At 43.4% G+C, this 272,896-nt stretch overlaps 6 protein-coding genes across 7 annotated transcripts; 1 reads left to right on the forward strand and 5 right to left on the reverse strand.

Moving 5' to 3' along the window:
* Positions 1-8,072: 8,072 nt before the first annotated feature.
* CCSAP (centriole, cilia and spindle associated protein) lies at positions 8,073-19,042 on the reverse strand. Its single transcript, XM_075994863.1, is given in 5 exon segments — positions 8,073-8,095; positions 8,854-8,926; positions 10,322-10,584; positions 13,244-13,252; positions 18,587-19,042. Coding segments are annotated over 5 exon segments (726 nt in total). The 5' UTR covers positions 18,945-19,042.
* Positions 19,043-66,613: 47,571 nt separating this feature from the next.
* On the reverse strand, positions 66,614-69,570 carry ACTA1 (actin alpha 1, skeletal muscle). The gene is made up of 7 exons (XM_012764344.3): positions 69,455-69,570; positions 68,406-68,546; positions 67,976-68,300; positions 67,680-67,841; positions 67,390-67,581; positions 67,075-67,256; positions 66,614-66,994 (listed from the first exon to the last, which is right to left on the reverse strand). Exons 2-7 carry the CDS (start codon positions 68,532-68,534, stop codon positions 66,851-66,853), a joined length of 1,134 nt encoding a protein of 377 aa, XP_012619798.1. The 5' UTR covers positions 68,535-68,546; positions 69,455-69,570; the 3' UTR covers positions 66,614-66,850.
* Positions 69,571-75,911: 6,341 nt separating this feature from the next.
* Positions 75,912-136,819, reverse strand: NUP133 (nucleoporin 133). Its single transcript, XM_020281445.2, has 26 exons — positions 136,477-136,819; positions 134,547-134,665; positions 130,051-130,154; positions 128,732-128,839; positions 127,326-127,460; positions 126,547-126,717; positions 123,625-123,780; positions 123,234-123,304; positions 119,760-119,907; positions 118,327-118,474; positions 116,909-117,066; positions 115,402-115,493; positions 111,080-111,243; positions 109,766-109,860; positions 106,605-106,829; positions 103,645-103,767; positions 102,880-102,979; positions 102,078-102,329; positions 100,959-101,092; positions 98,204-98,362; positions 95,670-95,805; positions 88,555-88,673; positions 86,432-86,512; positions 85,268-85,332; positions 82,430-82,518; positions 75,912-77,477 (listed from the first exon to the last, which is right to left on the reverse strand). Exons 1-26 carry the CDS (start codon positions 136,656-136,658, stop codon positions 77,341-77,343), a joined length of 3,471 nt encoding a protein of 1,156 aa, XP_020137034.1. The 5' UTR covers positions 136,659-136,819; the 3' UTR covers positions 75,912-77,340.
* Positions 136,820-139,880: 3,061 nt separating this feature from the next.
* Positions 139,881-172,847, reverse strand: ABCB10 (ATP binding cassette subfamily B member 10). The gene is made up of 13 exons (XM_012764359.3): positions 172,309-172,847; positions 163,447-163,647; positions 162,368-162,570; positions 159,252-159,386; positions 157,877-158,023; positions 156,234-156,369; positions 153,120-153,215; positions 151,680-151,889; positions 148,035-148,114; positions 146,672-146,852; positions 144,428-144,471; positions 142,260-142,294; positions 139,881-141,786 (listed from the first exon to the last, which is right to left on the reverse strand). Exons 1-13 carry the CDS (start codon positions 172,736-172,738, stop codon positions 141,555-141,557), a joined length of 2,130 nt encoding a protein of 709 aa, XP_012619813.3. The 5' UTR covers positions 172,739-172,847; the 3' UTR covers positions 139,881-141,554.
* A 16,928-nt stretch (positions 172,848-189,775) lies between these two features.
* TAF5L (TATA-box binding protein associated factor 5 like) lies at positions 189,776-221,120 on the reverse strand. The gene is made up of 4 exons (XM_075995449.1): positions 210,317-221,120; positions 206,557-206,661; positions 200,587-201,311; positions 189,776-192,438 (listed from the first exon to the last, which is right to left on the reverse strand). Exons 1-4 carry the CDS (start codon positions 210,456-210,458, stop codon positions 191,641-191,643), a joined length of 1,770 nt encoding a protein of 589 aa, XP_075851564.1. The 5' UTR covers positions 210,459-221,120; the 3' UTR covers positions 189,776-191,640.
* A 742-nt stretch (positions 221,121-221,862) lies between these two features.
* Positions 221,863-253,840, forward strand: URB2 (URB2 ribosome biogenesis homolog). Of its 2 annotated transcripts, none has more exons than XM_075995450.1 (10): positions 221,863-221,980; positions 224,013-224,151; positions 229,408-229,584; positions 232,075-235,393; positions 239,111-239,271; positions 240,847-240,957; positions 242,275-242,517; positions 245,653-245,740; positions 249,324-249,463; positions 253,424-253,840. In XM_075995450.1, the coding sequence occupies exons 2-10, from the start codon at positions 224,026-224,028 to the stop codon at positions 253,619-253,621; spliced, it is 4,563 nt and encodes a 1,520-aa protein (XP_075851565.1). In that variant the 5' UTR covers positions 221,863-221,980; positions 224,013-224,025; the 3' UTR covers positions 253,622-253,840. The 2 variants fall into 2 exon arrangements, with proteins under 2 accessions (XP_075851565.1, XP_075851566.1); XM_075995451.1 differs by lacking the exon at positions 221,863-221,980 and adding an exon at positions 221,987-222,135.
* The last annotated feature ends 19,056 nt before the right edge of the window (positions 253,841-272,896 follow it).

The following is a 272,896-nucleotide window of genomic DNA, read 5'->3' on the forward strand; positions in this document are numbered from 1 at the left end:
GCCACCATCTGACCTGTGTCCTACACCATGTGAGCACCCTTGTTCAGTGCATCTGCATGGAATTGCTACTTCAAAGACATGTTCCTTTTTAATGTCAATAAAGCCAAATTGTCCTCCAAAGTACTTATACCAGTTTACACTCCCACTCGCAGAGCAGGAGGCCCAACCATTTAAATCCACAACACTTCTGTTTTGTCTTTTGTCACCTGGGCTAGAGTGGCGTGGTGTCAGCCTAGCTCACAGCAACCTCAGACTCCTGGGCTAAGCGATCCTCCTGACTCAGCCTCCCGAGTAGCTGGGACTACAGGCATGCGCCACCATGCCCGGCTGATTATTTCTATTTTCAGTAGAGACAGGGCCTCACTCTTGCTCAGACTAGTCTTGAACTCCTGACCTCAAGCAGTCCTCTCTTCTCGACCTCGCAAAGTGCTGGGATCACAGGCGTGAGCCACCACGCTTGGCCCCACAACTCTTCTTTAAAGAAATTAAAGTGTGTATTTTGTCTTTATTAAATTTTAACGGCCATCAATTGCACGATAGCCATGAAGAAGATGTCCCACAAAGAGCAGCTACACAGGAGCACTGTGTCACAGGGTTGTCACACCCCAGGAAACCCTGTCCCTGGGTCCCTGCTGGGGGGGGGGGGGTGGAATGGAGCAGAGCCTGGCGTCCAGATCAGAAGGGGGAAAACAAAGTCAGACCTGAACCTTTCAAAGGTACTTGGTGAGCTTCAGTGGCCTGAGAATGCTGTGCTGTGTATTTTATTGTTGATATCACAGATTTGTTTTAAAATTATTGAGAAGGGTTGTTGCTTTAGCGAAAGTCAGTGTTTATTGCCTTGCCATTGGATCCTGTGTGTTCCGACCAGCAGGCAGTGGGCCAGCCCCGCCCTGTTCCGCTCCCCAGCAGTGGCCGCCTGCGTGGGGCTCCCACCGGGAGCTTTAAGAACACTCACTTCAAGGTCATCACCCCCCTCTGTTATGAGTCTGTCATTAATAGTCATACAGCTTAGAATCTTCATTGGGGGAGGGGAGAATACCTCTGAAGAATGGGTATTTAGATTTGTTTCTTTTGTTTTCTCCAGGATTTTTTTGTAATGGTTAATGCATTCTTAACAGTTCAAAAATCAAAGCCACGTGAAAAGGTAGACACTGAAGTCTCCCTCTGCATTCCTTCCCCAGCCCTGCAGGTGGCCACTGGCTGGTTTATGCACCCTTCCAGAGGTTCTTGATATCGATATTTTTATCGCCCTTCCCTTTCTTAAACAAAAGGTAATATATTACATACACTATCTTTTGTCCACCTAAGCTATATCTTGAAGCTCTTTCCACATCTTAGTACCTATTGGGAGCTTTCTCATTATATTATGAAAGCTGCACCATGTTCCATGGTGTGAATGTTTTCTCTAACCAGTTCCTTATTGATGAACAATTGAGTCATTTCCAATTCTCTTTTGAAGTGATTCCAAAATAATTTAGTTAATGACAGTATTTTTAATTTCTCAGTCTTCGCCCATATTCTTTTCTCATTTATCAGAAAAAGTAATAATCTTCCTTCCAATTTAGTCCCTTTCCTATATGTAGACAAGAACTATCTAGAAAATTTGATGGAGGGGGAAACAAATCCAGCAAGAAGTGGGAAGACCTTTTTGATGAAAACTTTAAAACCTTACTGAAATAAATATAGGAAGACCAACCTAAATAAGCTTAAAAGATTGGCAAAGTACATAAACAGGCCATTCGTCAAAGAAGTAAAGATGATTGATAAATGTGAAAAAGATGCTCATCTCACCAAAAATCAGTAAAAGGTAAATCATTTGGTTCCTGCTCTTGGTAATGTATGGCTTTTTTTTTTTTTTTTTTTTTTTTTTGGTCAGTCTTCCCAGAGGTTTATCAATAACAGATTTTTTCAAAGAATTAGCTTTTGGCTTTACTCATTTTCTGTTTTTTTTTTTTTTATTTTTTTATTTTGTTGGTTCCTGCTTTTTACTTTTTCCTCCATTCTGCTAGATGTGGTTTATTTTGCTCATCCTTTTCTAGTTTCCTGAGGTAGAAGCTCAGATTATTGAGATTATTGATCTGAAACTTTCTTTCCTCACAGAAGCACTCAATGCAGTAAATCTTCCAAGTACTGATTTATCTGTGCCCGCAAATTTTAACATGTTACAATTTCATTTTTCTTCCATTTAAAATATTTTCTAATTTCTCTTAAGAATTCCTCTTTGATGGTTAATTTATGTGATTATGTTTAATTTCAAATGGATTTCACATTATCCTGTCATATATTACTGATTTCTAGTTAAATTCCATTAAAGCCAGAAACATACTTTGTATGATTTCAATTATTTTACATTTGTTAATGTTTATAAACCAGGATATGGTCTTAGTGAATGTTCTCCATGCACTTGGAAGAATATGTATTCTGCTGTTGAGTGGAATGCTCTATAAATGTCAATTAGAGCCATTTGATTAATGGTATTAATGGATTCTTCTATATCTTTGAAGATTTTCCATGTCTCAGTTCAATTATCGATACGAGTGTTGATGTATCTAACTGTAATTGTGAATTTGTCTGGTTCTCTCTGCCCTGTCAGATTTCCTTTATATATTTTGCCTCAGCACAATTTTTTTTTTTGTAGTTGTAGCCTTTCTCTGGAAATTCAGCTTAGTCTGCCCACGGTAGCCACTCTGCTTCCTGTCATAATGCTGCTTCCCCAGGGGCACAGAGAAACCTTGTTGTTACACTGTGCCATTTTGTGGGGATAGCGCTTGCGGCACTTGCCACGCTTCGTATAGAAAATCCAGCAGGGTCACCATTTTGTGCTAGCACTATCACCACAGAAGCATATATATATTTTGAAGCTCTACTATTAGGTATATACACATTTAAGAATGCTGTGTCATCTTGGTGAGTTGACCCTTTTATTAACATACAATAACCTTCTTTATCCCTGGTAATTTCCTTTGTTCAAAATCAACTTTGCTTTCCTTTTTTTGGTGTTTGAATGGTATATCTTTTTTTCCATCTTTCTCCTATTATCCTACTGATATTATATTTAAAATGAATTTCTTATAGATATCATATAAGCTGAATCATGTTTTTTAAAAAGTCATTCTGACACTTTTAATTGTTGCATTTATATCATTCACATTTAATGTAATTATTGATATGTTTGGCTTTATTTCCTCTGTTCCTCAGCTTCCCCTTTCCTGCTTCTTTTGAGTTATTTGAACATTTTTAGTGTTCTATTTTATCTATTGTGATTTTGACTTTCTTTCCTTTGGAGACAGGGTCTCATTCTGGTGCCTGGAATAGAGTGCAGTGGCATTATCATAGCTCACTGCAACCTCAAACTCCCAAGTAGCTGGGACCACAAGCGTGTACCAACATTCCTGACTGGTTCTTCTATTTTTTGTAGAGATGGGGTCTCACCATGTTGCTCAGGCTGGTTTCCTGGCCTCAAGTGATCCTCCTGCCTCAGCCTCCCAAAGTGCTGGGATTACAGGTGAGAGCCACTGTGCCCAGCCATTTTGACTATATTTTTATATAATTTTTAATGGAAAAATTTTAGTCTATTTAGAACCATTATTTTGTATCATTTTAATTGGAATATAGAGACCTTTACTACCATGTAGGTCCCTTTACCTGCCACACTTTTGGTTATAATTGTCTTATATATTGCATCTACATACATTGAAAATCCTATCAGACAATGTTGTATGTTTTTTTTTTCAACCATCAAACATGTTTAATAGAATTCAAGAAGAGAATAGTCTTTTATATTTACCCAGATCTTTACAATTTTTGTTGCTCTTCTTCCTGATGTTCCAAGTTGCCTTTTGGTACTATTTTTCTTCTGTCTAAAAACTTTCTTTAACTGCAGTTCCTTTAAAACAGGTCTGCTGGCTCCCAATCTTTAGTTTTCCTTTATCTCGGAATGTCTTTATTTCACCTTCATTACTGAGGGATATTTCACTGGATATAGTATTCTGTGTTGGCAGTTTTCTTTCAGCACTTTAAGAAATGAGCCACTTCCTTCTCATCTCCATGGTTTCTGTTGAAAACTTTGCTTTCATTCAAATTATTGTTTCCCTGTAAGTATTATATCATTTTTCTCTGGCTGTTTTCAAGGTGTCTTTTAGTTTTCCGCAGTTAGATCACTATGTGTCTGGGCATGGATTTCTAAGGCTTTATTCTTTTTAGGGTTTATTCAGATTATTGAATTTATAAGATTTTACCAAATTTGGGAGGTTTTTTTTTACCCATTATTTGGATGTTTTTAAAGCACTATACTCTTTCTCTTATCTGCCTGTAACATGACTGTGAGACCTTTTATTATTGTTGTACAGGTCCCAGAAACTGTGTTCATTTGTTTTTCAGTCTCACTTCTGTTGTTCAGATTGGATGATTTTGTCAATCTATCTGTTTGTTATCTCCATTCTGTCATTGAATCTAGTGAGTTTTTAAATTTTTATAGTATTTTTCAGTTCTAATATTTTCATCTGGTTCTTTATATCTATTTCTTTACTGATAATTTCTATTTTAGTATTTGAGAGTATAATTGTTCATTTGAACTTTCTAATATTAGCTACTTTAAAGTCTATATTTTCATGGTGCTTCATATGCTGAATACTTTGGGATTGCATCCTAGACACTTTGAATATAATATTACATGATGAGACCTAGGCCCTTGTTTAAATCCTATAGGAAATGTTGATATTTTTGTTTTAGCAGGAAACTGATCGGGTGAGGCTACAAATTCCAACCTGCTTTCTGTGGGTGTTGGTCCCAATGTCAGTTCAGTTTTCAAAGCTTTTGCCATGCTCTTTGGATCTATCCCACATGTGCACCATCTTGCACTCAGTCTGAAACCTGAGCAGGCATTACCTGTTAGCTCAGTTCTCAGCTGTTTTGGTATGCTCATTAGGATTGGCTCCACCTTTGAACAGGTAAATAGGTCAGGGTGAGCCCAAGTGTTCATAAACAACTCTGTAGAGTCACTTTCCTAAGCTCTTCCCTCTCTACTCTCTCCCCAGTGCTTTCTGGTTCCCTGGGTCTCCTCTTTTTCGGTCCTTCAGCCCCAAACTGCCTACTTCCATAACAGAGCCATATCAGCTTCAGTTCAGAGCCATATCAGTCCTTCAGAGCATGTCAGCTCAGCCCTGCCCTCTTGGTGCCATCGCTCTACCAAATGGAAATGTATGAAATCCCCCTGCCTCAGACATGTGGCTTCTGCAGGCTCCCACTAGCAACCAGGGGATTACCTAGGAGCTTCAGCATGAAACAGAGAGGAAAGGGAAAGGAGGGGGGGTTTTCCCTCACTCTGAGCTTTAGCTGCCCCTTCCCTTCCTGTTCCTCAATCCAGGCTTCTGCATCTCTGCACTTCAGTGTTTGCTTCTGTGTTTGGGCCTGAAGATACTAGAAGGAAAAAAAATGGAAAACTCGCCACCACTTCAGTGGTGCTTAGAGTTCTGGTGTTCTCAATTTTGTGTGTCACTGTTTACTTTTCAGAGTCCTCAAATAGCTGTGTGATATGTTCTGTCCAGATTTTTTTAGCTGTGTTTGGTGAGAACAGAAGGAGGGGAATATGTGTGTACGCTGTCTTACCTGGAACCAGGCTCTTCCCTAAGCTATTAAGTGAAAAAGAGTATAGAATGTGTATAGCATTATCCAATATTTGTGTGAAAAAATGGTTACATGTACCTATTTAGATAAGTGCTTAGGAAAAATGTCTGCAAATTTGCATACAAAACACTGGTTTCCTCCAAGAAAGGGAGTAGAATTTTGACAAGGGGGTAGTATGGGGTATTTTTATTCCATACTTTTTAAATTATTTTAGCCATGTGCTATTACTTTTGTAACTTTCAGAACAATTAGATGATGTGAGCGAAGAGACTGGGAAAAAATTATAGCCCAGTTCCAAGTGTATATTTAGAACTTGTCTTTTCCTGGACATATCTAATGTATCTTGTTAAACATTTATCTAATGAAAAATCCATTTAGGAGTCAATATGATCATACATTTTCTTCAAGCCATTTATGTACAAGTCAGATTTCTCACAAAATAGTCTTAGCCTTCCAGCCAAGACAGTTTTGAAAACATAGAATAGTTTCAGCTTGTAATGTTAATTTCCTTTACTCATATTTTTCCAATTAAATGCAATAACTATAAGCTAAAAATATATTGTTCTTAGAAAATACAACCCAAAATTCCTGTTGCCTGAGCTTTGTAATTACATGTCCCCAGCCTTTGTTTTTTCAGAATTTTAAAGTGAATGCAGTACTCAAAACAAACTTTATTATAAACAAGATAACTTACAGCCTATTATACCTTTAGGAAACTTTATATATAAGTGTGCTAGAAATTTTATGCAGGGAAGTATATATATAGGCCCAGAGGTGCCAAGTATTTTGACATCTAAAGAGCAGTTAAAAGAGACTTTTATTTACTTCTCATCTAGCAGATTTAATGCCAAGTGCCAGACAGTATTACTTCAATATTCTATTACTTTTATTTTAAAGCAGTAACATAAAACAATTTGTCATAAATATGCTTTAAGTCCTTAAAACCAAAATTTTAAAGTTTCACAATGTTGCCAGATCCTCAGTTTCAGAGTTTTTCAACATGAGAGGTAAATTTTAAATTGTATCACTGTCTTGCAAGTTGTTCTAAGAATTATGAACATGATTACAACCACAGTAGTTCCTAGAATGAGAAGAAGGAAGGATCTGTCAGATTTTAACAACTTAAATTTCATAGGCTCGAAAGGTAATTGTCACCCTGAAAACAAGAAACCCCAACCAACCAAGAATTTGGACTTGAGAACAAGACTCAATTCATATTCATTTATTCATTGTTCATGCACATTAAATGTACATTAGAAATCTTGTTCATCTTCCACTTAAAGAGAATGGGAAAAAATTGGCCAATATTTGCCTTCTAGGTTTTTTCCCATCTGGAGTTTTCAGAAGTAAGCACATTAAATATAAGTCTGTTTTCTAAACAAGAGAAAGTCTGGCTTTTTCAAAGTCTAGAGGAGTCAGGTTTCTAAGGCAGTGCATCAATGTGGGCCTGAACTACTCCCTAAGGCCATCATCTTTCCTAAGATTGTCAGGTGCAATACAAATGTCTGAGCTGGATGGCTAACACCAAATGTGCAAAAGTTATGTTAAGGGAATATTTTTCACAATTATACACTATCATAATTGTCATGTTAATGTGATCTTTACGTACCTGCAATGTTGAAAGACTTTAATAATAGTTAACCCCCAGATTCTTTAGAATTACTAGCAAGGTTGTTTTGGACAACATGTAGAATTTCCTCTTATTATATATATATATATATATATATCTGAGTGATTAGGAAAGCTCTCTATGTAAAAGAATTCACCTCAAAACTATGCAGATATTTAAAAAAAAATTTTTTTAAAGCTCACAATACTTTAGTATGTGTTTTCAAAACTTGATAGTTTTAAGATGACGCTGAAGATTTTATGTGTAATGAAATGAAACCAATCTGTGTTCTAAAAATTGACTGTCGTACGCAAAGACCCCAGAGTAAAAGCATCAAGGAAATGCCCAGTCTCACATCTAACGCCAAATGTTCATTCACACACATTCAAGTGCTAAGTTGGCATAGCCAAAAGTACTTTTCTTATCACTTATAAAGAACTTAGCACACATCCTTCTAGTAGATTCCTGTCTCTGCAGAATCACAAGATTTCGCTCATTTTTTATGGAAACCAGTCTTTTTTAAAACCATTTTACTACCCCAAAAGCAAATGTGCTGAAGAGAAGGAGCACTATTTACAGACATTTGTGCCTACCCACACACCACCGTTCCCTCACGTTAAGGTGTAGATAAATCTACTGGCTAGGAATCAAAGAGTAATGTATTTCAACCTAAAGTCTAAATATTGTACAGCAAGTCTTCATTATTGTTAAGTTCTGTAGAAGAAAAAGAAAAGAAAGTGGGGGTGGGCAACATGGCTAGTGGGTATCTTAACAATGGTCCCCACCCCAATGGGCCAAACAATCTCAATTTGCTAAATGCAATTTCAGATTGTAAGTTCTAAATATCACCACCAGCTATTGCTGAAGAGGCAGAAGGCCACAGTGGGTGTGCGCCAAAAGGCTAGAGTGTAACAGAGTGCGCGTTATGTGTTCTAAAACAAAAACATCTTGCAATAAAAAAAAAAGTGACAGTTTTTGATTCAAAAGAAACTTTGGTTTTTATTACTATTCTACACATTGTGTTGGCACTTTATCTACTGGAATGTATTTGAACTATTATATAAGCTATTATATAAAAAGTACCTAGATAATTTAAAAGGGAAAAAATGACCCTCACCCAGCCCATAGACATTGGAATATTTATGAAGATAAACTCATTTGCATTTTAATTCAGCATAACTTTCATATAGATTGTGATATTTAAGAATTAAATATCTTAATTGCTAAATTAAATATCTTGATTAAATATCTTAATTCTTAAATATCACAATCTAAATAAAAGCTAAATTAAGTTTAATAATCTTCATAAATAACCCAGTGTTTATGGCTTCAGCTGTCTGGCCTGCTGCCGGACAGTATTTATCAAAATAAAACAATCTTTTAGATATCTCCTTAGTAAAACTCTTGCTTAATCAGGTGGTTTCTTAAACCTACATTTAGTATCTTTTGATAGTTTTTGTCTTGTCTTGATTTTCCTGTCATTTACACTTTTTAAAAGAAGCTGTCCAAGCAACTGTTTAAGCTCTGGCCAAATAGCACCTCATGTATTCTGCCATCCACGGGTTTCGCTGAGGTGGAAGACTTCATCTGTCTGTCTTCCGCATCCGCAGAGTGAGCACATTAGCTTTGAGCAGCGAATTTCCTTTTTGCCACCTGTCTTCTGTTCTTGGCTCGTAATGCTGACTCATGAATCTAAGGAGAGTTCAGAAATATACAAGTATAACTTAAGTGGCTTAAAAAAAAAAAAAAGAGTCTCACTGTATTGCCAGCTGGTGTGAAACTCCTGGCCTCAAGCAATCCTCCTGCTTTGGCCTCCCAGAGTGCTGAGATTACAGGTGTGAGCCACCATGCCCAGCCCTTAAGTGGCTTCTGTACTAATTTTCACGAATGAAACTAGCTACCCCCAGGTCACCTGCAGCAGGGCAGAATCAAGCCCTGTCTTCCTATAGATAGTTTTCATATTATATAGAAAAGCTTTCACAGAAGAGCCATTCCCACTCAATGGCTCTGGCTTACCCATGATGAGTGATAATAAAACTAAGTGACAGCAAATTAAATGTTAGATACAAACAACTAATTTGCACATGCCTCTGAATTGGCTCTGGAAATTGTTAGAACTGCTTAGTATCAAGCATGAATAAGCATTTAATTTAAAAAATTAATGTTTTAAAGTTTTACAGTTAAATGTTTTACAGTCATATACTAAAAAAAAAAAAAAAAATCGGATTTTCACCACCAAAAATGTTTTGTACTACAGATAAATCCTGTTAAAATTGATCCCATGGACTTGTCAGGGATCTTTGGTTAAACGGCAGCTTTGTTGTCTCAAATCTCTCTCTAAATAAGACCATCTGCTGGGGTTGAGAAGTCTGTTTAGTAAAATTTTCATTTGCAGGATTTAACCAGAATTCAGACTTTGCAGTTTCTCTTTCTGCTTCCTTAAATGTATCCTTTGCGTTCGGCCACAGTAGCAATATTAATGCCGACATATATATCTGTTTGTGACTACAAGCATGAGTATCCTCTTGTCTGAAATATTTTCAGGGCTTGGCACAGGCTGGCAAGCTGGGGGCTAAGTCAGAGGAGAACTAAAGCTCCTGGGGGTAAAGTGCGTTAGTTATGGACGAACAGGGGCAAACATAGCAATTTGAATTTAACCAAAAGAGCACAAAGGGGTCTACGGTAGATGCCAAGCAATCAGACAGACAAACCACTAAAAAAGGAGTCAAGAAAATGCCAGCTCGTCAAAGCCGAAGGAGACTGAAACCCACGCAAGCAGCCCACGGTAAACCCAGGTGGGCCTCCCCAGCTCTGGTCCCCAGCTCTGGCTGTGCTTGGCTGTGCTCCCCCTGGGGACTCCACCCACCTCCTGGGCCGGCGCGTCAGTGCAACCCTCGGCTACCCTCCAACTTTCAGCCAAAATTCCTGCTCTCCAGGCAGCCAACATCCAGACTCCTGCTGGTTAAATCAGAGTCCCAATTCTGGGCTCCCCTGGCCCCTAAGGTCTCCATGGCCATGGATGCGACAGCCAGTGACTGGCACAGGACAGACTCGCCACCTCGCGGGGAAGGCGAGGCCAGAGCGCACCTCATGCTCAGGGGCAGACGCGCACACGTTGTGAGTTTTTTGGCTGCCGATAACCATCTTTTTTTCTCCGCAGCCATAAAGAGCAAACGGACGCTTTTCTTCTTTTGCTTTAGTTGACGATCTTTGGGGACTTTTGACAGCTTTCCTATTTCCTCTGGCAAATAAGGCACTTCGTCTTTGTCGAGCTTTGATACTGGTGGGTAATTTATCAGTCTCTTTTCTGGTTTGTTCAGGTTTTTCTTCTACATCGTTCACAGGCAGTGCTATTGAAAAGAGATAAGACAAACACTTTCAAATCAGGTTTACATGCGATTCAATATTGGGCTTTGCAGAATCATAACGCTTAGTCAAGTCAGTAACATTTTCACTAATGGCTCCACTCACAAGTTCCACTGAAAGCAGAAATGTAGAAACAAGTGAGCATAATAATTTTCATGTATCTCATTTTAAAAGACAAATATACCAGGATTGAACCACACCTATGCCAAAGCAACTATTGCCACTCATATTCTGAGATTTGGCATCTCAATAGAAAGTTAAAAGCTAGAAAGTACCACAGCCTAAGGGCTTTCTCCGCAACTCAAGATAAATCCCATCCTCTGATGCTTTGCTTCAGGGAAAGATTTGGATTTGTGGTCATCATCTGGCAGCTGCAAAATGTTTTTAAGTCACTGGAAAAACGCTCCTTATGGGCCTCCTCTGCTCCTAAGAGCTCGCTGGCTTCCATAATTCGAGAGGCCCTCACAATGGAGTGGTTTCCATGGTCACTCACTGGGTGCACAGCTCTGCATTCCCAGCAGGGGGCGCTAACCATGAGGGCTCCGGTTTTAAGGGGGCTTTCCCAGCACTTGCAACAGAAATGGCAGCAGAGGGGAATTTATACCCTTAAATGAATACATCAAAAAAAAGAAAAGGAAAAAAAATCAAATGAAATCAATGATAGGCACCCATCTCAAAAAGTTAAAGAGCAAAATAAGCCTAAAGAAAATTAAAGGAAATAAGGATCATAAGCTAATAAAAACATACAATAAAGAGAACCCACATAGGCCGGGCACAGTGGCTCACGCCTGTAATCCTAGCACTCTGGGAGGCCGAAGCAGGCAGATAGCTTGAGGTCAGGAGTTCGAAACCAGCCTGAGTAAGAGCGAGACCCCGTCTCTATTATAAATAGAAATTAATTGGCCAACTAATATATATAGAAAAAATTAGCCAGGCATGGTGGCACATGCCTGTAGTTCCAGCTACTCAGGAGGCTGAGGCAGGAGGATCGCTTGAGCACAGGAGTGTGAGGTTGCTGTGAGCTAGGCTGACGCCATGGCACTCACTCTAGCCTGGGCAACAAAGTGAGACTGTTTCAAAAAAAAAAAAAAAAAAAAGAGAGAGAACCCACATAGCCAAGAGTTAATTTGGGAGAAAACTAAAATTCACAAGCAAAAAATACAGCAAATGGCAGAATTCAGGTTAAATATGCACTGAAAACATGTGCTTAGAGTCCTTTCCTCCCAAAACCCCGCTAAAGTGAAGGAAAAAAGGTATAAAGCCACTAGGTCAAAGAGCAAGGGAGGCAATGACATCAAGCAAAAGATATCAGTAAAATTTTGGGAGAAGGAAAGTAGATGAAGAGGTGGAAATGACCTTGCAGAACTGACTCAGATGAATCCTAACTTCCTGAAGGGGAAAGGCCCCCAGGACAGAGGCTGAACCCCAGAAAGAGTTGGATGAGACAGCAAGTTCTTCACAAGGCTAGTACAAAAAGATTCTTTTCCGAAGGTTCAACATCAATCAGTACTCCAGCCCCTTCTGACAATGCAGTATGAATGTGCCTCCACTGAGAATTGGGACCAACAGGTCTTCCCCTTGAACCTGGGCAGACTTTTGGAACTTCCCAAGTGAGGGTGCAATGGGGTGAGAGGTGCTGCATGGCTCCAAGGCAGAAAGGGCAACAGCACCGCTGTGCCCTGGCTGTCTCAGGATGCTGTGCTCAGAAGCCAGCCGGTGTGTTACGAGGAAGGCCAGGTGCAAGAAGAGGTCATGCATACTGGGGTCCCGCAGCAGCCAAGTCCCCACCTGCAGCCTCACCGCTGAGGCCACGCACAGCAGGGAGCAGACAAGGCATCCTGGGGCCAGGGCGCCAAGAAAGGAGTACAGTCTCCCTCCATATCAGTGGGGTCTGCATCTGCAGGTTCAACTGACCACAGATGAAAAGTATTGAAGAAAAATAACAATAAAAAATACAAATAAAGAATACAGCATAACAACTGTTTCCATAGCATTTACACTAGGTATATCTAGAGACGATTTAAAGTATACGAGAGGATGTACATAGATTAAACAAAAATATACCATTTTATTTATTTATTATTTTTTTTGAGACAGAGTCTCACTCTGTTGCCCGGGCTAGAGTGCCGTGGCATCAGCCTAGCTCACAGCAACCTCAAACTCCTGGGCTCAAGCAATCCTGCTGCCTCAGCCTCCCGAGTAGCTGGGACTACAGGCATGTGCCACCATGCCCAGCTAATTTTATTATATATATTTTTAGTTGTCTGGCTAATTTCTTTCTATTTTTAGTAGAGACGGGGTCTCACTCTTGCTCAGGCTGGTCTCGAACTCCTGAGCTCAAACAGTCCTCCTGCCTTGGCCTCCCAGAGTGCTGGGATTACAGGCATGAGCCACGCCCGGCCAATTATACCACTTTATATAAAGGATTAGAGCAGCCATGGATTTTGGTATCTGCAGGGATATCCTAGAACCAATTGCCCATGAAGACCAAGAAACCACTGTAGTTTTAAATGACTAATTCTCAGAGTAATATTATCATGCAGCAATCAGTACTTCTCACATATTTCCTCCAGTCCATATGTCAGGTGGTCGCTTCTCTCCCACCCTGAAGGCACATGGATTACTGTCTAGAGTGGGAGAAGCCAGGCAGGGCTAGATGTGAGACCCCAGGTCCAGCAGAAACTAGGGGTGACACCTTCCTGAAAATAGAACCACGTGAAAGGCCTCATGGTAAAGAGGGAGACCCTCCTCGGTGCCTTTCGATACATCTGTTCCCAGGACGCTAGCACCTGGCTTGCACCTTCAAGGCAGAAGACTAGAGGTGGACTGTCCCCCAAAGCTCCTACACGATACACCAGCAGGTATTAATGTTTGGAGTCCCCAGAGAAACAGCTGGGTCTTCATCCAGTTACAGAAAACAGGCACAAAGCTGCTGAAAAGCTCTTTCAGGCCTTACTCTTGAGTATGAGCTGGCAGGTTAAGGGCAAACATTTGAACACATGCTCCAATAAGGAAGAGACCAAAATATCCAGAAAAAGAAAAAGACAGCACAGGGAATTGAAGAAAGCAGTCAGAGGATATCTGTGACTTTTTTTTTTTTTTTTTGTAGTTAAAAGAAATGCAAGAACAGAATGCTACTTTAAAAAAAAAAAAATTAAAGAACATTTGGGACCAAAATATGTGATCTCTTAGAAATTTAAAGCTAAGTTCCTGGACCTCCCCGGAAAGGAAAAAAAAATTTAAAGCTAAGGTGGGAGAATAAAAAATTTCAATAGAAAGGTTGGAAGGAAAAAATTAAAGAGTTCGCCCAGAAAACAGAACCAAAAAATCCAAAACTGAAACATTTTTAAATAAAAATGTTAGAGGCTTGATAACAGGAGGTACACCATCCGACTAGGGATAATTATAGAGAAAAGATAAAGCAAATGGAGCAGAGAAAGTTATTTTTAAATAGTACTAGAAAATATCACTGAACTGAAAGCAGCATCCAGATTGAAAAGGTCCAGCTCAAGGATGGGGGGTAGAGAAGACACCAGCACATCACAGAATTTTAGAGCACCCAGGATAAAAAGAACCTTCTAAAAGCTTCCCCCCCGCCCCCCCCCCCAAAAAAGTTCAAATATAGGAGGTCATGCACACAAGACAGGCATCAGAATGGCATGGTAATTCTTAACACTAAGACCAGAAACTAGGATTCAATGTAATAGCTCTGCAGTTTCTAATCTGGAATTTTCTACCTTGCCAAAATATCAATCTAGCCTTTGGATATAATAAAGGCATTTTTTTAGGCATGCAAGGTCACAAAATTTCTACTTCCCATGCAATATTTTATAGGCGTGACAGAGGATATGCTCCAACAAAAGGAAGGAATAGGCTGAGCAAAAAGAAGACTTGAGATGTACAAGGCAGGGGACCAAAGAAAGGAAGTGAAAGGAATTCTCAGAGAGACAGTGAAGAGAAGCCCCCGTTTAGCAGCTGTGCCAGATCTGGACAGCATAAAATGTAGATTGGAACAGGAGAATCGAGGGCTCCAAAAAAATGTCTCCAAGGAGAAAAAAAATCAAATGAATAGAACACCTGATGAGTCTGACATATGACAAATGTTATATAGTACTATTAGACCATTTCAGGCTGAATTGGTGATAAGAGTGTTTAAAAAAAAAGTAAACAAAAATATGAAGCAATGATTAACTTCAGGAAAAATTGTAACAAAGAAAATGTAATCAGAATGTATTATGTGGCTCTTCTGCAAATAATTTACATAGCCATGATAATGCAAACACAGACGAGAGAGTAAACAAAACAGCCATATAGTTAACGTTGTGGGGATACAGGGTGTTGGTATATGTCTGGGGGTGAAATGGGGATGGTGAACTAAGATTTTGAGCTAAACCCTTCATCTCCCATAACAGGAAGTCAATTTATAACGTTTACAATAAAAAAGCCAACAGATAAGTCTAAATGAGAAGAGAGTGGTCAAATGCTGAAAAGAAAGCTGCATAGAGTTGGAAAGAGCAAGGGGTGTGGCTGAGAAACAGTACAGGATTAGTTATTTTCATTTTAAGCAAGTTTTTTAAAAATTATAAACATGTAAACCTTAAAAATAAAATTTTATTTTTTTATTTTATTTTTTTTTTATTTTTAGAGAGATTTATTCTGAGCCAAATTTGAGGACCATGACCCGGAGCCACTGCCAAGAGGCCTTGGGCAAGTGGACTCCCAAATTTTAATTTTAAAAGAAATGTGAGTATCAAGTAAGGAATTGGAGACAATCTAGACCACTCTTTAAAGCATGTTGACTATGGGAAGGAAGTAATCCCACCATTAATAAGCACTCCCACCCCTAAACCTCAATACACAGACAGAACTTCCTAACAACTTTTTAGTACCTACCTTTTAAATATGAGATGCCAAAGATCATTAGACACTTGAGAAAAAGTCCCTAACATGAAATAGAGAATTACAAGCAAAAAGAAACAAAGAAGACAAGATGAAAGAGAGACTATGTTGAAGAAACACACAAAGAAGAGAACAAAAACCTTCTAGCAGTATCTTCAGCAAGGTAAGATACTATATGCATGAATCAAGAACCAGATACTATTTTCTAAAAAGTACTTAAAAAGAAAGGAAGGGAGGGAAGAAGGGAGGAAATGAATACCAGGCCTGAAAACAATTCGAGAGCTCTCAAGTTAAAAAAAAAAATGAATAGGATCCCACAAATGAAAAATGTAATAGAAGACTTGGAAGATACAGTTGAGAATATCACCCAGAAAACAGAACCAAAAAAAAAAGATGAAAATCGGTAAAGAAAAAAATTAGAAAATTAAAGGATGAAATAATGAAGCCTAATATCCAACTAAAGACTTCAGAAAGAAAGAAAAACAGGAAAAAAATTAAAATGAGAATAATGCCAGAAAACTTCCAAGAATTAAAAGTATGAACTGCAAGGACCCACCAAGTGCCCAGCACAGTGAAGGAAAACAGACCTAGATCAAGGAAAAATTTCAGAACACAAAGGACAAAGAGAAGACCTTAAAAGCTTCTGGAGGGGGAACATGTCACCTGCAGAGGATCAAGAATCATGATAATGTGGGACTGTAACAACGCTGGTAGTTAACAGCACAAAAGAGCAAGGCCTCCAGATTTTTTAGAGACAATTCCTTCCAGCCTAGAACTCCATGCCCAGCCACACTCATGAAATGGTAAGGGTAGAAGAAAGCTATCTTTTGACATGAAGGGTTTCAGAAAATTTACCTCTCACTCATTCTTACCCAGGAAGCTACTGGAAGATGAGCTCCACCAAGGAGAGGGTAAACCTAGAAAGGAGATGACATGGCAGCCACACAACAGAGACTCCTACCCAAGAGAGAAGCCGAGGCAGGCCTGGAGGTGATGGCCAAGGGCCCTCCCAAAATACTGTAACAGCAGCAACCAGGCCAGACAGAAGTAGGTCAGAGGCAGTGGGAGGGATGCTCAGATGACTGAGAGTGATAGTGAACCCGACCTGTCCTTATATTGTGAAAGAAAGCAAAAGGCATCAAGGGAAACAATATGAGTCAGCTTTGGGTAAATTTTCCACAGGCACAATGTTGTAGATCCTAATTGTGAATCTAACTGCGACGGCTCTATTGAGGAGGTGTGGAAAGGTCCATGTGTAAGATTAGGAGAGCAGTAAAAAGAAGTAAAGCCAGGAAGGGGGAAAATAATATAAATATAGTTATTACCACTAAATTATACACTTAAAAATAGTAAAGATGGTAAATTGCATATATACATATTACTTTAATAAAAAAAAGAAAAAAATTAAAGCCAATAATAGGTAATGGTAAATACTGGGGGGGGGAAAAATCAAGAAGTGTCCATAAAAGCCATGTTAATTGGAAATATGGAAAGAAAAACCAGAGGATAAACCAGGAGTTAAAAGTGGCAATTCATGTGTGTGTGTCAGGGGGCTGCTGTGTTTTCCTAACGAACCATATAGAACTCCGTGATTCTGTGTATGCGGCTTCAGGAAAAGAACTTTTGTGTTTTATAGACTCTCAAAGGAGTGCTCATTGCTCTAATATATAAAATCATCCACTTAAAAACAAGGATGTTTTCAATCTCGCCCAGCGCAGGAATAGAGAGGGCTGGGACAGGTAGCGAAGCAAAAGCTCCTGCAACTGTGTCCTGAAAGCAGGAACCCTTTCCTTGCCTTTCCTTTCCCTGGTGCCTAAACTTTAGCAGAGAATGAATAACTGGAGGGGTTCAACATCTCTAAGAAAATAATCACGAACCCAGGGGCACACCTGAACAGGTAAGCACACACAACCGTCCATATCACAATGCTACTTAGAAACGGTTTTCACTGTGTGTTGCACGAAGATATTTGACGATGGCCACGCAAACCACGAAGGGGAAGGGGGGAGCAAAGCCCATTCCGGCTGATGGAGCACTTCCCCCTCTGGCCGGCAGATCAGTGCCCACAGAAGCCATCGGGAACGCCTGTCCCCCCAGCCTTCTGTCGCTCGCGTCTCCAGCGGCGGTCCCAAGCTGCACGACGGGAAGAGGCAGCCCTGCCGCGCACGAGCCGAGAACAGCCCAAGATGTTACAGCCCAGAGCGAAGTCACCCGGCCCATCCTCCGGATTTCACCTGCTCCTCGGCCTCGGACAGAGAGGCCAGGAAGAGAGTCTCATTGGCTCACAGTGGCGTCCACAAAAATAAGTGGTCCCGAGCTTCCATTTCTTTTTCTATAAAATTGATATAAAAATTATGGTCCTGCCGCCTGAGATTGTTTTGAATGTGAAATAAAATACGCATTCCTAGGTCGGTGACTGAAATGTATAATGAGCTCCTAATGTTTTAGCTACTTTGCTCGCTAGAGCTCTGAAATCCGGCGATGCGGTGGTCGTCCCCGGCCGCACCAGCCGGGTGCTGAGCCCCCAGGACAGGCGGCGACGCTGTCCAGGCGGACGCGCAGCTCGCAGGGGCCTTTCCCGGCCACCGCCCTCCCGCGCGCGTGACGCCCGTGGCGCGGCGGGGAGGGGGGACCAACCCCCACGAAGGCGCCCCCACGCCGGGCGTTCTGAACGGTCCGTGCAGACACCTGCGGGACGCTCTCTAGGGACAGCGCCGCGAAGGCGGGAGTTGGCACCGAAAGCAACGCCCCATTCGCAACACACACAGCTGAGCCCGGCGGTTCTCAGCCTTTCGGGTCACCTCCGAGACTGACGAAAGCCGGGGATCCTCCCAGCAAAAATGGGCGCTCAGACATAAGTAGTTGGGAGGTGGTGGCCGGCCGCCGCCCCAGGGGAGAGACCTGGACTTGTCCGGCGGCGCCGCGGTCGAGTCCGCAGCCTGCGCCACCGAGCGCCGCTCAGTTAAGGCGCGGAAGGGTGGCAAGGCGGAGGCGGGGCTGACACCGTCCTTATTTTGCCAAGGGAGCCGGAATCCCCGTCCGCCAAGAAAAACAAAAGGGAAGCGGGTGCCCCTCCAGGCCCAGTACCTGGCGGAGGCGCGTCCTCGGCTTCCGCGTGCCCGGCGTCCGCGCGCTCCTCCTCCGGGGACCCGCGCACCTGCGACCCCGTCTCCTCCCGCGCCGCGGGCTCCTCGGACGGCGCGGGCAAGGCCAGGCTGCACTGGGGCTCGGGGCCCCCGGCTCCCGGCGACTCCGTCGACGCCCAGTGGTCGGAGGCGCCGGCCGGGCCGCCGTCGTCCCAGAGCCAGGGCACGTGCGCCTGCTCCAGCAGCCGGCGGCCCCAGCGGTAGTGCAGCAGCTCGCGGTAGTAGCGCCCGTGCTCCTCCCAGCGCGGCTCCTGGTAGCTCTTCATGTACTCCGTCTTCGCCTTGCTGCCCGGGGACATGACGCCGCGCCGCCCGCGGACCAGCCACGGGGCGCGCAGGTGAGGCCCGGCCGGCCCGCCGCGCCGTTTAAACTCCGAGCCCCGCCCAGGGGGCGGTCCCGGGCGGGTAAGCCCCGCCCCCGGCGGGAGGCCTCTCGGGTGCGGTCTGGGCCCCGAGAGCTGCGGCGGGAGCCCAGGTGGGCTTCAGGTGGGCGCGACCCCGCCGCTGGGCGTCGGGAGGGCGGCTGCGGGGGTGGAAAGCAGAGGCTGGGGCAAGAGAGCTGGGGAGGGACACCGGGGGTTGGGCGGGAGGAAGAGTGCAGGCAGGGGAGGTTCGGGGATCGGGTGGCCCCAGGGTTCCGGTAGGCGCCCTCCCGAGCGAGCGGTGCGGGCTGGCTGGGCAGCCGGCGGCCTTACCTCCTCCCGCCGCGCTGGCCCGGCCTGCGCCCCCAGCCCCGCTGCGCCTGGCGGATCCTCGGCGCCCCGGCCCGCCACGCGCGTGGCGCAGCAGATAAAGCGTGGCTCGCTCTCCCCCGCGCTTCCCTCCCGAGCGAGATGTCGCCGCGGCGGCCCGCGTTCCTGCGGCTGCCAGGAGGCGAAGGCGCCGCCTCAGTCCCCGAGCAGACGCCTCCCCCGCGCACTCCCGGACCCCGGGCCCTCCGACCCGGACCCGCTCGGTGGGGGCCCCTGCTTCCGTGCAGAGCTCGATGCACCGGGGTGCAGATGGGCCCGCCCGTCCGAGGGGCCCAGACCCAGATCCCTGGCCCATTCAGGCGCCAGTGGGTGGGCGCCGGTGGCGCCGGTGCACGCAGGTCCTAGCAGACACGGCCCCAGGCACGCGTCACTCTGCAGGAGGCGTCAGCTAGGGGCAGGAGGTGCTCCCTCTGTCCAGTGAGTGACGCAGCCCCCGGCGACCCTGTGTCCCCATTCTAAGTCTACCTGTCAACTCTGGTTTCCTTTCTGTGTTCACACCTGTTACTCTTGCTTTTTTTTGTTTCACTGCAACTCCTCGTCTGCACCCTCCAAACTTTTTTAAAATATTGATTAAAAACATGCCACTCGCTCAGAGACCTGTTTGCACATAAAACTGTGAATAAAATAAAATCTGAAGTATCCCAGCTGACTGAATGGACCCCCGCTTGGCATGGAAATAACACCCTGAAGCTGAGTTGCTGGCCATGAGAAGGGAGGTCAGACCTGTCTCACCATCCGCCTTCTTGGAGACATCCTTTGTAACTCACTCATTAACAGGTCTAAGGCTATATACCTGGCAAAACGTTAAGCCACACCTGCTGGTCTTCCATTTACTTAACAGATCACTTGAGTCTGCGTATTTTTCTGGTTTGTCTCTGATTCACAGACTTCCTTTAAACATTCCAAGCCTTTAGACAAAGTATCATTTATTTAACCAATTGCAAATCAAATGACCTTTAAACCCACCTACAACCTGTAATGCCCCTCTTCCATATGTCCTGACTTTTTACACCTTCCATGTACTGATTTACGGCTTTACATGTAATTCCTGTCTACCTGAAACGTGTAAAACCAACTCACTACTTGCTCAAGGCTTCTTGGGTGTAGCTCTCCAGGCCATGCTCACGCATATTCAGCTCAGAATAAACATATTTAAATTATTTTAGACTTTGGGTTCTTTTCCGTTGACAAAACCCTCACAGATTCCATTGCATTGTGCAGAAGTATACAAGGCTGACCCATTTGTTGTTACAGTTTCAAAAGTGACCTCCTGCTAGTTATTCCCATTCCCCCCTCCCCTTTTAAAAGGAGCCTTGATACAGGAGCTACATACAGATTTGAAAACAAAGAACTTTTGGAAAATCAAAACGTATTTAGCAGTTTAAAAGCAGGCCCAGGCCATGAGTGAATTCCCCTGTTCTGGCTCACCTAATTTTTCACATCTGTGTCTGCAGTCGGGCTGCCCCTACCCCCACAATCATAATTAAATGATCTAGAGGTGGGCGCTGGCCCAGGTGGTCCGGTCAGACTGCCTGTTCTAAGAACTTGAGGTTATAGTCAAGAAGTCATTCACACTGGATTCTCAATGGCAGTTTTCTGGCCCTGAATTCTCCCCTTCCCAACTATACCTTCTGTTCCTTGACATACTTCAGAAACATTCTAATGCATTTCCTTTTTGTTTAAGGTAGCTGGGGTTGGTTTCTGATATTTGCAACTAAAAAAACCCTTAATGTACATTTAATAACATGGGGAAATGGTTATGTGCAATTATATGAGAAATGCAGGACACTATCGGTCTCAGTTTTTGCTGCATAATCCACTCCAAATCTTAGTCGTTTAAAACAATGAAGATGTATTATTTCTCATGATTCTGAGGGTTAGCTGAGCAATGTCTCCACAGTGGGATTCCCATGGAGGTAGGGTGGGGCTGGAGGGTTCAGTATGACCTCCCTCACGGAACTGGCTGTGGGCTGGACTATGTTGGTCACATCCTCCAGAAGGCTGGGCTGGCATCTGAAGGTCATATACATCTCCTGCCACATTCTAATGTTCCAATAAGTCACAAGGCTAAGATTCAAGGGAGAGAGAAATAAACTCCATCTTTGCATATGAGGCACAGCAACTTCACATTACATACTAGATGGAGGAATGTGTGTGTAGATTTTACAATCTACAACACAACACATACACAAGCAAAAGAATATAAGGTATGGTGCCATTTTTTTAATAACTAAAAAACAGGATTAGGAATGATTTGGGGGTTTTCTTTTTAAATGTCCCTATTTTCCATAATTAAAATATATTATTTTCATTCTAATTTTTAAAGATGTAATTGTGTCAGGCCTTACCCACTTGGAAAGTGGCAAAAAACTGGTTCAAACCAGCTTAAACAGAAAGGATATTTATTGGCTCAGGCAAAGCCAGACCCAGGAGTTCAATCAATGTAATTGGGCGATTCTCTTCCTATCTTTAAGCTCTGCTTTCCTGCAGAGGGCTGCTGCTGCTTCTCCCGCTGGAAAAGGACTTCTTCCCTCACACAGCTGGAGAAAGTGTCACTCGCAGCCCACATTTATGTTGTCTGAGCTGAGAACCGCCAGCAAAAGAGAACTGGGTATTTTGATGATAGCGAAAGATTCCTCAGTCACGTGCTCAGCTGCTGCCAGGCCTATGAGGTGATCTGCTTGGCCAAGCCCAGGGCACATGCTCCTCCCCGTAGATGGGGACAGGGTGGGAGGCTGGGATCACCAGCCCTGCCACGGAAACCACGCGGGACAGGGACAAGCAGCAAGCAGACAAAACAACATATGTCCATTTATACATTTGTTTTTGTGTTAAAATAATAAGAACAGGATGAGAAAGACCAAATTTGACAGCACTGTCTGGAACATAATTGACCATAAGTGAGGGACAGCTGTCAAAAAAATCTACAGTCAGAAGCAGTATCTATCAAACTGTATTTCTACGTCAGAGGAGGGAAACCCCCCCTCCAGAGAATCCCCTGGTCATACAACCCTGAAGTACTGCCAGTGTGGATGATGGTGTCAGTTTGTTCTGCATGTGGCATTGGGACCAGTGAGCAGAGATGACAAGAGGTAACTGTGGCAAGTATTACTGACTTGGGACTGGTTTCTTAAGCAAAAGGGAACTTTTAGGGGTGGCCTAAATGGACTTATAGAAGAAATGGAGAGGGTAGAAAATGGGTGTACACCAAAGGGACCCCAGAGGCCAGGCTGCAGGGTCCTGGCATGGGCAGGAGGAGGATCTGCCCCTCAACTTTGGTAGAGGAAGACTGCAGTGGGAGGCGGCCCCAGGAGGGCTCCCCACAGTGGAGATTGGGGAGCCAATGGAAAGGAAGGTCTGGTGCTGCATTCCTGAGAAATAATAGAAAAAGAATAGACACTTGCTGCATAGGCGTTCAAGTTCAACACAAGAAAACCTGCTAGCAACTAAGTCTGGTCAACAACAGAATGGGCAGCTTTACATGGACATGAGTGCCACTGGCTATCCATGTTCAGGGCGTGTGGCTGAACGTCCCTTACCTCCCACCGCATGAGCCCTTCCATGCTAAGCCTCAGTGTGCTGTCCCATCCTATCTCAACTCAACAGCCTCATCCTGCTGGGACGGGGAGGCTGACCTCCAAGAGCTTCCCTGACTTCACTCTTTTTTTCCTTCCAAGAATGAGCTGTTCTTTCCATCTCACATGCTCTGTTCCCACCCCTCGTAACTCCACCCACATGGCACTCCCTCTACCACCACCTCCTTCCCGCTGGTCTCTGCACAGTGCTGGATTAACTGTCTCCTCCCAGTGGAGAAGCTAGAAATGCTAGCTATTTTCCCTGGCCTCCCTTGCAGCCAGGGTGCATTCATGAGACCTAAACTCTGCTCCGTACCTGCCCCTGCCCCCAGACTTTGATTCTGGGTCTACTGATGCACGGAGACATGGGCTGAAAGGACATCTCTTTGGCTAAAATGCCAATTTCAAGATTCAGTTTGTGGGACGGCACAGTGCTGAGAGAAATGCAACAACTCAGAGCTAATGGTGTCAGAGGTGGGATACAGCAGCATGTAGTACCCCACGGTAGTGGCAGTCTCTGCTAGTGTTCTTCCTCTCAGAGATCCAAACCCGGTGTTTCAGTCCTTCCAGAGATTCTAGAAGCTACCCCATCAACTTTTCGATAGGTGTTTTTTCTCCTAAAATTAGCCAGAGTTGATTTTCATAATGTGTAATTAAGCATCTTATTTAATACACTGGACTGTCCTGGCTCCTTCCTCTCAAATGGGCTTTCCAATATCCTTGGAGGCTTCCTATGCTTTCTCCTCCTTTTTATTTTATTTATTTATGTATTTATTTTGAGACAGAGTCTTGCTTTGTTACCCAGGCTAGAGTGAGCGCCATGGCATCAGCCTAGCTCACAGCAACCTCAAACTCCTGGGCTCAAGTGATCCTTCTGCCTCAGCCTCCCAAGTAGCTGGGACTACAGGCATGTGCCACCATGCCTGGCTAATTTTTTCTATATATATTAGGTAGTCAATTAATTTCTTTCTATTTATAGTAGAGATGGGGGTCTCACTCTTGCTCAGGCTGGTTTTGAACTCCTGACCTTGAGCAATCTGCCTGCCTCGGCCTCCCAAAGTGAGCCACCGCACCCGGCCATTCTCCTCCTTTTTATTTTTTTATTTTTTTTTTCTCCTCCTTTTTAAACTAAGGGTTCCCCATTCTTTCCTCACCTCTCTTCATGTACCATCTCTGCACAGATGACCACAGGTGACTGATGACGACATTAATATCTCAATGTCTGGCCCCTCTCTGGAGATCCAACTTATTGGCCATTGTCTCCCTGTGCATAGTTTTCCAACACCTCCCCCCGAGTGCTCATCTCTACCTTTTTCTTGTCACCTCCCCCCACCACCAATCCCTTCTGCATTTCCAACTTCTGTTGATGGCCTTTTCATTCTCCCAGCCACAGGGTCAGAATGTCAGGCTCATCTCTGAGACTGGGTGCTTAACACGCAATGACTTGCAGGGGTAAGTCCTATCAGACAATGTCTCACTTGTTCATCCACTCCCTTATCACCTCAGTGGAGGCTGACCGGCCACAATGTCCCAAGTGGGAACATGGTCATAAGCAACAAGCCCTTCATTGCCCTGCAGAGAGAAAAGTCCAGATCCAAACTGAGTCTACAGGCTGGGCAGGCCCCATGCCTGTGGCCCAGCAGGGCCCTGTCAGGGCTCCCAGCTGATCCAGACTGCTCGATGAGAGCAAAGGAACTTTTTTTAAAAACCCTCGACTATAGCTCGGTAGTTCAATTGCCCTATTTGTCTTCTTGTCTATGATGGACACAGCCAGCAGCTGTCATATAGAAAAATACATATGGACAGGCACATTTTTAGGGACTGCATTTAGACAAGGCATTTGTTCTACTGGATTACTCTTGGTACTCATAACCTACTTCTCAAGGCCATACCAGCCACCGGAAAACTCAAGGAAGTGCGTGGAAAACCAAGTACTCAGCTTGAGTTGCTCCCAAGAAGCCTAGGGAAATACCCCTACTAGACAGCCTGGATCCCCTGTCAACAGGAAGAAAGTCACAGAACAGAGAACACCCTGCATGCACACTGTCTCTCCACGCCCAAGTCCACGGCTACAGAGACTGTCACCTGCATGGGGACTTCTGGAGTCCCACGGGAAGACTGCCCTAAGACCTTTACTTACTGAGAAGAGGCAAAGATGTTCTGTGCCAGGACCCACTAGCCACGGACCCTGACTGTGACCACCAGTTGAGCTCCTCCCTGAGAAGCTACTCAGCCCTGGAACCCAATGCCTGCTACCTCAACTGAAGACCCTGTGTCTCTGCCCTTCTCCACTGTGCTGCTTTCTGCCTACTAGTGCCTTCCCTGAACAGCCCCTGGGGTCCTCAGCCCCTCCCTGTCCTCCTCCCTCTCCCTCCCCTTCTCATCTCTTCTTCCTCCCCTTCCCTCCCTCCCTCCATCCCCCTACCCTCTCCTCCTTCCTCCCTGCCTCTCTTTCCCTCCCTTCCCACCCCCATGCCCTTCCCAGCTGGGCACAGCACAGTGCCTCTGTCTCCTTCCAGAACAATCTCCCTTCCCTGATGTTCCCACTTTTGGACCTATCTAACAAAGAAGCAAAAATCTCCCCAATTACCTTGACTACGAGATAATAAGCCATCACATCCAGAAGAACAGGGTGATTACCATGGCAATTTGTCAGAACATGGAATTCTCTGTGAAGTCTCATTTGGCTGCGTTGGAAACGCCTGCTTTGAAAGAGTGCCCAGACTGCAATTCCTACCGCCTTGCTCCATTGCTGGGTAGCACGGCGAGCCCTGGGTTCCCAATCTGTTTGCATTTCTGAGAAAATTCTTGGTCCTATCTACATCAGGAAACCTATCTTTTCATGAGGCTTCATACCTTTCGTGAGAGGATGGACCGCCTACTGTCCACGTAATTAAGCAGCACAGGATTATCTGCACGCCAGTTTTTTTTTTTTTTAAGCCAGGGATTACAGCCTCCAACTCTATTAAGCTGGAGATCAGAAAATAGTGAAAATAGTTTTCATGAAGAATTGCCTACTGGATAGACACTTGCTCCATTGCTTTAGGGATTCCAAATTCTAAATTTTCCTCTGCATTCCAGCCAATCCGTTAGAAAGCAGGGTGCTTCAACAGCATTGCTCTGCCCCTCACAGAATCACTTTTTCTGAATTACACTTGGAGTTGGAGTATTGCCCTCACGGAAGCCCTGTGCGAGAAACACCGAGACTAAATTCTCTCCTAAATCTGTGCAAGGGAAGTGCTGTGACCTGCCCGCCACTTCACCCACGTCCCCTTTGTGAACCCCATAGGACAATTTGTCTCCGTCTTTTATTGACAAATGGACTTGTTTTCTTTTCCCCCTCTGGATGCTGCAGGGTTTGTATTTTTTTCTTTGCTTTGACTGCCAGAAAATAACCAAATTTATGACCTACTTTTGTGCAGTAATCTACTGCAATTTTGTTCCGTTTTCTACCCTTATCTTTTTCTTGCTCTGATTTCCTCTCTTACTGATTTTTTTTTTCATTTTTTATTTTTAGAGACAGGGTCTCACTCTGTTGTCCAGGCTGGAGTGCAGTAGTGTGGTCATAGTTCCCTGCAGCTTTGAACTCCTGGACTCAAGCGATCCTCCTGCCTCAGCCTCCCAAGTAGCTGGGACTACAGGTGTGCGCCACCATGCGTGGATAATTTGTGCATGTGTGTGGAGGCAGGGATCTTGCCAGATGCCTGATGAAATTTTAAAAGATGCTATCTATGGGATTCCTCTGAGGCACTGACTGAGCACCACGATCTAAATGAGGACTGATGTGAGTTTGGCATGGCCATCTCTTTCTGAGCGAGCACAGATTTCCAGCCATCCCCGTGTTCTTTTGCTACTCATCACAAATCAGACGTTCAGCAGTCAATCCCAGGAGCTTTTGGGAATTGATGTCAAGCAGATCAGCAGTTTCTTAGAATCTACTATGTTTGCTTTTTCAAAAAATACAGAAATGCCTGCCTGATTCCTATCTTTTCAGTACTTCCGTCGTCCTCCATGTTGTGTTAAAAGTCACCAAAAAAGGGCTCCAAATTCTCTTCAGGAGCAAGGAGCATCTATCTTTAGAATGCCCAGTTGTAGATCATCTGGGTCTGGAGCCTGCCACTCAGTTAAAACATCTTTCTCTGCCCTGAATTCTGCTGTTATCTAAAAGGACAGTGCAGAAGGAAGGTGAGACTATGGGAAAACTCTAGTGTCCATTGTAACACAAGAAAACAACTCTGGGGGCATAAACTGACAAAGAAAACCAGGTGCTGGTGATTTCTTCTCCAAGCCCAGGACGTGTAGCAGGTGCAGACGTTTTCAAACCTACCAGCTGGGGTCCTCAGGGACCGAACTTTCCCGTGGGGCTCTCTCAAGGGCTCAGATGGCATTCCCTGGGCGGCGGGCCACACGGATTAGAAGGTAAATGATATCATGGCCACATTCAGACTCGGTATGTTTCCTCCTCCCCAACCTTCCAGTCCTGGGTGATGCCCTCGCCCCGGCCAGCACTCATCATGTGCCACGTTTATAAATAGCCCCACACGCACCTCTGCAGTGGCTCAGGTGGCTCCTGAGGGCACAGCCCAGAGGAGAAAGGAGAGAATTTTAAAATTTCTCTTTCAGCAGTTGGTTTGCATGACATGAAAGTACCCATCCAAGCCCATTACAGAAACAAGGACTTTCAGACTAATTTCCTTTGGGATTTAGACATGAGGATTTTTTTTTTTTTTTTGAGACAGAATCTCACTCTGTTGCCTGGGCTAGAGTACCATGGCATCAGCCTAGTTCACAGCAACCTCAAAGTCCTGGGCTCCAATGATCCTCCTGCCTCAACCTCCCAAGTACCTGGTACTACAGGCATGCACCACCCATGCCTGGCTAATTTTTCTATTTTTGGTAGAGACGGGGGTTTCGCTCTTGCTCAGGCTGGTCTTGAACTCCTGAGCTCACACGATCCTTCTGCCTTGGCCTCCCAGAGTGCTAGGACTACAGGCGTGAGCCACTGCGCCCGACCTAGACATGAGTATTTTTGACAATAGTGGCACAGATAGCACATGATGGGACAATTCCTTAGAGGCTGAGAATTTAAGTTTGGAGAGAGGTGTAAAGAATTGAGTTACTAAAAAGAATATGAGTCTTAGTTCCTAAAGAGGCGATGACCCGATTTATTTGAGGAGCTGGAAAACCTTTCTCAGCTTTTTGGTTTGACATTGCATTCAGCTTGGTCCTCTCAAGACACCTCCCTCAACAGTGGTGCCTTGTGACCGCTGACTGAGGTCTACACCTTTAGCTTCTCCTGAGAAACAGGAGTGGAATCTCTTTGAAGAGTGGCTGGCAGAATTGATTCAGAGAGCAAACGTCCTCACCTGAGATATGTGTGTCCCATCTAAGCCCAGGGAGAGGACTTCCATACCCAGCTCACGTGGCTCCAAGGGCTCTAGTTTGAAACATAAGCACATCACCCAAGTCAGAGGTCTAAGGCTTCCAAGTGCTAATCCATCCACTCAGCACTCTGCATGACTGGGCTTGTGAGCTCAGCACCAAGCTGCTGTAAGTATTTTTGTTTTGTTTTTTGTTTTTTGAGACAGAGTCTCGCTTTGTTGCCCAGGCTAGAGTGAGTGCTGTGGCGTCCGCCTAGCTCACAGCAACCTCAAACTCCTGGGCTCAAGCCATCCTGCTGCCTCAGCCTCTCGAGTAGCTGGGACTACAGGCATGCGCCACCATGCCTGGCAAATTTTTTCTGTATATATTAGTTGGCCAATTAATTTCTTTCTATTTATAGTAGAGACGGGGTCTCTGTCTTGCTCAGGTTGGTTTCGAACTCCTGAGCTCAAACGATCCGCCCGCCTCAGCCTCCCAGAGAGCTAGGATTACAGGCACGAGCCACCGCCCCTGGCCCTGCTGTATTATTTTAACTCAAGAGGACACCACTACATTGGTGTCCTTATCAATGATCCATATTTACCATTTACATCCCCAGAGACATTGTATTGCTAGGCAACCAAGCAGCACTCCCTACCCAGTGGGTATGTAAGCTGGAGCTCAGGGGTTGCGGTCCAAGGCCCAACAAGAACTTGGACAGCAGAGCCGGGCTCTAGTTTGTGCCCCTTACCTGTGGGTTCTGCGAGACGGGAGGGCACAGCCTGGCCAGAGCAGTGTGGGGAGGGGGTGGGACTCCACTGCCCACTAGAGGCCCCCAGGGAGGACAAGGCTACTCCTGGAACATGTCCCTTGTCCCTCTCCCTGCCTGAGAAGTGATGTGGGCCTGGGGCAACTGTGAGCCCGAGGCTTGGGGGAGGGGTGATAAGTACCTAACACCATCTGGGCTTTGGGTCCCCAGAGAACTGCAGGAAACCAAAGATAGTGTTCAGGGCCACCTCCTTCTTGGGAGGAAGAGGGCTGACTTCTGAAGAAGTATCTGGAATTGCTCTCCTGCCTGCAGGTCAGAAGACGGGATAATGCAGAGCACAGGTGCCTGCTACAGAGCCGGGTGGAACATGAAACACAGGGACCCCACTGCAGGGGGACAGGCTTTCGTCTTTCAGGCCAGCCCTGACTCCATCCACTCCCTCTCCTTTGCCCCAGCTACATGTTCCATCACGGTCACCAACCACATGAGGACCTTGGTTCCCAAACCCACCCCAGGAGTGCATGAAAACACCTTTCCGGGGTCTGCTCCTCACCGTCAAACCCCACCCCAAGCGCCCAGTGGGGAAATCTGGCCCTCTGGCTTCACCAAGCCCTCTGACCGAAACTCCCCAGTTCACCCCTTAAAACTGCCACTGTGCTTCAGAAAGCAGGACAGGGGTCCTGTTGTTCTCCACAGCAGTCCCCAGCTTCAAGCCTTCGGGTTCTGATACCTGAGTGTGGAGACACACCCTGTGACAGATCTCTGAAAGTGACTCTGCAGATCCAGCCGGGTCTGGCTCTGAGGTCGGCTCTCAGGTCCCTCAGGTAGACTTGGGAATCCAGCATGGAGCAAGACATCCTGGGTCCTGCAAGTTTGGGTGTCTGCACCACAACGTGAGCTCTGCACGGGCTGGCTGCATGTCTTTTACTCAAATCAACAAATGTTTGCAACAAATAAATATTCCCCAGTGTGGTTTTATAGTAAAGCTACTGAAGCTGAAGTTTCGTGGACCTTCATGTACACAGGTCCCTACTGAGACTCTGGGAGGATTCCTTTCGATGCTTATATAAGGCCTTAGGTTTTGGTACAATTTGTAAAAGTGAAATATCTTGGCCGCAATTTTCTCCCCATTATATTTCCCTCTGTATGGGATGGGGTTAGCTATTGGTGATTTGGGGTCTGGCTGAGATGGGGATACTTTAGTTTGGGTTTGGTGGGCTCTATTTATGTGACCACAGTCACTTCCACACACAGCCATCGTGAGGGGACAGCTCACTGGGTGCCCCAAGGCCACAGTGCAGCTGTGCCATATCCCCGGCACCCCCAAGTTCTCTTCTGAGCCAAGCGCTGGAAGTACGTGAGCAAAGGTGGCACGATAGAGTCGAGAGAGATGGTGCCAGAAGCTAGACTGTGTAAAAGCATTGCAAAGTTGTGTCAGCTGACTAATTAATAAAAAGTTGATGCTATTTTCCTATATCTTATAATATTATGGCCTACAAGGCTTTTTAGAACTTGCAATTTGTTATGATTCTTTTGCTATACAAAAGTGATTTATTTTGAACCTCGTTTGTTGTTTAAAATTTTGTATTGTTTTGCTTAAAAAGGCCCACCAAAACTTACCTAAGCTTCAAGTATCTAGAAGCTGGGCGTGTCCCTGATGGTGTGTTCGCTCTGTGCAGACGTTCCTCTAGGCACTGGGGATACCACAGTGAGCAGAACAGGTAAGACCCTGTCCCCTGGGGCTGCCCAGTGCCTGGGACAGTGCCAACACTTGGCAAACACCTTGTGATTGGTGACCTCAACCCAACTGTACCCTTGAAGAGTCAGCTTCTCAGGGAGGCCCAGGGCTGACCCCAGTGGCACCCCAGGGTCACTGGGACAGGCTTTCAGCACCACTCCCTAGTCCCTTCAGACAGGTAAGGAGTCCACTGTGGCATCAGCCACCCTTGCCCCTGCAGGGCACAAGGATAGAGCTCTACGTACCCACCTGCCGGCCTCAGTGCTGAGCTAGTGCTCCAGACTTGCTTCCACTGGGCTGGGCCATGGCCTGGGACACTCCCATAAAGGTGACTGATGTGATCTGAACATTTGTGTCCCCCCTAAATTCATGTGTTGAAACCTACTTCCCAGTGTGATAGTAATAAGATGTGGGACCTTTGGGAGGTGATTAGGTCATGAGGGTTCTGCCCTTGTGAATGGGTTAGCACCCTTATAAAAGAGGCCTGGAGGAGCTCATGTGCCCCTCCCGCCAGGCGAGGGCTCAGCAAGAAGGCATCACCTGAGAAGCAGAGACAAAGTTCTCACCAGACACCAAAGCTGCTGACGCCTTGATCTTGGACTTCCCCGCCCCTAGACTTGTGAGCAATAAATTTCTGTTGTTTGTAAGCCACCGAGTCTACGGTATTTTGTTATCGCAGCCCAAACAGACTAAAACAATGAACTTTTGTGGTTTTTTTGCAAACACTCAACTTTAAAACATAAGGATCCCTGGCTCAGTTAAATCAGTCAATGAATTACTCATGTCTTAGCAGAACTAGTACCATCAGCGCCCTTTTCTCTGTGATTGGAAACTAGGGTCAGTGCACTGGGACAGATGGGGTACCACTTGGGAGGATGTTCATCAGCCAGGTAGCATCAGGAAGGCCCTGCAGGCCAGCATGTGGGGCAGGAGAGGGTAGAGGGAGTAAGAGATGGGTATAGAAAAGGAAGTGCAGGAACTGCTGCACAATTGCACCTGAGCCCCCACCTCCCTCCTCTGGTGAGAAGGGCAGCCTCTCTCTCACCTTTCAGTGACCACTGAGTGGCCACCTCTGCTCAGGGGCAGATGAGACAGCTAAAACAGAACCCTCTCCATACCTGGCCAACCATGGGCCCAACCTGACACTCCAGCTGGCCCAGCCACAGCCAGCTCGCTGCAGCTGCAGGAACATGGTAGGGCTGCTGGAGTGGGGCAAGCATGCTTTTTAGGCTAATTTAAAAAAAATAATTATTATAAGGCCAGGCGCGGTGGTTCATGCCTGTACTCCTAGCACTCTGGGAGGCTGAGGCAGGTGGATCACTCAAGGTCAGGAGTTCGAAACTAGACTGAGCAAGAGTGAGACCCCATCTCTACTATAAATAGAAAGAAATTAATTGGCCAACTAAAAATATATAGAAAAAATTAGCCAGGCATGGTGGCGCATGCCTGTAGTCCCAGCTACTTGGGAGGCTGAGACAGAAGGATTGTTTCAGCTCAGGAGTTTGCAGTTGCTGTGAGCTAGGCTGACACCATGGCACTCACTCTAGCCTGAGCAACAAAGTGAGATTCTGTCTCAAAAAATAAAAAATAGTGAGACCCTGTCTCTACTAAAAATAGAAAGAAATTAATTGGCCAACTAAAAATATAGAAAAAAATAGCGGGCATGGTGGCACATGCCTATAGTCCCAGCTACTCAGCAGGCTGAGGCAGAAGGATTGCATGAGCCCAGGAGTTTGATGTTGCTGTGATCTAGACTGATGCCACGGCACTCTAGCCCAGGCAACAGAGTGAGACTCTGTCTCAAAAAAAAAAATAAAAAATAATAATAAGTATTATAAAAGTAACATTCATTTTAGAAAACTTGCAAAATACAAGGAAATAGAGAAATTCCTTGGGAAAAAAACATTCATAATCTCCCCATTTGGATACATGTCCTCCTATAATAGTATTTATTTAAGTGTATACTCATATAGTTTAAAAAATAAACCTGGGAACATGCCAATTTTATGATTTAATATGCTGCTTTTTAAAATGTACTGTTATATCATGGTCATTTTCCTATATTATTTCAAAAAATTTGAACATATGCATCTAAGGGTCACGTAGTAGTACATCTTATGCCAGGTGCTGTAGCTCATCAAAGTGGGCTACTAGCATTGTATGACTCGCTGATTCCTGTTTAGGATTAACATAAACAACACTGAGCTCAACGTCCTTAAACATTCATCTTGGCTGTCTCATTTATTCTTCCCTTAAGATAGAGTCCTGAAAGTAAGATCACAGAACAAGAAATTTGTATGGTGTTTGGTTTTAATTTTCCAAATTTTTTTCCAGAAAAGTTTCCAATGTCCATACCCCCAGCAGTGTGGGGGAGGGAGGGCCCTCCTACCATCATTTTCTCTGTACTTCTCCAAATTGTGCGTTTGGTTCTTAAGTATTGCCAATTTGATATGTGAAAAGTGAAAATTCTCACAGCTGGTAGGATTGTTGCCTTGGTCTCTAACAGTGCTAAATATTTTTTATCTGTATTGTTTTGTGAATTTCTTATGTTCCTTGTGCTTCTATGTATTATTTATCTTAAATATACACATCCTTTGTCCATTTTTTCTATTTGGGTCCTTTTTAGGTCAATTTTCTATTTTCTTTAGGTAGGAGGATACTATTTATCAAATTGTGGCAAGTATTTTCCTTGTCGATTATTTGAAAATGAATGTAGTGGCCGGGTTCTGTCAGTCTCACCACCTTCGTTTCAGGCACATGTTAGACAAACAGCTTGTCTGTCTTCATTGGATAGATCTATCCAGGGCACCAACATCTTCAGTTAACGTGGGAACTGACCCAGGATGAGCACTTAAGTCTGCAAACCTCTCTCGACTGCTTCGAGCACAGAACTGATCGTCAGCCAGGCCTCTCTTTCCAGGCGGTCAGCTGTGCGTCCAGGCCGTCTTCCTCAGCAACCTTACCAACTCCTCCCCGGAAGACCCAAGGGGGCTCCTACAGGGGAAAAGCCAACCCCTGGGCAGGAGACAGAAAGCCCCTCCTGGCCTGGCCTCTGCCTGCTTTTCTATCCATACCTCCCACAAGCCACACGTACCCTGAGCTCCAGCAATGCATGCTGCTCATCCCCAGATCCCTGAGAAAGGCCTTCTAGCTCCCACATATTTCCCTACAAAGCTCCTGCTGAACCTCCAGGGTGCACTGGAAGTGTTGCCCCTAATCAAAGTCTCCCTCCCTCTGCACTCGCCACTGTCCTTGCCCTCATCACAGGGGCTCTTGCTGCTCGTTTGTCCTGCCATCACTGGACGACGTGATGCCCACTCTGTAATGCCCACTCACCCACAGTGGGCACACAATACAAATTTGCAGAAGGGAAGGAGGGAGGGAGAGGGAAGCATTGTCCTGTGTGTCTATAGATCTTGCTCACGGACAAGCGCTTTGCAAGTGTGAGTCCTTTTACGCGTGCGTGCGGGGCATCAGAGCTGCTGCTGGCGGTTGTGGTCATATTAGGGTTGTTACTAACATCTACGTTAAAATTAAAACGAGAACCATCTGTGAAGTCTCACACCGAGCAGGCAAACACAACCCTCATGGAAGAAAAATCATTCTTGATGGGTGAGATTTCTCACTTGGCAAGAGAAATTGAATAAATGAAGCCGGGTGGTTTATTTTCTAATTACGCGCTGGCTTTCTAGGGTTTCGGCAGCCACCAGGTGTGAGCGTCAAACGGACCACACCATCTGCTCGGTAATTCACAGGGGGCCTGGGATTAGATCTGGACATGACCTGTCGCCCATGTTTTCCAGGCAAAGGACCCGTCGTGCACCGGAGCAGTGGCACACCCGGTGCCCTGCAGCCGCAGAAGCAGCACCTGCTGTGTTACAGCGCATTTCTCTGGGCTACATGACAGTGGATCTACTGGAGGCTCTGCCGGCTCCCTCCTCGGAGGACATTGGTGCCTCGTCCTGGGTTACAATACGAGGTCCTGCCTGCCAGCTCTGCAGCGGTCACCAGAGTTGTTGCCTGCATCCGTGGCTGCTCTTTGCCAGGTGATGGAGGTGCAAGGGGTCGTCCTCAAAAGGCCTCTCCATCCCGCCCCCCAATGCCTTGTTCCAAGTTGTTTTCCCCTCGGCGCTTCTTTATGCCGATATCCGAAGTGCTAATTATTGCAGCCATCCCTGGAAGCGGATCTCCCAAAACCTGCAGCTACGACAGCAGCACAGGTCCATGGACTGGCTCAGCCTCGGCTCTGCCGGGGACGGATGTGTTTCTGCTCCCCGGGGCAGCCGTTCACCAGCGTTCATCCTCTAGGGTCACCTGGGACTTTGTTGAATTGCAGAGTCCAGGTGTCCTCCCCTAGATTCCAACGGGGTTGGAGCCCAGGAATCTGCATGTGCCCAAGCACCTCAGGGGACTGTCATGTGGTGGCTTGAGGACCACACAAGGAAAATAGCCGGGAATAGCCCTCACTGGGTTGACACACACGCAAGAAGCTTGTGGGGAAAGAGCTTCCATCAGAGCAGGTGACACTTCCTCCACCTCACTCTGATCGGAGCAGATCCCACCCCCCTCATGTTGACTGGGTGCCCCCCGCCAAAGGATGCTTCAAGCCAGAGAGCTGATGGCCCTGGCTGCCCCCTGCCATGTGACAAACATTGCCTAATGTGACCCAAGGTCAGACTTAGTCCCCAGTTCACTCCATGTTGCCGCGAGTGACTTTATTTCATTCACTTTTATGGCTGAGTAGTACTCCATGGCATATATATGCCACATTTTCTTCATCCACTCATGAACTGAAGGGCACTTAGGTCGATTCCATATCTTTGCAGTTGTGAATTGTGTTGCAACACCCCTAGACTCTTACAAGAAGAAATACATTTATATCTTGTTTGACTCCTGCCTCTGATGCATCATACCTTTAGTTCAAAAGTGCAATATCCCTACTCAGCTGACAGTTTTCTAATAAAGTACAAATAAACGTGTCCCTGGCCATAGGGTTGCACATTGTAAGGGTTGCACATCCCTTCTCACGACAAACCAGATGCTACTGTGGCGGCAGTTCACTGACTCTTCACAACGAATTGCAATTGTCACCCTTTCCCATTTGCCAGGGGGAAAGGGCGGCACAGAGAGATGCAGTAACCTAAGATTGTGCAGGTAGCACGTGGCCACACGGGGACCGGAACACCGTTTCTCATGTCCAATATGGGCACTGGACGAGGGGGCATGCTCTGCTTCCTTCACTTTCCAAAAATTACAAAAACAAGGAAATATAGACAAACTATTTTCCTATAAGAACAAAAGGGAAAACTGGAGGCTCATCTTGAGTCCTGCCTACATCCAATAATCCACGACTGGGTGTCAGTGGGAAGGAAACCCTGCCCGACACGAAATGCCTATGTACCGCGAGCTGCCCAGGAGCCCAACCATGCAAAAGTGAAACAGCGTTTTCTAGAACCAAGTTTTACTTTTGTCTTGAGCCCCTATTTTCTCCTAAGAGCAAATAATCTTATTTCCAGATTAACTCTATTAAGTGATTAACAACCAAGTCATTTCAAGGTTTAATTAAATTCAGGTATTTCTCCTGGCCTGACGCTCTCTGTGCCCTGGGGCTTGGGGGACTCCAGTGAGTGAGGAAGTTTGAGGACTGGCCTCAGGCCACCTCTGCCCACTAGCCCTCTGCAGGGTCCTCATCCCCACACCTCTGCATCCTGGACGTCCAGGGCCACTGCTTTACAAGTAGCTACGTCCTCGTCCCCAGAACTATGAGACTCCCCCAGGCCCCACCACCCTCACAGCACTGCTGGGACCCCCTGGGTCTCGGGATCTTTCCTTGACACACGCCCTCCCCAGCACCACAGGCTCGGCTTCCGCAGACCCCACTCGTGGCACTCCCAAGCCCCAGGCTCGCTGGCCGTGTCTCCCCACTAGACTAGGAGCACATGCCCCCTGCTCAGGGGCAGCCGCAACCTGGCAAGGGGCCGTCATCGTCACTCATTGGCCCAGGTGTACCTGCACATGGAGTCCCTTCTTCGAGAGGCTCACAGCACGAGAGGCATTTCCTGCTACTGTCCCTTCCCAAGTTCGGAAAATGAGTTTTCCTCCCCTCGTTCTGTGGTGAAAAAAAAAATGGGATAAGTATTCTTCTAACCTGTTGTTCACAGGTGAACTCCATACACTTACACCTCTATTACTTAGCCTATTTTTTTTTTTTTTTAGTTGTCCAGCTAACTTCCTTCTTTCCTTCTTAGTAGAGACGGGGCCTCGCTCTTGCTCAGGCTGGTCTTGAACTCCTGAGTTCAAATGATCCGCCCACCTTGGCCTCCCGGAGTGCTAGGATTACCGGTGTTGGTGTGAGCCACCACGCCCGCCCGCCCTCTTAGCCACTTAATACCAAAATACCTTACTCCTCCTCCCAAAAAGCCAAGCTCACTCACCATTGAAGTCCTTAGTTTTTCAGGATGTTATCTCTGCTGTAGTGTCCACAAGCCTATTTTAAAATAGAGGCCAAGAATGTATCTCTAAACTTGGCCTCTAATATTAGAAAGAAGGGCCATGTGATAGGAAACAAATACCAAGAATAAAAATAATCAGTTAATATTTCAAAATGTTTTCCTACCACATTAAGATAAATAGATCTACTAAGTCTCAGAAAGTGCTCAGGGTGATGCAAAAAGCAAAAAAGGAACAACCAAAAGAAGGGAAAAGAAGCCACGCTCCTCCGGAGCTGCAAAAACTCCCTGGAACCACTCCCCTCTGAACTTGGGTGTTTACGCCTCTTTTTAGTCATTTTCCTATTACTTATGGATTTGGCTTTGAGGACTCTTCTTATGCCGTGACAAACGTCCCCTTCCAGAGAGCTCACGGGACAGAGTATGTCTGGCCTCACTTTTATGAATGACCGTGCTTCTGAGCAATTGGCTGGCTTTTCTCACTGGACGTCATGAATTGCTGTAAAACGTTTTATAACATTTGTTTTTACTCAGGGATGGGAAGACACACAGGCGTGAAAATCACTGTCACGAAGGAAGAAGTTCATACGCACAGGTCCCTAGAAACAGGAGGCAGGGCAGCCATGCAGGGCCACACAGGGACACACTGGGGCTGGTCAGGAGGCTGCGGGCCAGAGCCTTGATGGTGGTTTTCACAGGCAAGGCAAGGAGGCTTAGGACTGGCCAGTTTTAATTATTTCAGCAGGCTCTGGCACATAGAAGCTGACTCTAGTTGTTCGTACCTGGCCGTGGGGTGATTAGGGCAGGGGACAGTGGCCCAGAGTGTGAGAGGCCCGTGGAGGCGGTGGTTGGGGTGTGGGCTCTGGACTGATTGGTTTGCTTAGCAAAGGTGTGCTCACAGGTACCTTGCTCCTGTCTCTTAGGAATCAACTAACCCTGGAAGGCCCCAAGATGTCAAAGCATCAGAATAAAAAGACATAATTAATACAATAAATATACCCACTGGTGTATACCCTCTTGGCATAGCTGTTAATAATCTCAGAACCAAATTTAAGGTTCACTTTGCACCTTCCTGTATTCACTTTGCACCTACCTTCCATGTTCCAAATTCTTTGCTTACTTGTTTTTATTTTTATTTATTTGTTTATTTACTTTAGAGAGAGGCCTCACTCTGTCACCCAGGCTGGAGTGCAGTAGCATGAACATGGCTTATTGCAGCTTCTAATTCCTGGGTTCAAGTCATCCTCCTACCTCAGCCTCCTGAGTAGCTGGGACTACAGGTGCACACCACCTCGCCCTGCTATTTTTTTAAAATTTTTTTATAGAGATGGCATCTCACTATGTTGCCCAGGCTGGTCTTGAACTCCTGGCTTCAAGCCATCCTCCTGCCTCGGCCTCCCAAAGTGCCAGGATTATAGGCCTGAGTCACTGTGCCTGGCCATTATTTTATCTTTTATGATCATATATAAACTATGACAAGTCCTTTCTGGAATAAGACAATATGCAAGCAAATAAACAAAGAAAGAAAATACTGCAGCCTCCGGCAAGGATTTACACATCATAAATAAAAGCATAGAACAATTTTATAACAAGCAATCATGAACCCTACAGCACAATGTCCTGCAGCTCATAAAAAAGGCATTGCAATTAGAGCATGAACATGACCACCAGTTGTTGTCCATAATAGATATACATTTAATACAAAATAACATTGTTAGAATTTAACAGAAAGTTATGTGGGTGAGAAGGATTTCCTTTCTTAAAGAGCTGGAGAAATGGCAATGGCAGGTGTCTGAGTCCATCTGTGCTGCTATACAACTTACATAGACTGAGTGGCCTGTAAACAACAGACATTTATTTCTCACAGTTCTGGAGGCTGGGAAGTCCAAGTTCAAGGCATCAGCAGATCCGGTGTCTGGTGAGGGCTCACTTCCTGATTCGCAGATGGTGTCCTCTTGTACCCTCACATGGTAGAGAGAGACAGAGCGAGCATTCTGGTTACTTCTACAAGGACACCACTCCCATCCTGAAGGTTCCACATGACCTAATCACCCCCAAGGGCCCCACCTCCTAATACTGTCCCATTGGGGAGTTAGGCCTCGGCAGATGAATTTTGTGTGGACATGAATATTCAGTCCAGAGCATTAATTACATCTGTCAAGGGAACATTCAGAGACAAAAAGTATTTCAAAAGGAAAAATAGTTCATTTGCAAAAAGGGGCAAGGGAGCCAGACTTCATAAAAATTAGCTTATTCAATTAAAAAAATCCAAGCATTTCTGTTTTTATTAAAGCCCACAAGATTACCATCTTTACCTTTTCACGGTGGAAAAACACCCACTCTCCACATAATTATCATTCACAACATTGTGTTACTTCCTCAGACACCAACCCTGCAAAAGTCGAGGATGAGATTGTTTTTGCCAGGGAGTCCAGGCTTGTAAGAATTGCCCAAGATTTTGTCATTTGGGAGCTAAAACTAGACAGGGTGACATCTTATTTTTGCTTTATATGAAAGTACAAAGTGTTTCTTCTCCCCGACTATGGAAGACGATCTGCACACATCGATAACAGGGGCTGAGCCAAGTACAGTTTCCACGTGATGAATCATTTGTTTGCGTTTTTATCCATTTCTCTCCTCATTACACTATCATTGTGGGCCCTTTAAAGACATAATCAAAATCAGTAACACTCCTAAGAGGATGCTTCTTTCTTCTACTCACATCAGGATGGTCACAGGGCCATGAGGAGCAGTGGCTTAAACAAAACCGCCACCTATTGTTTCACATCACTGAAGTCAAGAGACCAGGTAAAGCCAAAGTTGACTAATTCTGGTTCTTTCGGATTTCTTCTTATTCCCTGAACACTCTCTGGGACACATGAATCAGTACATCTGCTGATCTTCATGAAGCAAAAGAGTATCTTGAAATATTATTCTTGGTACTTCCTTTCCACCCTGTGACGCTGTCATTAAAGAGGCTGGACTCAGAGAAAGCAGAGTATGTGTATCTTTGTCTTTGACTTGTCTTAAAACCCATATAAGAGACAGTTTCGAAAGTCAAGGTTTTTATTTGCAAGCACCTGGCTTTCAGAGAAGAATAATAAAGGTATTGAAATCTCGTCAAAGACTCAGAGCAAAAGGATCACACACACACACACACACACACATGCACGTGCACATGCACACACGTGTCAAAATACACACAAGTCAAAACACACACAAAGTTTTGGGAGGCCACATGCTTCCCGTTTTCCCACTACTCCAAAAGCAGAGAAAAACTTTCTGGGTGGAGACTTGGGGCCTCTTCTGCCAAGACCACCCAATTTTGATCCTAGTTCCTTCTCCTCGTATCCTGTAGGCTCTGAGAAGACTATTGCCTTTTCACCCAGTCATTGAACAAATAGTTATTAAACATCTATTTCCTCCCTCCAAAACAGAGACTGTGCTGGCTTGAGATCCCCCATGCTCATGGAACCTTAAAACACAGATTTTGAGCTCACTTTGAGTGTGATGCTGATGGGGATAGTACCCTCCCACCGTGCCAACTGTGGTACTTTGTTACGACAAACCCAGCAAACAAATACAGGCACCAACCCAAGCCTTTGAAACCCTTCCTCTTGTGACACATGCAGATGTCCCCTGAGCAGGCGGAAATTCATCCTTGTTTTAATGTTTATGCCTCCACTAAAGATTTTAGTGGAGATTTTAGTAAAGATTTTAGCTCGTCCTGCTGCAGGTAAAGAGGTCTCTAGCACTGGGAGGGTGGGGAGGGTGTGCAGTCCACTGCCTTTCAGATTGCTGGTCTTTCTGTTCCATCAGGTGAGGATTACCTGTTGGGGTGCCTGCCCGCCCATAAGCCAGTGACCCTCTTCTTCGGGAAGTTTCTTTTCTCCTCCTCCTGTCTGGGAGGGCAAACTCCCATCAGCCTCGCTAATCCTACTTAGTCCCCTTCCCCAGCCATTGCTTTGTTGACCAGGGAAGGAATCTTGCTTCCAGTTAGATTTTCTTATTCCTGGAATTATCAGTGAGAACTAAGGGAGAGCTGAGCTGAGCCTCTGCCTCGGTGTGGACTTGCAATGTGAATTTAGAAGCAAGGGGTGTCCATTCTCTAGGGTAGGCCAGAGGAACAGAGGACTCGCCTGCACAAAGGGAAGAACAAAGCAGGTCTTCCCAGAGGATCAGTCACCAGGGAGAGGAGCCAGGGACCTCTGGCTCTTGTCTAGCACCTCCTGAGAGTGGCCGAGTGGCCCACACCCTTACAGTGGCCCTGCACCTGCTTTGCTTAAAACTAGTTGGGCTTTCCATGTACTTCCAAAACTACAAATAAAAAAAAAAATAAAAAAAAAACTAGTTGGGCTATGTGCTTGGTACTTGCTACCAAGTCTCTAATATACCTCCTCTTAATGCAGCTAAATACTTCCAATGCTAACCGTATAGCTGAAAGCAGTCTTCGTCATCTAAAACATTCATGCATTTCTTAGTACAAGCATAGGAATGCCCATTTCTTTTTGGTTGGAAATAAATGTAATAGTTAAGTGTATGTGCTTTGCGTTAAGCCAAAGTTGAACTCAAGTCCCAGCCCTGCCACTTACTTGCTGTGTGATGCTAGATACATTTCTCTTAACCTCTCTGAGGCTCAGTCTCCTCATGTATAACAGGGAGATGAAAATAGTGCTTAGCCCAACAGGGTGCTGTGAGAACACGGCCCAGCACATATGGTGCAGCCCGTGTCTCTGTTCACATGGAAGGATTCAGAGTGACATCACTTTGTGTTTGATAAGGTTACAGAAGTTTGATACTATTTGTTTAATTACTTATATTTACTTGTACTGGAAAAAAATCTAAGTCTAAACAGCAAAATTTGATCTCTAAGTGATTTCACTTTTTGCCCCTATTTTCTCATTTTTCAACAAAAACACACATCACTCATATCAAAGAAATTAAGAGGAAACAACCCACGTGCCCATCAACACATGAGTGGATTAATAAAATGTGGTATTTGTATACCATGGAACACTACTCAGCCATAAAAAAATGGTGATCTAGTATCTTTTGTAACAACCTAGATGGAACTGGAGACCATTCTCCTAAATGAAGTATCCCAAGAATGGAAAGACAAACACCACATGTACTCACTACTAAATTAAAACTAATCGATCAACCCTTATGTGCACATATGGATGTAAAACTCAAGGAAAATCAAGTAGATGGGAAGGGGAGGAGGGGATAGGTAAATTCCCACCTAACAGGTACAGTGCACACTATCTGGGTAAAGGGCACACGTATAACTTTGACTCAAACTGTATAAAAGTAAATTATGTAACTAAAACCTGCATACCCCCATAATATTCTGAAATTCAAAAAAAGAAAAGAAATTAAGGAAAAATACCTTCCTCAATGGAGGACCTGATATCTTTTTTCTGAAAGCACACCACATTTGTCATCTTTGAAGTTAGACATAACCTTAAGGATCATTTAAAGGTTTCTCTTTCTGAACAGACTGAAAACCTAATTATAAAAATATTCTATGAATACGTATCTGCAGTTTCCCTTAAATGCACCTAAACGTCAGAGGGATTGAAGGCTGGGTAGAGGGATGGGCAGGTGGGTGGACAGGTGATGAAACAACTGTAGCAAAATGTTAGCAGTTGACTCTAAGCAATGAGTGCAGGATGCTCATGTACAATCCTCACATTTCTTCATGCTTAAAATTTTAGTAAAATATTGGGAAAATGGCCGGGTGTGAGGCTCAGGCCTGTAATCCTAGCACTCTGGGAGGCCAAGGTGGGTGGATTGCTCAAGGTCAGGAATTCGAAACCAGCCTGAGCAAGAGCAACACCCTGTCTCTACTATAAATAGAAAGAAATTAATTGGCCAACTAATATATATAGAAAAAATTAGCCAGGCATGATGGCACATGCCTGTAATCCCAGCTACTCGGGAGGCTGAGGCAAGAAGATTGCTTGAGCCCAGGAGTTTGAGGTTGCTGTGAGCTAGGCTGATGCCACGGCACTCACTCTAGCCTGGGCAACAAAGTGAGACTCTGTCTCAAAAAAAAAAAAAAAAAAAAATATATATATATATGGAAAATCCACAAATTCATGCAGGTGAAAAAAGCTTCAGCGGTACAGAAGTATACAGAGCAAAAAGTACAAGTTCCTTTCACATCTACTCCCATCTACTCCCCTCCTCCCATCGTGTCCCTCCAAGGGGATCGCTGTAAATCCCCAGTATAACCTCCTAAACATCCTCCTCTCACATGTTTCCCTGAAAATAAGACCTACCCATAAAATAAGCCCTAGCAGGATTTCTAAGCATTTTCGCAATAGATGCCCTACCCCAAAAGTAAGACCTAGTGATGGGCGTGGCTACGTAGCGTATCTGCACAACCCATGCATTTCATCACGGAGTGGCAAAGAAGATGAGCAGCCCTTCTCACCTGCCCCATCCTGACAGCTACTATCCCAGACATCACCAGAAATGTGCGGGCAGCCCCACCAACAAAGTCAGCTTCCCCTGTCAGGTCCCCGCCATCCTGTGCGTGCTGCAAGCTGAGGCTTTGAGGGGAAAATAACAGATCCCTTGAAAATAAGCCCTAGGGTGTCTTGAGGAAAAATAAATATTAGATCCTGTCTTATTTTCGGGGAAACACAGTAGGTGAGGCCTGGAGAAATCCCATTTCTTGCTAAGCGCTTACTGCAAGTTAGGAGGCTTCTGTCTCGAGTCTAAGCCCTCATCATCATCATTCTCTGTCCCCCAGGCCTTTGACGTGCCCGATACCTCTCTCTTCTCAGCCACCTAATAAGGGGTCTTAAGACCTGCTAACGCCCATGAAGTGCCCTCAGCCCTGTTCAGTGAAAGACACTTGAGGGGGCAAATGTATCACCCATAGGAACCAGTTTTTCTCGTCAGCATGAAATTCAAAACTAGGCTCCAACCAGAGAAATGAACACCTATGCCAACTACTATAGCAATGTGGAAGTAACTGCAAACCCACCTCCGCGCTGCCATTTAGAAAGAAGCTGCCGGCACTGATGAGCCGGGAAAGTGAGGCACGCCGTGTGGACCAGGCTGGAAACCGGAGTGTGAGTTCTCACACACCAGCAAGAGCAACGGCCGTGCCGCCCAACAAATGGGCAAAGGACGCCAACATGCAAGTCACAAGAGACAAAAACTTGGCCAATAAGCATATTCCACACCCCCCCCCACAAAAAATAGTTTAACTTCACTAGTAAGCAAATATTAATACAAGCGATTAAAGCCAACAATTAAATATTTTTACCCATCAAATTAAAAATTTTTTTTCCATTTTTGTATACCAGAATTTATAGAGAATCAAATCTCTAAAGGTTAAAAAAAGATAATAACCTGGCCGGGCGCGGTGGCTCACGCCTGTAATCCTAGCATTCTGGGAGGCCAAGGCAGGCGGATTGCTCGAGGTCAGGAATTCGAAACCAGCCTGAGCAAGAGCAAGACCCCATCTCTACTATAAATAGAAAATTAATTGGCCAACTAATATATAAGAAAAAATTAGCTGGGCATAGTGGTGCATGCCTGTAGTCCCAGCTACTCGGGAGGCTGACGCAGGAGGATCGCTTGAGCCCAGGAGTCTGAGGTTGCTGTGAGCTAGGCTGATGCCACGGCACTCACTCTAGCCTGGGCAACAAAGTGAGACTCTGTCTCAAAAAAAAAAAAAAAAAAAAAAAAAAGATAATAACCAGTGTTGGGAAGTGTTACCCCACTTCTCTGCCCCCACATGTCCACTCACCTTTTTTCTTCACTGTTTTACTCTTTTCTTTTTCTGCAGCTGGGGGTTGGCAGCCTGCCTCCCTGGAGTCTTTATTTTCTTCTGGTCCTAGAAAGCACTTGTGTGCTCCACAGCCAAAGGGAATTCATCTGTTTGGGAAAATGCCAGCCATACATTAGGCCAATTTGGAGAATTATGTGGTCAGGCAGTTGATTCCACAGGAATCAGCACAAGCATTACTTTCCAGTAAAGTCCTGGTCTAGGAAAGAATTCAGCCGGAGATGATGCACCCTTTCGGTAAAAGTGTACCCTCCCCACTCTCGGCTGCCACTTTCAAAGCAAAAAGAAAAAAAACCAAACCAAAAAAAAAAAGCCAATTATAAAAGAAAGGAGGAGGGGAGCTGGGCATGGTGGCACACACCTGTAGTCCCAGCTATTCAGGAGGCTAAGGCACGAGGCGTGCTTGAGACCAGGAGTTCAAACCAGCCTGGGCAACGTAGGGAGATCCCGCCTCCAAAAAGTAACAATAAAAAGAAAGGAGTTGAAAAGAACACAGGACGTGGGCTCCATCCAGGTGCACCGGCCTCCCTCAGCCCTCACTCTCACCTGCAGGCAGCACTTCACGGCTGAAGTCACGCGTGGGAAGATTTGTTAAAATGTTTGAGAGATCAGACAGCGCTCAGGGCAGGGCGACAACAGGGGAGGAAGACACTCCGTTTCAGACCTGCCAGCAACTGAGACCGGCATGTCCAACTGTCAGGGAAATCCAAGTCACGCCACCAAAGATGTCGGAGTGGGAGTCTGCCCTTGGTTCTTGGAGTGCCCTTTGCCGAGGAGGGACCAGACACACCAGTGTCAAGTCTGGACTATTATCTTGGTCCTCTGACTTCTTGCTTAGAAAACTCACCAGCGCGAGTAACCTCAGGCAGAGAGCACTTTCACCCAAGCAGCTCTTTGTTTTCAAATAAGAAAGGTCTGTCTCTGCCAGTGGAGACAAACCAACTCACTCACTCAATGCCTCAGTGACTGAATGAATGATCCACTCTCTGTCTGAATTCTTGGCTTGTTTCCTTTCATTAGCCCAGTCTGAGCGTGTGCTCTTGGGACGTGGAGGATGTTAGCAGATGATCAACAGGTGTCCTCAAAATTCCATCTGAGCATATGAGCTCCCTCTAAGAAAGCCCACCTGTGTGGGGTGAACCGCAGTGCAGAGTCAAGCTAATGGCATAACAATTACCTGTAGGTTACTCTAGGTCACTTTCTAAATCCTCTAAATCCTCTCATGCCTGGGCTAGGGAATTCCCAGATTGATAAGCATGCCCTCCTTCCCCAGGTGTAGCACCTGTTCGGGCTAGGATTAAGGGTGGGACAGCACCAAAATGGAGTGCCCACCCTTATCATTCTTCCCAGGTGGAGCAACAGTACCAAAGCAGGGAATTCTTGCCCCAAGAAGAGCCAGAGACCTAACTACCTAGCACAACTTTTAAAAAATAGCACACACACACACACACACACAATTAGGGCTTTAGTAGGACAGACCTTAAAATTGCAAGAGTTTGCCAAAGCAAACATATAATTTCATTCATTTGTTTATTAGTTCACTCCTATTTATTGGACATCTACTAAGCTCCAGATAGCAGCTAGACACTAGGGACACACTGGTAAAGACAGACATGGCCCCTTCTCTCCAGAGCTTCTGTTCTAATGAAGGAAACAGACAAAACCAAAGGAAAGAAAGAAAATATGATAAACATTGTAAAGACATGAAGCACACCTGGGAAGCCCTATGTATTAACCATGTCCTCTGTATCAACCATATTTGCGATATTTCTGGTGCTTTGACATCCGGGGTCTTGCTGATCCTGGGAGGGACTTCCCAGGGACAGCCAATTCCTAGAGAGAGTAAACAACTCACCTACAAATGAACAAACCTTTCATGAACTGCGAGCGCCTCAAGCCTTGGCCTCTCTAAGTGCTGGGATGACAGGTGTGGGCCACTGAGCCCAGTGAACAAACCTTTCAAATACAAACCAACCAATCCAGAGCCCACAGCCCCAACCCTCCCCTATGGGGCTCTCACTTTCCACCACTATCCACCTGCCGTAATCACCCCACTTACCAGATAACAGTCCCTATGCCCCGGAACCCTAAAAGAATTAAAACTAGCCGATTCTAAGCCTACCCACTCGCCCCACCTCACCCATCCCCCCAGTGGAAACCACAGGAAGGGCTCCTGCCAACATTTTACTCTCCCTCTGCCTCTGACAGACCCTGTACTTCCCCATGTGGCCCTGTGTGACATGCTCGCCTCCTATTTCTAGGGACCTGTGAGGATGAACATCTTCCTGCACGAATGGCCATTTCTGTGCCTGTATGTCCCACCACGCCTGGGTAAAGCAGGAAACCTAACCCAGCCTCTCTGCACGGTGACGCTCCATCTGACCCCTGAAGGGTGACAGGAGCCAACATGCAGAGACACGAGGGAGATCAGGACACCTGGGCAGGGGGAACGGCCTGTGCAAAGGCCTTAGGGCAGGAAAGAGACTCCAGCGGCCCCGACAGGGCGAGCAGGAGCAGGTGGCACATCCAGCAGGTGCATCCTCCACGCCTGTTCTCTGTGCAGAGACCCAGGAAGCCTGTGGGGCCTGGAGCTCATTCTTGGAGTCCTTGATGAGAAACAGCAGCGATATCAATCCACATAGAATGTCCTCTGTGGGCTCCACTCTCCTTGGGGCCACCACGGCCATGGGAGGGCTCTCTGTGCCTCCCACCTCTGGAGAAGAATTTGCAGGAGCTCACAGAGGAGGATTCTTTTAAAACTTCCATGGAGGCCAGGCGCGGTGGCTCACACCTGTAATCCTAGCATTCTGGGAGGCCGAGGCGGGTGGATTGCTCGAGGTCAGGAGTTTGAAACCAGCCTGAGCAAGAGCAGGACCCCATCTCGACTATAAATAGAAAGAAATTAATTGGCCAACTAATATATATAGAAAAAATTAGCTGGGCATGGTGGCACATGCCTGTAGTCCCAGCTACTCAGGAGGCTGAGGCAGGAGGATCGCTTGAGCCCAGGAGTTTGAGGTTGCTGTGAGCTAGGCTGACGCCATGGCACTCACTCTAGCCTGGGCAACAAAGTGAGACTCTGTCTCAAAAACAAAACAAAACAAAAAAACACTTCCATGGAAATGGTTTAAGAAAATATTTTGCACCAGTTAGCATGATGTTTAATAATCAGGGTCAGAGGTCAGGCGCAGTGGCTCATACCTATAATCCTAGCACTTTGGGAGGCCAAGGCAAGAGGATTCCTTGAGGCCAAGAGTGTTTAAGACCCCATCTCTACAAAAAAAAAAAAAAAAAAAAATCAGTCGTGCCCATTTCTCTTGCCATCTGTTTTCTCTTAAAATATTCCCTCAGTCTATTACCTGTTGCCTTCTTTGTTGGGATTTGGCAGCTGATTAGTCTTGGAGGATTTAGCTATGATTTGTAAGGTCTCCACTGCAGACAATAGAACTCATTTGAAATCAAATCAGCTGGTGGTGAGAAGATGGAAATATACTCTGCTTCCCTCTTCAAACAATGCTTCTGAAAGAAGGAAGAAAGGCCAGGAAGGAGGGCTAGCTGGAGGGGTGGGGGGTGAACAGTAACAGTTGTGAAGTCCCTCCTATGCTCCAGGCACTATCTTGGGCACTTTTTCCCATTTTAAATCTTTATAGATGTATAATATACATCCGACAAAGTGTCAGACCATAAGTGTACAACTTGATGGATTTTCACACACATTGAACACACCTGTATATTCTATACCTTAATTAAGAAGGAGAACATTGCTGGTAGCCCAGAAGTCCTTCATTGCACTCTTCTCATCATTACATCCTCCCATAGATAGTTGTTTTCCTAATTTTTTTAATTGAGGTGAGATTAACATAAGATAAAATTAACCATTTTATAGTGAACAACTAATTCAGCAGCATTTAGTAACACTCTCAGTGTTGAGCAATCGCCATCTCTATCTGGTTCTAAAACATGTTCATCACCCCAAAATAAAACCCCAAACACGTAAGCAGTTATTACCCCTTTTTCTTCTCCCCCTAGCTCCTGGTGACCACGCATGTGCTTTCTGTCCGCATGGATGTAGTTATTATGGATATTTCATATAAATGGAGTCACACAGTATGTGGCCTTTTGTGTCTGGCTTCTTACACTTAGTGTGATATTTTCAAGGTTTACCCGGATCACAGCATGTGCCAGTGTTGCATTCCTTTTTATGGCTAAATGACACTGCGCTGTTTGGATAGACCACGTTTTATTTATCCATCCGTCTTTGGATGGACACTTGGGTTGTTTCCACCTTCTGGCTAATGTGAATAATGCTACCATGAACATGGATGTGCAAATGTCTGTGTGAGTCCCTGCCTTCAATTCTTTTGGGTATATACCTGAGAGTGGAATTTCTGGGCCATATGGGGATTCTATGTTTAACTTTTTGAGGAACTGCAAACTGTTTTCCAAAGTGACTGCACCATTTTACATTCCCACAGCAACGTATGAGAGTTCCAATTGCTCCATCCTCTTGCTCATACTTGTTGCTGTCTTTTTTTCAGATCCTAGTGGGTGGGAGGTGATATCTCATTGTGGTTTTGATTTGCATTTCCATAATGACTAATGATGTTGAGCATCATGAGCTTATGGGCAATCCATTTTTTTGTTGTTGTTGGAGAAAAGTCTATCCAAGTCCTTTGCCCATTTTTAAATTAGGTTATTTGTTTTCTATCGTTGAGTTTAAGAGTTATTTACCTGTTCTGCATACAAGTGCCTTTGTCAGATATATGATTTGCAAATATTTTTTTTCCGTTTTGTAGGTTGTCTTTTCACTTTCTGGATCTTTGCGGCAAATGAGGTTGGCCTGGCGGGTGCCTGCTTGGGGAAGTCTCCCTGAGGGGTGCGCTGTGCTGAGCCGGCAGGACAGGGGCCTCTCGGACCCTCCGCCGCACCGGACGCAGGCGTGGCTCTCCGGCCACTCTTCGGGAGTCGCCTCCAGCGGCGACCAGCTCTTCGCACAAGCAAATCTGCTCCCTAGGCCGGCCCAGGGCCCTGACCGCCCCCGCCCCGCACGCAGACCTGCCCCTCGGGTCCGCTTCCCGGCCGCTCCTGCTTAGGCGGCTCTACCTCTGGGGACCCTGGGGCGCGCCTGGGCTCCCGCCTCTTGCGGAACGCAGCCCGAGAAGAGGCCCTGTGCCTTCTCATCACCCTTTGGCCAAGCTGCGCCGCCTCTCTCCTTCCACCAGTCATTGTCACACCGGTGCGGAGCGGGACGCAAGAGAAGAGAGTGGGCATCGCTGCCAACCCGAAGCTCAGGCGAACAGGGCCCTGCCCTGGATGGGGCACCACCCCTCCCCCCACCTTCCCCTTACCCCTCCCCACCCCCCACGATTCCCTCCCCCTTTCACCCTTCCCACCGCCCCCACCCCCCTTCACCCTCCCCACCCCCCACCGTCCCCACCGCCCCCTCAGGATCAGTACATCTTAATTTCTGAAATTCCCCTTTCCTGTTGAGTTGGATATTAAGCGCTGGTAAACATGCGCATATGTTAACCACGGGGAGAAAGCCAGCCCTTGTTAGCCATGAGCTAAGTTAACTTATAGATCAGAAAGGAGCCACCCGGTGTAGGGTGCAGGCGGGGCGGCTTAGCAAGGCGTGCCCGCGTGTAGGTTCCCGGCAGAGGGGATCACAGCAAAAATGGCCCCTTCTTGATTTTGCCTGGAGGGGACAGTGGGCCTGGTCTCTCCCAGCCGGGCTGGGGGAACTGGGGCAGCGCTCGGGTTCAGGGTTAAGGTCCCTCCACAGAGCGGGGTGGGCCCCACCCTCTGAGACTCTCCCAGGCTCCAGGAGTCCGGGCACCTAATAATACACACGAATCAGAAGGCAGGCCGCAGGCCCTGGCCATTCAAGGAGAGAAAGAAAGCTGACACCTGCCCGGGTCTGTCCCCCGCTGGCCTTGCCCTAAAAGCAGCAGGGCGCCTGGTCCCAGAGCCAGAGGCCTTGCTGCCTGGGTGTGCCAGCAGCACCCTATATTGAGAGGATGAGTGCTGGAGGGAATGGCAGGCATGTGGCCCAGCTGTCACCGCGAGCACAGCCCAGGTGGCCCCAGGGCAGCCGGGGGAGCCTGCTCCCTCCCCACAGCCGCCCTTCTGCCCCTGGCACTTTCCCTCTAGTTTGAGGACCAAGCGGGCTGTGGGGGGCAGGGAGGGGTACACTCACTCCTTCATAATGAAACAGAACACAGGGATGTCACTCGGAGGAGAAAAAAATTAAAAACTTACTTAAGGGAGGTGGTGGCCGTTGTTCTCGATGCTGGCTCCAACTGAGGGTGTCTAGAGGGAATGCCCACTTTTATCTCTCACCTAGGAGGGGGCCCGTTCCCAGGGCTGCCCCAGACTTGCCCTCTGTCCCCACCACTAATTCCCCCCAGACGGTCCATGACAGGAGAAAGTAACACTAGAGACACAGGCTCCTTGCTTTATGATCAGCCATCATCAGCCTTGTTCTCCAAATCTGTGAAATGGGAATACTTCTAGCTGTCCCCTGCACACAGGCAGCTCCTTACGTTCTTGGCCACGGAGGAAAGATGCCCTCACCCCAGTCCATGAAGGGGAAAGATCCCACAGACTGCAGCCAGCAGGCTTCCCTGAGCCGGCCCTGGGGATAAGGAGCTGCATGGGCTGCTGGAGGCCACATTAGGAAGGACACTTGGTCACTGTTCTCAAGGAGTGCCTCAGCTTAACAAGAACCACGTCAGGAATTGGGGGCCTGAGGGAGCATGTCCAAGCAGTTCAAGGCTACCTTCTCCCCCAGCAGGCATGTTGTCATCTGCCCAGGGTCAGGGACTCTGCGCACACAAGCTCCCCCCATGTGATCAGTAAAGAGAGCATTCCCAGTACTGGATCAGAAGTGAGCTCCCTGCACACCCCGGAGCCAGGCACTGAGGGACAATGTCCAGGAGAAGGGGCCAAGGGCTCCGGCCACAGTGCCCAGAGAAGGAGGGGTGGAGCGGGGGATGGGAGGAGGACGCGGAGTGTTCTGAGCCTGGCGGGCCCTGGGGGCTTCCCAGGCAGGGTCTGGGTGCTCTTGTTTCTCTCTCAGTTTTACGGTTAGAGTTTAGAGCTGTGCTCACTTGCCCGAGTAGAGGGAGGAAAAAAGGCCCCGTGTCAGGGGCCCTCTTCTTCCTTCCAGGGTCAGGCAGAGTATGTGACAGAGAGGACAGAAAGGGGGGGGGGCAGGCCCCCACTGCTGTGGGCCAACTCTCCTCCTTGGATCTGTGCTGGAAAGGCCAGGCCCCTGCCCCGGTGTGCAGGCAGCTCAGGGCCCTGATGTCTTATTCTGAATGAGGGGACTCTTCCTGGGGACAGATCAGACGCGTTCCTGCCTCTTCTCCACCAGGCCCAGGAGCTGGGTCCCAGCAGCAGGGCTGGTGTCCATTCTGGGGACACGGGGACACACATCAGCTCCAGCTGTCCATCCCTTTCCATAGCGTGGAAGGTAGGGTGGTACGTGGCTCCCAACTCCTCCAGCTCTTCTCAGCAAGAGGAAACCCTGATTCTCCTCTTCCCCTCTAAGGCAGCAGGACTGACTGGTCAAACAGTGACCTTCTTAGCGACAGGACAGGTTAGCGTGGGAGGCCGGACTCCAATAGCTCTCTGTGGTCGAGACGCGCCAGTCATTGACCTGCAGAGGCTTGGCGGAGTGAGTGTCATCTTGGACATTTTCCAACGTCTTCTTTTTCTAGGTGAGGAGCCTGAAACCCAGAGGGGCTCCAAGGTTTGATTAAGGGACACGGTAGAGCATCTCTTCCCCTTGACTCCTGCCAGTGGCCCTGGAAAGGCTTCTGTGCCCGTCACAGAATAAAGAAAGAGCAGCACCCAGCGCCCACTCTTTAGAAGCCAGAAGGAACAGAGCTGTGCTGAGGACACCCGAGGGGAGCGTGATGCCTGCCAGCCTCCCGCTCTGCACAGGGACACGGACCCTGAGTATCTCCTGTCACTTTGCTGAAATCCCCCAATGCCACAAAGCCGGGTGCATCACCCCCCTTTACAGACAAGGAAGTTGAGGCTCAACAATGTGGAACGATTCACACGAGGGTACGCCGCGTGCAGAATGGCAGGCCCGGGCCATCTGACTGCCAGTTCTCTTGCTGCTTTGCTCCTGATCATGGCTTACACACACCACGTGATAGCAGCAGCCCCTGCCGTCTGCTTAGGAGCCTTATTGTGTGGGTGTCACATTTAAGTGCCTATTAGCACAGCTTCCCTGAGCCCCTCCTGCAGCTGCCACCACCCTCTGGTGCCAAAGCCCAAGCTGTTGTTCTGGTCCACCTGACTGTTCCCAGAACCATTGTCGCTGTGCTGCCGCTGCCACCGGGGACTGGCAACTCCTCCAGGCCCGCACAGCAGCCGCTGAACGCACCTGGTTATTAAGAAGGTGAAGAGGGATCGCTCTACAATTCCTGTTTAGATTCTAAATTATTCCCTCAGTCCTCATCCTCTGCCATCAGATTCCCTCCGCCGGTGGAAGGCTTATTTAACGAGGCAGATATGAGCCAGCGCTGATATAAAAATAGAGGCAGGCAGGGGAGCTGGCACCGTGAGTCACCGTGGCAGGCAGGCGTGGGGCTCCGCAGACAGCTGCGGCCTCCTCCCCTCCCCCACCTCCTCTCCCCTCCTCCCTCCTCTCCCCTCCTCCCTCCTCTCCCCTCCTCCCTCCTCTCCCCTCCCCACCCCCCCTTTTCCAGCTCCACCGCAGACTCAGGGACAAGCAGGGCTATTTGAGGCAGATTTCTCATTTACCATCTTCCATTTACCATTCCCCTGAGTTAGTAAAATGGGAGTAAACTCTGAGATACCACAAGCTCTCATTCCCCTGTGGTCATTTTCGGTTTTCTACACAGCAGAGTTCCAATTCTAGTGACTCTAGCCGCCAGCTCCAAGGCTCCCTTGGACTGAGCCCCGGGTCATACCCCCATCTCAGGGCCCAGCCTACTCCTGGTCCCACTAGCCACACCCTCTCCAGAGCTCCCAGTCTGCCTGGTTCCCCACACCAGCCAAGCTCTCCCGGGAGGCAAGTCGGTCCTCGGTGAGCATCCAGATGCATCTGGAGTCAGGGAGCTGAGCACTGTCACCGAGTCCTCCCTCCTGTACCCAGTGTGGCCAGGTTCTCTCTCTCTCTCTCTCTCTGTCTCTCTCTCTCCCCTTAAAATAGTGAAATGGATTTCCATTGCTCTTAGAATAAAAATTATATATATATATTCAGCAATGGAGGGTCTGCCCAGCCTGGGTGGGCCTCCCTCTGCCTCCTCCCAGCACCTCCCCCAGCCAGGCCCAGCCCCCGGCCTTGGGGAGCTTTCCCTCCCGCCCACCTGCCACCTCCCACTGGCCCTTCCGAGGTAGTTTGACCTGCACGTGCTCTGGAAGCCTTCCCTGGCCCATGGCTTAGTCCATGCTGACACACGCCACACCTCTCCTTGGTAGCACAAATCGACTTTGCAGAGGGACATTGCTTTGTGTTGCTATTTGATGAATATCTGCCGCCCAAGCTAGACCATAAGCTCCAGACTCTGACTCCTGGGGCTCACTCCTTGCATCTCCCACCTCGGGGCCTGGGGCAGAGCAGGGCTCAGCAAATGTTTGTTAAATAAATCTGTGAATTAACTGAGGACTGGAGGAGGTGCCGATCCGCAGGGCAATAGAGGAGCGACAGGGTTCTGGATTCATTTAGGAAATGAGCTGGAGGCTTCTCAGGCCGAGGAGGACCTCAGCTCCCACCTGGGAGCTCCAGTAACCAGGAAGCTGGGTGGGGAGGAAAAAGGAGACAGAGGCATCCCGAGCTGGGAGCCACAGTGCTGCACTCTCCTGCAGCCTGGGATGAGTCCCTCTGCCCCACAGTGCCAGGAGGAATACAGCCACCCAGTGCAGCACCTGTCTTGCCTCACCCTCCTCCTAGACCAGACCAGTGTGTGCCTTGCCCATGTGACGGAACACCACACATAATTTCAGAGGTGCTGCAGTCCCCAGCTTTCAAATTCCCAGTTCCCAGTGCCAGCATGGCGTGGGAAGAAACATGCAGCCCCCACCCACCCCAGGGAGACCAGCCCTGGGGCCTCACTGCACCCCATGCTCCTGCCTTCCACCGGCCTGCCCTGCGCTGAGCACTAGAGGCTGAAACAAAAATTAGGGGGAAATCCAGATTCTAGAAACAGAAGTGACATGTACTGGGGTCCCTTTTTAAGCATGTACTTGGGTATAAGTACAGCCAAATCATTCCTTATAGTGTCCCTCGGTGCCTGTAATGGTAGAGACATTCGATAAATGTGGTGATGGATGGACAGGACGGAAGGGAGGGAGGGCAGGAGGAAGGATTGTGGGCACTCTGGTTTCGGAAGGGGAAAGAGTACAGTGGAGCTTTTTCGGAACTTCTCAAGGTACTTGCAGCAGAGAAATGTGAATCTCCCCCCTTTTCCCAGCCTACTCCCTCGTCCTGCAGAAAAGCCCCTCCCCTCTGCAAGCATCCCTCCCTCGGGAGTGAGCGGGGCAGAACCCTCTTGCAGAGGGAAACCCATTGTCTTGGGCAGCGTTGGGGCTGGAACTCTGGCTCCCGAGCCTCTAGCACTCTCTTCCCGCTGGGTGCCGAGCGCACCGGGACTGCTTTGGAGCTCAGTGCAGAGAAACAAAATTTACAGCAGGGGTTGTTCCTGTCAGGGGCGTGTATGATCCCATGTAGCATACATGTGTGTGACACGTGTGATCCTCTGACCCCTTCCCCTCCCCAGCCCAGGTCGCCAGCAGCCGTGAATGGATGTGTCCAAACTTGTCCCTGCTACTGGAAATAGAATTCTGGGCTGTGGGTTAGGGGGGCCTTTTCTTTTCTGTTTGTCTTTGTTTCCCACTTTAGTGTTTTTAATATTAGTAACAATACATATTTATTGAAAAAAATAATGTTGGAAGAAACAGTGAAGCATAAAAAAGACAGGGAAAAAAATCATCCACTATCCTCCCCATAGAAGCTGTCATGGTGATTTATGACTTTGACCTATTTCCTTTGTCACTTTTGCCCTTCATTCTTTTATTTATTTATTTATTTATTTGTTATTTTCATGGTCCAGCTGATCCCTGCTGACACACAGCACATCAGCGTTGGGCTGCAGTGGCTCCAGGCACCTCAGCCTCCCAGCTGGTGTCCTGGCATCCTGGGGAACTTTTCTGACTCAGTACATTTTTAGGCCCAGGGAAAGGACAACAGCTTTAAAATAAGGCAGCAGATTTTGTTGCAAAATTCCTTAAGCTTGCATGTGAGATTTGAGCTGTGTTTTAGGGGTGGTTAGAGAGCAACCTGAGAAATAGGGAATGTTGAGTTTTACTTTTAGAGAATATGGCAGGCTAAATTCCTGGGATCATCACTCCTATTGAAAATAACTAAAAATGTTGGATAAAGTATTTTTTTAAAAATCTTCTTACAAGCACTGAAGAGTTGACAGATAGTAAAGATTTATTACGAAAGATCTGGGCAAGGTGGCACATACCTGTACTACCAGCTACTCAGGAGGCTGATGTGGGAGGATCACTTCTGCCTAGGAGTACAAGATTAGCCTGGGCAATATAGTGGGACCCCATCTCTAAATGAATACATTTTTAAAAATTTAAATTCAGTCTTGGAAAACAATTACTAAGCCAAAATTTAAGGAAAGCCATAAATGCAATGATCCTAGAAATAACTCTTGCCCTGAGAGCATTTCTTCTCCCAACTACATTGCATTTAGGGTTTAACAGGTTTGCAAAGCCTGAGGCCTCCTTGCAGGAAGCTAGAATCCGGAAGGGCTACACCCCTGGGTAAGCCTGAAGGAATGGACCAGAAGTTAACCCTGCCCCACACCAACGCTCAAGGATCTGTAAGGCAACTTGCCTTGGCACTGAGCTCACGGTGATGGTGGTGGTGTGGGATGCAGACTTCTGGGAAATTGTAAACAGAAGCTCAACCCGAGTGTGTCATAGCAGCACAAATTCATATTATCTGGGAAGACCAAGAGGCCCTCAGGCTGTGAATAATGGGGCCTCAGATTAGTAGTGTTCTAGGAGATCCCTGGAAGAAACAAACACAAACCCTCTCTGTGGAGAGTCCCCTATTTTCTGCATTCCACAAGTAATTCTTCAAAGACAATGAACATGACACAATCAAGTACACATGGAAACAAAGCAGCATGAATAAGAACTAAAACAAGAAATAACAGAAACAAACCCTAAGATTTCAGCTGCTGAGATTATTATATCCATATTATTAAAAAACTACGCCTGCTCTGTTAAAGAAGTAAGAGACAAGCCAATCAAATTTTTCAGGGGATAGAAAACTATAAAAATGTGACCTAATAGATTTGGAAAAGAACAAAACAATTTCTAAAAATGAAAAACTTAATAATAGAAATTAAAACTCAGTGAAAGGGTTTAATGGTAAATTAAGCAAGTTAAAGGGGGAATTAGCAATTTGGAAGATCAGCTAGAGGAAATTACCCACAATGCAATTCAGATAATATCCCTAAAATAAAACATACAGAAAAGAAGTTTTAAAATGTGAAAGATATCAAGAAGTTCTGACATTCTAGTTTTTGCTTTTAAAAAATTTACTTTAATTGTCCATTTTATTGTATTTTTATCTGATTATTGAATTCTAACAGCTTTTTGTATACCCTGGATAGCAGTCTTTCTTTTTTTGGAGACAGAGTCTCACTCTGTCACTGTCACCTGGGCTAGAGTGAAGTGGTGTCATGATAACTCATTGTAACCTCAAACTCCTGGGCTCAAGTGATCCTCCTGCCTCAGCCTCCCTTGTAGCTGGGACTACAGGCATGTGCCATCATGCCTGGATAATTTTTTATACTTTTTGTAGAGATGGAGTCTCACTCTTTCTCAGGCTCATCTTGAGCTTCTGAGCTCAAGTGGATCCTCCCACCTTGGCTTCCCAGAGTGCTAGGATTACAGGCCTGAGCCACTGCACCCAGTCTTTGTCAGTTATATGTTTTACAAATATTTCCCCCAATATGTGGCTTGAGTATTCATTTTCTTTTTTTTAAGATATGAAAGTTAAAAAGTTTATTTTATCCTTTAGAAGGACAGAAAGAATGGGCAGGGGGAAGAGAGCAGGGAGATGGCATGGGATCCCCAAAGATGCCAAAGAAAGAGAAGGGAGATGCCAGCAGTGAGGCCAAGTGGCTTGTTGCTTTTATCATTTTCTTAATGATGTCATTTGATAATCAGCTATTTTAATTTTGGTGAAGCCTAATTCATCAGTTCTTCAGAGTGAGAGGAGAGAAAAAAAATGGGACTGAAGACAATATTTTTAAAAAATCACTAATCATCAGAGAAATGCAAATCGAAATCACAGTGTGATATCATCTCATCCCAGTTAAAATGGCATCTCTCAGAAAAACAAGCAATAACAGATGCTGGCAAGAATGTAGAGAAAGGGGAACCCCCATACACTGTTGGTGGAAATGTAAATTAGTACAGCTGCTATGGAGAACAATATGGAGGGTCCTCAAATAACTAGAAATAGAAACACCACATGATTCAGCAATTCCACTACTGGATATATATCCAAAAGAAAAGAAACCAACATATCAAAGAGCTACCTGCACTCCCATGTTTGTTGCAGCACTATTCACAATAGCCAAGACATGCCTCAACCTGAGTGACCATCAACAGAAGAATGGATAGAGAAAATGTAGTAAATATACACAATGGAATATTATTCAACTATAAAAAAAGAATTAAATTCTGTCATTTGCAGCAATATGGGTGGAGCTGGAGGCCACTATGTTAAGTGAAATAAGCCAAGCACAGAAAGACAAATCTCACATGTTCTCACTCATCTGTGGAAGACAAAAACATAGATCTATTGAAGACAGAGAGTAGGTTGGTGGTCACCAGAGCCCAAGAAGCAGGGAGATGGAGGAGATGAAGGGAAAAAAATAATATAAAGATATTTATTACCACTGACCTGTAAAGTTAAAAATGGCAAAGATGATAAATTACATATGTACATTTTACCTCAATAAAAAATAAATTAAAAAGAAAATTTGAAGGAACACACACAAAAAGAAAAAAACAATGGTTGATAATTTTCCAAACCTAGTGAAAGATACTAATATTAATTCACATATTCAAAAAGCTCATAAATCCTAAACAAAACAATTTTTTTTTTTTTTTTGAGACAGAGTCTCGCTTTTGTTGCCCAGGCTAGAGTGAGTGCCGTGGCGTCAGCCTAGCTCACAGCAACCTCAAACTCCCGGGCTCAAGCGATCCTTTTGCCTCAGCCTCCCTGGTAGCTGGGACTACAGGCATGTGCCACCATGCCCGGCTAATTTTTTTTTTTTTTTATATATATATATCAGTTGGCCAATTGATTTCTTTCTATTTATAGTAGAGACGGGGTCTCGCTCTTGCTCAGGCTGGTTTTGAACTCCTGACCTTGAGCAATCCGCCCGCCTCGGCCTCCCAAGAGCTAGGATTACAGGCGTGAGCCACAGCGCCCGGCCCAAAACAATTTTTTTTAAAGCCTACACTTAGATACAGGTTGAGTATCCCTTATCTGAAATGCTTGGGACCAGGGTAGTTTGGATTTTGGATGTTTTTTCCTTTTGGAATAGTTGTATTATACCAGTTCAGCATCCCTAATCTAAAAATACATTTCCTTTGAGCATCATGTTGGTTCTCAAAAAGTTTCAGATTTTAGAGCATTTCAGATTTTTGGATATTGGGATTAGGGATACTCAGCCTACATATCATAGAAACACTACAAATATCAAACACAAAGAGAAAATCTTTAAAAAAAAAATAGCTGAAAGGTTGAGAGAGGGAAATACAGATTGCCTCAAAGAAATAACAAGATGACCATTGATTTCTCAATAGCAACAATGAGACTCAGAAGGCAGAGAAATGTTATCTTTAACAAGTCAAAAGAAATTATTGTCAACCAGGAATTTTATATCCAGAGAAGCTATCTTTCAAAAGTGAGGAAGAATTAAAGACATATGTAGGGAAACAAAAACCGAGAGATTTTGCCACCAACAGATCCTCATGAAAAGAAATTCTGAATACTGTACTTGAAACAGAAGGAAAGAGATCTCATTTGGAAGGGGCCCATAGGGGAAAAAAAATGGACAAAGAAAATGGTTAATATGTAGGAAAATCTAAACTGTATAAAATAATTATAATATCTTGGGGATAAACCCATGAGTGATATGTAACAAATAAATAATAATGTCAGGCAATTTAAATAGATAGATTTAAAACATCTGAACACAAGTTCAGAGGGAAGATAAATAGATGAATTTATAGTCTTCAAAAGTCCTCATATTTTCCAGAAGAAAGGTAAAAGTATTAATTGATTTTAGACTTTGAATAGGCTGGACTAATAATACAAGATAAAATGATAGATTTAAACCCAAATGCATCAGTAATTACATTAAATATAAATGGACCAAGTGTCTCAATTAAAAGACAAAGATTGTCAGACTAGAAAAATTATTGAACTACAGTCAGCCCTCCATATCCTCGATATTTGTTTCCAGACCCCCTCCTTGGATACTAAAATCTAAGGATGCTTAAGTCCCTTATATAAAATGGCACAGTATACAGTTGGCCCTTCTTTTTTTTTTTTTTCTGAGACAGAGTCTCGCTTTGTTGCCCAGGTTAGAGTGAGTGCCATGGCATCAGCCTAGCTCACAGTAACCTCAGACTCCTGGGCTCAAGCGATCCTCCTGCCTCAGCCTCCCAAGTAGCTGGGACTACAGGCATGTGCCACTATGCCTGGTTAATTTTTTCTCTCTATATATTAGTTGGCCAATTAATTTCTTTCTATTTATAGTAGAGACGGGGTCTCGCTCTTGCTTGGGCTGGTTTCGAACTCCTGACCTCGAGCAATCTGCCTGCCACGGCCTCCCAGAGTACTAGGATTACAGGCGTGAGCCACCACGCCCGGCCAGTTGCCCCTTCTTATTGGTGGGTTTCAATCCACAGTTGGTTGAGTCCACAGGTGTGCAACCTGTGGAGAGCCAACTGTATGTGCTGTTTATAAGAAATACGTATAAGGATGCATCAAAAATAAAAACAAAAGAGTAGAGACAATAGTTCCAAGTTCAAGTCTTTACCCCACCACTCTTACTGTTCTATAAAATTAAGCAAGTTGCCAATCTTTTTTTTTTTTTATCGCTGAGTTAGAGATGAAAGGTTGCCAATCTTAAAACATCACTTTTATCATCTATGAAAATGGAATGATAATCCCTACATTAGCCACTTTATAAGATGAAATGGGCTCAGGTATGGGAAAGGGCATCCTATAGCGTAAGACACAATATTAAGATAATCGATGCATGACCTATTAGAGTGAATTGTTAGTGGTGGCCTCCTAGGTACTGGAGTAAGTTGAAATGTTGCTCCCATTATGGCTGAATTGTGTCCCCCCAAAATTTATGTGTTGAAGTCCTAACTTCCATGACTTCAGAATGTGACTGTATTTGAAGCTAGAGGCTTTAAAGTGGTAATTAAGTTAAATGAAGTCATTAGAGTGGACCTTAATGCAATCTGACTAGTGTCCTTACAAGGAGAGAAGATCAGGACACAGATACGAACAGAGGGGTACACACAGATACACTACGTGAGGATGAAGAGAGACGGTGGCCATCTGCAAACCAAGGGGAGAGGCCTCAGAAAAAACTGGTTTTGCTAACACCTGGATCTCAAACTTCCAGCCTCCAGAACTATGAAAAAATAAGTTTATGTCATTTAAGCCGTGAACCACCCAGTCTGTGCTGCTTTGTTATGATAGCCCTAGCAGACTAATACGCCTCCTAAAAGGTATGCCCACCTGAAACCTCAGACTGTGATCTTACTTGGAATAAGGCTCATTGCAGATGTCTTTAGGGTAATGATCCTGTGATGAGATTATCCTGGATTTAGGTGGACCTTAAATTCAATGACTGGTATCCTTAAAAGAAGACCATGTGAGCCTTTTGGCCAGAACCACCATCTTCCCGTAATTCACCAAAATGATGACCACAAAGGGGAAAAGGAGAGACACCCAATACATGTTCTCTAGGCCTGCGGTCCCCAACCCCTGAGCTGCAGACCACTACTGGTCTGTGGCCTGCTAGTAACTGGGCCGCACAGCAGGAGGCGAGCAGAGGGTGAGTGAGCAAAGCTTCATCTGCACTTACAGCCGCTGTCCCCATTACTGTCCCCATCGGTCACATCACCTCCCGCCTCCCGAGCTGCACCTCCCTTCCCCCCAGGTGGTGGAAAAATTGCCTTCCATGATAGCAGTCACTGGTGCCAAAATGTTTGGGGACCACTGCTCTAGGCTTTTTAGAAAACAGAGTTGTTCCTTTGTCCACATACATGCTAATCTATAAGAGAAGTGGTACCGTAGGCATCAAGGGAATGGACAGCGTTCAAAAGGAAATGTCCCACAGCGGTTACCATGGCAAAGCTGGAAACGTCTATAATGTTCCCTAGCATGCTGGTGGCATTGTCATTGCAAACGAACAAGTTAAGGGCAAGATTCTTGCCAAGCGAATTAATGTGGGTATTAGGCGTATTACGCATCCTAAGAGCTAACATACATTCTTGAAACACATGGAGGAAAGTGATCAGTAAAAAGAAGGGAGCCAAAGAGAAAGCTTCTTGCCTCTCACTGAAGCTCCAGCCCAATGGGCTCCACCCTGAGAAGCACACTTGGTGAGAGCCAAACGGGAAGAAGCCAGACCTGCTGGAACCTGTTTCCTATGAATTTATGGCATAACAGGCATAAAACATGTTAAGAAGTCCAAAAATAGAAAGAAATTAATTGACCAACTAAAAATATATATACAAAAAATTGGCCGGGCATGGTGGCGCATGCCTGTAGTCCCAGCTACTCGGGAGGCTGAGGCAGGAGGATCGCTTGAGCCCAGGAGATTGAGGTTGCTGTGAGCGAGGCTGACGCCATGGCACTCACTCTAGTCTGGGCAGCAAAGTGAGACTCTGTCTCAAAAAAAAAAAAAAAAAAAAAAAAAAAAAAAGAAGTGTGAACTAAAATAAAATCTTAAGGCTCCCCCGCCCCCACATGGGCTGACTGAATGGACCCCTCTTAGCCAAGGGGATATCCCAAAATTAAATTGCCTGCCACAAGAAGGTAGGTCAGACCTGCCTCCTCATGCCCCCACCCCCCACTTCTTGGGGACATCCTTTATAACCGTCAATAGGCTTAAGAGTATGCAAGACAAACCTGCAGGTCCTCAATTTACACAATGAATACATATCAGGGTGATTTGTCTCTGATAAACAACTCCTTATCTTAAAATACTCCAAGCCTTTAGACAAAACTTCTTGTCTTTAGCCAATTACAAGTCAAAGAATCTTTAAATCTACCTATCACCTGTAAGCCCTCCCTCCTTTGTTTTACCTTTTCAGGCTAACCAATGTATGCCTCCCACGTATTGATTTATGACTTTACCTGTAACCCCTGTTTCCTTGAAATGTATAAAATCAAACTATAACCTGACCACAGCAAGTCTGCTTGCTCAAGACTTCTTGGGTGTGGCTTTGGGTCATAGCCCTCAAATTTGGCTCATAATAAATCTCTTTAAAATTATTTTACAGAATTTGGCTTTCTTTTCTGTTAACAGAAGAATAGGAAACCCAAATGAACACACAGAGATACACACAGGAAGGCCATGTGGTGATAGAGGCAGAGATTGGAGTGAGGAATCTACAAGCCAAGGAATGTCAAGAATTGTTGGCAACCACCAGAAGCTGGGGGAGAGGCACGGACCAGATGCTCCCTCAAAGCCTTAAGAAGGACCCTACCTTGGCCAGGCACGGTGGCTCACGCCTGTAATCCTAGCACTCTGGGAGGCCGAGGTGGGAGGATCGCTCAAGGTCAGGAGTTCGAAACCAGCCTGAGCAAGAGCAAGACCCTGTCTCTACTAAAAATAGAAAGAAATTAATTGGACAACTAAAAATATACAGCAAAAAGTAGCTGGGTATGGTGGCATGCCTGTAGTCTCGGCTACTCGGGAGGCTGAGGCAGAAGGATTGCTTGAGCCCAGGAATTTGAGGTTGCTATGAGCTAGGCTGCTGCCATGGCACTCTAGCCTGGACAACTCTGTTTAAAAAAAAAAAAAGAAGAAGGACCCTACCAATACCTGGATCTCAGACTTCTGGCCTCCGGAACCATGACAGAATAAATTCCTGTTGTTCGAAGCCACCCATTGTGTGGTACTTTGTTACAGCAGCTGGAAGAATGTAACACAGGTAACATGCAGGAAACTGGAGGAGGTGGGGTGGGATAAGAGTCCAAAGGCATTATTGTTGCCCTCACCCCATGATGTACAAGGGGTCCACTATTCCTGAGGCCAACCCAGTGGCCAGCACCTCTTTGCAGAGTGACAAGGTTTAAGAAACCCCAACGATTGTCATGCAGAAAGCAATCCCGATTCTATTCACACCTATGAGACCCTCCATCATCATCTTTGCACCCTTCAAAATTTCCCTTTCAATTGCTCGTCGCCTACTCATCACCCCCAGAAACTGTTCACTATCAGGTTAAACATTAAGAAATGGATAATGGAGACAGGGTCAGTCGAGGGCTCAGGGCTCCTTCCACCCAGTGACAGGCCCTCCAGCTTCCTGTGTGACAGGGTTGGCCTTGGTGAAGCCTCCCCTGTTCCTCACTCATGTCAGGCTACCCTGTGGCTGCTTCTGCCACACCATGCCAAAAAAGATCCTCTTTCAGACCTAATACAGGTAACACAATTTACCAACTATCTATAATCACAACCTTATATGAGAGTAGGAAAGATATATGATGCTTCTTTCTTTTCAGAGAAGTGTCAGAAAGGGTAATTTTAGATTTAGTGCATTTCCAGTGAAACCACATGATTCATAATTTTTGTGCTTATTTTTAGTGGAAGAGTGATGTCAAAAGTAGGTTTTTTAAAATTGATTGGTGCTTGAGGAAATGTTATCAGATTATATAGGAAACTTCTGTCAGTTCTAAAATATTATGAGTCATTTACCAATTATGATTACAGGAGAAATGGGTCATTACCTCCTTACATATTCTTACTTAAATCTCAATTATGTGATTTGGGGTTCTAGTGATTTCAAAAATGTTTAGCATGGCAGCCAGCTAACATATCCAATACTGACATTTTACTAGGCTGCCGGCTACATGAACAAATTATTCATGCTGTGCATATATGTGTTGTGGTTGCTCAGATATGCCTATGTATATTTAGTCCTATCAATATGGTTATGTATTATCATATCAGATATGTCTCTGTGTGTTTAGTATTGTCAACAAAAGTTGGATTTCTCTGAAAGACCTTCAGAATATAGCCCATTTTTAACCTTCATCTACCCTGGGTGGGGCAATATTACATGGTTTTCAGTGGACGTGGTATTGTGTACTTATTTTATTAAAGTCTTAAATTTTACTATATTGCCAATTCTCTTGATATTTGGATTTGGCAGAATCGCTGCCTTGGAGGCCTCAAATATTTCTGAAGTTTTTCAGTAGTCCAGAAAAGAAGGAATAAACATGAGACTTTGCGGCACAGAACATAGCTGTATGGTCAGCTCTAACGCCACACTTATTCCCAGATGGGTTTATTACCTTCTTTGAGGGAGAATCTGTTTTATTTAGGGGCCACTGCTCTTGAGAACCTTAGCTGAGACACCTTAAGGTACTTTTTAAAAAAAATAGGCATTGTGCACTCCCATAGAAAGTCAGACTCTGTTAATATATTTTGTGCCTCTAAAGCACTGGGGAGGTGCCCTCCTCCCCGGCTGACCTCTTCTTCCAGCGCCTGCGTCAGCTCCCACTGTCCAGAGCCTTCTTTGCTGGCTGTCCTCAGTGTCTGCCGCCCAGCACCCGCTGTCCTTTCTGGAGCGCTGGCCAGGCCCTTCCCGGGCTCGTGCGGGAAGGGCGCTCCTTCGAACCAGCACACCCGGCACGCAGCGAAGGACTTTCCAGTGTCCAGGAGAAAGTGGTTGTCTGCACTTACAAATTGAAACTGGTGTTTTAAATGCCGAACGCAACCCTCTCCGTTAGAGCTGGAGGTTTAGGAGCGGACACCGCAGGAGCAGCGGGGCCGCTCTGAGGGACAGCTCCCGCCAGCACCACGGCCAGCGCCCGCCACGCCCGCCCCGGCGACGCTTGGGTCCGCGGCGCCGCGGGGAGGAAGACAGACGCCGGCCCGCAGGCCAGGGGACGGGCTGGGCTTGCAAGGAAGGCTAGGGCAGGCCACGGCGGGCAGGGAGGGGCACGGCAGGTCACGGCAGGTCACAGCGGGCAGGCCAGGCCACGGTGGGCTACAGCGGGCCACGACGGGCCTGCCAGTGTCTGGGAACGGATCTGATCCCGAGGGAGCCGGCGAGGGAACGGGGGAAGACGTAATTTTGCTCAGGAGCACAGTCATTTGGAGTATTGCAAAAAGGGGCTTGAGAGGATGGGAGCATGGGGGTTCCCCCTCCCCCACAAATAAACACAACAAGCAACTTTAGGCAGCATAACAGAATGATTGACTTTAATGCTTCTTCAAGTTTTCCATTTCCTTCCACAGGGCTTTGTTTTGAAAAATAACAAAATGAGGTAAAATAAGTTAATGTATGTACACGGTATAAACACTGTGTCGGATTGTGGTGGCAGCAACGGAAGTTGTCGCAGAGTTGCTGCGCAGGGGCTCGAGGTGAGCCGATCTGTCGTCCTGGGGAGAGTGCGCGGAGGTGGAGGCGTCTAGAAGCATTTGCGGTGGACGATGGAGGGCCCCGCCTCGTCGTACTCCTGCTTGGTGATCCACATCTGCTGGAAGGTGGACAGCGAGGCCAGGATGGAGCCGCCGATCCACACCGAGTACTTGCGCTCAGGTGGGGCGATGATCTGCAAGACAAGGGTCGTGTTGGAGGAGGCTGCGCCCCCCCAGCCCACCCCGCGGGCAGCCGGTGCGGGCCGCCGCCCACCTTGATCTTCATGGTGCTGGGGGCCAGCGCCGTGATCTCCTTCTGCATGCGGTCTGCAATACCAGGGTACATGGTGGTGCCCCCCGACATGACGTTGTTGGCGTACAGGTCCTTCCTGATGTCGATGTCGCACTTCATGATGCTGTTGTAGGTGGTCTCATGGATGCCCGCCGACTCCATACCTGCGGGCCCGCGGGGGTGGGGAGCGTGAGCAGGAGCGCGCGAAGGCGGGACGGAGGGGACCGGCGCGGGGCGGCGGCGTGGCGGGGACAGCAGGGACCCGGGAGGACCCGAGGGGCCCGGGTCGGGGCTCACCGATGAAGGAGGGCTGGAAGAGCGTCTCCGGGCAGCGGAAGCGCTCATTGCCGATGGTGATGACCTGCCCGTCGGGCAGCTCGTAGCTCTTTTCCAGGGAGGAGGAGGAGGCGGCTGTTGCCATCTCGTTCTCGAAGTCCAGGGCCACGTAGCACAGCTTCTCCTTGATGTCGCGCACGATCTCGCGCTCAGCTGCAGAGGGCAGAAGCAGGAGGGGAGCCCTCAGCGCCCGACCCCTGGGGCCTGCGCCCGCCAGTCCTCCCGCCCAGGGTGCCCGGGGCGCGGCGCACCTGTCGTCACGAAGGAGTAGCCACGCTCAGTGAGGATCTTCATCAGGTAGTCGGTGAGGTCGCGGCCGGCCAGGTCCAGACGCATGATGGCGTGTGGCAGGGCGTAGCCCTCATAGATGGGCACGTTGTGGGTGACACCGTCGCCAGAGTCGAGCACGATGCCTGTGCCGAGTGGGACAGCGAGTGAGCGTCTGCTGCTGGGACCAGCGCTCCGGGCCTAGGGCGCGGGGGAGGGGGAGGTGGGGCGCCGCGGGTGGGAGCGCTCAGCCCGAGGCCTGGGCTCCGCTGGCACTCACCGGTGGTACGGCCGGAGGCGTAGAGGGACAGCACGGCCTGGATGGCCACGTACATGGCAGGCACGTTGAAGGTCTCAAACATGATCTGGGTCATCTTCTCACGGTTGGCCTTGGGGTTGAGGGGGGCCTCGGTGAGCAGGGTGGGGTGCTCCTCGGGAGCCACACGGAGCTCATTGTAGAAGGTGTGGTGCCAGATCTTCTCCATGTCGTCCCAGTTGGTGATGATGCCGTGCTCAATAGGGTACTTCAGGGTCAGGATACCTCTCTTGCTCTGAGCCTCGTCGCCCACGTAGGAGTCTTTCTGACCCATACCCACCATGACGCCCTGCGGAGAGGAGACACCATGCACATGTTAACACAGCTCCGGGAGACACAGGGGCGAGCTAGGCAGGGACCCCCACAGGGCTCCCTCTGCAGGGGGCAGCCTGACCTGATGGCGGGGGCGGCCCACGATGGAGGGGAACACGGCCCTAGGGGCATCATCGCCAGCAAAGCCGGCTTTCACCAGGCCGGAGCCATTGTCGCACACGAGGGCGGTGGTCTCGTCTTCGTCGCACATGGTGTCTGGTTTCTGCAAGGACAGGGAGATCGGGCAGATGCACGGCACAGCGCATCAGCGCAGGAGCCTGGGCAGCGGAGGAGAGGCCTGGACAGTCGAGTGCCCTCCCTCCGTAGGGACCTAGGGGCACCCTCAATCCCAGCCGCGCACATCCTGCCAGGGGAGCGGCCATGGGCCCCCACCAGAGCTTCCACCACGCTCAAGGCTGCTCTGCGCCAGGAAGAGGGGCACAGGTGGCAAGGCCACACTGACAAATCCCCCACCCCCCGTACCCAGGCATACATGTTCCCCAAGACCTCTCTGCCTTCCCTGGAGGCCACCTGTTCCAAAAGCTAGTCTCTAGTGCCCAACCTGTCTGAGCCCTGGTGGCCATATCTAAAAGCTAGTCGCTAGTGCCCATCCTGTCTGCGCCCTGGTGGCCATATCTGTCAAGTAGGGGGTTGAGGCCTGAGCTGCTGTCTGGCGCTGGGCGAGTGTGAAGTGGAAGGAGATGCCCGTGGGAGTGCTTTGGCACTCCATCCAGGGAGGAATGGCCTCTGCAGTACAGACCCCCACAACATTTCAAAGTTAGAAAGGGAGCCTTTCTCTTGTTGAACCAAGGGCGGAATGGCACTACCGTCCCTTTGGAAGGGAACTGCCCTCCGGACAACTAAAGCAAAACCGTCGCTCTCTCTAGGCACACCCCGAGTGCCAGGTAGAGCAGCCCAAAAGGGCTAGAGACAAATTTGGAGAAGTCTAATTTCCAGAGGCTGATCGTCTTGTCCCTTCTTTAAAGCGCGTGTGGCTCTGGGGAGGAGGCACGGAGCGCAGGGCGCAGGCCTGGGGCGCGTCAGGTGAGCCTGCTGGGCTCTGCCCTAGAGTCCTTCGGGTTCTCCTCGGTGGCTCCCTGTCCCCTTGTACGCTCCCCACTCCCGCCCTACCTGGGCGGGTTGCTACACCTGCTGCTCTCGGCTGGGGCCCTGGTCGCCGTGGGAGGGAAGCGAGGCTTCACTCTGCGCTGTCCGCTGCGGTGGCCGATTGTCCCTCAGCTCAGGTTTTATATAGCCCGCGGGCGCTCCCTCCGCGCCGCCCCGCAGGAATGTCGCTGCCCTTCTCGAGCCATATTTGGGTGTTGGGCACCAGAGCCCCCTCCCTCCGCTGGTTTGCGGCCTGGGCCCCGGCCCGGGTCCCCTGCATTGACCAAAGAAGGAGCCGGCTGGCCTAGGCCCAGGTAACGCCGGGCCATGCCGTATATGGAGTGTCTCCCTGGCTGGTCTGCCCCTCCCAGCCCGGCCCGGTTGCCGGCTGGAGGGGTTGGGGTGGGGCGAGGGTCACGGAGTGCGCCTGTGCCCCAGGAGCTGCACCTGTCCCAAAGGCCGCCCCATCCCTGACCTCGCTGCGCGCACTGGGCGTTCGGAAGGTGCCTGACCTCTGACTTTCCGTATTTCACCCCTCGTTTGGGTTCCTATTCAGACCCCCAACCCCCCACGTGCGGCTACCAGGACGAGGGGGCCGTGTCTTGGGAAGACTGGAGAAGCAGCCACTGCCTGAGCCTCAGGCAGGGAAGGCAGGCGCGACTCTCGCCCGTTTGTGAACTCCATTCTCCCTCTCCATCCCGCGCGCCCCAGTCCAGGGGCCTGACCCACGTCGATCCCTCCCCCACCGCAGAGGGCCACTGCGGCCCCGGAGGGCGCGCAGCTGTCGCAGGACAACTGGCGGCGGGACACGAGGGCGAGGGCGGGGCGGCAGAGAGGAGGCGCGGGGACTCCCGGGGACAGGCCTGGGCGGTGGCTCTGGCACTGTCAGGCGCAAAGCCAGGGCACCCGGAGCTGTCCCCCGCGGTGACACGCCGCAGAGCGCGCTGGGGGCGCTCCTGAAGGGAGGGAAGGGGTGAGTCTAGCCTGCCTTTCCTGCCTGAGGCTCAGGGAGTGGCTGCTTTTCCGTCTTCCCAAGACGCCGCTTCCTCCTCCTGGTAGCCACACTTGGGGGTCTGAATAGGAACCCAAATGAGGGGTGAAATTGGGAAGTCAGCGGTCAGGCACCTTCTGGAACGCCCAGGGAGGTAAGAGGTTCCCTTCCTCCAGGACAGACCGGTCCCAGATGGGCAGAGCTGAATGCTCTACCCCCACCTCCTTGGTGGTGTCTACTACATGTGTCCTCAACTGGGGCTGAAAGACAAGGGTCACAACCCACGACTTGCTAGACCTGGAGGTGATGGAGGTGGAAGTGGGTGAGGGGCTCTTACTAGATGCTTTGTTTGTCCTTCCTCCCAGTAAAGAGGACAAGGACACTGCACTCTTAGATAGGTAGCAGTTTTTCCTTGCACGAAGGCTGAACAAACTCATCTTTATATTTAGAGGCTGATGTCTGCCAAGGTCGGGCTGCTTCCAGTCCACCTTGGAGAGTCATCACCTACCAGAGCCTGCTGCAGGTTCTATTTATATCACTGATATATGGGGCTATGCCTTTCAGATTTTCTAGAAGGATTTGGATCTACTTATGGTAAGGTGGAGTGGAGGTCAGGGGAGGTTATTCAGTTGGTGCCTGTCTCAATATATATATATTTTTTTCTTCTGGGGGCAGAACAGTTCTAACCTTGTGGAAGGCATGAGGACAATCTTCTGTGATGAACTCAGTGACATGCTTTTGTAGGGTACATCAGCGATGTGGTGTGGGCCAGAACGGAATCATTCATTTTTCTGATGTGCTTAAGTGTTCCCAAAATAGTGGCAATTCACATTTGGTGGTGGAACTCAGCAGCTGGGACAGGTGTGGATTCTCTAAAAGGGGGATATACAAGCATATGTGACCCTCCCCTGTAGCCCGCATCACACAGCTCTTCCTTAAATAAACGAGTATTAAAGAAGGCACTTTAGAGAATAAAATAATACTATCTTTTTTTTTTTTTTTTTTTTGAGACAGAGTTTCACTTTGTTGTCCAGGCTAGAGTGAGTGCCGTGGCGTCAGCCTAGCTCACAGCAACCTCAAACTCCTGGGCTCAAGCGATCCTCCTGCCTCAGCCTCCCGAGTAGCTGGGACTACAGGCATGTGCCACCATGCCCGGCTAATTTTTTATATATATATCAGTTGGCCAATTAATTTCTTTCTATTTATAGTAGAGACGGGGTCTCACTCTTGCTCAGGCTGATTTTGAACTCCTGACCTTGAGCAATCCGCCCGCCTCGGCCTCCCAAGAGCTAGGATTACAGGCGTGAGCCACAGCGCCCGGCCTAAAATAATACTATCTTCTTTAAAATGATCAATTAAAAAACAAGGACTTTGGTTAATCTGGGGCCTATGTAGTGAGTATAAAGGCTCCTGTGATTTCATATTGAGCTTTCCCACGTATTTCGGAGAGTAAGTGAATGATTGACAGAGCTGTATTTCATTTTTAATGTCGTGTTCTCCTGTGTCAGTGGGTCTTAGAGACACCTGGCAAGGGCACTGTATTTAATTTAAGGGAAACAGCTTAAATTTGGGCCTTGGAGATAGGAAGAAATGTGCTGTCATTCACTGGACACCTAAACATGTGTCGACATTATGAAGAAGAATGGCATTGTCATTATCTTTCAAAATTCTTGCTCAGTTAAACTTTTTTTTTTTTTGAGACAGAGTCTCACTTTGTTGTCCTGGCTAGAGTGCCTTAGTGTCAGCCTAGCTCACAGCAACCTCAAACTCCTGGGCTCAAGTGATCCTCCTGCCTCAACCTCCCGAGTAGCTGGGACCACAGGCATGTGCCACTACGCCTGGCTAATTTTTTCTATATATTTTTAGTTGGCCAATTAATTTATTTCTATTTCTATTTTTTTAGTAGAGACGGGGTCTCGCTCTTGCTCAGGCTGGTTTAGAACTCCTGACCTTGAGCGATCTTCCTGCCTCAGCCTCCCAGAGTGCTAGGATTACAGGCATGAGCCATTGCGCCCGGCCTCAGTTAAACTCTTACCTTTCCTCCTATAGGAAGTTTTTCTAAGCTGAGTCTGTTAGATGCAAACACATTAAAAGCTGACTGTGGACAAAACTTCACACGCTAATGGAGATCTGCTAGGACAGCAAACCCGGGGGGCGAGGGGGGGAGACAGACCCTGAGAAGGCGGGTCCAGACATCTGTTCTCTGCCCACATGACTGTGCTGGTTTAAATAGTCCCTGACAGGTCACTATGGGCCACCCTCAGTCCCATTCTGGTCTTGCTGAACTCCCATTGGCTTAGAGAATAGGCTGAACTCGTGGGGGGGGGGAGCTGCGTCTCCATACATGTCCGCTCTGGGGGAGCACAGTGGTGCTCGCTCTCCCTGGGCAAGCAAGCCCTTGCTGCCCCCACAGCCTTTTGAGAACCACCACAAAGTAAAGGTCAGCCACGCAGGGTATGCTTGACAGGGAGTGCCTGCTTCTAAGTTTTCAGGTGCAGCCTCAGCTCTTTAAGTGACAGGGCTCTCCCTCTCCCACTAAGCCGGGGAGTTCACACGGGGAGTTCACACGTCCCTTCTCTCATGGCCCCTCAGCTCTGCACACGCCCAGACCCGGATCTTGCTCCAGCTCAGCCTTCTCTACAGTGTTTCCTGTCAATTTAAACATGAATTGGTAAAACACTTTCTGACAGGCTTTCATGTTCCAATCAATCCTTTCAACTGTCCTGAGGTAAAGATAGGTACCATTCATCCCAGTTAAAAACAAACAAAACTGAGGCTTAATACAGTCCAGGTCCCTCAGCAGCCAGTGGAGGAGCAGGGGCGTGGGCTGTCCTACCAGGAGTGGCCAGGGCAAGGACTGCTTTCTTTGTTTCCTCTTCCCCAGCACCCGGTACGGTTCAAGACCCATAACAGACCCTCAGCGGATCTCTTCCAATGAGATGAAAAGTCACGGCTTCACCAGCAACTATCACCTACGGTCTCAAAAAGAATAGCGAGGGGCTGGGTGGCTACACTCAAAGTCGAAACACTCCAGTGACCAGGGGGACGAAGGGAAAAGCAAACTTATTCTCCTCACAAACCACACATCTAAAAATGTTGAGTCAACTCCTGGAAGTCGCAGAGAGGGCTTGGATTCTCTACTCCTTTCTATTTCTGAAGCTGGCATTCTCACTAGTGGCCATGTCTCAGAGACAGAGCCCAAAGGAGCCGTGCCCCCTCACTAACCAGCTTTTATATACCCGGTGTAATGAATTGGTTAGAAGCTTGCACTTTGGAGACAAGCAGATCTGGATTTACCTTCCCCTCTGACTGGCTATGTGACCTTGGGCAAGTCACTCCCACAAAGACTCAGCATTCCCAACTTGACAATAGGACCTATTCCTGAAGACTAGAGGATTGAAACTAGGTAGGTAAGTGCCTGGGAAATAAACATTCCGCATATGATACCATGTCTTTCTTCTAGCAACCAAAGGTTTGGAGGAGGTATGAGGGGCGAGATAGCAGGAGAGCTGAGTAAAGAATACTGAAGGTATTGGGAATGCCCACTATATGCACAGCAATGTCATCACGACTCAACAGGAAGAGTCAGGCATCTCAAATGTATTTGGAGTACACAAAGATTTTTGTATGAAGATCTATTCTAGCATTATTTAAAATGGCAACAAGAACCGTTCAATAACCCACATTTTAATTTTTCAGAGAGATTGAGAGAAAGAAAAGTGAGGGCTGTTAAATGTGGTCCAGTCATATGGTAAAGTATTATGCAGTCATTAAAAATCATATTTTGAAGAATATTTCAGATGTGCATTCTCAAAAGGGACAAAAATTGGTTCTTAGGGAGTGAAGAGAAAACTTACATATTATCATGATTTGTGGCCTCCAAAGGCCACAGTACATGAAAAGACAGTATGGCAGGTCTGTGGTGTTGAGCTTTCATTGAGGTGGGAAGTGATTAGGAGGAACCATCTAAAAAAGGGTCCTTAGGAGGGATGATAATGGAAAGAAAAAAAAGGCTGAGGAACAAAAAACTGAGGACACAGAAAAATGCTCCCAATCTCACATGAAAAAGTAGGTTACAAAGTCCAAAACATTCTAAGATATATGTCAGAATGGAAACTGAACTTATTTTTTGGTTGGTGGGATTACAGGGGTTTTTTTTTTTTGTTTGTTTTTTAACTAGGATTCTCATTTTCTACGATATTTTTTAAAATTTAGGATTACACATCTTAAAAAATGTACTTTGGTATTTAATGAGTAGATCTTTTTACACAGGAATATATAAAGTTATTCTCTCTTCGGGCATTCTCAGGATAAAATGTCCAGGAACAGGTAGGCAGGGTTACACTACTATTTTTGCAGTTCACCTCAAGATGTCCAGGTTTTCGGGATTGTAAGAGCATAAGAAGTGAGCTGTCAGTACTGGGGAAGGCAGCCTGCTTCAAAGAGCTGTGCCAAACACCCCAGTTCCTACAGACAGTCCCTAGCATGCTTGGTAGGTGATATATTTGGAAAACTATGATTCTGACCACAGAGTAAAAAAAGAAACACAATCCAATCTTCAAAAACAAAAGCCTCCAAACAGAGGTGTCAGGATTGTTACTGTGTATATCTCTAGTCTGCCATAATCCTTGACACAATTATGTTCACAAATCCTCAAAACATGTCAGTACACATGCTTGCTATACACTTTCTTCTGCTCCAGATACAAAACGCCTTCCTGTCAACGCCCCACACTGGGACTCTCAGAGCAGCAAAGACAGGGGTGGTGGCCATGAACCTTTTCCAAGTCAGTAAAGTGTCTTTTCCTATGGAAAATACGTCACACAGCACCATATAGTTTTTATCAGTTACTGGACTTACACAAAAATCATTTATAATTCTTTGATGAAGACTTATGTTGTAAAACCAATTTTTTAAATTCAGAAGAAAAAAATATTCAAAACCCTAGGTCTTAATTTCATTCTATTAATATAATTGTTAAAAACCAAACCATTTGGTGTATATTACTGATTATAAGAAATAGAGCTGGAAGAGTCAGCATTTTCCTCCCTCGAAATATATGACTCGGGCCGGGTGCAGTGGCTCACGCCTGTAATCCTGGCACTCAGGGAGGCTGAGACGGGCAGATCGTTTGAGGTCAAGAGTTCGAAACCAGCTTGAGCAAGAGGAGACCCCGTCTGTACCAAGAAAATAGAAACAAATTAATTGGCCAACTAAAAATATATAGAAAAAAAAAATTAGCCGGGCATGGTGGCGCATGCCTGTAGTCCCAGCTACTCGGGAGGCTTAGGCAGGAGGATCACTTGAGCCCAGGAGTTTGAGGTTGCTATGAGCTAGGCTGATGCCATGGCACTTTAGCTGTGGCAACAGAATGACACTCTGTCTCAAAAAAAAAAAAAAAAAAAAAAAGAAAGATGACTTTACCTCACACCATAATAGCAATTGTTCTACATCATGAAATCTGTGGGTCCGAGGAATTATTAGATTGGCTTTCCTGTGGTGTTTTTCTGTTACACCAGGGATAATTAGGTTTGTGGCAGCACATGAAGATGGCAGGAGCCTGCGCGTCCCAGAGCAATTATCACCTGACAGCGTCAGACAGTCAGACAGTGAGAACTGAACACTGACAGTTAACGTCTATGTAAAAGCAGAGCCTCGTTTCGTAACACAAGTACTCAGTGGTTTCTGACTGGCCTTCCGACAAGCTGCTCTTCCTAACTTCTCTCAGATCCTTCAATATATTCCTACCCCGGATCCTAATGCTGTCTGAACATGAAAGCTGCAAAGAGAAAAAGACCAGGCTGCTAATTTCCTTCCGTTGATTAACATAAACGGTTCCATTAATCTGCTCTTCCAAACGCGCTCCAGCCTGCCACGGAGAGGCCATGATGGCTGCACTTCGTGAGACCAGCAACCGGACTCTCTTCACCACGTTTAACTTCTGACCTTTTCAGCTGTTGGAGCAAACTGGTTAGTGAGCATTCAACTGGGCCAAACTGTGAACATGCCAACAACTCCCTGTGCAAGGAAGTTTTTATTTAAAGCCAGATAAACCCTGTGTGATGACACTGTCAGGACAAAGACGCTCTGAGAGAACATTACCTTTTCAGGCCCCTCAACTGCCACGGTAGGAAAACGCACGATGGTTTCTAGTATCACTCATGCTTTTGACTAGCTAGGCAGACGTGGCAAAGCTGCAGTGCAGGGAAAATCATTCTGAAAAAACACAGGATGACCAAATCCCCAGACTGAAAGATTACAACCAGCCCTAATACTATAAACTTGCCACATAAATATTTTATTCACTAAAATACTTTCATTAATACTCATTTATGTAGAAAAATGTTAAATGTTCCCAATGAATTCATCAGTTATCAAGCTCATATGAGTTAGGCCCTCTCTGCTTTGGTTTTTTGGCCCATGATAAAGCAGCAAAATTTTGACATTTATCTTACTACATATTTCCCATTAGCCCAAATTTATTTTGGTCACCAAACACACTAGATTCTCTTTGGTATACAACATCCAGAGTCACAGCAATTTCAGAGACAATCTAGTACAATCTTGTAATTTTTAGAGTTATAAAAACTCTAAAAGCTCCATGTGATTTGTACATACAAGTAGCCAGAACCAGGACAAGGACACCAGAGCCATGGGCCAAGTGAGAGTGAAAAGAAACAGTAACAAGCACACGAATAACAAGTGACAAATTTCAGGTAGAAAAAAGGAGGAAATAAAATGTCATAACTGAAAACCAAAATTATAGTTACATAACTATTTTATGTCAGCTTCCTTACAAAGTATAAAAAACTCAGCTATACATGTTATAAAATTGTACAAACTTTTAATTGTTTAAGGCCTAAAATTTTTTATAAGGACACACTTAAATTTCAGAAACAATGACCACTTTTAGAAAAAGTTACATTTGTCCATGAACATAATATTCATAATTTGCTTTTAAAACAAACTCAAAGTAAGGATTGAACTTTAAGCTTCCAAGCTGATCTGCCTGTAGTAGGTCTTTCACCTCCGGTAAGTATTCACTGAGCTGAATGCCTATGAACACAAACAAAAAAAGTTGTTTTTTATTTTTATAAAACTCCCAAATAAATTATGATGACTGATGATAAAAACACCTGTGTTTCTATTTAAAATATAATGTCACTTTGCTCTTGGGAAACACTCTCTTCTAAATTCCTTCCATCTGTTAAACATACTTTCAAGTCTAACAATGTGACATTCTTCAGAAGCTGCTTGAATGTTTTCCCCCTAGTGGTCAAAATAGACATTCTATTTAAAGTCTTTAACTAGATCTGAAAGATTTAATCTTTCCCACATACCATCAATGTAGAAGTTTTTAACTAATAATTGTTAGTTTTTTTTACTAATTATTTTACTAATAATTTAACTTGAAAACAAGTATTTCAAACAATTACATGTTCTCTTATTTGGGAAATAAATGTGGTAGAGAAACACTATTGTGAAAGCTAGCCATAGTATCTCAAAATGTATTACAGTTTAAGTCTAAAATTAGATAGGCAAAAGATTTATTTCTTCACAGCTCATACATAGAATTGGAAGGCCAATGAACAGTAACTAAATGGACTAAGTTGAGATCTGTGTAGCTACAAAAAAGTATATACAATTTTCTCATTTGACAAAATTGGAGGAAATTTTTTAATTAATAAGCAAATAATATTTATAATTTGTTATATTACCATAAGGTTCTAAAAATCAAATACTGCTTTTTAAAAAAGTATCCTCAAAGTGCCCAGCATCATTTTTTGTACTTAATTGTTATACAATAAAAATCTGGGTTAATTAATGTAATGAGGCCAAATTTGAAACATCTGTATATCATTTATTATGATTAGCACTTTCAATAACTACTTCTCTGTAAAGTATTATTACACTTATAAAGACATCACATTAATTTCTAAAAGATCAATTCTCTAAAAAAAACTTAACATGCAATTTGACTCTTAAAGTGCATGCCTTCTGTTCTGATGGTTTCTTTTCTTTAGAGCAGGGCTTGAAACTCCAATGCCTGCCAAGGCTGGGCAGGTAACAGGGTCCACATGAATACAGGTGGCCAAGGGGCATCTTGGTAAAACTCAGAGCCAATGACCCAGCTCCAGCTGACTGCTGCCATAGAAATATTTAGTCTGGGGTAGGCAGATCTTTGATTTTCAAGAAATCAGAAAATGACTTTTTTTTTTTTTTTTTTTGAGACAGAGTCTCGCTTTGTTGCCCAGGCTAGAGTGAGTGCCGTGGTGTCAGCCTAGCTCACAGCAACCTCAAACTCCTGGGCTCAAGCAATCCTACTGCCTCAGCCTCCCGAGTAGCTGGGACTACAGGCACGTGCCACCATGCCCGGCTAATTTTTATATATATATATATATTAGTTGGCCAATTAATTTCTATTTTTTGTAGTAGAGACGGGGTCTCGCTCAGGCTGGTTTTGAACTCCTGACCTTGAGCAATGCGCCCGCCTCGGCCTCCCAGAGTGCTAGGATTACAAGCGTGAGCCACCACGCCCGGCCATGAAAATGACTTTTATAAGAACTATTCTTAACTGTTAAATGTTGATAACTAGGAACAAATTTAAACTCCATGTAAGGATATGGAGCAGTCAGCCCCCAACCTTTTGGCACCAGGGATAGTTTCATGATGGAAGACAATTTTTCCACAGACGGGGAGTGGGGTTGGGAGGGATGGTTTTGGGATGATTCAAGTAAATAATATTTATTGTGCAGTCAGACCTCTCTGCTAATGAGAATCTGTATTTGCAGCCGCTCCCCAGTGCTGGCATCACCGCCTCAGCTCCACCTCAGATCAGGCGTTAGATTCTCACAAGGAGTGCACAACCTAGATCTACGGTGCGTGCAGTTTACAACAGGGTTTGCACTCCTATGAGAATCTAAGGCGGCAGCTGATCTGACAGGAGGCGAAGCTTATACGTGGTACGAGCCTCAGGGAACAGCTGTACATACAGATGAAGGGCTTCTCTGCTCACCTTCTGCTGTGCAGCCCAGTTCCTAACAGGCCATGGACCTGTAGCATTCAGTGACCCCCAGGGGTTGGGGACCATAGCTACATGTATAATATACTTCAGGTAACATGTAAAAGCAAACCATGTGGTCATTTAAATATGTCTGCAGGATGAATTCATCCCATAGGCTGAAGTAACTGTTGGGCCATCAAAGCTTATGAAATATAATGTGAGGTGATATATAGCTCCCTACTTTCAGAATCTGTCCTTTGAAAAAAATTATTGTACATGAAAGCCATATTATCAAAACGGTTCCAAAAATAAATGTCTTTTGCCTGTTGTTATAATAAATATACATACTTTTTATTTCTATAAAAGTTTCTATACTAGTTTTTGTCCTTTGGTCAAAATTTAGTAATTATTTTTATAAAACTATGACTTTCCATGCCTGTTTTCCACCTGTTTTATCTATTAAGAACAGCAAAAACTGTGAAGTCACCCCGAAATATTAGTGCTATACTCTTAATTATATGCAATTCAGTTCTGTGGCACTTTTCCAAGCATCTACTTTAAGAAAATCATCAGATTTGGGTCCAAATGCATTCTAATAATCTATGAGGCTCAATTGGAGAATATCGCTAACAAGGGCAGAGAAATCAACCATATCCAATTATTTCTTTAAAGAAAAGGGAAAGCTTTATAGATATATGTTAGCTCTTCTTGAATTTGAAATATTTTCCAGCAAAAGCAAAAGATTATTTCCTTTTGCTATATCTCTTCATATTTAATTTTTAATTTTAATTTTTTGACAATTAAAAGGTTTAATTAACCTTACCGTTATTTACTCATTTTTGAAATCAAAAGCACTCATTAAATATCCTATATAGGGTGATCAAGTGTCCATTTGCCAATTCTGACTGAGTTTCAAGTAATTAGTTATGGAATTGAATCAGCTATAAAAGGAGACAAAATCTGAAAAGTAATTCATGGAGATCAATAGACTCTCAAATGAAAGCTTCTGGAACACACAGAGTTTGCTTCTCTATCTCGGAACAGGATCTGCGGAAATTAATCTGCGTGGTTAATTCCACAGTACTTCTCTGAGGGCCCCTTCATGTCACTTGGTTAAGCTGATGAGTCCAAAATGGAGGACTGTCAACAGAGGGGGGAGGAGGAGAGGGAATAGAATCAAGTACAGAGGAGTTGGGGCTCTGAATCTGCAAATAATTCTACATATTCAAGAACAAATGTTTACTGAGCAACTACTATGTGCCAAGCAATGGCCTGGGCATGTTTTATGTAGATGAAATAATGTATCTGGCAGATATATGTATAGAAAATATTCAAATGTATGTAAATGTCAACATGATGAATAAAATTCACAATCATGGCCGGGCGCGGTGGCTCACGCCTGTAATCCTAGCACTCTGGGAGGCCGAGGTGGGTGGATTGCTCGAGGTCAGGAGTTCGAAACCAGCCTGAGCAAGAGCGAGACCCTGTCTCTACTATAAATAGAAAGAAATTAATTGGCCAGCTAATATATACAGAAAAAAATTAGCCGGGCATGGTGGCACATGCCTGTAGTCCCAGCTACTCAGGAGGCTGAGGCAGGAGGATTGCTTGAGCCCAGGAGTTTGAGGTTGCTGTGAGCTAGGCTGATGCAACGACACTCACTCTAGCCTGGTCAACAAAGTGAGACTCCGTCTCAAAAAAAAAATTCACAATCATTTAAAGGACTAAATTTACAATAGCTTTTTGTCACAGTTTGTTTCTTCCAATTACTATTAAAAATAGTATCCTTAAGCACCACATGTACTCACCATCAAATCGGTATTAACTAATCACCACTTAAGTGCACATTTAGTAATAACATTCATTGGGTGTCGGGCAGATGGGAGGGGGGAGGAGGGCATGGGTATACACATACTTAATGGGTGCAGTGAGCACCGTCTGGGGGGTGGACAGGCTTGAAGCTCTAACTTGGGTGGGGCAAGGGCAATATACGTAACCTAAAACATTTGTACCCCTCTAATATGCTGAAATAAAAGATTTTAAAAAGACAATATAGTATAAAAAAATAGTGTTCTTGTACTTATAAAGATCAGAAAACTTTAGGCTAGTCTATTTTTTTGCATATTGCCTGGATTTTGGCTTCATATATTTTGATCTAATAATTCCATAATAAATGAGTCACACTTTATTGTGTGCAAATTGTCTCATTTCTTATCTAACATTCTCCATATTTTAAGACCCAGGAAATATAGTGAAGACCCATTTGTACTTTACTGTATGCAAATTCTCTCATTTCTTATCTCTTATCTAACATTCTCCGTATTTTAAGTACCCAGTAGCATGAAAGGTGGTGAAAGTCAGTCTTCTCAAATCCATCCTTCCCTCAAGAACAAGAATGGCTTCCATCTTTACCTATTTGTGTCTTTATCAGCAAGCAGAATTTTGCTCGCTGCCTTAGATATAAGTGCAAAACATACTCCCTCCTTGTTTCTTTTTATTTTGTTTAGAAACTAAATTTTAGAATGTTAATGTCTAAAGGGATTTGTAACAGTTTTTTTAGTTTGTTCTTAAGAATGGTATAGTCAATTTAGTAGGGAGTATACAAAAAAAGTTTATATCGCATTTCAAATTTTCAATCTTCACACAAGAGTTAACTGAAAAATAAAAGGAAACAATTACTTCTGCCAGTATAGAGTTTCAGTGTCACAACCAATGTTTGTGCCCCAGCAATCCTGACTGGTGTTCCTCATTCATCAGGAATCAGCATGGTGACTAAGTTCCCCTGCGGTCACCCAGGAAGCTAGAGGAAAGGGAACTTCACCTTGATATATGCTCCTCCAAGCGCAGAGGGTGGGAAAAAGCAGTCCCTTTACTGTACACAAATCTAATTTTGAGTATAATACTGTTATATCTTAAATGCCCCTGTCATTTTAGATCCCATTATTCTATAATTTCTAAAACTGAGAAGTGATATTATAATTTCCAAGAGTAACAAACCACTTACCATCTTTCAAAAGTTTCTGTAAGATTTTCACAAATATACTATCCTTAGATACTTCAATTGGATCATCTTTACCATCTGAACTGGACCAGCTAGAAAATAAGATCATTACGAGGGGAAAATGAAATCATCAACAAAGCTGAAATAAATGACTTCTGTTTGCTATTGTGGTTGTTTTGGTGGCTGTAGGGGATGGAGAATCTGAGTTTTATGAAACTATTTCAAATCATTTAAATAAAGGAGCTCTAAATGTTCAATATACTTAATAGTCTCTACACTAGATATAAGATGCTACACTCTGGTAGCTAGTTACCCAATATAACCAAAATGTATTTGATTTCAAAAACCAAGTAGTGAAGTATCTTAGCCAGGCACAATGGCTCATGCCTGTAATCCTAGCACTCTGGGAGGCCGAGGCGGGAGGATCACTTGAGCTCAGGAAGTTGGAGACCAGTTTGAGTAAGAGCAAGACCCTATCTCTAGTAAAAATAGAAAAATTAGCCAGGAGTCGTGGCATATGCCTATAGCCTCAGCTACTCTGGAGGCTGAGGCAGGAGGATCGCTTGAGCACAGGAGTTTGAGGTTGCTGTGAGCTATGATGACACCACTGTACTCTACCTGGGGTGACAGAGCAAGACTCTGTCTCAAAAAAAAAAAAAAAAAAAATTCTATTAGTAAGTAACAAATCTAGTATGGACCCCAAAGTATAATCTTTCAGAGCACAGACAATAGTTACAATGTATTACAACATATTCTGCTTTTCTAAAAAGTGAAGTAGCAACCTGTATCTGGTATAAAATAAGAAGAGGAGCTTTCTTTATGTGGTTGGGACTATCTACCACTAAAATAGAAACACACAAAACTACTGCTTTGTAATCAATGTGCATATCCCACATGATACCTTAAGAATTTTTAAACAAGAAGCTAAGACAAGGAATTCCAGTCAAAACGACAGCATCCTTTTGTATGACTGGGATGGACCAAGAAATCATGTCAGCACAAAGCTTAATGCTTCAGAGGGTGACCTCTAAGACCAAACTGAGCAGCAATTTTAACTATTTGGGAGTGATCAGAGGAGGGAAGAAATGCTTTAGTAAAAATACCTCTTCTGTAATTTCTCACCATAGGAAAAAGAAAAATTGTGAGTAGGAAAAGGCTTTAAGCATTCAAGTCATGCTCCCTTTAAAATTCTTTTCCTGGAAAGAATCCATTCCTACAACTGATTATTCTTAGTCTTTCTTTGCCATTGAATCATAACATAAAACACCATTTCCATAGACAGAAATCCTCCTCTGCAAAAAGGAGATGGTTGTGAGAAAGACCTACCTAATAACTTAGAGAACAGCCCTGCCCCTCAACTTGCATTAACTTTTTATTTTTTTTTAAACAAGTAGTTTCAAGTCTTGTTTGGCACAACTGGCCCAACTTCTGCATAAATAAGGAACATATGTATTTCTATACAAACTGACAGTCTAAATTTTAAAATCAAAAGTAGTGATTGGCCAGGCATGGTAGTTTACGCCTCTAATCCTAGCACCCTGGGAAGCCGAGGCATAAGAATTGCTTGAGGTCAGGAGTTCAAGACCAGCCTGAGCAAGAATGAGACCCTGTCTCTATCAAAAATAGAAAAAATTAGCTGGCTGTGGTGGCATGCACCTGTAGTCCCAGCTACTGGGGGGGCTGAGGCAGGAGGATCATTTGACTCCAGGCGTATGAGGTTCTAGTGAGCTATGATGACACCACCGCAGCACTCTACCCAGGACGACAGAGTGAGACTCTGTCTAAAAAACAAGTAGTGATTTATTATACCTAGGACTTAGTGGTCTAAGTCTTTAAGCTATTTTTAAGTTAAAAATTTAAGCTTACAAATTTAAGCGTTAACATTTTCACAATGTGTTATATGTTACAATATAATTAGAAGGTTATAAAACTACTTCACATATGATATCATATCTTCTTGTGATACTGAGAAATATACATTTGGTCTTCCTCGCAGTTTCCTGGCATACAATTCCTAAAATCCTCAGAATCTCCAAAGTGATGTCTTTTTGTATTCTAATGATTGACTAAAGGCTGCCAGCTTTTAGGTAGCTACAAAATGGGGCTTATTCACCAGAAAGACCAAGGCAGGATTAGAGGGTTAAGACGTTTGGCCTCACCACCTAACCTCTGGGGAGGGTAGAGGTACTGAAGATTAAGTTGATCACCAATGGCCAATGGTTTAATTAATCATGTCTACATAATGAAGCCTCCATAAATACTCAAAAGGACAGAATTCAAGGGGCTCCCTGATACCTGAACACATGGAGGTTCCTGGAGGGGTGCTCACTCAGAGTGCACATAATAGCTCTGTACCCCTTCCCCCATACTTTGCCCTAGGTATATCTTCACCTGTATCCTACGTAATACCCTTTATAATAAACTGGTAAACATGTTTCCCTGAGTTCTGTGAGCTACTCTAGCAAATCAATCAAACCCAAGGAGGGGGTTGTGAGAACCCCAATCTGTAGCCAGTCAGTCAGAAGCACAGGTAAAACCACTTGGGGTACAGATTAGCATCAGAAGTAGGGGGCAGTCTTGTAGGACCTATGGGATCTGATGCTATTTCCAGGTAGACAGCGTCAGAATTGAACTGAATTAGAGGACACTCAGCTGGTGTCTGCTGCAGAATTCACTGCTTGCTTGGGACTGGGGGGAAACTCACCCACACATTTGGTCACAGAAGTCTTCTGTGTTGATTGTTGTGGGTTGAGAGCAAACGAAAAACTGTTTTTTTCACACATTTCCTAAAGAAAAGTCCCTTTCAAAACCATATCTTAGATTCATGCTATAAGAACTTACTTATCTCTCTGAAGAGCTTTGCAAAGGATTTCCAGCTTTAAATCATTTATATTTACATCTTCTTCCTTCACAGCAAAACAAAAAATTCTGATTATATCCTGACTGTAAAAGAAATATGTGCTTAAATTTTTGTAACATCAACTCCTAATCCTGCATAAATATTGTTGCTTTACCTTAATTTGTGATTTTTAAGAAATTTCCTTTGTTGAAAGATATTAACACTACATGGAAGAGTAAGCCAATTAATATCTGTGTGAATTAGTTTCAGATTACCCTGCTATAATCTGATTTTATCAGGAACCTTGAAAGGGTTAAGATTTTTAAACAAGGTAATGTAAAAGTCAACATGTTATGTTTTGGGCTGGGTGCTGTGACTCATGCCTATAATCCTAGCACTCTGGGAGGCCAAGATGGGAGGATCATTTGAGCTCAGGAATTCGACACCAGTCTGAGCAAGAGCGAGACCCCATCTCTACTAAAAAAATAGAAAGAAATTAGCTGGACAACTAAAACTATATAGAAAAAAATAGCTGGGCATGGTGGCACGTGCCTGCAGTCTCAGCTCCTTGGGACGCTGAGGCAGAAGGATCACTTGAGCCCAGGAGTTTGAGGTTGCTGTGAGCTAGGCTGATGCCATGACACTCTAGCCCAGTCAACAGAGGAGACACTGCCAATGAATGAATGAATGAATACATACATACATAAATAATAATATGTTTTTAAAATTTATCAAATTACTTTCAACTGCATGGTCAGGTAACAGAATTCCTTATCCTACAGAATTTTCATTATAACCTTTGAAAGCTGAGAAACAGCTTCTTTTAAAGTGAACAGTATGAAGAATTCATCAATAAAGCAACATATCAGATTTAAAAACTAATGATAATAAATGAAAGAGAAAAAATACCTCAGGACTTTTGAAAAACATTTTTTATTTGTGCACAGAAAAAGACATCTGGGCATGTGTGAGAATGATCAGAAAACAGAGTCTCTTGACAGCTTTTCTAAAGAGCTATATTCATTCTAAGAGTTAGGATACTTGAATCAGAGATAGAGTCTGTTTTCATTAATACATTTTCATGACTGACTAAAAGAGGTATTTTTCCCTCTTTTTATTAATATATGTATTCTGTTGCCTGAGATCATCTCAAGTGACTTTCTTACCTCATCAATATATTCCAGCAAGTCCAAAGCTTTCTTGAAATCATATTCATTAGCTCTTCTGTTTTCTTCACAGATATATAGCTATAACAGGTTAAAATAAGGAGATTATTTTAAGTAATCATGTAACTAATATTAGAGAAATTTAGGAAGAAGTCATTATATCTTTTAAGTAAGTAATAAGTATTTTTATAATAAAGAACAATCTCACATTTGGAAACTATATTCCACCTACCTCACAATAAACTTTCTTTTTAAAAATGAATATCTTGAACCAGTTAATTTACATAACTTGGTACATAAACTTCTTAAATGTCACTGAATTTATATTCTTAAGGATCAAGAAGATACTATCTACATTTCAGTATTCTTTTGAACATAATCTTTGGAATAAATTGTTGACCTTGCACTTTTAAAACTGCTTATAATGCTTTTGAAATGCTGCCTTTTTAAACAGTTTTAAAAATTGACATCTGTGATAAAGCATGTAGTTGGTCTATAGCAGGTGTCCTCAAACTATGGCCCACATGTGGCCCATGGAAGACATTTATCCGGCCCACTAGGTGTTTCTGCTGCCGCTGCCTGTCCTGCTTAGCAGCCGACTCATCCCGGGCCCACAGTGCACATGTGTGGAATGTGCGCCGCACTCTCCAACGGTCTGAGGGACAGTGAACTGGCCCCGTTTAAAAAGTTTGTGGACCCCTGGTCTATAGTTTACTTAAAAGATGAGACAATACACGGCAACATATTACCAATGGTTATCCCTGGTTAGTGAGATTATAACTGACTGCATATTCATTTCTGTATTCTTCAAATTTCCTGTAATTTTATGATCAGAAAAATGCTTCTCTTATTAAAAATTTCAATTTGGATTTTTCCTACCTTCCTTTTCTAACAACTATTTATAACAAATTTCATTTTTAAAGATTATGATCCTTTAACAGAAACAATATTCAAGCCATGTCAGAAAAAAGCTATCAGCTTGTTTTCGTTGGCTTACAACACTTTAAGAAACAATACTCTATTTCATTGTTCCTGAGCATCCTTTTTCTCCATAATCTCTGAAATTGGAATGTATTATTAAAATCGATGGTGCATCAAAGTAAAATTGGCACTACTTTTTTTCCCCTCCTAGTGATACATAGGTTTCTAAATTAAATATATGCTCTATCAGGAGAAGCTGTTGTGAGCTTGGTTACAACAGGAAATTTTTTTTTTTTTTTTTTTGAGATAGAGTCTCACTTTTTTTGCCCAGGCTAGAGTGAGTGCCGTGGCATTAGCCTAGCTCACAGCAACCTCAAACTCCTGGGCTCAAGCAATCCTTCTGCCTCAGCCTCCCAAGTAGCTGGGACTACAGGCATGTGCCACCATGCCCGGCTCATTTTTTCTATATATATTAGTTGGCCAATTAATTTCTATTTATAGTCGAGATGGGGTCCTGCTCTTGCTCAGGCTGGTTTCAAACTCCTGACCCCGAGCAATCCGCCCACCTCGGCCTCCCAGAGAGCTAGGATTACAGGCGTGAGCCACCACGCCTGGCCAGGAAATGTATTATTAATAATGGATAAAATATTAAGGTTTTTTTAATTGTTCGCTTTCTTTTTCATATAATTAGGGCAAATTCAAGGTGATCCTATACCATCACTCTGGCTGTGAACACAGCAGGATTAAGGGCACCAGGTATACATTAACACCAACACCACCCTGTCTGGGCTGCAGCCCACACTCAGGCCTGCTCTCAGGGATGTGCCCGGTTGCAGAGGAAAGCAGTGAGGCTGCCACTTCCAGGCCACATAAATTCAGTTCTTTAAACAAGTTTTCTTCAATAAATATATTTTCAGAAGAGCCTGAAAAGTAATGTGTTGGGGAAATAAAGTTACCTCATGGTACATATTCGTCCTAAACTAGAAAAACAAAATACAAGTAATTTCCCCTGGTCATCTAGGTATGTACCTTCAGGACCAGGCGGAGGTGTATGGCGAGCTTCCAACAACTCTTTCTGGGGAAAGTTTTCAGGATGGTAGGAAATAAAGAGGACTCCTCTTAGGACCTACATTACAAGGCGCAACAAACAGTGACAATATTTTGAGTTTAAGAAATGGTATAAGGATTTGGAAAGCACATACGCCAATGAGTTGTGGTGCTGTCAACACTGGCATGGCACTGAGATTTAGCTGTTTCTCTGCTAGCAGCTGTTCAGGCAGAGTCTCCTGGTGCAGTAGGAAGCGCTCCTGCTCAGCCATTTCTAGTATTCAGGATGAGGGAGAGAGAGAGAAAGAGAATGATGGAACTTTCACTTTTGCTGCTTTGCTGTCATAAAACAAATCTGGATTAAAAAGAAAAAAAATCAGCAGTTCGAAAGGCAATCCCATTGCTATTTAATGATCTTAGAATGTTATTAATTTTACTTATTCTTGATTGCTGATTATGTTAACAACATATTCATGATTCAATCCCAGTAATGTGAATTATCATAGCAACTAGAAATAGGTGGGGAGAGAACTGTTAAGGAAATACATTCTACTGCTTGAAGAAGTTGTAGAGTGGATGGCTATTTCATTAGCTACAAGTTCCCCAAATGTGGGATCTCTCAGTTCTTCTCACTAGAGTTTATAGTATATGGTTGACCCATGAACGATTGGGGGGGGGGGTTAGGGATGTGAAAATCTGAGTATAACTTTTTTTTTTTTTTTTTTTTTTTTGAGACAGAGTCTCACTTTGTTGCCCAGGCTAGAGTGAGTGCCGTGGCGTCAGCCTAGCTCACAGCAACCTCAAACTCCTGGGCTCGAGTGATCCTTCTGCCTCAGCCTCCCGGGTAGCTGGGACTACAGGCATGCGCCACCATGCCCGGCTAATTTTTTTTTTATATATATATCAGTTGGCCAATTAATTTCTTTCTATTTATAGTAGAGACGGGGTCTCGCTCTTGCTCAGGCTGTTTTTGAACTCCTGACCTTGAGCAATCCGCCCGCCTCGGCCTCCCAAGAGCTAGGATTACAGGCGTGAGCCACAGCGCCCGGCCTTGAGTATAACTTTTGATTACCCAAAAACTTAACTACTGCTGTTGGTGTAGCTGCATTGATGGCTGCGTAAATTTCCTTCTCTCTCTCTCTAACAATGGTCCGTATGCTGGATACATTTATCTTGAAATGACAGGTAACCACAGCTATGGACCTCAATCTACAGGACATAGCAAGCAGTTTAACTTTTTCTTATGTCATGACTTTTCTCTGCTTCTTGGGAGCACTTCTGGCATCACTAGTGGCACTTCATATGGGTCCCAAGATGTTATTCAAAGTTTACAGTATTGAACTAAACATTATGAAACATGTGAACTGTGAGAGATCACTTTTTACTGTAACATGCAATTTACCGTTGAGACTAACTTCTCATTTGGAAATAATTAGCATCACATGAGCTCACCACAATAGCAACAGGAGTTGGCTACAAAATTATTAGTAGAACAGTATGTACTACAGTTAATTTTATGCAGTTACATTACTGTACCTTCATATTTGTTTACATTTCTCTCCAATAGGAATGGCACCATGTACAGTCTTTGTGTAAGTTTTGATAAATTTTAACTTTTTATAATAGGTTTGTGTATATTTTATGGTAGTAAATAGACTAGTATCTACATATATTTTATACATTCATGATATATTTTTTAATTTTTTTATATTCCTAGGCTATGTGGTTTGTCTGTTTTTTCAAATTGCTGAAAATCTCCAAAAATTTTTCTAATATATTTACTGAAAAAAATCCACATGTAAGTGGACTCATAAAGTTCAGTCCTGTGTTGATCAAGGGTCAATTGTAGTTTTATTTGCAAAGGGAAATGATTTAAAAGCTATTGTGAGTATATCACAAGAAAAATAAAACCTGGAAAAATGTGCACCAAATCTACTAACAAGAGTTACCTCCACTGGATGAGGTGACAAGGACTTTTGCTTGCCACCAACTCTCCAGGCTGTGGCCTATGACCTGGCTCTGCCCAGGAGAATGTGCTAGGTTGTAGGAAAAAGGGTGAAAATTGCTATGTATCCGCATAAACACAGCAGTCACAGCAAAACTAAGTGACCAAAGCACAGATACTTTTATTCAAATCCTGGCAGCTTTCCACATGATCCCAACTTTGGAAAAATTAAATGGAACATTTCTGTGTATTTCTGTACCTAGAAAAACAGACTGAGAGGATATTTATAAAACAGTAACAATAGTTACCTCTGGGGAGGTGGGATTATAAACAACTTACTTTTTTATTGTGCATTTTTTTCGTATAATTTATACATTTTCCATAAGGAATTTTTTTTTCAGGTTTTTTTATTTCAGCATATTATGGTGGTACAAATGTTTAGGTTACATATATTGCCTTTGCTCCACCTGAGTCAGAAATTTCAAGCATGTCCATCCCCCAGATTGTGTGCACCACGCTTACTGGATGTGTATATGCCCATCCCTTCCACTCCCCTCCCATCTGCCAACACCAGATGAATGTTACTACTATCTGTGCACTTAAGTGTTGATCAGTTAGTACCAATTTGATGGTGAGTACGTGTGGTGTTTGTTTTTCCATTCTTGTGATACTTCACTTAGTTGAATGGACTCTAGCTCTATCCAGGATAATACAAGAGGTACTAGATCACCATAGTTTTCTGAGGCTGAGTAGAACTCCATGGTATACATATAGCACATTTTATTAATCCACTCGCGTTGATGGGCACTTGGGTTGTTTCCACATCTTTGCAATTGTGAATTGTGCTGCTATATAAATAGTCTAGTGCAGATGTCTTTTTTTTTTTTTTTTTTTTTGAGACAGAGTCTCACTTTGTTGCCCAGGCTAGAGTGAGTGCCGTGGCGTCAACCTGGCTCACAGCAACCTCAATCTCCGGGGCTCAGCGATCCTACTGCCTCAGCCTCCCAAGTAGCTGAGACTACAGGTATGCACCACCATGCCCGGCTAATTTTTTGTATATATATTTTTAGTTGGTCAATTAATTTATTTCTATTTTTGGTAGAGACAGGGTCTCGCTCAGGCTGGTTTCGAACTCCTGACCTTGAGCAATCCGCCCGCCTTGGCCTCCCAAAGTGCTAGGCTTACAGGCGTGAGCCACCACGCCCGGCCAGATGTCTTTTTTATATGTCATGTCTTTTGTTCTTTTGGATAGATGGCCAGGAATGGGATTGCTGGATCAAATGATAGTTCTAATTGTAGCTCTTTGAGGTTATCGCCATATTACTTTCCACAGAAGTTGTACTCGTTTGCAGTCCCAAATAAGGAATTATTAATATAGCCAGGAAAGTTATTTTTAAAAAGCCTACTCCCTATCATTAGATACATTGTGATAACAGTCTGTAGGACATTACCAAAACCTTAAAATATTCCCATTGTGTTAAGAAAACAAAAGCTAAGAATTAATTGATTGAAAAATAATGACCAGAATTCCAATATCTGGGAGGAGAACACAAGAAATAAGAAAAGTCTTGTGTTAAAATATTTTGATTAACATGGTCTGTCTCTGGCAGCCAAACTAAAATATGGCTTCCCTCTCGGACCATCAGTCAGTTCTACAGAATGAACATACACATACTTTCTCCAGAACAATGGGTACTACTAGTACAAAATAAATAAATGAATAAAAAAGATTGAAGAAGATTCTCCTCAGTAGTAAAAAATAATTTCAATAATAAAAGTATTGGCCGGGCGAGGTGGGTCATGCCTGTAATCCTAGCACTCTGAGAGGCTGAGGCGGGAGGATGGCTCAAGGTCAGGAGTTCGAAACCAGCTTGAGCAACAGCGAGACCCCATCTCTACTAAAAATAGAAATAAATTAATTGGCCAACTAAAAATATATAGAAAAATTAGCCAGGCATGGTGGCATGTGCCTGTAGTCTCAGCTACTTGGGAGGCTGAGGCAGAAGGATTGCTTGAGCCCAGGAGTTTGAGGTTGCTGTGAGCTAGGCTGACACCATGGCACTCTAACCAGGGCAACAGAGACAGACTCTGTCTCAAAAAATAAATAAATAATAATAATAATAAAAAGTATTGAGCACTTAATGCAAAAGCCATTTTTCTCTAAAAACACACTGTCCTCAATCCTTACCACTACCTAATATCATAGATGAAGAAACTGAGGTTCAGGAAGATAACTCAACTACCCAAGGTCACAAAGTTATTAAGTTCTGGAGGAAATATTTGAATTCCAGATTCTTTCCATTAATCCACTCCCTCAAAGGAAAAAAAAGTGACAATATATAATTTGAACCCAGATCCCAGAGGCTGGACTCTCTATGGCTAAGCCATGCAACCAAATATCCATATTTGCATATACTTCATCCCTGACAATATAGTTTAGATTTCTCCCTCCAATTTTTATTTTGAAAAATTCCAAACCTACAGAAAATTTTAAAGAATACAATATGTACTGCACAGCCTTCATTTAGAGTCACTTGCTGTTAGCATTCTGGCCTCTTTGCCTTCTCTCTTCTTTTCTCTCTCCCTCTCTGGGTATTCTTTTTCTTAATCATATGAAAGCTGAAGATATCATATTTCATTTCTAAATACTTAGTATGTATATCTCCTAAGAATAAGGACATTTAGGCCGGGCATTGTGGCTCACGCCTATAATCCTAGCTCTTGGGAGGCCGAGGCGGGCAGATTGCTAGAGGTCAGGAGTTCGAAACCAGCCTGAGCAAGAGCGAGACCCCATCTCTACTATAAATAGAAAGAAATTAATTGGCCAACTAATATATATATGTATAAAAAAATTAGCCGGGCATGGTGGCGCATGCCTGTAGTCCCAGCTACTTGGGAGGCTGAGGCAGAAGGATTGCTTGAGCCGGGAGATTGAGGTTGCTGTGACCTAGGCTGACGCCATGGCACTCACTCTAGCCTAGGCAACAAAGCGAGACTCTGTCTCAAAAAAAAAAAAAATAAAAATAAAGACATTTCACCACAATATCATTATCAGCCCTATGGAATTTAACATCAATACAGTACTATCGCTTAATATTAAGTATTTCAAATTTCACTCGTTGTCCCCAAAATATTCATCATAGTTGTTTTGGTTATTTTGGGGGTGATCCAGGATTCAATCAAAAAACTCACACTGCATTTTATTCCATGTCCTGGCTCTTAGGTTCCTTTATCTAAAACAACCTCCTGCCTTTTTGTATCTTTCATGTTACTAAAATTTTGAGGAGTCCAGGCCGACTGTACTGTAAAATGTCCCACCATCAGGATATATGATTGTTCCCTGTGATTAGATTTAGCTTAAACATCTTGGCAATGACACAGGTGATGCTATCTACTGCTATTACATCCCTTCAGGATGCACACAGTGTGGGTTTATATTTTTGTCGGTGATGGTGTATTAGATCCATCTGTGCTTATACTCTGAAAACATGGGAATGTCCTGTTCCCCTAATCCTTAAAGTGGTTTCAGCATCATTTGATGACTTCTGTCATTCTTTTTACACTTATTACTTTGCATTCTTTTGTAAAGAAGCATTTCACTGACCCCTTTGGGTATCACTGTGGATTCATGGATTTTTCTTTTATAAACTATAAAGTATAATCCTTTACTATCATTCCTTTTGATGTGTGGATTATTCTCAAACTTGGTTAGTGGGAGCTATTCAAGGCTCTTGTGTTCTTTTGACATCTCTATATTCACCTTGTTTTCTGGCCCAGTAAGGCTCTCCAAAAAGATTTTCTTCAATATGTCCTCATTTCCTTTTCTTGGAAAATGGTATTAATAGTTAGGAACCAAAATATGGAACTAGGTATACTCACGCTACCAGGGTGTCATTGCTTTTAGGCTCTTTCAGTGGAAAGAGCCTATATATAAATGTATGTAAATGCATACATTTTTTTTTTTTTTTTTTTTTGAGACAGAGTCTCACTTTGTTGCCCAGGCTAGAGTGAGTGCCGTGGCATCAGCCTGGCTCACAGCAACCTCAATCTCCTGGGCTCAGCGATCCTACTGCCTCAGCCTCCCAAGTAGCTGGGACTACAGGCATGCGCCACCATGCCCGGCTAATTTTTTGTATATATATATATATTTTTTTAGTTGGTCAATTAATTTCTTTCTATTTTTGGTAGAGACGGGGTCTCGCTCAGGCTGGTTTCGAACTCCTGACCTTGAGCGATCCGCCCGCCTCGGCCTCCCAAAGTGCTAGGATTACAGGCGTGAGCCACCGCGCCCGGCTAATGCATACATTTTTTAGTTGACACATAATATTATATGTATTTATGGGGTACAATGTGATGTTTCAATATGTGTATACATTGTGTAATGATCATATCAGAGTAATTAGCATATTCATCACTTCAAACAAGAAAATATATTTTTTTAAAAAATCAGATTCTATCTGATATCTCCAATTCAAATGCAATAATACAGAATTCTTTCTCACCTTCTTTCTACATTTGTATCTCCCTCTCCCTTGGTTCTCAAAGATAGTAACAGTTGTCCCTTGGTATCCACAGATGACTGATTACAGGACCTCCAAAGATACCAAAATACTCAAGTCCCTTCTAAAAAATGACGTATTTGCAAATAAATAACACACACATCCTCACATATTCTTTAAATCATCTCTACATTATTTGTAGTACCTAATACAATGTAAATAGTTATAATGTATTGATTTTTAAATTTGCATTATTCTTATTGTTGTATTATTATTTTTTATTGTGTTTCCCCCTCACCGCCAAATAATTCAATCTGTGTTTGGCTGAACCTGCATGTGGAACCTGTGGATATGGAGGCTGACTGTACTATATTTAATCATTTTCTCAAACTACAACATACACAAAATAGTTTCAGAATTCCTGCACCAATGCCACTACCTATAAAAACCCCACTGTGTAAAGGTCAAGGTTTCTTTGTGTTCTTTTGCCCTTAGAATATGCATCTCTAAGGGTGTATAACCAGAGTTCTGAGTTCAAAATCACCTGAATCTATTCTTTAGGAATTCTTATTTAATACAAATAATTTTTCTCTCAAAAAAAAGAATTCCAAGTATGTAATTGAGTAACTATAAATGAACATTAATTTATCTATTCAGTTGTTGAGAATAAATAAATACATGGACATTGATAAAAAGTATTCCTCTTAAAGTAGACAAAGGTCCTGTTTTTAACAGATCCTGTTAACTGACAATAAGAACACATCATAAGAATTAATTGATAGCATGACTAATTTGTATATCTTCTTAATCAAATTCTTTCTTTTACCTTCAATTTTTTCTTGCAGTACATCCTCTGAAAAGTCTGAAGCTAAAGCAGCCAATTTACTCAAGCCAAGAAGGGTTTTTTTCTTTGCAAAGTAACGAGTTTCCATGTTTGCCAAACCCAGAAGTGTTGCGTGAGCCTGTAACAAAATATGAAAACCCATAAGATCCTGGGTACCAGTTCAAGCTGATATAAAAGTTAAGCATTAATACATCCCAAATTGTTTTCCCCCTAAGCCATACAAAAGACAAGTTGATAGTTAGCAAACCTATAAACTGATCACTGCCATACACTGAGACTAATTACACACCAAAATATCTACCACCCACACTAATTACTGGGAAAAGAGACGTACAAAACATCTGCTCTAAAACAATTACATATTCAAATGAACATGCTATCAAGAATAAACTTTTAAAATTAATTTGTGTGCTGCCTTTACTCATAATATATTTATATTACAAGAACATACTCATTACCAAAAGAGGCTGATGACCATTATATACACGTTAGCAAAATTTTCGTGATTTTAATATAATAGACAAATCACAATGGAGTGTATATTTTTTGATATTAGAAATAATGGCAATACTATCAAAAATCAAGAAGAATGCTTTAAGTAAAGCATTCTCACATAACCACCATTATGTGAGAGGGTTGGGCGTGGTGGCTCACGCCTGTCATCCTACCACTCTGGGAGGCCGAGGCGGGCGGATCGCTAGAGGTCAGGAGTTCGAACCAGCCTGAGCAAGAGTGATACCCCATCTCTACTATAAATAGAAACAAATTAATTGGCCAACTAAAAATATACATAAAAAATAGCCAGGTATAGTGGCGCATGCCTGTAGTCCCAAGCTACTCAGGAGGCTGAGGCAGAAAGATTGTTTGAGCCCAGGGATTTGAGGTGGCTGTGAGCTAGACTGATACCATAGCACTCAAGCCGTGGCAACAGAATGAGACTCTGTCTCAAAAAAGAAAAAAAAAAAAATTATGTGAGAGAATAGGAAGTATACATTTTAAATCTTTTAGTGTTTCATAAAAAATTTTAATTTTTTCATTGTAAATTGACAAATTATAATTATATATATTTATGGGTACAAAGTGATGTTATAATATATGCATACCATGTGCAGTAATTAAATCAAGCTAATCAACATACCCAGCACCTCAAATACTTATTCTTTTTGTGATGAGAATATTTGAAATTTACTCTTATTAGTTATTCTGAAATATACAATACACTATTATTAACTTTAGTCACCATGTTGTGCAATGCATCTCAAAAAACGTCCTCCCGTCTAACGGAAACTTTGTAGCTTTTGACCAACATCTCTCCATTCCCCTCACCTTCCAACCTCTAATAACCACCATTCTACTCTCTGCTTCTATGAGTTCAATTGCTTTAGATTCAACATGTAAGTGAGATGATGTGGGATTTGTCCTTCTCTGTGCTTTTCTTATTTTCACTTGGTATAATGTCTTCCAGCCTCATCCATGTTGTTATAAAGGACAGAATTTCCTTCTTTTAAAAACTGAATATTGGCTGGGCGTGGTGGCTCACACCTGTAATCCTAGCACTCTGGGAGGCCGAGGTGGGAGGATGGCTCAAGCTCAGGAGTTCGAAACCAACCGGGAGCAAGAGTGAGACCCCATTTCTACTAAAAATAGAAAGAAATTAATTGGCCAACTAAAAAAAATATATAGAAAAAATTAGCCGGGCATGGTGGCACATGCCTATAGTCCCAGCTACTCAGAAGGCTGAGGCAGGAGGATCGCTTGAGCCCAGGAGTTTGAGGTTGCTGTGAACTAGGCTGATGCCACAGCACTCTAGCTTGGGCAACAGAGTGAGACTCTGACTCAAAAAAAAAAAAAAAAACCAAACTGAATATTATTCCATTGTATATTATATATGCCACATTTTCTTTATCCATTCATGTTGATGGACATATAGGTTGATTCCACAACTTGTTTGTTGTGACTAATGCTGCAATGAACATGGGAGTACAGATTATCTCTTTGACATATTGATTTCAAATCCTTTGTATATATACCGGGAAGTGGGATTGCTGGATCATATGATGATGCTATTTTTAATTTTTTGAGGAACCTACACACAGTTTGCCACATGGCTGTAATAATTTACATTCCCATCAACAGTGTGCCAAGGTTCTCTTTTCTCTATAGGCTCTCTAACATTTGTTATCTTTCATCTTTCTGATAACACCCATTCTAACAGGTGTAAGGTGATATTTCATTATGGTTTTAATTTGCATTTCTCTAATGATCAGTGATGTTGAGCATTTTTTTCATATACTTGTTGGCAATTTGTATGTCTGTCTCTTTGGGTCTTTTGCCCATTTTTTAATCAGGGTATTTGTTTTCTTGCTACTGAGCTGAGTTCCTTATATATTTTGTATAGTAACCTCTCTTATCAGGTCTGTGGCTATCAGTAGTACTTTAATTACTAAAAATTAAACTAACTAAAATTATCTAAATAAATTGTATTCATCTGCTCCATACAACAGAATTCTTCTTACCTTTTCTAGTTCTTGGCTATTAATTTCATGTAACCAACTGAGATGTTCATGAGCTTGCAAAAAATTCGCCAACTGTCCATGCTGAGAAATGGGCTGAGAGAGCAACTTGCCTCGCTTTCCCTTCTCCAGATACCAACGGAAGAGAAAATCTGAAAAATTCTACAAATGATAGAGCCAAGAATCCATTAATATTTAATGGCATAGTTTTAAAAATGCAATTTCTGATAATATAATAGGCATCTAAAATAGAAATCCTATTTTAAGCAATAACTTCCTGTATTGTAGGATCACTAATTTGACAAACAACTAAATTCAGATTCAGAAAGGGTACCCTGATCAGGATCACCAAGGCAGTTAATGGCAGAACCTAGATATGTGCTGGCCAATGTGGTAGCCAATGGCCACACATAGCTGTTTAAACTTAAATTTAAAAAATTAAATTAAAATTAAAAAGTCAGTTTCTCAGGAACGCTAGTCACATTTCAGGAGCTCAACAGTCATATGTGGCCAGTGGCTCCCATTTTGGACAATGTATACAAACATCATCTCCATTATGACAGAAAGTTTCACTGGACAACACCAAGACTAGAACATTCCAGAATGAGAGGCTCAGAGCTAGAATTCTGTGCCAGCTGGCCACCTGGGCTGGCATAATAAATCAGAACCTAGAAAGGTCCAAATACCCAGCCAGCTTGCTCCTAGGGTGTTTGCTGAGTGTTAGAGTGGTGTGGAGGTTGAGGTGGAAAGGAAGACTAAAATGTCCTATAGTTACAGTGGTTAAGAGGTACTTCCACTAAAATGGGAATCCTGCTATGAAAACAAGTGTCTCCCCAAAAGACTTTTGAAACCAGAAATGAAATGAATGTAATAAAAGCCAAGACCAAGCCCTGGCCCAGTTCTATTCCTGATAAACAGAGTGATCTGCCTCTCACCTAAATTGCCTAAAAGAGAAAGAAGAAAACACTCCCAGGCAAAAAATAACATCAATTTCCATCTGTATTGCTGGGCTAGGTGGCTCACTGCCTCACTGCCATAATCCTAGCACTCTGGGAGGCCAATGCAGGAGGATCGCTTCAAGGTCAGAAGTTCAGGAGTTCGAAACCAGCTCTGAGCAGGAACGAGACCCTATCTCTACTAAAAATAGAAAGAAATTAATTGGCCAACTAAAAATATATAGAAAAAATTAGCTGGGCATGGTGGTGTATGCCTGTAGTCCTAGCTTCTAGGCAGGCTGAGGCAGAAGGATTGCTTGAGCCCAGGAGTTTGAGATTGTTGTGAGCTCAGGTGACGCCACGGCACTCTAGCCTGGGCAACAGAGTGAGACTCTGTCTTAAAAAAAAAAATAAAAAAATAAATGCTGTTGTAGAATATTTAATGATATGGACAAATGTTTGCTATGTATTAAGTGAAAAAAGCAGTTGACAAAACATGTCCGCTTATTATAAGAGTATAATGTATATACTCTATATATTATACTCTATATATTATATACTCTATATGTAGAGAGTATATAATATACTCTATATAAGTATAACAGATATAATATAAAATATTATAAGAGTATAAGAGAGTATTATAAGAGTATAATGCTTATTTTATTATAAGAGTATATAGAGTAGACACCGCATTTCTTTCTCTAATGGCGGGATAAAAAAAAAGTAAAATAATTTTTATAAGAAAAAAAAATAATAATACATAGAGTAGAAAGAGTGGAAGAATATAAACCAAATGTTTAAAAGGGCTCTCTCTGGGTGGTAAAATTATGAGTGATTTTTCTTTTTTTTTTTTTTTTTTTTTTTTTTTGAGACAGAGTCTCACTTTGTTGTCCAGGCTAGAGTGAGTGCCGTGGCGTCAGCCTAGCTCACAGCAACCTCAAACTCCTGGGCTTGAGTGATCCTTCTGCCTCAGCCTCCCGAGTAGCTGGGACTACAGGCATGCGCCACCATGCCCGGCTAATTTTTATATATATATATATATCAGTTGGCCAATTAATTTCTTTCTATTTATAGTAGAGACGGGGTCTCGCTCTTGCTCAGGCTGGTTTTGAACTCCTGACCTTGAGCAATCCGCCCGCCTCGGCCTCCCAAGAGCTAGGATTACAGGCGTGAGCCACAGCGCCCGGCCGATTTTTCTTTTTTATTTATAGGAGTTTTCTGAATTTTATATGATATCACTTATATAGTAAAAAAAATTAAGCTTTTACATAGCAATCAACTGAATAAACTGGCTTTAACAACTTAAATTCACTAGACAGTGTCATAACAGGAACTTTTTAAAAAATAGGAATCATGATGTCAAATGCAAAGAAAACAGGAATATTAGATATATATAAGTCTAAGCTCTCTAGAAGTGGTATCCTATACTCCCAAGCATCTTCTGTTTAAATTTTTAAAATTTTACCAATATGTATCTAAGTACTTTTTTTATAACTAAAAAATAAAAGGACAGAAATGAAAGTTTTAACATATTTTCCAAAGATTGAATTAGATCATGTTGTTCTGTGGTTTTATTTCTGAAAGTAAAACTTGCCATAAATTAGAAATCAATTTCCCCAAATAAAATCCCAAGACTCTTTTAGTAGCATTTAAAGAACTGTTTACCAAAATTTACAAAGAAACGTAACATACAAATTAGTATCTTCTCATCAAAGTTAACTATAAAAAGATCGTATCATATTCCAAAAGCCCCAATTACAGATTTGAAACAGCAAAACTTTACTACAGGACCCACTGGCCACACACCCAACCCCCGTCACCTGATCAGCAAACTGGGTCATGTAGCGCTGGAGTCTGCTCTGGTTGTCAGTCTGCTCACACATTTGAACCAAGATATCAAAGTCACAGTATTTCTCTGCTAGAGAAGCAGCCCACTGATATTGGCCTAGTGTGACTGTGGAAAGGAGAACAGATGGGGAAAAATCCTGTTAGCAAAACTGAAAATATGTAATAAAAAATATTACTGGAAATTTTACCTTCATTCCTACTAAGAATCATTAAGGGAATGGAAATTTTCCCAGTTACTGGCATTTAGGTTCATAATCCACATTAACTCGTTAAAGACACAAATTCAGTTCCTTGTGTCATCACTGTCTCCCCAAACACTATTTCTTTCTTTCAAGTACTAGCAAAGCAAGCTCCTCCTAACCCCAGCCTGGAATGTAGCGTGTCCTTGGCTGAACAGCCATGTTATCTTATCCGTACCCTTGGCCAACCCCCATCAGGCTCTGCTTCACAGCCTAGCTATTCATGTAAAGGTCTGAGATGCTAAGCTCTCTGAAGGCAATATCCACATATTGTTAATTCATTTTTTTTTTTTTTTTTGAGACAGAGTCTCGCTTTGTTGTCCAGGCTAGAGTGAGTGCCGTGGCATCAGCCTAGCTCACAGCAACCTCAAACTCCTGGGCTTGAGTGATCCTTCTGCCTCAGCCTCCCGAGTAGCTGGGACTACAGGCATGCGCCACCATGCCCGGCTAATTTTTTTATATATATATCAGTTGGCCAATTAATTTCTTTCTATTTATAGTAGAGACGGGGTCTCGCTCTTGCTCAGGCTGGTTTTGAACTCCTGACCTTGAGCAATCCGCCCGCCTCGGCCTCCCAAGAGCTAGGATTACAGGCGTGAGCCACAGCGCCCGGCCTGTTAATTCATTTTTTAATCATCTTCAGTACTGTCTATAGTACTTGTACCTGGTTAAGTACTGGGAAAAAAAGTTGAATAAAAATACAGAAAGCTGTACATATTCATTTTGCTTTAAGTTCTTGGTTACAGTTGGATTAATGCTACTACCTTAAATACACTGCATTACCTAGTTGACTCCTTCATCCAATCTGCAAATTTCAAGACCCATAGCCTTCATCAAATATCATGCACTTACGAAGAGGAGATAAGAGGTCTGATCTTTTCTGTAGGTACTCCTCATCCAGACTGATAAATCTTTCCTGATCATTGGCTCTGTCCACAGACTTGAGCTGAGAAACATAACCATCCAGGAAGCAATCGATTAGTGCCACCAGCTGCTCTGTCACAATGTTTCGGAGGTTGCTGTCTGCCTGTGGATAAACTATCTTCAGGACAATCTCATGCTGGCGTGCTATTACTGTTCGGATGCCACCAGGACCACTGGTTGCTGTGAAATCACACAAAATAACATGGTTAAGTAAGGGCTCTATGATGGCTAGGGGAAAAACCAATTGCCTAAAAAGTATATCATTTCATTGCTGCTGGGAAAATAAATCAAACAGGTTCAGGTAATATCTGTCTATGCTCTGCTCAAACCCCGTCTTCCCTAAGGAGATTTCCTCAGCAAAGCCAGGTAAACATGATTCTTCTTCCCTCCAAACTCCTTTAATGCTACTCTACTTACTTTCTTGTATTAAGTAAGGCAACACAAAATATAGTCCATACCTCTAGGCCCAGGACCTGCTTCTGTGAATAACTATTTGTGCTAAAACCTAGGAAATGCATAAGTGCCAGTTAGATAAATAAATTATAGGGAGTTCTATAAATAAGTCCAAGGGAATAAAGTGACTGTGACAAGAACTACTCATTTTGGAGATGGCACTTAAGTTATTTTTCATTTCACTTATAAACCTACACTGAAAGAATAACACGGCTTCCAAAAATGATAGGTCATTAGAAATATATTTTGAACAACTGTTAATAAATGAGTATATTACCTGTCCACGGAACATACTCAGGTTCTTTTTCTAGTGGTGCTTCTCTTCTATACAAGGAGTTTCTATTTTGGCGATAATGACTAGCAGCCTGCAGCATATCCTGGAAAAAAATGAAATGTGTTAAATGCATGAAGTGATGGATTGCAGGGTTTCTGAAGATAGTTTGAAACATCTAAGTCTATGAATAGGAAAAAATACTCAGCACAAGTCTGTAGGATTACTTTTGCTTCTTTCTGCTTTGAAATTTGTTTTCTTCTACAATTTAACTTCAATTTTAGAAAACTATAGTCACCAAAGTAGGAAAACTATTACTATAAAGTCCATTAGCTAAAGTTAAATGGAACATTTTAGTCATTACTATTAAGTAGCAAAGTTTTTAGTAATTAAGAAAAAAGAAATGAGAATTATTTTGACAGTTTACATTAACACTAATAGTTGTTACATTAACTATTACATTACATTAACACTAATAGTTACATTAACACTAATAGTTCTGCAATGATATAAACATTCCTCTTGAAATAAATAGTTTATTCTACCGAATAGAAACTCAGGATTATAGAAACTTATTAATATGCACAGGCAAACATTCAAAATATTCATTAACTGATTAATAATATGACTGATATTTTTCTAACTTTTGGAATTAACAAATGTCTAAAGGCCGATAAATTACTGGCAATACAGAGTAGGAATATGGAAACCACTTTCATATACATCCATGCTCTGGGCTTTGATTTGCTGAAATCTACCACATTTCTGTACCTTGAGAATATTGTTCACATTGATCACCACCTCAGCCCATTCCACGGAATCCAGCAATGTATCCTTCAAGACTTGCTCCTCATGCTCCAGCAAACATTCACAGATGGTGTCTACTTGGGACACCTGAGAGGGTATACAGACGTCAACTACTCACAACAAGAATTATGGCAGTAGCAGCAACTAAAATGACTCAATGGGTTTTACTCATTAAATCATAGCCTCAGATAATTAGATAGAAGAAAATTTATTGATAGTTGATGATAAAAATAAATTTAAAGATCAAGAAAAGTTAGAATCTCCTACCCTTTAAAAATTATAATGCATAAATAAGTCTTTTTTTTTTTTGAGACAGAGTCTCGCTTTGTTGCCTAGGCTAGAGTGAGTGCCGTGGCGTCAGCCTAGCTCACAGCAACCTCAAACTCCTGGGCTCAAGCAATCCTTCTGCCTCAGCCTCCCAAGTAGCTGGGACTACAGGCATGAGCCACCATGCCCGGCTAATTTTTTCTATATATATTAGTTGGCCAATTAGTTTCTTTCTATTTATAGTAGAGACAGGGTCTCGCTCTTGCTCAGGCTGGTTTCGAACTCCCGACCTCGAGCAATCCGCCCGCCTCGGCCTCCCAGAGAGCTAGGATTACAGGCGTGAGCCACCGCGCCCGGCCCCATAAATAAGTCTTATAAATACACAAATTCTGGATTGTTACCAAATAGATTTTTTTATTTAAACAAGCAACTGAAATATTTATTTATTATAGCTATTAGTGCTCAGTGCAACCTTTAAATAGCACAGGTTACAAATGATGTCACTTTACAACCCCAAATAATAAACTAATAGAGTAAAATGATGGCCCAAACAAATAAACTTGCTGATTTCGTTCTACAAGCAATTCCTCTTCTTTAGACATAAATGTTTGTAGAATAGTAGTAAACAATGTAAGAAAATAATGAACTAAATACATAACTTGTAACTCTTCTAATTTTTTGGTGGTTAATTAACACATGGAGATAACAGTGCAAAAATGTTCTTAGGGACTGAAATTCCTGTTCCTAGTTTCAGTCTGCAGTTTAAGCTTTCTTCCTTTATTAGAGTTTGCACAGCACTGGACACTCAGTGTTAAGAAAGAGAAATTAGACTTGTTGCCTTCAAGGAGCTCACTAGCTCAAGAAATAAGACACTATATTCTGCTTTTCCAGAGCTCTAGGAGGTACCAGGCCTTCCAAAAGTGGAGCCTGAGACAAGGTGGAGAGCAGATTCTGTATTATTTTACTTTTATTCAGGGCTGCCCAGTTAAAAATCTCCCTATATGGCCCACCAATCAAGAGATAGATTTGAATTAACCAGTTCTCTCAAAATGCTAATATACTTTATAAATGTAATTTGCTACCCACAAGCGAAAAGACAGGCAAAGAGAAAGAAAAATCACTGATAGTTTCATTGTGTTCATGCATGCCCTCTTTGCAGCCCTCCCTTTTCACTATGGTTATGCCATGTGGGAGGGCCTTTAGAACTACCCTCAAAGAAAGCTGCAGACTAGTAAATCTAAATGTTACCATTTTTCAAATAGAACATTCTTCTGAAGAGCCAATCACATTTTTAGTTTTGCTGTAACATATTCCCAAAGTACTATTCCTATATTATATATCCAGATGGGTACAAAATACAAAATATTACTACATAATATAGGATAATTTCCAGATCCTTCCCTATTATTCAGTTAACTAGAAGGTGTACATGTGCTAAACTGACAAGTGTACACATGTACACATGTATGCTTTGCCCTTTGATCCAAATGTAGAAAAAAGAACCGGGTTCCTGCTCATTTCTTTCAAGTAATCTGTCATTAGTAATTTTTAAAACTCTTACTTTATCATGTAAAATTATGCATGAATAAAGACGAAAAAGGAAACAAAAATTTTAACGATTTGTTAGATCATAAAAGTTAAGGTGATTTCTTTCTTTCATTCAGATTTCTGGCATATTTCCTAGATTCCTAACAGAGCTAAGGAAAGACCTGGTACTGTTTCCAAAATCAGATAATGCCACAGGGAGAAGAGACTGTCTTAGTTAAGGACAATAAACTCCATAAATATATCCCAAACAGTGAGCTAAAAAGTGAACTCAAAACCAGGGTCTGCAGTCTCAGTTAAGACAACTGGCCTGAGTCTTATTAATGTCATGTCACATCTTCCAAGGGAGAGCATGAAGTCTGCCCTGCCACCTCAGCAGGCTGCGAGGTGTCACACAAGTGTCGGAACTGTGTTACTGTTACTACAAGGTCTGGCTGCCATTGGCTGGCCAGCACCTTAATCTTTTCTTCCTTTGAAGTTGAGAGCAGACTTTTCTTTTTCTCTGAAAATACATATGATTTGAAAAGCAAGGTGTATCAGCAGGATCCGAGGAGGAAGCTAAGGAGAGTTCAGTGAAAGGACTGTTGCAAAGGGGTGGGGGGCAAGATTAAGGGGTCCAACAAGGGATGGTTCAGCACCCCAGGACAAGCAGGCCTGGAGAGGTGAAGGAGGGGCAGTTCCTGGAACTGAGCACCACCAGACAGGAATCAGGGTCTCTGCATAGCCCACATGCAAGGAGGAAACTGCAGGAATAAGTAAGTATTCCAACCTCTGGACTTCCGGCCTCATACTCGTCAAACACAACAGGAAGCCAGAGGGAAGAGAGCCCACTGACGAAGGCAACTCTCCTATGGCACAGACAAGAGTAGATTTGGAGAGAGGAAAACATTGCCCCCACAAAGTAAATAGGAAGCACTTCTAGTCCACTTTGTAAGCTCTACTTTACAGGGTAAGCAATAAATGAGTACTTTTGAGTGCTCCTTTATCCAGAAAATATGGAGTCCAATTTAAAATTTCAACGAGATCTCACTCTTTTTCCTGGCTAGAGTGTGATCAGTAAATGAGTAAGCAGCACAGAGCTACAGAGCCCCGTGAAAGAGGTCTCATCTTACCTCTCTGAAAAAGACATCTGCAGGAGTCAAGTTAGATGGGATTTCACATTCCCTTTTGTTCAAAGCAATCAGTATTGCTGTGTTCACGAGGTCAGAAAGCCGGGAGTGGTGGTTCTTGAGAACAATGGCGGCTGACAACTTTTCAGCGTGCTCACAGAGCAATAGCCGGGTTGCCATCGGCATCCCTCTGACTGGAAAAGTGCCTAGACGTTCAAATATGCCGACCTTGCAAAAAGCAAACACACATTCTTAGAAAGTATTTACGGCAACATGCAAAATACCACAGTCATATTTCCACCAGAAGCACACTGAGCAGAGTCACGGCCCCCGCTCTCCCCCAGCAAGTGCCTCCAGCTGTCTCTCATTTTGGCTGTTTCTAACACACTAACACACTTCAGCTAGTTCTTAGATCAGTGTCATTCCAGAGCTTCTGTCCACTACTGCTGTCTTTATCATGTTTCCCAAACTATTGTTTATAGTTATCAAATGGTCACACCTCTCTTTTCTATTTGTATCAATTAACTCCCCTAGATCTCAACCTTTTGGAAACTAAAAACTAAGCAGTCTCCATCTCCAAAAACTGATTTCCAGAATCCTAAAGCTCTGGAGGAGCTCCTGGGTGGAGTCTACCCCTTTGCATCTACTTCTGATTTGCCTGATGCCCATTTCTGGGGTATTAGGCAGTTCTAGCAGTTTTTCTAAGCTTTCTAATTTGATATAAGAAGCTGAATTGGAAAGAAGCCAAGAGACAGACATACATAATGAAAACATTTTTCACATTTTAAGCACAATTCCCTCCCATTAATAAGTGATTTGATTTTTATATCATTCATTTTTTCTATGCTTTTACAGTATTTACACGCTAGGAGATAAAAGGGGCCCTACTATGTATATTGTTCTGTACCGTGTTTTATTTTATAGTATCTTATTTTTTATAACACATTTAGATACTCATTATTTTTAATGACTACGGAATATTTCACTGAATCACTATCTTAATTTAGTCAGCCTGCTCACCTAATTATTTAAAGATAGGAGTTACACAGTCTTTCCTGATTTGCATTCACTTGCTGGTTCTCTCAAAAGTATTTAAGTATAGTTTTTATGCAAGGCTAGCTTAACTGCCTGCTTTATACTGCTATGGTATTGTAGCACTGACAGTGAAGCAATAGTTCTAGTTAAAATCACTCTAGTCATACAACAAAGATGATCACATTAACTCTCTGCTTCTTCATGCAATATATGAGACACAGGCTTCCCACAACACCAGAAAACCAGAGGCAAAGGTATTCTGAGGCACTGATACTTCCCACCTTCTTCAAAATGATACGGCCTTACTGCTCTTAAGTTTGGCTTGAGAAGAAGCAAAGCACTCCAGAAATATATCCAGAAATATTTCCATAGAAGTATCCAGAAATATTTCCATAGAAGTATCTAGTTATACATTCTTCCTGATGATTAACATAAATTCTTCCTGATTAGTAAAATAAGCTCTGAATATTAAAGAAAATGGCAATATAAAAGGTCTACCTAGAATGGGGTTTTCAGAGCTAGACATTGCCTTTCAACAGACACTGCTACCAGCAGCTGTGAGACTTTATTAAGGTCTCTGGAGCCCAGGGAGGCTGGGCCAAGAGATGCCGCAGTACGCATGTTCTCACAGCTTTCTGGACTCTTGAGAAGTCCGAGTGCATTCAGTACAGCAGATCACGTCAGGGCCACAGGTTCCACCCAGCCCAGGATGCACACCCTTTTACAACTGAATGACTTTGCCACTCCTCCCATCAAGAGGTAGAACCAATTCTTCAATCCCTTTCATCCAGGCTGGCCTTGTGACTTGCATTAACCAAGGTCACTTTGGTGGAAGTAACATTACGTAAATTGTCACGTGTAGAAGACTACAGCTTCCATGCTTATCCCCTTGCGACGCTGCCCTGAGATCACAAGAAGCCAGCACAGCCTAAAGGAGGATGAGAGACTAAGTTGGGGAGAACCCTGTGGCCCCTGTTAACAGTTAACACCAACTGCCAGAGAGGCGAGCTAGGCTTGCGGAACTTCCAGCTGAGCACATCTTCAATGCAGTTCAAGGAGGGATCCCAGGTGAAACCAACTGAGAAACTGCCTGGCTAAGCCACAGAACTGTTTAAGCCACCATGTTTTGTGGTGGTTTGTGATAAAATGGTTAACTGATACAGTTGGCTAATTAAACAATTATATCAGGAAGAAATGCTGCAATTTCCCCCCATTAATCCATAGCTCACTACTTAAAATACTAAAAAAAGGACTCAATGAAGTTTTCTTGCCACGACAAAAAAAGAGTAGAATAAAACCAAAATATGCATTAAAACTGAAGCAGAAATGGGATTAGGAATAATCAAGTCACTTCTGGCATCATCTGGAGCTGCACTGTCCAATAAGATAGCCACTATCCATAGTGGTTAATTAAAATTAAATTTTAAAACAATTTAGTTCTTTGGTTGCACTCATCACATTTCAACTGTTCAGTGGCCGCATGTGGCTGGTGGCAATCATATGGAAAACACAGATACAGAACATTCTCATCATCACAGAAAGTTCTATTGGACAGTGCTGACTAGTGTCCTTAACATGGAGGCATTAATGCTTTTGAAAAAAATTAATCAAAACCAGGAATTAATCAAAAATTTCATTGATTTGGATATGTATACGCCTGGGAGCCACTATTTGTTGACAAAAGTAAGGGCGAATTTATGTAACAATTCTACCCAGCACCAAAAACATTAGGCTCAATATATAAGAGGATACCTGTCTACAAAAACGGAAAATAATACTTTAAGATTTGATTCTAATGGTGCTTCAAAATTTAAAATCTGTCATCATCTTAATATTCTTCAATGTCTTTGGAATAGTACAAAATCAACTCATGAAAGCTTAAGTTTTTACATAAGTACACGCAGGAAATCTGAATGAAATTCTGCTTTTTATAACTGGAGTAATAGGCCTTCACATAGCTCTGAAATTATTTACTTTTAAATCAGCACAGAAAATGGAAAACATTAGTTATATCCCACCCAATGAAACACCTCAGAATAAACAAGGATTTCCCACTGTGCTGGAGAGAGTTGACAAGAGGCAGAGCAGACATGTCCCAGCCATCCCTGCTCAGCAACCTGGACTCTTACTTGATGAATAAAGTCCATAAGGAAACAATGGGCTTTCATCTTGTCTTCTAGCTGGTGAAGAATAATCAGTGATGTATTGCTGAACCCAGGAGCTTCTGTGAAAACAAAGAACAAAACTTAAACATATAAAACATTGATTCTACAACAGTTACTAATATTGAAATAAAAAGAAGATCCATATAAAAGGAAAAGTATAACCTTTCAATAAAATTATTTATAACATTGCCCAGAAGTTTAAAAAATTTAAAAGAAAATTTGGGGAGTTTGATACAATTCCTATTTTTATTTATTCAAAATATGTATTATTAGTTTCATCATTTGTATCATTTCAAGCTTGACAGTGCCAAAGAAACAGTCAAAAGAAAGGAGGTAAGCACTGATGTCTTCTTCCTAAATCTCTAATGCAGCTTAGCAGACTTTCGAGGAAGTAGGATAATTAGGGAGAGAAATATATGTTTGAGACAGTTCCCTGGCACTTGGGAACCCCAAGGGTGCCCTTGATGCTAAAGTGTAAGTGTCAGAGGGCAGCTACTTGGGGCAGGCAGGAGGACGTGCCTACATCTACTGCTCATTGCTGCTCTTAGGGAAATGGATAATTTCTATTAGCCAAATGCACTGATTATGCCAATGTTATTTAATTTGGGGGCAAGTAAGTGCCAAATGCCACCAGTTTCCTTTCAGAAATAAAAAGCTGGGAAAGCTAAGCAGGGATAATTAATCTGCCATAGATAGAACAATTAGGATTGGCTCCAATATTCCTTGAGTTTCTATTCTATTATCTACATCTGTTCTGAGCTCCTTTCAAAAATCTACTATAAGGTAGGTTACAGGCCAGGCGCGGGGGCTCACGCCTATAATCCTAGCACTCTGGGAGGCTGAGGCGGGCAGATTGCTCGAGGTCAGGAGTTCGAAACCAGCCTGAGCAAGAGCCAGACCCCCATCTCTACTATAAATAGAAAGAAATTAACTGGCCAACTAATATATATAGAAAAAAAAATTAGCCAGGCATGGTGGTGCATGCCTGTAGTCCCAGCTACTCGGGAGGCTGAGGCAGAAGGATTGCTTGAGCCCAGGAGTTTGAGGTTGCTGTGAGCTAGGCTGACACCACAGTAATCACTCTAGCCTGGGCAACAAAGTGAGACTCTGTCTCAAAAAAAAAAAAAAAAAAAAAAAAAAGGATGGTTACAATCTTTTAAAACACAATGAATATTGATAAACAAAAGGAATATGCTTTGAGAGATGCTTTAAATAAAGAACCATAATATTATTCTCAAAACAGATCACTGCATAATATTCAAATCAAAGTGTTTTTACCCTCAGGGACAGATTCAGCCCACCGTGGATCAGAAGCTGGGTAGTCATCCACCAAGTCTACACTGATTTGGGTAACAGCCCTGTCCAGTTCAGAATCAGAATCCAGATCAGAGTGAGAGGCAAACAGCTCGTCAACCATCATTTGAGCATGACCTAAATCTTTTCTGAAACAAAATTTGAAAACACAAGTATTACGGGAGGCAAAACATTTTCGAAACTCATCAAAAAAAATTAACTGTGTAGTTAAAGTCTGTCCCATTTATAGGTTTTAGCATAAAGTTACTTTTAACAAAATTTATTTAATTGAAAGGGAGAAAATTATTATGTATTTGTTAATTCAACATATACATACAACATGCCAGGCACTGGACACAGAATAACAGAAAGACATTAAAAACAGTCCTGGACATCACAAAGTATATAGTGTCACAAGGAATCAGATAATTAAGCAAGCAATGACACATATGTGTGATAAACAGTAGGACAAGGAAAGATCAGAGGGCTATAGAGTACAAGAAAGGACACTACACTGACCAGAGGGGCAGGGAAAACTTCCTAACAGGAAAAGAGGTCAAGCAAGGCTGGGGAGAATTTGTGGAGGGGTACACAGTTGCACACAGAACATACATCCATGCCTGTCAGCAAGCAAGCCTGTATCTCAGGACAGAACTGAAGCCAAGGGAGAGTATGAGATCACACACTGTGGAATTCCAGGGCAACCAGTTAAAGCATAGGCAAGGCTGGGCGGTGGCTCATGCCTGTAATCCTGGCACTTTGGGAGGCTGAGGCAAGAGAATCCCTTGAGCCTGGGAGTTCGAGATCAACCTGGGTGCACATGCCTGTAGTCCCAGCTACCGCAGAGGCTGAGGTGAGAGGATCACTTCCATATAAGTAAGTTTTGCATCCCATGAATAATGTGTGTATGTGTGTGTGTGTGTGTGTATATGTATATATATACATATATATATACACACATATATGTATATATATATAAAATTTATTTTATTTTATTTATTTATTTTTTTTGAGACAGAGTCTCCTTTGTTGCCCAGGCTAGAGTGAATGCCGTAGCGTCAGCCTAGCTCACAGCAACCTCAAACTCCTGGGCTCAGGCAATCCTCCTGCCTCAGCCTCCTGAGTAGCTGGGACTACAGGCATGTGCCACCATGCCCGGCTAATTTTTTCTATATATATATTAGTTGGCCAATTAATTTCTTTCTATTTATAGTAAAGACGGGGTCTGGCTCTTGCTCAGGCTGGTTTGAACTCCTGACTTCGAGCAATCCACCCGCCTCGGTGCTAGGATTATAGGCGTGAGCCACCGTGCCCGGCCGAATAATGTATTTTTAATCTACAACTGGTTGAAAAAAAAAATCTATGCATAAATGAACCCACACGGGTTCAAACTCATGTTCTTCAAGGGTCAACTGTATATTGTTATTGTTCTATTTTATTATTAGTTATCGTTGTTAATCTCTTACTGTGCCTAATTTTTAAAATTTTTTTTTGTTTCTTTTTTCGTGCTTAATTTATAAACTTTATCATAGGTAGGTACGTACAGGAAAAATATAAAAATTAATTTCAAAGAAAGTATGCCACGAAAATAGTAATATTACCTTGGCAAAAAAATAAACAGATAACACTTGATGCTATCTACCAGTTTTGACCAGAAGGGGCATTTGGCAATGTCTGAAGATAACTTTGGTGGTCACATGGGGGGGAAAGGGCGCTACTAACATCCAGTAGGAAGAGGCCAGCAATGCTCCTAAACAGCCCATAACTAACAGGACAGCCTCCACGACAAAAAATTATCTGGCCTCAAATGTCAACGTTGACAGGGTTGAGAAATCCTGCTTTGAAGGTACCACAATTCTGCTCGTAATGATCGCTGGTTAAGTGATGGCTCATTACACACACAGTAGCTCACCCATGCTGGGCCCGATGAGTCTAGTACAGCTGTGCTAGGGGGCCAGTGACGCTGTTCCTGAGGTTACCACTCGTGCAGGACTTAGGTCAGGGGTCCCTTCTTGTACCTAATAGTCTTCCCTTATAAAACATTTAAAAATGACTACACTGGGTTGACTAGTGTCCCCCCCACACAAATTCATGTCCAACCAATGCCTCAGAATTTAACCTTATTTAGAAATAAGATTTTTTGCAGATAAAATCAGTTAAATTAAGATAAGGATTAGAGTGGGCCCTAAATCCAATGCCTGGTGTCCTTATAAGAAAGCCATGTGAAGACAGCTGTGTGGAGACAAGGCCACGTGACGATGGAGGCAGAAACTGGACTGATGCCTCTGCAAGCCAAGGACTGACACAACTACCAGAAACTAGGAGAGGGGCAGGGAAGGATTCTTCTCCAGAGCCTTCAGCAGGAGTGTGACCCTGCAGACACCTTGATTTCAGACTTCTTGCCTGCAGAACTGTGAGAATGAATTTCTGTTGTTTTAAATCAGATTAATTTAATTACTCTGGATTAAATTGGGTAATTTAAGACAAATTACCCAGTTTGTGGTAATTTGTTATGGCAGCCACAGGAGACTAATACAATGACTGTGGTGACTTACTGAATTAGCATTTACATTCTGAGATGCCACATCTGACAGAATTGTAATTAGAGGATAAACTTGCGCAAGATAAAATCACATTTTTTTAACCCAAATCTTTCTAGTAAGATTGAACCTTGTAAACGAAGATTTAAAGGATATGATTTCAAACAAAAACAAAAACTTGCCCAATGGTGCCCCCTTCTGGACAAGAAACTAAGCTCAGTAGACCATAAAGAGGCACAGACTAGCTGGGGCGGTGGCTCACGCCTGTAATCCTAGCACTCTGGGAGGCTGAGGCAGGCAGGTAGCTAGAGGTCAGGAGTTTGAAACCAGCCTGAGTAAGAGCGAGACCCCATCTCTACTATAAATAGAAAGAAATTAATTGGCAAACTAATATACATAGAAAAAATTAGCTGGGCATGGTGGCGCATGCCTGTAGTCCCAGCTACTTGGGAGGCTGAGGCAGTAGGATTGTTTGAGCCCAGGAATTTGAGGTTGCTGTGAGCTAGGCTGATGCCACGGCACTCACTCTAGCCTGGGCAACAAAGTGAGACTCTGTCTCAAAAAAAAAAAAGAGGCACAGACTTTTAAAACTAAAAGGACTTTGGCATCTGTCATCTCTGCCAGTGAGCCACTATGCATCAGATACCACTACGAGTGGGATTATAGAATCGTGCGCTGAGGACTAGGAGAAACTCAGCATATTTCTTCAAGACAAAGATCGGACAGATAAACTAATGATCCTTCATCCATTCCAACTTCTATCCCACTCAAGACTTCAAAAAGGAAGAAACAGAACACATCAGAAACATTAAACAATCTGTCCAAACTTTCCCACAACCAACTAGGGGCAGTACAAGGACTGGGTCACAATTTTCCTGTTTATGCATATATGAATTTACCACACCTTTTAAGGAAGGTGCCAGAATACATGGAATTGCAGAAAACATGTCTAGGATAAACCGAAATCTGCATTAGCCTTAAACCCCGAAGAGCATTAGATCAGCAAGCATGACAAGGTGCAATCATTCTTGGCCCCCACACACATCTGCTTAAACACCCTCCCACTATGGTTTGCACCAGTGACTTGTTCTGGCCAAAAGGACACGAGCACAGATCTGAAGAGTACTGGTGCACTGATGCGGCTCTCTTGCCACTCTAGAACCCTACAATATGTGAACAAGCCTGGGGCAACCTACTCGATGAAGAGAGGCCACATGAAGCAGAGAGAGCGCTGGTCAGCCAAGGCCCAGAAATGTGAGTCCAGTCAAGGGCAGCCAGCCTGTAGCTGACCAGTGAGTGAGCCTAGCTGGCACCAGTAAAACTGCCCCCCGAGCCCAACTCCACATAGCCAAAATGCAGAATCATGAGCCACATTAAATAAGACACTAAGTTCTGTGGGGATTTTGTATACTGCAAAACCCAACTAATAGGCCAAGTCTAATTCTTTTGTATTAATGAAACTTTGTCTGCAACTAATTTGTGCCTTAACATTACACTAAAAGACCCTTGCAGTACGTCTTCAGGAACACTGTTTTTAATGGTACATTGTTTTTCATAAAGTTGAGAAGGTATGTGAGAGCATACATTCCTAGCCCAGCTAGCTGGAACCCTGCCATGGTTACCAAGTTCAGAAGAAGAGCTTAAGTGCTGAAGCTCAGAAACACATTCTCCTCTTGATGGCAACATTTCTCCAACTTGTTCCCACCAGTCAACAAATAAGTAGTGTATGTCAGTAAAGTAAGCTATAATTTTAAAAACTCATTATACCTGCAGTATTGCAGAAAAGCAGCTTTTAGCAACTTGGTTTTATCTTCCTGTGCTATAGTTTCATTCTTTGTAGTGGTCTCAAAAACCATACTCTGTAGAACAACAAACCACAGTTAAGAGGTGAAGGTATATGAACATTCTTAATTACTGGACTAAAACCTGGACTCACCCTATGACAGCAACAACACATATACACAAGCTGTTTACCAAACTGCCTATACCAATTGTTTACATACTTACTGAAACACTACAAACAGTACCAAATGATCAAAGTCCTTTAAAAAAGGTACAGGATAATTCAGAGATTATGGTGTGATTAAATTTATTTGGAGATTTCATCATAGCCAATAGAAGCTTTTTATAGGTTTGCTCTTATACAACTCATCACAATGTAGACTACCTAAGCATAATGATTGATTATAAATTTAAACAAGGATATAGAAAAATGTTAAAGAAATGGAATAGCATAAAATAATTTCAGAACGTTTAACAGTATTACAATAACCATGATTACAAAAGACTCAAAACAAAAAAAGGTTATTTTCTGTTGAAACTATACCAAATTTCTTTAATTTTGAGTTATAGATGTAGTCTACATATTTTATATATTATTCAAATGGAAATTACTCCAAACAGTATTAGTCTCCTGTAAAAGAATGATAAAAATTTTATGGGTGGGGCATTTTAGTTTCAAGATGACATAAAGAAAACTGATGGGTTTTGCCCCAGTCTTCCTCTCATGAATCCCAGAATAACATGAAGACACAGAAACACAAGCTCCACAGAAGCATCTGTGATTCCAACCACAACAGAGGAAGATAGAAACCACAAGAAGGAACACCAAATGGCAGAGCTGAGAAGAGACGAGGCAGATCTACGTGTGGTACAGGGGTTAGGTCCTGAGGAGGATTTGGTGACAATGGAAATGAGAAGTTCCAGGATGACAGCTGTGCAGATGTAAAGTTTCTTGAGATTTGACTATGGGAAAAACTATACTGACAGGCATTTTATAGAACTGTTAGAGGGTGTAGGAAGATTAAGTCAGAGATTAAAGGAAAGCAAGCAAATATCAAATGAGGTCATTATACATTCCAAGAGTCACACAAAGTTGTATAATAAAGGAAATATAATCAATATATTACTTGGGTCAGCGAACTATAAATAATACTCATATTGTCATTATAATGAAAAAAATTTATGTTGGAATGACAAAGGCAGAGAAAGAAGTATAAGTTAACCCCAAATCTCATCTTCTATAGTAGGAAATCAATTGATATCTAAAACTGATGAATCAGGAAACTGTAATATATGCACATTACTTAGTAATATGGACAAAAACACCAAAATAGCTAAAGGCTTAAAAGTATCTGTTTCTGAGAAAGAGGACATAGGAGATAAAGAGAACTAATATTTTCATGTCTTTTAAAACTGTCCAACTTTTTAAAAAAATTATGTGAAATAACTCTGATAAATATAAACATTTAAAAATTGCATGGAATCACATCACCTCGTTGTTTGGTCCAGCAACTGAAGATGCCAAGGAATCTTCCAGGTCTTCTGCTAATATGGAAGCATTTTCCCTCGAAGTAATAGACACTAGTCCACTGTTTCTAGAAAAAATGATTGGAACACCACCACAGGAACCAGCACCTAAAATACTATCTCCTAAAAGAAAGAAAAAATACATAGTCAAATACTCATAACCAAAAAAAAAAAGCCTTCTAAAACCTATAACGCTAAGCAGAAAATCTTTATGATATATTAAGAATATATATATTTTTTCCTTTACATTATTCCTACTTCAAACTCAGCTTTTTAATCCCAGAATCAAATGTCAAGAAGCAAGTTCTGGCCAGGCATGGTGGCTCACGCCTGTAATCCTAGCACTGTGGGAGGCCAAGGCGGGCGGATTGCTCGAGGTCAGGAGTTCAAAACCAGCGTGAACAAGAGGGAGACCCCGTCTCTACTATAAATAAAAAGAAATTAATTGGCCAACTAATATATATAGAAAAAATTAGCCAGACATGTGGCACATGCCTGTAGTCCCAGCTACTCGGGAGGCTGAGGCAGCAGGATTGCTTGAGTCCAGGAGTTTGAGGTTGCTGTGAGCTAGGCTGATGCCACGGCACTCACTCTAGCCTGGGCAACAAAGAGAGACTGTCTCAAAAAAAAAAAAAAAAGCAAATTCTGTGTCTTTCAGCTTTAAGGACAATTAAAACTACCCTTACAAGAGACTGGTGTCTAGCAAGCCAAAAAAGAAAATTATTCATTCTGCAAAACTCAGAATAAGAGCTTTCTCAATGCTGTAGAGGCCTTTTGCCCAATTCTGACTTTACTTACCAGGTCAGTCAATGGGGATAAAAAAAATTCTAAGCTTGCTCAGTGCCTTAATGACATCTTATTCACCCACTGCCAAGATTCTTGTGCTGGGAATAGAAAACCTGGGCTCTACCTTGTTGCCTCACCTAAATTCTGTCCTCTGCCCAACCACTTAAGATAAATATCTACTTGGCTTCTTTTCAGTCCTGACCAGCCCCTCCTGAACAAGTCCAGCACTTGGGACCCTTCTCACTCAAGGGTCTGGACAAACTAAAGAGCATCAACCTAGAGTAAGTCACTCTTACTAACTAGGAATAAGCAATTACTTCTCTTAGTGCCAGTTCTTTCCTTCTTGGCCTCATCTCCTGGGACAAATGTTACTATTTTTTTTTTTTTGCCCATAAATATAATATTTTGGGAATTCTGCCACCTGTTTGGTTTTTCAGTAGGGTTGTGGCTTCAGGGCTGTAGGTGTGGTATTAAATGTCTTAGTAACCCTCAGAGGCAGCATGCTTGAAGCAACACTCATGAAAGACAAAAAGAACAAAAACCACTCAGAATAACTAATGAGCTCACTAGTCATGCTTTCTAAAATTGGTACTATACCTTGTATATTGAAGATAATTTTCTCCTGGGGAAGAGAAAATTTCCCAGTTCCTGTGGAGCACACATAGACAGCACTTTCATTATACAGATAAGCAGTCTGGTTTGAAAAGTTTGGGACCATCAACCGACACATAATCAGATCTTCACACTGAAAGTTAAATTTAAGATAACATTTAATGAGAATTGACACAAAATTATTTGTAGAATTTTATAATTTGTTTTTATATATTAGAACATAAAAATGATAAAATGATATTAATAATTCACTAATTCTCCTTGTGAAAACCTAAACACTGCCCATGAAATGATTAATAAAATATGATGGAGTAAGTTTATAAACATCAATTAGACAAATCATTTGTTGAGATGCAAATAATGAACAAATTTTCAAAACATTTCCATGGTGATAAGACTATAACTAGACTCCTACAACAAAGTTGAGAGAGAAAGTAAAAGCAAAATTCATTACATTATTTAAGAATTGGCAATTTTTTATAAATGACCCGATAAACATTTTGGTTACTTGACTGTCAATATCAATCACAAGAAAACTTAGTTGATTTATTCATATATAAAATTAGAGGCAGAAATAGAAATAAGACCTAAATGATAAAATTAGCAAATGCTAAAAAAGATAAATGTTATTAAAGAGGTAATTTTACAAACAAAACCTTAAGAGATCCTAGAATTGTTTTTTAATTTTCAAATTGTTTTCTTTTTGTCATTCTGCATTGGTCTGAAATTTTAACACTGAGCATGTCTTTCTTGCACAATCAAAACACAGGATAAAGTTTGTCTGTTTGAAATAAAAGAACAAATTAAAAGATTTTCTTACAGGATTTGGTTAAACAAGTCATAATAAGGATTTAACAGAATTAGATACTACATAAAGTTAAATGAAATGAATTTACAGCGTTAAGGCTTTTCCTCAAGAATATCACAGTTAATGTTTGTCATTAATAAGCTTAAAATTAGATAGCGTACCTTTTAATTATTTACAAGAACTTTGATGAATATATAAAACTATTGCCTATAAATATAATCCTACTTTGGGCAAAAAAGTTATTTTTCTATAATACACAGGGCTCAAAACCAAACCCCAATTCCTACCAGGTTTTCTCCTTACTTTCACCCTGCGGTTCATTATCAATACTTTCTTTTTACTTAATAACATAGAAATAATAACCCCTTCACAGAAGAAGAAACAAACCACTTGCTGCTGGTTGCTTCCACTCATTTTTCTTTCACTAAAGCTGAGCAAAGGAACAAATGTGATAGGAAAGAAAATGCAACAATGCTTAAAAACAAGCTATTTGAAAATATTGTGAAGCCCTACAGATGAATCTTTCAACAAATTTGACTTTGCAATGGTTAGGAAAAAACTCAATGTATCAATGCCACTTTGTGATTTAATTTACAGATATAAATCTTACCTGAAAAGGTGGATTATATTGAGTGACTTCTACAGTGACTGTCTCTGACATTTGATAGCCATTATCTTCTACTGTTATCAGAGAGTAATAGATGAGACATGGATTGTCTGCTGGGTGCCATGCTGCTGCCAAAATCAGGAGCCCATCACTAATCAATGAAAAAAAAGATATACAGCCTCTTTAGAAAACAACCTGACAATTTCCTTTAAAGTTAAACATATACTTAATATAATTTAGCAATCCCTCTCCTAGATATATATGTAAGAGAAAAAAAATATTCACACAAAAACCTGTGTATAAATGATTATAGGGGCTTTACTCATAATTGCCTAAAACTGGAAACAACTCAATAATATCCTTCAACTGTTGAATAAACAAACACTGGTACATCCATACAGTGGAATACTACTCAGTAGTAAAAAGGAAGAAATTACTGAATGAATTTCAAATGCATTCTGCAAAGTGATAGAAGCCAGACTCAAAAGGCTTTATATTGTCCAATTCCATTCCTATGGCATTCTGAAAATGGCAAAACTATAAGGGACATCCCAACTTGATAGGTAAATGAAAAAAGAAAATAAAAAAATAAAAAAACTGCAAGGGACAAAAACTAAATCAATGGTTTCCAGGGGTTGGGGGTGGAGGGAGGGGCTGATTACAAAGGAGCACAAGAACATTTGGGAGGCGATAGACCTGTTCTGTATCTTGACTGTGGTTGTGATTAAATGATTGGACTGTAAACACTTGTCGAAACTCTTAGAATTACACACTAGAAAGGGTGAATTTTACTGCATGTAATTTATAGCTCAATAAACCTAACTTAAAAAAAGAAAATCTACAAATCATCTAATTCAGGGATTGGCAAAGTACAGACCTCAGGCCAATTCAAGCCCAGGCTAGTTTTTCTAAGTTTTGTTGGAAGGCAGCCGTACCCATTCATTTATATATTTTCTAAGAATGCTTCCTGCTACCATGGGTGGACTCAAGCAATTTTGGCCCTTCACAGCAAACATTTGCCAACCCCTGATCCAATCAGTTATTTGTCTTTAGCTTACCTTTGTCCAGGTGGAAATCATTTTTTAAAACTTTTAACTATGAGTTATAGAAATTCCAAGCTGCTCTATATATGAAAACAAACCTTTCTGCATCTTAAGCTTATTCCTCTTAGTCTAAGTTGTCACCCCCAATACAAAATAAATGGTCTCTAATCTCAACTCTTTCAAAACATCTAGTAGTAGCCAGGCACGGTGGCTCACGCCTGTAATCCTAGCACTTTAGGAGGCCGAGGCAGTCGGATTGCTCAAGGTCAGGAGTTCGAAATCAGCCTGTGCAAGAGCGAGACCCTGTCTCTACTAAAAATAGAAAGAAATTAATTGGCCAACTAAAAATATATAGAAAAAATTAGCTGGGCATGGTGGCACATGCCTGTAGTCCCAGCTACTCGTGAGACTGAAGCAGGAGGATTGCTTGAGCCTAGGAGTTTGAGGTTGCTGTGAGCTAGGCTGACGCCACAGCACTCTAGCCAGGGCAACAAGAGTGAGACTCTGTCTCCAAAAAAAAAAAAACATCTAGTAGCATTATTAGCAACTTCCATTCAAGTCTCAGAAATATTAACAGGGTGGCAAGCACCCTCTACTGACAACTACGAATAAGAAGCCAAGCAATTGAAACCAATGTTAGGACACTTAAAATCAAGCAACCCTAACATGACTCTTATTTTCCTTCTTCATGGTTCTCCTTCTCCCAGCTGCCCAACCAGTATCACTTTCACTTGGGACTCGTCAAAGAAATTCAAGAAAATTGGCCCAAACTGTGACGTATTATTGGCAGTGTCCTAAAGAGCCTATAGATAATACATAAGAATGTTACACATAAGAAAGGCTTAAGTGAGGTCTCAGAGAATGCAGTCTTGAGTTCTCCCTGTACCAAGTAAGGTGATACAGTTGGTCATGCCTACCAGTGAGGCTCTGTACTGAAGTTACTCTAAAGATAATGCTACTGGACATGGAGACATGTCTAACAAACAGAGTTCCTTAAGGAGTGGTGCCTGTTTTATTTGATATCTTTATAAAAAACTTCACATCTGAAAAATCATGGAGCTATTTTACATGGCGAAGATGACAGGAATTTTGTAAATAAGAGTAAAAATTTGACAAGTTTTTTTTTTTTTTTTTTTGAGACAGAGTCTCGCTTTGCTGCCCAGGCTAGAGTGAGTGCCGTGGCGTCGGCCTAGCTCACAGCAACCTCAAACTCCTGGGCTCAAGTGATCCTACTGCCTTGGCCTCACAAGTAGCTGGGACTACAGGCATGTGCCACCATGCCTGGCTAATTTTTTCTATATATATTAGTTGGCCAATTAATTTCTTTCTATTTATAGTAGAGACGGGGTCTTGCTCTGGCTCAGGGTGGTTTTGAACTCCTGACCTTGAGCAATCTGCCCGCCTCAGCCTCCCAGAGTGCTAGGATTACCGGCGTGAGCTACCGCGCCCGGCAACAAATAAGTTTTTATGTGGGTATATACGAGGTAATAAATTTAAGGTTAAAAAATAATGCTAACATGGGATAATTAGCTTTATCAGACTAACCTGGGATTGTAAGGACCACTTAGAACATTGTTTCTAAGCAGAAATTCACTGAGTATAAACTATGATTGAGTTCTAACTTGTACTATCAAGACAAAACCTTATCCCATCCTTCCTTTACTCAGCATAGTCACAAATGCAGGAAACTACTAAAGCTCCTTCAGCAGCAATAGAGTGTGGGAGGTGTGTGCTTGATATCTCCAACAAGAGAAAGATCACAGAGAAAGATCTCAGGGCACCCACAGCAGCAGGTAAAGGCAGGGTCTTGAGCATACATATCCTAGCAGGAGAGAAGCTCCAGCTCTAACAGTAGAAAAGCTGCACCTCCAACAAGGCAGACGCTAAGATAAGAATATGCCATTTAAGGATGAGAACTGGCCGGGCACGGTGGCTCACTCTGGGAGGCCGAGGCGGGCGGATTGTTCAAGGTCAGGAGTTCAAAACCACCCTGAGCAAGAGCGAGACCCCGTTTCTACTATAAATAGAAACAAATTAATTGGCCAACTAATATATGTAGAAAAAATTAGCCGGGCATGGTGGTGCATGCCTGTAGTCCCAGCTACCCGGGAGGCTGAGGCAGGAGGATTGCTTGAGCCCAGGAGTTTGAGGTTGCTATGAGCTAGGCTGACGCTATGGCACTCACTCTAGCCTGGGCAACAAAGCGAGACTCTGTCTCAAAAAAAAAAAAAAAAAAGGATGAGAACTGCCTCCACTTCCCAAATGAATTAGCCTCACTAGATAAAGAAGAGAAAGACCATTCAGTAAGGTTTAACAGATAGTATGAGAAGATTAGCATTAGAAGAACAGTGAGACTGGTCATCATTTTATAATAAACATCAACTTATTTTTCCAAACCATTATCTGAATTCTTTGTGACAAACTGATTGCTTACCAGTTTTGCTTCAAGTCCAAATACTGAATGTTGATCCCTTCTTTAATAGCTTCATAGTTACTTTCAGATCCCTATATGAAAATATCAGTAACATAAGATCCTTGAGTATAGGAATCATTTCTTTTTGCCTTTATATCCCCAGCACCTAGTAAAGTGCCTCACATATAGTGGCTCAGTTGTTGAACAAATAATGTATATATTTAAAGAATTACTAACAAATCAATAAGTTCTAATATTCCTACAGATTAAATACCCCATTTCTGCTTATCTTATGGCTATACGTTATGCTGTTTATTACACTGAAATGTGTTCAAATAAAACAACTGAAGGAGTCAGCATTATCATCCAACTGTACATATGAATTATAGAGATGAATATTATTGTTCCTTACCCAAATAGCATCAGTAATGTTTTCCTTCAGGGCTCTATTTATATCCCAACTATGTGCTTGTTTTTCTGAAGAATCATCTAATTCCCATTTACTGATGTTTGAATTTGTCAGGATGTAAAAGCTTGATCTGTCTCTATCCCAAAGAACACTTGAAAGCTATATGGAGAGAAGAAGCCAACGTTATAAGTTCTAATATTAATTTATCTAAAATTCAAGTTTTACATATTTATGACCATTTGATTAGTAATCCTAGCAGAATTCTTCACGCAGGATTCGAAGGAAGGAGTGATCCTGAAGCAAACCTTGAAAGCAAGGTAGGATTTCCACAGATAGGAGTATAAAGGCAGAAGGGCTAGGAAGTGCAGAGATGGGAGGTAGGAAAGCTATAGGGTCTTCAGAGAACAAGAAGTAGCCCTGTTACACTGAAATGTAGACAATAAGTGGAAATGAAGCAAAAATAGGATTCTTTAAAAATTAATGAAAAATTATGGCCGGGCGCAGTGGCTCACGCCTGTAATCCTAGCACTCTGGGAGGCCTATGCGGCAGATCGTTTGAGTTCAGGAGTTCGAAACCAACCTGAGCAAGAGCGAGTTCCCTACTCTACTATAAACAGAAAGAAATTAATTGGCCAACTAATATATGTAGAAAAAATTAGGCCGGGCGTGGTGGCTCACGCCTGTAATCCTAGCTCTCTGGGAGGCCGAGGCGGGCGGATTGCTCGAGGTCAGGAGTTCGAAACCAGCCTGAGCAAGAGCAAGACCCTGTCTCTACTCTAAATAGAAAGAAATTAATTGGCCAACTAACATATATATATAAAAAAAAAAATTAGCCGGGCATGGTGGCACATGCCTGTAGTCCCAGCTACTCGGGAGGCTGAGGCAGGAGGATTGCTTGAGCCCAGGAGTTTGAGGTTGCTATGAGCTAGGCTGATGCCACGGCACTCACTCTAGCCTGAGCAACAAAGTGAGACTCTGTCTCAAAAAAAAAGAGAAAAATTAGGGATCTTAAATGTAGATTTGTAAACCTAGTAAGCAAAGGAGATCATCAATGGCTTTTAAACACAGACCTGTGTTCAAATGCATCTGGCAGGATGTATGTAGTTAGATATACATGGGTGTGGGTGAGCTATTTCGCCTTTTCAGCATATACTTGCTTAGAAAGCATAGATGTGGGTTTTGTAAGCTGGGTATACATCATTGTTTTGAGTTAAAACCCTAGTTGTTTCCATTTCTCCTGTCACTATAACTCCGGCCACTGATGGGGCAGGAAGGACCAACAGTAAGTAACTGGACTGGCACCAGGAGCTTAGGTTAAATTTATCAAGAGTGTAGACGAGGGCATAACAACAGAAACAGAAAGATGGGTGGAAACGAGACCCAACAGAAGTTAAATCTACAGTACCCACTAAATAACTAATTTGCTATAGAAGGAGAAGGAGGCACCAAAAAAATATCAAGGTTTTATACCTGGGTCACTGAAAAAAGATGGTGCCATTAACAAAAATAGGTCAAAAGAGAAACAAGTTTTGCAGGGCTGAGCATGTAGTCAATTAGCAGAGAAGAAATATGATAAATTTGTTTTAGATATGCTAAGTTTTAGGTTCAGCTGAGTGTGGTAGCTTACGCCTGTAATAACAGCATTCTAGAAGGCTAAGGCGGGAGGATTGCTTGAAGTCAGGAGTTTGAGACCGGCCTGAGCAAGAGCAAGACCCCATCTATCTAAAAATAGAAAAATGAGCCAGGTGTGGTGGCGTGAACCTGTATTCCTAGCTACTGGGAGGCTGAGGCAAGAGAATGGCTTGAGCACAGGAGTTTGAGGTTGCTGTGAGCTAGGCTGATGCCATGGCACTCTAGCTCAGGTGACAGAGTGAGAAAAAAATTTTAGTTTCAAAACATATTCAAGGAAACAGGTGATGATAGTTACCTGAAATGAAAAGGAAACAGCACAGTAAAAAGGGCATGTGCTTTAAATTCAGATGTTCCAGCTCTGCCACTCAGCAGTCACATAACCTTAGCCTCACTGAGGCCATTTCCTAATCTGTAAATTGGAGGGAAAGCTCTCTACTTTACAGATTGTCATAATGATTACATAACATGGAGATAACAAATACAGAGCACCTAGCACAAAGTAGATGATCCATAAATGTTAGTTCCCATCATACTCCCTTCACTATGCCAAAGCACTGGGCAGAAGTCCATCCAACAGATCTAGAGTCAAGTCATCCACATAGATAGCTGGAGTCATGGGAGTGCAGACACTCTGGTTAAGTTTAAAAAGTCAAATTAATCCTTACAAAACACATTTTAAGTTTTATATAATAGTTTTTTGTTTGTTTGTTTGTTTTTGAGACAGAGTCTCACTTTGTTGCCCAGGCTAGAGTGAGTGCCGTGGCGTCAGCCTGGCTCACAGCAACCTCAATCTCCGGGGCTCAGCGATCCTACTGCCTCAGCCTCCTGAGTAGCTGGGACTATAGGCATGCACCACCATGCCCAGCTAATTTTTTGTATATATATTTTTAGTTGGTCAATTAATTTATTTCTATTTTTGGTAGAGACGGGGTCTCGCTCAGGCTGGTTTTGAACTCCTGACCTTGAGCAATCCGCCCGCGTGGGCCTCCCAAAGTACTAGGATTACAAGTGTGAGCCACCACGCCCGGCCTATATAATAGTTTTAATTTAAAAAATGTACTTATGAGATAATGCACCTGATTTAAAGATTCTAATGTTATAGGGTCTGGAAGGTGTTAATATGAACCCATTTGATCACCATAGTACCATACAAATGGCTCACTGCAAAGATCAGAGGTTTTCTTTCATGTACACTATTGTTCATCTGGAAGCAATAACAACTTCATAGGAAACTTTCAACTTACTGATTTCATTAAGAAATAACCTTGTAAAACAGTTAGTTTATTAACTTACTATGAGATCACTACTAGGAGACAAAATTCCAAAAAGGGACGAAACCCTTCGACCAATTCCCGAAAGCACGCCTTGCCCTTGAGGCAGGATATGCTGATGAATCTTTCCTGAGCTCTCAGGTATCAACCGAATTAGCTGGCTTCCGGACGACGACAAAATAAAACTTCCTCCCTGTGAACAAATATTATGAGATTAGTTCAGTGAAGCATCTAACACTAACATATAGAAAACCAACCAAAAAAAATGCTTTGATACAAAGAAAAACCATCTGCTTAAATCTAAAAGAATAAAAATGAAACGTTATTTTATTAAAATAATTTACTTAGAATCCATTCACTTAATATTATTTCTACACAGAAAAACTTCTGCCAAAAAAAACTTTCATGGCAGAAAAAAAGTTCATCATATTTTCTGAATTCTGATTTTTAAGTTACAGGTTCGTGGTGTTACAGGTTAAATGATCTAGGTATCTGAGTTTATTCCTTTGGAGAACCTGCAGAATAGACAGTAGCCAATTATTCTTCAGTGTCTAAGAGTTTTTAAGCCAAGCTACTATCCAATATTGATACTTTATAGTCCAATGAGGGACTCCCTTGTTTAAGGGACAATGTCAGTTCAAAGGATCCACCTGTGGATCCTTACATTCTTTTCTTGTCTCTTTTTGATCCTCCCTGGGCTGTTATGATCTGTTCAAAACCCCATACCTTTAGACATTCAAGTCTGACTTTCAAGCCAAATCATAGCTTTCCAATAAGTATTTTAAAAAATCCATCATATACCTGCACTGCTGTTAGGAAACTGTAAGTCTTATCACCTCCCAAGTCTACGGAAGTCTCTGTGTAGGTATCTTCACTGGCAAGGCTTGGCCAATAGCGGATGGATCCTTCTCTGGTGGCGACCATGACAGCAACAGCCTCGAAACAAGATCATAACATTATAACATTGTCAGCAATCACAATAAAAAGGACTCCAAAACTGGGAGCCTGATGACACTGATATAAGAAACAGGACAAGGCCAGGCGTGGTGGCTCATGCCTCTAATCCTAGCACTCTGGGAGGCCAAGGCGGGCGGATTGCTCAAGGTCAGGAGTTCAAAACCAGCCTGAGCGAGACCTTGTCTCTACTACAAATAGAAAGAAATGAACTGACCAACTAAAAATATATATACAAAAAAATTAGCCGGGCATGGTGGCGTATGCCTGTAGTCCCAGCTACTTGGGAGGCTGAGGCAGTAGGATCACTTGAGCCCAGGAGATTGAGGTTGCTGTGAGCTAGGCTGATGCCATGGCACTCACTCTAGCCTGAGCAACAAAGTGAGACTCTGTTTCAAAAAAAGAAAAACAAGACAAGCTGCTATGTGATCAACTAAAAATCAGAAAAAAACTAACTAATGTTTTAATTGGCATTTCCCTAATGGGTAATGATGCTGAACATTTCTTCATGTGCTTATTTGCCACCCTTATATCTTCTGTAAGATGTCTGTTCAAGTCCTATTCCCTATTTTTAAATTGGATTGTTTTTCTTTCAAGCTTTTAGAATTCTTTTTATATTCTGGATATAGGTCCTTTGTTGGATGTATGGCTTTGTTACAAATATTTTCTCCCAGTCTATAGTGTGTCTTATCATTTTCTTGTTTTGGGCAGAGCAATGTTTTTAATTTTGATCTTATTTTAATGTAATATTAATTTTATGTAATTTTTTCTTTTATGGGTCATGCTTTTGGTGAACTCCAAGAACTCTTTGCCTAACCCTCAGATCATGATGATTTTTTCCTATGTTTTCTTCTAAAAGTTTTATAGTTTTACATTTTACATTTAGATCTATAATCCATTTCAAATTAATCTTTGTACTAGTTTTGAGGTTTAGAGGAAAATTCGTTTTTTTTTAAATTCTAAATGACCAACTGTCATTTTTAATAAATGATCATTTATTAAAAAGACCATCCTTTCTCCACTGAATTGCTTTTGCACCTTTGTCAAAGATCAAATGGCTGCCTTTGAGTGGGTCTATAACCGTATTCTCTATTCCATTACTGACGTATGCGTCTGTCTCTCTTTGCCAATACTACAGTGTCTTGATTTCTACAGCTTTATAGTTATGTCTCAAAATCAGGTTGGATGATTCCTTCAACTTTAAATATCCTTATTTTAAAAAGTTTATTTGAATAGGCTTTTAAGTTACCTACTTGAGTAGAAGGTGCTTCTGTTGAAGCAGAAGAGTAAGAGAGAGCCACCAAGTCAGCACTCCAGTGGAAATCACTAGCTGGCAGCTGAAGTTCTTTGCAAACAGATAACTGTAGAAACCAAAACAGAAAATCTTTCACATCAAATCCAATATTTTGAATATGCATATCTACTTCCTTTCTCTGCATATTTTAGATTCTCACACATTGCTGGAAACACCATTTTACAAATACTCTTTCTTCTCACATCCCCTTTTGATCAGGCTTTCATTAATTTTAAAACAAAGTATCTTCAGAGATACAGAATCAGGAAATGTAAGAGCTAGACCAGACCCTGAACATCAATGATGCCAATCTCTTCCTGGGCCAAAAAAGTCTACTGGTTTAGAGAAATGCTTAGGCTTTCTTTGGAGCTTTCCCAGTCTAGTCTTGATTTGTTTGACATGTAAAATTAGCATGACCAAAGAATAATTATATCAAGTTTCCTATAAAATATTTCTTAGACCCTCAGCCAAATATTGGGATCCCTCTGCTGACTCAGCATGTCTCCCAGGACTTCTCATCTATTGCTCCTAACTACAAACACTATTTTGTAGACAGCAGTAGCACAGAGGTCAGCAGATGTGAAGAGTTAAGGTTAGCAGGAGCCCTGAGTTCCAACAGAACAATGGCCTAGTGAGTAATGAGTGGTACGATAAAATATGCCTGAGCTGGAACAAACAGAAACGAGGTTGCTGAGGATGTTACTAGACATGCAAAGGATAGCCCACTATTGGAAGTGGACAACTGAAAGCTGAACTAGCAATTAGTATCATTTTTCTTACATTATTAGGCATCATTCATTAGATTCGATGAAACGGTTCTATCTTCTCAGAACTAAGCACACTCACAGTTTATTCACTTATGTGAATAGCATTTAGTCTTACACTTCATTAGGCAGACTGATTGGCATTATACTCATTGAAAATTTCAATGTCTCTAATTTTATTAAATGTAAATAACAGAGATCTTATTTAAAAATTATTAAAGGGGAGAAACTTTTTTCCCAGCACATAATTGTGTATGCATGCTCAGTATTTCATATTACTATGAAAATGCAAATCCTTAATGCCTGAGCAGATTCAGATTCCTATCCTCTATCAACTCTAATAAATTAGGGTAAAAATTAAAAGCCAATTGGTATCCTTCTCTTCCATCTCCTTCTAGCTTTCTATTTTTTTCTTTTTTATATTATCTATTTTAAAAACATTTTACTTTGTTTTATCTTTACTACCATCTACATAGAAATCACCAATCCTTCCAGCTCTCTAAAGAGCCATTACCTTAGTAATAGGTGACAGAGCAATTTTCCAAATAATGAGTTTCTCTTTGCAGATTAGACAAGCCCATCCACCTTCATCTATGTAAACAGCCAGCTGATCATCAACTAGAGGAAAAAATGAGGTGTATCATTAATCTTATAGTATGAACATGAAAAGTTGTTAAGAGTTCCTTACACCAAAATCTTTTTTTATTTTTGAGACAGAGTCTTGCTTTGTTGCCCGGGCTAGAGTGAGTGCCATGGCGTCAGCCTAGCTCACAGCAACCTCAAACTCCTGGGCTCAAGCAATCCTCCTGCCTCAGCCTCCCGAGTAGCTGGGACTATAGGCACGTGCCAGTATGCTCAGCTAATTTTTTCTATATATATTAGTTGGCCAATTAATTTCTTTCTATTTATAGTAGAGATGGGGTCTTGCTCTTGCTCAGGCTGGTCTCGAACTCCTGACCTTGAGCGATCCTCCCACCTCAGCCTCCCAGAGTGCTAGGATTACAGGCGTGAGCCACTGCACTGGGCCCAAAATCTTTATTACTACCTGCTTCACCAAAATAAGTAATTGTCAAAGACAAAAAAAGATTAATTCACAACAAAAAATACTTTTGAATATCCAAGAATTATTAACATCCCAAATAAGATATCTATTTAATCTTAATAACCACCATTAAAAATATATCTATAGGCAAAAAGTATATTTGGGGTCTATGTTTAATATTCCTTAGTTTTTGTTATAAACAGATCAACTCTTATTTTCTAGAAGGAATATTTAGCAATATTTATAATTTTATTGATAAAGCAATAAATCCCCTCTTGACTATATAAAACATTTCAAGGAAAAACCATGTGCTTCAAAAGAACATGATTTTCAAGTAAGAGCTAAATTACTTCATTAAATGATAAATTATTGCATTATATGGAGACAGAGTTACATTCTCTATTAAGTGACAAAAGTAAATTAGTATAATTGCTATGTCTTAAGCATTTGTGGTAAACCTTCATAAATGTGTTAACAGCCCTGGAAATTTAAATGATATGAGCTTTGCTCTTTCCTTAAAGGAATGGTAGAGGGGCAAAATAAAAATTAAAAAGCATCAATAAGGTCCAACCTAAAATAGCAAATCAAGCCCAGGCCAAGTGTGGACTTTTTGCTAAACTGGGATATCTGCTCAGTAATTTCATTTTTTCCTGAAAGCACTACAGTAGCTACAGATCCTTGACTGGTGAGCCCTTGGGGGTTTATTTAACACAGTACTTGGTAGGTTTCCATGTGGGGAAGAGTTCTTCAAGTTTACACATCTCTTTAGTTTACACATCCTGATTTCTAGAGACTCTCTCCTCCGAATTTCTAGATTTGAGACTATATATTATGTTATCAAAATAGTCTAGTAGCATGAACCAGAAAGAGTATGCTAAAAGGTTTAAATGTAATTTAAAAATTTTAGAGGGGGAAAATATATATATTTCCCTCTAATATATGCACACATGTGTGTGTATATATTTATTTAAAACAGAACAACGGATTATGTGCCTCCCATCCTGTTTCCTTTCTTCCCTCCCTCTTAAAAAAATTTTTTTAAAATAAAAATAAAACAGAATAATGCATACAGAGGCTAGTAGTTTACTTGTCTGAAAGCAACTATCCCTAAAGCCCTCAAGGACTGATAGGCAAGATATGCAAGTTCAAGTTGATGAGAAATAGCCCTTTGTCTAGAACGGAGTACTTGAAACTTTGACTTTTTTTTTTTTTGAGACAGAGTCTCACTTTGTTGCCCGGGCTAGAGTGAGTGGAGTGCTGTGGAGTCATCCTAGTTCACAGCAACCTCAAACTCCTGGGCTCAAGCAATACTCCTGCCTCAGTCTCCCGAGTAGCTAGGACTACAGGTATGCATCACCATGCCCAGCTAATTTTTTTATATATATATATATATACACACACACACACACTTTTTTTTTTTTAGTTGTCCAGCTAATTTCTTTGTATTTTTTTTAGTAGAGACGAGGGTCTCGTTCTTGGCTCAGGCTTGTCTCAAACTCCTGAGCTCAAATGATCTGCCTGCCTCGGCCTCCCAGAGTGCTAGGATTACAGGCATGAGCCACTGCGCCCGGCTGAAACTTTGACTGTTATGCACAATATGAAAAACATTTTACATCATGATGTATCACAAACAATTTAAATAAAACAAACAGGCCGGGCATGGCGGCTCATGCCTGTAATCCTAGCACTCTCGGAGGCCGAGGCGGGCAGATTGCTCAAAGTCAGGAGTTCGAAACCAGCCTGAGCAAGAGTGAGACCCCATCTCTACTATAAATAGAAAGAAATTAATTGGCTAACTAATATATACAGAAAAAATTAGCTGAGCATGGTGGTGCATGCCTGTAGTCCCAGTTACTTGGGAGGCTGAGGCAGGAGGATTGCTTGAGCCCAGGAGTTTGAGGTTGCTGTGAGCTAGGCTGATGCCACAGCACTCACTCTAGCCTGGGCAACAAAGTGAGACTCTGTCTCAAAAATAAATAAATAAATAAATAAATAAATAAAACAAAAGTTTCTTAGCATTATATGAAATGCATTCTATTTCCTTTTTTTTAAAATGCTGGTCATGAACCACTAAACTGAACCACTGAACATGAACCACTAAACCACTAAATTGTAGGTTCAGTCACAACCTACAATTCGAAAAAAACATAGTTCCAGAAAAGTCACAAAGCTCTAGAATTGAATCCTTAATAAAAATGACTTAAGGCCACTCTAAACTTTACTCTTTACTGTCACGCAACTCCTCATCCTTAATATTGCCTGAGTTTGTGTTGACCTTATCGTCCAAACTTCCACACTAATTCTCTGCCAACAGAATCTTCTAAAGGTATACCACATTGTTAACTTCATGAATTGGTGCATATAGCCTCTAGGATAGTATATGGGGTCCAGAAATGGAAGCATCACTTGATTTTACTCCATTACTAAACCCAATAATATGAGGCTTTTGTTTTTGGTTGTTTTTTTTTGTTTTTTTTTTTTTGGTTTTTTTGAAGGCTGTATGAATACCTGATCAACATAATAGTCCCTCCTCCTTATCCAAGGTTTTAATTACTTGTTGTCAACTGCAGTCTGAAAATATTAAATGGAAAATTCAAATAAATAATTCATAAATTTTGGCCGGGTGTGGTGGCTCACGCCTATAATCCTAGCACTCTGGGAGGCTGAGGCAGGAGGACTACTCGAAGTCAGGAGTTTGAAACCAGCCTGAGCAAGAGCAAGACCTCGTCTCTACTATAAAAAGAAAGAAATAAATTGGCCAACTAACATATATATAGAAAAAAAAATTAGCCGGGCATGGTGGCGCATTCCTGTAGTCCCACCTACTTGGGAGGCTGAGGCAGGAAGATTGCTTGAGCCCAGGAGTTTGAGGTTGCTGTGAGCTAGGCTGACGTCATGGCACTCACTCTAGCCTGGGCAACAAAGTGAGACTCTGTCTCAAAAAAAAAAAAAAAAAAAAACCCAAAAACAATTCATAAGTTTTAAATTGTAGGCCAGGCGTGGTGGCTCACGCCTGTAATCCTAGCACTCTGGGAGGCCGAGGGGGCTGACTGCTCGAGGTCAGCAGTTCAAAACCAGCCAGAGCGAGACCCCGTCTCTACTAAAAATAGAAAGAAATTAATTGACCAACTAAAAATATATATACAAAAAATTAGCCGGGCATGGTGGCACATGCCTGCAGTCCCAGCTATTTGTGAGGCTGAGGCAGTAGGATCGCTTGAGCCCAGGTGATTGAGGTTGCTGTGAGCTAAGCTGATGCCACGGCATTCACTCCAGCCTGGGCAACAAAGTGAGACTCTGTCTCAAAAATAAATAAATAAATAAATAAATTGCATGCCACTCTAAGAGTAGTGTGATAAGATCTCACACCATCCCACTATGTTCCACTCAGGTCATGAATCATTCCTTTGTCCAGCATATCCATAGTTTATATGCTTCTTGCCTGTTAGTCACTCAGTAGCCGTCTCAGTTATCAGATCAAGTGTTGAGGTATTACAGTGATTTTATGTTCAAATAACCCTTATTTTACTTAATAACGAATCCAAAGCCCAAAGTAGTGCTGCTGGAATATTGTTATAATTGGTCTATTTTAGTATCAGTTATTATTGTCAATCTCTTACTGTGCCTAATTTATAAGTTAAACTTTATCATAGGTATGCGTGTATAGGGAAAAACAAGGTTTCAGGCATCCATTGGGTATCTTGGAACATATCCTCCAAAGATAAAGGGGGGGACAACTGTACAGTACTTAAAACCATTAAAGACTTAGTTGTGTTAGAATGAACTCATTTTGCTTCTCAAATTTATTATAAATCTCAATCACAGTGAAACACTAGCCAGGCTATTCATTTCTCTCCATTTAGGTAAAAGTGTACCAGAGAAAGCACAAATTTCAATCTCTATGACAGATTTAAGCTTCATTTTGAATAGCTATTAATAGTAGAGGCAAATGGAACAATGACACCTACCTTCCGCTAATGTTAGGGCTTCCATGATTTTAACGGGAAGAGAAGATCCAAACGTTTTCACATCATAGTTTGTAGACTCAGTTATGGAGTGGTATGGGAATAATCGTGTAGGTGTTCCTCTAAAGAAAAGAGTCTATATTACTTCACTTACAATTTAAAATTTTCCCCTATACTAATTTTTACGTATATATTTTCACAATAAGGAGACCTTTAATAAACAATAATTAATACTAGCTCATGCACAATGTGAAAAAAACACTGGCTCACCTATACCGGGTAATTAAATGTATTTTTCCTTAAAAAAAAGGCTGACAGAATTTAGGGAAACCTGGCTTCAGACCCTTATGCTCTAGTAATTAGATGCATGCCTCTGTTCACTTAAACTCTGAAACTCTGCTTCCTTAGCTGTGAAAAAAAGGTTGAATGACATTGGTGTTTTCCTTTTTTTTTTTTTTATTTATTTTTTCTTTTTTTTAGAGAAAGACATTTGCTTTGTAACACATTGGTGTTTTTCAAAGTGTGGGTCATTTTGCAGGTCTCAATCAACATTTTTGAGAGACAAAATAATATAAAACATCAACTTTTACCATTTGTTTTGGTCAAAAATGTTTTACAAACATTAGGTTAGATGATCTTTAAGCTTTCGTTTAGTTCTAGAATTTTAAGAATCTACCAGATCTGTGCAACCAAGCAAGAAATTAAATAAGAGCTACAGAATCTGCTGTTACATGGCCTTCAATAGCAGACATAACAGTAGAAATTATATTTTCTTCTAACTCTCCAGTATTAAAGGTATTCTCTTATCATGAAAATTAAATGAAGAGATGTACATACAGAGTAGCTGAGGGCTTTGTTTCCTAACAGAGTATTATACAAAGGTTTTCCTTTAAATAATCATCAGAAGGTAAGAAGGGATTTAAAAAACACACATATTATATAAAGTATAACTTTTATTCTCCAACTTTTCTCAAAAGAAACAGAAAACACAGACAAGGTCAGCAGTTTGAAGAGCACTTTTTAAAATATGCAAAAAAATCAAGGATACAGCGTATTCTTTTATCTTGCTCCCCAGAAAACTATGGCACAGAATATTCTTTAAAAATCAGTTTTCCTTTAAAGCATTGCAAAATTTTATTGATAAATTTTAATCATAAGTTTGAGACCCAGTATTTATTGTTTTCCTCCAGGGGAAAATTCATTTTTGATAGATGAATTCAGAGGAAACTACACAGAAACATGTTATCTTCTAAAGTTTTAGATTATTATGAACATGGAGGGGGGAACGTGATTTTACTGGTGATGTGGATTCACCAGTAGTTTTAGTAACACAACTACGACAGCACTCTTACCTCATTGCTTATGTAAAACCTTTTCCCTATAATTCAGCTACAAAGTTAAATTCTGTAGCTAAAAGCCATTTAATTACCAATCTGCAGATATTAATGGCAGTTACCGTAGCATGTTAGGCATTAAATAATTATTTTTCCAGGGTTGGAGGTCCTCACTGCCATCATCACTTTACATCTGCATGGCGGCTATTCATATCGACTCTTTTTCCCTTAGTGAAGCAGACACAGGTCAGATATATTATCGCCATTTCACAGATGAAGAAAATCACGAGTGACTTACACCAGATCGCAGGGGTAGTAAGAGGGATGGCGATAACCACCGATTTAAACCCAGTTTGTTCTTCACCTCTGCGCAAAGGTAAATCCATGAAAAGTGCAAAGCGAGGGCTGAACTGATAAATTAATCAAAGTTAAGCAGAAATAACCTGCAAGAGTGGAGATGGTCTATTTTCCAATACTTTGGCATTCCCCACTCCACTGCTATCCCTGGTTCCGGAGGCTTCTGGAGACACTACTCCACCTGGCCCACCGAGACCCGTGAGCCTGCCGGTCGCTGGACCCACCCAGGGGCGATCACTTACCGCGAGCTCAGCGAGCTACGCCGGCCGACCGGCGAGAAGAGCACCGGGGAGCTGACTGCAGACCCCAAGGACAGACCCTTTCTGCTTGCCGCCCGGGGCGTGGAGCCCGGCCCGACTCCGGCCAGCAGGCCCCTTCGGGACCCGGGACCCGGGGTCCGGGGAGAAGGGACGGCGGGGAACATGACCAGAAGGAGCAGCGGCGAAGAGCGCGCGAGTTCCGGCCGTGGAGCTGCAGTACCGACAGCGCGCGGAGCTTGAACACGCAAGGGGCGGGAGGACGCGCTTCGATGACGTCACGGGAAGCGCCGAGCCCGCGGAGTGTGATAGGGAGTGGAGGTGGGCGCGCGGCAATGACGTCACCCAGCTGCTTCGAGCCTGCTTGGTTAAGTCGGCAAGGTGGTTGATAGCCGCTGACCTGGAATAGCCGGAGTCGCGAGCTTCCAGGGACCTGGCCCTGGAAATCTAGGCGCCCTTCTCGACTACGCTGGGTGGGACTGGCCCTCCCGCAGCTTGAACTCATTGCTTCTTCGCACACTGTTGGTTCCTGAATCTCTTGAGAAATGAAAGGGTTTCCACAGTCCAAACTGAGTAGGGAGAAAAACGGTCAATCTGACCCTGGTTTCACACTGTGTTACATTTGTTCTCCTCTAGGTTTGTTATCTTCCTGGTCAGCTCTGCACAATCTCATCCACGCTAATGATGCCACAAATCCATATGTCTAACCCAGATCCAGCTCAAAACCCCCAGACCCTTAACAGCTCCCTAGTGGGCATTTTCACCTGGTTGTCCTGTGGACACCTCCTCAATCCACTTGTTAAAAGCTGCATTCATGTTTTTCTTTAGGATCCCTATCCTACTACCGCCTCTGTCCTAGCTTGGTAAAGCTGGCCAATTGACCATGGCAGAAAGAAGGGTTCTGTCCTAGATTCATCCTTCACACTTACCTCCCCCTAAGATCCTTTGGCACATTATAGCTCCTGAGTATCCAGTAGATCACACATTTGCACCGCCTCTGCCCTGGTTCTGGTAATAATCTTTTCCTCAACCACTGCATAGCCTCTTTTTGAGGGGGGGGGGTGAGGGGTCTCTTGCCTCTATCTACCGTTTTTCCCCGAAAATAAGACAGGGTCTTATATTTATTTTTCCTCAGGAAGACACCTTAGGGCTTATTTTCAGGATGTGTTATTTTCCCCTCAAAGCCTCAGCTTGCAGCACGCACAGGATGGCTGGGACCCGATATGCGGAGCCGACCTTGGTGGGGCTGCCCGCACCTTTCCGGTCACCTCTGGGATAGTAGCTGTCACTATGGGGCAGATAAGAAGGGCTGCTAGTCTTCTTTACCGCTCCTCGATGAAACGCATGGGTTGTGCAGATACGCTGCGTAGCCACACCCATCACTAAGTCTTATTATCAGGGTAGGGCTTATATTGCTGCAAATGCTTAGAAATCCTGCTAGGGCTTATTTTATGGGTTGGTCTTATTTTGGGGGAAACATGGTATTAAATAAATTTGTATGTTTTTCTCTTGCTAATCTGTTTTTCATTATAGGGGCCTCAGCCATGAACCTAAGGTGGGAAGAAAAGATATTTCTTTTCCCCTACATGCATACAGTATAAGTCCATTTTTATTTTATTAAAACAGGAGAAAAATACCTCCCCTCTGTACATCCTTCCCAAAGTACCCCCTTGCAATTAAGACCAAACTTTGGCTTAGGTGGAACTAATAGCTGCAGTCAGCAACAGGAAAGCAGCCAGAATGAGTTCCTGCAGATGTGGTAGGGTTGCTAGAACCTCATTCTCAGCAGCATGGTAATTAGGATATTAGAATGGAGAGTCAGGGGAACAATGAACATGGAAATTATCCACACCCAGTCATTTTCAGGGCATTCATCGAATCCTCATCTTATTGACAATGAAACTTTTTAAGATGACTCTAAATTTCAGTGTAGTTTAGAAGTCCTTCAAGAAGTGCAGGACGCATATGTTTTTCTGGGGTTAGCAAACTTTCCGTCAAGCATTCGGTGTGCAGGCCCTATAGTCTCTCCCACAACTACTCCCCCTTGCGGTTGTAGGGCGTAAGCAGCCAGATATAATTCGTACACGAACAAGTGTGGCTGTTCTAATAAAATACACGAAAAAAATTTTCCTGTTTTAATGTGTTATGAAATATTATTTTGATTTTTTCAACCATTTATAACTTTAAAAATTATCCTTAGCTCGAGGAACATATAAAAATGGCCACAGTTCGTTGACTATTGAACGAATTCAAGGAAAGGAGATTACCAGGAAAACTCTACCGTGCCTCAGATGTAAAAACCACCCCTGTAGGAATATTTACAATGTAGTTTTCACATGTCTTTCATGTATATACCTAATGTTTTACAATATTTATATTTGTTTTCATTATTTTTTTATCAGCTCTGGCATTTTTATGGAATAAAATGGATTTCCCCAAATGGAGCCCTACTTTGTAAGAGTGCATTTATGAGGTTTTGGCCTACAATGGTTTAACTTATAATTATTTGCTGGGAAGCTGTCAAGTCCAAGGTCAGGGGAGACCTTACACATGGAGATGAGCCCAGGAGAGTGTACAACAAAACAGTAAGCTCAACAACGTGAAATTTTATCTACACACAGGATTTCAGGTGATGTATCTACACATGTAGGATTTCAGGTGATTTCAACTTTCTTTTTTGCTTATTTTCCAAATTGCTCACATGAACATACATACTGGTCAACGGCTCTCCATGCATATAGGATAAAAGATTTTTCAGCATAGCATTGAGGTTACACCATGACCCAACCCCTGCCTCTCTCTAATGTCTTCTTTTACCACTTCTTGCCTGAAGTTGTATATATCATCAATGCTGAATTAACTTACAACCTGCCTATGCTTATTTCCTCATCTATGAAATTGGGATGATAGACATTTGTCTAAATTACAGGATTGTCACAGTATCAAATGTGGTAACATGTGCAAACACTCTGCAGACAAAAAAGTGATACTAGAACACAGTGTTAGTAACCACACCTCTGTGTGTTGCTTAGCTATTTTCTTGTTTTTAATTTTAACCTGCCTTACCACTCCTTCTGAACTAGAAGGTCCTTAAAGTCAGAAACTGTGCTTTATTCATTTGTCATCAACCCCACAGCACAGTCTCCTGTCCATGGTGGGGGCAGAGGCTACTTATTTACTGTATTGAAGCAACTAAACAAAATGCTTAAAAATAGCAAGTGAGCAAGGGCATTAACAATCCTTGATAAGGAGGAAAGGAATATAACTTATAATCACTACTCACTTTTCTATATTTGTAATGTTAGCTTTTTCTTTATTCCTGAGTCTCCACAAATTCTAGTAAGAAATTGAATGTAGTAAAAAGTTTTATAAGAAGTGACAGACACAGATAAAGTTCACTATAAATTTTAATCTATGATATAAAATGTTACCCAAAGACACAATTGAACATCTTGTATCAGAAAATAAAATATAACAATCAAATTAAATTTTGTAAATATTTCTATGGCACAAGAAGATATATCCAACCTTGGATCTATCTATAGATTTCTGCAGATCCAACCTTGTAATTATGTTTTGTTTGCTTTCTGTAAACCAAACTATAACAGCAAACTGTATAAAGAACACAAATATAGTTTATTAAAATGATTGTCACAGATATACTATTTACTAATTCAAAGAACACGAAATTCATTCATGCGATCCATTTTATCCATTAATAAATTCCTTTATGTAGAAGGAAATATAATGCTTCTCATGGAATAGTGGTTTCTTTTTCCAGTATAACTAGGGAGCTAATAAACACTTAGTGCATGAGAAAATTTCCATTTCATTCACATCAACATAATTACTTCTTAGGTTTTGGCATCATCAATGTACAATAAGCACCTTTTCTTGAGGCAACATCAAATTAACAGCACTGATATGAGATAGGGGAAATCAGCATCCAGAATTTTGAAATATTTAGGTGAATCAAGCTATAACCATAAATATTAATCAAAGAAAAAGCCTTATTAATGTCTTCTTTTCAAGAGAATAACACATTCTTAAGGTTTCTTGTTATTTGATAGAATAGCAAGGACTTCTAAACTTTCTTCAAATGTCTTAAGACTAAAAATCAGTTATAGTCTTCAGATTTTAGCCTTATTAATGAAATTCCAAAAGTATTATAAAAGAGTATAAAATTCAATGCCTGGGAATTATACATTTTTAACATATATTTCAAAATACGTTCATTCAGACAACTTAAATGTCGAATTCATTTTTATTTATCTTTCTTAAAAATAACTGGCAGTTCATGCCTTCTTTCCCAAAAGTACTCATACAAATAAGTGAATAAAGAGAAGTTTTTCTATTCAAAGTTGGGGGCTTCTTCCCTCTTTAAAACTCACCAGTCTTTCATGTGCCAAAATATTGAAATCTGCACACATTTAAACACAGTCACATCCCACAGGAACATATATTCCTAAACTTTCACACCTTTGAAGACACAGGAGACAAGCAAGAAATAATGTCCCTTCTCTCCGTGTGACATTAACTGCTTCTGTCTATGTATCAGTCAGAGTCACTTCATGAGATGATCGGGATAAAACAAAGGGCTAGATTTTCATTTTCTATTACTCTACCTAGTAAAATTAGACTCAAAGCAGGTGGAATACTATCCAAGAATTACACAGTGATTGGTAAACTGGCCTAAAATAATTAGGCTTTTTGTTTATAATTCCCTTTTAAAAGTTGTCATTTGACAATAGCTTCAACCTTTAACAGCAGGCAAAAGAAAATGAGGTGCCATGCTATATTAATTAAAATAGTCCAAGATAAAAGTACAAAACCTGAAAATAACTTCAGTGCTATAGACATTTAGAAAGTTACAATTATTAAAACTCTGAATAAAAAGTTCTCGTGAATAAAATAATATTTTACACACTTTGGAAAAATAAGCATATTTCAAATAACTCGATGTATGATTTACAGATTTCATTCAGTCTCTTAAGTTTTTTCTTCCGCAAAAGCACTGTTTTGTTTTAAAGTCTCTCATATTCAATTTACCAGTAATTGCTTCTTTATGCTGAAATAAAACTTTGTTTGTTCATCAGTTTTCTGTACATCCCATCTGGTTTTGAAAGCAGTTCTTCGTGTTTCCCATACTCGGTAATTTTTCCTTGGTCAAGAACAGCAACCATATTAGCATTCTTAATGGTGGACAGCCGATGGGCGATAATTAACACTGTTCTTCCTTCCATCAGTCGATCCAGAGCTTCCTGGACAAGGTACTCATTTTCAGCATCCAGGGCACTGACACAGGAACACACACGCGAGAAAGCAAAAGATGTCAGCGCCACGTATATAATATACCCACGTGCTTCCTGATGCATGCGCGGTGGCCCCTCATGAGCAGTGAATTTTTACTATGATCAAAATTTCAACTGCCTGGGCTAAAGATACTATAAGAAAGAAGCTTGGGATTCCCTGATCTCCATAAAACTACGCTGTGATATAAGCAGAAAAGCATTCTGCACAGTGGCTCGTTACAGAGTGATTAGGGCTTCATCACAAGCGTGTTTGAATTGGAACTAGAACCCTCGACTCCTGACTCAGTTTGCCCACTACCTCTCACCTGCCATTATTAATTCAGACTCCATCACTTTAAAATAAGGGGGGGGGGGAAGTGTTTTCAGTTGTGTCACTTTGAAGGACAGAACCGAAAGTTTTTGGTGAAGGAAGAATTTAGTTTAATACAATTACGCATTTTATTAAGATATCCTCACCTGGTGGCTTCATCTAGGAGAAGAATTTTGGGATTCTAAAGAAGGACAAAAAAAAAATGAAAAGAAAAAATAATTTTATTAGAAAAACACAAACTCTCAGCAATAAAAAGGAATGAAATTATGACCCATGCCGTAAGGTGGATGGACCTTGGAAACATTATGCAAAGTGAAGGAAGCCAGACACGGAGGACAGTATCTTGTATGATTTAATTTATGTGAAATGTCCAGAGCAGGCACATGTCTAGAGGCAGAAAGCAGATTAGTGGTTACCTGGGGCTGGGGCCAATGGGGGAAGTAAGGGAGGTGTGGGGAGGGCTGCTAACAGATAGAGTGTCTCTGGTTGAGGGTGATGAAAACGTTCTAAAATTCATCGTGATGATGGATGCACAACTCTGAATACACTAAAAACCATTGAATTGTATTCTTTAAATGGTTACATTATGTAGTATGTGAATTATATCTCAGTAAAGCTGTTACAAAAAAAGAAAAACACAAACTCATAAGTGTCTTCGTTAAGTACATAAATGGAAGAGTTATAGCCGATTTTAAACTATTATCACAGCAACCATCTGACCAGATATTGTTTACAGCATAGTTTTATCCTGCTGGTCAATCAACTGACAGTGTGAGGTAGGAATCTACAATGAGTGAGACAAGGTCTATAACTCTCAGGTCTTACTTATAGTTTATTTAGAACTATCAAACTAACACATAAAACAGAAAAAAAAAAGAGTAAGCTGATATAGATAACACATTATATTCTAGCTTTGCCTAGAATTTCGCTCTACCCACAAGAAATTAAAACATACATCCCCCCAAAAAAGGTGCATACCATTCATTCATATGTTATTTACAATAGCCCCAAACTAGAAATGACCCAAATGCTCATCAACCATTGAATGGATCCACAAATAGGGGTGCGCTTTCTACTCAGCAGCAGAAAGGAAGGAGGTACTGATACAAGGTATAGAATGGAGAAGCCTCAGAAACATTATGCTTCTACTAAGTAAAAGAAGCTAGAGCCAAAGACCATATATCACTGGGTTCCATTTATTTGAAATGTCCAGAAAAGCAAATCTAGACAGAAAGTAGATTTGTAACATCCTGGGGCTGGGATGGGGAAAAGACCACAAAAGGGCATGAAGGATCTTGTTGGGGCTGATTTCTAGAAGTGTTCTAAAATTGGACTGTGGGTATAACCAGCTCTGTAAATTTACTAACAATCACTGAAAAGTACATTTAAAATGGGTGAATTTTGTGGTATGTAAATTATGCTTCAATAAAGCTGCTTTAAAAAAAATCACCCATAAATCTGAGAATAGTTAGATAACAAAGGGGATCAGTCCCTTAAAAATAGAACGTCTTTATATATATATATATATATATATATATAAAAAAAATAGAACGTCTTACTTCCAGCTAAAATGGCTCTTTCCTCTCCTCTAAGGAGCCTTGTCTAAGTCCTTCAGTTCTGCACTATTCGATTTAGCAGTTGATTATAGATTATGCAAATGCGGGTGCTTGCACTGTTTGATATATTGAGTTAATAACCACTGTTCCACTGTTAGATAATATGCTTCTTTTTTTTTTTTTTTTTTTTAAGACAGAGTTTCACTTTGTTGCCTAGGATAGAGTGAGTGCCATGGCATCAGCTCAGCTCATAGCAACCTCAATCTCCTGGCTCAAGCGATCCTACTTGCATCAGCCTCCTGAGTAGCTGGGACTACAGGCATGCACCACCATGCCCGGCTAATTTTTTGTATATATATTTTTAGTTGGTAAATTAATTTCTTTGTATTTATAGTAGAGACGGGGTCTTGCTCAGGCTGGTTTTGAACTCCTGACCTTGAGCAATCCGCCCGCCTCGGCCTCCCAGAGTGCTAGGATTACAGGCGTGAGTCACCGCGCCTGGCCGATGATATGCTTCTTGATGAGGGGTCCACGTGTTAAAAGTTTTCTCCCTCTGACAACCTTAGCACAGGAGATCCTTGTTAAATATAGGCAACACGCACCCCATGGAACTCCCAATTTATCTTTCACCATAACTGTCACCCATATACCTACTCTCCCTCTCCAAAATAAAAAAAAGAAGACAAACAGCAAACACAAATTACAACGTCCCCAATAAAAACAGTACAAAGAAACCAGCCAAGTGGCTCCAGGCTTACCTTAAGCAGAGCACGGGCAATTGCAATCCGCTGTTTCTGCCCACCTGACAAAGACAATACATTTTTTAAAAGCCTTAACAAAAATTTTTGATAACAGACTGTTCTGATAAGCCGTATGGCAATTTGACGGTAATTTCTTCAGGTAACCATCGCTGAGACCAATAGAACAGAAACCCATTTTTAAATATATTGTCTCCCCATTGATCTCAAAATTACTAACAGCAATCATAACTAACATTAATTGAGGATTTCCCATATACTAGGCATTTTCTAAATGCAGTACATGTATTATCTCATTTAATCTTTTAAAAAAATCCTATGAGGTAGGCCCCATAATTATTCCCACCTTACAGATGATAAATGGAGGCACAAAGTAACATGTTCAAGGTCTCACAGTTGATAAGCAGTGGAGCCACAGCCTGAACCTACACAGTGTGAAGGGCTATGGTTTTTTCAAAAATGTGGAGAGCTACACTTTTTTTTTTTTTTTTTGGAGTCTTTCTCTGTTGCCTGGGCTACAGTGCAGCAGCGTCATCATAGTTCACTGCAACCGCTGAGTAGCTGGGACTACTGGTGTGTGCCATCCCATCTGGCTAATTTTTTCTATTTTTAGTAGAGACGGGGTCTCCCTCTTGTTCAGGCTGGTCTCAAACTCCTGACCTCAAGCAATCCTCCTGCCTTGGCCTCCCAGAGTGCTAGGATTCCAGGTGTTGAGCCACCATGCCCAGCCAGGGCTAGACTTTTAATCACTATGCATACCTCCTCCCTAATAGAGTATCCAATGTAGTAAGGAAACTAGGGTGCTTGAAATGTCTGGCAGCAAAGGGCACTGATGATGCTGGGACAGGTAACTCATTCTATCATCCTGCTCAGCAGCACCTATTCTTCACACATGCTATTCTCTCCATGTTCTCCTCTTTTCCCTGCTTAAAGGCATTTATGGTAGTGTGTGTGTATGGAGGTTACAAACAGAGTAAGCTACTCTTTTCTTAAACTTGAATTCTACTGGCCAGGCCTAGTGGCTCACGCCTATAATCCTAGCACTCTGGGAGGCAAGGCGGGCGGATTGCTCGAGGTCAGGAGTTCAAAACCAGCCTGAGCAAGAGTGAGACCCTGTCTCTACTATAAATAGGAAGAAATTAATTGGCAAACTAGTATATATAGAAAAAATTAGCCGGGCATGGTGGCACATGCCTGTAGTCCCAGCTGCTCAGGAGTCTGAGGCAGAAGGATTGCTTGAGCCCAGGAATTTGAGGTTGCTGTGAGCTAGGCTGACGCCATGGCATTCACTCTAGCCTGGGCAACAAAGTGAGACTCTGTCTCAAAAAAAAACCTAAAAAAACCACAAATTCTACTAACAGCAAGCAAGCAAACTAAGGGTGGGTTTGGGGGGAGGCGGGCAGACCAGAGGTCAGAAGTCTGTGGTGATTCCCTCCCTCCCTTCCTCCAGGGACAATACTCCCAAGTCGCACTCTGAAAGTATCAGAGGGCTCACTCCTCCCAGTTTATGTTGTTTTATAAAACCAAATTCCAGCCTGGGCATGGTGGCTCACGCCTGTAATCCTAGCACTCTGGGATGCCAACGCAGGCAGATCGCTCAAGGTCAGGAGTTAGAAACCAGCCTTAGCGAGAGTGAGACCCCCGTCTCTACTAAAAATAGAAAGAAATTAATTGTACAACTAAAATATACAGAAAAAATTAGCTGGGCATGGTGGTGCATGCCTGTAGTCCCAGCTACTTGGGATGCTGAGGCAGGAGAGTCGCTGGAGTCCAGGAGTTTGAGGTTGCTGTGAGCTAGGCTGATGCCACAGCACTCTAACTCAGGCAAGAGAGTGAGACTCTGACTAAAAAAAAAAAAAAAAAAAAACCACCAACCAAATTCTATTTTTGGTGATAATAACATCCCTTTTAAACTGCCTCTACTTTATAAAAATCATACGCAATAAGCTTAAAACCTTTTTGTTTGAAATTTTCTGTGACCCAGGCATGGTGGCGCATGCCTGCAGTGCAGCTCACTCAGGAGGCTGAGGCAGGAGGATTGCTTGCACCCAGGACACTGAGGTAGCAGTGAGCTGTGATCGCACCACTGCACTCCAGCCTGGGTGACAGAGCAATACCCTGTCTCTGAAGAAAAAAAAAAAAAAAGGATAAGAAGGAAAATAATATTGCAATATGGAAATGTTTGGAGAGTTCTTTGGAGCCCACAGTTTTGGCTATTAACACAAAGCAGTGACAAAAACACACCTGAGAGGAGAACGCCCTTTTCTCCGACCACAGTGTTGAACCCTTGAGGGAAGTTCCGAATGAAAGCATCCGCGTTGGCCACCTCGGCCACTCTCCCCACCTGCTCGGCGGTCACCGAGGAAGGGTCGTCGGCACCATAAGCGATGTTCTCGGCGATGGAGCAAGAAAATAAAATGGGTTCCTGCCAAGTGGAAATAAAACTTATCTGTCACACATTTCAGAACAAACTGCCACCATGTCTACTAAGTAGAGAGGAGCTTTAGTACGGTACTTAAATCTAAGAAACTATCAAAGTGTTATTTTCTTGGTTCTCCTTCCTCATTCTCCATAAATTTGCCCAGAATTTTTAAAAACTCATTGTTTTACCATAAACAGGAGTGATTGTCTCATCTGTAGTTCTACTCGCCCTGCAGTAGCCATAAGAACCGGTGACAGGTACCATCAAGGTGCCTGGCACACGGTAGGAACTTCGTAAATGTGAGTCCTCTCACTTAGGAATCGTAAGGCACTGTATGGCCCCAAGTCCATCTGCACTGTCCAGCTGCCTGCCTTCCACTGGGGACGAAGGGGGAAGCCCTCTCTATCCGTTACTTTCTGAAATGCATACAAACCAGATGGGAACATGACCTGTGAACACAAACCCTGTGAATTAGTTCTAAAAAGCAAGCAAACCTCAGCCTCTTTTCTCCATCCTTAATAATGCACACTGTTAATATCCCCACACTACTGAGCACCCCATCACTACCCACCTGCCTCCCCCTAGTTAAGTGGGGTGAGGGTGAGCTCACCACAGGGAGGCTCAAAAATGTGAGGAGGCTCAGCTTTGTCTGCCATGGGCACAGATTGGCAATAAAAATTAAAACAGCTGTGGCAACATTTCCCTGCCCCAGATGGTCTTAGAAAATCAGCCTTATCGAAGAAACCACATTACATTAACATTCTGCTGTGAAGTCTGCAACTTTTTTGCAAGAGGACCCTGGCTCTTGCCACAGTCTTTGGTTGCTTCTCCCTGAAGCTCATTATGCAGAACAGTAGACTGTGGCTAGGGATAAAAATGGAATTAGGGAAGAGTCAGTCAAAGCCTTTATCATTTTCTCCCCATCCCCTATATCAGCATGACCAAATGACATCAGTCTGCAGCTTTTGGTTCATAAGTCAATGCTTTGACTGGTTCAAGTGTTCAGGGTTTTCCAGGGAACAGTGCTATTTGCAAATCTAAACAACCTGCCATGAGAGATGAGTTTAATACATCTGGAAAACTTCCATTCCTTCTCTCTTGAGAAGCTCAAGACCAGGGAGAAAAGTGAATGACGAAAGCAATTTCAAAAGAAAGTGAAATAGAAACGGAAGCTTCTCTTTTTACCTGACTCACTGTCCCAATCTTGGATCTCAGCCAGACTGGATTTAGCTGACGGATGTCATGGCCATCAAGACTGATAGTTCCTTGTAGAGAGGAAAGAAAAGAGTCACTAAGCATCATGGCACCGATGACTAACACAGAAAGGATCCAGTGGAAACATTTCAGACTCAATTTTTTAAAGATTTGAAATATACTCAAAATCTCCAAATGGAATCTAAAACCATCATGTTTCGTGGAATTTCAGAGCTAAAAGGGACTTTCTGGATTGTGGAAGTCTATTGTCTACCTACACTGGCTAGATGACCATCTCACCTAGTTCATCCATCCAGCTTGTCTTCTTGCACCCTGGAGCCCCTCAAGTGACTTACGAGTCCACCAATGAGATGCACTTGTGCAAAGCCTTGATTCAAAAGAGAATTACATGGGAGAGGGGCAAGCCATAAGGTCCACTTGCTGGCACCAATGATTGGCTGAAGTGGCACAGCTGTAAAGCTAGCACCCATGACAGTGGCTAATGCTGCAGCTTCCTGATCATGCCGGTGTTAGCAACTACCTTGAATGCCTGGTTCTCAGGTGAAGTTCTGAGAAGTTTCCTAGAAGTTCAGCCGAGAATTCATTTTGTCAACCCTGACAGTGGTTTTTTTTTTTAGTACTTTTATTACTCTTTAAAATATTCCTTTCTGGGCTGGGCGTGGTGCTCACATCTGTAATCCTAGCATTCTGGGAAGCCTAGGTGGGCAGATCGCTCAAGGTCAGGAGTTAGAAACCAGCCTGAGCAAGAGCAAGAGCAAGACCCTGTGTCTACTAAAAAATAGAAAGAAATTAATTGGCCAACTAAAAATACATAGAAAAAATTAGCTGGGCATGGTGGCACATGCTTGTAGTTCCAGCTACTCGGGAGGCTGAGGCAGCAGGATCGCTTGAGCCCAGGAGTTTGAGGTTGCCGTGAGCTAGGCTGACACCATGGCACTCTAGCTGGGGCAACAGAGTGAGACTCTGTCTCAAAAAGAAAAAAAAAATTCCTTTCTGCATAAACTTAGTCAAAGGTTGGCCGGGCGAGGTGGCTCACGCCTGTAATCCTAGCACTCTGGGAGGCCAAGGCAAAAGTTAGCCGGGCATGGTGGCGCATGCCTGTAGTCCCAGCTACTCGGGAGGCTGAGGCAGGAGGATCGCTTGAGCCCAGGAGTTTGAGGTTGCTGTGAGCTAGGCTGACACCACGGCACTCACTCTAGCCTGGGCAACAAAGCGCGACTCTGTCTCAAATAAATAAATAAACAAACAAACAAACAAACAAACTTAGTCAAAGGGGAATCTATTATCTGCAACTAAGAATCCGATCAATACTGTGGCAGAGCTTTTAAATAATCAGATGCTAACTCTGTGACCCTCACCAACAGAATTAATTCTACACGTTGAGAGTACCCGACAGTACTTGGAGATCCTGGCGACAGTGACAGCATAAGAAATGCCATTCCTCCTCAGTTAGTGCTGTGGAACTACAGGGAGTACAGACTACTCTACCCATCCGTCCCCAGTCTTTTTGGCACCAGGGACTGGTTTCTTAGAAGACAATTTTCCCACAGACTGGGGGGAGGGATGGTTTCGGGATGATTCAAGCGCATTATGTTTATTGTGCAGTCAGACCTCTCTACTAATAAGAATCTGTATTTGCAGCCGCTCCCCAGCGCTAGCATCACCGCCTCAGCTCCACCTCGGATCATCAGGCATTAGACTCTCGTAAGGAGCTCAACCTGGATCCACAGCACGAGCAGTTTATAGTAGGGTTTGTGCTCCTGTGAGAATCTAAGGCAGCAGCTGATCTGACAGGAGGCGGGGCTTATGCAGCGATGAGAGCCATGGGGAGCAGCGGGACACACAGATGAAGCTTCATTTGCTCTCCTGTTGCTCACCTCCTGCTGTAACGGCCTGGTTCTTCACAGGCCATGGACCAGTACCAGTCTGCGGCCTGAGGGTTGGGCACTGTAGCTATAGCCCACGCAGCAGAAATCCACATGCTATTTCCTTTCTCCTTGATTTATTCACCACGATGAAACTAGAGACTCGATATTTTTACTTAATTTGTACCCACCTGTGCTACTTCCTTTCTCCTTGATTTATTCACCATGATGAAACTAGAGACTCAATATTTTTACTTAATTTGTACCCATCCTAACTAGGATGTTTCTTTCTTTTATTTATTTATTTATTTAGAGACAGGGTCTTGCTCTGTTGCCTAGGCTGAAGTGCAATGGTGTGATCATAGTTCACTCAAATTCCTGGGCCCAAGAGATCCTCCCACTTCAGCCTCCCGAGTAGCTAGGTGTACAGGCTTGTGGCACCACATCCAGCTAATTTTCTTATTTTTTGTAGAGACAGAATCTCACTATGTTGCCCAGGCTGGTCTCAAACTCCTGGCCTCAGGTGATCCTCCCACCTTGGCCTCCCAAAGTGCTAGGATTACAGATGTGAGCCACTATATCTGGCCTTTGGATTTTTTTAAACTGAGAATTTTATGTAGCAAGTCAATAGTGAATTGAGACAGTGATTCTAGAGGCAAACAGTGTAGTAAAACCCATTTTAATCCAGGTGGTGATTCCGTGGGTCAGGATTTACAAGCCAAATAATCATCTGACACATAACTGATTCTCCTATTATGTTTTAACCAAAAAGCACAAACACAAAGATATAAACCATTGTTTTTCAATTCACAATTCAGGCCAGGCATGGTGGCTCATGCCTGCAATCCCAGAGGATCATGGAGGCTGAGGCAGGAGCATCACCTGAACCCAGGAGTTTGAGGTTACAATGAGCTATGATAGGGGCCACTGCACTTCAGCCTGGATGACAGAGTGAAACCCTGTCTCTAAAAATAAATTAATTAATCAAATTAAATTAATTCATGATTTGATTTTTAGTAAAACACCTCTTGTTTTCTCAATCCAAAATCAAATCAGTATAGAATATCTACTCTAGGTAGGATATAAAGAAGTAAAATAACATGCTCTCTGTTCTTAAAGATGCTATAATCCAGTTAAAAATAAAATAAAAACTAGAATGAGAAAAATCTATTAAGAAAATCCCTACTAGTTCAAAATACTTTCAGTGGAGCAGCCACACAAAAGTGGATCCCTAATTGTCAAACTGACTGTCTGCACATTAAGGGTGAAGTGGGCCTCAGGCAGAGGCTTCCCCGAGCTCCCTGAGGCTTCTGCACTCAGCAAGCACAGAGAGGTGCTCCAGAGTGCTCCTCCAGAGTGCTGCTGAGGGGCGGGGGTGTCCAGCAGCACAGGGGCACCTTTTCGGAGCTGCCGAGCATGGCCTCACCCGCCCTACTCCCAGGAGAGCGCATGTCAGAAGGAGACACCAGCATGGGAGGTGGGGAGGTGGAATTCAGGGAGTCACTCTGGACTTGAAGAGGTAGGACACAAAATAGTACAAAATGCCTGGCAGGCCTCTGCAGGAGCTGTCATATACCCCTACAAGTGACACCTTCTGTTTGAGGGATTTTCTGTCCCAGGAAGAAACCCACTAGCACTTAAAACTCTCACTGTGGAAGGTCTCTGCATAACTGGATCCTCTCCCCGGGCACAGGATAGGAAGAAAGGCTCGGGAGTGTCCCCCTGAGCCACAGCACGCTGAACCGCTTACCAGAAATGGGGTCATACAACCGCAGGAGGAGTGAAACCACTGTTGATTTGCCAGAACCACTTGGGCCAACCAGCGCTGTGACAGATCCTGATGGGACAGAAAGGCTGAAATCCTGAAATATGGGCGCCCCTGGGCGAGCTGGGTAGGCAAAATGCACATTCTTAAACTCCAAAGCTCCCTGGAAGCTCTTCTCATTTAAGATGACCCCCTCTGAAACATAAGGTGAAATGTTAATTACTTAAAGCAAAAATCCAATTCACAGCTGAACTCAGTTCTCCTACTTCTCTGCCTATGGAAGGATTGCACCCCCCACAGCTAGTCCTAGAACACGAAGTCTCTGTGGGCAGGTCAGAAAGCAGGCCTCTTACCATGTGCTGACTCTGCATCTACTATGGGCATCATGCTACACATATATAGTCTTTGACCCTTATAATCCAGAGAGGTAAAAATTACAATTCCAATTTACTAATGAGGACCACAACAGACAACGGCTTGCCCAAGCTAACAAGCAGTAGAGTTAAGATCTACCTTTGCAACAGTCTGGCTTCAAATCCAGTGGCCTTCCCCCTATGCCATTGCCTCTGTGTAGCTCCCCTGGTCCAGAGTTTATTTTATCTGTCCCTAATATTGGGGCAGAAACGTTTTGAAAGAATGATAATGAACAGGGAAGTGTTGCACAAGAGCCACACAACTGGAGGGGGATCGGGGATCTCTTCTGCCCTGGTATTAACTTGCTGCTGACTTGGGAGACACTGTTAAACCTCTCTCAGTTGGGCTTATTTCTTACAGGCTACCATACTGAAGAATATTGGGTTCTTACTTACTGACGTGGGCTATCTAACAATGTCCTAGGAATCAGTAAGTTATTGGGAGTGTTTACGACTCATATCCATTTCTCCTGGGTCTTAGTTGGTTGGTCCAGGCCCCATGCTCTAGGGAAGTCACTGATAAAGGAGATGGCTCTTGCCAGTTTGTACTAGCCCCCACCCTACCCTAAAATGCCAAGACATTTAGAGGCCTTTATCTCTATGATCCCCCCTCCTTTCTTCCCATCCAAACTCTCCATACAGATGTCAGAATCACTGAGGAATTTCAATCTGGTGGACTGGCTCGGGTCCTTCCTATATTCATGCCCCTGGACTGCACTGCCTTCTATCCTGCCACTGGTCGGAATAATCAGCTGCAGAGAGGTGAACAGTGGGCACCACACTATGTGTTCAGTCCCCCTGTCTCCAGGGACATCTCAGGCCCACAACAGTGCTCCTGCAGCCATCCTTCCTTACCCCCCTCTCATAGGAAACCTCACCCCTTTCCTGCCACATGGCAAGGACCATGTCCCTGTTGTGGCTCATACTTCTCAGGCAGGGCAGGAAGCTAGTCTAATTGTCCCAAATCACATTTGTTTAATCCCAGCAAAGAACAATCCCATTTCAGACCCACCGTTAAAAGGCATCTTGGGCTGTCTCTCCAGGAGCTCCCAGAGGCGCCCCCCTGCGCCCAGTCCTTTCATCAGCTCCGAGTAGAAAGAGCTCAGGCCTGAGGACGAAAAGCAGAAGCACTCACGTGACCGTCACCAGCACCAGGGAATGGCCACGGCTCCTCTCATCCCTCTGGAGCCCTCTGGAGCCGTGACAATAACTTGCTTTTAATATAAAATCTGTTACATTCAAGAAATGATTTGAGGCAGCTGCCTAGGAATCCACATTCAGAATTCCCTCTGTCTCATACTCTAGTTTTCCTTGGGCACCTCCTCTCCAATTTCATTGATTTCTAATACGAATTAAATGTTTGATCAGAGGATTGAAAAATACATATAGTCATACTAATCAACCACTGAATTAAAATCATAATGCTACAGAGGAAGTCTGCCTAGTCAAATGATAGCAAGAGAAATGAAATGTAATGCTTACCTCATAATTTTAAAAAATATAAAATACTTCAATATTCATTTTAAAGATAACTACAAAATCAAAACTCCCCATCAGGCACTCAATGAATACAACTTTCACATAAGCTAAAAACTGAAAAGGAAGTTGGTTAATTTTAAATATTCTAGCAATCTCTTTTAAAGTCACCTCTGAAATATTATTTAATTAACAAGTTAAACTCCAAGTACAATGGTCCATGTTGAATGTGAGGACATACATTTGAAACACCTGCCCTCAGTAAGGATGCTGGAAAAACATAATTCAAATATTCTTTCTATGATATAGATACTTATGCAAGATCCAGGTGACTAAACCTTTAGGTTGAATTAAAAACACACTGGGTAAAAACAGACCCACAAGGCCGGGCACTGTGGCTCACGCCTGTAATCCTAGCTCTTGGGAGGCCGAGGCGGGCGGATTGCTCAAGGTCAGGAGTTCAAAACCAGCCTGAGCAAGAGCGAGACCCCGTCTCTACTATAAATAGAAAGAAATCAATTGGCCAACTGATATATATATATATAAAAAATTAGCCGGGCATGGTGGTGCATGCCTGTAGTCCCAGCTACTCGGGAGGCTGAGTCAGAAGGATCACTTGAGCCCAGGAGTTTGAGGTTGCTGTGAGCTAGGCTGACGCCACGGCACTCACTCTAGCCTGGACAACAAAGCGAGACTCTGTCTCAAAAAAAAACAAAAAAAAAAAACAGACCCACACATTACAGTCAACTGATCTTTGACAAAGCAGCAAAGGCAATGCGATGGAGATGCCACGACAACACGTGTTCTCTCTTTAACAAGTGGTTCTGGAACGACTGGACATCCACATGCATAAAAGGAAACTAGACACAGACTTTTCACCTTTCACAAAAATTAACTTCAAATGAATCACAGACCTAAATGTAAAATGCAAAACTATAAAATCCTGTAAGACAGCATGGGAGAAAGTATAGATGACCTTAAGTTTATATTTAGCTACAATACCAAAGGCATAATCCATGAAAGAAAGTACCGATAAGCTGGACTTCATTAAAATTAAAAATTTCTGCTCTGCCAAAGACAATGTCAAATGAATGAGAAGACTAGCCACAGACTGGGAGAAAATAGTTGTAAAAGACATATCTGATAAAGGACTGTTATCCAAAATATACAAATAACTCTTAAAACTCAACAATAAAAAAACAAAGAGCACGATTTAAAAATGGGCAAAAGACCTGAACAGACATCTCACTAAAGAAGACATACGAATGGCAAGTAAGCATATGAAAAGATGCTCAACATCGTATGTTATCAGAAAAATGCTAATTAAAACAACAATGAGATATTGCTACATACTTATTAGAATGGCTAAAATCCAGAACACTGACAACACCAAGTGCTGACAAGGATGCAGAACAACAGGGTCTCTCACTCGTTGCTGGTGGGAATGCAAAATGGTACAGCCACTCTGGAAGGCGGTTTGGCAGCTTCTTATCAAACTACATATTCTCTTACCATCCGATCCAGCAATTGCACTCTGATTTACCTAAATGAGTTGAAAACTCATGTCTACACAAAAACCTGCACACAACACATGTTAACAGCAGCTTTATTTGTAATTGTCAAACTTGGAAGCAACCAAGATGTTCTCTAGCAGGTGGATGGATAAACAGGGGTCCATTCAGACATGGAATATTATTCAGTGCTAAGAAGAAATGAGCTATCAAGCCTTGAAAAGACATAGAGGAACCTTAAATATATATTTCTATGAAGATATCCAATCTTAACATACTGTATGATTCCAACCATGTGACATTCTGAAAAAGGCCATAGACAGTAAACAGATCAATGGCTGTCAGTGGTTGAGGAGGAGGGATATATAACACAGATCTCTGAGGACTAACCCTAACCTCAAACTCCTGGGCTCAAGTAATTCTGCTGCCTCAGCCTCCCGAGTAGCTGGGACTAGAGGCATGCGCCACCATGCCCGGCTAATTTTTTCTATATATATTAGTTGGCCAATTAATTTCTTTCTATTTTTATAGTAGAGACAGGGTCTCGCTCTTGCTCAGGCTGGTTTCTAACTCCTTCTTTTTTTTTTTTTTTCTCTTGGTCTCAGCTATAAAGGTTTCGAACTCCTGACCTCGAGTGATCCGCCTGCCTCGGCCTTCCAGAGTACTAGGATTACAGGCGTGAGACACCTTGCCCGGCCCATTCATTGGTTTTAAATATGGTTAACTTCGTATTATACAAAGGGAATTTTATTCCCCAGTGATTTTCCAATCATGAAACTGGGTTTCTGTGTCCACACCTGCTCAGTACCACCCTCCTCCTGGGTCTGTGAGCAAGTGAACAAGCTGTCTTAATGTGCAGGCTAGGAAATATTGCTCCAGAGTGACACTGAGCTACAAGAGGCCTGTAAAGATACCAAACTTCCCGACCATGGAGCAGCTCACACTCATCTGTGCAGGAGGCTCACACTCATTTTATTTCATCTTTGAAAGCCAGTTGGAATGATAACATTCTAGGAAATGTTTTTTTCATTCCAAGTTACTTGATGAGAGGTAGAGAGATATAAAAGTTGAGTTTCTGTTTCAGAAATGATACTCTGATTTTTAATTTGTAATTTACCAAGCCTTTTAAAATTATATACCTCCAATGCTTACTCCAACCCAGAAAGCATACATTAGGAAGGAAGAGAGTTCACCCACTGTCATGTGGGCACTGCCCATTAGCAGCCCTCCTTTGTATAGGACGGAAAGCACAATCAGGTTTCCAGAGAGCCCGGTCTGTAGAAGGAAGAAAACATAGAAGTCATATAGGAGCCAGAAAACTAGAATGCAGAAAGCAGGAACATGACCTATAATGTACTTTTTGCAATTAACTGTCATAGCAAGATTTCTCCAAAATATTAAATCTCACCTGAATTTTGAATAAAAAATACTTTTGAAATATTGCAATATTAAATAAAATAATCTCATCCCATGAAAAACCTAGAAACTATGTAACCCATCAGATTCCCATTTTACTAAATCTACCCAGTTTGCAAAGGAAAAAAGTAGTATTAAAGATTCCTTACCTAGTTAGTGGACATAAATAAATATCTATTAAATATCTATTAGTATGTATTTAAATATTATAATGAGATGTTCTAAAGTCCTGCATTTGTGACCTGTTTTTACCTTTGCTAGGTGTGGTCTCAGGTCAGGGCAGCCTTCTCTGGGCTACTGTTTCTTTATCTGTTAATCATGGCAATGAGTGAATGAGTGAATCATCTCAAAAGTTATTTCCAGTTTAAACATATCACGAATTTGCCCTCACGGTGACTTTCTATTTCATATGCTATTTGAGTTGTGATCGACTGTTTATACTTCCTTCTCGAAACACACTGAGGTTATTTCAGTTAATCCTCTGTAGGTCTCTGACCTGCATCAGAATGACACAGGTGATCTGCTGGGCATGCTGGTGCACACCTGTAGCTCCAGCTACTCAGGAAGCCGAGGCAGGAGGATCCCTGAGCGCAGGAGCTCAAGGCTGCAGTGCACTATGATCGCACCTGTGAATAACCTCTGCACTCCAGCCTGAGCGACAGAGTGAGACTGTGTCTCAAAAAAAATGTTTAAAAGAAGAATGATTGGAGGGCCCATTAAAATAGATTGCTGGTGTAATCCCAGCACTCTGGGAGGCCGAGGCGGGAGGATTGCTCAAGGTCAGGAGTTCAAAACCAGCCTGAGCAAGAGCGAGACCCCATCTCTACTATAAATAGAAATTAATTGGCCAACTAATATATATAGAAAAAATTAGCCGGGCATGGTGGCGCATGCCTGTAGTCCCAGCTACTCGGGAGGCTGAGGCAGAAGGATTGCTTGAGCCCAGGAGTTTGAGGTTGCTGTGAGCAAGGCTGATGCCACGGCACTCACTCTAGCCTGGGCAAGAAAGTGAGACTCTGTCTCAAAAAAAAAAAAAAAATAGATTGCTGGCTCCAGCCTGGATTTTCTGATGAGTAGACTGGGGTGGATGTGAGTATTGGCAAGGCTAACAAGTCCCCGAGTAAAGCTGATGCAGCTGGTCTGGACCACACTTTGAGAATCAGTGACTGATCTCACCACGCATTGACTTTTCTCTAATGACATTTATTTGTTTTCCTTCTCTTTCACAACAATATTTTAAAGAAAGTCATTCTTAGTCTTAAAGCAGGATAACATTATTTTCTGCTCATGCCAAGAGCCACACAATGAAACTCTCTCACAATCATAACATCTGCCCTTTTCACTCTTTCCAAAATGATATACTTACTGCTCCAAAGAAGCCAGCCCGAGCAAATGCCTCTTTCCTGGCCAACTGCATCACACAGTCCACTTTGCTGGCATATTTCTCTATTTCAGTCATTTCTTTCCCAAAAGCTCGAACAGTTCTCATATTTCCAATACGTTCCTCAGCTAGCTGGGAGAATAATGAATACATTTCAGAAGGAGGAGGGCAACATTTTGAGAGGTTCTAGAAGCGAAATTTAAATGTGGTTCTCATTTTAAAGATATTATCAATGGAAAGCCACTCTTGATACATGACTAAGTAAAAAAATAAATGAGGCCAGGCACAGTGGCTCACACCTGTAATCCCAACACTTTGGGAGGCTGAGGCAGAGGATCACTTGAGGCCAGCAGTTTGAGACCAGCCTGAGCAACATAGCAAGACCCAATCTCTACAAAAAATAGAAAAATTAGCCGGGTGTGGTGGCTTGCACCTATAGTCCAGCTACTTGAGAGGCTGAGGCAGGAAGATCACTTGAGCCCAGAAGTTTGAGGCTGTAGTGAGCTATGATCATGCCACTGCACTCCAGCCTGGGTGACAGAGCAGGGAAAAAAAAAAAAGGTGACAAAGCAGAGTATACAGAACAATCTTATTTGGGGGGAAAAATATCTATACCTATACATGTCACATACATAGGTAGGTAGAAAAACAGGAGAGTAGGTAGATGTAGAAATACATTTTCATGCAGAGAAAAAGATACAATGGTTAGACTCCAAAATGCTAATAATGGTAATTCTGTAAGACAGGATTATGTGTGCTTTTGTTCTTTCTCTTTGCATTTTTATATTTTTCAATGATAAACATGTATGGCTTTTGTAACATGAAAATATGTTATCTTTAATTTTTTGAAAGACAGTATTACACAGCATTGCAAAGCTAGCTTTATTAAATTAATGAAAGTCACACTTTCAACCAGTAACTATTTTCAAAACAAGATTAACTTTTTTGTTCTATAAGAAATAGTGATGATGGCCGGGCACGGTGGCTCACGCCTGTAATCCTAGCACTCTGGGAGGCTGAGGCAGGAGGATCGCTTGAGCCCAGGAGTGTGAGGCTGTGATCACACCACTGTACTCTAGCCTGGGCAACAGAGCGAGACTGTTACCAAAAAAAAAAAAAAAAAAAAAAATAGCGATGGTAAGAAGTGAGAACTTCATTTAATGTTTAGTCAAGTTGGGTCTACTTTGAGATATGGATAGAAATCTAATCTAGAAGGTAGAGTAGTTCAGGTTTCTAGAATCTTGGGGTTGAATGGTGAGGAAAGGAAGGTATTTTACTGAAAAGCCTAAGCACATCCCTCAGGGTTTGCTTCCTGGTACCTGGGCTCTGAGCCCATTCTACTGCGGGAAGGGGTCTTTACCTGAGTGGCTTGAGCCAGGGAATCCTGTGTGACTTTGGTCAGTTTCCGTAGATATCGTCCATAAATCACAGCAATGATGGACATTGGAGGTACCACGCTCAAAACAAAGGTGGCCAGATTAGGTGAGACAAAAAACTGTCAAAAACAAAAAGTCAAGAGGTGTTTGTTACGTAGAGTGGCAAGACAGTCTCATTACCCACTACAGGGGTATGGGAGGGGGGTGTTTAAATTAACAGCAGGCTTGAAGCTGCTATCTACAGATTGTGCATCCTGTTTAGGCAGAACTTTTCAGACGCCTTTAATCAAAACCTCACGAGTATTCAGCATGCCACGTAAAAGTAATGTGACAGCTGCTGAAAGAAGGGTGGAAACATTTTATCCTCAGACTGACACTACGTATATTAGATCATGCCGGTCAACAGTAGAGAGGAGACAGGACAGGAGTCCAGCAGGGAGGCCTGTTCTGCTCCATACTGGCCAGCCACACCAGGAGTTCTGTGTTCAAATCTGGATCACCTCAAGGCACTAAGCAGCCAGAGCAACGTGTCCAATGGGAATGACCAAGACAGCAAAGTTGCCCCAAACCCAACAAACAATTGAAGGAGGACTTGAGTGACATGAGTAACAAGTACAAGAGTTAGAGCTGTTTTCATGGCCCCATGGACTGAAGTCAGCAGGAAGGATCTGGGCTCAACATAAAGAGAAGCTTCTAACAACTGGAACTGCTCAAAGCATAACCCAACTTCTAGAAGTAACAGTGGATTTTCCTGTCAACCCTGAAATTTGGTGATTGTATTTTAAATGACCCTAGCACATCTTCAACGAATTATTAAAAATCTGCCAAATATCATTTGCACAGAAAATAGTGTAATCAGTACAAGCTTCTCTTAAATAATGCTAAGGAAAAGTTGCAGACTGAAATGTAAGGTAGTGGATGGATAAACCAACCATTCACTCATTTATTCATTCATAAGTTGTCACTGAATGCCTATGCACAGCTAGCACTATTCTAGGCACCTGGACGATAACTGACCCTCATGGAGTTTTCATGCAAGAAGAGAGAAGAGATGGGACTAAGACAACAACAAATGAGAGAGAGAGAGTATAATTTCAGGTGTTCCACCAAGAGGAAAGAGCAGGTGCACAAAGGCCCTGGGGCAGAAAAAAGCTTGGCACCTCTGTGGAAGAGCCAGCAGGAGCTTATAGGAAAGTCCATCAGGACACCTGGGACGAGCCTGGGGGAGCACAGTTATATCTCTGATGGCCACCATCAGGACACCCGAGAGCAGCAGGGCAGGCCTGACAGTGCTGGGGCCTGAACACAACTGATCCTAAGTGGACCCACTAAACAGGTATCCTCTGTGGTAGGCCAGGCACAGTCCCTCAGGATTCTCCATAACCCTGGTGAATTGTTCCAGAGCCACGTTCCTCCCTTCCCTCTGGTGCTGTGCTTAACAAATAACCTTCTGATGACTAATGCAGGGTCCTGGCACCAGAATGGAGTGTTCGGGACAGCAGAAACATACATCTTAATGGTATGAGAGGGAGGTCCATGATGTAATCAATAAATTGGCAGTTATTGGCAAATTTTAAGTATGTCTGGAAAACTTTGGTATGTCAAACTACTTTTGCAATTGCACATTTTATGAAACCTAAATATAGATCATGTATTTCCAATGAAAATTTAGCATCTGGATTGAGATATTCCATAAATATAAAATACACAACAGATTCTGAAATTCAGTTGACCCTTGGACAACATGGGTTTGAACTGTGTGGGTCCACTTATATGTGGATTTTCTTCCCCCTCTGCCAGCCCTGAGACAGCCAGACCAACCCCTGCTCTTCCTCCTCCGCCTACTCAATATGAAGACAATGAGGATGAAGACCTTTACGATGATCCATTTCCACTTAATGAACAGTAAATATATTTTCTGTTATGATGTCCTTAATAACATTTCTTTTCTCTGGCTTGCTTCATTGTAAAAATACAGAATGTAATACACATAACATACAAAATATATGTCAATCGATTGTTTATGTTACAAGTAGGGCTTCCAGTCAACAGTAAGCTATTAACAACTAAGTTTTTTTTTTTTTTTTTTGAGACAGAGTCTCACTTTGTTGTCCAGGCTAGAGTGAGTGCCATGGCGTCAGTCTAGCTCACAGCAACCTCAAACTCCTGGGCTCGAGTGATCCTTCTGCCTCAGCCTCCCGAGTAGCTGGGACTACAGGCATGTGCCACCATGCCCGGCTAATTTTTTATATATATATCAGTTGGCCAATTAATTTCTTTCTATTTATAGTAGAGACGGGGTCTCGCTCTTGCTCAGGCTGGTTCTGAACTCCTGACCTTGAGCAATCCGCCCGCCTCGGCCTCCCAAGAGCTAGGATTACAGGCGTGAGCCACAGCGCCCGGCCTAACAACTAAGTTTTTGATGAGTCAGATGCCATACACAGATTTTTGACTGTGTGGGGGTTGGTGTTCCTTCCCATATGTGGTTCAACAGTCAACTGTAATATGAAAAAAATATAAAATATCTCATTAATAATTTTGATATTAATTACATGTTGGGATAATATTTTGTTCACACTGGGTTAAACGAAACATTACTTGAATTAATCTCATCTCCTTCTTTTTACTTTTTGACACATGGCTGCACTGCATCTCCACTGGCCAGGAGCACTGGTCTAACAGAAACGCTGGGACAGGTTTGAGCCACCCAGTTAAGGGAAGGAAGAAAGGCCCTGGGAGTGAGGAGAGCTCCCCCTACAGGAATAAATCTGCTAACGGGAACTGACTCTGCTCCACAGCCCCTACCGGCTCCTTCTACTCCTTCTACCAGAGGCTCTTTTCTGCCCTCACACCCTGGCCACACCTGTTCTCAGAAACCCAGCAGCAACGCAAGAGTGCATTTCCCTGACATTCATTCATTCTGGAGAGCTGGAGGTGCAGGAGGCCACGCAGGGAGAGGCACTGCCACACCCCCGCAGCCTCTAGGAGGGCGCTTTTGGTGCCATGCACTTTCAGGGTGGCGAGAACAGCTCAGCTCGAGCCCATCTCACGCTCGAGAGGCCCTGACTGGAAGGTGCCCAGGGGAACCAGGCTGACATACCATCATACTGATCCCCACGGAAGCCTGGGCCCCAGCCCTGAGCCCATCTGAGAGGTTTTCAGTCACCGAGCGCCCCAGAAGTGCCGTGTCAGAGGAGAGGCGGTTAATCAATTCTCCCGTGCGGGTCTTGTCAAAGAAAGCGACCTCCTGCCTCAGAATGGAGGAGAATAATGAAGTTCTCAACCTATTCACAATGCGCTGACCTGCAAAAGCAAACAGAAACGGTCTCATGTTGGGGACTGTCATCCGATACCATGAAGGGGCAGCCACCTGCTATGTGGCAACTTGGCCTGGCGCAACTCTGCTGAGCACTGTGTCCCATTGGCGGGAAGAGACTAACTCAAGCCCTGGCGTAATAACAGTCAAGCGTTAGTAACAAACACTACTTTTCTCCTGGTAACCACAGACTGTGGGCGCTAAGGGGAGGATACAGGGATAAAGTAAATATAACACGATAAAGAGATTTTTTTTTAATTATTATTTGCAAAAAAGTTTTACTATATTAACTTCCAAAAGCTCATTTTGTTCCTCCCTGGCAACCCTGTTCTGTATTGAACCTGCAGATGGCAGGAACTGGTTAATTATCCACAGAGTAATTTATTAACTAAATGGGGAGCTACAGACTTCCAGTGGGTCTCCTGGGCTCTCTCATTATTGTGGTGGTTACTGGCCTGTAATGACGAGGCCTCTCACAGAAACACTGTCAAAGTTACCATCCCAGCTCCTTGAAGCTATGACGGTAACTGAATCTGAAGCTCCTCGAAGAAGGCTTGGAAGTCCAGCCTTATGGCCAAGGGCCTTGCTCTCAAACCTCCCATAAGACATAAATGGCAATTTCCCTAACTGCTCAACTCCAACCACATAAAACAAGAGTTAAGAAAGAGTACTTGACCTAAAACAATCCATAACTCCAACATCTGGCCAAACGTTGGGATCTGTCCCCAACTTGATGCCTACGTTGGGAAGAGAGGGAGAGAATGGGGCCTGGAGCACATGAACTTCGAGGCCTGAACCCACCCACAGGATTCCCCTGCTTGTTCTTTAAGATGACTTGCTCCCTTGACATGAGAGACTGTTACCTGAAGTTTGCATGAGGTAGACACGGATGGCGTTGGCAGCAGCGCCACACAGAAACACGCCGCTGAGCCCAAGGCAGAGGCGGGTCAGGTTGTTGCTGTAGTCCACAGTGGGGTTGGTATAGATGACATCAATGATCTTCCCCAAGAAGAAAGGGGCGGACATGGTGATGACACTGGACATGGCCAGAAATCCAACCGCAGCTAGAAAACACGAGCACAAGCTCACTCGCAGGGTGCAGGGGCAGACGGGCGAGGGGCTGCGGCCAGAAGGCCTCCCTTCCACGTGCGCTATTTCCAGAGTGTGTGTGTCGACCTCAGGTGCTAGCACTTCCCTCCCTTTCACTCCTGGACCCCCACCCCAGGGAGGAACCAAATGGTTCCAAGGTGCGAACAAGCAAGGGACTGTTTGAAGTGAGTGATCCGATCAAGCCCGAGCCAGAGAAGACAGCTTTCTGGTCTGATCACCGTTTCCTCACCAGGAAATACAGAGAGCCAACTACAGAGCCCTGTCCTGGCCCCCCTCCCTGGCTGTTGATCTTGGCGTTCAGCTTAGGTCACGTTTCTCCTCCATTCGTGCTGCACAGTGTTATTTATCCCTTGGAATCTACCTGTACTGTGGCGTGAATATCAAGCTGTCCAGGTAAGGCCCTTGATGACGTCTAACATTTCAAAACACTCTGGATAAACTTGGAGGAAAGCAGTTTCAGGGATCTACTACACATGTAATATGTTCCTGCTTAATATTATTGCTTTGGGGAATATCAGCATGATATGAAAATAAACATGAATACAACTGTTTGACCTAAAGAACAAAGGGGATAGAATCTTATCAGAAAGAAAAATCCAATTAGAAATAACACAAAGCCCCCCCCCCTTTTAAGGGGGGAACATTTTGAACAATTGCTCTCTTCCTCCCTTTATTTTAATATCCCCTCCTCAAAAAGGCCTGCTCTGACCACCTCACTTAAAACACAGATAACACCCTACACTCCCTCTTCACTTGTCTTCTGGACCCTCCCACTTCCCAGCATTCTAAATAGTTCACTTGTTTATTGTTACTGTCTGTCTCATCTCTCCATTAGGACATGAAAGATTTTGGTCTGATATGTCAGTGATTGCCTATAGTGACAGGCACATAGGAAGAGATCAATCCACATTTGTTGAATGAATAAATGAATGATCTGAATTTTGGCAAAGTAGGCTGAAAAGTCTATCAGAACAAAGTTCTTCAATATCCTAAACAGGAGTGTAAGATCTGGCAGCCAGAAAAGTGCATGCATCTGGCTCAAAACCCCATAATCACAATCTAACTGAATAATATAAACCTGGTCAAGGGCCATTTCATTGCTGCAAAGCACCAGGCTCCTATGACAGTCTCCAAGCAGGACTGAAAGTGCTAAGAGCAAGGAAAGTGTCTAACTCGAGGTTCTGCACAACTCAGCCACGATGACCTGGCAGCTCCAGCAGGAGTCTTTCTGGCAAACTCAGGATGCAGCAGAAAATTCTGTTTTTGTCCTTCATCAGTAGTTGATCTCTGTAGTCTATTCTTTTATCTTGGCAAATACTCCTGAAAGTATAATGTATGTGAAGTGCCATAGAGGTCCGTTTCTCCCCTCCTCCTTTAGTTTTCTAAATCAAAGCTGTGACTCCACATAAGAATCTGCATATCATGAATGAAATTCCCCATGATTCTGATTCTGAGTTGGTTCTTACACAGTAATGATGCTGATTACAAGGAAGAAGTAATTTAGATGAATCCAAACTTCTTCCAGGATACCTTCCTCACAGTTTTACTTTTTAATAATAATAAAAAAAATTGTCAGCTTGTTTTAGTGCCAATTTCCTCTTTTTACAATTTGAATGTTAAAAACAAAGTAAAAGACTTTTTCAGTTTTTGCTTAGCTGGATTCTTATTAATCAAGGTTTTACTGCATATCATCTTCTGATATTAATGAAGAATTTAGACTTGCGCCATAAGCATTATTTCAGATTCCATACCAAACCCCAGACAGGAGTGTGCCGCAGCTCTTCTGAAGTTCCCCTCCACCTTTTCCCCAAGATTAAGTCTCTTGACTTGACCCTGCCCAGCCTGCAAATTCTCTCTTAGCGGGTATCTTCAGCTAAGTTACCCTCATTCTACTGAACAAAGGCATTCAAAGATGAAAAGAAATATCCTTCAAAAGAAAGGAAACGAAAATCTAAAATGCAGGTAGAAGAAGGGCTGTGGGAGATATTTAGCTCACGGAGAGAGGACAGAGGTTTGGGGGTGGGCAGAGAAGTTGTGCATTGTGCCAATCTGCCAAGCTGAACATAGGACCCAACTGGTTGTAACAGGTACAGCTATCCCCACCATCACTCAAGGACTAAAAAGGTAGTACTTACAATGAGTCCCCACCACCACCTGAAGCATCTGATATCCCCCAACAATCCTCATATTATCCTTGTTTTTCAGAGAGGACTCACAAGCATGGAAAGCTGAAGGAACACGCTCAAGGTCTCCCAGTCCACATAACACAGGACCAAGCCTGTCCTCCTAATCTTCCCACAGGCCAAGCAGAAGCAGCAGCACAGGCCTAACGTGGGGGTGAGGGCAGGCCAGGGAGCAGAAAGGCTGGCGGGACATAGCAGGAGCAGAGACCTTGTGGGTACACAGGAAGGAGTGCTGAGAAACAGTTTCCACATTATAAAACAGAACTTTGTGGCAAGGCAGGCTTACAAGTGTTTTATGTAGGGGACTGATAGATTTGCAAATTTAAATGACCTACTCTGGCTGCAAAGCAAAAAGAGAGGCCAGTACAACTGCAGGTGGGGAGATAGAAAGCTGTTCTGGAACCCTGGAATGAACCAGGATGGGGGCAGAAGGATAAAGGACAGTGAGAAGGATTGGAGATACTTTTCCCTTTTCTTTTGAAAGAGGCCTTACTCTGTCACCCAAGCTGGAGTGTAGTAGTACAATCATTGCTCACTGCAGCCTTGAACTCCTGGGCTGAAGCGATCCTCCTGCCTCAGTTTATTGAATAGCTGGGATTACAGGCATGCACCACCACACTCAGCTAATTTTTCTACTTTTTTGTTGTTGTTGTTGAGATGGGGTCTCTTTATGTTACTCAGGCTGGTCTTGACTCCTGGCCTCAAGCGATCCTCCTGCCTTGGCCTTCCAAAGTGCTGGGATTACAGGCATGAACCACTGTGTCTGCCCGGGATTAGAGATATTTTTATTTTTAAGAATCCAACTCTGGTTCTTGGACTCTGGATATGATGACTGGCTGGATTTAGGCAGCAGGTTGGGAGGTCTGGTTCTGAAGTTGGGTCTGACAGGACCAGAACCCTAGTTCTGCCATCTAGCTATTTAACCTTGTGTGAGTCACTCTACCTCTCTGTGCCTCAGTTTCTCCATCTGTAAATTGGCAATAAAAATAATACCTCCTTTATGGAATTGTTGTGAGGAGTGTATTAGACACATATGTGAATCATCTGGCATGGCACCACCTGTTGAGTAAACAAGGAATAAAAGCAGTATCTTTATTGTTACTCTTACCATACAAGAATGGCCTGTGTCTCTGGCCTGGGCCAAAGGTTCACATGGCAGTCCCCCTTGCTGAGACAAAGGACGGAAGGTAGCTTTGGGGAGGAAGGTAACTGGCTTTTTAGACATGTTGGGTTTGAGAGAGTCTGGGAGACACGTCCATGGATGCAGGTGGGTATAACAGGGAACACAGGCATGGAGGGTGTGTGGGAGATGGAGGCTGAGTGAAGGGACCCCACGTCTGAGCTGGACCGGAAAGGAAGGGAGGACATGAGGGGCTGACAGATGAGAAGAGACCGGAGGAGGAAATTCAGAGAGTTCAGGAGACTCCTCAGGTTCATGGAGTGATCTGGAAAACAAAGACCCAAGTCGCCATGTGTCTGGCAAAAGGCCAGACTTCCTCTGCCCAGGCTGTCAGCGTGCCCTGCAGAGTTAGGGGTACCCACCCCACAAACCCAGCGGGGCTTGCCTTGGACTGCGGCGCTGTCCAACACACATGGGATGGGAGCCACCTATATAATTTTAAACTTTCGTGTTGTGCTATGTGAAAAATTTTTTTCTAGTTGTCATGCTAAAAAAAAATAGGTAAAATTAATATTTTATTTGACCCAGTAGATCCAAAATATAATCCACATGTAATCAACATAAAAATCGGTAAGATATTTTACATTTTTGCCCTATTGTCTTTTCAGAATCTGATGTGTATTTTATGCTTCAGTCAATTCCAATCAGTCACACTTCATGGTACAGCTATCGCATGAGAATGTTTTTTCTGAAACGAAGTATTTCGTAGCACACACACACAGATTTCCATAGCTCTAGAATAGTCCCAATTTCAAAGGCTCATCTTCCCTGTCCCACAGTGTAGACCTCTGTCCTGACTGGAGAACAGCCACTCCCAGTCTTCGCAGGCATTGTACACCTACTGGTGTCACCACTATATTCACCGTGTCACTTCACGGTCCACCATCATAAAGCAGAACTCCAAACTCAGCAAAAGCTGCTGGCAGGCTTCAGGTTCTAAGAGTGGTCATGATCTCAAACCATACACCCCCTTATCAGTATGTGAAGTGAGAGAAGCCCTCGCAAGTCCTCCACAGGGGGACGTGCTGGGGAGAAGGGGGTAGTGTGTACTGCCCACAGTCTAACTGGGAACCTGCCTGGGAAGAGGGGGGCAAGCGTGCTGCCCCCAGCGGCCCACTATGCAAAGAACCTCCAGGCAGCAGCTGTGTTCTAATCTCACAGTACCCTTAAAGGCCTACTCCTAAGACCCTGCCCTTAACCCAGCTAGCCGGCTAGAGCCCCGAGGCCCCCTCTATCTGCCAGGCACAGCAAGAGGGCTGGATGAAGTACAGCTTATCCCATCAGTCCACCACCAGCTCCTCCTTAAGCTCCCGCATCTTTTAAAAAGATTCCTTCTGGCCAAAGTGATAAGATGAAAAGTTATCAGTGAAAAAGGACTCTAGGGACAAGTTGTAGGCCACAGCTGTAGGAAGATAGCTGCAAATTCTTATCCAAAGTGAGAAGGGGGTGGGGGTGTTGGGGGGGACAGGGACAGGTTGCAAGACAGCAGTTTCTTTAGAAGAGGAATGGAAACAATGCTAAGGCTACTCTCAGCTCACATGTGTCAACATTTCAAATGCTAGACTCTGTTTAAAAAGTTTCTGATACCAGTTACTTATCAAAGTTTTCTGGTCACGGTCTGAACGGGAACACTCACAAAACTGCTGAAGACAGATGGAAGCATTATAATTCAAATGAAAAGCTGTGTTTTTGAAAAAGGATTCTGTACTTGGTTTTTCTAAAAATTAACAAGTTAACATTGGAATTCCTTCTCTTCAACTCTTTTTTGATCTCTTAACACACACACACATACACACACGCACCTGTTCTTTATCTCTGGCACTTCAAAAAGATGTGCCAACATCTGAGGCTGCTCTTAGGATGATAAATTAAAAATTAAAAATAAATTACAAATTAACAGTGACCCCCCCAACTCCATCTTAATCCCACAAATGCCAACATCCACATTGACTTTAATATAAATATAATGACTTCTGAGGAAATCATATGCCCTAATAAGGGCTTCTCATGTTATGAGATTTCCTCATAACATACAATATGTATTTATTATCTGTTTAAAAAGCAAAAAAACCAAACAAACAAACAAACAAAAAGTACTGTGCCAACCAACCCTAGGCTTATTTCCTCAAATCATATATTTATAATTTTTCTATTTGGCCAAACAAAATAGCTCCTCTTCCTAAAATAAAAAGATGTAGAAGCCTGGTGCAGTGGTATACACCTGTAGTCCCAGCTACTGGGGAGGCTAAAGCGGGAGGATCGCTTAGGCCAGGAGTTCAAGATCAGCCTGGGCAACTTAGCAAGACCCCCCATCTCAAACAAAATAAAAAGAAGAGGCACTGACTTGCCTTGTTTAAGGCTGTCCCCACAACATACCAGCATGGCAGGACATGTGATGACAGGGAAATAGTCACAGGATAGGCAGTACTGGGCACATGCAGGCACCTAAACAACCTTCCTGACATCTAGTATTTCCAAAACAAAAGTGGATTTCCTTATTCTTATTGAGTTACACGCAGGAGTGGTGGGCACACCCTATAGTGCTTAGGGTCTCCAATGGCCTCTATCTGGGCCTGGAGGTGTGGTCATTTTTTCCTTCACTTAAGGCTCTGTGTCACAAACATGCTAAGAACTGGCGACAGAAAGATGAATTAGACATAGCTCCTGTCTCAAGCAGCTCACAGTCCAGTGAGAGCCCCTAGTCTCCACTTTTAAAAGAGGAAAAGGGAAGAAAAGATCTTTTACATGAAAATCTATATTCGCCTGGGTGCAGTGGCTCACACCTGTAATCCTAGCACCTTGGGAGGATCTCTTTAATTATTTATTTATTTATTTATTTTGAGACAGAGTCTGTCTCTGTTGCCCAGGCTAGAGTGTCATGGCATTAGCCTAGCTCACAGTTACCTCAAATTCCTGGGCTCAAGCGATCCTTCTGCCTCAGCCTCCTGAGTAGCTGGGACTACAGGCATGTGCCACCATGCCCAGCTACTTTTTTCTACATATTTCTAGTTGGCCAATTAATTTCTTTCTATTTTTAGTAGAGACAGGGTCTCACTCTTGCTCAGGCTGGTCTCGAAATCCTGAGCTCAAAGGATACACCCACCTCTGCCTCCCAGAGTGCTAGGATTACAGGCGTGAGCCACCACACCTGGCCTTGGGAGGATCTCTTGAGGCCAGGAGTTCAAGACCAGCCTGGGCCACAGAGCAAGAGCCCATCACCAAAACAAACAAACAAACAACTGAACAATGAAATAATTCTTTATACCTTAAAGAAACCAAGACACCAGCTAAGCTTCCATAGCCAGTGGCAGATGAAACGCAGCCACTCTAACTGCTGTCTACCTGGCACAACAACTCTAAACCCCAAATCACTCTCTAGAAGGATCCTCTCTAAAGCAACAGATTTGTTCTGGTTTTGCACCTGACAACCTCACAGGCCCTCTTGCAAAGCCCTTTCATTAAAGTCGAAGGTTTATCTTTGTTTCATTGACATTTCTCCCCACTAAGCTGGAATCCCTGGCAGGAGCAGGGACCATGTATTTTTCTGCCAATGTAACCCCAGGCCCAGCACATAATGAGGGCTCCACAAATTTTTATAGAAGGGAAGAAAATTTAGAGAAATCTCAAAAACTTTTAGATCTTACAAGGACCTCGCACTGAAACATTCTTCCAATTATGGCTAAAAATGAAGAACTATAGAGAATTGTTCTGGCCGAGCGTGGTGGCTCACACCTGTAATCCTAGCACTCTGGGAGGCCAAGACAGGGGGATCATTCAAGGTCAGGAGTTGGAAACCACCCTGAGCAAGAGCAAGACCCCATCTCTACTATAAATAGAAACTAAATGGCCAACTAATATATATAGAAAAAATTAGCCGGGCATGGTGGCGCATGCCTGTGGTCCCAGCTATTCAAGAGGCTGAGGCAGTAGGATTGCTCAAGTCCAGGAGTTTGAGGTTGTTGTGAGCTAGGCTGACTCCATGGCACTCACTCTAGCCTGGGCAACAAAGTGAGACCCTGTCTCAAAAAAAAAAAAGAAAAAGAAAAGAAAAAATTAGCTGGGCATGGTGGTGCAAGCCTGTAGTTCCAGCTATTCGGGAGGCTGAGGCAGTAGGATTGCGTGAGCCCAGGAGTTTGAGGTTGCTGTGAGCTAGACTGACGCCACGGCACTCATTGTAGCCTGGGCAACAAAGCGAGACTTTGTCTCAAAAAAAAAAAAAAAAAGAAAATTGTTCTGTTTATTTGAATTTTGTTTCTAAAAACATGCATTTAGAGGCTGGGCGAGGAGGATTGTTTGAGCTCAGGAGTTGGAGACCAGCCTGAGCAAGAATGAGAGCCTGTCTCTACTATAAATAGAAAGAAATTAGCTAGACAACTAAAAATATATAGAAAAAAATTAGTTGGGCATGGTGGTGCACACCTGTAGTCCCAGCTACTTGGGAGGCTGAGGCAGGAGGATTCCTTGAGTCCAGGAGTTTGAGGTTGCTGTGAGCTAGGCAGATGCCACGGCCCTCTGGCCTGGGCAAGAAAGCGAGACTGTCTCAAACAAAACAAAACAAAACATGCATTTGGATTTCTTTTAAAAATTACTCAGTTACAATTTAGTTGGGTTATGACCTAGCTTCTCAGAGCTTGTATAGTTTACAGATCACTGACTGGCCGGTGTTGGCTGTTCTGAACAGAGTGCAGTTAACTTCCTGCTTACCATTCACAAAGTCAATAGCACTTAGACTTGTCTAGATTGTTTTGCTTTGCGTTGTAAAAATATTGTTCACTGCTTGATAAACTTGCCTGAGGCAAATGTGGTTTTAATAGAGTGTAAATGCATAATAACAAAATAGGCATATTTTTGGCTAGAATTTTTTAAAAGGAAAAAAAAAAAATCTCATTCTGAGAATGCTGCCAACACCAAAACAGATGCTCCCATAAGTTGGTGACAGAACAGACCCAAAGATTCCAATAATGAGCTACTGCACCACTTGTATAACGCGTGTCAGCAAGAAAACACACACACAACAAACCTTCCAACAAGTCCCCAGCTAACCTGAAATCTTGACAATGCTACTCTGAGGTGAGCTCCCTGGCCAGCACTTAGGGTCAGAGTTCCTGTAAAGCCATCCCACCCCTCCTTCGGGGTTACGGGTGGCCCGAGAGCGCAGCGGTGACAGGCTCCGCGACAGTGTCCCCTCTCCGCAGGCCCAGGACTCCGTGCGCGGTGGAGCAGGAGCCCGGCGGCGGGGAGGAGGGCCTCACCTGCTAGCCTCCGACGCTCGGGGTAAGCCAGCCCCAGGAGTTTCCGGGCCTCAGAGAGCCCGGCCGTCGCGGGGCGCAGCCGCCGGTCGTCCCCGGGAGCCGCCGCCGGCCCGCGCCGCCAGGCCTCGTCCCCCGCCCGCGCAGCGGCTGCGGGACCGCCCGGGAGCCCGGAGCGCGGCAGCGGGGGAGCGCCGGGCCGGGCGAGCACGCCGCACCTGCAGGTGCCAGGGGCCCGAGCCCACGGTCCCAGCAGCCGCGCCAGACCCGCGCCGCCGCCCGGGCCGCCGGGACCCGCGATCCTCCCGCGGCGCGCGGCCCCGGCACCCCCGAGGAGCCCCGCGCCGACTGGCAGCGGCAGGGAGCCGGGGGCGCGGGCGGCCGGGCGCCCCGGCACGAGTAGCCGCAGCGGCCAGGCAGGGGGGCAGCGCATGGCGCCGCGTCCGACCCGAGCGCCTCAGCCGGCCCGGCGCGCGGAGCCCGAGCACCTCCCGGCCCGGCCCCGAGCGGAGGGCGTGGACGCCGTGGCGCCCGCCCCTCGCGGCCGGCTGGCGCTCGCCTTATCGGGCCGGCGCCCCCAGCCCATCCCCGTCCGCGCGGCCCGCACGGGCCCCACCCTGCGGGCGGCGACCCGGATCCCGCGCGCCACGCTCCGAGCGCCCCCCACCGCCCACCGGCCGCGGAGCACCGTGCGCGCCGCCGGGAGCGCGCCTCGGAAAAGCCAGGGGCGCTGCTGCGCCTGCGCACTGCTGTTCAGGGAGCTTTTTCGCGCTCCTCCGTCACTTTGGTATGAACTTGGGAGCGGCGCGAGACCTTTCTCACGCCGGCGGACTCGCGGAGCGTGCGGACGCGACCGCACGGACCCCGGCGCGGGGATGGGCCGAGGACGGCGCAGCTAGGGCCCCGGCCACCGGGCAGGCGGCTCTGTCGTCCCGCGCGGAGCACAAGGCTGAGGTGCGGTTCCGCAGGGCGTGTGGCGAAGGCGGCCGGAGAACAGTGGGGCGGGCACCTGAGAGGGGTCCCTGTCGCCGCGTGAGCAGAGGCCGAAGCCGGAGTGCGGTGCAGGTCGGCACACGCGCGTGGGAAGACGAGGACGGTCTCAAAGCTCGCCGGGCGCTGTGGCGACCTCGTAGTGGGGGCGTGTGTGCCTGGGGCACAGTGGGGACACCGGCCCGGTTCTTTCCCAAGTCGTGGTTGAGGAAGGTGGGTAGGTTTTTATTGACTCCTATTTTTACTGGCCCTGGGCGGAGGTGCTCGCCTCAGTTGCAAAAATTATGGATTCACAAAACAAAAACAAACAAAAACCTCAATAATCAGCATAAATATTGAGGTGCAAAATTTTTAAAAAATAATGCAAAAAATCCATAGTAAGCAAAATGTCAAATTTTAAAATGCAGGCTCCACTCCTGAACATGCACAGTCCTGCCTCTCATCCTAATCCCACCCCTAGAAACTTTATTTACAAAAGCTGGCAGTTAGCAACTGCCTTTAGTTTGCTAATCTGACTTTTTAAAAGTTTGCATTACGATGAATTTTGCCTTATTTGTCTTGATTACTGAGACTTTTTAGCACCTCCTTAAATTTTGTCCCCAAAAGAATTCCTCAAGTATATGGTCCTAGTTGGGCCCTGGCAGATAAGGAGTGAAAAGAATGAAATGACAGATAGTGTAGGGTAAATCGGGCCTCAGATGCACCTGTGAAGTGAGAGGTGAGCCTGTCCTCTAAAATCCAACCTCTTAAACCCTGGGGATGTGGAGTCCCTTCACTCCCACCCCCCAGGTAACCACAGTTTAATTTAGCCTCTCATTTGTGCAGAAATTCTAGAACTGAAGATGTGATGTGAAGTCAACTACACTGATCTGTGAGTAGGAATGTTCTTTTTGGGAAAGATTCTGAGGTGACTTGTGAAAAGAAGAGTGACAGTTCCTCATCATGCATTGAGCTATGAGCCCACCTGAAGAAGTGACATCCTCCCAGTTGAAGACAAAGTGACAATTTTAACACAAATCTAACCTTCCTCTTATTTTGTCTTTCCCCTTTTCCCAAAAACACTTGCTCCTTCAATGGTCAGGAAATGTGGGACTGGCCTTCACTTCCTGCCTTCCCCAGTGTGGTGTCTGCCCCACTTTTTCAGCCTGCCCTCTCTGAGGCCTGGAGTGAACAGGAAAATAACTCAAGTGTAGCTGATTAAAAAACAAAAACCGTTATTTACATTTCTAAAGATCAGAGAAATAATCTGAAAGTAATTATTCCCAACTACAACAAAAATGTCAGGTTTAAAAAAAATCCCACCCAGTTAATCATATTAATATGCAAGGCAAGAAATTTTATTTATTTGGTGTTTTCTTTTTTGAGACAGAGTCTCGCCTGTTGTCCAGGCTAGAGTGAGTGCCATGGTGTCAGCCTAGCTCATGGCAACCTCAAACTCCTGGGCTTAAGCAATCCTGCTGCCACAGCCTCCCAAGTAGGTGGTACTACAGGCATGCGCCATCGTGCCGGGCTAATTTTTTTCTATATATATTAGTTGGCCAATTGATTTCTTTCAATTTATAGTAGAGATGGGGTCTCACTCTTGCTCAGGCTGGTTTCGAACTCCTGACCTTGAGCAATCTGCCTGCCTCAGCCTCCCAAAGTGCTAGGATTACAGTGCCCAGCCTATTTATTTATTTTTTAAAAGACTGGATTTTAGGCCTGGGGCGGTGGCTCATGCCTGTAATCCTAGCACTCTGGGAGGTGGAGGTGGGAGGATCACTCAAGGTCAGGAGTTGGAAACCAGCCTGAGCAAGAGTGAGACCCCATCTCTACTATAAATTGTCTATTTAAAAATAGAAAGAAATTAATTGGCCAACTAAAATATATAGAAAAACTTAGCCAGGCATGGTGGCGGATGCCTGTAGTCCCAGCTACTTGGGAGGCTGAGGCAGGATTGCTTGAGCCCAGGAATTTGAGTTTGCTGTGAGCTAGGCTGATGCCACAACACTCTAGCCTTTGCAATAGAGTGAGACTCTGTCTTAAAAAAAAAAAAAAATTAGTAAATAAAAGACAGGGTCTTGCTCTTTTTCCTGGGCAAGAGTGCAGTGGTGTCATCATAGATCACTGCAACCTCAAACTCCTGGGTTCAAGAGATCCTCCTGCTTTAGCCTCCCGAGGTGGCAAGATTATAGGCATGAGCCACCCAGCCTGACCCAAAGCAAGAATTCTTTACTAGCATAAAGTCTACAGAAAATGTCCCTGGCTATTTAACATACAATGAAGAATGGAGTGGGGAATGAATATTAGCAGAAAGACTACCTGGGCTTACGTAGTCATCATACAAAAAATAAATAAAAATTAAAATAAAGGACTCTGGGAGGCCGAGGCAGGCAGATTGCTCGAGGTCAGGAGTTCGAAACCAGCCTGAGCAAGAGCGAGACCCCATCTCTACTATAAATAGAAAGAAATTAATTGGCCAACTAATATATATAGAAAAAATTAGCCGGGCATGGTGGTGCATGCCTGTAGTCCCAGCTACTTGGGAGGCTGAAGCAACAGGATTGCTTGAGCCCAGGAGTTTGAGGTTGCTGTGAGCTAGGCTGACGCCACGGCAATCACTCTAGCCTGGGCAACAAAGTGAGACTCTGTCTCAAAATAAATAAAGGGAAGAAAGAAAGATGTCCTACTTTAAAAACTATATATATATATATATATGTATATATATATGTATGTGTATATATATATATGAGTTATTGCTTTGCATTGCTATTACCTTCTCTGCCCATTTAAAAATAACTTTTCAGGCTGGGCGCAGTGGCTCATGCCTATAATCCTAGCACTCTAGGAGGCCAAGATGGGCAGATTACTCAAGGTCAGGAGTTTGAAACCAGCCTGAACAAGAGCGAAACTCCATCTTTACTAAAAATACAAAGAAATTAGCTGAACAACTAAAAATATATAGAAAAAATTAGCCGGGCATGGTGGCACATGCCTGTAGTCCCAGGAGGCTGAGGCAGGAGATCGCTTGAGCTCAGGAGTTGGAGGTTGCTGTGAGCTAGGCTGACGCCATGGCATTCTAGCCCAGGCAACAGAGTGAGACTCTGTCTCAAAAATAAGTAAATAAATAACTTTTCACTGCCTCTTTAGAAATTAGAATAAAATTCCTCCTTTCAGGACATTTGGGAAAGCACAAAGCAAGCTGCTTAGATGCGAGTGGATTAGTAGTATAAAATACCAGAGCAGAAAAGGCTCTTGGCAGAGGTGTGACTGAACCAAGAGGTAAAATGTAGCCCTTTGTGAATAGACCCTTAATAGGTTTAGGGGCCATCAGGTGTCGAATTCAAAAGTAACATCTGATGCAACTTGAGAGCAGTTGGGATAACTTCAAGAGCATTCCACGTGCAGGTGCTGGTCCCTTGGAAAGGGCAGCAAAGGAGGACCATGTGGACCACAGGAAGGGGCACATGGCACGCACAAGAAGCAAAACAAAGGCTTCCTGGCTTGTGGTTTGTGGTGTGATGCGGGGAGGTCATTTGAACCTTAATTAGTACATTTCCCTTTAAGTCAAGGTTGTGGCTCATTCTGTCAAGGACAGGGTGTCAGGATGGTGGCTGAAGATGAAGCATGCAGCTCAGTGAAGCACACACCAGCAAAGGCCTGGATCCACTTGGAGCAGAAGTGCATTGTAAATTCCTATGAAGAGATTAAAATGGAAGGTTCTGGTAACTTACGTGTGCTTAATAGTGAATTCTGAAACTAACTTAGCAATATGGCATGGGCATTGCACTTGATCAGTGCAGTGTATAGGTAGGAGACTTCAGCATCTTCAGCTTTTACAGTCTTTCACCTTCTTCCAAAAGAGCCCAAAGAAATGTTGTTATGGGTTAATTGTGTTCCCCCACAATAAGATTTCTAGGACTTTTGAAGATAGACTTTATTTTTAGAAAAGCTTTAGGTTCACAGCAAAATTGAGTGGAAAGTACAAAGAGTTCCCATATTCTCCTGTTCCCCCAAACCTAGCCTCCCCTACTATCAAATGTACTCTCAGAGTGGTACATTTGTTACAAATTGATGGACCTACATTAAAATGTCATTATCAGTCAAAGTCCATAGTTTACATTGAGATTCACTTGTGATGTTGTACAGTCTGTGGGTTTGGACAAATGTATCCACCATTATAGAATTATGTATCCACCATTGTATTAATAGTATCATACAAAGAAATTTCACTGCCCTAAAAAATCTCTGTGTTTTGCCTGTTCATCCCACCCTTCCCGGTAACCCCTGGCAATCACTAATGTTTTTATTGTCTCCATGGTTTTGCCTTTTCCAGAATGTCATACAGTTGCAATTATATACTATGTAGACTTTTCAGATTGGCTTCTTTTACTTAGTAATATGCATTTAAGTTTCCTCCATGTCTTTTCATGGCTTGATAGCTAATTTTCTTTTTAGTGCTGAATAATATTGCGTTGTCTTGATATATGCACTCAGTAGGATATATCAAGTGTAAGATATATAAACTCAGTAGGTGAGTTTATCCACTCACCTACTGAAGGACATCTTGGTTGCTTCCAAGCTTTGGCAATTATGAATAAAGCTGCTATAAACATCATCATTTGTGCAGTTTTTTGTGTGGGCATGAGTTTTCAACTCATTTGGGTAAAAAACAAGGAGTGCAATTGCTGGATTGCATGGTAAGTAAGTGTATGTTTGACTTTCTAAGAAACTGCCAAACTGCCTTTCAGAGCATCTGTACCATTTTGGATTCCCACTGGCACTACATGAGAGTTCTTGTTGCTCCACATTTTTGCCAACATTTGGTGTTGTCAGTGTTTTGGACTTTGGCCATTCTAAGAGGTGTGTCACTTCTAGGAATTTAAGCTACATATATACTCTTACATGTGTAAAGTGATAAATATATACAAAGAAAGTCACTGACGTATTATTTATTAATATAATAGCAGAAGACTGAAGTAAATTGTGGTAAGTCCAGGCAGTGGAAGACTCTGCCTTCCTCAGAATGTGGCAGCTTTACAGGTGCCATCTTGGCACTATACCATAACATGTACAATGAAAAAAAAACCAAGGTTCAGGACTGTGTGCATAATGTGCTATATATGTGTAAAAAATATACATACATACATTCACATATTCTCAAAATAACTTTGGATAGATACACAAGGAACAGTGGTTGCATTGGGAGAAAATGGCTGAAGTATAAGGGCATGTGTCCTTTTGTAGAAGTTTTTTAAAAGTTTCTTATAAAGAGGGGACTCACTGTATTGCCCAGGCCAGTCTTGAATTCCTGGCCTCAAGTGATGCTCCCACTCAGCCTCCCAAAATGCTGGGATTATAGGTGTAAGCCACCATGCCCAGCCAAGAACTAAAATCAAAACAATTTATCAGGCAGGCTTAGCAAACACTTCAATTCAGCACATGTCTGAGTACCTATCTTGTGCAAGTCCAGCCTCTCTGTCACTGAAAAATGGAGGCCCAGTTGAACAAACCTAGGTGTGTGAGATATTCACCCTCCATCAAACGGGCCTGATAACCTCTTCCAGGGCTGGGTGCCATCTTCGAACAGTTGGAGAGCTTAGTAGTGCTAAACATAAAGACATATTTCAGGCCGGTCGTGGTGGCTCACACCTGTAATCCTAGCACTCTGGGAGGCCGAAGTGGGTGGATCACTCAAGGTCAGGAGTTGGAAACCAGCCTGAGCAAGAGCGAGACCCAATCTCTACTATAAATAGAAAGATTAATTGGTCAACTAATATATATAGAAAAAATTAGCCAGGTATGGTGGTGCATGCCTGTAGTCCCAGCTACTTGGGAGGCTGAGGCAGCAGGATCGCTTGAGCCCAGGAGTTTGTGGTTGCTGTGAGCTAGGCTGATGCCACGGCACTCACTCTAGCCAGGGCAACAAAGCGAGACTGTCTCAAAAAAAAAAAAAAGACATATTTTACATTAGCTCACAGTTTCTGAACTACACTTAAACATTCTCATCTTTGTGCAGAACACTGCACCCATAGATAGGATGCTGTGCTGTACCATGCAAACTGCCAGGAGTATTTAAGGTATTTATTTGTTAATAATAGGCTAGATTCTTGGCATTGCTTTTCATAGGAATCTCTTGAACTGTTGCACACACAAGCAGCAGGCCCATCTTGAGCCAACATTGTTGATGTTCAACCTACAAAGATTTCAATCCGATGATGTTGAGTCCATGCTCTGAGCAAGGCACCTGTTAACTGAAAAATGGAGGTATCAGGTGAATTTCATCTCTACCTAGTTTATCACTGTATCTTTGGCATCGAGCACAATGTGTGGCACACAGTATAGATTCTATAAGTGGTAGCTTTTATTATTCACTGCTTCCTTCTGTCTACTCCCTCCAACCTCTGAAAATGTCCCAGAGCCCAAGAGTCTATTAGCATTTTACTATAGCTTGGTTTTGGTTTAACACTGATTTTAACCAAAGAGCCAGTCCTGCTGCCCCACTACGGGACGCCACAGGAAAGAAACACCTGGCACAGAGTGGGGAAATGTACTTCCTCCTCCTCCTCAAGGGGTTCACCTTTCACCTTCTTCATTCTCCAGAAAGCGAAAGGATGCGGACAGCGAGGGGGCTATCTACAGGACCTTCAAGAAGCAATGTACTAACAGTTGGCTGTAAGACTATGTCGTAGGAACATGAAGCCCTGGGAGAATAAGGCAGAACACATAGGAAACGGGAAGGGAAATTAACTCCTGGCCTGCCTCCAATTCATTTAAATATTGCTCAGAGCTCAGCAGAGCGGGATGAGAGGCACTGGCAAGAGGCTGTGCTGCTGTTAATGAGGGAATCTCAGGTGTCCTTATAATGGCACTGTTCTGGATTGTGGCTCCGCTGGGCACGCCACATAAATGGAAGGCCATTTGAGGACTCCCCAGCTGCAGTCAGCAGGCCCTCTGTGCGCCTTGGCATCTGCAGCTGGAAGGAAGCCTGCAGCAGCTCCTCTCTGTCCTCATTGTTCACAAGACAGCCATTCGCAGCGGCTGTGGAGCACTGTGTGCTGTGGCAGAACGCCAGGGAGGAGCTGCCTGTCTTCAGAGCCGTGCTGGGGACCGCACCAGAACCTGACCCGTGGGGCTCTGTGCTTCAGGCCGTTGGACCCCACCCTTAACAGAGTCTCAAGTCAGATACTAAGCCATGATCACTATTTGGAAACTCAGCACTGACAGAAAAGACATAAAGCTTGGGCCAGGCGTGGTGGCTCACGCCTGTAATCCTAGCACTCTGGGAGACCGAGGTGGGCAGATTGCTCGAGGCCGAGAGTTCGAAACCAGCCTGAGCGAGACCCCGTGTCTACTAAAAATAGAAAGAAATTAATTGACCAACTAAAAATATGTATACAAAAAATTAGCCAGGTACGGTGGCACATACCTGTAGTCCCAGCTACTTGGGAGGCTGAGGCAGAAGGATTGCTTGAGCCCAGGAGTTTGAGGTTGCTGTGAGCTAGGCTGATGCCACGGCACTCACTCTAGCCTGGGCAACAAAGTGAGACTCTGTCTCAAAAAAAAAACAAATTGGGAAGTGGATGAGAAAAGGGAGGAAGGTAAGAGTGAGCTGAACTTTGGTGTGATGAATTCCCGGCAGTACCAGAATCTAGGATCTTTATTCTTTTTTGAGGATTAAAAAAAAGTTTAAAATTGAAGAGAAAGGTTTCTAATTGAACACCTTCCTGTTCTCTAAGAGGTGTTTTTTGACTTTTCTGTTGTGCCTTTATACAACTAGCCCTTAACGAAGAGGATGGTTGTGAGGTAGATTAAGTGTGCAGCACACTATAGTGAGTTTCTGGCATTTATTTATAGCTTGGTATCTCCCCACATTGCTTTGCTTTATTCTTTTTAGCTCAAAGTAGGAATTGCAGTATTTTGCCCTTTGTATATATACCTATGTTTTTATCCTGAGAGGCCCAAGTGTTTTACCAACATGAACTTATGAGCCACCAGAAAAACTTGTGGGTTAATTCAGCTTTGAACTTTATTTATTTATTTTTTGAGACAGAGTCTTGCTCTGCTGGCTGGGGTACAGTGCCTTGGTATCAGGCTAGCTCACAGCAACCTCAAACTCCTGGGCTCAAACAATCCTTCTGCCTCAGCCTCCTGAATAGCTGGGACTACAGGCATGGCCCGGCTAATTTTTTGTATATATTTTTAGTTGTCCAGCTAATTTCTTTCTTTTTTTTTTTTTGAGACAGAGTCTTGCTTTGTTGCCCAGGCTAGAGTGAGTGCCATGGCGTCAGCCTAGCTCACAGCAACCTCAAACTCCTGAGCTCAAGCAAGCCTACTGCCTTAGCCTCCCAAGTAGCTGGGACTACAGGCATGCACCACCATGCCCAGCTGGTTTTTTCTATATATATTAGTTGGCCAATTAATTTCTTTCTATTTATAGTAGAGATGGGGTCTCGCTCTTGCTCAGGCTGGTTTCAGAACTCCTGACCTTGAGCAATCCACCTGCCTTGGCCTCCCAGAGTGCTAGGATTACAGGCGTGAGCCACCTCTCCCAGCCTAATTTCTATTTTTAGTAGAGATGAGGTCTCCCTCTTGCTCAGGCTGGTCATGAACTCCTGATCTTGAGCGATCCTCCTGCCTCATCCTCCTGCCTCGGCCTCCCAGAGTGCTAGGATTACAGGCATGCACCACCACGCCCGGCCTCAACTTTGTTTTATAGATAGTTGTAAACTTAGAAACATTGGTAAACCCAGTAATAGTGGCTTAATCAAGAAATAGCATTTCAAAACAATTTTGAAGAAACTTTTAAGAAGCATAAGTCAATTTTTAAAAACATTGAAAGAAACTAGAGCAATTCAAAATACAAACTTGATGCATTAAGTTAATATTTGGACCATCTTCCAAAAAGTACATACTTAAAAGTCCTGCACGGGAGAAAAAACATCATGGTGTATTGTAAACAAACAAACAAACAACCCCCCCCAAATGTCCTGCAGGAAGTTGAGTTGAATTCCCCTCATAGTCAGGAGTCCAACTGCTGTTTTGCCCCATGAGTATGTAGCTCTTGCTTGTCACACGTTCAGGTGCTCGTTTAATAAGCATTTGGGTGCCAATGACAGGCCAGTGCTATCATTTGGAGGCTGTACCTTACCTTTTCAGTTCTTTTGGTAACAGCTTTATTGAGATCTTTATGGGCATGCTTTATTATTCCCCCCATTTAAAATGTACAACTCAATGGTTTTTAATATATTCACAGTGTTGTGTAAATATCACCATAATCAATTTTCATTACCTAATTGTTTTCCTCTTGGCAAACTTATAGGCTTTTCCGTATTTTTAGTAAGAGACATGTCAGACTTTTTACTTAATATTTTTATTTATTTATTTATTTTACTTTATTTTTCTAGAGATGGGGTATTCTGTCACCCAGGCTGGAATGCAGTGGCCTGGTCATGGCTCACTTTAGCCTCAAACTCTGGGCTCAGGTGATCCTCCAGCCTCAGCTTCTTGAGTAGCTGGAAAAACAGGCATCCACGCTCAGCTAATTTTTAAAAAAATTTTTTGTAGGGATGGGGTCTCACTGTGTTGTCCAGGCTTGAACTCCTGTCCTCAAGTGATCCTCTCAGGCATGCACTACTGTGCCTGGCTCAATTAATATTTCTATGTTATATTTTAACACCACTTGATTATTAAACTTTAAACTTCTTATCCTGATACTTAATTACTAGGAGACATCTATTTTGGGTTTCTGATCACACAGGACTGTAGTTTAGCAGTCAAGCCAATCCGTTCATGTAAATATCTAAGAATTACTCTTTATCTTGGTATTTTTTAATTTTTTTGGAGACAATCTGTCTCTGTTGCCCTGGGTGGAGTATAGTGGCATAATCATAGATCACTGCAACCTCAAACTCCTGGGCTCAAGCGATCCTCCTGCCTCAGCCTCCCAAGTAGCTGGAACTATAGGTGAGCACCATGATGCCTGGCTAATTTTTCTATGTTTAGTAGAGATGGGGTCTTGCTCTTGCTCAGGTTGGTCTCAAATTCCTGAGTTCAACTGATCCTCCCACCTCGGCCTCCCACAGCGCTAGGATTACAGACGTGAGCCACCGCACCTGGCCTCTATTCTTTACTCATAAGAGCAAAGAAGAAGTTTCTAGAAGACCTCTTAAACCTCTCCAGTTTGGATTAGGCCTGCCAATCATCGAAGTGGTCCCTGACAAGGGATAGTCAAATTGGCTTATAAGTTGAGATCAGTCCTCCAATGCTGACACTGCTGCTGCCCAGTAGGGGAAGGTGAGACTGGAGTGAACCACAGTCTTTTCTACAAGAGTCGTTGGCAAGTAGTTGGAATTTGAAGTCTTGCAAATAAATGTGATGGCCATAGAGTGTAGAGGAGATGAGAGTTTAGGCTTATGCCTTGATATTTGCTAAAATTTAGAGGTCAGAAAGGAACAGGCAACAATGGACAAAAAAAAAAAAAAAAAAAAGGAGAGGGTAGTGTCCCACAAGCCAAGAGGAGAAAATACTTTAAAGTAGGGATTGTCAGCTGTACTGATGCTTCTGACAATTCAAATAGTGTAAGGATTAGGGGTGTCCACTAGAGTTGGTGAGGAAGGGGCTGACAATCTTAGCACCAGCAGTTTTGGTTGAGTAATGGAAATAGTGTTAAAATGGATTGAATAGTGGAAAGTTAATGGAACCACAAATAGGAACACTTCATTTACGACAGGTGACACATCATAGCAATGGAGAAAGAACAGGCATTTTACCACAGTTGCTAAGATAATTAGCAATTTCTAAGAAAAAATTGAAAATGGACTCCTACCTCATTATGCACAAAAATCAATTCCAGATAAATTAAAGATCTGAATGTGAAAGACAAAACTATAAAGTATTAAAAAAAAAAAAAGAATATCCTTGGGACCTTGAGACAGGAGGAAATGTCTAAAAAAAACAAAAGCACTATCCAAAAAAGAAAAGACTGATTAATTTGAAAAAGTCTGTTAATCAAAAGACATCACAAGAAGCATGAAAGGACAAGCTACAGAATTCGAGAAGACACTTGTAAACACTAGTGGCAGCAACCTAGTGTCTAGAGGGTGCAATTCCAGCACCTGCTGTGGTGGTGGATGTTCTGTAGCTCTGACCAGTCCTGTAGAAAGTGCCCTGGGATGGGAGTGTCCTGCAGGACCGCCGTCCAGCGGGTAGCTGCCAGCCACTTGTGGCTACTGAGCACTGGAAATGTGGCTAGTACAACTGAGGAACAGATTTTCTTATTTTCTTTCTTTCTTTCTTTTTTTTTTTTTGAGACAGCATCTCGCTTTGTTGCCCAGGCTAGAGTGAGTGCCATGGCGTCAGCCTAGCTCACAGCAACCTCAATCTCCTCAAGCAATCCTCCTGCCTCAGCCTCCCGAGTAGCTGGGACTACAGGCATGCGCCACCATGCCCGGCTAATTTTTTCTATATATATTAGTTGGCCAATTAGTTTCTTTCTATTTATAGTAGAGACGGGGGGGGGGGGTCTCACTCTTGCTCAGGCTGGTTTCGAACTCCTGACCTTGAGTGATCCACCCGCCTAGGCCTGCCCAGAGTGCTAGGATTACAGGCGTGAGCCACCGCACCCGGCTTTATTTTCTTAATTTAAATTAACCACATTCGACTTGTGGCTACCATATTAAACTGTGCATAATTCTAGAATATAGGGAGAACTTTTATAAATCAGCAAGAAAAAAGACATTGGGGGAAAGGGGCAAAAGTTTAAAGACAGTTACTTCATAAAATAAATCTAAATGCCCAATAAACCAATAAAAATTATTCAGGTGTTAATTACTCAAGGAAATGCAAATTTAAAGCAATGAGATACCATTATACACCCATCAAATTAACAAAAGTATAAACACCTGACAGTACCAAAGTGTTGATAGGGACATGGAGCATCAGGAACTCTGGTGAGAATGTAAATTTGAAATCAGTTTGGAGAAAGATGTGAGATTATTTAGCAAAGTTGAAGAAAGGCAGAGTCAGTGTACCCTACGATGTTGAGTGAAAAAAGCAAAAGCAAACTAATTTCTGCAGAATGATTCTATATATATTGAGTTCAAAGTCAGACAAAACCCAACTGTATACTTTGTGTATACATATAAATGCTTGCCAGTGGTAGCCCTCTCACAACCACGGGAAAAGCCAGCTTGGGAGGAAGCCAGCCACAGAAGAGAGCAAAGCTGCACACAGAACACAGGTAGGCCCTCAGTGAGGTGTACGTGAGACCCACCTGATCTCTATTATGTGAACCAATAAAATGCCTTACTTTAAAAACCCACATGCAGTCGGATTTCTGTGCCCTGTAGCCAAAAGCACTCTAACAGCTATTCCCAAATTAGCACAAGCCCAGACCTCTCCTGAGCTCCAGGTATGTCTATCCAAGTGCCTACTTGGTGTCTTTACTGGGTTCTCTCATAAGCACTTCAAACTTAAGAAGTTCAAACTGAACTCTTGGTCCAGGCGTCCTCAAACTACGGCCCACAGGCCACACGAGGGTGTTTTTGCCTGTTTTTTTACTCCAAAATAAGATATGTGCAGTGTGCATAGGAATTTGTTCATAGTTTTTTTTAAACTATAGTCCGGCCCTCCAACGGTCTGAGGGACCCCTGTCTTGGTCCTTCCCCACCAAACCCCCTCTTCTTCTAGTTATACACCACAGGGAATGGCAATCCAACCCACGAGCTGCTCGTGGCAAAAAGATGTGGGCCATCCGTGAGTCCTCGTTTCTTTCCCCCTGTCCAGCCCAACGCAAAAGTCCAGCCAACTCAGCCTTGAACGTGCTCATCGGGTCTGCCCATTCTCTCCATTTCCACTGTGGCCCCTAGTCCATGCTGTCCTCATCCCTTCCCTGTATGGTGGTCCTTTTTTTTTTTTTTTTTTTTTTTTGAGACAGAGTCTCACTTTGTTTCCCAGGCTAGAGTGAGTGCCGTGGCATCAGCCTAGCTCACAGCAACCTCAAACTCCTGGGCTCAAGCAATCCTCCTGCCTCAGCCTCCAAAGTAGCTGGGACTACAGGCATGTGCCACCATGCCCGGCTTATTTTTTCTATATATATTAGTTGGCCAATTAATTTCTTTTTTTTACTTTTATAGTAGAGACGGGGTCTCCCTCTTGCTCAGGCTGGTTTCGAACTCCTGACCTCAAGCAATCCGCCTGCCTCAGCCTCCCAGAGTGCTAGGATTACAGGCGTGAGCCACCGCGCCCGGCCATTTCTTTCTATTTTTATAGTAGAGACAGGGTCTCACTCAGGCTGGTTTTGAACTCCTGACCTTGGGTAATCCACCCACCTCGGCCTCCAGAGTGCTAAGATTACAGGCGTGAGCCACCGGGCCCAGCCGTACGATGGTCTTACACAGCCTCCTTTCTCTCTCACTGTCCAATCTTTCCAAATCCATGCTTCTTACCACTGCCAGTGACTTAAAAGAAAACCAGTAATTATTATGATTGTTTTTATAGAGGTGGGGGTCTGGCTATGTTGCCCAGACTGGCCTTGAACTCCTGGCCTCAAACAATCTTCTCACTTCAGCCTCTCAAGTAGCTAGGATCACAGGCACAATCCACTGCACCCAACTCAAAATCAGTAATTATTTTCTAGAGCATAGCAGTAAGAAGAAAGGGCTGTGGAGCAGGACAGATGGGATAGTTACGTATTGCTGCATAACAAATCACTCCAAACCTCAGTGGTTAAAAACATTCATCAACTCACAGCTTCTGTGGGGCAGGAATCCAGACATGCCTTAGCTGGGTGCCTCTGCCTCAAGACCACTCCTGAGGCTGCAATTAAGGTGTCAGTCAGGGCTTTAGTCTCATCTCCCATCCAAGTACTCAGCAGGCCTGACCCTGCTTAGCTGCCAAGATCAGACAAGACTGGGTGCGTTCAGGGTGGTATGGCCGTAGACATTTGGTCTCATCTGAAAGCTCAACCAGTGCAGGATCTGTATCTATGCTCACTTGAGCGGTTGGAGGTAGGATTCAGGTCCTCATGGGCTGTTTGCTTCATAGGGCAGCTGGGGTCTCTCATCAGCTGTGCCCTGCAGTGCTTGGCACAGACTGGGCTCAGTAAGTGCTATTACCCTGATGTTGAAGTGGGATTCCGGTTGTGAATGTACTCTGTCCTCCTGTTGCCAGTGATACCAAGGTGGACATTGGACTGCATCACTGCCCTGTTCCTTCAGTGGCTTCCATTCCACTGAGGATAAAAGCCAAACTGCTGATGGTGCTCAGGCCCTGACAACTACCCAAACTTGTGCTATGCTGTTCTGTTCCTTACACTGCCTCCATCCCACTGGCCTTTCTTGAGTGCACCAGTCTCTTTCCGATTTGGCAGTCTGAAGCATTTAGATCTGCCTGGCTATCTTCTACTTATCCACCAGGTCTCAGATTAATTATTACTTCTCCAGAGAGGCCTTCCTTGAATACTTATTGTAAATTAGATCCCCTGATGGATTCTTCCATAGCATCCTGTATTGCACTTGCTATAGTTCGAAATTTTATCTTTATACTGTTATTTGATTAATATTTGTCTCCCTCTCTAAACTATAAACTCAAGCCAGGGACTCTATCGGTTTTGCTTACCACTGTGTTTCCACTCACTAACACAATGTCTGCTCATAGTAGACATTTACATAAAAAGTTGTCCTTCAATGAATCAATCTGACAAGGAACATTTGCATTCCTTAAATTCTATAATCGAGATTTTCTGTGGATCACAAAGCAGTTTCAGAGTCACTTGGCTGCTATGTAGGTATTAATAATATATAAATTTTTGGTGTGGGCTGGGCATAAAGTATGCAACTGAAAGCCAAATTGAAATACAGACTGTTTTAATCCATATACCTAAATATCAATTTGAGCAATAGCAAAATCAGAAGACTGCTACTCAATACATTTTTATGCAACCAAGACATTTTAAACATGTAAATAAAACAAATGAAAAATGTCACAGTCATAATCCTTAGACACTGGATCCTGAATATAAAAACTTTAAATGGTTTCCTATTTCATTACTTTATCTTAATTTTCTTTCCATTTGGCTAGTCTCCTGCTGGATTAAAATTATAGTCAGATTTTCTGAGCCTGTCATTCTAAGAAATTTCAGCTGGTTTTCTTCAACACTTCCCCACCTTATTTGTGCAGAGATTTTTCCTTGTGGTTCAAAATAAAGGAATATTCTGAAGTTTCCTTCAGTCATATATTGCTCAGGTTTGTTCTTACTGCCAGGTCCTGCTCCCGCTTGTTGCCGCTCATTGATTTGGCAGAGGGAAGCATGAGCCTCGCGATGACTGCTGACCTCAGTTCCCTCTTTACCTGGTACTGCAGGAATGGAGGGAGACAGCAGTGAGGACCAGAGCATGAACTCTGCAGCCAGAATGCCCACTTTAGTCTGGCCTCTCCACACACCGGCTGTGTGATCCTTGGCAAGCAACTCCATCCCCCGGTGCCTCAGGCTCCTCACTTGGGAAATGGGGATAAAGATACACTCACACTCAAGGTCAGGAGTTCAAAACCAGCCTGAGCAAGAGTGAGACCCCGTCTCTACTAAAAATAGAAAGAAAGCAATTGGCCAACTAAAAAAATATGTATATAAAAAATTAGCTGGGCATGCCTGTAGTTCCAGCTACTCGGGAGGCTGAGGCAGAAGGATCGCTTGAGCCCAGGAGTTTGAGGTTGCTGTGAACTAGGTTGATGCCACGGCACTCTAGCCTGAGCAACACAGTGAGAGTCTGTCTTAAAAAAAAAAAAAAAATACACTCACCTCAGATGGTTGTTAAGGAGATAAAATAATTTTCATAAAACTCTTGGAGTAGTTTTTAGCCCATAGTAAGTGCTATCTATATGCTTATTAATTCAATTATTTATATTTACATTGAAATATAAAATTTTTTTTCTATCTTCAGGACTATACCCTCTTGCTACAACATGAAGATACTGAAACTACAGAACATATCCAAGATATGTGACTATTCCATGTTGGGTGTGGGTAGAACACAGAGCTTTGCTGGGCTTTGGGGATTTCACCTACAAACGGTGCTATTGCCAGCCCTGCAGGGCCTCTGGGAAGATAATAGCATCCACAGACACACACACACACACACACACACACACCCCTTCTAATACTTCTAGGAACTTGGGGGAAGTTATATAGAACAGTCTATAAAGTCAAATCACCTCATATCAAAATTAGTTCATAAAAGGAAAAAAAAAAATAAAGGCAAGTGTGCAGGTCATTAATTGAACTGAAATCACAAAGCATGGACATGACTGGTGACACGAAGACTAACCTAATACAGTTTTGTGTTTAAGCAAGGAAATTCTGAATTAACACACACACACACACACACACACACACACACACACACACACACCCTTTCCAAATCACCCTAAATCAATGCTACTTACCCTTCTCAGAATAATTCAGTCCAACTTAGGAATTTCATTGTTTTTAATAATATACCACAGAATATAACCTAAGAGCTCATTTATTACAGATAAGAACATATTTGAACTCCAGGCTTTACCCCCAGAATGTTTGGAAGGTGCTGTCAGGCTAAGTTACCAAAGCATCCTTTTTAAAAGGTCCCAAATGTATGGATTTTATGAATAAGAAATATTTACCATTAATTAGCATCCTAGGCTCAAGTAAAACAAACATTGGCACAGAATTCTAGAGTCTTCTCATTTAGTTTCCCGATGGTTCTTTGTGTCCTTGCCAGAAAATTATGTTTTGAGGTACACTTGATTTTGAATGAGTCCTTTTACTGGAATTGTTTAAGAAACAGTTTGAGTTTATTAAAAAACCCTGTTCTTATGCTGCTTAGAGAGTTGATAAGGGGGTCTTTAAAGGAAGCTGGGAAGTAGGACATTACCAAATGACTCTAGATGGTAAAATACATGTCTCCAGTCAGCAAGTGTCAATCTTGGATGTAAAAGAAACAATAGGAAATGCCATCAATAATCCAAGTGAATGCTAAGGGGAATCATGGTTCAAAGTAAGCAGAAGAGAACATAGGACCAGATAAAAATGCACCAGAGTTGAGATGCATACCATCCCAAGACAGACCACACACTCACCTGTCCTCAGAGTTTAAATGAGATGCCAACACTGTTTTTTGGTTTTTTTTTGAAACTAAATGCATTTTAATAGAAAACAAAATACAAAATAACTCTTCTCAGAAAACAGAAATATTTAATCCTTTTTCCACAAATTAGAACTTCCTTTATGGTCAGAGCGTAGTTTGATATGCGTGCGAGCATACTTACGATCGTCCCACCAAGTGTTCGCTAGACTGGAACTGCAGTGCAGGAGGCGGGAGCAGATCACCGCAGCAGAGAAGGATGACAAAAAAGCTACACCGCTGAATGGTCATTTGGAAATTCCACATTTTTCTAATATTATCTTGTGACTTTTACTCCAAATTATTCTTTATCATAATCTTTCTTTTGAGGGGAGAGAATTACTAATGGAAGTGCAGCCATGAGAAGAACTGTCTTTCCCACCATCACTGCAAGAGCCCAAGAGCCCGAGTTTTCTCAATCAAACCCACCCACCCACTTCCAGGAACACGTCAACTGGGGTGACCAATCTGTCACCCAAAATTTCCCTTTCTCCCAATACACTGTGCTACCAAATTCTCTGAATTCCCTGAACCTCAAAATTCCAAGTATCGAAGCCAGTGCCAGGAGTCAAACCTGAAAGATAAAAGCAGAGAAGGTCCCCTCTGCCAGTGCTAGGTTTCCTCTTCTCAATAATAATAATAATTATAATTATAATAACAATAATAAAAAAATCCTGGTTCTCTGTAATTGCGGAAAAGGAAAGACTTTTCGCCAGGATCATCCCCTCCCCTTTCCTAGTTCCTGTCCCCACATCCCTCCACCAGTAAGGACTTCCCTTCTGCCTGAGGGCTGGACCCCAGGTGACACCTCTGCCACATTGCTTCTCCTGAGAGTGCTCTGCAACCACCCTCTGACCACACCCGGCCCTGGGTGGGGCGGAAGGGAAAAGCGAGACAGAGACAGGAAGGTGCTTGCACGTGCAAGAGCACAGCAGGGTCTTGGCGAAAACCAGTGATCGGCCTCTGGAGCATCCTAATTCGTGATCTCGTGTCCACTCATCACTGCCTCGCCTCTGCCCCAACCCCAACCCTGGCCTTCCATGTTGGGGGGCTGAGAGAAGAGGGGCCTGTCTGGGATGAGGGCCCAGGAGGGAGGGGAGAAGGGGGGCTCTTTCACAGTCAGTCAGTGATTCAATCTCAGCTTGTGGAAGGACTGCAACGGGAGGCCTTCCCCCACTGCCCCAGTCCGTTCCAACAAAGAAAAGAATTAATGTTCCTGATTTTCTTGTGTGATTCCAGTCACCAGAAGAAGGTTGCAGGCCATGAACTGCACACTCAGGACGTTGCTCATCTGCCCGGTGTACACGCCCACGAGCTCGCTGGAGGAGCCGTCGGCAGGCACGCTGCAGTAAGTGTTCCTGATGTCCCAGACGCGCACCGAGTTGTCCATGGAGGCAGAGGCGACCAAGCCACTGTCCGGACTGAAGGTGAGGCTGGTGATATTGTCTGTGTGGCCTCTCAGTTCTTTATAAAGGGTCCCAGAGGCCAAGTCCCACAGCTTCAACCGCTGGTCCTCGCCCGCGGACGCCAGGTACTTACCGTTGGGGGAGAAGGCAAGGGAGAGCACGGGGCCACGGTGGCCGGTGAAGAGCCTCACCGAGTTCCCCTGCTGGGCGCTCCACAGCCGGACGGTCTTGTCGGTTGAGCCGGTAGCTAAGTAGTTTGAATTCGGGTGGAATTTGACACAGTCCACATCTGCCAGGTGTCCTGCATATATCCTCAGCGGGTACGTCCGATCAAAGGACCACAGCCTGGCGGTGCGGTCGTGGGACCCGCTGGCGAAGTACAGACTGTACGGGCTGATGTCCAGGTCCCACACAGGATAGGCATGTCCTTGGTACAGCACAGTGTTGGTGAAACTCCCCAGGTCCCAGTATCGGATGGACATGTCTTCAGAACAAGAGAGCAACCCTGAGCTGTCTGCAAGGAACCTCGTGCTGTACACTGGTCCACAATGTCCCCGCAGTATCTTCATCTCTGCGCCTGCATTATCCTCCTCATCATCCTGGGAACATCGGGGGTGGGTGGGAAAGCAAACACACACAAGAGAAACAACGTTCAGTGGTCTGACACGGGAAATGAGACCAGGAATAAAAAAAAAAAAAGAGAACAGAAGCTGCTTGGGAACTAGCATCTACCCCAGAAAACGACAACAGTCATGCCCTTATAGGTCACCCCAGAAAAATAACGCATAACTGCATAATTGAATATGAAGTCTCGTACAAGTTACAAGCTACTTTCCTTTAATTCATCTTGCAGCTAAGACTGTATCAGATTAAAAGATATAGAAATGCAAGGCTATTATTATAGAATAATGACTGGGACCTTACTCTTTGGTTGACGATAACACACATTTCAAAATCTGATAAAAAAGTAGCCTGTGGTGACTTTCATTGTTAATTCTGATGTATGTCATTTGGAAAGATTTACTTTTGGATTTATGTGAAGTTCTTAGATTCTTTTATTTATGGGCATTGTCTTCATTGGTCACTTTCGGCTCCTTTATAAGCCATATTGCTGTTTCTTTTTTTTTTTTTTTTGAGACAGAGTCTCGCTTTCTTGCCTAGGCTAGAGTGAGTGCCGTGGCGTCAGCCTAGCTCACAGCAACCTCAAACTCCTGGGCTCAAGTGATCCTCCTGCCTCAGCCTCCCGAGTAGCTGGGACTACAGGCACAAGCCACCATGCCCGGCTGATTTTTATATATATATATATTAGTTGGCCAATTAATTTCTTTCTATTTTTATGGTAGAGACGGGGTCTCGCTCAGGTTGGTTTTGAACTCCTGACCTTGAGCAATCCGCCCGCCTCGGCCTCCCAGAGTGCTAGGATTACAGGCGTGAGCCACCGCGCCCGGCCCATATTGCTGTTTCTATTCCACTTGAAAAAATTCTGCCACACTCATCACTCCCACGACAGGGGTTAATGATGGAGGCAGCAACACACGAAGGCAGATGTGGTCTCACTTCAAGATTAATACAGAACTACTGGAGTTGTTTAGCCAAAATAAACTGAAATGCGTAAGAGTCAACAGTAAGCTAGAAAGATGCGGTTGTCCATAAATCACACCCTCCTTCTGCCCCATGATCAGCCACAAACTGCTGGCTCCCCAAAAGAAATAAGAATAAAGTTTTAAAATAGTGACTTTCTGGAGGGTCTCAAACATTTTCCCCAAAGTTACAAAACAAAGCATGGATTCAGAATGGCTTTAAACAAAGCTAAGCAACTCATGTGATGCTTGGAAATAGTTTTCTGCGTGTGAAGACAGAAAAGACAACAGCCACCCCCCGGGCACTGACCAGTGCACTGACTGCTCTCAAAGTCCACTTTCCCTTCTCTCCCTCACAGACAGCTCCTCACAGCTGCAGCTCTCTATTCTGGAATTCATGAATTACAAAGGGTTTTATTTATTTTTTCATTTTATTTTTTACAAAGGGTTTTAATTAAACACTAGAAGAAAGGAGTAAGATGAATATTTGTGAACCAATCAACTTTGCTAACTCATTGTGGGAGCCTCTGGCTCTTATATAGGAAAAGGGCACCCTTTTGGGAGGGATCCTTTTTTTCTACTTGAAAAATACTATATTCAAAATAAATGAATGCCTCCAATGTGTACATATTGGAGGAAAAGTTAAGAGAAAATAAACACTGATGTCCATGAATATTCAAAATGGGTGCTCCAGATACTCAACATTAAAAATACATAAGCACGAAGATTCTACTGAGTGCTACCAAGAATATTAGTAATTTTCCTTTCCAAAGAGGTTACAACAACACTTTAAAATTTCAAGAATGACTCACTGCCCTACACCAGAGAGTTTACATAAGGAATGTGGGAGCTAAAATGACACCGGATGAACTAAACAAAGATCTTTTGAAAGTTAACTGTGAGGCTCAAGTGGTCTTCACCGGGAATAGGAAGCTATGCAGGGGCCTGCACCTCCTGCCTCCTTAGTGGGGACCTCGGTGTCGTGGTTGGAGATGGAGAGAGGTGCGTGTGCCAGGAGGGTAGCTGGCGCTCCCCGGGGTCTCGACGACTGCCCTGGACTGGTGGAAAAGCGCCTGGTTGACTCCGTAGACCAAGACATGGAGAAACCAGAATGCTCCTGCCGGCTATCGCTATCACGCTTTGCCAGGACCACAGCTTAAAATAACCCAGCCGCGCTTTCTGTGTGGCCCAACCCAGTTCCACAAAGGCCTCGGCACAGTTGAGCAGCAGATTCGCAGACTGAGCCCCGCGGGTTCTTGCTCTTTTCTCTCCCACAGACAGGATGGCACCCCAGAACTCCCTGAAATTCTGACTGAACAGTTAATGGTTGTGCAGGCCAAATAGAAATGTTTAATTTGTAAAGTATATTCATGTAATAATAAGTCTTTTTCTTTTTTAGGGACAGGGTCTTGCTCTGTTACCCAGGCTAGAGTGCAGTGGTGTTATGATAGCTGACTGCAGCCTTGAACTCTCAGGCTCAGCGATCCTCCTACTTCCTGCCTCAGCCTCCTCCTGAGTAGCTGGGACTATAGGCATGTGTCGGCATGCCTGGCTATTTTTTAAATTTTTTGTAGAGACAGGGTCTCACTTTGTTGCATTGGCTGTTCTCAAACTCCTGGCCTCAAGCGATCCTCCCACTTTAGCCTCCCAAAGTGATGGGATTATAGGTGTGAGCCACTATGCCCAACCAACAATAAGTCTTACTATGTATACATAAAACATGCATAAAATAGAAATTTAAAGAGTAAGAAAAATAAGTATAAACAGATCTTCAACTATCATTTAATGCATCTTTGTGCTACAGTCTGCCACCCCTGCCGTCCCTACAAACCGCACATTTGTTATGGCTGCTCCTGAACTAGGAGGCTCCCAGTCCACTCAGCTCAGACTAAGCTCTCTCTACTCCTCCCCAGATCAGGGGTCCTTTTCGGGGTCTGGAATTTATCCTTGGACTGTTCTCTAATTAGCTATCAATGGAACGGAAAGAAATTTTATTTGGCTGGGCTTGTGAGTGGGTTAAGATTTAGAAGCAAGTGAGCCACTGCTATCCATGTGGGAGATGATAGCAGCCTGAACTGGAACAGAAAAGGTGGCTACTGGCTCGTGCAAATCAACATGTGTTGTTCGTGTAAATACACATCACATCAGATTCCTAAGACCTGGGACCTAAAAAGAGAGGTATGTAACATATTTCATGAATAATCTTTTATATCATTTACATGCTTAAGTGATAACTTGCCCATTTGGATTCAATGAAATAGATTAATACAATTAATTTTGACAATTTTTTCTCCTCTTTAAATGTGACCAATGGAAAAATTTAAATTACAGGTATGTCTCACATTATATTCCCTTTGGACAGCACTGATCTAAATGACAATTTTATATACAAATTATACAGCTGAATATTACTGACAATGTTGGCTTCTTTACTTTTCAAATTTAAAGACCAGATTGGGGCCTGTACTCCTAGTACTCTGGGAGGCTGAGGTGAGAGGATCTATCAAGGTCAGGAGTTCGAAACCAGCCTGAGCAAGAGTAAGACTCCATCTCTACTAAAAATAGAAAGAAATTAATTGGCCAACTAAAAATATGGAAAAAAAAAATTAGCTGGGCATGGTGGCACATGCCTGTAGTCCCAGCTACTTGGGAGGCTATGGCAGGAGGATTGCTTGAGCCTAGGAGTTTGAGTTTACTGTGAGCTAGGCTGATGCCATGGCACTCACTCTAGCCCGGGCAACAGAGTGAGGCTCTGTCTCAAAAAAAAAAAAAAAAAAAAAAAAAAAAAAGACCAGATTGGGGGAAGAATCATCAGGTATTAAGTGAACTGAATATGGGTGCTTTTTTTTTTTTTTTTCCCTGTCTAAAGGGAGTTGATACAGTTGTGTATGGGTGCTTTTTTATTGGGCTATGGGGACAGGATGCTGGTAGTGATGAGGGTGGTTGTACACATATAGTTCAAAAGAAGTGCAAATCCTTGATTTGGTATTTGTGGTTTTGCCATGTTGCTCAAGTATTAAAAATACATAGTTACCAATCAACAAGGGCAAAAGTTGGATATAATTTCTATCTCCATTTCACATGGAACAAAGGATGGAGACTGATGGTCTCATTCTTCACGTTAGTGACTGAAATAAGAGGAGAGCTACTTATACCGAGGCACAGCGAGGGACTGCTGGTCAATTAACACATTTCCAAAGCTTAACCTAGATTATCTTCAAGTGGGAGATAATGGAAGCTATAGGACAGTGCTGTGAATCCAGTTTTATGTGGCATAGTTAATAGAGAAAATTTTATGCTTACATAGGAGACTCTTGGTTGTTTCCTTTTTTGTTTTTCTTAAAGATTAAATTCACTAATTATAAAATTCACTATTTAAAGCATACAATTCAATGGTTTTTAGTATATTCACAGAGATGTGCAACGTTCACCACTAATACAGAACATTCATTACCTCTTAAAGGAACCCCAGTCACTCTCTCCTATGCCTAACCCCCCTCCTACCCCCGGCAACCACTAAACTACTTTCTCTCTCTACAGATGTGCCCATCTTGGATATTTCCTGTAAATGGAACCATACAATATGTGATCTTTTATGACGGGCTTCTTTTGCCTAGCATAAAGTTTTCAAGGTTCATCCATGTATTGTATTTCTTTTTACAGCCAAATAATGTTCTACTCTATGTATGTACCACATATTATTTAACCATTCATCTGATTATAGACATTTGGGCTGTTTCTACTTTTTTGCTATTGTGAATAAGGCTGTTATGAACATTCACGTACAAGTTTTTTTCTTTTTTTTTTTTTTTTTTTGACAGAGTCTCACTCTGTCACACCGGGTAGAGTGCCGTGGCGTCAGCCTAGCTCACTGCAACCTCAAACTCCTGGGCTTAAGTGATCCTCCTGCCTTAGCCTTCCGAGTAGCTGGGACTACAGGCATGTGCCACCACCACATCTGGCTCATTTTTTCTATTTTGGGATATCACTTTTTGCTCAGGCTGGTCTTAAAGTCCTGAGCTCAAGCAATCCTCCTGCCTCAGTTTCCCAGAGTGCTGGGATTAGAGGCATGAGCCACCATGCCTAGCCCATGTACAAGTTCTTATGTGAACATATATTTTCAATTCTCTTGGATATATATCTAGAAACAGAACTGCTGGAGCTGAACACTATTTAAATACTTACTGTTAAAATGTTGGGTTCACTACTTTAAGACACAGTCATTTCTTCAGAAAGATTAAAGCAGTGCAAACTGACTTTAATGTGGCTTACATGGGTCTCGACTCCCCATCATCTCTTTAATCCATGAGGCTTCACCATTTACTTTTACCTGCTTGGCTGCTATAGGCACGTGAGTTTGTGCCCCTGCATTAAGAGTCTCGATTTTAGGCCGGGCGTGGTGGCTCACGCCTGTAATCCTAGCACTCTGAGAGGCCAAGGCAGGCGGATTGCTCAAGGTTAGGAGTTTGAAACCAGCCTGAGCAAGAGCGAGATCTCGTCTCTACTAAAAATAGAAATAAATTAACTGGCCAACTAAAAATATATAGAAAAAATTAGCTGGGCATGGTGGCACATGCCTGTAGTCCCAGCTACTTGGGAGGCTGACGGAGGAGGATCGCTTTAGCCCAGGTGTTTGAGTTTGCTGTGAGCTAGGCTGATGCCACAGCACTCTAGCCCGGGCAACAGAGTGAGAATCTTGTCTCGAGAAAAAAAAAAAAAAAGAGTCATGATTTTTTTTTTTTTTTTTTTTTTTTGAGACAGAGTCTCACTCTGTTGCCCAGGCTAGAGTGAGTGCCATGGTGTCAGCCTAGCTCACAGCAACCTCAAACTCCTGGGCTCAAGCAATCCTTCTGCCTCAGCCTCCCGAGTAGCTGGGACTACAGGTATGCACCACCATGCCCGGCTAATTTTTTGTATATATATATTAGTTGGCCAATTAATTTCTTCCTATTTATAGTAGAGACGGGGTCTCACTCTTGCTCAGGCTGGTTTCGAACTGCTGACCTCAAACGATCTGCCCGCCTCTGCCTCCCAGAGTGCTAGGATTACAGGCATGAGCCACCACGCCCGGCCGAGTCTTGATTTTAATTGTGAATTCTACAAGTAAAAAAGAAAGTCCAACTTCTCACTGGAGAAGCATTAAAACCCAACTATCTCCTTCTGTACCTGTATCCCTAGTTCAAAAAAAAAAAAAAGAAAACAAAAAAACCCCAACTATCCTAACTCATTTTCTTTTTGCTCATTTTAAAAAACTCATGTAAATTTATGGGGTCCATGAGTAATTTTGTTACATGCATAGATTATGTTGTGGTCAAGTCAGGGCTTTTAGTTGTGCCTTGCTTCCCCCGAAAATACTCTTTGTCAGAATCCAAATAAAAAACTTCTCCAAACCACTGTGACAAAATGGGTAGGGATGTAGGAATCCCACGCAGGAAGAAGACCTTCAACAACAGAATGGGAGGATCTCTATTTTAGTTCTAAAGTTAAACAAAAAAAAATATGTATTCTTCAAGAAAGCAAAGGCTAGAATCTACAGTACTTTCAATATGAATAATGATGAACAAACCAGAAAAAAGACACTTAAATAAAACAACTGTTCCAATGATACCCTTTCCTCTCTTTCTGACTGACAAGCATTGCCCCGCGTTTACCCAGCTGTCCAGCCTGAGACACAGGTGTCACCTCGAGGCCTCCTCTCCCTCATGTCCTATGTTAACGCAGCAACCGGGCTCTTCCCCAACCGGCCCACTGTCTCCTTTTCCTCCCATGGTACATCCATACAGCAGCGCCGCATCACCTCCTTCCTCACCTCCTCTCCCAACTCTAGCCACGCTCCATTTCTCTGAGTTCCTGGAATCCCTCCTGTCATCCCTCACTTCTGAGTCTTCAAATATGCTTTTTTTTTTTTTTTTTCCTGAGACAGAGTCTCACTCTGTTGCACAAGCTAGAGTGAGTGCTGTGGCGTCAGCCTAGCTCACAGCAACCTCAAACTCCTAGGCTCAAGCAATCCTCCTGCCTCAGCCTCCCGAGTAGCTGGGACTACAGGCATGTGCCACCATGCCCGGCTAACTTTTTCTATATATATTAGTTGGCCAATTAATTTCCTTCTAATTTTTAGTAGAGATGGGGTCTCGCTCTTGCTCAGGCTGGTTTCAAACTCCTGACCTTGAGTGATCCGCCCACCTCGGCCTCCCAGAGTGCTAGGATTACAGGCGTGAGCCACCGCGCCCGGCCGATGTTCACTCTTTAATACATCAACCCTACATAAAGAATTTTCACAAAGTAACTTGAGGCAGAGCTACCTAACTTTCAGCAGTGATATGACAAAAAGATTTTAGTCTACACCTTTTGTGGGACCACTCTCAGAGAAAGTTAACTCTGTGCAAAATTTAATTTCTATCAACCTTGGCCCACATTTTTTCTAAGGTTGTGATTCTCGGTGACCTGAAACTCAGATAGCAAGGCCTGTCCCTTTTAAAGACCGTCCCAAAATAAAGCAATTAAGATCTGACAACAGATTGTTACACTGATTGAATTGATGGGTGAACTGGCAACTCTACTTCCTGTGTTACTTTTCAAATTGAGGTCTGGGAACACCGTGGGGGACATGGAGCCAGAGAATAACACTGGCCTCAGAGGGCCACTACCATCTAGCGTGCTGAGGGTGCAAGAAAGTAGCATTCTCACTACTGCCAATGAAACTGGGAAATGGCACAACTTTTTGTGTGGAAATGATAATAGTCATTACAGTTTAGAATGCAGACCCTTTGACCCAGTAATCCTACTTCTGAGTATATTTTTGCAAATGTACACACACATAAATGAATATTTACTGTAATTCTCAACTAAAGTCAGTATTAGCTAATGGTCTTTAATTAGGCTTAGTGATGTTACATTTAGTGATGCTACATTTCAGATAGCAATAAATACTAACCCTTCACTAATGAAGTTAATATTGTTAAAAATAGTTCTTATCTCTTAGGTTAGGCATGTCTAGGAATTCAATGGCTACAGGTTACATGGCATTAGTTTGGCTATTAGTTTGGCTTTAGCTATATGATGAAGGAAATAAGGAAGTCTGTTCTCTGTAAGGTCTGCCATGTTTGGTAGGAATAGTCTAAGCAAATTAGGAAGGCAAGTGCAGAGAAGGAAAGATGGTATTCATACCTCCTCTTCCAGAACATCACAAGCCAAGTGGATGCGGGACACGTCTACTTGATGGGGCTCTGATTTTAACTTCTTGGATCGTAAACTCCAAAGTTTTATACAAGAGTTGTCAAACCCAGCAGCAAGCAGCTTGCTGTCAGGGGAGATTTCTGCAGTGTTCAACAGTTGCTCTGTGTTATAGAAGGCATAGAAGCAGATGGTAGTGAGGGAGGGAGGCCCGTCCTTGACACGCTTAATGCTCTCCTGCAAGACCTCCAGGGCAGCCTCGTTCTGCAGAATAGGGCTGGGCATATCAGGGGGCTCTAAGCCGTTGCTCTCATTGCGAGAGGAGCTGCCACTAGCATAGAGCTGGTAGTCTGTTCTCTTGGCAGGCTGCACATCAAGATGGATATGTAAGGTCAGGACTTTGCAGAGGGCAGTATTGTTGTCACTTTGGAGGTAGCGGATAAGGTAGTTGTAGCTGTCTTCTTGGAGGCGGACCACGTACTTGTTATCTAGGAATGCTCGGAGCTTGAAGTTAGACAGGACGTCCTGGATGGTCTGGGTAGTCTGCAGCTGCTCGATGACGTCCTTCTGGCTGGCGTTCTGCAGAAACATTCCATGGAAGCGGCTGTAAAAACTTTCCACTGTGCTCTTCGGACTATTCTGGACCAGGTTGAGATGGAGGTAGACAAAGAGAGGATAGAGGAGAGGCATCACTTCGTGGCTATGCTGGGAATCAGAATCTGTAATGAAAAAACGTAAGGGCTTTATAATCAACAGAATCTCACAGAATATGGTGATCCCTCCTGGGGAACCCACCATCACATAACACTTTCTTGCCAGGACCCCATTTTTTGAGACTATTGATTGAAATATACACCTAACACAGAATTCTGGAATTTCAAAGTCCTTTTGATTCAAGAAGGAAGAGCATCAACTCCGAAGTCCAGCAAACCTGGGCCTGAAGTCAGCCACAAATCAGAAACTAATGCCCAGAGGGGTTAAGTGACTTGTCTAAGTTCTCACAATAATTCAATAGCTTGTACTCAGGTCTTCAAGGTTCAGTATTTTTTTCTCAATACATTAGTGTTTCTCATACTGAGGACTTCAGACCTCTGAGGGCCCTTAGATGTATTCTTGGGAGACTTTTGAGTTCTTCACAGAAACTTTTTAACTGGATAATAATCTAAAAAACAATGAACAGAAGTATATTCAGAATTATCTGCATGGATGGCCACTTGGCAAGTAAGTACTGACAAGCAACTTTAGTGCTCGAGTTTGTGTTTTGCATTACTTTTGGCATCTTATCACCTGAAGTAGAATCAAAGCACTTATTTTAGTGGGCTCATTACCTTATCTGGCTATACAAGACGGCAAGTCCTAATGTTAGGACGGCAGTAGCATTCACCCATAATTGTCCTGTCAGTGTACTCATTTAGATTTTGTTGGTTAAATGTAAAACTTCTCGTTTGCATTAACAAACTACAAACAGACATATTTATGTTATTAAGACTAAACTACAGGCTGGTACAACCTTAGATACTCTTGTATCTTTCTCTAGTATTCTCCTTTGAGATTTTATCATTTTCTAAGACTTAAAAACTTGGGCCTCCATGTAGCTGATGCTAAATCCTTTATCACATGTCTGTATCTTTCTCTTAAATTTTAGCCCCAAATTTCCTACTGGAAGATATACAGTAGAATGTCATTATCATGACAATTTAAAAATTTATAACCTCTTCTGCTGATTTCTGTTCAATAAGGTATTATTCTCTGCACCCGTCTTAAAACCTTAGTCATCTTCACCCCTTCTTCCTTGTCTACTCCCGAACCTTGGAGATTCTACCGTGGTAATTTAACTATGAAACCAAGATCCTGCCTTCCATTTCTACCACACTGTCAAGCTCTAGTCCTTTCCCACCTCATTTCTTTTCTTTTTTTTTTAAATATTTATTTAATTTATTTATTTTATTTTTTATGCTTCAAAGATGGTTGAGAATTTGTTGACCCACCTCATTTCTTAAGTATTGCCATGGACTTTTACTAACTGGTCAGCCTCTTAGACCCTTTTTCCAAACCATTTTATAAACTGCTTTTAGACTAATATTCATTTATTTTCAGTCCAAAAGCCCCATACTCAGTAAAGCTGGTTCCTTAGTTGTTCCTACACAGAGTTGTCATCTCTGCCCTTTTGTTCATGTCCCTCCACTTACCCAAATCCTCCTCCTCCTTCTCTTCCACAGTCTACTGAAATCCAACCCACCCTCCAAGTGCTGACTTAAATACTACCTCCTAGCCTGAGCAACACAGTGAGATCCCTATCTCTACAAAAAATGAAATTAGTCAGGCATAGTGGCCCTAGCTCATAGTCCCAGCTACTCGGGAGGCTGAGGTGGGAGGATTGCTTGAACTCAGAGGAGTTTGAAGTTGCAGTGAGCTATAAGGATGCTACTGTACTCCAGCCTAGGTGACAGAACAAGACCCTGACACAAAGACCGCCCCTTCCCCCCCAAATCCTACCTCCTGCTTAGTGAAGCCTTCTCTGACTACCCCAGACTACATCCTTCTCTCCCTTCATTCCAAATGCAATTCCAATATGTACATAATTCAGCAATTGACCTTATATTGGTCTGTGAAAGCACTTCTGCTATATTCAAGCTTTATTTAAAAACTTTTACTTATAGCTTTTTTATATTAGTACTGCTTCCAAATTAGATTTATGACTATATTTTACACTTTATCATTGTGCTCAGGAAATACTTGTTCATCTGATTTAGCTGACTGCTCTTCAGAGAACTGAGGGTAGAGAAAAATGTCCCAGGAAAGGCAGTCCACAGCGAACAACATATATTAACCACACCAAAAAATCTGTGACCAAAGGATTAAAGAATCAAATTACAAACAAAGTAACAACTTTCTCAGTTTTGAAACAAGACAAGAAATCACAAAGGAAATGGTTCATAGATTATAATGCATTGAAATGTAAAGTTCTGGGCAAACAATCTTTGTGCTAACAATTTTTAATGATAAAGATGCATGTAAAGGTAATAAATATATAAATCAAAATAATATACCTAGCCTTATACACAGAGTTATCCCAGTTTTACTTGACTCCCACCATTGTTGGTATTTTAAAGGAAAGAATCTATATTTACTACAGTCTGTAGCTGGGGAAAATGGCCAAAATTTACAGGAAATAAAGGCTAAAAAATAAAACCCTCAAGGGTTATCTTAATCAGTTTCATAGCTATTGAGTGATGGAATTCATAAGTAGAGAATAGTCTGTAAATAGTCACGAAATTGAAAAAAAATCATGAAGATTAAAGGATTAATAAAAAGAGTCTATTATGTTTAAACTGAAAAGAAAGAAGCTCCATGAAGTTCCTCATATCATATGAATGTTAAATATCTCAGAGCAGTAATCTGTCTTCACTAAGGATAAAAAAAGAAAAAGTGAATTTATAATAAGAGTTTTGTTCAGAGGTAAGCAAGAACTTGGGAGACAATGAGTTGTTTTTAAACATTGGCATTGGTTTTTGAGGCTTTAAGCAATTAAAAAAAATTTTAACTGTTTTTATTTAAAAAATTTTCCATTCTTTTTGTGTACATTCATGAAAAAATTTTAACTCTGTCTTTATAAAAAAGTTATTTTACTCAGTTTTAAAAATGATTATGTTTATCTCTCCATGACAAATTTATCTCGCCGTACTACTGGTGGGGAAGCTGGTTTAGAAAGAAATGCCTGGACTCTTTCAGCCTATTTCTTTCATTCATTCAGCCTGCACTTGTGTTAAGTGCTAACTATATGTTAGGCCAGACACTGTCATAAGATGTATTGGTATGGTCCCTGCCCTCATGGAACATACCTTCTAATGAGAAAAACAGACACAGAGTAAGGCACCAAATGTATAATAGTGATGTACTCTGTGTTCTCATGCCAGTCAGATAGCTCTTTTCAGGGATATAACCTATTTCCATTATGCATGACATTCAGATGACTCTAATGACATTATACAGATTTCTGTTTGCTTGGTTTTTTTTTGTTGTTTTTTTTTTAAAGAGACAGAGTTTTGCTCTGCTCTCCAGGTTGAAATGCAGTGGCATGATTATAGCTCACTGCAGCCTTGAGCTCCTAAGCTTAAGGGATCCTCTTGCCTCAGCCTCCCAAGCAGCTGGGACTACAGGTGCACACCACTACACCTGGCTAATTCTTTTTTTTGTTTGTTTTTTTTAATGTAGAGACTGGGTCTTGATATATTGCCTAGGCTGGTTGGTTTCCAACTCCTGGCCTCAAGTGATCCTCCCACCTTGGCCTCCCAAAGTGCTAGGATTACAGGTGTGAGCCACCACTCCTGGCCTTGCTTGAATTTTTTTAATCATTGAAGCATAGCTATGTAAAATAGATTCACTGGAATAATTTTATTATTATAGAATTGTGATGATTTTTGCCATGAAGCATTAACACATCTAGTTCATTGCTAAAGTGATTTATCCTGGTACAAATTTTTATGTTCACATCCCTTTCCAGTTTATCTTTTGGGGCTCTTGATGTTTTTCTGAAATATTTTCCAGGGCTCTTAATGTAGAATGACAACTCAGCTCTTGTATTTGATGGAATTGTTTTTTTCCCTAATATGTGGTACAGCATTTTTTTTTTTTTTAAATCTCAAGTGGTCATTCTGCCACCCATGAACTGGTCTAAACTACAACTTTTAATTTTTAGGCCTGCTGACTCATGAGGACTACTGTCTTGCATGTTTGGAAATAAGATCATTTTAAGATGTACTGTATTACTGGTAGAGATATAATGTACATTTCAAACATGCCGCATTTAAGGATGCTTCTCCGCATGGTTGACTTAGCTTTCACTACTTGCTCAACACAAGTCATAAGTCACTGTATTGAAGGCATGAATAAAACTAAATAATGGCCAGGCGCGGTACCTCATACCTGTAATCTTAGCACTCTGGGAGGCTGAGGCAGGAGGACTGCTTGAGCTCAGGAGTTCAAGACCAGCCTGAGCAAGAGCAAGATCCCGTCTCTACTATAAATAGAAAGAATTAGCCAAACAACTAAAAATAGAAAAAATTAGCCGGGCATGGTGGCGTGTGCCTGTAGTCCCTGCTACCTGGGAGGTTGAGGCTAGCCTAGACAACAGAGTGAGACTCTTGTCTCAAAACAAAAACAAAAACAAAACTAAATAAAAAACCCAGAGCCCTTGCCCTTGTCTACTTTAACGTCATGATTTAACTCTCTCAATAATTCCAACAGACCATAAGTTTGAATGTAAGAACTGTGTTAAAAAGTACCTTTTTTCCCCCTTTTTTGAGACAGTCTTACTCTGTCACCCTGGCTAGAGTGCAGTGGTGTCATCACAGCTTACAGCAACCTCAACTTCCTGGGCTTGAGTGATTCTCCTGCCTCACCCCTCCCCAATAGCTGGGACTACAGGTGTGTGCCACCACACCTGGCTAATTTTTCTATTTTTTGTAGAGATGGGAGTTTCATCCTTTCTCAGGCTGGTTTTGTTAAAGTACCTCTGAATCTCTATTTTTTGTTGTTGTTGAGACAGAGTCTCACTCTGTTGCCTGGGCTAGAGTGCCATGGCATCAGCCTAGCTCATAGCAACCTCAAACTCCTGGGCTTAAGCAATCCTTCTGCCTTAGCCTCCCGAGTAGCTGGGATTACAGGCATGTGCTACCATGCCCGGCTAATTTTTTCTATATATTTTTAGTTGGCCAATTAATTAATTTCCTTCTATTTTTTAGTAGAGACGGGATCTTGCTCAGGCTAGTTTTGAACTCCTGACCTTGAGCAATCCTCCTGCCTCGGTCTCCCAGAGTCCTAGGATTACAGGTGTGAGCCACCGTGCCCGGCCCCTCTGAATCTCTAGTACCTAATGCCATGCCTAGAATAGAGTAGGTTCTAAGGGAAATTTATATGACTCTATTTCTTAATGTGAAAAGGGTCCGAGTGCTGAATACTTACCAGTGAGAAAATTCCTCAGTCGTCCAAACTGTACTTCATATTGCTGGGGTTCTGCCTGGCAAGGGGCTGCAGACACTATGTTGGCACAACCAGATTCTGATTGAACTAAAGAGGAAAAGATATAGAAGACAGGGGTGGGAAAGACAATTATTAACCCAATATGGGCAGGAAGGATGAAGGAGGGTATTGAGCTACATCAATAGCAATCGACATTTCAGCAGATTTTCAAAGTATGTTGGGGGTCCGGGTTAAATGAGACAGACGGATGACACCTGTTTGTCTCCCCTCCTGCCTGACACCCAATAAAACTAGAATAGTGGAATGAAAAGGTATAAAGCACAGGATAAGTTGAATGAGAGAGGATAGTTATATAAGTTCATAAGAGATTTACCTGGAAACTTTTGACCCTGTATTCTGAAATTTTACAACAGTGTGCCTTGGTGTGGATCCATTATCAACCATTGTGCTGGGCATTTATTGGGCCCTTTCAATTTGGAGATTCATGTCTTCCAGTTCTGAAGACTCATGTCTTGAGTCATTTTGATAATTCCCTTCTATTTTCTGACTCTTGCAATTTCAAGGCTGAATCTCCTGAACTGATCCTTTTATTTTTTTCTCCCATATTCCATTTCTTTGTCTTTTTGCTCTGCTTTCTGGGAGGCTTCCTCACTTTTCAATCTGATTTTTTCCGCTAGGTTACTTATAATACCTAATGAGCTTTCATTTTTACTATCATATATTTAGTCGACAACTTTGTTTTTCGTTCTATGAATGTTCTTCCCCCCCCCTGCCCCAAATAGCATTATCTTCTTGTTTCAAGGCTATCATGGCATTTTTGAATTTTTCTTCTGTTTCTTTCCATTTATCTTTCTTATGGGATACGTTTCTTGCCCTGGCTGGCTCAGAGTGAGGCTCTCCACCCCTAGTGGAAATTCTATGGGGGCGTGGCCTATCACCCAGGATGACCTGGATGGGCAATTTTACAATGTCAGGGTCTTTTGGTCTTTTCTCTTGGGCAGGTCAGTCTCACAGGGAGGGATCTTTTACTAGCCTTCCTGCATGATGAGGGCCTGGCTGCAGCATCCTGGGCAGCTCAATGTGGAGAACAAGGCCGGAGTCTCAATATTCAGTATGTAAACATGCACTTAATCGTCATTCTGCGAGTTTATGCTTTCTAAAAAGAAAACTCAAATTCCCTTACCCTATTTACATGGATGGAGGAATGGTAACTAATGCAGCAGGACTGAGTAAGCCACAACATAAAATATAGACAGGGGGATACAGGTAAGAAGAAAGTCAATGTACCCTGCTAGAACTCAGAGCCAGTCAGAAGCAGCAGGATCTGCTGCAAGGCTGACAGGGAAGGGCAGGACTCCTACTTTTTTCCGTCATGTTGCCCCTACTTTTAGTCAATCAGTCACTAAGTCCTACAGATTCCTAACATTTATCCTTGCCTCTCCATTCCCAGTGCTGCTGCCATCACTCAGCCTGTCCTCACTTCTCATTGGATTGCATCTTCTTAACTGGGTTACCTGTTTCTAACCTGGGCCTTTGCCAATCAATGCTGCCACCAGACTGATCTTTCTAAAGTTCACATTGGACAGCTTGGATACCTTCCTCCAACTTGTCCCTCCTTGGTAAATGCTTAATAGCTCCTTTGAAACTCGGCTCCCTCCTTCTACTATTTACTGACCCCCGACTATATGCCAGGAGTTACGAGACCTTTTGGGGAGCCTTCCTTGACCTGCCAGCCTAATTTATATGATCCTCTTCTCTGCTCCTATTAAACTTGAGGTACTCCCCCACTCCCTTCACAGAACTTACTACATCATACTCTTCTATAATCACTCCCTTACTTCCCAACTAGAACATTTATTAATAGCTTTTCAGGAGCTAGGATCAAATCTTAGCTATCTCTGGAACTTTTCTGCACTAGGCCTACCGCAGATGTTCAATAAATGTCTGCTGAATGAAGACATAATTGTTCGGATTACTCAGTTAACAGAAAGACCCAGGACAAAATGTTATGATATTCATATTTCACATTTCTCACTTTTCCTGGTAGTTTTCCAGGAACAGCACTGACATGCCTAACAAGCTATTACATCTAAATGGAGACAACTAAGAATAGTAGTGTTCTGCAATATTGTTTAACAATGCTCATTTCTACTTTCTATCAATAACAGCAAAGAATTACTGCCTCTGGGCTCCAAAGAATGCAAGGCATCAGGAGATTATTCCTGTACTTTAAAGGCTGTGACAATGAGTTCAGAAGGAATTACTCAAGAGTGGGCCAGAGCCCTTGTACATTGACTATCCTACTAGGCACTTACTATTCTATACCAAGGCCACCATCTAGCCATGATTTCCTCAAGGGTGTTCCTATGGAGTGTGAAGGAAAGAAAGAATGGATGGGTCTGACCCTAAAGTATATGAAGGCAGATTCCTGATGGGGATTTTGCTAGTGTCTCCGAGGGAGTCAGAAACCACTCCACTGGGAGCATCCTCAGGTTTTACTATCCTATCACATTCTTCCTACAGCAATGCAATAAAACCTGGGTCTCCAACTTTGACGGTAGTGGGACAAGAGGTAGCTGAGGAGACTGCTGTTACCAGTATAGAGGATGAAACTATTAAGGGATCGAGCAGGTGGTAACAGATACTTGAGAGAACAGAGGAAGTCCGGGAACCAAGAAGAGAGAAGGATCCAGACTGAGCACATCAGGGGAACCAGGGCTACAGAAACCACTGCTAACTCCAACTCCACACAGCCTAAAGTAGTTCATAATCACCCGAAAGTAACACAGCAAATTTTTTTTCAAAACCTTTGGTACATAAACTCAATATAAAATCATATCACATAAAAACCTGAACTCACAAAAAAGCTAAGTAACAATTATAGTAGGCTCTCCATATGCCCATGGGCTCTACATCCATGGACTAAACTGTGTATTGAAAACATTCAGTAAAAAAAGTCCCCAGAAGCAAAATGTGAATTTGCTGTGCCAAGTACTACACTGAATCCATGTGAACCAAGTGATGTGCAGGCACTGCAAGTAATCTAGAAATGATTTAAAGCACATGGGCGGCTGTGCACAGATTATATGCAAAGACTATGTTATTTTGTATCGGGGACTTGGGCATCTATGGATTTTGGTATCTAAGAGGGGTCCTGGAACCAATTCCCCACAGATACCAAGGGACAACTTACTTGTTATTCCAGATGAATTCAACTCAAGTTTTTCTAAGAGAGAATCTGATTTCAAAAAAATAAAAAACAAAAAGAAATTTTAAAAACCTTTGGAATGTATCTATGATACCAGTATTTCCAACCACTGATCCTGAAGTGCTCATTTGCCCAGCAAACCTGATTTCCATGTGCGAGGCCCCTGCTAGATGAAAGGGGGCCTGTAAAAGGAGGGGGCAGAGGCCCTGTCCCTAAGGGTCTTGTAGGATAATAGTTTACAGAAGGAAAAAGTTACACAGACCATCAGGTACAGATGAAATGATTTAGAAGTTCTGAGGAAGGAAATATTACTTTAGCCAGGGAAACCACAAGAGATCTTCAGACGTGGCATGCGAGCATGGCTTTGAAGGACAGTTAGGGTCTCTGAGGCCAACGCCATTTACTTGATGCAGCTCACTGAGGGTTCTCGACAGTCTTTCTCTCTGGCACTACCTTGAGAAGTAATTCCACACAGACACACACGCGAGTTCTCCTGCTCCAGGCTCACCCCACCTCAGGGGCCCCTGCCATTACCTGTGAGATTCGCCGCCATCTCCTCAGCAGTCTGTGACAGCCGTAGTCCTTGCTTCAGGGGACCGTCTGAGTCCATGTATTGCCGGCGTTTGAGGTAGCAGGACACTGCCATCTGAATCTGCTCGGTGCGCACTCGTTTCATGACCTTGAGGGGAGGAAACCACGAGATGCCAGTGTCAGGGGCCTGGGAGAGCAACTAATCCAGCCACAACACCAGGGACAGCTAAAACACGTGGCAGACGGAGACCAGCGACACGGCCTAGGCAAGGTGTAAGTCCGAGTGCCCTAATACCAGCCTGGTGCTCCCTCTGCTGTTTCGCCTGTCTTTCCAAGCAGTGCAGCCAACTTCGCTTATGGAAAATAGGAACAGCGTGGACAATAAACCCCGCAGATCACTTCCAAACTCTGCCTAATACCACCATTGCAATCAGCCCCATGGAAGTTTTCATTAGATGCTAACGAGGAGCAAACAGGGCCAGTGTAGATTTCAGGGCCTTTTATTTCTCCTGCCCACTTTGTGAGAAAGGTGTTAATTAGCCGTGAACCAGCCGAAAAAGCAGGCAGGAGGCAGTACAAAATCAAAGACCTGAGAAATCCAGAAACTGGATAAATAGATGTTGACAAAGTATGAGGCTAATAATGGGGAAGGGGACTGTAATATTCGTTTCTAAATAGTAAGGAAAGGTTGCCAGCACTAAGTCAAGGATTTGACCAATGTGTTTTCATTTTAATCATATTATTTACCTCTTTTGCTCTTTATGTAAACCACAAGTACACAAAAGCAACAAAACAGTAAGAGGCTATATATACATTATATACATGTTAGAGTACGCGTCTCATAAATTCCTATAACAAAGGAGAGTGGTAGGAAGTGAGCTGAATGGGGGTAAATTGTTTTTAAATAATTCAAACTACTTTGAGGGTTCATAGAAATAAAAACAAAAAGAAAAAAGGGACTATTTCCCTTGACTACTGAATTTATTATCAAGAATGCCAGGAACCCCTGTGTTGCCACGGTCTCCAACACTGGTTTGCCAGAAGTAAGGAGCACTGCAGTCCAGACGCCCAGCGACAGCTGGATGCGTTTTCTGGGTTCTCTTCTGTCACGTAGAAACACTTTCCCCCTGGGATTAAAACACGGTGTCCATCCTGGGAAGCACACAACATACCCGGACACACGTGATCATTCCCACCAAAGTCACATTCTCAAAATCAAGGGTTCCCAGTTTCTTTTGTGAGGGAGGTCTGTTTTTGATCATTTATTTGGATCTGTTTACGTTTTCAGTTTCAGTTACATGCATTAGTGTTTTCCTTTGAGAGTTCTTACATTCTTTTTTTAAGATTTAAAATCCTACTCTTTCCAGAAATCTGTTGTTTTTTTCCTTAAACACTTAAAAAGTTTATTGGTATCTACTTTTCATCCATCTGCAATTTCTTTTAGTGTGTAATGTGCAGTGAATAACTGAGCTATAGCAACATACTGCCTCCAAATCATTTGTAAATAATTCATTCCTTTCAAACTGATTTTTGGTGGCCCTTTAAAAATGTACTGTGAAGACCTGCTTTTTAAATTTCCTAAAAATCACATAATAGGGCCAACAGTGAAGGCTGGAGACACACATACAAACAAGTATGTATATTATATTAATATATATATGTAAAACTATGTGCATAGAAAGATATTTCCATGCATTTCATTTCTGGATTGCCAAAAAGAATACAAATATTTGTTTAAAAGGACAGGTACCAGGTCTGACATAGTTGCAATTCAGTGATTTAATGAAACACAATTACAAATTTCTCAATACTGAACTATCTTCTCACAATGGAATTTGCCTTACTTGGTTAGGATATGTTGTTCTCTCATTGTATTGATGAGTTACATTACTTTTTTAAATGTAAAAATGTATTCATTATTAGCTTTTGAAATCTTAATATAAAAGTGATTTCTGATAGGCTTTTACAAATACTGAAAATAGCTTCCAGGTCTTCTTTCTTCTTTTAAGGATCTTTGGAGGTGCAAAAACTACTGGATTTGATGATTAAAAGTTATCATGGAGGAAGAAGAAAATTTAGTGACGTCTCAAAAATTATAATTCATATTAAATTATAAGTCTTGATTATTCTTACTTTTTCACAAAATGTTCAATATAATCTTTAAAAGATGTAAAAAGCATTTGTGCATTTAGATAAACATCTTAAAATATAAGGTAAGACTAAAAGCAGTATGACAGGTTTTTCTCTGTCATTTGTAAACTTGATTAGAAGGCTCCTCAGAATTCCAGAACTGTTGTGGAGATGTTATCATTTTCATTTACAATCAGGATAAACTGCCTTCAACAAGGGATCTGGGTTGTAGTTGCCATCTTGCACGGTATGACCTTGAACGAGTCTCTTAACTTATGGATATCAGAAGGCCCATCACAGAATGAAAGATGTTAAATCAAGTCATCTTGAATACCCTTTCCAGCTCTGTTACTGTCTAATACCATGAAATCAGAGTAACATGTTCCAGGCTGTTCGGGGTCAGGGACCTTAGAACCTGTTTAATATTGTACAGTACTTTAAAAGTTTCTACTTTTTGAATCTTATTTAAATATATACATATTTTCCCATGTTCTTCTGTGCATTTAATTATATTTTCCTATTTAACAAACTCTTCAGCATTAGCGATAAAAAAGCTTCCTGATGATGCATTTTTCATTTCTTGTTTTTATTTCTTTTTGGCTTCCTTTTTATAACTCCTCCAAGATCTCTTCTGGAGTTGTGGAGGCCAAAAGTTTCACCACCTTTTCATGAGATTTACCACCCTTCTCCAAAACCATGTCACTCTTCCTGAGTTTTAAGGCCTTGGAAAGATATCAACACAGCTCAGCATTAGCTTTGCCCTCTGACGTAGGTACTGCAGTAGCTACATGTATGGCCTCTGCTTCAAATCTGTTACAGCATTTTGTTTGGAGCCAGGCTTGGCACAGATGGTTATGGTGACATAACCTTTGGGGTCAACTGCCACAGAAGCTAAGGGCATCTCAGAGCCAGAAGGAAGCTGAGCAGAGGCCTGGGTGCCTTGCGTTGCCTGAGTGGCCCCAGCCGGCAGCCAAGCCGCAGCATCCCAGCCTGGGAGGCGCAGGGCCAGATTACTCTTCAATTAAGTTTTTTTTTTTTAAAAAAATCACTGATACAAGGATTGTGATACTTTTGATGGTGAGATCCCTGCTCTCAATATATGTCTGTCCATCAGTGAAGACAGGTAATTGTTTCTTTGTGGCCATTAATCAGCATTACTATATCAGTGATTCTCTATGGTTCTCTAACCTGGCTGTACATAAGCATCCCTTGTGAGTGTACGTATATAAATAATTTCAGCCCAGCGATTCTGATTCAGTGTTATATTTAGAGAAACAAATTCAATGCATACAGAGGCTGTGACGGTACCGTCCTCTCCCAGTGTGGCTCAAAGTCAAGACTACTCAATCCAATCAGTTCCCACCTCCCATCCTCACAAGGCTTGCTAAAGCTGCTTTTAATCTGACTCCATGAGCTCCTAGTCTCCAGACTCCCCTAAACCAGCCCAATTCCATACTTTAGCTGAGACTAAAACCTTTCCAGATTTCTTACTGCCCATCTTTTGTTGACATGGGAATGCAGGCATGTACCAATGGGTGTCTAATCAGATGGAACTGGATCTCTTCGATAGCCTGACAGGAAAAAAAAAAAACCCTGCATGTGAAAGACACATGAATGACTGAAGGGAGAACAGACCCTGTGATGGATGACACAGTGTCCTCAAGGTGAGACAGCTTATATGAATGTCTGAGAAGGAAGAAAAAAGATGTGAAAGTTAGGAAAGAGTAAAGACAAGGGAGTAGAAACAAACAATAGTAAAAACTGGCCATATTTGGGATTGCTAGAAGTTAGTTTGTCAATACTGATTCTAGCAAATGTGTCCAAATTAGCTACCTCAAATGGCAGTTTCACAGAATCCAAACCACCATTTATGACAAGGGACCTTCCCTGAGTGGTTAGCCAACTGTAAGGCCATGGATCTTAAGGATAGGAATTCGGGCAGTAACTCTCTTTTATAACTATGTTGAACTCAAATACCAGAGACATGATCCAATCAACTTAGCTGGACTTTATTCCAATATACACATATTTCAAGTGAAATAAATAATTAACGAAAAGAGTTCCTCAAAAAAATCAGTCCCCCCTAACCTCAACGAATTTCCATAGTACTAATATCCATAAGTGGATACACACACGCACACATATCCTTAAAATAGACCTAAGTCTCTTGAGAGACTCAGACACGAGACTACCAGTGGAATTTCAGGTTACTTGCCTAGCTTTTCCCATAATTATAAAATCTTTTCAATTTAAGTTGGGTTTGAATATAATTATATACTCTTTAACATTTCAGAATTTCCCATAATTTCCAACTTACATAAATACCTAACTTTAGATATCAAATACCCTTCTTTTCATTATCACAGTATCTCTGGAAATTAAAATGAGACTCTGACACAACATGTATCTATTTCCCACATACAGTAGTCGACTATGGTTCCACTAATACCTCAACAAAGTTGCCATGTAAAATCCCAGCACGATCATTTCAATGTATCAACTACGCAGGAAACACCACAGCCACATTTTTAAACATTTTAACTATACAAATGTGGGGTAGCAGAGATACATGGCAGCCAGGTACACACTTCAGATGATGACAGTGTGAGTCTCCAGTATGGTTAACCTCTTCAGAGGTTACACTGCGTTCTAACCCCACCCGCTTATGTTGGCACGGGAGTGCTGGGGAGGCCCGTCACAGGCCAAGCGCCATGTAGTTCTGCAAAACGCCATGAGAGTGCTATACTCTTCTCCACTAAAACTCCCTCTGCGTTCCCGTTCCCGTAAGGTGGCAGCTCTGAGGATGGGTGAGTTCAAGATGAATCCAGGCAAACTCAGCACATACTCCTCCAATCAGCTCCCCTACTGAGTCTTCTGACGGTCAGTTTTGTTTTTTTGAATACATTTTTTCCAATTACTAATTTACGCTTATAGATGAAAGTTATTTTTGTAAAGCATCTACTAGATCCTCGAATATTAGTTCTCTTTATTTGCAGTAATCTAAATGGTTATAATAGCAAAAAGTCATTCTAAATACTACCTAAAAATCTAGCTTTTGAATTAATCATCATGATAAAGCGTGTTCAATTAACTCTGTGAAAATATAAATCACAGCTGAAAAAATAAATGAGCCATACTACTCTCAGTTTCAGTCATACCTCATATAATTTTAAAATTATGAGGGCCTTTCATATTCAATCTTTGCTCAGACTGACAGTGATACACTTGAACTAGAAGCTGTGTTCTTTCCCATGGTTTCTTAAGAAATAAAACGGCAGATGAATAAGGCCATGGCTGGGGCTTAGGATACAAGGCAGAGCTGGAGTTTTGGTGGTGGTGGCATCGGCAGTGGTGAGGGGGCAGAAATCATGAAACCCCATAGACAGATGCCATGAGAAACTGATTTTCTCCAACATCAGCTGGGACTTCCAAGATGTTCCAGAAGTCTTTTTCCATCAACTACTTTCCCTATAGTTTCTCACCCCAGCCATTCAAAACCTTCAACAGTCTCCTTACCCGGCAAGGTCGACTCTGCTCCCGACCTCAGCAGCCTACTGATTGAGACCTGTGATTCTTCAACTCTTGTCCAATCTAACTAGTCACTTTTCAACACTGTCCTTCAGATGTCTTGGTTGGATCTGATGCTGCTGAATGTGCCTCCTGCTTTGAAACTCTCTCCCCTGGTCCCTCCCCTTTGCAAGCCTGTTTTCTGGCTCTCCCCCACCATTCCTGTCTGCTCCCCATTCTTCACATTCCCTAAATCATAACACTACTTACACAACCCTCACAGTCTAGTCAGACCACCTTCCTGAGCTCAGCAGATCAACAGACATTTCCACCTGGATGTTGCAACTTCTACCTGAAATTGCTCATAATGGAATTTATCTTTCCTTCAAAATCTCTGCCTTCTCCTAGTTTGCCCAGCCTGCTTAAAGATGCCATTATCCATCATTAAAGGAAAAAACCCAGTCATCACTTTAAGATTTTCTCTCTCTCTTACTTCCTAAGGGGCTACCAATGCCTATTCTAAATGGAAATCCTGCCAACTTAACTTAAAAGTATGGCTAGTGCAACTGAAACAATTCTGCTACCTCACCCTGACTGCTACTATCTGTTACCACAAATCACTTCTCAACTGGACTATTCCAATACTCTCCCATCTTCTAATCACCCTTTAAGAAAGCAGCCAGAGTATGTAAGTATGTTACTCCCAAACCTAACATCACCCTTTGCCCCAAGCAGGTTGTTTGCTCTTGTCATCACTATTCCTCAGTTCCCCCAAATAGACAGAGAGTTCCCTGGGGTCAGGGCTCTTCTTGTCTTTGAAATTCATGTTAAAAATAAAGTGAGTACTGTCTAGCTTCTGCTGGAATTCTTGATAGTTTAGGCTCATGATCTTTTGGGATTTATATGAACCAAAAAAGCCACAAATATTTGATTTCTACATAAATACTCTTTAATGGCACAGAAAAATCACTTCTATACAAAACCTTATTACATGGAAGAGTATGGCACAATTTACAGAATGGATATCTACACTACTTACTATGTCTGACTATACAGAGAGAAACTCCTTGGTACCAAAGTTATCAAAATAAAAATAAAAAAGAAAACTTTCATGCATGCTCCATTTGCAAATACCTCTACAGACAAAAGAAATAAGATGTTCTATTTTCAGAATAAGGGGAGATATGTTTTCCTATGCTTATCACTGTTCCTGTATTCAAATGCAGTGAGGTTTTAGAAATGTCTTAATGACATTAAAGTGTTTATGTGTGTGTGTGTGTGTGTATGTAGAGTAAAATGATCTTCAACTTTTCATTCTAGAACAGTACTGTCCAAGAAGACTTTTGGCAACAATGGAAATGTTCTAGATCTGCACTGTTCATAACAGTAGCCATTAGCCACCAGTCACTAAAGTGTGGCTAGTGAAACTAAAGAACTGAATTATTTCAATTAATTGTAATTTAAGTAGTCTTATGTCACATATGGTTATTGAATTGGATGACAAAATTCTACAGCATAACATTACCTTGTGAAACTGATGCACAAGCACCTTAGCTTAAAAATGTTAATTCACAAAGTTCTGCCTAACACTTCTGCTTACTAATTACAAAATCTCCCAAAGTTAGTAATTTGTTTGTAAAAACAGAGCTACCTTTTGCCAAACATTGTGAAGCAGGGGTCCCCAACCTATGGTGAGCTGTATAATTGTTTCATTTTATATTACAATGTAATAATAGAAATAAAGTGCACAATAAATATAATACTCTCGAATCATCCTGAAACTACCCTCCCCTACTCACCCGGTCCATGAAAATATTGTCTGCCATGAAAACAGTCCCCGGTGCCAAACATGCTGGGGACCACTGTGGTAAAGTTATTAAGATACAGATACAGTTCAATACATCTTACTGGAAGGATATCGTCTTTGTTTGACTGCTAAACAAAGAATTATGAATGGAAATTCTTTATGGTGTTTTCTAAACCCTGCCAGTATACAATGCTCTTTAAATCTTCTTAAAATCAAAAAATGAGAAGGGAAAAGGGAATTTGCTTCAGCAGAGCAGCAGTTAATTTCTGTAAAACGTTCAAGGTAAGCTTGAGGTAAGCTCAAACCTAAGACAATCTTACCCTTGCAATGAAAAATTAAAAAGAAAACTTTTTGATCAACTTTAAAAAACCTTTTAGGGTTATAGATGAAAGTCAAATGTCTAACTATAATCTTTATTAATTTATACTTATTTAGAATATATTATATAAGGCAATATATTAATTCATGAAACAATTTTACTCTCACCATTCATATCTTAAACATCAGTGTCTATGATCAATGAAGCCACTATGAATCATCAAATTCTATCTTCCAAATGACTTTATATTCACATCTACTGAATCAGCTATAATAAAGCACTTTTTGAGCATATACATATTCTTGCTAAAAATCTCAACCCAAGCCATCAATACCCATTCAGGTGGTGAGAACTTCTTTTCATTAGTCACTTACTGTATTTTTTTGGGGTGGGGGGAGATCTGTAAAAGTTCTGTTTCCAATAGCATGTAACATATGTACTTTGGGAGATATCTCCCCACCCCGTGAATAATTACTGAATCTTTCTTGTTTTTTTGTTTAACTGATTTGGTAAGATTGATTAAATAAATATCCCAAACTGGCATTGGATAAGGTTATTTTGGCCCATTATGTCCTTCCCAAATAGCACCTCTTTGTTCAAAACAGAGCAGTTGAGAGTGCCCCGAGACAGGAGAGCCCTGGATGTGAGGCAACACCTTCCTTTCAGAGGGAGACTTTTGGGGGAAACATTGCCATGTGATCAGGCATATACCGTATACACTTAAAGACAATTTTTAAGAGGGAAGGCTGCTTGGAATGATCGAAGGGTTTCCTCATGCCTTCTGTAAGTATTCTCTAAGCTTCCAGATTTGGGTTAAAATGCCTAATTCTGCTAAGCTGTCATTTTCCTTTGGAAACACAGGCAGACATGAAGCTGCCAAGACAAGTAGATGGACATTCCCTACTTTCAACCCAATACCACACGACGGCAGGCACAATCTTTCCAAAAATCTAATCTGATGTCATATGTGCTAAGCATAAAAACTTTATACTGCCTCCACCAGTGTGGAGGATTAAAAAAAATTCAATCTCTATTGTGTCATTTCCAGGTTAGTCTGATCTGCCTTTGTTTACCTAACTGGACCAATCCTTGGTTTTCCTCACTCTACTGGTGGGTTCCACCCCAACTTTTCACCTGAGGGGCTTTGGTCAAGGCCCCCCCCATTAGATGGAGACACCCCCACACTGGCACTCCAGACTGGTTTGGCTAAGTCTCACCCATGCCTCACAGGTCAGCTTAGTCACCTCTTCCTCCCCAGAGTCCATGCCCAAAGTGCTATTTGAGAAGGACATAATGGGCTGAAATAGTCTTATCCAATGCTAGTTTGGGATATTTATTTAATCAATTTTATCAATATTCTTCCCTTTCCCTTGATCACAGTTCCCTCTACCCACTAGACTCAGAAACAAACCTCGATCACAGTCCTCATCCTATTATGGTCTGTTTCCTACACTACCAATACCTGACACTTATCACGTGTATATACACTGCTGTAGGACGCTATCTTAAGTGCTTTACATAGATCATCTTCTTTTAAGCTCACAAATCTGTAACAGTCTGTAACAGATGGGAAAACTGAGGCTCAAAGATGTCAGATAACCTGCCCCAAGTTATATAATGCCAGGAATGGAACTCAGGCCATCCGGCTGAAGGGTCTGAACACTTACCCTTTGTAGTACCTTGCTGCTCAAAGGATTCTACATTTGACCAGGGCCTTCCTGGGGGGGCAGGATAGTGAATGCTTGCCAGATGCTTTCAGAGAGGATGACTGGAATAGTTACTACCTGAGAAGCCTTTGGTTACATGGAAAGGAGGTTGGAAATTTGACTTTTAGTACTGTCCACTGATTTAACAGATGATCTCTAGGGCCCCCTTCCAGCTAAAACAAATCAGCCAAAACAAAACCCCCCGTTTCCCCAGAGATGTCCTTCATAGGTGCTAACATACTATTTACAAAAACTAAAACGAGTTACTGAGCAGTTGAGGGAGGACTTTAGCTAGTTTCACAGCAATAGAAGCACATACAAACTTCACAGGAACAACAAAACTATTCCAATCTAATTCACTGTTTTACAATAAGAATCCTATTGTATTTCGTTGTCATACACTAATCTAATTCATTGTTGATGACAAAGAAAAACACTCAAGGCAAGAACACCTTTTGGTTTTCTAGAGTTTTCTAATTTAACACTGACTTTTAAGACAGGAAAAATTTACGACTCATAAAGAAAATCAAAGTTTGAATATATTACATTTAACACAAAAAACATAGGCCTACAAGGAACCCAGGAGGTATTTTGCTAAAAAGGAAATTATAATAGCTACTATGTACAGAGTGTGCCTTTTACATGTTTGGTATTTTCATATACACCATTCTTTTTCTGGGTACCTTTAAAAAGGTCCGCTCTTAAGCTACCAGTCATCATCCCATTTTACAGCTGAGGGAACTAAGGGTCAAAGAGGTTACACAGATAGCTACTTGGTTTCAATGCCAGGACTACTGGTCACCAAGCTCTATTCTGCAGTTAAGCTCCTCTTAGTTTAAAAGATGTAGCCAGATGCATTTTACGTGTTAAGCACAAACTTCCCTTCCTACTCTCACTTTCTAAGTAGGGCTGTGACCAAGACTGGGCGACCGCCTCCGTGTCCTCCCCAGGCCCCAACTCAGGTGTGTTAACACCTGTACACCTCAGTGATACACTTGTACCACCTAACAGGAGGCACACTCCGCCCTGTCTGCTCTTCCCATCACAGCACCAAACTGCTTGTTAGCGGGAGTCGCCATTCCGAGATTTCCGTCCACAAGGTCAGAGTTTAGGTACAGTGATTCAGGACAGACGTCGCACGGGATGGGCATTACCTTTCGGTCCCAGGACCACACAGACTGCGGGATCCACCTAATAACGACTTTCACAACTGGTGGGAGAACTGCATGCGGCGTTCCCGTGCTCCACTTCCGCCCCGGCTAAATGACACCGCGCTCCCTGCCCCTCCGCACCGGACGCACCGCGCGAGCCCGGAGTCCCGAGCAGGGGTGTGAGCCGCGCTCCCCCGGCGCCTCCGCCCGCTGCTGTCACGGCCCCGCAGGTCGGCACCCGGCCCCGCGTCCCACGCGGAGGTCGCGTCCACACCCACCCACGCACGGTCCCCACGTGCGAAGTTTAATCCCGAGTTCACCCCGAAGACGCTCCCCTTCCCTCAAATGAAAGGGGACCGCGAGGGCCCCTCCCCGGCCCCGGCCGAGCGGCGGGGCTCACCCGCAGCAGGACCCACCGCGGCAGGACCGCGAGCCCTCCAGGTGCGGCCGCCGCCCGCAGGCCACGCCGCCGGGGCCGCCGCCCGCGCCGAGCGGCCCCCGCCCCGCCCCGCGCCCCACCCCCACCGCCGCCGGCGGGAGCCGCCGCCCGCCTGGGCCTCCCGCGCCGCCCCGCCCGCGCCGCCCGGCCCCGCGCCGCACTCACTGAACATCCCAGGCGGCTCCGGCTGCCCCCGCCGCCCCCGCCGCCCCCCGCTCGCTTCCGCCGCTGCCGTCGCTGCCGGAGGGCCTCGCTCCCACGGCCGGCTCAGCCGGGCCCCCGAGCCCCGCGCCCCGCCGCCCCCGCGGCGGCTCTGGGCGGCAGCCCCATGACTGACTGACACCGAACGGACCGCGGGCTGCGCGCTCGGCCTCCGCCGCGCAACCGTCTCCGCCAATGGGCGAGGCGCCTCGGCGCTCGGCTGGCGATGCCTGGCGTGCGCGCCGCCCCGCCCCGCTGCGCCGCCGGCGTCGGGCGGAAGGAGCGCGGGGGCGGACACACGCGGCGGGGCGCGGGAGCCGGCCGGGCCGCCGCTGTCATCCGTCCCCCCGCTGCCCGCACCTGGAGCTGGGACCCGAGGCGAGCCCCGACCCGCGGTGGGCCCCGAGGTGAGACCCCCGACCGCGGCGGGCCCCGGGGTGAGAGCTCCGCACCTGGGGCTGTGCCCCGAGGTGAGCTTCCCACCTGCAGTGGGCTCCGAAGTGAGACCCCCGACTCGGGCCGGGTCCCGAGGTGAGCCCCGCACCTGGAGCTGTGCCCGGAGGTGAGCCCCCACCCGCGGTGGGCCCCGAAGTGAGCCCCCCACCCGCGGTGGGCCCCGAGGTGAGCCCCCCACCCGCGGTGGGCCCCGAGGTGAGGCCCCCACCCACGGTGGTCCCCGAGGTGAGCCCCCACCCGCGGTGGGCCCCGAAGTGAGCCCCCCACCCGCGGTGGGCCCCGAGGTGAGCCCCCCACCCGCGGTGGGCCCCGAGGTGAGGCCCCCACCCACGGTGGGCTCCGAGGTGAGCCCCCCACCCGCGGTGGGCTCCGAGGTGAGCCCCCCACCCGCGGTGGGCCCCGAGGTGAGGCCCCCACCCGCGGTGGGCCCCGAGGTGAGGCCCCCACCCGCGGTGGGCCCCGAGGTGAGGCCCCCACCCACGGTGGTCCCCGAAGTGAGCCCCCCACCCGCGGTGGGCCCCGAGGTGAGGCCCCCACCCGCGGTGGGCCCCGAAGTGAGCCCCCCACCCGCGGTGGGCCCCGAGGTGAGGCCCCCACCCGCGGTGGGCCCCGAGGTGACGCCCCCACCCGCGGTGGGCCCCGAGGTGACGCCCCCACCCGCGGTGGGCCCCGAGGTGAGACCCCCGATCCGCGGTGGGCCCCGAAGTGAGACCTCCCCACCCAGGCCGAGCCCCGACATGAGCCCCCAACCCGGCCCAGTTCCCTTGCTGCCAGCAGGCTCTGGGAGAGAGAGCCGACAGGGCGCGCTCGGTCGGGCCAGCTCACCTGGCTCCTGCCTGCTCTCTGCTGATTGCTGTTACTTTGTGTCTTGTCTGCTGGGACGGCGGCTCCAGGCTGCGGAGCAGAGCTCTGGTAGAGCTGGGAGAGTATCTCCTGCGTCTTTGTAGCGAGTTCAGCGAACACTTGTTATGCACTTTGTAGCCATCGCGATGGCGGTGTCATGTTGAACTTCTAAGTTAAGTAGCTGTTCAACTGGTATTGGACATTTTGACAAAATAGGAAAACTGATAGCACTTGACTGTTCCTGTTCTCTGTAATAGAGTGAAGGATACTTCACCCAGTGTTCACTCTTTGGTTATTTACTGAGAATAAATTCTGAAGATGGGGCTTTAGGATTTAGAAAAAAATGCAGGTGACCCAGCCCTCAATATAATATATTCTTTTGTTTTGACAGAACACGTTATAGATTAGAATCATGGGATTGCAATCTTTTAAGTATCAGCATTGTTCTAATTTGTTTTTATGTGCAATAATCTTATTTTTGTATTAAGTATCATGAAAATTTTTCTCTCTTGAGGAATTGACTTGTTTACCTTTTTATAACGAAAGTGACTTAATCTTGTATGTCTCCCCTTTATATTCTTTTAATTATGTAGAGTCTTTTTTGTAGAGTCTTTTGGAAGATATGTTTGTGAATGTATAAATGAATGAATACAATATGGTTCTAGTAGAAGTTACTGTTGCAGCTGAAGTAACAGTATTTGTTTTGGAGTTAGGTTAATACCATATATCTTTTTCACTTGGAGAAATATTACTTTCTCCAAATATTGCTTATTTATCTTTTTGAACTATTTAATAGAGCTGGTTCTGATACATTACATAACAATTGGTATATTTTAGAAGATAGGTGCAGAAAATTTCCTCTTTCAATCTAAAACCATATATGAATAACTGTTTCCACAAGTAATCTGAACACTTGATATTTGCCTTGTTGAATTCCTGCACAGTCACCTTTATGGGTGTAATATTTGATCACAGCAGGAATACTTATAATCCATCTTCTATATGTGAAATCCATTTTATGCTTACTTTTGTCTGAAACAATATGTATTGTTTAGACAATAAGATACATACACTGTTCATTTTCTGTTGCCTATTCAGTTTGCCCTTACTATAATTTTTTTTCATTGTTTTTCATTGTAGATAAATCGTAGCAATGGCTGCTGTTTATTCTGGCATTTCCTTAAAGCTTAAGAGCAAGACAACTTCCTGGGAAGATAAACTAAAACTAGCTCACTTTGCATGGATTTCCCACCAGTGCTTTCTTCCAAATAAAGAACAAGTAAGTTTAATGTGAAACTTATATTTTTACAGTCTATGAAAATAATTATCACTTGTATAAATTGCATATTGACATTTAGTTAAAAAAAGATTACTGAAAAGATTGGGGATTGGCTGGGCACAATGGCTCACACCTATAATCCTGGCACTCTGGGAGGCCAAGGCAGGAAGATCACTTGAGGTCAGGAGTTTGAGACCAGCCTCAGAAAGAGGGAGATCCCATCTCTACTAAAAATAGAAAGAAATTAGCTGGGCAACTAAAAATAGAAAAAATTAGCTGGGTGTGGTGGCACATGCCTGTAGTCCCAGCTACTCAGGAGGCTGAGGCAGGAGGATCGCTTGAGCCCAAGAGTGTGAAGTTGCTGTGAGCTAAGCTGATGCCATGGCACTCTAGCCCAGGCAACAAAGTAGGACTCTGTCTCAAAAAAAGAAAAAAAATTAATTAAAAAAAAAAAGATTGGGGAGGAAACCTCTTTGAAAGTTAAAAGTGAGAAAAGTAATGGGTCATAATTCATTAATAAAGTTTTTCTGTTACAAAATTGCATTTCTTTTGTTTGGAAACATTATGTCATACATTAAATAAATGCATTAGTGAGCACCCTGGGAATTAAGTTACACAATTAGGTTCAGAAAGTGTTGGTAGCTCTGTTTGTTTACAAATCCAAAGTGACATTCTGCAGGTAATTGCTTGGTGGTGCTTTCTTCAAAATATTCAGAATTTGATAAATTGAAGGTTGTGAAGTGGATAAGTATTAGTATTTATATAAAGCCATTCTAGAAATAGGGTAGGTACCAAGAAAGACAATGCTCTTTGTTAATATTTCTCAAGCTTTTTTGGCTAAAAAAATAGTTAATATGATAAATGCCAGGATGACAAGCTCATGAAATTGAATTTACATACAACCAGTTGTTGGTATTAAGGAATACAACACAAAATGTGTCAAAGATGGATTGCACAAGTTAAAGTGATGATGAAGTACAGTATGTAGAGCAAGTATCATGTATCTAGTAGTTTCTACATGTGACTGTACACAAGAATCATCTTGGCAGGTTGATGGTCACTTGGCAAGTGCTGCACACGGTGAAACAAAGCGGGGGCCCTGGCAGGCAATTTGATCAGTGTTTCCGTTGTCCTTTTCCTGAGAGGTTTTTTCCTTCTGACATCTGTCACTATTCATACTGTTATTGACAGCTCTGGTATTGTGAGCTGCGGTCTCACCGCCTTTCCTCAATGTTTTGTGAATGAGAAAACATGACACAATAACGCAAACTATATGTGTACAATCTTCATTTTTATAAAGCACTTGTGCATTATTTCATATTGATTGTCTCCCAGATAAGATATAGTTTTAAGGCCGGGCGAGGTGGCTCACGCCTGTAATCCTAGCCCTCTGGGAGGCCGAGGCGGGCAGATTGCTTGAGGTCAGGAGTTCGAAACCATCCTGAGCAAGAGCGAGACCCCATCTCTACTATAAATAGGAAGAAATTAATTGGCCAAGTAATACATATAGAAAAAATTAGCCGGGCATGGTGGCACATGCCTGTAGTCCCAGCTACTCGGGAGGCTGAGGCAGGAGGATTGCTTGAGCCCAGGAGTTTGAGGTTGCTGTGAGCTAGGCTGATGCCATGGCACTCACTCTAGCCAGGGCGCAACAGAGTGAGACTCTGTCTCAAAAAAAAAAAAGATACAGTTTTAGATGTTAAGCTGCAGGTAAGTTGGGGAAGCCAGAACACAAATCCTAGTCTTTTGACTCTTCTTTGCTTTTTTACCTTGTGTGATTCATTCTATGATCATTTTAAGTAGTTTTTGTGCTTTTATCAAAATTAACTTTTAAAACTTAATACAGGCATACCTCAGAGATATTGCAGGTTTGGTTCTAGATCACTGCAATGAAGTGAATATTGCAATAGAACAAGTCACACAAATTTTTGGTCCCAGTGCATATAAAAGTTATGTAGTCTAGTAAGTATACAATAGCATTATGACTGAAAAAGTACATTAATTAAAAAGTACCTTTTTTTTTTTATTGAGACAGAGTCTTGCTTTGTTGCCTGGGCTAGAGTGCCGTGGCATCAGCCTAGCTCACAGCAACCTCCAACTCCTGGGCTCAAGTGATCCTCTTGCCTCAGCCTGCTGAGTAGCTGGGACTATAGGCGTGAGCCACCACACCCAACTAATCTTTTCTTTTCTTTTCTTTTCTTTTCTTTTCTTTTCTTTTCTTTTCTTTTTTTTTTTTTTTTTTAGTTGCCAAGCTAATTTCTTTCTATTTTTAGTAAGAGACAGGGGTCTCACTCTTGTTGAGGCTGGTCTGGAACTCCTGACCTCAAGTGATCCTCCTGCCTTGACCTCCCTGAGTGCTAGGATTAGAGGCGTGAGCCACCACGCCTGGCCTAAAAAATATTTTATTACTAAAAAGTACTAATGATCATCTGAGCCTTCAGTGATTTTTTTTTTTTTTTTGGCTGGTGGAGGATATATATATATATTTTAATCAGCTGAATGGAAGAAATCAGGTGGTGGGAGATCTGCCTCTATGTTGACAGCTGCTGACTGATCAGGGTGGTGGTTGCTGAAGATTGAGGTGGCTGAGGCAGTTTCTTAAAATAAGACAGCAATAGAGTTTCTCCCATCTATTGACTCTTCTTTTCATGAAAAATTTCTCTGTGGCTTGTGTTGGTGTTTGATAACATTTTACCCACCATAGAACTTCCTTCAAAATTGGAGTCAGTCTTCTCAAAACCTGCCACTACTTTATCAGCTGTCTTTATATAATATTCTACATCATTGTTGCCATTTCAGCAATTTTCACAGCATTTCCACCTGGAATACATTCAATCTCAACAAACCACTTACTTTGCTCATCCATAAGCCACTCCTCATCCTTTCAAGTTTTATCATGAGATTATTGCAATTCAGTCTCATCTTTAGGTTTCACTTCTAATTCTAGTTCTCTTGCTATTTCCACCCCATCTGCCAAAGTCTTGATTCCGTCAAATTCATCCATGAGTTTTGGAGTCAAGTTCTTCCAAACTACTGTTAATGTTGGTATTTTGGCTTCCTATGCTTCATCAGAAATGTTCCTAATAGTATCTAGAATGGTGAATTCTTTCCAGAAGATTTTCAATTCACTTTTGCCCAGATCTATCACAGGAATCACTATCTATGGCAGCTATAGCTTTACAAATGTATTTCTTAAATAATAAGACTTGAAAGTCAAAATTACTTCTTGGCCCATGGGGTGCAAAATGTATGTTGTGTTAGCAGGCATGAAAACAACATTCATCTCCTTTTACATCTTCATCAGAGCTCTTGGTTGACTAGGTGCATTGACAATGAGCAGTAAGATTTTGAAAGGAATTTTTTTTTCCTTGAGCTGTAGGTCTCAACCTTAAAATATTGAGTAAACCGTACTGTAAACAGATGTGCTGTCATCCAGGCTTTGTTGTTCCATTTATGGAGAACAGCCAGAGTAGATTTAGCATCATTTAAAAAAATCCCTAGGAAAATCCCTAGAATTTTCAGAATGGTAAATGAGCATTGGCTCTAATTTAAAGTCACCAGCCGAATTAGCCCCTAACAAGGGGGTCAGCCTGTCCTTTGAAGCTTTGAAACCAGGCATTGACTTCTCCTCTCTAGCTGTGAAAGTCCTAGATGGCATCTTCTTGGAGTATAAGTCTCTTTCATCTATGTTGAAAATCTATTGTTGAGTGTTGCTACCTCCATTAATGATCTTACTAGATCTTCTGGATAACTTGCTGTAGCTTCTACATCAGCACTTTGCTGCTTCACCTTGCACTTTGATGTTAAACCTTAAACTTCATGAGCCAATATCTGCTAGCTTCCAATATTTTTCTGCAGCTTCCTTACCCCTCTCAACCTTCAGAGAATTGAAGAGAGGGCCTTGCTCTGGATTAGGCTTTGGCTTTAGAGAATGTTGTGGCTGGTTTGATCTTCTATCTAGACACTAAAACTTTCTCCATTTCAGCAATAAGACTGCTTCTCTTTGTTATCATTCATGTGTTCACTGGAATAGCACTTTTAATTTCCTTCAAGAACTTTTCCTTTGCATTCAGAACTTGACTGTTTGGTTCAAGAGGTCTAGCTTTCAGCCTATTTCAGCATGCCTGTCTCACTTTTTAACATGCCTTCGTAAGCTTAATCATCTCTGGCTTCTAATTTAAAGTGAGAGATATGTGACTCTTCCTTTGACTTGTATACTTAGAGGCCATTATAGTTATTAATTGGCCTAATTTCAATATTGTTGTATCTCAGGGAATAGGGAGGCCAGAAAATGGGGGCAGAGATGGGGGAATAACCCATTGGCGCAACAGTCAGAACACAGAGAACATTTATCAGTTATGTTTGCTGTCTCATAAGGACAGAGTTTGTGGCACCCCAAAACAATTATAATAACATCAAAGATCACTGATCACAAACCACCATAACATATAATAATGATGAAAAAGCTGGAAATCTGTTGGAATTATCAAAATGTGTTACAGAAACACAAAAGGAGCACGTGCTGTTGGAAAAATGGTGCCAATAGATTTGCTCAATGCAGGGTTGCCACAAACATTTAATTTGTGAAAAACACAATTATCTACGAAGTGCAATAAAATGAGGTATGTCTGTAGAACTTCAGAAAAAGAGATAAGACATGTTTGAGTTTCACCTGAAACTTTTCATGTGCCCTAGATGAAGATAAAAGTAATTGTTTTCCTTTTTTTATTCTTTTTTTTGAGACAGAGTCTCACTTTGTTGCCCAGGCTAGAGTGAGTGCTGTGGTGTCAGCCTAGCTCACAGCAACCTCAAACTCCTGGGCTCAAGCAATCCTCCAGCCTCAGCTTCCCGAGTAGCTGGGACTACAGGCATGCATCACCATGCCCACCTAATTTTTTATATATATATATTAGTTGGCCAATTAATTTCTTTCTATTTATGGTAGGGACGGGGTCTCGCTCTTGCTCAGGCTGGTTTGAACTCCTGACCTCGAGCAATCCACCCGCCTCGGCCTCCCAGAGTGCTAGGATTACAGGCGTGAGCCACCACACCCGGCCTTTATTCTTTATTATAAACCTTTTAAGATACCAAAACATTTATATAATATTACCAAAGGTAAGTTTTAAAGAAGAGGTTTTTTTTTCCTTCTCCTGGCAATTGGATTTGGTTATGCCTTTAATGTCCAAAAAGTGTAGCATCTTTCTCTCTTGGCAAAGAAATTTATTTATTTTCAGTGTTTGTTTCCTCCAAATTCAGGTGTTGCTTGATTGGGCAAGACAGTCATTGGTTGCATTTTATAAGAAAAAACTTGAATTGAAGGAAGATATTGTTGAAAAGCTTTGGATCTATATAGATAACATTTTACATAGCAGGAAATTGCAGAATCTCCTCAAGAATGGAAAGACGATTAACCTTCAGATTTCCCTCATCAAGGTAATTGTCTGTCTCTTCAGTTGTGCTGTATGGGTTATATGCATCTCTGTTGATTTCCTGTTACTGCTGGAGGCTTGTTTGAGGGTTAATTATATGAAGATGTAGGAAATGTCTAGGTAGAAGAGGAGAAGGAAATATTATTAGAATTATAATAATAACTGATGTTTATTGAATGTACATTGTATGCTGTATACTGTGTAAGTACTTTGATATTTAATAGTCAAGAAAAGCTGAGAACTGTTTCATGAACAGATTGTTGATTACCTTTCTAATTGGAAAAGGTAGCTAGCAAATTATGTACCCTGAGCTTTTTTCCCTTTACCTTTCTTTTGCCTGGAGGGAGATCAAAGGCCAAAATCTGGATAGGAATTTCCTCAAAGGTTTTTGACCAAAAGTGATTTTGAAGTCTCAGATTTAGTATGAACTTCATTATGAAAACTGAGTATCTTGAAATCGTGAGAATAGCTAGTTCTAATAAGAACTACTAATGGGCACTTAGTGTGTTACTTCTTAAAGAGGTTAAGTAACTTTCCTAAAGTCACATGGCTAGTAAGTGGCAGAGCTGGGATTTGAACCTGGATCTGCTTGAATGCAAAGCCCGTGCTGTGAAACTGCCATGACGCCTCACCCATGTGAGTGTGCAGGTAGAGAAAATCAGAAGTATCAGAGAAGAATGAAATAGTATATTCTCGATGACTAAACCAGACGATGGGAGAGAGAAAAAAAAGAGAAAAAAAAAGAAATAATATTAAAAAAAAGAAAAAAAGAAATATTATAGTTGAGCTGCCTGATGGTTTGTAGGCTTTAATGGTCCTTGAAATTGTGTTCTGTACTGTGTCACTTTTAAAAATAATAGACTGGTGGTCACCAAAGTGGGTTATTCTGAATTGTCCTTTGGGGTATAGGAAGCAAATCTTAGAATGTCTCTATGTTTTTAAAAAATCATACTTATTTAATTTTTATTTTTATGTATGCTTTATAATTATATAAAATAGTACTGTAATATGTATGCAATTTAGAAATAAATTACATTAATTGGGTATAAATGTGGAAAAAAATTTTATTGATTAGTAGTATAATCAAGAATTTGAAATGCGCAGGCATTTAAGGATTTGGTATTTTTGTTACAGCTTTTCCATAATGACTCTAAAGGTCCGTGGCTGGCTGTTATGTGAATGGAAATAATACCGTGTTTCTCCGAAAATAAGACAGGGTCTTATATTTATTATTCCTCAGGAAGACACCCTAGGGCTTATTTTCAGGGGATGTGTTATTTTTTTTAAGTACGGTACAACAAACTACATTGATTCAAATATAGTTAAGTCGTCGCCTTCTGGAACATCATCATAACTCTCCAAACCCTGAATTCCATCCTGAATTTCTTGCTACTCTATTTCCTTTAGAACCATTGGCCCCAATCTCTCATGTCAAGCAGTAGAGCTCTCATGGGGCAGATGAGAAGGACTGCTTGTCTTCTTTACCACTCTGAGACAAAATGCACGGGTTGTACAGATATGCTGTGTAGCCACGCCCATCGCTAGGTCTTATTTTTGGGATAGGGCTTATATTACGCAAATGCTTAGAAATCCTGCTAGGGCTTATTTTATAGGTAGGTCTTATTTTCGGGGAAACATGGTAGTAGCTGTCTCACTGGACTACTGATAACTTAGCACCCAGTATAAATTTTATTCTCAGATTCCATAAGTCTGGGAGCAAATCACTTAGCCAGTGAGTGAACTTAGGAATCTGTCTGGCTCTCATAATTTCTGGTATTTGTGAATTTTGGAATTTTGAGAGCAGTAGACAATGGATCTGCTCTATAAGTAGTAACTGGCAACATTGGCTTTCCTTTTTTAAGAGTGCCATTTGCTCTGACTTTTTTTAATAGAAAAAGTACAGTTGACTATAAACATGTATTTTGGACCGCAGGATCATATCCCAAGGACCACTATCCACCTACCTGGTAACATCTAAGCTGAATTGTAGGTTTAAGATCTAAGAGGAAGTAATCTTTGGCATTTAAGCTTTACAAACCCCAGCTTTTTAGAAAGGGACAGCAAATTTACAAAGGCACTGATTCTTTCCAGATTTGTATTCATAGGAGATGGATGTGTGAAGGAATTAAAACAGGTGCTCTGCCTTATTTTAATGCATTAAGCCTGTGGTCCCCAACCCCCAGGCTGCAGCCCAGTATGGGTCCTCGGCCTGTTAGGAAGAGGGCTGCACATCGCTGCCTGAGCCCTCTGCCTCCTGTTGTCCCCCAGCCCCGTCCATGGAAAAATTGTCTTCCATGAAATTGGTCCCTGGTGCCAAAAAGTTTGGGGAGCACTGCTTAAGCAAATGTCAAGTTCATTGAAGTATGATACTTGGGACGTTGGTTTCTCACTGAGATAAGGGGAGGGTTGAGTATATTGATTCCTTTGAACATCTTTTTTGTGTATGTGTGGATTTAGGGTCAGTAACGTGATTCCCGTCTTTCTTAATGTTCAGATCATAAATGAGAGAGTAACTGAGTTCTCTCAGTCAGGATCCCAAAGGAACATCTGTGCCATCTTGAGCTGCTGCCAAGGCATCCTCTCAACGCCTGCCCTTGCTGTCATCTACACGGCCAAACAGGAGCTGCTGGTGGCCTTGCTGAGCCAGCTGTGCTCATCAGCCTGTAGGCAGCTGGAAGAAGCCACGGTGGCCCAGTTGTTTGAGGTCATTCGCCTGGCTCTTGGCCATTTCCTCTTGATCCAGCAGCAGCAGGTCAACCCAAGACGAGCCTTTGGGGATGTGACCGGGTACCTGCTTCAGCCTTGCTTGGTCTTGAGGCATTTACTCTCCGGGGGCACGTGGACACAGGCCAGCCAGGGCCAGCTGCGGCAGACCCTGAGCCGGGATATTAGGACTCAGATTGAGGCCATGCTCCGCGGCGGAGTTTTTCAACCCGAACTGCTGTCATCCTACAAAGAGGAGCTCTTGGACCAGCAGCAAGAGGATGTGAAGATGGGAGCCATGAAGAACCTTCTAGCTCCCATGGGCACCGTGATCAGCAAGCTGGTTAGCACTGGCTACTGTGCACCATCCCTCCATGCCACTGTGGTGGCGAACTCAGTGGCCTTGCTCTATAAGCTCTTTCTAGATTCTTACTTCAAGGAAGGAAACCAGCTTCTCTGCTTCCAGGTTCTCCCCAGGCTATTTCGCTGCTTGAGGATTTCACAGCTGCCGGAGGAGCAGGTAAAAGCCCTGTCCACATCAGACTGGACCACAGAACTTTTGGTTGTGGAACAGCTGCTCAACTCGGTGGCCAGCAACAATATCTACAACATCGCTGCAGACAGGATCCGGCATGGAGAGGCTCAATTCCACTTTTATCGCCGTTTGGCTGAGCTGCTGCTGAACCATCCACAAGCATCTGTACCCGCCTGGTTCCGTTGCCTCAAGACTTTGATGTCTCTGAATCATTCGATTTTGGAGCCAGACCTGGATGACCTGCTGGCTTCAGCTTGGATCGATGCAGAAGTAACAGATTTTCGAACCAGAAAAGCCCAGGAGGCACTTATTCATACTCTCTTCCAGACGTATGCCAAACTCCGACAAGTACCACAGTTGTTTGAGGAGGTTTTAGGGGTGATCTGTCGTCCCGCTGCAGAGGCGCTGAGGCAGCCTGTGCTGGCCTCAGGCCCCTCCACAGTGCTCTGTGCATGCCTGTTGGAGCTGCCCCCGAGCCAGATCTTGGACACATGGTCCCTTGTGCTAGAAAAGTTCCAGTCTTTAGTCTTGCCCTGCTTGCAGAGTGACGTCGACATGGCCCTGAAGTCACTGTCCCTTAGCTCACTGCTACACTGTGTCATGTTCAACATGAGGAGTCTGGACAGTAGCACACCCCTGCCCATCATCAGACGGACACAATGCATGATGGAGAGGATGCTGAGAGAGATTGTGCAGCCCCTGCTGGCCCTTCTCCTGGGTCCTCCAGGCCCAGAGGTTGAGCTGTGGCTGCAGAAGGTCAGTGACTCTGTACTCCTCCTCTCTTACACCTGGGCCCATGTGGATACCATGTGCAGTATGAACTGCAGCCAGTATCACTCTGTGTCAGCGACCCTGACAGGTGTTGCTCTGGAGATCTTGAACCTCCCTTCATTGCTCCCAGGTGTAGAAACACAACTGTGGAAGAAGATAGAGACCATTACAACTCAGTTCAACTCTGTTGGCAGGTATTGCTTAGAACAACTCTACCTGCAGAAAATGAAAAGGACTTTAATGCAAACCAGTTTTCTATCTGAAGAAGCCCTCCAAACTTTGAGGTGTGACGCTGCCTATATTATTAGTTCTGGCCGAGAAAGCTTGAATCAAAGAACAACAGCTTCCTGGGATGGCCAGGTAGGGACAGTGAGTGAACCCACATACCCAGTAGCACATTGGCACTTAATTGTGTCGAATCTCACAATTTTAATATCCTATCTTTGTCCAGATGATGTGAGATACCTGGCCAGTGTCCTGCTGCGAACTTTACCAATGAGCAAAGCCCAAGAAGGCTCAGTAGATGAAGAGCCGTACATCACACTTGAAAATATATCCAAGGCAGTCCTTCATAGCCCCCTCTTTCCAGAGATACAGTCCCTTCATTCCGCTTTCTTAATGTGCATAACTGTGAGATGCTCTCGCATTCTGTGTTCTGGTGCTCAGAGTGACCAGGGTCGTCTTAGTCAGCAGCTTCCCTGGCTTTTTGAAAAGGACCACACAGCTGTGGCTCATTGGGAAAGTAGATTTGTAAAAGTTGGACCCGAAGGTGTAGAACCCCGAGAAGAAATTTCTCAGAACTTACTATCCCTGGTCAATAGTGACTTCCCTTTAAAGCTGGAGGGAGAACAGTTAGAAAGCCTGTTGGGGCTATTGGAAGTTATTTCTACTCTACAGCTGGACAGCTTTTTGCCACCCCATCATGTACATTATTTTCTTCTGTTACTGTCCTTGGCTGTCACCAGACTGGGGCATTCTTGCTCCTCCTCACTGGCCCTCAAGTTCTTGATGACTTGCTACCAACTTCTTGGTTACCTGCAGAGGGGAAGAAGTGCCCGCTTGGTGTTCAAGATCATGTATGCTAGTGATATTTTTGAGGTCATACTGACCTCATTGTTCAAAGCCAGTGGTAGATTCCTTATTGAGATGGATGACCCCTCTTGGCTGGAATTCATCCAAGTGATAGGGACATTCTTAGAGGAGCTAATGCAGATGCTTATCCAAATGAAGCTGAGCTTGGTGCTCAATTTTGGAAAAATCACCACATTCCTCTCTGGCTGTAAACTGTGCACTGAGGCAGCCTCCGACAAACAGTTGGACAATCAGAGACAACTCCTTCTGGTGTCTTTAACCAAGTTGTGCCAAGTCCTGGGGCCTTATGTGAAGGAGGAGAAGCCAGGCCAGGAGGCCCCAGCAGCACTGGCTGAGCTGGTGCAGCAGGCTGTGCGGCAGACGGGGACTGTGGTGCAGCTCTGCTTCCCGCCAGGGGCCCGGGTCCAGCGCCTTCCCTCAGTGCTCATCTCATCTGCCAGCACGCTCTTGGAAGTGGACCTGAGCCCGTGCTGCAGGGATGGCAGGCCGGAGACTTCCCAAGTGACGGACGACGCGCTGCTCTCCCGCACTGCCCTCTACCAGGGCATCTACTCTCAGGCGCTGTCACAGTTGCCGGCTCTGGCAGGACACGATCAGTCTTTTCAGGCAGCCTTGCGGTTTTTAACCCTGTTCTTCTTGGCCCCAGAACTCCATCCCAAGAAGGATTCCGTGTTTACCTCCATGCTTCATTCTGTGAGAAAAGTTCTTGCAGGTAAGATATTTCTCTCAAGCTAATTCTGCACTATAGAGGTTGCCACCTCTCCTCCACCCTCTTTGGAACAGTGAATAAGTGAACGAGTGGTGTATTCAGGCACTGCACAGGAGCAGGGAGAAGGTCTTTCTCCTTGGCCTGGCATCCACTTCTACATTCCAGGCACGTGTAAGCAATTGCCCTTGCAACTGTGTCCCCACTTTTTACGCAAATGGCAGCCTCCTAGGTATGTCTCTCAGCACCTCAGTTGCTCACTTATCTTTGAGATTGTTTTATATAAGTTTATAGTTTTAAAATCTACTCCTCTTCTGTTTTTTAGCCTTTCACTTGTCCTGACCAGGGCTGAGTCACACAGATAACTGCATCCTTAGTAGGCTCTTCTGTATCAGGTTTTCAGTGCCATAAATCGACCTTAAAAAAATTGTAAAACCTGCCAGCTTTAAAAAAGTATAAATGACTTAATTTCTAAGGAGCTGTGTACAATTCCTTGAGGGCAGGACTGTACCTGCCTTAGTTCAGCCCCCGGGGTCTCAAGCAGTGCCAGGTGCAGTGGGTGCTAATGGACAGCGGCTCGCCTGCCGTATCATCAAGTATTGGCCAGATGTCACCTTGCAGGCAGCTCGCCAGGACCCCAAACACAGCCTAGAGCTGAGAGAGCTCGGGTCTTTTTGCATGAAGAGTTGATCTCTGCAGTCCCTGGGTCAAAGGTTAATGGGTTACCATGCAGCCGTTAAAATGATAATTATGAAAACTGTTTTGGAATATCTAAAAAATATTTATATTAAGCAAAAAGTGTACTATATAAAATGTTAAATATGCCACGATATTACAACTATATAGAAGTCTACTTGGTCAAGGCTTCTGGGGCATGGCCCTGGGTAAAAACTAAAAAATTATTTTAAAAAGCCAACTATATAAAATGTATATACATGTAGACAAAGGCTAGAAACACATGCAGAAATTAAAATAATCATGGCATTGAAGTGTTGTAATTATTGCTACTTTCTTATTTTATACCACTTTAATATTGTATTTTAATAATCATAATAAAATACTTTTCTATGATTTAATTAAACTTGTCACAAGCAGGGGATAGATTATAATATTTTTGGATATCCATTTAGAGCTAGGTATGATTTCCCTCTAAAAATGACTAAATTTAAATAATATAGTAAAGATCATTAAGATTTGTTACCCTTATTAGTATATAAAAATAAAATATACTTTTTATTCCCCTGAAAGAACACTAAGTGGTTAACAGATTAGATTTCTTCCCTGTTTCAAGGTAGCACACACCACAGTGGTGTGAACCTTTTCTTTTTCATTTCAGTGGTTATGAAAGAGTTGGGGTTGGGCTTAGGACACTCTTGAGGTGAGGTCAGGGGTCGGGGACCCACACCTGACCCTTGGCATACACACTGAGTTCTGTGATTCCCGATGGAATAGCTGGGATAGGACTGGGCCACAGGCATGCCTCAGACAAGTGAGGGTTAAATGGGTTTTAGAAAGTAAAGCCACCTGGTCTGCCTGGGCCAGTGCCAGAACCGAAGTGTCATGGCCCAAATAATGCTGCTGTTGTCTCTCTCTCAATAACCTCTCTGTCTCTGGCTTGATTTTGGATTAACTAAAAAGGCTTTGATATTATGCTGTTCTGTCTTATTCTGTCAGCAACTCTTTTAGGATATGGTGTTCACCTTCTTACTGGGGCTGAAATCAAGTCTTTTGTTAAGACTAGTCACAGTGTTCTAAAGGAACCTCCTAAGAAAGGGCAGCTGGTGGTCTGAAGCCCTGGCCCCTCGGCCCCTTTGCTAAACAGAGTACCTTGTCCCCCTTTTCCCCTCCTGCCCTGGTGAGTTGAGGCAGTCTTGAAGCCCTAACTGTATGTCCCTGGACTTCTGCTACCTCTTATCCCAGGGACAGAGCCCCTTGGTCACAGTGAGTTCAGGGTTGGGCAAGGTCAGCCTGCCACACTGTGCCTGCAGCCCATGGGCTTGGAGCTTGCTGTGTCCAGGCCTCATACACGTGAGCTGTTGGACTCGGTCCAGAGAAGTGCCAGAGTGGTGAAGTGTTCTGGAAGAAATGCCAAGCGAGGAGTGGCCCAAGGCTTTGGGCAGGGACAGGGAGTGTGAAGGGCGGCCATGCGGGTGAACCAGCCCTTGGTGGAGTTCCCTGTGTCCTCAGGGGTAGCTCAGAGGTAAAAGTGAGCTTTTATAAAGAATGATTTCTACCAGAACAGATTACCTCAATTCAGATATGGAAATCGACACTTTTAAAAGTGCTTCCTATGGATGTGGAATTGCACCCTTCCGTGGAGCTGAGTGGGGTATTGATTGGCTTATCTAATTAACTAAACAGACATTCACATAAATCACAGAGTAGAGGGCCGAGAGGTGCTAGAAAGTGAACCAGAACTACGGGACTGGGTTGAAAGACTGCATGCAGGCTAAGCTTGAGTGGCCATCGAAAGGTAGCTAGGGCAGGTGGAGGTGGCAGAACCTTCCATCTGAGGGCACTGTGCCGTGAGCTCTGTGTCTTTTTTTTATTTGCCAACCACAAGAGTTGGTGCTGTTGTGCCCATTTCACTGATGAGGGAATTGAGGCTCAGAGAGGTCATGAGTCCAGGGTCTTACAGCTTGTAGAAAAGTCTGACTTAGGTCTTTATCTCAAAGCTTTTGGTCCCCCTACCCCCAGTGCTGTAAGTAGTAAGCAAAGATGAGCAATTGGGGAGGTATTCTGCCAATGTGAAATAATCTGATGGGGCTGAACTAACTCCTGCTTGAAAGGTGGGGTCAGATGTTAAAGGGCCTGAATGCTCTAGCTTTGGGCTTTATCATGAAACCAGGGGCCAGAGAACACTGAGGATGCTGGGAAGCAGCTGGGTGACTTCAGCAAACAGTCCCAAGAAGTTTAGGGTCCTCTTGATCTTTTTGACATTCCCATCTGTTTAAAAATACCACTGCACTCCTGTACCCCCACTGATTTTATAAAATAAATATAAGGAAAATAGAAAACAATAATACTCTTGACCCTTGAACAGCATGGGGTCAGGGTGCCAACACTCCTGCACAGTCAAAAACCCACATGTAACTTGACTCCCCCTAATAGCCTACTGTTGCCTGGAATCCTTACTGATAAAATAGTCAGTTGACATGTATTTTGTGTGTTATATGTACTATATACTGTATTTTTTATAATAAAGTAAGCTAGAAAAAAGAAAATGTTATTGAGGAAATAAGTTTAGTATTCGTTAAGTGGGAGTAGATCATCATAAAGGTCTTCGTCCTTATCTTCATGTTGAGCAGACCGAGGAGGAAGAGGAAGAAGGGGGAGGGGTTGGTTTTGCTGTCTCTGGGTTGGCAGAGGTGGGAGAAAATCCACGTATAAGTGCACCCTCGCTGTTCAAACCTGTTGTTCAAGAGTCAAGTATATAAACAAAGTAATAGTCACCTGTCTTCTGTGGTACAGATTTAACTACTCCTAAGCAAGGTTATCATCTGTGCTTGTGAGTGAACACACCTCGCACAGGTGCGGCTGTGTGTATGAGAAGAGGGGATCACACTCTCAATGTGTGCCCTGCTTGTATTACTGTGCCACTAAGATCATGATTTTTAGTGGTTGCTTGGCTGTACACAGTTTCATCCTGTGGCTACTGTGTAGTTTATTTCGCCTGTCTGTTGTTGGTCACATTATAACAGTCTTGGATTCTTTTCTACACAGACCCTGAAATTCCCATTCAGGTAATGCAGGATATTGAGCCTCACTTGGGAGCCTTGTTCGCCCAAATGTTAGAGGTCGGGACGACGGAGGACTTCAGGCTGGTGCTGCGGTGCGTTCTCCAAGGACTAGACGTCAGTAACGCGTGGAGAGCAGATCTGCAGGTGGGCAGCTTTTTTCCTCCCTCGCGTGGCAGGCCCAGAAATGATGTTGGCTCAGATGAGAAAACTTATGGGAGATGCAGTGTCACCCCTGAAACCCATCAAGCCAACAGAAATTCAAGCTGATGGAGACTGTAGGCAAAGGGGACCCTGTTGTAGGGATCATGGCCTGGGGCGGCCTGGGCTGCAGTGTCAAGATCAGCACGTGCAGATCAGCACGCCCTTCAGTCTGCATGGTGGTGACTGATAAAGCCCTGGGAGACACTGCATGTGCTGGAGTCCCTCTGCGTGGAGCTCACATGCTGGGAGTTGCTCTTCTAAATCGCCCAGGGCACTGGACTGATCACATGTCTCCACTCTCAATGCAAGGGAGAAGGCCTCAGAGCCAGTAGTCAGCGGGGCCAGGACTGCAGCCAAGGTCTCTGGTCCAGGATTTTTCTGCCTTATTGACTCTGGTCACAAGCGGCACGCTGGCATTGGGTGTTGATTTGGGTAGGGGAACTAGAGAGGCTAATTTGGGAGCTTCTGGGGGTAGTGGGAGCAGGGAGAACCTGGTCTCATCCCTGAGCATGAGGGTCCCAGGCTCCGTGGCTGCCCCTTCCCACTGTTGCAACGCTTGCTCGCCTTCTTGGGAACTCTCTGTTGTGAGCCTCTGCAGCACGATTGGGCAGTGGCTCTGAGAAAGGCTCGGCCTGTGGGGTTTCCTTCAAAAAGCCAAGGAAGAGCAAACCCTAAATTTCTATTTAGACTGGTCAGTCCGAGGGGACTTCATGGAGGAGGTGAGACATGAGTCAATCACTGAGGAGTGGGGAGGATTTAGATGGGGCAGGGTGGGGCGGGGGTGGTGTGCACAGGGCAGGCCGCGTGTTGGTCTGCCAGGAGCAGAGGACGTGTCAGCGTGAGGAGCTGGGTGGGCAAGGCAGGTGCCGGCGCGCAGGCCCTTGGTGAGTAAACACATCCTGCAGGGAGAGCAGGAGGGTGGGAGTGGAGACGAGGCTTCAGGGTGTACACAGTGGAGGAGAGAAGGGAAGAGAGAAAAGGCAGAAACCAGGATTTCGGGGTGTGGGGCTGCACGGCATTAAAGGAAGACGATGTGAAATGCCTGGCATGGGTCAGGTGTCTGTTTATGTAGCCGCTCAGTAAAGCTAGGTCCCTGTTCTTGTGTTCTTATGGTTTAAAACCATCACCTGTGACCACAGCACCTAGTCCAATTATTTTACTTTTTCCATACTTCCTTCCAGCCCCTCTTGTGTGTGTGTGTGAGTATTTATATATATAGTTCTTGCTCAGTGAAGTTAGAGCCAGTGTCTTAGGTCACAGCATGTGTCCCTTGTTCAGGTAACTGTCCTGGCCCATTTACATGCTTGGTTTAGTGAGAAGCTGCTGAAAGACCCCGCTCTGCCCATCTTCTTCACTTCCTTAACCCTAACCAGGCCTTGCGCATGTTCCCTGGTACCCGAGCTCTCAAGGCTCCACTCTGTCACGGCGGCCCCGGGGAGCAGGCTTCTTCCCCAGGGGGAATTCTCCCTATCAGGGAGTTGGCTGTCTCTGCTGCTAAAGTTTTCCCTTTTGGCTCAGGCCGTTTTGTCAGCTGTTAGGTTGCTCAAGCTGCTGCTGAACTGCCCACTCAGCGGAGAGAAAGCCAGTCTGCTGTGGCTTGCGTGTCCCCAGATAGTCACGGCACTGACGGTGAGTACCCTCTGGAGATGCATGCTCCACCTCATCCCCTCTCTGTTCCCGTGAAGACAGAGGCAGCCCTCTGGGTTCTGCCTCCTCTGGTTGTATGCAGAGTGTGTGAGTGCTTCCCGAAGGTCGCTGCGTGCAAGACGCCGAGCTTGTGTGTGCTGTCTGAACACACTGGTGTCGACAGTAGAAGCCGTGGAAAGGGGGTGGTGTCAAGGGACATTTAGGAGCATTAGGGAGCATCAGACAGGCAGTAGTAAGAGGAATGTGGTGACCAGGAGAGGCTGCTGCGGAAGCCTATTTACTCAGATGAGACAAGAAGGAGTTGTGGGGCATTCTTTGCCCCTACAAAATGTTGTGGTCAGTTTAGTGCATTCATGTATTTGTAGGGGTATGTATGTGTGTGTAAGACCTCTGATACAGTGAGAGGAAAAATGCTTTATAGAATGGATAGTAACATCGCAGATAGGAGGTTATTGTCATAATATTAAAATGTTAAATTTTGTGTCCATTCATTGCGTGGCATTTTGTTTCACTAGAACAGAAGCCTGGTTCAGATTGGGACTGTCTCAGTGTTTCTGCCTCTAGAGATCCTGACCTGAGTCTGCTTGCGCTTAGGTGCAAAGGAGCAGTATCTATTTCACTGCCATCCTCAGCCTCAGCTCCAGCTTTTGCTACCTGAGAGAATTGCCTCGGATCAGCAGATTCCCAGGGCAGAGGGTCTAACCATAGCTGTAACATTCTGTCCTCCTGCTGTCAGTTTTGCTGATTGTCATTTTCCTGACCTGTCTGCATGAGTGGATGCAGGAGTCACCATCACCAAGTGTGAGTGGTGAGCATGGGGACAGGCATATGGACTGAATGGGGTGCTGGTGACACCACAGCAGACCTGGACTCATAGGAACACCAGGCTAGAATCCACTTAGGCTCATCTAAAGAGTGTAGCAAGGAGTCTGCACAGCCAGAACCCTGGCCAGAAGGTGCAGTGTGAGAGACAACTCCCAAAGGCCTCAGTGCTCAGTGTCTGTTCACCTGTGACTCTACAGGTGAACTCTCCTAGGTTACATAGGTAAGACTCGAGCTATCCCTCATGTGAGTCTGTTCTCATTATTTCCTAGAATAATAGAACATCTTTAACTAGAGGTGATTTGTAAGAAATTTAACAAATAATGTCCAACTGCCCATTGACCGTGTCACTTCATTTTGGAGCATGGACATTCTTCTCTCAGTCACTCCAAGCTTTTTTGTGTTACTGTATTTTTGTGTTATTTTGGACAATCACCTTTGTTTTTCCTTTCTCCTTTCTTCCACCTTCCGCTATAGCTGCAAAACCGAGAGGCTTGTCAGGAGCAGCCTGTGCCCCTCCCTGTGGTCGAGTCTATCTTAGATGTCCTGGCTGCCTTGCTGCGGCAGGGGGAGGAGGCCATCAGCAACCCCCACCACGTCAGCCTGGCCTTCAGCGTCCTGCTCACAGTCCCTTTGGACCACCTGAAGCCAGCGGAGTATGGAAGCATCTTCCCAAGGATGCACAACGTGCTCTTCTCAATCCTGCAGTGTCACCCTAAGGTGAGAAGGAGGAAAGAGTGTCATTCAGCTTTTTCTTTGTGAGTGGGGTAATTTAAGCCTTTAGAAAAGCAGCAATAAAACTTTACTCTCACAGGATAATACAAATAACATTTGCTAGGCAAACTTTTTAGTTTCAGTGTTTTCTCAAGCACAAAAATGCTTGACCTTCACACTGGGCTGTTTGAGTGAGTTCATCTTTGTTGGATCTGACATTTTGAATAGTATTTGTGTACTATAGGTTGAGTGTTTCTGATCTGAAATCTGAAATGCTCCAATATCCAAAACTTTTTTTTTCCAACTCTACTCCAACCAAAGGCAACAAAATTCAAAATTTTTTGGGCACTGACATGGTGCCATAAGTGGAAAACTCCACACCTGACCTCATGTGACAGGTTACAGTCAAAACACAGCCAAAGCTTTGTTTTGTGCACAAAATTATTAAAAATACTGTATAAAACTACATTCGGGCTGTGTGGGTAAGATGTATATGAAACATAAATGAATTTTGTCTTTAGACTTGGGTCCCTTCTCCAAGATATCTCATTATGCATATGCAAATATTCCAAAATAAGTCACTCACTTGCTTATATCTCTTGTTGGGTTTATAATTTAAATGGGTGTAGGGAGCGAAGCCTCTTGAATATGCTCCCTTTTATGTTAAACTGAGACTGCGAATAAGTGTCCCATGGAAAAGATTGCATTTCAGCTAACATTACTGAACATTTGCTATGCTTCACCCCTAGAGGAAGCCTGTGAAGGAGGTAGTAATCCCAGTTACTGATGAATAAACAGGTTCAGTGCTGCTAAACGATTTGACCAATGTCTACTTAGTGAGCCTAAATCTTAGACTCAAGACTGTTGGTATCTTTGACCAGCATTCTTTTCATGGTGCCACCCCTACACACGTGGCTGACAAGTAGGAACTCATGATATGCAGTCATGTGTTGCTTAATGACAGGAATATGTTCTGAGAAGCACATCATTAGGCAATTTCATCGTTGTGCAAACATTGGAGTGTACTTACACAAACCTGGATGGTATGACCTACTACACACCTGGGCTATAGGGCATAGCTGTGGCTACTAACCTGTCCAGCTTGTTACTGTCCTGAATACCATAGGCAGCTGTAACACAATGGTAGGTATTTGTATATCTACACATGGAAAAGGTACGGTAAAAATACAGTTTTCTAATCTCATGGGACCACCGTCACACATGCCGTCATCGACCAAAACAGTGTTTATATGCATGACTGTATATCATATACACATGCACATTCAGATTTTTGTTTTAAGTGTTTTGATGTTATAAGGATGGAGACCCGCTGGCAATGGAGTTTTTTTTTTTTTTTTTAAACAAATACAGTTCTATCTTCCGACGTTGGCAATGTAGTTTTTAAGAAAAATATTCTCTGCCAAACTAAACACTGACGAAATTGGGCATCGCTCTAAAGCCTTCCCGAGTTAACAATTGCCTTTGGTCCTGCTTACATTGTCAGCATCTCTGTTATTAAATCTCTCTGCTGATGTTAGATTTTTATGTGACTGGACAATATAAATACAATGCAAATTAATTATAAACTAAAATTGCAGCTCTTGTGAAAGATGCAGTTGATGAAAGTAATATTAGAAAGCTGCTGGATGTGTGCAATTTATGCCTGTAAAAAAGGAAGGAAGGGAAAGGGAACAGGAATGGGAAAGGGAAAGGGGAAGAAAGAAGAAGGAAGGAAGAAAGAAAAAGCAAGCCAGCTGCTTGACTCTCCTGTAAAACATTAACAAATGACCATTTAATGGAATTAGATCATTTAATGAGTAGAATTGACAAGGATAATGACATGTTATTGTAGTAAAGAATGACGTGGCTCATCCTAGCAGCTCACACTCATGTATTGCTTGTGGGCTTGAATGGGGAATCTGATGTGCAGTCACAGTGTTGACCACGTGCATAGTAGATCTGCATTTGCATAGCAAGAAGTCAGCACAGCCAGAAAACCCAGCAGAACCATTAGCAGCCCTTGCTGTTCTAAGCTCTTTACACGTTTTAACTTGTTTAATCCTCCTGACAACTTCTTATCCTCATTTTGTGGATGAGGAAACTGAGGCACACATACCCCCCCCCCCCAAAAGGCTCAGGATCATGTGGGAGCCAGAGTGTGTGAAACCAGAGTCTGGCCCCAGATTTGTGTGCTTTTCATGAATATGACAGGAAAGGATTAAGAGAGGGTCCTTAGGGAATTGGCTGAAGCTCTGGAATACTTTTGCAAAAATGCCCTATTTCTGAACATGCTGCAGATAATTTGACAGGAAGGATATAGTATTTATTATGCTATCAAGAATTTTGTTGGACAGATTATACCAAACAAATCACAACACTTGGTTTACTGTTTTCATTCTAAGAATTAGTGCAGCGCTGTCCAGTAGAATGTCTAGCAGTGATGGGCATGTGCATTGTCCAGCCCGGTAATCACTGGCTGCAGGTGTTGTGGGGCCTGAAGTATGGCCCGTGTGACTGGGATCTGAATACTTAATTTTATTTAATTCTAATTAATTTAAATATCAGTAGTCCCGTGTGGCTCATGGAAGCTCTGTTGGGCAGTGTCTGGTTGTGATCCCCACCTAAAGACAGTTGAGTATAAAAGAAGCAAGTTTTGTCATTTTAGTCTCATTTTTCAAGATAAAGTCCCAAAGCAGACCTTTTCACCACCACTACTTGAGATGTTTTAGTCCCCTTTTTAAGTGAATTTGCTTTATGTACTCTTTTTTTTTTTTTTAAATACCAATTATACTTGAGTGAGTTGGTTAATATTACTCCTTTTATTATTTATTTCTACCCATTTCCAGAACGGACTAGTGCCAGCTTGGAGTAAAAGGTAGATTCAACAAATTCTACACCAGGATTGCCCCGTAGCTTCCTGAAGTTACACAGTGTAGAATTCCTATCCCAGATGGTTAAACCAAGGGTTAAAAAGTCAAACACCAGCATGTCCAGGGAAAAGGATGTGGCTATAACTGGGTGCACACCACCGTCTTGAGTGTCCTCATAGACAAGGCTAAGAGGGAAGCAAGTATGAGCTACTTTAAAGTAGGAAAACTTAATCACTTACATACATTTATATTCTTTTATCTATTATTACAGGTAATGCTGAAAGCCATCCCTTCTTTCTTGAACTCTTTCAATAGATTGGTGTTTTCAGTTATGCATGAAGGGCGACAGAAAGACAAAGGTAATTCAGAGTAACAATATCAGGCACACAGTTTCAAGTGTATTTATCATGTGGTGTCACTGGCTACGTATGTTGCTGGAAACTACTCAGTTATGTTTAAATAAGAGAAATGTTCAGATCATCAAATGAATACTCAAAATAATTTTTTAAAAATTTCAAACTGTCACAGTTTGCCATATCCAAAACAGTGGATGCATCTAGCATCTCTTAATTGAAATAGTTCTTTTTCAGGGGGAAAAATGTCTAGATTTAGGAAATGTTTACTGAGCATATATATTATATAAAGGGGATATAAAAATGACTGCAGCCTCATTCCCACCCTTAAGGAGTGTATAGCTCAATGAGAGGCAAAAATGAACTGGCAGGTATAGAGCTGTCTCATTTTATAAAGGGACAGCCTCCTGCCGTTTGCCATTCCAGCTTCATCTCAGCAAAGCTGTGTTTATCAGTGAAACAAACTGCCGTATGGCAGTAGCATATATATGTGTACAATTCATTTTTCATCTTTGAAGTTTGTTGATTCTTGCTGAACTAATTTGGAGGAGATTTTCTCATTATTTAAAAAATTATGGCCAGGCGTGGTGGCTCATGCCTTTAATCCTAGCATTCTGGGAGGCAGAGGCAGGAGGATTGCTTGAGCTCAGGAGTTCAAGACCAGCCTGAGCAAGAGCGAGACCCCATCTCTACTAAAAGTAGAAAAATTAGCTAGGTGTGGTGGCATGCACGTGTAGTTCCAACTACTTGGGAGGCTGAGGCAGGAGACTCACTTGAGCCTAGGAGTTTGAGGTTGCAGTGAGCTATGGTGACGCAGCTATACTCCATTCGAAGCAACAGAGCGAGACTCTGTCTAAAAAAAGATTTGCACATAAAATGTGACTTTCTATTTTACATTGCACTATTTTGAAATTGCATACCATGTACCAGCCCTGTGTCACGTAATGTGCTAAGCATAAGGACAGGGTGTCTGATCAGATGCCCTGGGACCACAAAGGAGGGGTTTAAAACTCAACTGTGAGAGTATCAGAGAACACCAGGTGACAGTAGTTGTGGACTGACTAGAAGTATATGAGTGGTGCTCAATTTCTCTTCTGCCATTGTGGTTCAGACTGGTAGATTTTAGCAGTAACCCCTTAAGCAGTCAACTTTTGAGAAAAGAGAAAGGGCATAGTTAACACTGGGCTATAGTTCTCAAATTGCTCTGCCTGGTATTGGGATCAGTCAGCGGCATAGTTATATATTTCACTTCCTCCCCTGCCTGGTGCAGAGCACATGTCTACTTGATACTGTGAATCTATTCAGAGCAGCATTGGCAAACAAGTTTCATCTCCCATGCTAGCCCCAGGTGGTTGGTGGTGGCTACCTGTCAAGGTCTCTCAGATCATGTCTGAGCCCAGCGAGGAAGAAACCCCACTGTGGTAGTGATTTCTGCCTGAATGGAAGGCCTCAGCCTGGGCCTTGCTGAGCAGTGGTGGAGCACAGCCTGGTCACACTGCCATAGTCATGTCCTTTGTCATGCATTCCGAGGAAGCAAGGGAGTGTGTGCCACGCCTGCAGCTCTCTGCTGCGTCCATGTTAGTGTGGCTTGATCCTCTCTGATCTGCCAAGACCTGTTCTCAGATATATTCATGGCTTAACCGAGTAGAAGTTTTACTAATTCTTCTCTCTCTCTCTTTTTTTTTTTTTGAGACAGAGTCTTGCTCTGTTGCCCTGTCTAGAGGGCAGTGGTGTCATCATAGCTCACTGTAGCCTCAAACTCCCTGGGCTCCAGCAATCCTCCTGCCTCAGCCTCCTGAGTAGCTGAGACTACAGGCATGTACCACCATGCCCGGCTAATTTTTTCTATTTTTAGTAAAAACAGGGTCTCCCTTTTGCTCAGGCTGGTCTTGAACTCCGGACTTTAGGCAGTCCTCCTGCTTTGCCTCAGCCTCCCAGCGTGCTCAGATTACAGGCATGAGCCACGTTACCTGGCTTTTTCTCTTTTTATTAGTATCTAATGTGCCATTTTTAATGAGCATACATTAAATCTGTGGCTGAATAACAAGTGCCAGGTATTTATGTTGTAAACAGCATGTGTATGTTGAACAGTCTAAAAAGAGCAGAAATAGTCTATGTTAGATATTGAAGCATATCACCAAAGTATATTGCCTGTTAAATGCCCCATAAATGTGAACAATATACATACTTTCATAAAATTATACTGATTTAGCAAAATAGCATCCATAAAAGATCTTTGTATACTTATTCAGGGTCTTAAAAAAGGTATTGTGGGGCTGGGCACAGTGCCTGATGCCTGTAATCCTAGCACTCTGGGAGGCCGAGGCGGGTGGATCGTTTGAACTCAGGAGTTCAAGACCAGCCTGAGCAAGAGCAAGACCCCGTCTCTACTAAAAATAGAAAGAAAATACTTGGACAGCTAAAAATACATAGAAAAAATTAGCCGGGCATGGTGGTGCATGCCTGTAGTCCCAGCTACTCGGGAGGCTAAGGCAGGAGGATCACTTGAGCCCAGGATTTAGAGATTGCTGTGAGCTAGGCAGATGCCATAGCACTCTAGCCTGGGCAACAAAGTGAGACTCTGTCTCAAAAAAAAAAAAAAAAAAAGATATTTGTGTGTTCTAAAAATCTACTTTATTTATGTGTATATAATGTATGTACAACAAGCTGCATCTGTTTAAAGTATACAACTTAATGAGTTTTGACAGTTAAGTGCGGGTGTGGAGCCAACACCACAATCAAAATACAGAACATTTCCAACATCCTCAAAAGCTTCCTCTTGCTACTTTGCAGTCCATTCCCTACTCTGGCCCTAGCCTTGGGCGTCCAGAGGTCTGCTTTTTGTCACTGTGGATTCATGTGCATTTTCTAATCCACAAGTTTAAAAAAATGGACTTGCCATTATGCTGTATGGAAACAGGGAAGATACTCTGGCATGTGCTGGAACTTCCCCATTGGCTCTAACTCAAGCGGTAGGGACACATTAGGCAGTTAGAATTTTTGGGAGGAGTTTGTCAAGAGGGCCTGGATGATCCTAGCACCATATGGTGGGAAGAACTAGGAGTCAGAAATAAATCTAGGAAGATAGGAAGAGACCTAATAATACCAACTGAGTCTTATATCTATATGCCTATAAAAGGCATGTGCATAACTTCGGAAACTTAAGGAGGCAAAGACATAATTGGGACATCTTTAGATCATATGATGTCAAGAAACCATTTTTCCTTTAAGATAGTTTTCCAAATTTTTTTTTTTTGTTTTATGTCTTTGTTATAGAAATCCATCTCCTTTTAAAATACAATAGCGATCCTAAATTTCATTCTAAAAATCTTGATTTCTATTCTAGTTAGACACTTAAAAAAACCCAAGGACTCTTGAGAATTTTAAGTGTTCTTTCCTTTGTTATATAGATAAATATTTGGATATATCTGTTCTTCCTTATTTTATTTGCAAAATAAGCCAGTTAAAGACTCTGGAAAAAATGTAACATTTGAGATCATTTCCATCTATATTAAAATCATAAAAGTTAGAAGATTTAGAAGGCACTGTTTGTGAACTAATGGGTTGGGGTATGCTTTGCTCTCTGTAGGAAGCACAGATGACCTGCCCGTGGTCCTAGAGTATGCGCGCCTGGTTGAGAGGATGTACAGCCACATCGCCGCCCGAGCTGAAGAGTTCACGGTGTTTTCCCCATTTATGGTGGCCCAGTATGTGTCGGAGGTACAGAAGGTAAATCAGGTTATGTGTCTCTCACCAAGTGCTTTTGTTTATAGTCCCTAAACAGAGTTCCTCAACCACAATGGCAAGCAACCATTTGGGTCTGATGGTTCTCTGTTGTGATGGGCTGTGCATTTTAAGATGTTTAGCAGCATCCCTACAAGGTTATTGTAAGGACTGAATGAAATGATATGCAGAGGGCTCGCAGTGCCCTGTACACAGAAGGTGCTCAATAATTGTTCTTTCTTGCTCTAGCACAAACCTTGGGACCGGTTTTGATTAGTCTCTTGAGTAATAGAATAGGAGGATGAAATGTTACCCAGATCCAGGAACAGGAGCTCTCATGGGACCAGGCTTAATGGAGACTAGAAAGAGGGGTTCTGGACCTTGGGGCTCTGGGGCCCCCTCAGCAGCAGGAGTTTACAGGTCTATGCTCTTGGGGATTCTGTCAGTCATGTGACTCAGCTGCTCTCAGACACTCACAGTAGCTGGCAAGGTGGAGGTAAGGTAGATTTCTTCAGATAGATTAAGAAAAAGTACTCTTGTCCAAATTAGTCTGATTTTTATTTACTCAATGTTCTGGATAATTCATTATTTAATAGTTATCTTACTTTGGAATGTTGATGTGCTAATTTTAAAATTCCCTAAGACCCTGTGTGGCCCATGGTAAGTTCACTCAAGGACTACTTTATAAATCTAGGTTGTATAAATCTTACTTTGTTTAAATTGACTGTAATAGGCTTAAGAAAAGTGCAGTGTGTTTGTGTATCTGTCTACTTGTGCATGTATAGATATACATTCATATTGTTTTCTGTCTCTCTATAAAATATTCCTCCCCCCTTATAAATCTTATAAGAACAATAGTAAAATCACTGGTAAACTTGTTGGGGTAAAGATGTCAGCATTTCTCAAGGGAGGTAAGGCTGAATGGGCTTTCTGGAGCTATATCAGCTTCCCTCCCTACTCCTGTTTCAGGTAAGTCTATAATAACTACTAAATAATTTTCTACCTCACTGGCCTTGCTCAGCTCGGCGAGTGAGGGAGTTGGGGCAGCCTGGCCACATCAGTCCAGGGCCCGGCTCTCACCTGGTGAGAGTCTCACAGCATGAGAAGATCCCTTCAGATCATCCTCTGACCACGCGTGGGTTTGTAATTTGGCTTCCTTGCAATTATTTAGCATTTTTATAGAATCTTCTTGATTCCTAAGCACTTGAGTCATTAATATGTAAGCTTTTGATGAAAGAAAAACTGGCATTATTTTCTGTTTTACTGAAGAGTAAAATGAAACATAGTACTATCACTTTGCTAAGGACTAGGAAGGGAAGCAGTAATTTGAACCCTTAAGTTACTAATTACTATTCTGAGGTTTACATTATGGAAAGTCTTTGGTTTCCTGGCCTCATTATTTGTATCTAATTTATGCTTATCAGTTATAGTTTTATATTTAATCTTGAAAGCCAAAGGCCTTGGGAATTATCTAACGCCATGGCATCCCAGAATCCACTGGCAATGCAGTCTATGATTTTATCTTTCATTTGTTTTTAAATTCAGTAATGAAGAAAATATTCCATATGCATTAGAGGCTTCTAACTGAGAGAGCCATAAATCTTTCTAGACCAGCGTGCTTAAGTTTAATTAAATGCTAGATAGTAAGGGCAGCTAAATGATCTCCTTTGCATTTCCCTCATATTTCTGCCAAGTGGGGTATTGGTGGTGGGACCTGTTGGTAGTCAGAGCAGATGACCTGGTAGGACAGTGTCAGGATAAGGGGCGAGTCCACAGGCCCACTTGTCTTACTTCCTCCCAGCAGTAACGAGTCCCAGTGGAAACACACAGGGAAATTATGGCGGCTTTCATCTTTTCTTTTACTACCAGACCAAATTTACAGCTGTCCCTTTATAGATGCTGCTTGATTCAGGGGCTACACCCTAATAAACCGATAGTGAGCAGAAAATAATAAGTCAAAAATGCATTTAATACCTTGATAAATCTATCATAAAAGTAAAAAAATTGTGAATCAGACCATTGTTAAGTCCAGGTGCTCCTCAGATTATGCTGTTGTTATGTCTATTTTAAAGTCCAAAATCTTAAGTTGAACCATCTTAAGTTGGGGACCATCTGTATGTGGATAGTTCAGAGTAAATAGTTTGTGCTGCTCATCCTGTCTTAGGTCCTTTTAAGCTCCTTAAGGCTATTTTCATTCATTTGGCCAGTGACCTTAGTGTTGTAGAAATGGACTTTTTTCCATGTTTTATAAATATCCGATGTGAAGTGGTTGTGTTGTCTTAATGCTACTGGCCTTCCTTACTGGCCCCTAGAGCTCTTTGCTAGAGGCTGTTGGCTGCATTTTCACTGCTGAGATACCATGTGCAGTAACAGTTCAGAGCATGGGCTCTGGACGTAGACTGCTCAGATTTGGATCTCAGTGATGCCAGGTACTCGCTGTGTGACCTTGGGGAAGTCACTGAGCTGCTTTTTTTTGACCTTGGAAGTAGAATTATTTGTTTATAAGTGATGATTAAATGAATGAGAAAATAGTCCACTTACAAGCCCTCACCCTACCAGTGAGATCAAGGATGACTTTGGTGATTTTATTTGTTCATTTTGTTTTGTCTTTTCTTCCCCTCCCTATTGCCTTGCTGTGAAGTTATAGGCAAGGCATTTTACCTTCAGTCCTTGAGTGTGCCCATCATCTATAAGGTGGTAAAATTTAAGATGATCACCTGTCAAACATTTTTGAACTGTCACATGAAAAGGACCATAACTTTGAAGAATAGCGTCATCTTAGTGACAGAAACAAATGGCCTCTTTAGGAACTCACTTCCAGTGGATGCCGTTGTGAACCAGAGTTCTCCTAGTTAGTAAAATGTGTCCTCATTAGAAACTGTGTTTGCAGAGAGGTGTTGACTCTTTCAGGTCATCAGGGAGGTGATAAGGAATCGGCGAACGCTAGGCCTGGCAGCTGGAACCTTACCCCTGCCACGTTGAAGTGTGCACTTGCGTGGTATCAAATGCATTCATAAAGTTGTGCAACCATCACCCTCATCCGTCCATGGCATTCTTCATTACTACTGCTTTTTGGTTTCAACTGCTGGGGTATTTGAACTCTGTTCAGCCCAAGTTCAGCTGAAACTTGAATAAATGCCAGGGGAGCCTGCTCTTCTGACCTTTTTGGTTAGATGTTAGTCTGAGTCTCTGCCCTGGAAGTTGGCGCGGAGCATCAGGTACAGCCAGGTTGGAGCTGGCCTGCCACTCCTGCTGCTGGTGGCAGATCTTAGTTAACCCCGGACTTCAGGGAAGAAGTGCGTCCTTAGGCACAAGGACCAATTCGGCCATTCCCTGGCAGTTAGGAATTGAAGGCATATTGTCCTGTTGTTGACAGAAATGAGAAAAGTATCTGTCAGTGACAATCATTAATCATTTCTGCTCGTGGGTGACATGATGTGATCTAATTACTAACAAGGCCTGTGGATGGATGATCTGTTTTGGTAGTGTCAGAGCCCGCCTGCCTTGTTCTGGGATGAGATGGGGTCACAGTCTCATAGTTGCCCCACAGTTAGCATAGCTCCAAGGTGATTGACAGTGTGGAGGAATTTGACACAATGGGCAGGTGACTGTTGTTATAAGATTTTTGAATTTAAAGAGCCCAGTTTTTCTTTAATGCTCCTAGTAAACATGTAGGCATCATTTACCAGATAGCAAAGCTACTCCTGTGATTTTGTGGAGTTTTATTCCAAGTTTTGTTTTCTTGAGTTAGCTTCTATTTCCCCAAAATATAAACTTAAAAAAAATATATAGTCATTTATCTGAGTTAGGTACAAAATTATATTTTAAAAGTAAATGTCTATTTGTTCTCAACTGGGAGATAGAAGTTGAAATTCCTTGTCAGTTCTTCCCAGGATGTGCCGGCAGGAGGTGCGGCTCCATCTCTGCCCCCAGTTTGCTCTCACGGAGGTGTGCCTCTCTCCCCAGGTGACCTTGTACCCGGCTGTGAGGAGCCTGCTGCAGGAGGGCATCTACCTCGTCCTGGACCTCTGCATCGAGCCGGATGTCAGGTTCCTGCGGGCCTCACTGCAGCCGGGGGCGAGAGACGTGTTCAAGGAGCTGTACAACGATTACCTCAAGTACCACAAGGCTAAACACGAAGGAGAGAAAAAATACACCGTCTAAGGCCACACTGCGGAAGTGCCATCAGTGACATTTTACAGAGGCATTAGCCTTGTGGTCTGAAAGAATTGGAGAATGAAAGACTTCAGATAATGTAATTCACAGGGTGATACATAGAGAGAAAATCCTTTGGGGTTTGTGTAATATGTTTTGATGTAATTTATATTATGTTTTTCTTACTTTATCTTTTTATGCAATAAATATTGCAATGGAATCCTGAAATTACACCCTGGAATGAGATTAATTCAGTAGAAAAATCGCTGACTGTCTTGTGACCTTTCTGTTGTTTATGTGGTTCTTGTCTTGGTTCCAGACACTTGTTTGGTATCCCCGTCCCCACTAGGAACTATGCAGAACTTGTTTTTTTACTTAAAGTATGTGAGTATATAATTAAGTCCTGTTTAAATAACCCTTGCTTTTAAATTCTTCAAGTAACATGGGAAGTATTCTCAAAATACCACTTTTTCTCCTTCCTTCTGGGTGTACCCTCTGATGAAGATGGGGTAAGTTAGAGCTCGGTGGCTGAGGCGTCTGCTCTGGGCAGGGACAGAGAGCGTCTGTTGGGCAGCGGACACTCTTCTAGCAACGCTGCCAGGCTCCCTCCCGCCTGCTCTTCCCGCTTCAGCTCTGTGAAATTCATTTTGGAATTTTTTTTTTTTCTGTTCAGTTTAAGAAATCATCTTACTTGTTTTTTCTTATTACCTAAGCACTATTTTTTATTATAGCAATCTCAGAAAATAAAAGGTAAAAGAAAAATTTAGAAATTCAGTCATAGTCTCAGCTGCCCAGATGACCTCTGTTGTCACCTTGGAGTATCTTGCTTTACTCCCTTTGCTATGCATATGTATATAGATGTGTATATAAATAAACATACGGTGGCTCAGTTGGATCATAAATGCATTTTTTAAAGTTACCTAACTTTTTCCCTGTGTAATATTTCAATAACACTTTTGGGTCAATATAGACATATTTTTTTAATGGCTGCATGGTAGTCCATTGAGTAAATAGCCATTTTATTTAATAAGTCCCCCATGGTTAGACATTGGGGGATCTTTGCAAATGTCCTTTTATAGATGGCACTTGAAGCTGGATTATTTCCACAAGATGAATTCCCATGAGTTGTGTTCCTTGTCAGTAAACCATATCTGTTTTAAAGGACTTATATAAATACTGCCATGTGGCCCTCTAGAGATTATACTATTTTGTTTTCCCTCTAGTGAATTAACTTTAATATTTATTTTAATATTATTGATTTTTGTTTTCTCATGCTTTCTTGATAGGAGGGAGGTAGTATTTTGTTTCGAATTTCTTTAATTTTAAGAGAACATAAATTTTTCATATGTGTCACTTTTATTTTTTATGTAAATTATGTTTATGTAATTATCTTTCTTCTGTAATAATTAGCCTGTTTTTCAGTTGAGATATTTGTTATTTTTCTGATTTACTATCTTTGTAGAATTCCTGTTGGAATTCTTCTGATACCCCTTTTTAAGTCAGTCAGAATGTAGACTTCTATGATTATTTGAAGGATCCTTGTTAAGCAAAGTCTTTTTCTTTTTGCATTACTTTTTTAAGCACGTGTGATTGGAGCAGATGATATAAAATGGGTGTTTTGGGCACCTGAGAGTACTAGCCCATGTTTCACGCCCCAGATTGGATTTTACTCTCTGCGTTGGCTGGCGGGGGCTGGGAAACAGCCCTGCTTTGCAAGCTGCTTGGCGTGCTCCACCTGTCCCCTTCCCTCTGTCTAGTGGCTTTCCAAACTCTGGCAACCAGAAATGAGTTCAGGGGTCTCTGGATCCTTTCACTTCATGCTCTGTGTAGACAGAATTTTTTTGTTTCTGTAGCGAATTCCCTACAGGAGCCTCAGAGAGAGGCTGGCGACGTTGCTTCTCGTTCATAGCTGGAGATGGTGTGTCCAGTGAGTGGGTGACCTTTCAAGGACACGGCTGCAAACAAGTGGCACCAACACCACGGTCTAGGGTCTGCCCTTGGGGTCAAGTGCCCGGACAGGAGAGTCACCGTCTCGGAGGCCCTCGTGGAGTTGTGCCTAGTTTTCTCACTGCCGGGAGTTCAGGAAGGCCTGAGGTTCACAATAATCCTTTTTCCCCTGCCTTGGGCCTGTGCGTGGGAGCTGACAGACAGGGAGCAGTTCCTCCGGCGTCCTGACAGTGGCACTGCAGGGCCTTTCAAGGGAGTTCTGAGCTGTGTGTCCGGGAGAAACTTGGCCCTGGAGGAAGGGAATGAGGAAAAGAAGGCTGGTCCCCCCCAGCCGCCCCGCCCTGCCCTCCCGGCACAGCTCCGAAGCCCTTGCTGTCTGCAGTGCGCCCATTCCCGGGAAACGGCCATCAGCTCCTCACAATCATTTCTATTTGCACTCTAAACCTTCCTCTGGAAAGAGTTTGTTTTCCACTCCATTTTGCAGATTCACAGGGAAGCGGGAGCGCGTTTCTTGGTGGTGATAATGGAGACTGTTGTGTTCGTTTTCATTCTACTGGACTAGACCTCACGGGCCAGGCCAGCTCTCCACGTGGGAGAGTGGGGGGGCTTAGCAGGGGCAGTGAAAGGCTGGTCTCCAGAGAGACTGTCCCCACCAACCCTGGGCTCCAGACCCCATGTCACCTGACAGATGTGCATTAATCACCTCTCTGTACTGTGCCAGGTCCTCGGGGAGCTTGCTTCCCATCAGGGGACTTTGACAACGAGCTGGTGAACAAACAGGCGTGATCATTCTGGGGGTGGTCACTGCGTTGGGAGCAAAGCAAACAAGTGCAGCCGCTGGGAGGGACATTGGAGCCGACAACTACCTGGATGGTGAGGAGCTGGCCGCTGGAAGGGCCAAGGGTGCTGATCCTTGTTGCCTGTGCCACATTCACCTGTCATCCTGGCTGCGGCTGGGAGTGACACCCAGGGAGGGCAGGTGTGAGGGGCGTTGGGAGGAGAGAAGGCTCGGTAAGAAACTCAACTCTGTCTGGGATGTTCCTTTGTGGGGGGCACCTGGCTGGTCCTGGACAGTGCTACATCAGGTGGTCCCACGAGGAGGATAGAGCACCTGGCCCCGTGCTCGGCCTTGCCCACTCCCCGTGGACTCACCGTGGGTAGGTCTCCTTCACAGCCCATCCCCTGCAGCTTCCCAGACCGCGGTCCCACGGTAGCTGTCTGTGGAATGATTGTTCTTGATGCTAACGAACATGGAAAGAAGCGGTGGGTTTGTGCACTTGGAAGGGATTGGGGTGGAGCTTTCGGTTTTTCCCTTGGTTTCTTATTTTGATCTTTAAAATAATTCATAGAGATTACTTTGATTTATTGCCTCCATGCCAGGCTGCAGCCCGATCTCTTTTGTGTAATAAGCTCACACATTTTTGCTTTATGTCTCATAAAACCCAATGTAGAGGCAGCTGCGGCGTCATGTTTTGATTCCTCATTCCCTTGTGCCACTTCTGCACACGCTTGCTTATTTTTTTCATTTCACTTTTTGTCATTTTCCTTTTGCTGCTCTTCTTTTCCTCCTTAGCCGGAGTGTCGCTTACGTCTCTCCAATGGATGTGACTTCTGTTGCCCTGGCCCTCACGTCCCCGTGTCCTTCCAACACTGTTCTACTGTCCTCACCCCCCAGTTTCTCCTGCCCTCACCAGCTGCATCTGGGCCCCAGCTCCTAATCGCTCCTGCCTGCTGGTGACTCCCTCCTTCTCCAGTGTCCCCTTATGTTTCCTGCTGGCATGTTCTTTAGCCTCAGGGTGCACGCCAAGGACCCTCTCACACCCTGGCCCCAGGTTCCCAGGATCACCACCCCACTCGCCTGCCACCAACCTCAGCACCTGCCCTGAGCCTCCCTGCTGGACTCCTCTGGGCCTCTTCTTAATGGCCACTCTCTGGCCAGTCACATTGTCCCTGAACAGCTCCTTCCCTGTTGCCACCTGTGCCTGGGTCTGGGACCTCACTGACATCCCCACATCCGGTCCCTTCTTCCTTTGGCTGGAGCTTTGGCAAGCTCTGCCGTGCCCCCACTGTCCCACCTCCCTGACTCCGCGGCCCGCTCTGTTGCTGGAGAGAGGAATGAAGTTGCGGTCATGACGCCCCCACAAAATCCTGTCCACTCTCCTCCCTGGGTCCGTCCGCTGGGAGGAAAGTCTCGTTTTTGATTATAGGAAGAAGGCAGCACAGCTTTGGGATGTTAGGAGCTTTGGGATGTTAGGTTTTAGTATGAAGTTCAGGTTGACTGTAGGACATAAATGTTATTTATGGAAGAGAGAAAGGAAGAGGTTTGCAAAGTGCCCCATAATGAACACGACTGGGGAGGGCCGGGATGGGTTTTCCCCCAAAGGAGGATGGAGGGGATGGGACTCAGTAGAAACAGGCACGGACCATGCCAATGCAGCGGGACCGGGCTCAACAGAGGCAAAACATGCTGGGTCCGGGGCGAGGAACGTTCAGAAAAGCGAGGCTGTGGCAGATGCCAGCAGCGAGCGCTGGCCAGGTGGCAAGGTGGCGACGCAGAAGCGCAGAGCAAGCACAGATGGACGTGCAGGCGTGCGCCTCCTAGTTCCCAACGTCGTGCTGGAGGACGCCTTTGCCAGCTGTGCCATCTCAAAGACAGACTGGTTGTCCTCGTAGGGACAAGTGCGGGTACCAGTGACGGTCAACGCCTGGCTTTCCCTGCCTTGGCACGCAGCCTGCGCCGTACTCCATCTAAGCCCCCCTTGAGCTCTATCACGGATTGAACCAGACAAATGATCTCTTTGCAAGCTAACCTTATCCCTTCTGTCTCCTGAATATCTCTGCTATCACTTTCCCTGCTGTTGACAGACACACACGGAATGCCCTTCATCTAAAACATTTGAGTGTTGACCCTCCCGACTTTCCTCCCACTTATCCTCCCAAATTTCCACCAGCCTCTTCTCTTGACTGCCAGCCAAATACAAGGAGTGGTCTACCTTTGCTTCTCACACGTTGCCACCTCTTCCCTTGGTCGTCCTCCCTGTCGACACCGCCTTTCTAAAGGGCATTGGATCAGCTTCAACCTCCTGACTTCATGGCTGTCTGGTAGCCTTGACATTCGTGCCTGGGCACCTTTGGCTTGTTGGTCCCACCACTGGCTCCCCCCCCCAGGGTTCCCAGTATCTCTGATGCTCTTCCTCACCTTCACCGGCTCCTTTTTCTCTCCCTGCCCCTAAAATACTGGTGTCCCTGAGGATTAGTTTTTGACAGTTCTCTCTAGACCTTCCCTCCACCTCTTCCACTCACCAAGTCATCAGTTGCCTCTGGGCAAGTCCCTTTCAAACTTGCCAATTTCTGCTCTCTGAATCGCCTGTCTTGTCCCGAGTTGAAACCCTGGAGGACAAACCTGTTCCTCACGCTCAACCCTCTAGTCAGTCCCAGCTCTGACTTCCATCTTTCCTCTTCTCTCTGCTGCCTCTGGGCTTCCGCCCCACACACTGTTTCTCAGTAGTCCTAGTGATGGCACCTCCACCTTCAACTCCTCCAAGGACTCTCCCTTCTAAACACAAACATCTTATCGTGGCCCTGGAGGCTCTCAGATCTGACCACCTGCTCCCGGCTCAGGGAAAGACCCTCACCCAACAGGCCCCCTTCTCTGTACCGGCCACGTCACTGTTCTGTGTGTGCCCATCTCACCTGCCTCCTGGCTCCTGAGTTCCTTGAAGTCAGGTGCCTTGTCTGTACCTCCCTCAAGCACATGATAGGGACAGGGACAGGGAACCCTAAGACTCCTCCTGCTGGGCACCAGGAGAGCAGAGCTCAGAAAGCTAAGTGGCAGCTTCCGGTGACTCCCGCCACAGAGGGTCTAGCCGGAAATTGAGCCCAGCACTGTCTGTCTGCAAAGCCTTGCTCTTCATACTACACAGGTTGTTTTCAAACCTTTCTCTTTTCCCCTTTTTGACAATGAATAATTTTTTTTTTTTTTTTTTTTTGAGACAGAGTCTCACTCTGTTGCCCAGGCTAGAGTGCCGTGGCATTAGCCTAGCTCACAGCAACCTCAAACTCCTGGGCTCAAGCAATGCTCCTGCCTCTGCCTTCTGAGTAGCTGGGACTACAGGCATGTGCCACCATGCCTGGCTAATTCTTTCTATATATTTTAGTTGGCCCGTTAATTTCTTTCTATTTTTTTAGTAGAGACGGGGGTCTCGCTCTTGCTCAGGCTGGTTTCGAACTCCTGACCTTGAGAAATACGCCCGCCTCGGCCTCCCACAGTGCTAGGATTGCAGGCGTGAGCCACCACGCCCGGCCCTGCAATGAATAATTTTTATATAGAAAAATCTGATCTGGAACACCAGTATTTGTGAGCAGATAAAACAGGGTGATCATAGTTAAAGCAGGCTGGAGCCTGGCCAGCCTGTTCTATCCCCTCTCTTCCCAGCTCTTCTTCCTCCCACTCTTTCCCCCTCCCTTGCCCGGCCTCCCTCTCCCCAGCTCCACCCCTCCCTCCCTTCCTATTCTTCCCTCCCCACCTCTGCAGGACCCTCCAGGGCTGTGAAAGCCTTTCTCTGTGATATCTTCTCTGGAAACCCGTCTAAAATCCCACCCTCCCTGCCTCAACTGTCTCCTATCTCCTTTCTCTGCTTTATTACTTTTTCCCCAGTATTTATCGCTATCCTGTTTACCATGTGTTCTACTTATTCATTTTGTCTGGTGTCCTCTCTCCCAGTAGAATTTCAATCCCACATGTGCAAGGAGTCTGCTTATGTTACTGATGGCTGTGGCTCAGCACCTGGAATGCTGCCTGGCACACAGTAGGTGCTCAATTAATACCTGTTGAATGAAGAACCCCCTGGGAACACTGGGCTTCCAGCAGAGCAGTTGGAAAACTGTGCGCCCTCCTCCTGCCTCCGTAAATGCCAATAAATGCGTCTTTGTAGATGGAATAAATATCTGAAGAACAAGTGAACGCGCAAGTAAGGGTTTCCATCGCTGTGTGCAGCCGCGTGGCCTCCATCTGCAGAGGTTGCTGTTTACCGTAGCAAAGTGTCACTGCTGCTCAGTATTGCAAAGCGTCATTGTTCCACTTAACACCCACAGCTTACATTTTCATAAAATCTAGAAATGTGACATTAACAGTGTATTTTTTTTTAGCTTCCTGATTGTCACAGTTTCCAGATGTGTCATCCCTAATCCAGCAAATGGCAGGGGGCTGCTTTACACCCAGAGGCTGAGGTTTCCAGCAGCTGTTTGCCAGGCGCCCAGCTCTGAGCGTCGTTGGGATTGGAGACCCAGGCAGAAGACAGCTCTGCCAGATTTGATGTTCCAATGAGGCTGCTGTGACAGGTCCCGCTGCTGGCGCTGGCTTGTGGTGCTGGAAGTGCAGGGACTGGCGTCTCCCTTTGCAATGGAGCCTTGAGGAGACAAGGACATTTCAGAGCAGCTGGCTGGAGAAAGGCAGCCAGCCACTGGTCTGTCTGCAGTGCCTCTGGGTGGAGCAGGGCACCAGGCACTTAAATGCCTGCTTTCTTCTGGGATTCTCTGGGTGGCATCTGGATGCCACTTCTGACTGACAGGTTGTCAAAATGATAGCATAGAATGTCCAAGGCTGGCGCCTCACATGTGCATCCAGCAATTGCTAATGATTTCCTCTGGCTCCTCGAATGCATATTCATTGCAGATGGGGCAACGGCCTAGGGGCTCCTCCTCCTTCCCTCTTTAGAAAACAGGAGGGAGAACTGTAGAGTTTCCTTTCAAGGTCTCCAAAAGGGCAAACGTTTCTCTCTTTGGGACACCCAGTTTGGAGTGCCTTACAGAAACGTGCCCAAGTCCCAGGTGGTATTTCCCTTCTCTGTGTGGCGGGAGCAGGTGCAGTGACTCAGATGGCTGCGCGCATGGGCCAGACACCTGCGGCAGGGCAGCTGGAGTTGTAGGCTGGGGAAATAGCTCTTCTCGCCTGTGGGTGTGTGGGGTATGCAAGGTTTTGTAATTAACCTTTTGTTTGTCTTATTGAGCAATTTCGATGCTTCTTGCTAAGATGCAAAGGACTTTTTGGGAAAAGGCTTTGTGAGCAGAGATTAGGATATGTCTGGTCAAAGGCCAGAGGAAGCAGCGGGGGCTAGACACCCTCTCCCATGTCCGAGTCCATTTCAACCCCCCCCCCTCCAGTAATCTCTGACAGCTGCTGCATTCTGGTTCAGTTTTAGCTTCTAGGGAGTGTTTTGGGGTGGTTCTGTGCCATGTGGAGCTACCTTCTCCATGCCCAGAATCAGAAATCCTGGGTGTGTCCAAGAATAAAAAAAGAAAATATGCTTCTACTTAGAAACGGTAACTTCTACCTTTCTCCTTAAGGCTGAGATTTTAAAACTGGCCTCAGGGGAGCCAAAAACCCGCTGAGACCCCCCTTTTGGTTTGTGTGTGCACTTTTCAGGCGTGGCTTACAGTTCCCATGTAGTCTCCTTCAGCATGGGCTTCCAGAAAGCAGAGCCTGAGACAGCACATACATGATACTATTTTATTGCGGAGTCCAGTCCCAGAGAGCAGGAGTGAGGGGTGCGAATGTGAAGCAGAGAGAGCTGACAGGGGGAGCGTCCCGCCTCTGCCCTGTGGCTGCACCTCCTTGTCTGGGCACTGGGTGGGGAACTGGGGAGGAGGACTCCATCAATGCGATCGCTAGTGGGAGACTCGGTGCAGTCTGGTTGTGTCTGTATGAGGTCAAAATCCACACACAGAGCTGGAATAAGGACAGGCCAGGAACTCTGGAAGCTCTGCCACAGGGCAAAGAGCTGTCTGATGCAGATTCTCCAACTCCCTGCCTAATTCAGGGCTGCTCTGTACGGTTGTACAGTTTGTGCACTACCCAAAGGTTCCAGGCTGAGCTGGGGGACTGGAATCTGACCTGAGCTCTGCTTACAGAGCCTTGCGCCTATGGCCACCCAGAGTAGCACCTTTTTCCGATGAGCTCAGAGGGAGCTCTTTTCACCTGCTTTTCCAAAGTGACCAGGCAGGGGCAGGGCCCCTCCAGCCTCCTCTTCCTGAGTCCCTTTCACATTCAAGGTCCTTCCCGTGCCACCATGCCCTGTGACCCCGACCAGGCACTTGCATGAGCGGAATCACTGCTCCTGGGGCTCCTCCTCTTCCCACCTGCTGCACCTTTTATTCTAGACCCTGGTTTCTTGGAGTCAGTTGCTGTTGCCTTGGATCTCTTGGGCCTGCTCTGATGTGTGGATTTGGCCCTAGGTTCTTTCTCTTTCTTTCCTGTTTGCTCCGTCAGCTCCTCCCTCCGCTCTGCCAGGTGCTGCCAGTGCCAGGGCCGCCTCTGGACATAGGATCTTCGGCCCTGGGGCATGGTTTTCCTTTGGCGAAGAAATATATATATAGCTTACGAGATGAATGACAGCCTTTGTGGTTTTGCTTTTTAACTTATGAAATTGTATCTATCTAGATAGCCATATGTATGCATTCAAGCTTTCATTTCACCAACACTTATTAACTTTTCTAGGTGGCAGAAACCACTTCCTGATTGTGAGGCTCCGGGTAAGTTACTTAGTTTCCTGACTTTCGTCTTCTCATCTGCGACATGGAGGTGATAATGACTTACTCCAGGATGGTCCTGCACTCTAAACAAGATCATGAATTGTAAAGGGCTTTGCCCACTGCCAGCGGCAGACGGTGTTCGGTGGGTTTGAGTGTCCTCCCCCGACAGTCCTCCTCTCCCTTTCCCAAAGGGGAGTATGGTGAAGCGGCTGCCACCAAGGAGCTCTCAGCCTTCTCTGCCCAATCCCAGCGTGCACAGGCTCTCTGGGGACTCCACCTCCCACCCTGCCATGCAGTGGTGACAGGTGTGCACTCTGGAGTGTGCTATCCCAGCTGTACTTACCATTTACAGCTTCCGTGCCTCATTTTCCTTCTAGAACACACCTCACATAAATTGCTGGAAGAATTAAGTTAGGTGGCATATGAAGAGAACTTAGAATAGTAGGTGGCTCATGATAAGAGTTCGGGGTCCAAAATAGGGGTCCAGTCTCTCTGGGTTTACATCCCACTGCTGCCGGGTCTTTAGAATAAAGATTGAGCTTATGAACACCTAGAGACCAGACTTTTCTTTTTCATTTTTTTTTTTCCAATCCATCTCTTCCAAGATCGAGAAACCTGACTTTTCTGAACTATACATCTTTCATTTGAATGCTGAGGAGACACTCCAGTTTTGTGATTCAGAACATGGATTCTAAGTCGGACATACTCAATTTTAATCTCACCTGGTATTCATAAAACTGTGTGACTTTGTGTAAATCACCCAACCTCTCTGTGCTTTGGTGATTTTTTTGGTCAGGAAAAATGGGATGATAATTGTAACTACCTTGTGCCATTGTTTCAAGGATTAAATGTGAAATGCATAAAAATCTTTTAGTATAGTCGTAGGGAAAGAATAAGTGCTGTTATTATTAGTTTAAAAATCTGCCTAACTTTAATGGTGAAAAATTTCAATATTATAGAGGTTGGAAAAAATAGTACAGTAAACATCCATATAATTGGACCTAGATTCAAAAATTGTTACTATTTAACATATCTGCATTATTTCTCTCTATAAAAATATATACACATAAATATATATACACACACACACAATCTTTGCTCATGCAGTGTGAGAAAAGAAGTTGCTGACATTATGTTGGACCTCTAAAAACATCCTCCTGCTCCCAGTAATAAGGACATTCTCCTTATTGCTACAATAAGGGCATTGCTACATAGCCATGATGCCCTTCTCACATGTAAGAAAAATCAATTTCATAAAACCCTCTAATGTCCACTGTATATTCAAATTTTTTAAATTGTCTCTAGAAGAATATTTGCATAGTGCCGAAGAATCACCCCAAGGATTACTTACTGAGTACAAAGAGGGAAGAAGGTAAAACTTTATTATAGAAAGATCTGGCCATGTTAACAATAAACATTGGCCTGGTGCGGTGCCTCACGCCTATAATCCTAGCACTCTAGGAGGCTGAGATGGGTGGATCGTTTGAGCTCAGGAATTCGAGACCAGCCTGAGCAAGAGTGAGACCCCATCTCTACTAAAAATAGAAAGAAATGAGCTGGAAAACTAAAAATATATAGAAAAAATTAGCTGGGCATGGTGGTGCATGCCTGTAGTCCCAGCACTCTAGCTGGGGCAACAGAGTGAGATTCTGTCTCAAAAAAACCCAAAAACCAACAAACATAGTACCATTAAGTAGCAGTCTGCTGCAGTGTAGTATGAAGCACACACTATCACCTAAGAAGTATTGCTGCCAGAAATTTTACTTGTGATCGAGTCAAGTCTCTAGACCTGCACTGTTCAATACAGTAGCTGCTAGCCACAAGTGGCTGTTGACCACTGAAATGTGGCTAGTCCCAACTGAGATGTACTGTTACTATAAATTATGTACAAAGTTTTGAAGACTCAGTGTGAAGAAATAATATACAATATCTCATTGATAATTTTAAAATATTGGTTAAGTATTGAAATCCTAGTATTTTAGATGGTTTTAAAATTATAGTATTTAGTGAGTTCAATACAATGTTAACATTATTAAAATTAGCTTCACCACTCTTAATATTTTTTAAATGTGGCTCCTAGAAAATTTTAACAATATATGCATCTCACACTGTATTTCTATTGGACATCACTGCTCCAGACCTAACTTTCAGAAAGTCAGGGGAACAAGGCAGGTAATATCGCAAGGAAACAATCAGATAAAACTAGACTTTGGGACATTTTGTAAAACTTTTCAAAAAACCAGTGTCATGAAAGAAAGAAAGGCTGGGCAAGGTGGCTCATGCCTATAATCCTAGCACTCTGGGAGGCTGAGGCAAGAGGATCACTTGAGCTCAGGAGTTCGAGACCAGCCTGAGCAAGAGCAAGACACTGTCTCTACTAAAAATAGAAAAAATTAGCCGGGCATGGTGGTGTGTGCCTGTAGTCCCAGCTACTCAGGAGGCTGAGGCAGGAGGATCACTTGAGCTCAGGAGTTCGAGATCAGCCTGAGCAAGAGCAAGACACTGTCTGCTAAAAACAGAAAAAATTAGCCGGGCATGGTGGTGTGTGCCTGTAGTCCTAGCTACTCAGGAGGCTGAGGCAGGAGGATTGCTTGAGCTCAGGAGTTCGAGATCAGCCTGAGCAAGAGCAAGACACTGTCTGCTAAAAACAGAAAAAACTAGCTGGGCATGGTGGTGTGTGCCTGTAGTCCTAGCTACTCAGGAGGCTGAGGCAGGAGGATTGCTAGAGCCCGGGAGTTTGAGGTGCCGTGAGCTAGGCTGACACCACGGCACTCTAGCCCAGGTGACAGAGCAAGACTCTGTCGAAAGAAAGAGAGAGAGAGAGGGAGGGAGGAAGGGAGGGAAGGAAGGAAGGAAGGAAGGAAGGAAGGAAGGAAGGAAGGAAGGAAGGAAGGAAGGGAGGGAGGGAGGGAGGGAGGGAGGGAGGGAGGGAGGGAGGGAGGGAGGGAGGGAGGGAGGGAGGGAGGGAGGGAGGGAGGGAGGGAGGTAAGGGATTATTCTAGATTAAGAGACTACAGAGATGAAACCAGCAATATTTGAAACTGGATTGAATCCTAAAACAAAATCAACCCCCTTCTTTCCATCATCACTAAATCAAAAGCCATAAGAAACATTCTCAGAAGCTGTTATTGCTGAGATAAGCAAGACCTTTAGATGGTGACAGGTATGTTGTACGCTTTGATGAGAACAATCCAGGTAGTTTAAGAGGGGGTTGTTGTTAGATACAATTCTTATGGGGGTTTTAGTTGAAAAGTGGGATGCTGATGTTTAAGATGTCAAGGTTGGAGTGATTCCAGGTGCCCTCAGGACAGAGTGGCTCAGGAGAAGGACATGTTTCGTTTTTTTGTTTTTTTTTAAAGATGAGGGTCTTGCTATGATGCCCAGGTTGGCCATAAACTCAGGAGAAGGACATTTATGTTGAGAAGTCACAGAGCTTGGAGATGGGGCTTTGTGGGTTGTCTCTTTGGACACTGAAGTTGCTCTGCAAAGCCAGAAGATGTCAGGTTTATAACAGAATTGATGATAATAAAATACATAATGAAATTTAAGAAAAACCTTGACCTCCTTTACTGTTAACCTCTTTGTGGTCTTTGCCCCTGGGTCTTTAAACTTGAGTTGCTATCCCTAGCCCTAGGCAGTAACGAATGTTTCAGCACAAAAAAAGAAAGCCTTTCTGGGTTCCTAATGTGGACATGATCCTTCTGGAATCAAAATATCTGCCACGGTGCCTGGAAGCTGGAGGCTGCTGATGCTATACACGTCTCTCTGCAGGATTTGCAGGTGTCTCGTTTTTATTTGCTACCTCTTCGAAACAGCTCGCATCTCAGAGCTTGGAAATTGTTTCTGCTCTATTTCATTTTAGAAACATCTGAAAGCCAACTGATAGAGATGAGTTTTATGCCAGCTCTGGGCTTTTCTCTATCCAAATTACACATATATTGAGAATAGCTATGTTGATAATTTCCATAGAACATGAAATGATCATTTAAGAAAATTGATAGGCAGGGTGCTCTGCACCTTTTATTATGTTTGCAATGTATTTCTGATCTGGGTGTCATTATTTTATTTCCAGGGTATCATGTTGGCATCAGATCTGTCCCTTTTATTCTCCCCTGGTAAATGAATCTCAAATCAGAGATGTTAAGTCAGAAATACTGTAATGGTCCTAAATTTTAGTGCTCGGGAAAAGGCATTTTGGGAATTCCTGTGCTTATCTGCCCTAAGAGCTTCTGTGATTCTTGGTGACTTCGGTAGCACGTCCTATCCCAAAGGGATAGCTGTATGAACATGCTCTGCTGTCACAGTTCAGCTTCTGGTTGACAATCATCCTGGTGGGGATAGTCGATGACCAGGGAGATGGAGCCTGGGTCCCATGCCTGCCATGCCTGCCAGGGCAGAGACATTGATCACGGCTCACTGAACACCCTCGAGCTCCCCCACTCTGCAGCAGTCGGGGAGAGCTATGTTTGGCTGCGACACATGATCACTTCTGGGCTGGAGCACACATAGCTTTCTAGCCTCTGGAGCAGGTGGAGGTGGTGGAGGCAACAGCTCCACCTAACACCTGGCACCAATAAAATAATGACACCCAAATTGCACCGTCTACAGCGACCACCTAGGCAAAGACTCGTGCAGCGATCTTCGTCTTGCCAGAGCACCCTGCAGTGCTCCCAGAACACAAGAGGTTGACAGGCTTGTGTGGAGCTGCTCTGGGCTCACCCGCCGCCTCCCTGTCCCCCTGCTTGGCTAGTGACATAGTGTTCCATCGCCTCTTGTGTTCTGAGGAGGTGTGGCACTTTCTGCCAGCCCCCTCAGAATAAGGCCGAAGACTTTAGAAGACTTTAACACCCCTTGGCTGAGGTTTGGAGTTAGTGCCACTGCAACTGGGTGTCCCACAACTCATGCTGCGGTCACCCGACCCCTTCTGTTTCAGGTTGTCCTTCTAGCTTGTGGAGCAAGTGTCTCTGGATTGGGCACCTCTGGTGCTGCTTCATTTCCCTGTCTATGTAACCAGTAAGCTGCCCTAAGAAAGGGGCTCCTCATTGCTTTCCTGGTGGAATTTTCCAGAGCTTGTGCCTCCCCTCGCCTTGTGCTTGACAAAAAGGTGGAATCGAGCTGGATCCTTATGCTACCATTGAACAAGCTTCCTTGGAGACTAGTGACACCGGGACAACCATTTGCATGAACAGGGAAAAGAACCCAAATCTGTTTAATTGTTAAGCCACTGAGAGTTCAGGGCTGTTTTCCTGGAGCACAGCCTAACCTGACCTGAGGACGCACTGACTTTCCTCGGAGCTATCGCGTGAAGCTGGGCCACCACGTTAGTCTAGACAGACGTGCAGGACAGAAATGCCATTCTATCCTGTCTAAAAAAATTGATTAAAAAAAATTTTTTTTTTTATCACAGTCAACTGATCCTATATTGTAACAGATACCCATGAGTCTTGCATCTCATTTCAGAACTATTCAATAGCCAGGGCCCAATAAATGTCTGTTAACTGAACTGGGACAAAGTAAAGTTGGGTAAAACACCTTTGTCCCAAAATGAAGTATATCATTCTGGTGGCTAGAAGCCCTCTGTCTGCCAGATTCGATTATTGTCTTCCAAGTTGTGCTGGATTAATGTGGGGAAATTTTTTAGTACATGAATAGATAGACGAATGAATCTCATGTCCATTCCTCCAACCCTCTACCCTTCCTTGTATCCACCCATCTGCCCATCCATCCAAACAGAAAAACAAAACAAAACCCCAAAACCTCTGCCTTCATGGAGCTCACTTTTTCACTAGTATAAGAGCCAGAGAAATAAAAAAAGATTCTTTATCTCTTATTTCCTATTTCCCAGGTCCCTATTCCATTACATGTTGTTGTTTTTTTTCCTTGCAACATATAAAAAATTGGGATTTTGTTTTCTTGGTTGCTATCATATTTATATCATGACTTCCTGATACTATACCCTATATCTTGATTATACTTAGGAGTCCTAAATCTCCTCATTTTCACATATATGGGAATCTTTTGTGTTATTTTTACCGTTAGCTATGGTCTTTTACTATGTCTTATTCACTATTAGTTTCATTCCCAGAGGATAACCTTATTTTCAAGTTTTGGGGGCATTTTACTCTTGTACCTAAATGACACCTTCTATAGAAAATTCACTCATCCTTTTAACACATACTTTTTTTTTTCTTTTTGAGATAGAGTCTCGCTCTGTTGTCCAAGCTAGAGTGCCGTGGCGTCAGCCTAGCTCACAGCAACCTCAAACTCCTGGGCTCAAGGGATCCTCCTTCCTCAGCCTCCTGAGTAGCTGGGACTACAGGCATGCGCCACCATGCCCAGCTAGTTTTTTCTATTTTTAGTAGAGATGGCGTCTCACTTTTGCCCAGGCTGGTCTCAAACTCTTCACCTCAAGCAATCCTCCCAAGTCCGCCACCCAGAGCGCTAGGATTACAGGTGCCCACCCCACAAATACTTCTTTTTTTTTTTTTTTTTTTTTTTTTTGAGACAGAATCTCACTTTGTTGCTCAGGCTAGAGTGAGTGCCGTGGGGTCAGCCTAGCTCACAGCAACCTGGGCTCAAGCGATCCTACTGCCTCAGCCTTCCAAGTAGCTGGGACTACAGGCATGCGCCACCATGCCTGGCTAATTTTTTCTATATATTTTAGTTGGCCCATTAATTTCTTTCTATTTATAGTAGAGACGGGGTCTCGCTCTTGCTCAGGCTGGTTTTGAACTCCTGACCTCGAGCTATCCTCCCGCCTCGGCCTCCCAGAGTGCTAGGATTACAGGCGTGAGCCACCGCGCCCGGCCACAAATACTTCTTGAGTAGCAATTATGCACCATACTGTTGTTGGTGCAGGGGGTACAACGAAACAAACAGACAGCTCTGCCCCCGTGGAGCTTACCTTCTAGAGATGTAATGGGGATTCATGTGCCATTCAGCTATAATTACAAAGGTATTATTGTGAATGAAGCTATAAGAAAAGGAAAGAGTATTTTCACCAAATTATTTTAATGCTAGTTAAAACTGAAATTGAGGAATTTTCCTAAAATCTGCACCATAATTTAAATATTAATATATAATTTCTCTACCATATGCCACAGCAGTAAAAGTTTTGCTTAAAAAGTTGACACAGGTCCACATTTTTCTTCAGTGAATTTTTTCTGGTTTCTGTAATTAGTCTTATAAAGACATCAGCCCATTCTCACTAATCATCATCCCATATTCTTTCTCATTACGATTTGCACTCAATACATCCCCTTTCGCAGAGCCCTTGGATCTTAGCCACCATTAATTTTAATCTGTTTTATGAAAACCATTTCATGAGCAAAAATTACCATAGATGATTCTCAAATGGATTTAATCGTTTTGCTTTTATGCTGAAACCCAGGAATACTTTTTGCTGAGCCAAGTTGTGAATCCTTTACTTTCTGGTAGTTTTTCATTTCTGACAAAAAGAAAAATCCGAATATCTTGTTCTGTGTTTTAAGCTGTGTGATGAATATTATCTGGCTGCCATTCTAAGTAATGTTTTATTTGACATCTTCAGATATTTTGATGTATGTTCTGCTAATACTTCTTCCTCACCAACCCCACCTCATTTCAAGTTTTTTTTTAATTCTCATTGCTTTCTTTCAGTACCTAATAAAAATCTTCATTTATAAGGTACTTTATTTCCATCATAAAGAAGAAAAGAACATCTTTCAAACCATAATACTGCATTGCATGGTCAAAGCTATACTTTCAAAGGAACTGCTTCATTTGCTTTTACCTACAATCTGATAGCAAGCCTTGGTCATTATTTACAAGAATAAAATGTTCTTCTATTTACAATTAAACAGTAAGAGTCACTTTTTTATTTTCAAAATGATGGAAGGAACATAAAATAGTATTAGTATATAAATTTGTATTTTATATATTATTCTTTTTTTTTTTTAAGACAGAGTCTCACTCTGTTGCCCAGGCTAGAGTGCCATGGCTTCAGCCTAGCTCACAGCAACCTCAAACTCCTGGGCTCAAGTGATCCTCCTGCCTCAGCCTACCAAGTAGCTGGGACTACAGGCATGTGCCACCATGTCCAGCTAATTTTTTCTATATACTTTTAGTTGTCCAATTAATTTATTTTTATTTTTAGTAGAGACAGGGTCTCACTCTTGCTTAGGTTGGTTTTAAACTCCTGACCTTGAGCGATCCGCCTGCCTCGGCCTCCCAGAGAGCTAGGATTATAGGTGTGAGCCACCTCGCCCAGCCTGTATTTTACATATTATTCTTAAAATAGGTTCTAATAGGTGAAAATCTTATATATTGACATTTAAAAATATTTATGAGATAATATTGATTCATATTTATCAAAATACAATTATTACATTTAGGTAGGGCAACCCCATCCAAGTAAATCTTTATTAGTTCTGTAATTTTAACCTCCTTCTCTCTCTGGGGCTCTGTTTCTAATCAGCAGTATAGACTATCTGCACTCCAGGTTTATCTCAGAAATCACAACCAGGGTCTCTCTATAATATTTTTTTTCTTTTTCTTTTTTTTTTTTTTTAGAGACAGGATTTCATTCTGTCATCCAGACTGGAGTGCAACAGACCAATCATATTCCTGGGCTCAAGTGATCCTCCTGCTTGATCCTCCTGAGTAGCTGGGACTACAGGCACACGCCTCCACATCTGGCTAATTTTTATATTTTTTGTTATATTTTTGTTATATTGTTTATATTTTTTTGTTATGTGGCCCAGACTGGCCTCAAGCGATTCTCCCACTTCAGCCTCCCAAAGTGCTGGGATTACAGGCATGAGCCACCACACCCAGACAATGCTTATTAAAATACGTATGGTGGATTCCCTAAAGAATTCACACACACACACACACACACACATGCGCACACACATGCACACACACACACACGTGCCCACATGTGCGCGCGCACACACACCCTTGGCTCAAACCAGTCCTCCAGAGAGCTGTGAGTTTGAGCCCAGGGGTTTGGATCCAGCCTGGGCAACGTAACAAGACCTTGTCTTTAAAAAAAAAACAAAACGACAAGACTTGAGAATAGAGTTTCTCAGTAAGGTCCAGACTATTTAAACAGTGATAGTCCTCTGGGATGAGGCTTTTAGAGACTGCCAAACCCATTCTGCCTGCTCTAGTGGCTGTTAGGCTGCTACTGTAGTTATGCGGCTATTGGTTTTCAAGGCTATTGTGGAGCTAGAGGGAGGGGAATAAAATTAGGACAATATGCCTTGTTACAAAACTCATTGGTCTTATTCATATTCAGTTGTTTTTCTTGAATAAATCTTCCTTGGATTTCTGCAAGCTTTTAATTTCCAGAGTTCTGAAACATTAATTTTAGTAAATTTTGCCAGTGTTCTAGTTACTCGTATGGAGAGGCGGAATTTTGGAGGTCCTTACGTTCTGCCCTCAGACGTGTTCCCTCTCTCCTCATCATTTTTAGAAAGCCATGCAGAGACAAGAGAAAGGAGACCTAAAATTAGAAATTTAGTTCTTAATCTAGAAGGGCTAAAGATGTTCTCACAGCCCAGTTCTCTAAGATAGGAAACAAGATAGGGACTTGGGGTTAAATGGTGTATAGGTTTTAACTGTCTTCTAAAGAAATCCTTAGGAATTTAGTAGGTGGCATTCTGGGGTTTGGGACCCTGACTTCCTAATCACAACTAGCAGGTTGGATGCCTTTGCCTACAAGGATTTCTTCACTCTTGGGACATTCTGTCTTTCAAATTCCTTTCACGTGTGAGTGTAAATCCTGGCTCATTTTCAACATATCCACCGATCTGGCCATTCAGC

This window comes from Microcebus murinus, chromosome 19 (assembly GCF_040939455.1).
Source record: "Microcebus murinus isolate Inina chromosome 19, M.murinus_Inina_mat1.0, whole genome shotgun sequence".
NCBI lineage: Eukaryota > Metazoa > Chordata > Mammalia > Primates > Cheirogaleidae > Microcebus > Microcebus murinus.

Bases quoted from the DNA above. Each gene is read 5' to 3' on its own strand.
- URB2 (XM_075995450.1), top strand. From the start codon at position 224,026: ATGGCTGCTGTTTATTCTGGCATTTCCTTAAAGCTTAAGAGCAAGACA. The intron at 229,585-232,074 runs GTAATTGTCTGT...CTTAATGTTCAG, and splicing joins TTCAGATTTCCCTCATCAAG to ATCATAAATGAGAGAGTAAC. The intron at 240,958-242,274 runs GTGAGTACCCTC...CTTCCGCTATAG, and splicing joins AGATAGTCACGGCACTGACG to CTGCAAAACCGAGAGGCTTG.
- ABCB10 (XM_012764359.3), bottom strand. From the start codon at position 172,738: ATGCGCTGCCCCCCTGCCTGGCCGCTGCGGCTACTCGTGCCGGGGCGC. The intron at 159,387-162,367 runs GTATGTCAGCCT...TGTTTTTGACAG, and splicing joins CCGTGGGGATCAGTATGATG to TTTTTTGTCTCACCTAATCT. The intron at 151,890-153,119 runs GTGGGTCTGAAA...CTTATGTTTCAG, and splicing joins GCCCAAGATGCCTTTTAACG to AGGGGGTCATCTTAAATGAG.
- NUP133 (XM_020281445.2), bottom strand. From the start codon at position 136,658: ATGTTCCCCGCCGTCCCTTCTCCCCGGACCCCGGGTCCCGGGTCCCGA. The intron at 118,475-119,759 runs GTAAGATTTATA...TTTAACTTTCAG, and splicing joins AATATAATCCACCTTTTCAG to TGTGAAGATCTGATTATGTG. The intron at 82,519-85,267 runs GTAAGTTCTTAT...CTTATTTTCTAG, and splicing joins AAAGCTCTTCAGAGAGATAA to CTGGTCCAGTTCAGATGGTA.
- TAF5L (XM_075995449.1), bottom strand. From the start codon at position 210,458: ATGAAACGAGTGCGCACCGAGCAGATTCAGATGGCAGTGTCCTGCTAC. The intron at 201,312-206,556 runs GTAAGTATTCAG...TTTTCATTACAG, and splicing joins ACTGAGGAATTTTCTCACTG to ATTCTGATTCCCAGCATAGC. The intron at 192,439-200,586 runs GTATGAATACCA...CGATGTTCCCAG, and splicing joins GTGATGTTCTGGAAGAGGAG to GATGATGAGGAGGATAATGC.
- ACTA1 (XM_012764344.3), bottom strand. From the start codon at position 68,534: ATGTGCGACGAAGACGAGACCACCGCCCTCGTGTGCGACAATGGCTCC. The intron at 67,257-67,389 runs GTGAGCCCCGAC...GCGGGCCCGCAG, and splicing joins CTTCCAGCCCTCCTTCATCG to GTATGGAGTCGGCGGGCATC. The intron at 66,995-67,074 runs GTGGGCGGCGGC...CTTGTCTTGCAG, and splicing joins CCAGCACCATGAAGATCAAG to ATCATCGCCCCACCTGAGCG.